The sequence below is a fragment of the Pholcus phalangioides genome, unplaced genomic scaffold (genome assembly GCF_987345545.1).
Source record: "Pholcus phalangioides strain wild (caught in Gottingen) unplaced genomic scaffold, Ppha-v1.0 ptg000011l_1, whole genome shotgun sequence".
Classification (NCBI taxonomy): domain Eukaryota; kingdom Metazoa; phylum Arthropoda; class Arachnida; order Araneae; family Pholcidae; genus Pholcus; species Pholcus phalangioides.
The window spans coordinates 48426820-48715177 of NW_028301604.1; the positions used below are offsets into that span (position 1 = coordinate 48426820).

A 288358-nucleotide genomic window follows, 5' to 3' on the forward strand; every position below is an offset into this window, starting at 1 on the left:
ACTTAGCCAATCACAGAGGAGCGGGAATGAGTTACTCTCGAACCGGTCGTTACTTCGTGTACAATACTTCGGAAACTGTCGTGACTTCGAAAACTGTTCGGAACTTACAGTGCGCAAGCGCGTTCTCGTAATTTTGTAATATTCTGCGCTCTTTTCTCATTTTTTCTGGCTCTCATCTTTATTTTTTTCCATCAATATTTTCTACATAGTTCTCTTTTTTTCATCAATTTCCTGTTGGTTTGGGTTTATGTATTTGAGGTTAATTGATTTTTCTTTTATAATTATTTTTTCTACATTGTGTATAATTCTGTTTTTATTTTTCCTGCATTAAATACATTTTCTGTTATTATTTTTCCTACATTAAAAGTACATTTTCCTGTAATTTTTCCTACATTGTGTATTTTCCTGTAATTACTTTTCCTACATTACATGTATTTTTCTGTTCTTATTTTTCCTGCATATTAAGTACATTTTCTTGTAATTATATTTTCTACAGTAAGTATACTTTCCTGCAAAGAAGGATAAAAAATCTGAAAATCCTCTCCTTGAGAAAATTCTACGTACACCTATGCTTTCCTGTAATTAACTATATGTTTAATTGCTGTCAACCCCTTTTAAATATGAATCAATAGAATTAAAGAAATCTTTGGGATGAAATAAAATAGAATTTACAATGTCTAAGTCTCTTCGCGCATGCCGTTTCCATAATTTATTATATGTGGGGGAAAAAAAGGAACCAAAAAAAAAAAAAAAAGCTATCTAAATTCATTAACATTCGAGCACTTTCAAAATGGTTTACTACAATTTCCGCTTGTATCGCTGAACTTTTGTGACAAGCTTATGACTTTTGAATTTAGAAAACTAATCTTTTCCACAACCCTTAAGGTTTTTCTTGACTTGGTACACACTGTGGATACAACACATCCTCAGACCAATATTTTGGGATTAGCTCATGATTAGTGGTAAGTTATTAAAAGTTGTTTTAGCCCCACTGTTTGGGATGGTCAGCTCAAGTTGGTTTTTCAATTTTAAGGTGCAAATCTAAGCCAAACTCCCATTTAACCCTTTGAGTGGTTTTTGAAATTTTCCTGATCAGCATTATAATTGCCACATTTGAAATTGCAAAACCTTGCCATTACATGTGTGGCTTTCTATGAAGAGAACCCTTTTTGTATTATTTATATATTGAGCATATATTTCTCTTTTTTTTCTCGCTTCTTCTTCTTATCTAACCTAGAACAATAGCTAACTCTGCCCACTGACAGTTGATTGGTTGGAGGGGAATGGAAAACATTTTATTGTAAAAACAGTTTCACTGCATTTTTATAGAAGACAAAATATTTCGGGTGACAGAAATAAAGCAGATCAGGTTTGACAAGATATCTCAGGATTGCCCCTGAAAGGGTAAAAAAAGTCTCTTTGGGCAGAGCAACACGGTCTATGATATTAAAAATTTAATTCATGATCATGTTTATTTTTAATATTGTAGAATCGTGTCTGCAATGTCTTATTGATGGCCTTATCCTCTCGGCTGTTAGAATAATTGTTTATTCTACAGTTTATATCTGTTTATCTACTGTATATATATGTTTATCTATTGTATATATATGTTTATCTTCAATGTTATAGAATGTCTGATCTCATATTGACTTTGATGGTCTGATCCTCTCTGCTATATCAGGAAATTGCTTATTCTATAATGTATAAAAATTCAAAACACCACGTACATCTGCACAGTATTACAGAATACTATGAAAAATAGCATTTTCAATCTATGGAAATACAAGCAGCAATTAAAAAAAAAATTAAATTTCAAAATATATAAAATCGTGTTTATTTCTAATTGCCTTTGGGACTATGACATAGTGTGTGCAACTTTGTTTATTTATGTTAAACATCATTCAATAACATATGACTTAATAAAAAATTTTGTGTTCAAAAATTTTTTTTCTCTAACTGTGTATAATTATTTGTACATTTCTATTATTCTCACAACCGTTCAAATATTACGTAAGCACCAATAGGGAAAAATAGGGTTTTATATTTGCTTTTAATAGCAAGGAAGGGAAGGATTGGAATGAAGATTATCTAAGCATTTGGATGAGAACATATTGGCATGGCTTTATTCAAATCGGGTTTGAAGAAAATTGAATATATCAGTTTATCGAGGATATATAACTTCAGTACCTTGGCTAACAATTTTTTTTTTCTGCCTTGGCTAACAGATGCGATTAATGAACATTTTCTTTGATGCAAATGCAAGAATGACATAAATCAGCTGCATCATGAGATGAATTTAAGCTAATCATTGTCAGAATGTCACTCGAAGATTGATTTACTCACATCCCCATTTTTGTAATCTTTTCTCCAGATGTACCAAAATACAAATGGATGGGGTTAACACACTCGACTGTGTTAACACTGGCTTAAGCAGAATAAAGCTGGTGTTTGTGTGCATAGTTTAAAATAAAAAGATCTGTATCTTACACTCCTATAAATTCTCATTTATAGCTCTCAAAGCTATTCATTTTAGCGTTTGGTCAGTTTTTATCGTCTTTATAACATTCCTTGGTATTTTAAAAAACAAACTTGGTATTTTAAATTTTGAGCCATACCTGGAATAAATCAAACAATATTCCATAGAAACTTATGGGAAATTGTGTTTCAACAAACAAAAGTGATTCTGGAGCGAATTTCTTCATACAGTACTGTATTCTCATTCAGAGCTGCAACTAGATACTTTGTCACCCTGGGCAAGCTGGAATTTTGGCGCCCCTTGCATGTAGAGGAAGCAGTTAAAGAGTGAATTTGGCGCACCTTCTGGTTCAGCACCCAAGGCACCAGACCCGCCTGTCCTCATTTCCAACCAAATCTAATACAGTATCTCATACTACTAAAGACATGATTATCAAAAATTTCCTGTTAATTGAGCATTCATCGCACTGATATAGATTTTTAATAGAATCATTTTTCATCCTTTAAATCAAAGCATTGATATGTGATTTGGAAAATGATGCATCAGTACTTGGACCAGATTTTGACCACATTTGACATTTTAATGAAATGAAACTCACAGGGCACTTAGATATGCTACACGTATTAGTAAACAGCTCAGCAAACCATGCATTGAAGATTATTGTTTAGATGAAAGGGGTTTTGAAACCAACTTGATCGATGCTCTTCTGGGCATTCAAAATGTACATGCACTATTAAGGAATCAAAAAAAATATAGTTTGTTTTACTGGCACACAAGATGCTAGTAAAATATTATAAAGCACAATGGCAATTGATGGTTGTTTTGTTGATTGGTAGAGGTGCTCACCTCAGCAGTGCAATGTCCTGAAATCCTGATCTATTCTACTAGGTTGCTTCAGATCAACAAGAGAAGTAAAGAGGGCCCGGGGCCTTACACAGGACCTACCTTTAAGGGGGGGGGGGGGGTACAGGGTAAAATATTTCCTCTCATCACAAGCTTTCAAAAAACATTTTAAATTTACAGGAATTAATGAAAACTATACAGATATTTTTATACAATATTTCTTTAAAATTATTTGAATTTAAATTTTTAAATTCAATTTTCATTTCTTGGAGGTCACGAGGGGGTATACATTATACAATATATTATTATATCCCCCACCCGCATATCTCTCGAGAATGGGGAGGGCAGCCCCCTTGGTTAATAACGGTACTAATCTAGAAGGTTTTGGTCCAGTTTACTTGATTTTGCTGACAAGTGGGGTTGGGGAGGGGTAAAAACCCATAAAATTTTGCTTAAGTAATACTTGAACGGTCTATAGTTACAGCCCAACCACTTCCTTCTGGAACTATTTTAACTTTTCTCCAGCTCGGAACGTTTCAATCTGTTGTTTACACTTCTCTTACAGTGTTTACGCCGCTAAATTTACGGTTCGAGAGTAACTCATTCTCGCTCCTCTGTGATTGGTCGAGTTCAGTAGGGAATGTCGGATTTTTAGCCGCTAGTATACTGAAAAACACTAAATAGCGTTGGAATGGCACCTGTAGCACGAAAATCCCCGGAGCTATGCAAGGAAAAAGTAAAAAGGACTTTGCCGTGCACCAGAGCATTAATGTTCGTTTCATTCGTCACACCGTTTCTTCGGCTGAGATCCCAGCCTGATTAGTCCTCCACAAGGTCATGTGGAAAATTTGTGAAACAATAAAATGCTTTATTTTATGCTGCTTCTCTGTCCTTATTGGTTGTCCTCACTTTTAGCCTATCTACCGCCGGTGATTTTCATGCCACAGTTGCCGTTTGAACGCTATTTAGGGTTTTTCACAATGGAGATCACATTCCAATACAAAAAACTTGGTGTTGCCATTTGATATTTTCGAAATTTTCTCACTGTAACCGTAACTGTTAGAGTGACACTGTTGTTTTCCATATCATTCTTGAGCGCATACATCAAAATACCTTATGCCAAAATTTCATTCAGTTTCTGTGAATGGTATGATAGTTAGGGGCCCATATGTTGGGATATTTTTTTTATAATCACCCTGTATATATATATATATATACACACACACTCATGTCCATAAATTAAGGATAATTCAGAATCACACGGAAATCGAAATCTAAAGTAAAAATTTCACCTGTAGAGTTATCACACACATCTGCAAGAATGAAATGCAAATTTCAGGAAGCCACCAGATGATGCCGATAGTACGTCACAATGACGAGAGTGTAAGAGGGGGGTATGTAAGGAATGGTGGCAATAAAGTGAAATTGTTCACAAGAGTTCAGGGGGTCTATTACGCTCATGTCGTTATGCCCGCGTTTCAAACGTGTTTGGGGTTTGTGGTGCATTGTGGGATAGATTTACGTCACCATCGCTAAAGGTTGATTTTTCTCACATCGTTACTAGCGATTTTCGTTATCGACATCGCTACGTGAAACGTTAACTAACGAGAACCGGAGACCACTCGTTATGTTCGCGTTACGGAAATAAACATGGCCGCTCGCGCGTATATTTTTCGATGGTGAGAGCAACGGAGACAAATTAGTTAGAATTGGAAATTATTCATTCATTATTAATTTATCAAGTTGTTCATTATAATGAATAATAATTCTCTGAATTACATTACTTAATTTAGTAACATGATTTAGAGACAGCATTATCGTTTAAAATGTTATCTGTACACATACTGATTGGAAAAAATTATTCATAGTGGTAAATCGTTATAAATTATTATACTCGGTACAAAGATAAATCACTCTACACAACGTTATTATTTTTTTTAATCTTGTATGGAAATGTCTTTATTCTAATCTTTAACTCATCTCAATATAAGAATATTATTTAACTGGTAAATCTCTCTATCGCGATGTTTTCAAGACATTTTGAAATTTGCTCAATATTTTTTTTACATCTCGTTCAAAATCGACGTCAATATATATTTAAACGTCTCCAGATTTTCCCCTTCTTAATTCGTTTAATAACATTGATATTTTGTAATATGAATTAAGTGTTGCTACTTTCTGTGCAGTACACAGAAGTGTAATGCAGTAAACACCATTACACACATACTATACTCTGTACACTATAAAAAATCAAAGTAAATTTTATTAATCAACAAATAAATTTTTTCTAATCCTTGAGTGCATTTTCTGATCGGAGTATAAAAAAGATGTCAACAACAGTGTAAATTTGGTGGTACTTCATTTTCATGTGTGAAACAAGAAAACCAATTTTCCAATTAATGATGTAAATAAAAGGTTACTTGTTCTTGACTTAATATCAAGACGGTAGATAAATGTGTTAAAAACATGGTAAGATATGATATTTTTGATAGTCGTTTTGGAAATTCATAACATCATTGAACTTCAATAGAAAATCATTTTTTAAACGTAATAATTTAGAAAATTTCCCCGCGCCAGTATCATGTGTGTGCATAGCCTACCTTTTTCTCAAATATTTGATGAAAATAAAAATAATCCGGATGAATTAAAAAAAATGCAGCTTAGAAAATTAGGGACAACCAACACACACTAACGCGTACAAATAAATAAAATAATAATAACGCACGTGCTGCAGCACTCGTTGATAGTGATGATGATTATCAGCAGCGGAGAAAATTATCCGATTGGTCCATCCCTTTCGGAGCTAACGCAACTCTCGGACCAGGGAGTTTTTCGTAAAATAGATAACGACATACCGCTGGTTGCTGAGAAAAATCAAGTTTTTGACGATGGTCGCCGAGATTTGCGTTATGAGGCTCGTTGAGAATTTGCGTTAAGGGCGTGACGTCACTAACGACCTCGCTGTATAACGACGTGAGCGTAATAGACCCCCTGTAAGGCGCTCAGTGCCATAAGCGAATAGTTATGACACAGAGGACGCATGTGGATGATTTTTTACGTGGTAGAATTATCGGCCGCCTGGAATGTGGGCGTACTCAGATGGAAGTATCCGAGGAACTTGGAATTGCCCAAAGTGTCATCTCTAGGCTTTGGCAACGATTCCAAGATAACGGAAATGTCAGTAGACGTTGCAGTACAGGTCGCCCCCGAGTTACAACGCCGAATGAAGACCGATTTGGCAGTAACTGCCAAAAGAAGCAGACGGAGCACAGCATCCAACCTGTCTCGTCAGCTATCTGCAGCCACGGGTACCACAGTTTCAAGGCAAACCGTATACAGACGTTTGGGAGATATTGGTCTATATGCTCGCAGGCCTGTCAGATGTGTTCCGCTCACGGCAACTCACTGTCTGCAGCGATTAGCCTGGAGTAGAGAACATGCAATGTGGACATCGTCACAGTGGGCTTGTGTGATGTTTTCCGACGTTTAGCTTGCAGTCTGATTCACGTCGGACTTTCATATGGAGAACGCCAGGTACCCGTTACCACCAAGACAACATCATTGAACGACACCGTTACGGTGGTGCAGCATTGCTCGTTTGGGGTAGAATTATACTGGGTTCCAGAACAGATCTGCATGTTCAACCCGGAACCATGAAAGCCCAAATTTATCGGGACATCATTCTGGAACAACATGTACGTTTGTTTAGGGATGCCATGGGCGCAGAATTTGTGTTTATGGAGGACAATATAGAGATATTGATGGCAAGCTAATCGCGGAAGAACTCAGTACTAATAATTTACATATTATTGCTATTCGGAGGTTCATTAAGGGTGGAAACCATTTGAACACGGTTCTGGTAACAAGTCTTGGGACGAGTATCGCAAATGAAGTTATGTACCAGAGATTTAATCTCTGGTACATGCCGAGATTAATGCTATCAAGGAGATTTTGTCCTCAAAGACTTAAGAATTAGTCTTCAGGAATCGATCAAGGATTCCCTAAAAGCAATGATTCCTGAAATTATTAATTAAGTAAATTTTGCGCGTCAATCGACGAGTACATCACCATCATTTAGTGAAAAACCGGATGCGAAAAAACTTGAATTTCAGTGGGCCCTTACCATCCTGCTCACATGAAGATAGTGATGTATCCGTAGACTCTGAAATGGATTCTTCCGTTATTTCGGCTTCAGTAATGGATGCTACTTTTATCTCGCCCGCAGAAAGAGCTAAACGACGTCATAAATTTGAAAAAAAAACGAAGTGGGGCCCAGGTCCCAACCAACTTCCGAGAACCCTGACTTGTTGAAAAAAAAAATATTTTTTCTTCTAATATGGATAAAGAACCGTATTTTTCTTTGTGATCAAATCGTGCACGATTTGGTTTTTTTTCTTCCCCTTCCTTTTCTGGTTTATATATATATTTTTCCCCCCTTCTTTTCCCTTTTCAGTGATAAGTGTTGCATTATGAACTTGATGTATATCTTTGTTTTTCTTTTTTCCTTTCCCTCCGAATGAAAGTACACTGAGGTTCTGGTTTTTATCTATTTTCGAAAAACAAATTTGCATACGAGGTGGTAACTATCGACCACCCAATAATTACACACGTGATTCCTTGTGAAAAACTAATATGGAAAAGTGTTTTCCGTTTTCTTATCTGACCCATAATTAATGAGTTATAACGCTTTAAAAATTGATGACGTCACTTAAAAATCCAGCCAAATTCACCAAACGTACACCAAATGTATAACTTGGCGTTTTAGACAATGCTAAAAATGGATTAACCCTGTTATACAAAAAACGAAAGAGATATAAAAACCAGTTTTTTTTCCCCTCGCCCTTTTCAGGAAAGAGAAAAAACTTTTTTTACACGTCAGAACAGGTTTGTGGTCAATACCATGTATTCAAACGCACACCTGTGACCACGGATCAGCCTTGCAAGAAGCAAGGTTATACAGTCAACGGTATCCAACGCGAAAGCACCCAGACCATAAAGTTATTTTGCAACTGGACAGCCGATTGCGCGAGTCAGGGTGTGTATTACCACAACCAAACGTATATGCTGGGCCAGTATCGTCTATAAGAACACCGGCTTTCGAAGATAACGTTGCCATCGGTTGAATCGGATCCAACGACCAGCAGTCGAACGATTGTACGGGAATTAAATTCAAGTAACGTAACGGCCTTAAACGTTTTGCACCCGTATCATTACACACGGGTGCAAGCACTTTCATCAGAAGATTATCCGAGAAGGAAAGAATTCTGTCAATAGCTGCTTCTGTTTAACAGCATTCCAATGGCAGCACTTTCCTAAATAGGATTCCACGGACTACTACTTCACCAAACACCAACTCTGGCCATATCGCAATTTACTGCCATTAGTGAGATGGGTTGGAAGTGAAGGCGCTGTCTCTCGGTGGTCGCCTCGAGTTCGTTAGGGAAAATATCTTATCTATATCCTCCCTTGGGTTCGAACCCGGGACCCAGACAACAACCTTCACGATGGTAGACGAATATCTTACCACCATGCCACTCGGGCACGGATTCCATGGACTGACGAAGCAGCATTTACTCGTGAAGGTGTCTTTAACAGCCATAACTGGGATTTTTCAAATTCCTATGCAACACGTCCAAATGCTCATCATGTTCGTTGGGAATTAATGTTTGGTGCGGCATTATAAACAACACTCTTCTGGGACCATATCTGCTTCCACAACGTCTGAGTGCTGATAACTACTTCGTTTTCTTCAGAGATTGCCTCCCATACTTCCTTGAAATTTTCTTGAATTTGTTACTTAAGCAAAAACGTTGATACAGGTAATTTTCAACGGATTGATTGAATGCAATATTATCATATAGAAGTTCCGAAAATTTCATGAATTATCGCATTTTGCTTCTCCTCCCTCCCAATAGATACGCGTTTTGCTTATGGTATTACCATCGAAATTCAACTTTCATTCACTCAAAAACTAGAGCCGTTCTAATAAAACCAATGCCAGATTCAGAATCAGTGCTCCAAAAATACCCTAAAATCACTAAAATATCCTTGAGAAAAAAAATCAGAGTTGGATACTGTGAATCAACAGAAAAATTCGAAACCAAAAATTATTTTGAATACGTCAATTCGTAACGTAATAAGTTTGATTGAAAGTTTCTGATTGAATCGTTATTATTTTACTGTTTCCAATAAGTTACACCTTCCTCAAGCTACCATTTTTACATCCCTCGTTGAAGCTTTTTACAAGTAACAGTTTCGATGAAAGTTCAAAAAAACCAAAAAAAAAAAAAAACTGCCATTTTATTGATCTACATTGTAATCTGATTAAAACAACAACGTAAAAGTTGCGCGTGATCTCGCAGTACACGTACGCACTTTGCCTCAGGAAATTAAACTTAATAGTGAAGGTAACAAAAAAGTGTTGATTTGGCTAAAAAAATTTTCAAACAGATCTCATTTCTCTAACATGTTACAAATCTTGCGATAAATTTGCCAACATAGAAGACGAAGCTAACGATACTTAATAGCAAGGTTATATTATCACACTACATGGAAAGAAAAAGTGCCAATCGCTTATAACTCACTTAATATTCGTCCGATCGAAAAACGAAAAACACTTTTCGATATTAGTTTTTCACAAGGAATCATGTGTAATTATTGGGCGGTCGATAGTTACCACCCTGTATATAGTGGATAAAAAAAATTAAAATTCTTCAGTGGAACATTAGAGGCATCAAGTCTAAATCTACTTTAATAAAAAAAAAATTGCCTAAACTATGATATTTTATGCTAGCAGGAAACTTTTCTTAAACCGAAAGATCACTTTTTTCTCAATGGTTTCCATATTTTTAGATCTGATAGATCCTCCCCTGGGGGTGGTCTAATGACAGCGGTCAGATAATCTCTTTCTTCATCTTTAATCTGGAAATTTTCTGATCCTTCTTTTAAAATCATGATTGTTCAAATTTTCATTACTGATTTCTCTATGTTTGTTGTCAACTTTTATCGTCCTCCAGGTAACTTCAACATCAATCCGATGGAAAATATCTTCTCGTATGTCTCAGAAAATTTTGTAGTAATAGGAGACTCTCTAGTAGTCATCCGAATTGGCATAGTTACTTCACCTACAGGTACCGTATTATTTAATTGGTATCTCAATCATAATCTGTGTTTCGTTCCTCCGTATTGGTCTACCTTTTACGGCAAGGATTCTCAATCCTATATCGATTTGTGTTTCTGTAACCCTGGCTTATATAAATATATATAACTCCGTCACCATGTGACTCTTTATTCAACCGTGACCATTTGCCGATTGATATTTCAATGGTTCTTAATAGACAATCTATTTCCCAGGAACACCCCGCTATATTAAATGGTCTGTTATCATGGGAGCTATCTCTTCCATCCCATCTTCAAACGATTTTGAGAACATTTATACGCATGTTATCTCTGTAGTCAACTCAGCTAGTTACCCTGTTTGCCGCAGGAAACAACCCTGGCTTAAATTAGGTAAAGAAGGGCGTATTGCTCTTATCCAAAAAAAAACGTGCCTTCTGAGTATTTCGCCGTGTGCCGCCCTCTCAAGATAATTGGATTAAATATAAAAGCTTAGCTGCTGCCTTTCGTCGCCAACTGCGGATTCTAAGATTAAAGACCCTGGCTCAGGAACTTTACCCTTTCACTCAGCCTTCAGTTCTTTTTTCTCTTCTGCGTAGACACCGGTATATTGTGGCAAAAACATGGGACGACTCTAGGCATGTCTTCATGATTGCAAATAATAGCTATGCTGAGATCCTCTTATACAGATCTAATCCTTAAAATCTCAGCATTTTCCTTCATCTTGTTTGGTTCCCTCCAAAACTTTTTATGGTCCTCCTCGTGAGTTTCAGGATTACATGGATATGACATTCACTTCCGCGGAGATTCGTAGAGCCACATCTTCTGGTTGTTCCATGACCCCTGATCTGGATGGTATTCCATCGAAGGTGTTTAAACTCCTTCCAAATGAGGAAATTGAATTATTGAACGCTTTCAACACACTTTAGTCATCAACGTTGGCGCCGTCGGCCTTTAAAGGAGGACATATCATATTTATTCCTAAATCAGGAAAACCGACAACTGATCCAAAACACTTCCGTCCTCTAACTCTCATTAATACATCTTTCATTAATACGTACTCTCATTAGTAAAATCTTTGAGAAAATCATTCTTTTTAGGATCACTTGGATTTTATTACGTCTTGATCTCTTTCCGAAAAACTTTTATGGTTTTCGTACAAAAACCGGGCAGAAATTTGCATTAAAGATATGGTGTTTTCCATTTCACGTGCCCTCCAAAGGGCTTCACTAGCTGCATTATTCGTCTGAATTTAAGGGCTTCCTACGATTCCGTTAAGCATGATTTGCTCATTTTTAAATTATCCCGCTTGGGTTTCCATAGAAAATTTTTAAGTTGGCTCTACAATTGTCTTTCGAATCGTAAGCACTGGAGGGGTTCCAGATCTGGAGCTTTTACTCCATACCGTGATCTTTTACAAGGATCTACTCTTTCACCCATTCTTTTCACGTTCACATTAGATATTTCCTCATATATTGCTCCTGACATCAATTTCTATGCAGATAATATTTTTCTCCAAATGAGTGCGTTAGATGGGAAATATGCTGAATCCAGGTTGATGAAAGCAATTCCTAACATTCTCAGATGGGCTGAAGATAGTGACCTTTCCATTTCATTATCTAAATCTAGATTCTCTATTTTCTCACGAAAACGACCTCCATACTTCCCTCTTTCAGCATAAATGGTGAATCTATTTCATTTGACCCGTTCCTGAATGTTCTAGGAATTTATCTGGATTGTACCCTCACCTAGAAAAAACTATTCTTTTCTGCGTTCTAAAGGTACTTTCTTTTTAAATATTTGTCGCTCCATTTCTCAAGCCTCAAGAAATATTCCTAGTGAATTCTCAAGCCTGTGTTCATGAGCATTATTGGAGGTACCATTGGCTACGGGGCAGTTGCTTGGTTTAATGCAGCCGAATCCTCACTCACCAAGATCCACACTATCTATAACTCCTCCATGAGATCTATTTTAGGCCTTCCTACTTCAACTCGTATTGAAAAACTCAGAACCATTTCCGCATTACCCTCATTTCGTGATTCTATTCTTTTCCGAATCGGTTCATCTTGCATTTCTGCCACTGCCTCTCCCACACAGGATCATTCCAACCTTGTGGATTAGGGCTTTCGTCGTCTCTCTCCGTCATTGGCACAAGAGAAATGATACAGTTCAACAATATTATTGGCTTTTCAGATATGTCCATGTTGCGTCCCATTTATTTCTTCTGGCCGTGAATACCCTCGAATATTCATTTTATATCTGAAAATTTAGATTTTCAAAGACCTAATTCAATTATCCCTTATCAATCCATGTTTCAAAAGTATCTCGATTCTCTGTCATTGAATGCATCTAAATCCTCCCAAGTTGTTTGTGGGGCTTTCTGGACAGCTACCAATGTTATCAGATCATGGTTCATTCAAAAGGATTCCTCAGTATTCACGGCTGAGTCTCTTGCTATTACGTTTGGTCTCAGAACCTTCCCTCTATCTTCTAATGCTCCAATATTCATCTTTACGGACTCGAAATCGGTCATAGTTGCTCTAGATAATTTCTCTATCCATTCGTCAACGGTAATTCATCTCATCTCTTGTATGCTCAAATTGTTCACACTAGTTCATTGGTAAATAGCATATAATTAATTTGGGTTCCAAGCCATTCGGGTATGTTTATTAATGAGACAATTGACAATCATGTTCGTTCTGTTGCTTCTTCTAATGTTTTTTTATTACCCTCTAGTCTGTATGGGGAAGACATTCGTTCACTTTACTCCCGCCATTTCAAGGAAAATATTCGTATTGCTCTTTTTTTATCCATTCCAGAATTTTGTTCCTTTTATAACTGTTGCCAGAACTTCTCCTCGCTCTTTTCCAGTAGAAGGTTGGAATGCATTTTTTACAAACTCATTTGCAGCAGATCCTCCTTAAATGATCACCTCCATCGTATCAAGAAAATTACCAATCCTCTTTGCCTACAATGCAAAGTACCTGAAACATGTGATCATTTTTTATTCTCTTGTATCAGATTCTCTCAGATTCGTTTTTCCACCTTTAACACTCTTCCCCCTCCAGTTAGTTGTTGGTCTGGATTTTGTTCAGGCAAGCCTGTGATCATTATCAACGTTTCTTGTGAGTTTTTCGTTTGTCACCATGGTTTTCTTTTTCCTCTCCTCCTACTTTTTCTGTTTTCGTCTTTTCACTGATGGTTGTTTGGTTCATTTTTGTTTTTACTCACACTCATCCATAGGCTGACCATATTTCCTCGAGAGGAATACGGGAAATTGGAATTTCAAATGCAGGAAAATATAGGCCAATTATCGACAAGAACAACGCCAAAAGTGCACAAAGTTCCCAAATATTGCTGAAATTACGGAAAAGTCGCAATAGCGGGAAACGAAGCGTTACTGCAAATTGCAGTGGATTAAAATGAATTCCATGAAATAAAACGTTCAACGAGACAAATGTGGGAAATTAATGTCCTTATTTATAGTTGTAATTATCATAATATAATTTATGAGATGAAAAATAATTTCAATCTTTGACTTCAATAAAGAATAAAAATTTAAGTAGGCGTCATGTAAAAAACGGGGAAAAACCAGGACACTTTAGCAAAAAAGTCGAGACGGCCAGAAAAAGAGGGGCCGTTCAAGTATTACGTCATCATCGATGGTGGGGGAGGGGGTTTCTGATTTGCTGACTTTTGATGACAAGGGGGGAGGGTTTGGATAATGCTTACGTCATCAACCACCCTTTATGAAAATATGAATTAGGATTCCGAGGGGCAGAGCTGATGACGAAATTTTGCTGACTTGGGGGGGGGGCCAAAAAGGGCTAAAAATTTGCTTACGTAATACTTGAACGGCCCCAGAAACAAAACCGGGACTGTTCCAAGAAATACGGGACATATGGTCATCCTACTCAACCAGGGACTACATGTCATATCTTTTAAAACTGGCTTAGTAACGTTCCTTAAGCCTGAAGACCTCTTCTTCATCTCATATAACATCTCCATCTGCGTTTTTTCGTCTGGTTTATTTTTTATTTATTTTTTGTTAATCTTTTCTATCTTTCTCAGAAGGAGAAGATGGTTAGGTGTTTGATTTTTTTACTTTTTTTTTCGCTCATGTTTTCACTCTGATTCATAGAAAGTTATTTTATTTTTATTTTATTTTTATTCTTATTTATTTTATAATACAAAGCTACAGGTTTAAATACAATTACAACTTGCAGTAAAAATAAAAATTTGCACAGAATAGAAAAAACGACATGATAAAGTACACAAAAGACAAATAAAAAGTAACAAAAATTACGTAAAATACGAAAATTCTATACAAAGATATATACAACGCAATCACAGCAAAAATATTCTAAAGTCGGTAACAGACGGATGAAAAATATCCAGATGTTGAAGAAGCGCATTATAAAATTCGGAAAATCTGTTTACAGCACAGTAATTACCAATATTAGTATTATATGATTTGATGGCAAATAAACAATTATATCTTGTATTGTGACACTTAATATTGAAACAGATTTCGTTAAGAATGGGTATGCAATCAATTTGGTTAGTCAACAGTTTCTTGAAAAAAATAACGAGCAAGTACTCTCTGCGTTTTTGTGAGCTATTGACATTGAAACTGTTTCGTAGATGAGTGGCAGATAGAATATTGTTATAAGGACCATGTTTTTTGAAATATAAATACCTTAGAAAATTGTTTGGAATAATTTCAAGACTCATAATATGGCAAGCGTGAAATGGGTTCCAGATAATTGAAGCATATTCAAGTTTAGATCTTATAAGCGTATTATAGATGACATAGGGCCGTATTCACCGACATTGTTTAAACTGGTCACAATTTTTGGATGAGAGATCAACATTGATTGGTTAAAAACCTGAATTTAACCAATCCGTATGGATATCTTATCAAAAAATTGTGACTATAGTTTAAACCAGTGGTTCTCAACCTGGGGCCATATGGCCCCCCTGCGGTCCTAGGATATTCTAGGGGGGCCACGGGAGAAAATCAGAAGAAAGGTGATCCACGACAGGTGGTAAAGGGAGTCATAGAGAGCTGTGAAGAGAAAAGCTTTAAAAGTGAAACATGGTTGAAAAAAATTACTACTTTCAGGATTCATCAGATCCGTCTATACAACCAGGAGTATCTTAACCCTTGGGTCTATGTGGGGCATCACCCGGGTCTTCATGTCTATAATGGAGGGGAGGGGACTGCACTATATGTAGGATCTGGTACTATGATTTTCATATGTAAGCTGTTACTTCCAGCTAAGTATGGAGGGCCCCAGAGCAACGGTTGATGTGTTGAGAGGGTCGATTTATCGTGCATGTTCGTTGGATTGTCCCGTATTTTACACAGACCGTTTTTTGCAATATAATTTGATTCCTGGGAGAGATGATAATCCACCATTTGAATCCGTGCCTAGCCGGGATTCCAGAGATTGATCTGATTTATTAAAATTTCATTCATAATAAAAAAAATAGAAAGTATCTCACTCTTGGATGACGGTAAAGGGGGGCCCTGGATAGGACAGGGGAGCCACGAGAGAAAAATGTGATCCATAGGGGGCCATGAGCTGAAAAAGGTTAAGAAACACTGGTTTAAACCATGTCGGTGAATACCGCCCTTATGTATGTCTATGTATTTGGTATACTTTTTCTCAAACAGGGGATAGCCCTCAGGCATAAAGCCCTGTATAATTGAAGAAGAAGAAGAAGATCGTCGTTTTCCACCACCTTGCGTTTATGTGTAACATTTTATTGTTATGTATATTGTGCATATACATGTAACATTCGATAGCTGTTACGAAATTATTTAAGCTGTTTAAAAAGCTCCTTCTTTAAACTAAATCTAGGCTTAGAATCCATCGGGATGACAACTCAGGAGATGGCTTTTTTCCCTAGTGCGATAAAGAGATGTGATCACTGGTATTGAATTTTTACATGGAGAGTTTAATTATGGAGAGCGAAGAATGCGTACGTATATTTTTCATGTACTTTTATAAGTGTAAATGATCTACAGCAGGAGTCAGCAACCTAATTTACCTGGTGCAGTGCCGTCTTAAGGCATGGGCTTACCCGGGCACCTCAAGATAAGAGGGGCCTCACAAAAATGACATCTGGTTAAAATTTTCGAGAATTTGCCTTGTAGGGCCTCAGAAAAATCACTTGGCCCGGGGGCCCATGGTGCTCTTAAGATGGCTCTGACCTGGTGAGCTATTCGATGACTTTTTCGCTTGCCAAAGATAGACCGATGTATGGTGCAAGCCTCTTCTTTCATATGCGGTAAGTCAGTGGTCCCAACCCTGGTGCCCACAGACACTACAGCACTTGAGAATGACTAACGTTACTATGTAAGAATCGTAACAATTATGTTACAGTTGAAGTAGCCATTTTTGACAATGAATCTGGTCATTTGCATATGCTGCCCTTACAAATGTTTAGACATGCACCCGAAGGCATATAAAAACACTGCTGCGAAGTATATTATTCCCAAAATTTACTTTAGTCCTTTTTAGATTAAAACCAATATTCTAAGTAGCATATACCACTCTTTGGGTGGACACTGGGAGTGTTTAAGAAATCGCTCAATATGCAGAAATCCTACTATGCTGCTTTTGGTTGCAATGTATCATTTATTGAAGGTGACAAGATTACCTTTCACAGGCAAGTTAAATTTCTTTTTCCTTTTTGTATTAATATTTATTAATTAGATGTTTTGTTCCGCGAAGTGTCCCACCAGTAGAGGATTGACGAACACATTTTGTTTCTGATGAAGCTTTTTGTGCTTTGTTATGCATTAAAGTACATTATTTAGTTAAAGAAGAATGTTTATTGGCATTGTATATTGATTTGAAATGAATATATTACAATTAACATTTTTTAAAATTGACAATTTTGTATCTTTGAATGAGAAATATGTTTGGCGCGCAAAGTTGACAAGATTTTGACAGTTCGTCAGATGTGTATATTCTGGGTATGGAATGTCATATTGGAAATTAAATTCTCTGCTTTTATGGCAAATTCATAGCTGTGGCTCATCCAGTTTTTTTCTTGTTCTGGCCCACAAGGCTCCAGTTTGGGAGCCCGAAGCAATTCACATTATTTATTTATTTATTTTGTTTTCTCACTTAAAATCACCAAACAGGGTCTCGTGAAAAATCTGGCCTAGGACCCAGAGGTGTACGGGGGTGGGGGGGAAATCATTGAAGGCTCGTGGCCCTCAAGCCAATCAAAAATTAGGAAAAAGGAATTAATATTTTGATTAAGAAAATTGAAAATAAAAACCTTGCTATCTTAACAAATTTCTGTTAATTTAAATGCATTTTGAAGGGTGGTAAGTCTTTCAAAATTTCTTGGGAAGAAAATTTTTGTGTCCTTTCCAAAGGTCAATACTGCATATGTCCCTGTGTATTATAAACCACAAAGAAAAATAAGGTGGGGAAAAATAAATTCATATTACAAAAATAAAATTACTGCACTAACTGTGATTAGGAATTTCATCTGTGAAAGTTAAGTATCATATACTTATTGCTCTTGTATATTAAAATGTGCTTTATTTCCGCTTTTAAATAAAGCCACGAATAGCACAAATCTAAATTTTCTTCACGCTTTACAAGAAATGTGTCACCGAGTATGAAGATAGTGCATCAAGTTATGGATACCATGGTCTTGTTATTCAACTCGTCACGGGGAGGGGTGCTTAAAAAAAGGGGGGACTGCACAATAAGACGTGTAGTCTAGTTAATTTTATGTCTATGTGCCCATGTGAATTTTTCCTCCAATTAAGGATTAGCTTAAGGGGCAAAGATTCTCAGATTCTGAAGAGGCGCAGCAACGAAGGCACTGGAGGATGTGATAAAAAAGACTTGCGATCCACATTTACATCTTTGTATGAACAATGGCAAAAATGTGTAATTGCACACTGTAGTTACTTTGAAGGAAACACCAAATATATATACATAGGTTCTATCTCTAACTGTTCTATTTACAATCACAGACTCTTTTCTAGTACTATGAAAGACATCTTTTCTGGAACTATTCTGTTCTATCATACACACATTTAGATTTGTCTTTACACCATAGCTAGTCAGTAAAGATTTTCAGAATTTCAAAAACAAAACTATTTTCAAGACAGGGTTAGCAGGTTTTTAATGGTTTAAACCAGTGATTCCCAACGTGGACATTAACAGGGGGGCGATGGAAAGTTCCAGGGGATGGCAGAAGCTACGGGTATAACATAGGATCCTATGGGTTGGATTGCCTTGGGGCGGTTGAAGGGGGCGATGAGACAAAAAAGATTAGGAAACTATGGTTTAAACCAGCAGTTCTCAACCGGTGCTCCGTGTGCACTTCCCAGGGGCTCCGCGGCCACTCGAGAATAATAAATTAAATAAATAAATTTGATAAACAAACAAAAAAAGAGGTCTAAAGGGTACCGCCATATAAATGTACTAAAAAGGGCTCCTTGAGTTAAACAGGGCTCCGCCATAGAAATTATACACTGAAAAGGGCTCCACGAGTCAGAAAAGGTTGAGAACCGCTGGTTTAAACTATCATGTCAAAAACCTCAAATTTTGCTCTTCAATATAAAAATTCCCATTGGAAATACGCACATTAATTGCATGTACTGTTTAAAGTGACTTATATAAAGAATAAATACTTAATATGGTTGTAAAATAATTTTCTACTCTGCAGAATTATTTTGGGCAATATATGTTTTTTTTGCTTATAAAATATATGTAATTTAAATAAAGCATAGCACAGAAGCTGAAGGAAAAACTCAAATGATTTGATATTTTCCAATTCAAGGTGATTCTTGACCTTCCAAAATTTCTTTAACTGCTTATATATGGTATAGATATAAGCATCTACTGTATATTCTTTTTACAATAGCTAGGTGTTTAAAAGTTATTTTACACCATTATCTGTAATACTGATTTGTTATTAAATTATCTAGATTTAATTACTGATACTTCAAACAATACCTTTATAACATTAGAACAGTGATTCCCAAACTTATTCAGCCCATCGCCCCCTTTTCAAAAACAAAATTTCTCATCGCCCCCTCCTGGAAGAGATGTTAAAACCCACATTAAAAAGTTGAAAGATGCAGTGACGAATTCTCGATTTTTTTGCATCAGTGTTTTCCTGAAACATTTCTAGAATAAAAAGGGTAAAAAAATTCTAAAATAATTACTATTGAAAAAATTACAGTAAACTTCATTTAAAACAAAAAAATTAAATTTGTGAATTATAAACATGCACGCAAACACAAAACATATGCATATAGTTATATTGATTGTGGTCAAAGTATTATTTGCATCACACAAAAAATATCCATTAATGTTAAAATTATTTAAAAACACAGACACAAAACTACAATTGTTACTTAGTTTTAATAAAAATAATTTTCTTATTAATAGATATTTTCTAAGTGTGATGATTGTCGCTTGGTTTTACAAGCAGCATTCTCAAATCCTCATAATTGAATATCTGTAGATGATTTTGATTTTTGTCGAAAGATTTGTTACTGCATTAAAACGTCTCGCACATGAAAAATGTTCAGCTACATTAGAACCTCTCAATAACGGACACTCAATGCATGGCCTTCTTAAGAGCATCATAGACTTCCCGGCCAAGTGATTTTTCTGAGGCCCTACCTGGAAACTTCTCAAAAAATTCAACTACTTCTTGTTTTCCTGATGCCCCTCTTTTCTTCAGGAGCCCATGCGTTAAAACGGCACTGACTCACGGGACTGAAAATTTTCGCCGCTAATGAGGAGTGTCTATTAATGGATAGTAAAGTAATCATATCCGGAGTCCTGTTGACGTAATTCAAAAAGTGTTTGGTAACTGGAGATGTCTGTTAAAAACGGGGAGTGTCCGTTATGTGGGAGGTTCCATTGTATATTCCCATAAATACCAGGTACAGTATTTGCTTTTGCAGCCAGAAAAATTAATAGCCATCTTCAAATTTGTACGTCAGACCGTCTTTTAATGTTATTTTTGTCAATTTTTCTTGTAAATGTGATAATCGTTATTGTTGGAGATTGAAAAGAAAAGTATCGCGGGAAAAAATTGTTATTTTCATTCAGTACAGATTATTTATTTCATTGCAGATTGTAAGAATCTCTTGGGAATACGTGATGATCAAGTTACATCAAAAAATAAATATTTTAATCTCTCTCCACGCACTTCCTCTCCCTATTGTCAACTGCACCTTACACATTCCTAAACCGATTGAACTAGATTTAACATGTGTTGCGTACTCCTATGAAATCAAGTTTTTTTTTTTTAATTATTTATTTATTTAATTTATCAAAGAAATCTACAAGCATACATATACAAATAGAGACAACTTTTCATCCAAGGTGAACATGACTGTCACGTACTGGATGATGGGTTATTGATTTAAAAAAAAAAAAGTACAATGTGTGAGGGGGGGGGAAATACCTATATATAAACACTTTTACATAAACGCAAATATAGATGGAGAGGGAAATTGATAGTTAAATATCAAATAGATGGGTGAAAGGGGGGAAAACAAAAAATTAAGAGTAACATCATTGTGGCAACGCATGGTGGGTGCATTATAAATATCAAATTTAAAGATAATAAATGATTTGAATAATTGAGCTACTGTCAGAAAGGCAAAATATTTAAAATGTTGATAAAAATAATGGGAGAAAATCGAATACTTTAATTAGTGAGAGGGGCGATTTCTTTAAAAAAACAAAAAACTAAAAGTGCACGGAGATATCATCAATAGACAATAAATATCTTTTGAGGTACTTCTTGTACGCTTAAAAAGAGGAAGCATTCCTAATTTCAATGGGCAGAGAGGTAAGAGAAAGGAATTTTTATGTTTTTGTGAACAATTGGCAAAGAATATGTAGCGTTATGCCTAGCAGAAGATTGAGTGGATATTAATGGTAGGGAGTATTGACGTTTAAAGAGGAGTAACAGGGATTTATAAAAATATAAGTACCTAAGTCGTAGAATTTCTGTATTTTTGAAGAGAGTGATGGAAGGAGTATAATAGTCATTAAAAATTAGCCTTATAATTTTCTTCCGTAGTGATATAATAAGTTTTAAGTTAGTCAAATAGTCACTACCCCAAATAGGTAAACCGTATAATAAGTAAGAATGGAATAGTGAGTAGTAGAGGGTGATTAAAAAAGAGCAATTAACAAAATATTTTCGAAAATAAAATTTATACATTGTAAATCTTAATTTTATTTGTAGATTATGAACATGGGATTTACATTTCATGTCAGAGTCAATTAAAATACCCAGATATTTTATAGTATTCACTTGTTCTAATTTATGACAGTTACAATCCGTGTTAATGTTACATACAGGTTTATGAATTAAAAAGTCAATATTCTCTCTCTCTCTCAAGGCAGGAATGTTATGCAAAGAAAAGTTAATATATTTAGTTTTAGAGATATTAAGTTGAAGATCATTTGCATGAAACTAGTCTCTAATTTTTATCATGTCAGAATTTACTGTAATTTGGAGAGATTCATAGGTAGCAGCAGAATAAAGTATGACTGTATCATCCGCAAACGTGATTATCTTGCCATCAATTTTTAGATTACATAAATCATTTATAAATATATTAAAGAGAAGGGGGCCAAGAACAGATCCCCGAGGGACTCCTTGGTTAACCCCTAAAAATTTACTGGAATGAGAGCCACATCTTACTCTCTGAGATCTGTTCGTCAGATATGACAATAAGAGATTTAGGGGGATGTCTCTAATTCCACATTCATCAAGCTTATATTGAAGGATTTTATTATTAACACTGTTAAAGGCTTTTCTTATGTCTAGGAATACTGCTATGGTTTTTCTAGATTTGTCAAGATTGTGTATTACGTTACTAAAATCTAGTAAAGCAATTTCAGTGTTATGATTAGCAAGAAACCCATGTTGATTAGGAGAAAAAAAAATTAGTATGAGAGAAAAATGAGAGTATTCTTTTTTTTATAACAGTTTCAAAAATTTTGGAAATAGAAGGTAAAATGGAAATAGGCCTATATATAATTACTTAAATCATTACAATTTCCTGATTTTAAAATTGTGAAAACAGTGGCAGTTTTCAAAGAGCTAGATAAACACAGTTTAGTATGGAGTTATTTATCAATATAATTAAATGGTAAGGAAAACATTTAAGAATCAATGATATAATCACTAGAAACCGAATGAGATAACCGATTTATAATGGAAATGATTTCTTCTGGGTAAGATGGGGAGATGAAAAAAGATCTGTTAGAATAGGGGACATATTTTTTGTAGTTATCCGACGGTGAAATGGGTGGTGAAACAATGTTTACAAAATGATTGTTAAATTTATCAGGAAGCACTTGGGGTTCAATGTTATCGGGGAGGGGATTGCTACAATTTTTACCAATTATGTTATCAATAAACTTCCATCGTTTGAATCAGGGTTGTTTGGTTTAAACCATGGTTTTAACCAAGTGGTTTTTTTAAATCTAGTTTGGTTTTTTTCAAAAAATCAGATAAAAGTGGCCTAAATATCATTTTTTTCCCTGAAAAATATCATATTTGTTCATTATTAGCCAAAATGTTTCATTTTTACCTCATTTTATATCCTTGGGGTACATTCTGACGGTATATCTTTAAATGACATAAGATTTTATAAGTGGGGTTTTTTCAAAAAGTCTCATAAAAGTGGCCAGAATATATATATATTTCATATGAAGTATCTTAGTCATTTAAAGTTATATATAAAAGCCAAAACTTCTCATTCTTACAACATTTTCTAACCTTTGGCTACATTCTGATGCTCTATCTTTAGCAAATTCATGAATAAGGATTGCATCACACATCTAAATGTAGTGGTGTATTATCTCACAGGGTTTCTTTTTCCCTTCACAAAGAAGCAGCAACAGTAGTGACACCATCATGCTAGGGGCAGGTGGTCCTATAATCCAATAAAGACACCAGTTGTCCTTAAAGGACAAAGACTAGTGTACTAGTTGTTACATTACCTCACATACATTTTCATTCCCATAAGAAGTAGCACATCTCCTACTGTATATCTCTGTCTTAATATTCAATAGTTGTTTTTTTTATACTTTCACACACACACACTGTTAAGCCCAGTTAATCAAGGTTCTACTGTATAGTAGTAACAGATTTCTAAAAAATAATCAGCTATATACAGGGTGATTATAATTTAAGTTTTGATTCCAAAACTATATCATTTTTTATATCATTTAAGTACTGATCGGAATGACCTGAAAATTTGCATGGATACTCCTGAAGCAATGGACGTTTCTTTCGCAAAAGAAAAAAGTGAAAAATGTGCAAGTAGATGATGCTGTACTTGGCCAGCAGTATAATCTATTTTGTGCAACCACATCATTTCGGCACTTCCATAGCATCAGATGTGGAATCCACATTGTGTGGATAAAACTTCTATCAAGATGCACATTGCAATACCAGCAAAGCAGCTGCTGAAGACCCATTTTGACAGGATGCACCTTAACCCCTGCAACTTCTGGCTGTGGGGGTACCTCAAAATGTTATAAACAGTGGTCAGATTGCAAATTTTGGTGAATTGCAATCTCCTGCACATTCCCTATATGTTAGAAGTTCCACAGGAATATTAACGGGGGGGGGGGGAGGGGCGTTTGGTTTAATGAAGCTGAATTGAAAGCACATCCGAAACGAAAGTTGGCCTGAAGGTACATGTCGGGCAGATATGCAAATTAGAAATGCAGCGTGATTGCATATTGCATAATGCCACTAGAGGGCGTTGAACTTCGTTCTCCTTGGAGTATAAAACAGGTAAGCAGAGCTTGCTGGAGTGTATTTAATCGTTTGCAAAGGAAATGCTGAGGTAGACATGCCGTTACGCCGTCGTCGAAGACCATGTGAGCAGTTGTCAGAGTTCGATAGGGGAAGAATCATCGGGATGATGGAAGCTGGGTGGTCAGCTTGGCGAGTAGCTCGTCAACTAGGCCGTTCTGATTTTACTGTGAGGTGGTGTTGGGACCAGTGGACAGAAGATTCGTCATTTACACGGCGACCAGGTTCAGGACACCCTCGACAGACCAGTCGTCGAGAAGACCGTCACATCATCCGAAACGCACGTGTAGAGCCAACTGCCTCATTGGCCGCTATCCAGACACAGGCAGCAGCTTCACTACGGGCCCCTGTGTCTTCCCGAACCATCGCAAGGTGCCTGGCTGAAGGACATCTGGTATCGAGGCGCCCATTACGTGTGCTGCCAATGACACCCACCTACCAACGCCTCCGTTTGGAGTGGTGTCGAGCACGACGGGATTGGACTGCAACGGAATGGAACCAGGTCGTCTTCAGCGACGAATCGAGATTCAACTTGAGCAGTGATGACAATCGTGTTCGTGTGTGTGGAGGCCCTGTGGTGAACGCTTCAATCCTGCCTTCGGCGACACACCGCTCCCACAGCTGGTGTCATGGTATGGGGTGCCATTGCTTACGATACACGGTCACCGCTAATATTGATCCATGGCACAATGACAGCCCAGCAGTACATCCATAACATCCTTCAGCCACATGTGTTGCCACTCATGGCAGGGCTCCCAGGAGCCATTTTTCAACAAGACAATGCTAGGCCACACACAGCAAGGATGTCACAAGACTGCCTCCGCCACATTACCACCCTTCCCTGGCCTGTTCTATCCCTAGATTTGTTACCAATCGAGCATATCTGGGATCATTTGGGACGGCAAGTTGGACACCCTACGAGGTTGGTCGATCTAGAGGCGCATTTACAGCAACTGTGGAACGAGATGTCTCAGGACATCATACAGAACTTGTATGCCTCAATGCCCGCTCGTATTGCATCGTGCATTCGCGCTAGAGGGGGTCCAACAGAGTACTAAAACTTCTGTTCATCTGTACTTTTTTCTGCAATAAATGATCCTTTTTCTTGGATTTTCTAATCACTTACTTATATCAACATAGTACTTACATGTGTAAAATTTAGTTTCATTTTGACGACTTCTTCTGGGTGCGCAAATTTTTATGGCAATGAGTGTATTTAACATTTTTTGAGTAAGTTGTAGTTATTTCTTCAATTACTTCATTTTTTTTGTGATGTTTCCGTGAATTATGGACTCGTGCAATGCTATAATTAAGTTATAATTTTACCATGACTGGCTATCGTTTCCATTCTGCGAGCAAATTTCCCACATTTTGTATGATGTCATTAATTTTACATTTTTAAGTATTTTTTCCCCTTTATCAAATAAAATTGAATTTTTTCAGGAATATTCATGTCAATTTTCAAGTCATTCTGACAATCGCTCTTTTTTTACAGTGTTTTGAAATCAGAACCTTAGTTATAATCACCCTGTATATCGTAAATCATTGCTAATTAATCTGCATTGTTTATGCTTCATTAAATACATTATATTCACCTAATTTTTATTACTTTTTGCAAAATAGCTTCCTAATTAAGTATACTGAAAGTAAATGGAGAAAAACCTTTATATATTATATGATTAATAATAACATTAAAAGAATTTTCAAACACACAGTAATTGATTGAGTTGAGCAAAAAATAATTAAATGGCAAAAGTTGGGTTTTTTTTTTTAATTTAAAAAATATTTATTGATTAATTAGCATGGGAATAGTGTTAATTACATTAATAAACATTTTATTTTTGTTAATTATTGGAAGTTTGAATGATTTTTCAGAAATTTCGTTGTTTTTAATGTTAATACTATTTAAAACAAAAAAACCGGTTTAAACCAAAAAAACCCGTTTTTTTACCAACCCTGGTTTGAATGGAATATCACATTTTGAAAACTTTTGAAAGAAGCAAAATTGTTTAGAAATTTTGATTTTGTATTTTAGGTAATGTGTGACATTATAATATGCAGTACTAACCTCCTGATCATATGGATATTTTTTAGTTTTAAAATATAGTTTCTGTTTTATTTTAATTAAATGTTTTATCTCTGATGTAATCCAAGTTTTATCATTCCGTCTGGAAAGGTTAATATCACGATATGATGTATGGTTATTTATGATGGTTTCAAGTTTAACAATAAATTCATCAAAAGCACCATCACTTTGGGAATTATTTATGAAAAGTGTATAATTCTGTAGAGATAGCTTGAGTTGGGAATTATTAATAATTTTTTTCCTATAAACATTGAATTTTTGTACCAGACCAGAATTAATATTAGAGTATGATAATTCACATAGAATCAGGTAATGATCTGCCAAATCCGTTTCCCAGACTACAGATTCAGAAAACAAAAGCCGTGAAGAATTTCTTATAAAAATTTGATCAATGCATGACTTAGAGGAAGGTCTGGTGATTTGAGATATCATAGGTAAAAAACCATTTCTTGACAGAAGATCGAGATATTCATAATGATTAGTATTAATTTGATCCAATGTGTTTATGTTAATATCACCAATAATAATTGTATCACGGTTTTTTATATTACCCAATAAAATTTGAAACTCCTGGAGAAAATCTGAAACAGTGAAGGCATGAGATTTATAAATACAAGTTATTAATAAATTAATTGAAGGTTCGAGTAGCTGAACAATTTCAGCATTATTAATTTAGACAAATCCAAGGCAGGTTTTCGAGAAAATGCACACACCACCAGAGTTATTATAGGATCTGCAGCATGAAAATTTTTAAGGGGTACTGTGTGTGAGCCCCCCCCCCCCCCCCCAGCAATTAATTTCTACAAATCACGTCTCTCTGTCCTGCATACACGCTTGAGTCTCGTGCATACGGGACGACAAAGCAACTCTTTATGCCTTCCTCCCTCAATATTTTTTTCATGTAGCCGCTTCTGCTAAGTCATGAAAATCGGTCAATATAAGAGGATTTCGTAACATCAAAATTTTGATGAAAAAAAATACATTATTGCACTTACGGTGTGGATTCGACAAACATTTTCGTCTGCATTACATTCATTTCTTTTTGGACACCATCGAAATTACAAATACAAAGGCCTCAAGAGGCAAATTGCCCAACGAGGTGGCTAAAGCTGATATGCATGTTTGAACCATGAAACGGAGGTCCATCCGTTGTGCAACAAACACTTAGGATATGTGACTTTTTTTGCACGAAAATTCAAGACTGCTCGTCTGTAATTCATATTTTGGTACTTCCACACACGTTATCTTTAGGTTTAAGTAATTCACGAACTTGAACGAATACATTACAAAAAATGTTCTATTACGGCAGTTCCTCAAAGTGACGAGCTGTTGACCATCGATGTTTGCGTCTGTTCCTAAGCAGTTCTTTTATTAAAAGAAACAGCATACAAAAAGACTGTAGCCATAGGTGAATGAACAGTGATGCTAAAATCATGCCCCCCACCGGCATCCTGCCGCAGGATCCCGAGGGTAGGTTCTTTGGCGGGCCACATCTGTATTGAATTTATAATGTGAAAAAAAAATGACGAGAATCGTCTCTGGGGGGCCCTGAAACCAGAACACTGATACCAGCTGCACTTTTTTGGGGGATGATAGCTCCAATAATGAACTGTCATTAGCAAAACCAGTCATTCCCAGATGGTGTTGAAATCTGCGACAGAAGGCTTTATCGATCAATTACAGTTACAATACATCTGGAATGTACCGCGGATATTCAAGGGGGGGAAAACACTTTAGCTCTGCTTCCTTAACATGAAACAAGTACAACTACTTGTGTGCAAATATTCTTAGTTTTTTTTTTTCGTCCATAGGCACGGATATTTACAAAGGCTTTCTTGAGAAAAGGGTCCCAGTTTTCGAAAACTTATTTTTCCTCTCATTCTCCCATCGCCCCCTTATGTCCATTGTAGGCCCCCCCCCCAGATCGTGTCTGTAGCTGGTATCGCCCCCTTGAATAGTCCCATCGCCCACTCAGGGAGACAATAGTTTACATCAATGAGAGACCCCCATGTGGGCCCCTCTGTGGTCTCTGCTTGTCTTGTTCGGTATTCCATTTACTTGCCGGCCCATTCATGAGGGGCCCTCAGTTGGCTCGTACTCTATATTTGAATTATTTCAGTTCAATTTTGTAGTCCGGTGCTTCGGCCAAGGCCAATGAAAATAGTTTTCAGTAGTATTGCTTTCATTAACTCTTTTATTCAGGTGACCCCTGACTGTAAGGTTCAGGAGAAAAGAAGTTGGAATAAGGCCAAGGTGAGATGCCTCCCATCGCCCCCTTATGTCCATTCGTAGCCCCGGATCGTGTCTAGCTGGTATCGCCCCCTTGAATAGTCCCATCACCCCCTTTGGGGAACACTGCATTAGAATATATCTTGCAATCCTACTAATTAGTAGGATTAAAATGTTCTTTGATTCGGAAGTGCTGGCTTGTATATATGATGCTTAAAAAACTCCTGTAACTTAGTCTTAGTGGAAAAGTAAGAATAACTAAGTTTAACTAAAACTCTCTATAAGTTTGTAAGTATTTAGTAGTTTATGTGACTGATATCAGGTTATCAAACAATTGAAAACTGAACGGTCTTGAAGTTAAATATTAGATTTATAGAAATATGAAAGATACAAGAATGGGGTAGAAATTTGTCACGTGAAAATTCGAAAAAAGCAATAGATATGACTACAGAATGAAATTAAACTTGCGTAATAATTGAACACTAATAATCAAGCGCAGCTGCGTCTTTTAACATTTGATAATACATAACTAATTTAGCTGCGTTATCTGTGTCAAGATGATTTCTAAGATAAAATTTGAAAATATTCTTTCATTTGATGCATAACTTGGGGGACACGAAAATAAAAAAAACAATGTGCTAAAGACAGTCTTTTGATAAGCCTTCTGCCAGTGTTTCTCTTTTTGCTGTCCCCCATGTGATAGAATTGTAAATATAGCTTGAAATTATCCGGTGAAATATTAGCTTCTAGCGTCATAAGAGCAACAATTTAAATTTAACAAAAATTTTGGGTCTTTTATTATCGTGTAGACTTAATCAGTGTTTGTGAACTTGTGTTCTGTTAGTCTTGTGTAGGCGCTACATAGTGACCTCCTTTTCTTCAGATATTTTCCTTTATTTATAATTAGCTTTTGAAAATTGAGAATGTAAAATAGAAAGTTCACTTTTGAAAATTTAAAGAAAGAAGTTTGCAAAGTCAAAATAAAACAATTTGCTATTAAATAAACACTACACCATTGATATTTATTCACATCATTATATTGGTATGTAATAAAAAATAATATTTATGTTTAGTTTCACAATAATGCAATGATTATAACTGTGGCTATACGTATTTGGTACCTTCAGTATAATGAATTTTTTAAAGATAAATGTTTGGGGGGGGGGAGGACAGATTTGGCAGGGTTTTGGACAAGCACTGTCCTAAATACAGTACCTGCTTCATAATCATACATAAAAAAATAAGATGTGAAGTAGAAGTAACATTTACAACAAACTAAAAAATTGAAAACAGTGTTTATATTTAAACAGTTATATGAGTGATATTAATTTACTATCAGATTTCCAGCCTAACACCATAAATTTGGTGAAACAATTAACTTACAAAAAAAACCAAATGACACCTTTTTGAAATATTTTTGATTTAGTTAGTATTATTTTTAATATGTTAGTATTATGGGAAAAAAAACCCAAGTTTCAAAATGTTAAGTGGAAACCTTTTGAAGTTTTGGACAGTTTCAGACACTTTTGGACAGTTTTTCCCATGTGTCCTGTCCAAAACCCCATCCCTGGTATAAACTAAGTTTGACTATGATATGGTACATTTACTAGCATTTATAATGCAGTGGTTTTCCAATTGAAGGTGTATCAAAACGCACAAAACAATAGAAATACAATGCCACAACAGGCAAGATGCCCAACGAGGTGGCTGAGAAGAAGATGCCCATAACAAATATGGATGTCATATATTTCAAAAATACACCAACCCAATTAAGAACACAATCACAAAAATTTTAAATAATATATAGGCCTACACATGATAAAATATTATACAATGCCCACACACACACATATAAATAATATATTATGGTTGTCTTATTCTAAGTCTGGATAGCTTCTCGATTTATCCCAACATGTTTATCAAATACCCAACAATGATTTGGATATCAAATTCTGCGAGCTTTACTTTGATTGAAAATACTCTTTAAAACTGTGGTATTAAAAGTAGCAAAGAGTTGTATTAAAATACTCTTAATACAACTTAAGCTAAGAAATTTTTAGCTGAGAATAAATGAGTTTAATTAGTGTATTAACAGATGCTGCAGAAAAATTTTTAGTATGGAGTAAGAGGATTTTTATTCCATAAGAATGAGAATTTATTCAAATTTAAAATATTAAAATACAGATATTTTTCTTTGTAATTATAATTCAAAATAGAACGCACTTCAATCTACATTAAAAGGAAGTGTTTTTGTTGTTAAGAAATATCTATCGGGTTAAAAAAGTATTTGACAACATATTGACAATACGTTTTTGACTGATTTAATACCAAGTTAATTTCTGAGGTTAAAAACCTAATTCTTATCACACATATTTTGAATAAACAGCTCTATTTCGCTTAGCAAATTGAACACAGGCAATGTGGGTTGTTTAGGTAAATAACCCATAAAATTATATTTTATAGTTTTAGAATTTTTATGTAGAAAAATTCAAAATTGTTAATAATTAATATTATTTTAAATGTTGTAATAAATTAATGTTTAAAAATAAAACATTGCAATATGCAAAATAAGTTTTTTATCATGTTATATAGCCTACCCATTGTGTTCGAAACACTATCCAAAAACATTTATTTATGTTTTTGATGGTTTAAACCAGTTTATGATGCTTTTAATGTCAAAACTTGATCCTGTTTCAAGAGACTCAGAAAATCTATTTTACATCTTATCAGTGCTGTTTTAACTTATGGGTTCACTTAGGCACATCAAAAGAAGAGGGGCCTCACAAAAGTCAGATATACACTGAAGAGCCAAAAATACTGGTACACCTGCCTAATATCATGTAGGGTCCCCGCGAGCACGCAGAAGTGCCGCAACACGACGTGGCATGGACTCGACTAATGTCTGAAGTAGTGCTGGAGGTAATTGACACCATGAATCCCGCAGGGCTGTCCATAAATCCGTAGGAGTAAGAGGGGGTGGAGATCTCTTCTGAACAGCACGTTGCAAGGCATCCCAGATATGTTCAATAATGTTCATGTCTAGGGATTTTGATGGCCAGCGGAAGTGTCTAAAGTCAGAAGAGTGTTCCTGGAGCTACTTTGTAGCAATTCTGGACGTGTGGGGTGTCGCTTAATCTCGCTTAAATCTCGATAACCTGCCATTGTAGCAGCAGTAACCGATCTAACAACTACGCCAGATACTTGTTGTGTTATATAGGCGTTGCCGACCGCAGCGCCGTACTCTGATTGGTTCCATATCTCTTTATTTGCATACGCATGCCTGTACCAGTTTTTTTGGCTCTTCAGTTTATGACAACCACATTATTAGGTTATTGACGTTTGAATTTTTAAATTTAAATGTATAATACAAAGGTTTTAACAGCTGGCTGAAGGGAAGATATATTTAGGAAAGAGAGAAAATTCAACTGCCCTTGCGGGGAATTGAATCCCCATCCTCTCACTTGCAGGGTGAGCACCCTTGATCACTGGACTACAAAGGCAATGAAAATCTTGATCTTTCCTTGGAGCTCATGTGCACTGAACAGGACCGTACATGGACTGTCTGACCCAATTTAGGCCAAAGTTCACAATTGCTGACACTGTCACCAGATGGCTACTTAACTAGATTCATCCGTCCATGTAAGGTCCCGTTCAGTGCACACATGCTCCAAGGAAAGATCAAGGTATTTGTTACCTTCGTGGTGTAAGGCACTCACCCGGCAAGTGAGAGAACATGGGTTCGCTTCCCCACAAGGGCAGTTGAATTTTCTCTTTCTCCTGAATGTCTTCGCATCAGCCAGCTGTTAAAAACCTTTGATGGATAGCCGAGAGTGATATCATCCTCTGATGAATGTGTGATGTTTAAATTTAAAACAATTTGATAATTTGAATTTACTATTGGCCATTTTATTCATTATTAAAATGAAGCTAATTTAAATTGCCGTATTCTGTTAGGAAGTAGTAAGATCTATATGTATCATTGGTTTTTTTATCTGCTGTGTGTGCGTTCTCTAAACAAATCTACAATTTTACACCAAACAGTGCCAGACTTGAATGATAGGCTACTGTAAAAGTTTGGCAAAGCTGGGCAAAAGAAATGCTGGAGAGGTTGGGTAAAATGGTTCGTTAACCTCAACAATATCTTTTGGAAAGTTTACTTTGGCTATAAAATGATGCATTTCAGACATGTTTATCCCTATATATAGATTCATTTTTGATAAGTCTTTGTCCAATTTTGGGCTACTGACCCATATACGTCTTGCATTTTGTATGAGTAATATTAGATGGTGCATTTTTGTTTACTTGTTTCACAATTTCCCAATGCGGGTATCTAGCTGGTCATTGGAGAAATTTTATATCTATTTGTGAATTTTATTAACTTTTTATATATCAATATTTCTTTCCCACTTGTGTAATGATTTATTTGTTTTATGTGCCTTTTAATTTCCCAACATGGTATTTATTTGCCCCTTGGAGAAATATGGACTTTTTATGTGTCAAGGTTTTTTTATATAATTTCCTAAATTAATAAATTAATTTTTAAATAAATTGGGGTTTCTATTCATTGTTCAAATTTTGATACATAAAGTAATATGAAAAAAAAACTTACCTGAATATGATCAGAAGTCGTTCTTCTGGACCTATACATTCTCACATGTTGGTATTTTGTTTCCTTATTAGCTGGCGAAATAATTACCACCAGCTCATTATGCAATGCTTGTCCGGTTCTTTATTAATTTAACGCCAGTGATCTTTGAATGGATGGCAATAATGAATAGAACAAGACTTTAGTTAAACTATAAACATTTATTCTATTAATAATTAGTACAACAATTTTTACAAGTTATCTTCTCAGTTAGCCTTTTCTCTCAAACATTACAATGAGACAATAAAATAGAACTCTCTCAAAGCTTGTCCAGGTATTCACGCATTAGTTCACATCGTCCACAAGACACTCCAAGATGTCTCGGTCAATCAGTGGCCTTCTATACACCACGGTAGGAGAAACCCTGATACCAGGTTCGGACGAATTGAAATCTTGAAATATCCATTGAGACTGTAGGTCAGCCATTACGTAGGAAACAACTGGAAATGGATGTCAAGAGAGGTCCAAGGATGTCCTGTCTGGCCACTAATCAATCCGCAGGCGATGGGATCACAACAATGTTTGATTATCATGTTCAAGCGATGAGACGAGTGAGATGCCAAAGGCACACCTTCCCAGATTTAACACATTGTTACAACTGAGAGACGATCTGGCTCACACCTCAACAGGGCATGACGCCTTAGTAAGGCAGACAGGAAATTAGTCGGGAGAAGTAATGGTCATGCACATCTCTCTATCTGGTTTTTATACAAGAGCGTTCCCACAATGCTTCATGACAGAACCAATCACAAGATCGAAGGTCTGGTATTGAGCTTGCATCTAATTTACATAACTTCGTGAGAGAAAAGGAAAATATTGTAAAAAATATAACTGAATCTGGCAACCAAAATAAAGATGGCGGCCAATCGGTGGACACATAATCCTGCCGATCGATCCAGGAAACAAAATAAGTTAAAGCAAATTAAAATCTATTAAAAATTACTAGAATAAGGACCATTTCCGTGGGGGCCTAAATGGTAATGTTACAATTATATGTCTCTTTGGACATTCTATAAAATGCCATAAACTTAGCATCACTTTCTTGCAGTTCCCTTGCTGTCACAAACAGCCTACTATGCAATTTCCTTTCAATGTAGGGATGAACCCAATGCTTTTTTTTTTTTGCTTTTTTTTTGTAGAAATAGAACATGATGATAGCCTCCTTGTCACTAAAACTTTCCATATTTTAACAACAAAAAATAGAATATATGTGAAAAAATACTTTTATGTAGCGCACAAAATAATAAGGAAGAAAATTACAAGGTAGATAACTGGTGGAAGAAGTGGCAGGATAGTAGGAAAGGCACAGGTAAAAAGGCAAAATCGTCCAGTTCGCTGGTGCAAAAATCAGCCCATTGGCGGATGCGAATTGTATAATCGCCCATATCATTGGAAATTCGTCGTTTGAGTCTATTGCTCCATGTGCAGAGGCTCTAGTATAGTTGATTACAAATAATTTAATTGCACAACATACGATACTGACGGACACATAGAAAACACAGATGCTGTCATAACAATGACATTGTGCGAACTGCACTAAATGCCTGATAGTGGTGATAAAATACAATAACATGATAGCGTCATCTGTTCGACATAAACACAATCACATGCATAACATCTCCTCCCTTTCTTAGCATTGCATAAATGTCACCGTAACCAAAGTCGGTCCGGAGCAGGGTTGGTAAAAAAGCCCGGTTTTTTTTGGTTTCAATAGCATTATCATTAAAAACAATAACATTTCTGGAAAATCATTCAAACTTCTAATAATTAAAATAAAATGTTTATTAATGTAATTAACTCAATTCCCATATTAATTAATCTATAAATATCTCTTACATTTCAACAAAAACCAACGTTTGCAATTTAATTATTTTTTTTGCCCAATGAATTTGTGTTTGAAAATTCTTAATGTCATTATCAACCACATAATTTAAAAGTGTTTTCTCCAGTTACTTTCTGTATACTTACTTAGGAAGCTATTTTACAAAAACTGTGATAAAAATTATGTGAATATAATGTATTTAATGAAACATAAATAATGCAGATTAATTAGCAATGATTTACGATATACAGAGTGCTTATGACTAAAGTTCTGATTTAGAACACTAGAAGAAGAGCTAGTCAGAAGTAATTAAAGGGGATAAATAGAAGATTGTCAGAAGAAAAAATGACTTGAAAATTTACATGAATATTCCTGAAGCAATGGAATTTTATATGGCAGAGGAAAAAAAAAAACTTAAAAATGGAAATTTAACAACACTGTACTCATCGAATTCAAATTTGCTTGCAGAATGGGAACGATGGCCATTCAGGACAAAATGATAACTTAATTAGCATTGCACGATTTCATAATTCATGGAAACATCACAAAAATGAAGTAATTAAACAAATAACTACAACTTACTCAAGAAATGTTAAATATATTGTCCACCGTAAAATGGCAATGAGGTGAAAACAAAAAAATTCTTGTTCAACAACAGATCAGACTGTCATGGTCATGATGTGGATATGCTTGCTATCCGATCTCTGTTCATAACATTTTGAAATACTCTTCCCCTCCCCACAGCCAGAAGTTGCAAGGGTTAAGGTCAGGGAACTGATGGCCAGCCAGTTTATGGAAAATTCACCGCCGGAAAATTCACCGACAACAATTCACCGCCATGCAATTCACCGCTAGGAAAATTCACAGACCAACAATTCACCGCCATGCAATTCACCGCTAGGAAAATTCACCGACCAACAATTCACCGCCATGCAATTCACCGACCACAGTTCGATGCGAGTCAGTTAGCGAGGGAATGAGCGATTGAGTTACTGAGTGAGTAAGTGATTCAGTGAGCGAGTGGGTTACTGATTCAATGAGCGAGTGGGTTACTGATTCAATGAGCGAGTAAGTCAGTCTGTGAGTGAGTGAGCGAGCTGCTAAGTGAGTGAGCGATCTAGTGAGTGAGTGATCTATTGAGTGAGTAAGTGCCATATCCTAAAGATATGGCGGAAAGTTTAAATAATGACTTTATGAGAAGAAATTCAGATGATACGGATTCGGGTTGCTGTGTTTTTGAAATATATGACATCCATATTTATTGTGGGTATCTTTTTCTCAGCTACCTCACTGGGCATTTTGCCTGTTGTGGTATTGTATTTGTATAAATTACAAATTGCTGTTGCCCAATACAAGATAGTATATTCAACAAAATTCCATTAACTCGGTTTTACTCAGAAACTTCTAATGAAATGTTAAAAGGGATAATAACAGAATTAAAAGATAATAAAGTAAGTGGATACGCGATGAATTAACTTCCTAAAAATGCTTAAAATCATCTCCTGTTATCACTTTGATGTTATAAAAAACATCGCTGATCATCAGTAACCAATGGATTTTTTTTTATGATGAACTAGCTGTTACCCGCGATTTCACGTGATGAACTTTCAGAAATCTCGCCTTAGTGCCTATCTATATGTACTCTATATTTACTATACACGTATATATATATACTTCCTATGCAATGGAAATTTGTGACGATTTTTTTTATTACGGGAGTATAAAAACTCTTGCATATATCGGGACCAAGTAATGTGCATGTACCCAGAGTTTCCCACATCCTACAGCAGGTCCCATAAGCTGAAATAGATGGCGGGCCCCCAAACCAGCTTTTTCACAGGCCCCTCTGTGTTTAATTTATAGTGTGAAAATATCAAAAAGCGATAAGAAACGTTCCGGCCCCTGTCAGCCCTGCCCTCGTGGGGGTCATGCCGAGAGGTATGTATACGTAAAATATACATATATCACCAGTGCTCCCAACATACAGGGTCGGGGTACCCGGGGGATTGCACATATACCTTCATGGGGAAGTTAAAAGGTTTCATTTCCACGGGTCCTTGCGATAGTGGAAGCCCAAGTTTTTATTCTTTGCCCAGTTTATTCTTTGGCCCAAGGTATATCCAGTCTGGGACCCCATAAAATTTGCGAATTCGGTCAAGGGTAATTGCGTGAGGGGGGGGGGGAGGCTGGATTTTATTCTTTGGTAAAATGAATATTTGCAGTGGCCCTCACAGGGGGATGCCCGATTGGCTTCCGAGTCAGGGATCTCGTTTCATTTTGGGGGCACTGGATGAGTCTCATTCTTTTCTGTCGTTTAACATTGTAGAATTTTCAACAGCGGAAGCCTGAGATAAATCCAGTGTCTGGGTGCTCCACTAAATATCTGCGTATTGGGTCCCCGTTACTGGATGTGGGCCCTGGATTTTATTCGCTTTAAAATTGATAAAAATTAAAAATTTTCGTGGACACTCACAGGGGGTATGTCCGACAAGCCTTCAGGTTGGGGCCCCATGGAAAAGTTGACAGGTTTCATTTCGGGTGTCCCTGGATGAATCTCATTGATTTTTGTTGTTTAACATTGTAAAATTTGCAACACATTGGTAGCCCGAGATAAATCCAGTCAGGGCCCCCACTACAATTCAACGAATTGGAGTTTGGGGACCCCCATGGGGAAGTTTTCTGGGGTTACTTGATGAATCACATTTGTTTTTTGTTGCTTTATTATTATAAAATTTGCTTCTTCTGTAAGCTGGTGCTTTCACGTGTCCCTTTCCATAGCATGCTGATGAAGTGGAACGAAATAAACAAGATATGTTATGAAGAGAAAAGGGGGGCGGGGGTTGACCGCCAAAGGTGGTAGGGGGGCAGAGCCCCCTAGTACTGTATATAAAATAACATGTCCTGACTGATTCATCATCGCCGAGCCAAAACCGCTGAAGCTGTAAATATCAAATTTTGTGAATAGTTTTTTTCACGACGTAAAGACTCACTACTCACTAAGAAATGGTTTTTCCATATTCAACAACCTAAGGGCGTCATAAGAGGGGGGGGGTCAACGTTGAAATCATGCCGAGCCGAAACAGCTGAAGCTATAAATATGACATTAGATCAATATTGTAATATAGACTCACTGAGAAAGGGGGATGAATTTGGAAAAATCCCAAGGGGGGTTTCAAAAGTTATATGGAGCAATCAGCACTGAGCCGAAGTCGCTTAAGCCATAAATATGAAATTTAGTTAGTATTATATTTTATAATGTACATACACACTAAGACAGGATTTCTGAAAGTTCATCACCCATTGGGGCTATGAGGTGAGAGTAATTTTGAGATTGCAAAATCCACGCGAGCGAAGCCACGGATAACTCGTAATAAAATATAATGCTTACTAAATTTTATATTTATGGCTTCAGGGATTTCGGCTCAGTGATGATTACTCCATATAACCTTTGAACCCCCTCCCCCTTTATTAGGGGGGTTGAATTTTGACATTTGACTTACAGTCTTAGACTTAAAACGAACATTCGATTATGTTGATTTAAATATTCTAACAAATAAAAACACTTCTCAGCAGGCGAATGAGGTAATGGACTATATTGGTTTAAAACATATTACTACAATAGGAAACAAGCTGCCATAATAAATGGTAAAATCAGCACATTTGAAATATAATGAAAAGAGTCCCACAAGGATCGGCCCTTGGGTCATAATTATTTCTAGTTTATATTAATGATTTATGTAAAATTAAGTAGAACGGTAAAATAATTTCATTCGCAGATGACACAAGCCTATATGTTGAAGACGGGGGTGGATTTAGAGCTCGCTATTGGTAGGGGTGATTTTACAAATCTTTAAAAATCTAGTCTAAGCATCGGTGACCACATGTCCTGCATTTTGTCTCGTATTTTCCGTGACAGTCCGGTTTTTCTGTTTTTTCTTCTCCATCCAGACTTTTTGAAAAATGTCACGGTTTTACTCGTTTATAGTCGAAGTTTTCTTGAATTTGTTGTTTAATTTTTTGTTGCAATATTACCATATAGAAGTTCCGAAAATTTCATAAAATATCGCATTTCGTTTGAGGGGAAATCTAAGGAGAACACCTACATCCAGCAGTGGATTGAAATTGGTTGTTGATGATGCCACACCTATTAAAGCCAGTATTTTAAATACAGTTAAACTCGGTTATAACGACATCGAAGATTTCGCGGGATTTCGGCGTTATAACCGAGTCTGGCTGTATTGCTTTCACTTTTAGAACATTGTTCTAGAGCTCTTTTAGTTATTTTGTAACATTTACCGGTGATTATGTATGATCCCCACCTCATATTAGTTCACTACGACGCAGTTCGTTTTGTAGAGGCCATATAATTATGTCCTACTACTGATGCTGGAAAACAAATTAATGAAATAAAGTGAATATAAAGATAAGTTTAATTTTCTCAATCTGCAAAACTGGTAAAAGAAAGCCATAGCCTCATATTGTTTAAAATTATATGCGTGAGTTCAAAAATCGTATGAAATTATCTCGTTTTAAACATCCAATTCTTGGACATAAAACCTCTTGGGTGACAAATAACATTTTCGAAAACTGAAACTCACGGAACCACAGCTTCAAAAAAACGATATAAAAAATGGCATTCTTTTTGGGCAATGTTAGAGGACTATTTTAGAAGGATAATTTTCACACAGCTTTCATTACATGCATATTTAATTGATAATTTTCAATCAAAACCTACAACATTTAATTAGTAATATCTGACATAATTTTCATTCAAAACATACAGTATTTATTTAACAATTTTCGACATGATTTTCTTCCTTACATATTTATAATTAAAGGGTTCCAATCTACTAATCTAGAAAAACAGATAACACGCAAATGTAAGAAAAAACGGGAGAAAAATATTCATTTCTCACAAATATTGATATCATAATTAAAATGATACATTATGAGCTATACCTCTCAAATAGTCTTAAATGTCACATCCTTGATGATACTTATCAACTAAATTCTTTAATCTCTGCGCAGAGTCCCGGTATTTCTTTCTCCTAATCAATGTGATGGTTTTGTCCACTTACAATTTGCTCCATCCGAACTTCATTCAATCTCTGTTCTCTTTTTATGGCACCGATGAACTTCCATATATCTGGGTGGTGAGCAGATAATTGCTGTTGGAACGCTCGATGCCATCCTTCTATAGAATTGTTGGTATTAGGGAAATCATTACGCGTTCCTTGAAAGCAGTTCCAAATGTCGATGTCAAAGCGCGGCTGACGAAGACCACCACGACGAAGAGGACGCCCGATCCAAGTGTTTTCAAATCTACACTTCATCATAAATACGTTTTCGGAACAATCGGATTTTTTAATCATTTGTGACATTACTAGGTTAAAAACTAACTAACTAACTAACCAATTCACTCACTTACTGACCATTCACTCACTCCCTCACTCACTTACTGACCATTCACTCACTCCCTCACTTACCAATTCACTCACTCCCTCACTGACCATTCACTCACTCCCTCACTCACTAACCAATTTACTCGCTCGCTCAATCACTGACTCGATCAATCACTTACTCGGTCACTCAGTCACTACTGGGTCACTCACTCACCCGCTCAATCACTTACTCGGTCACTCACTCACCCGCTCAATCACTTACTCGGTCACTCACTCACCCGCTCAATCACTGACTCGGTCACTGGATCAATCACTCAATCACTGACTCACTCGGTCACTCAATCACTGACTCACTCAGTAACTCAATCGCTCACTCCCTCGCATTGAACTGTTGTCGGTGAATTTTCCTAGTGGTGAATTGCATGGCGGTGAATTGTCGGTCGGCGAATTTTCCTAGCGGTGAATTGCATGGCTGTGAATTTTCCTAGCGGTGAATTGTTGGTCGGTGAATTTTCCTAGCGGTGAATTGTTGGTCGGTGAATTTTCCTAGCGGTGAATTTTCCAGCGGTGAATTTTCCGGACACGTGGCCAGCCTGGTGTCGTGCCATCTTGTTATTGTCAAAATGGTTCTTCAGCAACTGCTTTGCTGGTATTGCGATGTGCATCTTGATAAAAGTTGTGCTATCCACACACTGATGCTGTTGAACTGTCGAAATGATGTGGTTGCACAAAATAGATTATACTGCTGGCCAAGTATACCATCTACTTGCATATTTTGCACTTTTTTTCTTTTGCAAAGAAATTTCCATTGCTTCAGGAGTACCCATGGAAATTTTCAAATCATTCTGACCAGTAGCTCTTATTGTATAGTTTTGGAATCAAAACTTTAATTACAATCTCCCTCTTTGTATAGCTGATTATTTTTCATCAAGCTATTATTACTATACAGTAGAACCTTGATTAACTGGGCTTAATGGTGAAAGTAAAAAAAAACACTATTGAATATTAAGACTGGGTGATATATAGTATGAGATGTGCTACTTCTTATGGAAAGAAAATGAAAATGTCTGTGAGGTAATGTAACTACTAGTACACTTGTCTTTGTGTCCCTTAGGGGCAGCTGGTGTCTTTATTGGATTTGATCCGATGCTTGTAGTGACGACATAAAACGTAATGAAAACTTAACGATTTAATATACGAAAGAAACATAACGAGAAGGATGACACGTGTATACAAATCGGTGGTATAATTCCAACAGACATTTTTTCTTTTTTTTACAATCACCAGGAGCGTGAGGAGGGTGCGCCATCTATACAGATAAGAACGCACTACAGCACTCCCCCTCCAGTCGAAGACGAAACATTTAAGAGAAGAAAATTTGAATAATAATCATACAAATAACAAAAAAAATTTCAATATATATATATAAAATTTTTTTTGTTGAAAACACCTCTTTTTATGACCATTTTACCCCACCTGACCCTATATATATATATAAATCGCACAAAGATAAGAACGCACTACAGCACTCCCCCTCCAGTCGAAGACGAAACATTTAAGAGAAGAAAATTTGAATAATAATCATACAAATAACAAAAAAAAATTGCAATATATATATATATATATATATTGCAATTTTTTTTTGTTATTTGTATGATTATTATTTAAATTTTCTTCTCTTAAATGTTTCGTCTTCGACTGGAGGGGGAGTGCTGTAGTGCGTTCTTATCTTTGTGCGATTTATATATATATATATAGGGTCAGGTGGGGTAAAATGGTCATAAAAAGAGGTGTTTTCATCTTTGAAGAGGTATAACCATATGACTTTTTCAAAAATAGGATATCTTTTGGCTGATATTTTACATTACATTCTTAGAGAGTAAGTATATTAGCACATTTTTCAAAAATATTTTTTGAGTGTAACAGTTTTTTTTCTGCAACTTTTTAGACCTCACTTTTATGACCACTTTACCCCATGGGGTGGGGTAAAGTGAGTAGTGCATGGGGTGAAATGGTCATGCCAAATAATAATGAAATTTTAAGAAAATAATCAGTAGGCATTGAAATTTTATTTAACACATTTATCAAACAATCATTTTATACTTTTAAATTTATAACTTTTAATGTACTCTATGGTTATAAAGCTCGGTTTCATTAGGATCTTCAAATACAACTGATCTCTTATTTCATCTATGTCCTTATTTTCTGGAAAGGTATAAAAATTCATTATTTAAGCTTTTTCAAGATATTCAACAAATGATTTTTTTCCCATGAACATATAAGGTTCTGAACTTAATTTAGAAAAGACAAAATTTATTCGATTCAGCTTTTATCATATCAATTTATTATTCTAAAATCACCCATTTTCAAGGCAATATATCTGTAAGTTTGTTTTAATTATTAAAATAGTTTTTGTAAACACACATGCATCTCAATTTTTTTTTATATATATAATATTGTCAAGAATGATAAGAAATGTTCAGTGAGTAAAAAAAAAATTTTTTTGGAATTCCAGGGAACTTTTCCTATGATTGTTCCCAATTGGGAACATTGGCCACTACTGACTATTCTAAGTGCAATGCAGAGGAGTGGCATTCCAAAAAACAATTTATTGCTTTTTCCCTCTCTCTGGTGTGTCTCAGAAGGAGGGAAAAGGATCAAATTTCACATTAGGATGTTTACATGTAGCACACCCCCTTTTTTTTCTGTGACCGACCTTGCCCCCCCCCCCCTCCCTCCCTCTATGTTTTGTCTGATTTTGTTGGTATATTGTTATTTTGGTTCTCAGTTGATATCTGGTGTTGTGACTATCTACACCTCTTTTTACCATCTTGTCTGTTATACTAGTAGCTTGTTTTGCTGGCTTTTTTTCTTAGTGTTCCTTTCATGCTCCTTACATGGCTAAAATATTCAAAACAGCAGAGGAAGCTGTTGACTTTCTAATTAGTTTGAGAGATTCTGATATATCAGATATCTCTGATGAAGAATTCGAAATCTGTCAGCTACCACCTGATGAAAATGAGCGGGTTACAGATGAGGAAGACATCGATGACAACATGCTTGGCCCGGTAATTCCTGCAGATGTTTGTGGATATCTAAGTGTTTCAAGATCACCACATAGTTCATTTGTGGGTGAATCTGCAGATCGTATCAACATGCCTTCTACATCAAAATTGCCTTCCAAAGATCAGATTAATATCAAGTCAAAAAATAGGAAAACATCATGTGCTAATGTCCCAAGTGTGAAAAGACTAAAATTCATGCAACCGAAGTGGAAAAAAAGTACTGCATTCGACCAAAATATAGGAAGGGAACCTACTGAAGCAATTGTCGATAAGTTTCCTGAGCTAGTGCAAGCCGACTCGATTGATATTTTTTTCAAATTTTTATCGCAAGAGTACCTCAGTTACTTGGCTGAGATGACAAATATTTATGCCGCACAACATGGATCGAATTTCAAAACTGAGTGGAAAGAAATCGCACAGTTTTTTTGATTGCTTTTGCTAAGTGGGTATCACGGAATACCAAGTGAAAATGATTATTGGGGTACTTCAGAAGACACAGCAGTACCGATTGTCCCCACTGTTATGCCGAGGAATAAATTTAGAGACATAAAAAAGAACTTCCATTTGATGGATAACTCCTTCTTGCAACCCGGTGATAAGTTGGGCAAAATTCAACCTATCTATGATGAATTAAATGAAAAATTTATTCAGTTTGGGTTGTTCCATGATAAACTAAGCATCGATGAATCAATGGTACCATATTACGGTCATCATTCAAGTAAGATGTTTATACGGGGAAAACCGATTCGCTTTGGATTTAAAATTTGGATGATTTGCTCAAATAATGGTTTTCCATATAAAATGGAAATGTATGTTGGTAAGCAGTCATCGGAGCCTGTGCCTTTAGGTACCAGAGTTGTAAATAACCTTCTATCCATAGTGATGAACCCTCTACAAGTGGAAGTATTTTTTGACAATTTCTTTACATCATATAATTTGCTGAAATAACTTGCAGAGAAAAAGATAAAGGCAACGGGAACAGTTCGCGAAAATCGCACAAGAAACTGTCCACTGATGGCTTCAAAGGAAATGAAGAAAAGTGAAAGGGGATCCTTTGACTACTGTGCTGATGGTTCGGTATTCATGTGTAGATGGAACGACAGTGCAGTGGTTACAGTAGCATCGAATTACAATTCACATCTACCAATTGAATCGGCAAAAAGATACTCTCATGAAAAAAATAAATAAATAAATATACAACAACCACATCTAATTCATGAATATAATTCTGGAATGGGTGGAGTGGACTTGTTGGACAGAATGTTGAGCAGCTATCGTCCTCAACTTCGTAGCAAAAAATGGTGGTGGAATCTGTTCACTAATGCATTGAACATGGCAGTTGTGGCTGGATGGCTGTTGCATAAATCTTCTCATTCAAAAAGTAGTCAGCTTACTCATTTGGAGTTCCGGAGAGAAGTAACTATGACTCTTCTGCGACTGCTTCCAAAGAAAGATGGAACAAGACCAGGACCAAAAGTTCATTACCAACTCGCACTTAGGAAATGTGACAGTCATTACCTCATCAAATCTTCGCAAGGAAGATGTGCATTGTGCAATGCGAATGCTAGACTACAATGCAATGAATGTAAAAAAAGACTACATTTAGATTGCTTTCCAACTTACCATGGGATCCATACATAAACCTAAACCTGTATGTATGTATTCTTTTGTAAATTTTAGACTAGCATTTCAGCTCATCATAAGTTCTTTATTATAATCCAGATATACATGCATTATGAGTATTCGAGAGAAATTTATTTCCATCATTTTTTAAAATTCTATATGTATTCCTTAATTTTTAAAATAAATTTAATAAATGATGACGAATTTTGTATCATCCTGTACAGATGGCTTCACTGCGAAAAATTTGTTTAGTCACATCCGGCCAATGTTCCCAATTGGGAACATTCTAGAAAACACATAGGAAAATTTTTTCTCTGCAATTTCTCGATTGATATCTCTTAACTAAAAAATCAGAAGGAGAAATTAACAAAAAAAAATGATGAAAATCAGTTGGAATCTGAATTCGGCCGGTAAAAGGTTAATGTTATTCTATAGTCATATCTATTGCATCTTTCTAATTTTTATGTGACAAATTTTTATCCAATTCTTTTATCTTGTTTCAATAAATCTAATATTTAACCCCAAGACAGTTCAGTTTCCAAGTGCAAGATAAGGTGATATCAGTCATATAACCCTTTACATATACTGTTTTGAATTTCAAAATTTCATTATATCTGATGTAATTTAATTTATATAGTATAAAGTTCATTATTTTATTATAGAAGTTACCTCTATTAAATTGTAAAGTTTTTCACTTATAGTTCTAAGTAGAAGGCTTTGGACAGTACAGTAAATACCATGGTTTTTACCGTACTGTCCAAAACCTTTCCAACCCTGATCAAAACATTCAAATCGCTTAACGCACAACTTTCATTTACGCAGATTTCAAAGTGCAAATACAGATTTTAATGGTCTTTTTCACCCAACAGGATTGCAGTCACAACTTAAGTTAAATTTATGAAGCCCTATAGGAGAATACCATAGCATTATAGTCAGAGTAAGAAAGAAAAAGACACGTGTTATTTCTAAAATTTGTTCTCAATTAACTAATATCTGCACTCGTTTGCAAAATTAAGAGAATTTGCACTTTGTGTCTATTTTCACAAAAAGTACTGAACCAAAGGTACTAATAATGCCACCGAAGAAGTATGCAAATATTCAGTGCGTGTGGGCGGAGCTGTGACCACATGGAGGGGATGATAAGGGCACGAGGCATTTTCCACGATTCGTGTACTCGTACTCCTTGGTAAAATTCACTGTGTTTCTCGCAAGAGTTTGGTAAATTTTATAAACTATCAGGTAAAATGAGTAGCCACAAACGTATGGATGACTGAATGAGGTGGAGAATAGTAGGTAGATTGGAGGCAGGGCAATCACAATTGCAGGTGGTTACAGAGCCCAATGTTACACCCAGTGTCATCTGCAATTTGTGGAAACAGTTTCAGGCCACTGGATCCATATCGAAAAGACTTGGACAAGGTCATCGAAGAGTCACGACAACCAATAAGGATCGTTATTTGGCACTTTCATTGCGGTGCCACAGGACTGCTACAGCATCACAGCTCTCACTTGAGCTGCATGCTGTCACTGGAAGTCGAGTTTCACGGTTTACTGTTGCCTGGCGGCTTCATCGGAGAGGGCTTTATGCCAGAAGACCTGCTGTTTGCATCCAGTTAACTGCAGCACACCTATGCGACCTGTCTGACTGTGAGAGGGGACCATACACCATATTAGACTCATTTTGGGTTCAATCTCACAACGTGGATTTTGGACATTCCTGCAATGATAAACTTTACTGACAGTCATGCGTGGGAATATTCTTCTTGATGAGAATATTTTCCTGTTATTTATAATATAAATATATATACTATCCTTGAAAATAGTCTCTGGAAGGAGTACTTTTACAAATTACTGGGGAATATTCTTATCGAAAATAAGAATTATTCTCAAGTAATAAATAATAGTCCTTCCAGAGAATATTCTCGAATATTCTTTTGATGAGAATATTCTTCAGTGTCCATCCCCCCTCCTCTGGAACAGCACCTAAAGTCGCTGAAGATTTTTCACGATTGACCAATAAAAATTTTACTTCTAGATTTTTTCACATTTATCAAATAGCCAATTTGAAAAATTAATCTTTTATTTATTTGCCAAATGAAATATTTGGCACAATGGTGATTGGCAGTGCAAGCCCTTGCTATGAGGGAGCTGCATCACACTCATTTCCATGGCAGTGATAGCCTTTTTTAACTAATATATCGATGCTCGCCCTCGGTAAGTTATGGCCAATTCTTGTCAAGCTCACTTCAGAAAAAGAATTCTGTATTTACCAGAAAAATTGTTTTGAATTTTAGTGATAATTTTTTCATTGAGAAAATTATCACTAAAATATTTTTATCATTAATATTATCACTATTATATTTTTATTTAGACAGCAATTTTAGTAACAATTTTTTCATTGAAAACATTTTTTTGATAGAAACTTCTCAAACTAACATATAAATTATTTCAGAAAATAAATTAAAATACCTTGTTTGAAGTCAGTATATGCAAATTTTATGTTGGAAATGAACAAAACAGAAATACTGTAAACGATTGCAAAAATATATTATCAGACTTATGTTTTGGGGGTACTGACTAAAACACAATTTAGACATCAATAAAGAGTAACACAATATTTCCCTTTCCACAAATGAAAATTCTGTTGCACATTCATTCTAAATGGTGAATTATAGTGCTCTTCATTAATTTTCTACATCACCATAAACTGTTCTCTTTGACACACCTGCACAGTAAGCTTCCCATACCCTGCTAACGATGTCATGGTTGATAGGGGATGACTGGAAAACCTTTTTATTTAAACATGGCTGTGCAGTTAAGATATTTGTTTTACATGGATTCAACTGTTTCACTAGATGGTACATTGCTGCTATTTTGGATTTAGTTCTTACTAGTTCTGAGGATCTAGTTGAACATGTTTCGGTGGGGGAAGAGTTTTCTTCCAGTGATCATCGTATCGTCAGATTTCACTGTAACTTTTCCTCGGGTAAGGTTGATAACAAAAGATTGGTTCCTTGTTTTCGGAGAACTAACTTTGATGTTTTGCGAAGAAGGTTAGCGGAAGTTTTCAAAGACCGGTTGGAATCAGTAGGGGTGGTAAGTCAATGGGAAGAATTTAGTACGAAGCTGTCCTCTGTTTTGCACGACGTCATACCCTTTGTTCGAAAAAAGCGTGTTTGTACATCACACCCTCTATGGTTCACGGATAGCGTGCGGAACCTTTATCTTGAAAAGAAAAGAGCATTCAGAGAGTATAAAAGTGGACGAGGTGACCTATCATTGTTTACTGATAAAAGAAGACTGTTGAAGAAAGCGATAAGGGATAGTAAAAAGCAAGTTGAATCTAGGTTGGCAGATAACATTGGCTCTGACCCAAAATCATTTTTTCGATACGTCAATAATGGATGTAAGGGGACAGTTGGCCCCCTCTCGATAGGAGGCTCAAAAGTAGAGAGCAATGTAGGCATGTGTAGTGCTTTCAATGACTTTTTCGCGTCGGTTTTTAATGGAGATAATGATATTCGATATACGGGTGTTGCATGGGGTAATAAAACGCTCAACGATATTCAAGTGGAAGACGTGGAGGTCCTAAATCTTCTAAGAAATGTATGTGCAAGCAAAGCACCAGGACCAGATGATATCTATCCCAGGGTTCTCAGGGAAGGTGCTAATGAATTGTTGGGGCCAGTCGCACAGATATACAGGAGTAGTGTTGCTGAGGGTATCGTCCCGAGAGATTGGAAACTGGCTAACGTTGTTCCGATATTTAAGAAGGGTAGTAGAGAAGTGGTGTCTAATTATCGTCCAGTGAGTTTGACGAGCTCCCTCTCGAAAATTTTGGAAATTATCATCAAAAGGCAGTTTGTGAAGTGGATAGACGAGAATAATGTATTGTCGGATAATCAGCATGGGTTCAGGAAGGGGAAGTCATGTGTAACTAACCTCCTTTGCTTCTATGATTACGTGACTAAGGCTTTGGGTAAGAGCAAAAATGTCGACGTTGTTTACCTTGATTTCCAGAAGGCATTCGATCGGGTCCAACATGGCAAACTCTTGAAGCGTTTACACGAGATTGGAATAGGGGGCAACTTGCTGAATTGGATAGAATCGTGGTTAAGAGATAGGTCGCAACGAGTTATGGTGAACGGGGAATTCTCTGGTTGGACAGACGTCACAAGTGGAGTTCCTCAGGGAAGTGTCCTTGGCCCCATACTTTTTTCACTTTTTATCGATAAACTCGATCAGGGTATCGATGGAATTACTAGCAAATTCGCAGATGATGTGAAGCTAATGGGGGTAATCGGGAATGAAAGCGATAGGGAGTTGCTCCAGACCAACTTAAACAAGATTGCAGCATGGGCAAATGAATGGAGCATGACGTTTAGCGTAGATAAGTGCATGGTCGCTCATTTTGGTTCGAACAACCCACGGTTCTCTTACGAGTTGAATGGTGTCACTATCCCGGATGCAACTAGAGTCACCGATTTGGGAATTCTCATTGACGAGCGACTTAAGTTTTCTGAACATTGTTCAGCGGTTGTCAAAAAATCGAATAGAATGCTTGGTCTCATTTTCAAAAAGGTCTCTTCGCGTTCTCCTAAAGTCATTCTTCCTCTTTTTCGAGGCTTAGTTCGTCCTGGACTGGAGTATGCTGTAAGGTTTTGGAGACCATACCTACAGAGGGACATAGACTTGGTTGAAGGGGTGCAGAGAAGAGCTACGCGTGTCCTTATTGGCACACAGGGCTTGAGTTATGAAGAAAGACTTCATTTTTTGAATATGTTTACATTGGATGAACGCAGGTGTCGAGGAGATATGATCGAAGTGTTCAAAATTTTCAATGGGATGGATAGGATGGACCATGAACTTTTAGTACACCGCCAATCGACTGCTTTTACAAGGGGACACCAGTATCGATTAGTGAGGGACAATGCAAGGTTATGGTGTCGCAGGGAATTTTTCTCCAATAGGGTTGTTAATAAATGGAATAGCTTACCCCCGGAGGTAGTAAATTGTAACACAATTGACACGTTTAAAAAGAAATACGATAAACATGTTGGGGTAAATCGAGAAGCTATCCATTCTTAGAATAAGACAACCATAAGTAATCTTTATGGGCATCGTATAATATTTTATCATGTGTATATATTGTTTGTAATTTGTGTTAATTGCATTTTTAATTGGGTTGCTGTATTTTTGAAACATATGACAACCATATTTTTATGGGCATCTTTTTATCAGCCACCTCGTTGGGCATTTTGCCTGTTGTGGCGTTGTATTTGTATTTGTATTTGTATTTGTATTGCTTCTAATTTTGCTATTGATAATTACTGTCTAATTATTGGGCACAGAATATTTGAACAATCCATTTTTTCTTTGAAAAATCCATTAAGTAAAATACTGAAAATAAATGATGGTTCCCATGGTCCAACCTCTGGCCCCCAAAGCAGAGTAATGTCACAGAACAATCAGTGCTATTACAGAACAGTCGGGAAGAATTTTAAGAAAAATGTAGAAAACACTATTATGGGAACTGCAGAACATTTCCAGTCAGTCGAGGGCTCATTGCAAAACAATGCAAAAGGCCACAATGAGGCATCATATGTAAGAACAAAAGAACAAAATATAGATCTGAAACCAAACTTTTGTTGAAAATTCCTAAAATGGGCCTCTCACTCTCTTATTAGTATTTGTTGGTACTGTATATTATCGCTAGAGATGTAAAATTCTTGATAATAATTATAGAATATTCTCTGGAAGGATTATTATGAATAACTTAATAATATTCTCATCAAGGATAATACTGGAGAGAATCTCATGGAGGAAAATACTGGAGAATATTCTCATGAAGAGCGATACTACACTTTGATCTTAGGCAAAAGGCTGAGAAGCGATTGGAGGACAATACTGGAGAATATTCTCTGTAAGGTGACTTGAGAATATTCTCCAGTTATTTTATGGGTGTAAAATTCTCTGTGTCTGTGTATAATAATCTTTTAAAAGATTCTCAGGAATATTCTTGAAGTTACAATAAATAACCTTATTTTTACTTGGTAATGAATGTCTCCAAAATTAAAAAATATATGTTTATAATATGCTACATGTTTATGAATAATTCAAAAATATAAACAATAGCATAAGTTAATTATATTTACATTTGTGAAATAGGGAAGCTGGTTTTTTTTTTAAATTATATTATTGTGTAAATAAAAGTAACTATATGAAAAATAGCCCCATTCTCAGAGGATACAGAACTGTTCAAAACGAATATTCAGACCTATTATTCACAATACCTTGAAATTGAATAGAGTAAAGAAAAACAGAAATTAAAGGCAATTGATGAGTAAAACCTGGGATATACTTGGCATGTGCATGCATAAAAAAATAGCTAACCTGGTACTTTGAACTACCAAAAGGTTAAGCAAAGATGAGTGTGGATCAGAATTTATTCACCATTTGGCATCTGCAGAAGGTATGCAATAAGAGGGAATTCTTTTAAAACTACCCAATACCCCAGAAAAATAGGACTTTTTGCAAAGACCAATGTTATAGGAACTACACAGAAAACATTGGTGCTGCTATGTGGTGGAAAGGAAGGTGCATTGGAATGAACAGCAGTTGACAGAAGTTGCCTTCTAAAATTGTTGCAAGAGCTTTCAGAACCTCATACATACAGCATGAAGGGGGATGTCATATTAGAGAGGGGATTTCAATTACCCGAGTATCGATTAGGAGAACCTTTCAGCTAGAGCTCAATATGAAAAAAAACTTTTTTAAGTTGGTGCTAGATAATTTTTTGTATCAGCATGTATCAGAAGCCACTAAGGGCACTGCTATTTCGGATTTAGTTCTCACTAGTTCCGGGGTCTTGAACATGTTTCAGTGGGAAACTTTTTTTCCAGTAACCATTGTGTCATTAGTTTTCTGTAATTTTTCTTTGGGTAAAGTTGATAACAAAAGAGTGGTTCTTTGTTTTCGGAGAACTAACTTTGATGTGTTTTGAGAGAAATTTTAGCAGGCGTTTTCAAAGACCGGTTGGAATCAGTTGGATGGTAAGTGAATGGGAAGAATTTAGTACGAAGCTGTCTGTTTTGCACATAGTCATACTCTTTGTCTATAAAAAGTGTGTACATCGCACCCCTATGGTTCACAGATAGCATGCGTAATCTTTATCCTGAAAAGAAAAGAGCATTCAGAGAGTATAAAAGTGGATGAGGTGACATGTTAGTGTTTACTGGTAAAAGAACGGTGTTGAAAAAATGATAAAGCAGGCATCTTCAACCCGTTGCTCGCGAGCACCACAGTACTCCCTGGAACATCCAGAGTGCTTGATGCTTGTGTCCAATTTTGTGCTTGCGAGCACTTGGTCGAAGTTAAAATATAAAAACCTTGTACAAATTGTATTTAAGGATTGAAATCAATCCTGATTTCATGCATTCGTATGTTGAACTTCTTGTAAGGGTGCTCTTCTTTTGATGATGGATACAAGTAGTGCTCGCAACTAGAAAAAGTTTGAAGACCTCTGCGATAAGGGATAGTAAAAAGAACGTTTAATCTAGAGGTTGCAGGGTTTAAGCTAGATAAAAATTCTCCTTTAGCGAAAATAAGGAAAAAAGCTTTAGCAAAATGCTACAATGCTGGTGATTGATGGATGGATGTCTACTCGTGTCATGCCTCCTGTACGCATTTTTACAACGGGTGGCTACTATATACTATTTTTGCATTCTAAAATTTTCTTTCGCATTTTGCAAAGAATGCGTCAGTAGCTTCAATTCTGCTAGGTTGGCAGATAACATTGGCTCTGACCCAAAATCATTTTTCAGGTATTTTAATAATAGATGTAAGGGGACGGTTGGCCCCCTCTCGACAGGAGGGTCTAGGGTAGAGAACAATATAGGCATGTGTAGTGCTTTCAATGACTTTTTCACGTCAGTTTTTAATAGAGAAAACGATATTCAATGTAAAGGTGTTGGATGGGGTAATAAAATCTTCAACAATATTCAAGTGGAAGATGTGGAGGTCCTAATTCTTCTAAAAAAATGTATGCGCAAGCAAAGCACCAGGTCCAGATGATATCTATCCCATGGTCCTCAGGGAATATGCTAATGAATTGTTGGGCCAGTCGTACAGATTTACAGGAGTAGTGTTGCTGAGGGTATCATCCCAAGGGGATTGGAAGCTTGCTAATGTTGTTCCGGTATTTAACAAGGGTAGTAAAGAAGCTCTGTCCAATTATTGTCCAGTGAGTTTGATGAGCTCCCTCTCAAAATTTTTGGAAATTATTATTAAAAGGCAATTGTGTTGAAGTGGATAGGCGAGAATAATGTATTGTCAGATAATCAGCATAGGTTTAGAAAGGCAAAGTCATGTGTAACTAACCATGGGCATACACAGAATTTTCTCAGGGGGTGTTTTTAAATTTTTATTCTTATGGGGGTGTGTGTTTTTTTCCTGAAAAATAATTATAATCTTGGCTTTATAACCCTTGCATACACCAATGTAACTAACCTTTTGCTTCTATGATCACGTGACTAAGGCTTTGGGTAAGGACAAAAATGTATAGTTTTACCTTGATTTCCAGAAGGCATTCAATCGGTTCCAACATGATAAACTCTTGAAGCGTTTTCACATGAGATTGAGGGCAACTTGCTAAATTGGATAGAATCGTGGTTAAGAGATAAATCACAATGAGTTATGGTGAACGGGGAATTTTCTGATTGGACAGGCATCACAAGTGGATTTCCTCAAGAAAGTGTCCTTGGCCCCATACTTTTCACTTTTTATTATTAAACTCGCTCAGGGTATTTATGGGATTGTTAGCAAATTCGCAGATGACGTGAAGCTGAGGCAGGTAGTTGGGAATCGCTCCAGACCAACTTAAACAGGATTGGAGCATGAGCAAATGAATGAAGCATGACGTTTAGTGTTGACAAGTGCATGGTTGCTCATTTTGGTTTGAACAATTCACGTTTCTCTTACGTGTTGAAAGGTGTCACTAGCACAGATGCAACTAGGGTCAACGATTTGGAAACACTCACTGATGAATGGTTTCAGTTTTCTGAACATTGTTCAGCAGTGATCAAAAAAGGGAATAGAATGTCTGATTTCATATTTAAAAAGGTCTCTTTGCATTCTCCTAAAGTGATTCTTTGCTGTGAGGTTTCAGAGACCATATTTACATAGGAATGTAGGCTTGGTTGAAGGGGTGCGGAGAAGAACTACACGTGTCTTTGTGGGCACACGGGACTTGAGTTATGTAGAGAGACTTCATTGTTTGAATATGTTTACATTGGATGGATGCAGGTGTCGAGGGAATATGATCAAAGTGTTCAAAATTTTCAACGGGATGGATAGGATGGACCATGAGTTATTAATATGCTGTCAATCGACTCCTTTGACTAGGGAACATCAGTATCGATTGGTAAGGGACAATTCAAGATTGTGGTGCCGCCAGGGAATTTTTCTCTAATATGGTTGTCAATAAATAAGTAGCTTACCCCGGGGTATTAAATTCTAGGGATGGGACAAATAGTGATTTGGCTGAATATCTGAATATCAATCTTCTTGAAATTCATCATAATTATAAATAAAATTGGTGTTTTTAGTTGAAATTAAAATTAATGGTAATTTCAAATGATTGATAATGAATTTTAATTATGCAATTTATTTAAATATATATTAAAAAACTGGAAATTGAAAGATTTTTATTTCCATGATACTAACAATCAAATTTAGTGATGTATCACATTTTAATATTACTTGCAGAATCAATTTTTCAACACTTGTCACAATTATACATCTAATCAAAAACATGTCAACCATTATTTACTGTGAACTAGTAATGCATCATAAAATTTACAACTTATTTTACCTCTTTATATGTTCTTTACCCCTTTCGCCTCTTTGATTAGATCAATACATTTCTTGTCTAGGTACATCCTTCAGCTAGTGAACTTATGTAATTGCAATAGGATTTTCATTTCATGTTTTATTTATCCAAGAAATTCACTCTGACATAGAGATGTGAGGTGAGAATATTCTCCTGGATGTAAAAATTGGAGAATAATCGAGAATATTCATTTTTCTTTTAAATAATTTAAATTTTTTTACTAATTTTGTTTATATTGTGAAATATAAATGAGTTTTCATTGTCTGAAACATTTACAACAAAACAATTTTTGGTATAATCACCCCCAATCACAACTTTTAGTTTAAGAATATTCTCAGAATATTCTCCAGGTCATGATGAGAGGTTTTAAAAGTTTGGCTATAAAGATTTTAGAAAAACTTCAAGATTAAACCTTAAAAAATTATTTTAAAAATAGGTACATTTTCAGAAATAAGTTCACAACAAAAGAAATTAAATCAAAGTTGATTGATAAAGGAAGCTATTCGTATATAATCACCTTCATTCTAAGAAGATGCAGAACTGTTGTTTTCTTCAATGTGCACATACACTTAAATTCTGTGTATCATTCACATTTCTTTAAAAGTTGTGTAATTCAACCATGTTGGTTTAATTTTCTTGCTTTCAAACTTTAATATTGTGGTCTACAAACTTCAGTGTTCCCATCATCTTGATGGGAATAGAGACGGGGACTGCTATTATATAAATTACTAGAGATTATTTTTATCGAAAATAATTATTCTCAAATTATTAATACATGTTATTCTTGATAATACTCTCTGGAAAGATTTCAGTAACTGAAGAATATTATCATCAAGGAGAGAATATTCTCTGGAAAAACTATTATTAATAACTTCAGAATAATTCTTATTATTTTCTATAAGAATATTCCCCAGTAATTTATGAAAGTAGTTCTTCCAGAGAATATTCTCAAGGATATTATATGTAACTATATATTATAAATAACAGGTGAATGTCCTCATCAAGAACTTATAAGAATATTCTCAAGTTATTTATAATAGTAGTCCTACTGGTAGGACTACTATTATAAATAATCTTTCGGAGAATATTCTCTGGTCAGAGAATATTCTCCGAAAGATTATTCTCTAGAATTTTACATCTCTACCCTGACATAACCCCTTTCACAGAAAGGGATATACATCACACAATAAAATACAAAAGGCTACAACATGCAAAATAACCAACAAGGTGGCTGAGAAAAAGTTGCCCATAAAAAATATGGATGTCATATATTTCTAAAATACAGCAACCCCCAATTAAAAATTTAATCTATAAATTTTCAATTTATGCTAAAAATTCCAATTAATATAATTTTTTTTAATTAGTTTGGCAGAATATCTGCAAATCTGAGCACAACAAATACCTAAGAATTATTTGGCCGTACCAAACATTCGGCAAAAGTGCAGAATATTCGCCCCATCTCTAATAAATCCTAACACAATGGGCAGAATTTAAAAAGAAATACGATAACATGTTGTGGTAAATTGAGAAGCTATCCATACTTAGAATGAAACAACAATAAATATTTTTTATGGTTATTGTATAATATTTTATCATGTATATATAGTTTTGGTTTTTATAATTGCATTTTTGAGTTGCTATATTTTAGAAATATATGACATCCATATTTGCTATGGGCATTTTTTTCTCAACCACTTCATTGGGCATTTTGCCTGTTGTGGCCTTATATTTGTATTTAGGTGTTTTCTCAATAGCAACAAGAGGAAAATTTAAAGTTTGCAGTTCCCACAACATTAAACTATCAAAGCAAGAAAATGAAAACAAAACATTGCTGAATTGAATAACTTGCAAAGATATACGAGTGATAAAAAATTTGAGTTTAAGTTTATTCAAGAAAATGACACACAATTCTCTATTTTCTTTGGAATGAAGGTGATCATAAGAAGGGCTCTCTTTGTCAATCAACTTTGGTTTTATTTTTTTTTCTTTGAACGTCTTTCTGAAAATTTATCTAATTTTATAAGAAAGTTTTTCATTTTTAAAGGTTTCGAAAATCTTCAAAACAAAAACCTCTTTGAAACCTCTCACCATGACTGAGAATATTTTTGAACTAAAACTTGTCGTTATGAGGCGATTATCGTGAAAAAAAAAATTGTTCTGTTTCAGACAATAAAAACTGAATTACATTTCATAATATAAACAGAATTGGTAAAAATTGTTTCATTATTTAAAAGAAAAAAGAATAGTCTCGATTATTCTCTGATTTTTACATCCAGGAGAATCTTCTCGTTCTCTCAGAATATTCTCACATCACATCTCTAGTTATTGCTTATCTTCAAAACAGATGAGATTTCTGTCCCAGGGGTGGCAGACGTATTATGTCAAAAGAAGCGCTTTCCATATGTGTCAATGCTTCTGATTTTTCAGTCTTGTATCTTTCAGTTTGTATCTTTATAAAAAAAGTCCCTGAAAGTCCTCAAATTGATCTTTGTTTGAATAGAAAATCCCTAAAGAAAATACTCTTCAAGTTCGATTTCAGGCTGACCCCGTTTTCTCAGGAAAAACATTGGGAATCAGGATTTCAAATAAGAAAAATCTGTAATTGTCACCAAGTATGATGTTTAAAGCAAGCGAAGTGAGTAATTATTGCTGAAAAAATCAGGACGGAAAAATGCGTCCCAGAAAAATGGGATTTATATATTGTCACACATTAAAATTTCAAAAAAAGTTCCCGGTTTTTCCCTTCTATTTGTTTGACATGTTTTCTTTGATGTGGAATGTATCATCAATGGATAAGCTACAGATTTTTCGAGTCTGTGAATTTGCACTTATGACTTTCTGTAATCAATGAGGAAATATCTGGATTCATCACAAAGCCATGGTTCTGTAAAAAAAAAAAAATGTGTGATAATCTTGTGCAATTATATGACTAGTTTGACATGACTAGATTCACCTCAGTTGAATTTAAATTTTAATTATTTAAAATTGAATTTTGAAATTTTGAATTTAATTTTAAATCAGATTGATCTTGTTGACCCCTTATTTTTCTTAAGGGGACAAGGAACTGTTGAACAATCAAAAAATTAATTTTTTTTTGTTCATTTTAAAAAATTCTACAGATTTTCCTGAACATTTTGATACCTCACTTTTTGTTCTATGAGCAGTAGAAATCGAGATAGATGGGAATATGTATGACACAAAATTCAAATTTCACAAGTTTCAAGGGACTTTGTGCCACGCCCCAAAGCAGAATGTTTTGCATTGTTCTGCAAGGAGAGCCCTCGGCTGACTAGAATTTTTCTGTCGTAAAAATCTCAATAAATCGTTTCCTGCACTCTTTCCTTATAATTCTTCTAGATTGTTCGGCGACATACATCGCAGATTTTGGCATATTCTGCTTTGAGAACACCACGTGCCTGCATGTTTACTTCATTTGTTTTGCATCCACATACTTTGTTATAGGCTTTTTGTACCCTGCCTACATTCAAATTCACTCTTGTGAGTCTTTTTTTTTTTCTTTTTCTTCATTGAGTTGAAGAAAAACGCTTACTGACACTTTTTTTTGTTTACACATGCATTTCATGCATGTGCCTAAGCTAGTCTACATGGTTCGTACGGTCCTTGAAAACCTTGAAAAGTCCTTGAAAAAAAAAAAGTCAATTTTCAAGGCCTTGAAAATAAATAAGAGTCCTTGAAAAATTTGTGTTTTCCGAAATAGTTTTCGCCACTTTTTTTTTTTTACTTCGTAAGTGACATCCTTAAAAAAGTGCAAAGCACAGGGAAAAAGCCTTAGCAGCCAATAACCCTGGATAATTGGATTTAAAGCACATTTTCCCCTATTATTATTAAGCGGGGTTTTCGTAGGAGCAGGTGTTTTGTGCCGCGTGCAAAGTGAATCGCCCAGCGTGACATGCCGTCCACTCACCAATAATAAGAAAACAAGTTCGACTGTTTTCCTAGAGAGCGCAACAAGCCTCACACTGCAGTGTTTTAAGTCGGGCGTGATTGGCCGACTGTTTCTGGAGGAGTCAAATGCGTTGTGCACCACTCGTTTTACCAATCTTCTATACAAATACAAATACAACGCCACAACAGGCAAAATGCCCAACAAGGTGGCTGAGAAAACTCTTCATTTTTGTTTTCTTTTACTTCCCTTCATCAAGCTCGATGCTTCCTTTCAAACCGGAGCATGCAGATGACAGAGTAGCTGATAGCAGGGCCGTGAACTGATGCGCCACTGTAGGAATACACAAACGCGTAGTGTGATTATGTAAAACGTTTCTGTCGACGCGAAATGATCCAGTTCGGTTCATGCGGTGCCAAAAACCTATGTTGGAATGTTTTTTCCCTTTTTATTCTCTGTGCACGTGGAACCGCTCGGCCCGACGCAATATGTAAATCGTTGGTGGCATGCTCTCGCCCTCACAGGAGCTTGGCTTTGTACTGTAGCCTGGTTTTTTTCCACGTCTATGTCGGGATTGTTTTTTTTCTCCCTGAGATTGCCGGTTGTTATTTGTCGACCGTTTCATTTATTTATTTCTTTTATGATCGTAAATGATCTTGTTTTTTTTCCTTGCAACTTTTATGGAATAAAAGCTAGAGTTCAAATTGAACTTCCGATCGTTGTTATTTTTCTTCAGCTCAGTCAGCACGCTCTGGCCCCCAACAACCAACCAATCCCTATTTCTAGAGTAGAAGTCCTTCTGCTCTAGAAGGTATTGCAACAACCCACTTCTAGGAAAACCCGGCTTTATGGTAGCATGTATCCTGTGATCATATGTAGATGTATTTGGAGTCGTTGGAAGTCATTAAACTTTTGTACGAGGTATTTTTTCTGGAGGACTTGAGAAATCAATATCTTAATAAAAAAGTGTCATAATTTTTGTCGAAATAATTTCAGCCTTTCGGTCCGTAAGTGAGCGAAGCTTCCTTTGATTACTGTCAACCATAGGCGGAGATTGACTTGAAAGTTTGGGGGGGGGGACACGATGATGATGTCAATTCATATATGCATATATACATTAGATCAGTCAACTTCACATCCCCCCCCCATATCTCCACCCATGCGGTCTAAGGTTGTATAAGGTTCTTTAAAGAAAGAAAACAAAAAATGAGTAACAAGTGTGTGTACTTTTAATTACTTGTGTGGCTGAAAAATCCCTTCTATCAAGATTGGTTGCTGAGTGTGTCAGACAAAAATGTCGCCAAATGCAAGCTGTACTTCAATGGGTGAATCGGCGCTGAAATCCATTGAGCTTATATTACTGGAGGGAGTATGACGCAGGGCCATAACTAGGATTTTTGTATTGTCTTGCCGCCCCCACCAATTCGGAATTCGATAATTTTATAACGGTGTTCACCTAAAAATTGCCATCCGGGGCAGTTGCCCCCCCCCCCCGCATTCTAGTACTGGCGCTGGTATGACGTCAGTGGTCTACATCATTACTTGGAAGATCACGTGACGTGTTGAATGTCGGCGCATCTCCGTTATTTTCTAATGGCATCCATAGTTGTTTAAAGGAGTTTAAAACAATAAATGAAAGAAATAATTTCAGTATCGATGATATGATTCCAAAATTAATGAAAGAGATAGTTCCAGAATTAATGAAAGAAAAAATTACAGAATTAATGAAAGAAAAAATTACAGAATTAATGAAAGAAAAAATTACAGAATTAATGAAAGAAAAAATTACAGAATTAATGAAAGAAATAATTACAGAATTAATGAAATATAATTCCAAAATTAATGAAATATAATTCTAAAATTAATGAGAGAGAATTCCAAAATTAATAAAGCAATAATTAATGAAATAATTTTAGAATCAATAAAAGAATTCAGCATTAATGAAAGAAAGAATTTCAGCCTTAGCGAAAGAAACAATTCCAGAATTGATGAAAGCAATTATTCCAAAAGTAATGAAAAATTATTCCAGAATTGTTGAAAGAAATAATTCCAGAATTGTTGAAAGAAATAATTTAATCTTTTTCTATCTTTAGAAGAGTTCTTTTTTTTAGTCTTTAAAAGAAAATTAATTGCAATATTTGGAGACTAAACTATGTTTCAATGAGGAAATTGACAGGCATGAACTGTGTTATTCAATGTGTCATATGTTTTGTATGATATATATGTGTATGTGGCCTCCTTTATTCATTACAGATGATGTGAAATAAAGTAGGTAGAAATGTAATCTCTCAAAGTTTTAATCAAAATTAAATATGCGCCTATTCATGTGAAAAATATGCTTTTGTAAAAAAAGTCCTTGAATTTTTAAGTTTTACCTTGAAAAGTGCTTGAATAGTCCTTGAATTTTTTTTCGTTGGAAGAGTACGAACCATGGTCTATTGTGTTACATTACAATTTAGTTTATAATTATTTCACAATTATTTTTTTTCATGAGTGGTTATTTGTTAGTGCAGTTATTGTTCAGTGAAATCACCCTTTAATTAATCATATTAGAAACATATATAAGTTAGATGAACCTAGATTGTGTGATGTGTGGTGGTAAACGAAAAATATAAAAGCTGTGAATGTGTGTGTGTATATTGAACATACTAAAATATTTCAAGTTATGTGCATACAACAGCTCATATCTTCATTGAATATTATCAAATACAAATACAACGCCACAACAGGCAAATTGCCCAACGAGGTGGCTGACTTAAGAACATCATGGATCCCCGAGCCATTTTTTGGAGTCCACCAGACATGCACCCCGCCCACATCCCGCGGAACCCCCAACGAATTGGTACATGCGGGAATGTGCGTGTAATGAAACCTGACATGAAGTTTTGTTGTTTCTCTGTAATGCTTGTTATGTGTAGTGCTGCCATCTGCCACTAATTTTTCTAACTATGAGTGAAGTGTTATGATTGAATGATTTATCGTTGTAGGACTGTTGCTCTCTCTGGCGAGACTTTTTAACGGGGAGATCGGCTCGCATTTGCGCCTTGAAGTTGGGAACCACAGAAAACCAACTTCGGCTGACCACCACTGTGGGGTTCGAACCCGGATCCTCGCATCGCGAGTCCATCACTATAACCACTCGACCACCACAGCGGCAAAAAATGTAATCAAATCAGTGTGATTACAATTTGACAATGAATATAAAACCATTTTCATGGATGAGGGAAATTCCATTGAAATATCACTGAAAACAATAGAGGCAATGCAAAATTCATATTTATATATAGTGTTGTATGTGATTTGCTGTGTGAATTCCCGTGTTGTAATGTTGTGCGTCAGAAATAAGCTTACACCTAGTGAATGAGAAGAACCTGATTTTCAAAAGATTTTTCTTTCCATCAATAATGTGTTATGCACTTTCATGTCTATGTAATGAGGTTTGTGTTGTTGATGGTTGTCGAAAACTTTCTCGTCTACTCAAACTTTTGCATACTTTGGACACATTCGTGCTTATTTTCCAAAACAAATCATAATCATGTTTTTTGTATCGCACCAGAAAGTATTTTCACGCTAATGCCACTACTTATATAAAAATGAAAAAACAACGAACAACATTGACAATTTTTTTTACCACAAAGTCAAAACTTAACAAGCCCTCGACTATTAATTATATATTATATTTTAAGGAACTATCTTCTGTTTGAAAATTGTTTTAATGTTATCACTAACCATATAATAAGTTACATATGTTTTCTCCTGTTACTTTCATTATGCCTAATTAGGGAGCTATTTTCCAAAACTAAGTAAAAACACAAAATGTGTTTAATGAAACATATTCAGTCGTATATTATATATTCAGTCTTTATTAACTTTATCATAATTCATGTAAATTAGTTAGCAATGATTTACGATATACGAGGTGATTATATTAAATTTCTGATTTCAAAACGCTGTAAAATCAGAAAAAGTTCGCATGAATATTCCTAAAGCAATAAAATTACGTTTGGCAAGGAAATAAAAGAACTTAAAAATGTAAAATAAATGGAAGAGGTATCTGGTAGGGGCAAAATGAGAACTTTATTAGCATCACACAATTTCATAATTCTGGGAAAATCACAAAAATGAAGTCATTAAACAAACTACAAGGACTTTTATAAGAAATGTTAAATATGTTGTCCGCCATGTTCTGCTAAGAGATGGAAGTGCAAAAATGCTTGTTCACCAATAGATATCCAGTGTGTCATTTAAATGCTATGGGCGTGCTTTCAATTCAGCCAAGTTCTCAATGTGACCACTGTACAAAACATGCTTGAGGTATTCCCAAAGCTAAAAGCTAGCCAAGTGTAAGCAAGGATTAAGGTCAGATGAACATGGTGGCAAGGGGTTGTCATCCTGCTATTCCAAACCTGTTCTTCAGCAGCTGCTTTGCTGCTGTTGCAACATGCATCTTGATAAAAAAAAAATGTGCTTCCCACCACCTCCTTCTCGGAAAAGTATTCTCTACACCTTAAAAATAGATCTTTCATTAGAACACATTGCTGCTATATTGTGCCCATTGTCATTAGTGTATGCTGAATCAATTTTTGGAGGCACAAGTAATTTCTTCTAGAGAAATTTTTAGTCACCAACCTTCAAAAAACATTTAAATTAGCAGAAATTGATTAAAGGGTATTTTTTAATTGATTACGGGTGTATTTTAACTTTATTTATGAAATTTGGTTTACTTGAGATGGCTATAAGCTCTCTCCTTGTATATTTCTGCCCATTGTTACTGTTGTGCGCCCCCAACATTCCATTGCTCATGGGTAATATTGAGAAACCCTGTGCTAGAGTAATCAAGGCAGCCAGAATGGCAGAATTCACCTTCAAGGTACTTAAACTAGAAGTGCTTTGATCTCAATAAAATTGGACACAGTACGTTGCTGTCTATCAACTATTATAATTTTTTGTGGTGGTGAAAACATACCATATGGATGGTATGTTTCATATGGTATGTTCAACAAAGAATATTGATTGTTTTGTATGCTTCTTTATTTCAATTTCTTTGAAATTAACTATAGATTTTTTTAAAACTTATTTTAGTTTTCAACAAGCTCTAATAAACTTGATGAAGATGAAGAATTAAAAGCCTTGAGGTTAGCATGTCTTCTGACTATAAAAAAGCCTGTTCAGGTAACTATAATGTTTTTGATTTTCCGTTTTGTATCACTTCAATTCATATTTAAAAAACAAATTTGAAAAAAATAAAAATATAATAATGTGAGAGCATCAGTATTCTTCCAATTATTTTGAGTTCACAGATAAAACATTCATTTTACTTTCAATTCTATTGTATTCGCATAGCTGCCAAGTCTTCCGAATTTTAGCTTCACCTCTCGACCTCCCAAAAAGTTCTTAAATCTCCCAAATTTGTACGAAAATCACAAAAAATCCGTAATCATTCCGTACTTCATTTAAAAAGAATCCCAGCTTCTGAAAACAATCCCTAAGGAATTCCTTGTGGGGCAAAAAGTCTTTTGCCTGTTTTTTTCCCCTTCTGAAATGACGTCTCGCGTCGTAAATGTGGGGAATAGTGGGAAATTCTCTCCTTTTTTAAGCACGTTTTACAAACCCTCTGATGGTAACAAGAATAGTTGCTTGTCTTATTGTGCAGGGAAATAGCTTAGCAGCCAATAGTCCTGGATAATAATTGGAGATTATAGTGACGCGCATGTGGTCAAAACTTCCTCTTTTGTTCAAGTTACATACGTAAACATGAATACTGATAAGAAAAAAATATTTCATTAATTTTAAATATACTTATTCTGATGAATTTCCTTTCATCAAACTTTCCAGAAAAAGGTCAACGTTTTCTTTTCGTACAAGTTGTGTTAAGGACATAAACATCGGTCATTGTGGAAAGACTAACATCATCACCCATGTGAAATCAAAAAACATCAAGCAAGTGTCACAAAAAGTCATGTGTTCTTCAAAAATTGACGCTTTTTCTCTTCATCTTCCGATGATTTTGGGGTCATTCATGCAGAATGTTTGTTCACCTCTTTTCTGATTGAACACAAAATATTTTTTTTAGATCACCATTGAAATTTTGGCCTCCAATTTCACTTGTTTTTTGCATAGGGATTTTATTCCCAAGGTTTAACTTCCATGTGTGGAAAATCCCTATTTTATTTGGAAAAATCATTTTTGTATTTATTAGGGAGTGGTTTTAGTATAAAATATATATATATATACGGGTCAGTGCGGAAATCTCCTTAATTTTCATTTTCAAAAGTTGGCAGCTATGTATTCGTGATGAAGTTCTATGAGGAAATATAAAATAATGCCTGGAAAAAGAGTGATGCAGTTATATGAATAAATAATAATTTTTTTTGGTATGAATACATCTTTCAATTTATTTCTCTCTCAGAGTTGGGGTTTTGGACAGGACACGTGGGATAAACTGTCTAAAACTGTCCAAAACCTTCAAGTTTCAAAATGTTACGTGGAAACCTATCGATTTTTTTCCCCATGATACTGACATATTTAAAAAAAAATTCTAGCAGATTATAAAAACTAACTAAATCAAATCAAAAATTTTCAAAACTAGTCATTTGATTTTTTTTTATTTTTAAGTTAATTGTCTCCATGAAATTGATGGTTTTAAGCTGGAAGTAAATTAACATCTCGCATATAACTGTTTAAATAAACACTGTTTTTAATTTCTTATTTTGTTATAAATGTTATTTCTACTTGACATCTTATTTTTCATGTATGATTATAAAGCAGGATTATTTAGGACAGTGCTTGTCAAAAACCCTGCAGAATCTGCCGGAACAATTTTCTTTAGAAAATACATTATATTGAAAATACCAAATACACAGTCAGTTATAATTATTGCATTATTGTGAAACTCAACATAAATATTATTTTTTATTAGATAACATTATAATGATGTAAATAAATATCAATGGTATAATGTTTATTTAATATAAATTATTCTATTTTAACTTTTCAAGTATCTCTTTTTTTCATTTTTAAGTGAACTTTCTATTTTACATTTTCAATTTTGAATTTAAAAATTTAATTTTAGATAAAGGGAAATATCTGAACAAAATAAGGCCACCATGTTGTGCCTACACATGACTAATGGAACACAATTTCACAAACACTGATTATGCCTACATGATGATGAAAAACTTCAAGACCCAAAATTTTTTGTTAAATGTCAATTGTTTCTCTTATGAGGCTAGAAGCTAATATTTCACTGAATAAATTCAAGTGATATATATCACGTGGTGGACAGCAGTCAGGAAAAGGGAACACTGGAAGAAGGCTTATCAAAAGATTGTCTTTAACACATTGGGTTTTTTTTTTATTTTCATGTCTTGCAAGTTATGCATCAATTGAAAGAATATTTTCAAATTTTGTAATCTTAGAAATTATTTTGCCACAGATAGGGCAGCTAAATTAGTTATGTGTTATAGAATGTTAGGGTCATTCCATTTCAAATCACCCGGCAAAATGCCAAAATGACATCCATAGTCTCAGATTTCAATGACTTTTTTTTTTATTTGTTGCATTTACCATCTTATTAACTGTGTGAAATATTATTTGCATATCCCTAAAACTTTTTGAGAAAAAAAATGTTGAAATTTATCAAAAACTGATGCAGATGACTTTTCCGAGGCTCAATTTTTAGGCGGCATTGTTTGAGAAAATAAATCATAACTTTTTCAATTTTCAATATATTCAAGTGAAATTTTCACTAAAGTGTTCACAAAAACATACAGAATATGAATAAAAATAATTCATACACTTACATTTGAAAATTTACATGCAAAAAAATTATGTAAACTTTGTTTTTGTGGAATTTTTCGTTAGAAAAAATACAATTTTTCAAACGTATTTTTAGACCAGAGGCACAGCAGTTACCAAAACAACTTTTATTTTAAATTTCTCCTAAATATATGAAGTAAAATACTGGAGAAAAAAAATAATGGTTTTTTTGACCGTTAATATGTTTATTCTGGCTCGCAACGCAAAATTCATCGAAATAAGACTGGATCGTTCCGATTTCAAATCATTCAACTAGATACTGAAATGCAACCCATCATCCCGGATTCCAATTATTATTTTTTATTAACTGCTTCTACCATGCTTGTTGACCATGCAAAGTTTCATGTACATATCTCAAAAACTTTTTGAGAAAAAAAATGTTTTCTAACCTCACGAATGACGTCTCTTAGGCTAACCCCCATTCAAGCAATATTATTTGTGAAAATATATCATAACTTTGCAGATTTTCAATATATTCAAATGAAATTTCCACTAAAATGCTCACAAAAAATGTAGATTATGACTAGGAAAGAAAATTTAAACCTTTGCATTAAAAAATTTGATTGCAAAAAAATAGGTGAAATTTAATTTGATTCTTTTTATAATAAAAACACAATGGCTCCCCTTTGCTTTTTCATTTACAAAAGCTCTCCTGCACAGCATATTCAGTGACATTGAACTCGTCAGATTTTTTTTTCCTTGTTCCCCTTTCCTAAAGCAAGGGCCAGAGTTAAAATTTACAGTTTTCCCCTTGTTGTGATTGTTAAATTGAGTCTTATTTCTAATTAACTTTATCAAAATAATCATATTTGCTTTCTGTTTAATATCTTCATTAAGTGTGCTTTGAGATTCATTTTCTAGTAATTCTTCAAAAACTTTACAAACATTTGATTTTAAAGTGTTGCAAGCAGGTTCAACTTTTCTTTTGGCATTGTTTGACTGGCACTGTGGAGCTACTCTATGAAATTGGTGACTCTTCTATGTTCTGTAGAGATGAATTTATTTCTTCAAGTGCTTCTTGTTTAATAATTGGCCTTTTTTTCAAGTTACTTCTCTACATTACTATCACTGTTCATCTCTTCACAGTATTCAGTTTCTTCACCTAACTTGTTGTTTATATTCACTGTTCCTACAGGCATGGCATATTTTTTGCCCTGGAATTGATTTTGTACAACCATTTATTTAATTTATACATGAAAAATACAAGTTTACTATCCTTAAACCTTTTGTTATTTTTTTCTTATAACATTTTAAAGGATTAAAGCATGCTTTTGAATGTATTTCATACTTTGAGAAAAAAGCTCTATGACACACAGTAGATAAATGTTCAGAACTTGCTCCACTCCTCAATATTAATGTCTGATGGGTCCAATGATGTAATGGGTAACAGATTTTACACTTTTGCATAACACTTTTTATGACAGTCAGATCCAGTTTTTTTCCCAACACTATAAATTTCAGTGTCTTTTCTGACATTTTACTTTGAATTCTAAAATGATATAAAATATTTAGCTCAAATGGAAATTGTGTTATCATAAGAAAAATTTGCTAACCCTGGAGTAGGCTACTTTATGGAGCACATTTTCTGTCTTCAGCAAGATCATAATTGAGACTTGCATCATTTGATCCGGGGGGGGGGGGGCAGGCAGTTTAGTTCTAACACTTTTGTTATGAAGCAGCAGCAATTACTCTATCACCTGCTGGGATGATGTCTTATAATTAAATAAGACACCAGCTGCCCTCTGAAGGACAAAAACCAGTGTGCCATAGTTTATATCTTCACAGAAGCTATTATTATTTTTTACAATCATCATCACAACAAGAAACATCACATCTTATACATCACCACCAGGCATTACATACATTAGGTTTTCAATTCTACTCTCTTCCATCTGCCTCAGCTACAACAATTAGGTTGTAGCTGATAATTATTTCATTCTTTGTGATTTAATGCCTCATATTCTGGCTTTTTATCAGCAATTTTAAATTATTTCTTGGGAAAAATATATATAGCCTTGTGCTAAATATTATAATTTAGATTTTTTTTCACACAAGTATAAGCATTTCATATTTATCATATACATTAAATATATGTTTATTAAAATATATGCTGTAAAAATCAAAGTAATTAAAAAAAATTTAACACTGTTGTGGTAAAATAACTTTATAATTAAGCATGTTGAAAAACTTCAAAAATACATCTATATATATATGATTAATATTATCTGGGTTTATCAAATACAAAATAATTCTTTATTCAAAAATATATCAGATTGCAAAAGTTCGTCTTTGTTGCATCATAAGAAATATTTATACATCAATTAAAAGTGAAATTAATTATTTGGAATTTGAACACTTTTAAGAATCTGAACATGAAGGTTTAATTTGAAAAATTATTTTATTCACCCAAAATCTTTTTTTTTTCACCAACTCCCATTTGACACATTACATTAACATTTCTAATTATTTCATGAATTCATTTAATCCTAGAATTTTAAAATTTATCAATTGTTTTGAATTATTGCATTAACTACTCATGAAACTTAATTTAGTGAATACTGTAATAAATGTATAAGCGTACATGAAAAATAAAATATAAATTTCTTTTTACTAAGCATGAATCATATTAAGTCAAAATGTACAAATATAATTAATGTAGGCATATAAGTACATTGTGTTTTGTTACTCAAATGTATTAACTGTCAAAATAATGTTTACTTTTCTAGTCTTCTTAATATATTAATAGGATTAAATTTTAAAAAAAAATTGAAAATTCATGCTGTGCATCCAAAAAAAAGTGTTTAAAATAAAAAAAATAATAAAAAAATTAAATTTAAATGACTTTTTTCCTCTAAGGTTTACATTTTGTCTATTCATAATCTGCATTTTTTTGTGAGCATTTTAGTGGAAATTTCATTTGAATATATTGAAAATCTGCAAAGTTATGATATATTTTCACAAATAATATTGCTTGAATGGGGTTAGCCTAAGAGACGTCATTCGTGAGGTTAGAAAACATTTTTTTTCTCAAAAAGTTTGAGATATGTACATGAAACTTTGCATGGTCAACAAGCATGGTAGAAGCAATTAATAAAAAATAATAATTGGAATCCGGGATGATGGGTTGCATTTCAGTATCTAGTTGAATGATTTGAAATCGGAACGATCCAGTCTTATTTCGATGAATTTTGCGTTGCGAGCCAGAATAAACATATTAACGGTCAAAAAACCATTATTTTTTTTCTCCAGTATTTTACTTCATATATTTAGGAGAAATTTAAAATAAAAGTTGTTTTGGTAACTGCTGTGCCTCTGGTCTAAAAATACGCTTGAAAAATTGTATTTTTTCTAACGAAAAATTCCACAAAAACAAAGTTTACATAATTTTTTTGCATGTAAATTTCAAATGTAAGTGTATGAATTATTTTTATTCGTATTCTGTATGTTTTTGTGAACACTTTAGTGAAAATTTCACTTGAATATATTGAAAATTGAAAAAGTTATGATTTATTTTCCCAAACAATGCCGCTTAAAAATTGAGCCTCGGAAAAGCCATCTGCATCAGTTTTTGATAAATTTCAACATTTTGTTTCTCAAAAAGTTTTAGGGATATGCAAATAATATTTCACACAGTTAATAAGGATGGTAAATGCAACAAATAAAAAAAAAATCATTGAAATCTGAGACTATGGGTGTCATGGCTGGGTGATTTGACATGGAATGACCCGTTAAGAAACGCAGCTGAGCTTAATTATTAGTGCTTGATTAGTAGTGTTTGATTATTACAAGTTTAATGTTATTCTGTATTCATATCTATTGCATTTTTTTAATTTTCATGTGACAATTTTTATCGAATTTTTTTATCTTGTATGTTTCAATAAATCTAATATTTAACCTCATAAAAGACAGTTCAATTTTCAAGTGCGATCCCATAGCTTGATAACCTAATATCAATCGTACAACCCTTTAAATATACTGTTTTGAATTTCAAAATTTCATTATATTTAATGTAATTAATAATATAATTTATATAATAAGTCTATTATTTGATTACAGCAGTTACTTTTTTAAATTGTAAAGGTTTTCATTTATAGTTATAAATAGGTTTTGGATTGTTGAGAACAAGAGTGTTGGACAGTATTGTAAATATAGTGGTTTTTACCATACTGTCCAAAACTTTGCCTACCCTGCTCTGACTAAATCGGCTGCATCTCAAAACTTTCATAATGAAATATTTTAAACGTTCATATTTCAGTAAGTATATGAAACGAAGTATTTTTGGTATCTGCAAACACATCTCATTGAGGAAAATCCAATAATACCACACTTTCGTTAATATGTCTGGTTTGAGTGCCAGGGTTGGGATACACTTTTGTAACACAATCATTTTTTGCTACATCTCTGGGACAGGCAGTACAAGACTCAAAAAGAAGCCAATGGTATCTGCAGGTTGGGACAAATGCAATAGTATTCCTTACTCAAAATGGCATTGAAGAGATGTGTAAAAAAAATTGTGCTAAATATTAGAAACAATGCTAAATTAGAAAAGGACCCCATCCCCCACAAATAAAGCCATAGCAGTGCGAGCAATAAATCTGTCCAACGAAGATACAATTTTCCCCCATTTTCTTGAAATCCTCAAAAAGGGGCAAAAGCAAGTGTTATTGGATAGGTTCCTTTTTTCAAAGTCACATAATACGAAAATGATTGCAATGAGCTAGCATATAACAATGATTGATAAGTTGTCCTAAACAATTGTCATCTTCTCTTGTCATAAAATAAAATTTCGAATAAGTTCATCTGTAGTAAACTTGTAAACATTATTGTATTGCATAGGTAGATATAAACTTGTATTCTGCTCATTGGCTTAAGCCCACCCCTTCCCTCCAGTATATATTTGCCATTATCTCCATAATACCTATAGAAATATTGAGTTTGAACCCTCAATTTTTTGAGTCCATTATTTCCAATAATTTTATGCCTATACTGTATGTTAACTTTATTATTTGGCCTTACTGTATTTATTACTCCATAACTGTGTTGTATTAGTAATTTAATGTCATTTTTACGTGAATGAATAATTGTGGATTGAATCTTATCCAAGTTTCCATTAAGTATTCAATATTTTGGTAAGAGAGAATGGTCAACCTATTGTTGGTCATAAATGTTTCCAAGTATGATGTACACAGAGATGCCACTGGCACACTGCATAGCTGCCAAGTCTCCCGAATTTTTCGGGAATCTCCCGAATTTTATCTTCATCGCTCGATCTCCCGAAATGTTCTTAAATCTCCCGAATTTTTACGAAAATCACAAAAATCCCTAATTGTCCCTAAAAGTTCCCTACTTCATTAAAAAAATCCCCGCTTATGAAAACAATCCCTAAGGAATTTCTTGTGGAGTATCATTTTTTCCCTTTTGAAATGACGTCACACGTCGTAAATGGGGAAATTCCCTTTTTAAGGAAGTTTTACAAACCCTCTGATGGTAACAAGAAAGTTGTTTGTCTTATCGTGCAGGGAAATGGCTCAGAGGCCAATAGTCCTGGATAATAATTGAAGATTATGGTGATGCACATGTGGTCAAAATTTCTTTTGTTGAAGTTACGTACGTGCGATATAACAAAGCATGAATAATGATAAGCAAAAACATATTTAATCAATTTTAAAGATACTTATTCCGATGAATTTCCTTTCATCAAACGTTCCAGAAGAGGGCTGACTTTTCCTTTTTGTACAAGTTGTGTTACGGACATAAACATCGGTCATGGAAAAACTGCCATCATCAGTCGTGAAGTGAAAAAAAACATCAAGCAAACGTCACAAAAAGTCAGTGTTCTTCAAAAATTGACGGTGTTTTCCTTCATCTTCCGATGATTTTGGGGTCATTCGCGGAGAATGTTTGTTCACAGCGTTTCTGATTGAACACAATATTTATTTTTACATCATTGAAAAATAATCAAAATTTTGACCTCCAATTTCACTTGTTTTTTGCGTAGGAATTTTATTCCCAAGGGTTTAACTTCCATGTGTGTAAGATCCCTATTTTAATTTGACTTCAGTTTTTGAGTAGAGATTTTATTCCCTACGCTTCAACTTTTATGTTTGGAAAATCCCTATTTTATTTGGAAAATCCCTATTTTATTTGGAAAAATCCCTATTGTATTTATTAGGGAGTGGTTTTAGCATAAAATACGGGTGTGCGCGAAAATCTCCCGAATTTTCATTTTCAAAAGTTGGCAGCTATGACACTGTAGTGCATCAAATACCTGGAATTTCAGAAAAGGATGCATATAAAAAATTATTTCATGCATCCCACAGAGATGCATTCTTTCCTAGTTCCAAGAAGAAAAAATTTATAAAGTGAAACCCCAATTTTTTCCCTTACCGTTTGTCATGATTGCACGACCTTAAAAAGTAAGTAAAATGAAGCATTTTACCGAACTGTATTTTATTCATATATAGGGTTGTTGAAGAATAAGATGACCAGATATCTAGTTGCGTCCCTTAATGAGGGGCCGTTTACCAAATTTTCAAATTTCTGAGAATTTTTCCCCGTGGGTTACATAAGAGAAAGTATGATAAAAAATAAAAATAAAAAAAACTTTCACCATTATCTACCAACATTCAAAGACAGCGTAAATTTGCTTCGTTCCTACAAAATCACGAATGTGCATTTTTTAAAAATCGTAAAGGATTATGTACTTATGTTCATTATTAGCCGATTGGATCCGGGTCGAACCCTCAAAATTTATGTACCGTTAAAGTGCATTTCCCGTTTAATTTTTTGTTTCTCCAACAAATAGTAGGTCATCAATAGATGACAATAAAGAATGACAACTTTATTTTCCACTTAAATCATTTATTAACAGTGTTAAATTTTAAACTTTACCAACTTTAAAATGTTTTTTAGTTGTAATCACATTGCAACAAATTTTCTTTTAGAGCCATTAGCATTAAAAGTATGACAATTGGAACATTCTCACCCATTCGGTCCAGTGGGACACCCTTCAAGACTTCATTATTACAGGAGCCACTTCACAATTTAGTGTGAACAGTCCATTGACGTGTTCAGGGAAGATGTGAGTATGTCTCGAAGTTTGTCAACAAGATTGCATCATAGATAAGAAGTGTCGCCTTGAGCTTTCCCATAGAGTCTTCCTCACAGGCAAAGTGATGGCGACCAGGAGAAGTAGAATGTCTCTGGCAGTGCCGAAGCAAGCTACTGGATCATCAATGCATAACGACGGAAGAAATTTGACTCCATGCACGGCTCTCAGAATGAAGTGGGCTGAAACGCTCCAGGAATGAAATGCGCTCATACATAGCCTACTGCTGGCAGGGTTGTCAAATTTGCTCCCCTTAGTAGATACCCATTTCCCCCAGGGCTGGGTTTTTTTAGCCTAAAACCCCCAGGGTTTTGTGGGAAAAATGGGTTTTTTTTAGGAATATTGTTTGTTAGTAAATGTGTTGCGTTCAGGTAAAATTTTAGTTTGAGCTTAGTTTATATATTCCAAAAAATTGCTGCATAGTGCAGTGTTTAGAATATGTATATTTTGAAATATTTTTTTAATGTTTTTTTAGGAACAAAAATGTGGTGATAAATAATTTCTTGGAATCACAAACACCCCCTTTTTTATAATTCTTCTACCTTTTTTATGTAAGCATTTAGGTATGAGATTCACATACTAAAATGTGTTACAAGAAGTCACAAACAGAAAATGTAACCATGGACCTTAGTTTAACAAATATACCTGATATATGTGATAAGCATACCATCAGAAATTACTTATTTATAATACACAGTAATTTTTCACACACATACAAGCCCTTGTATAAATAAATTGAAGCCTCTGTGTAAAAGTAAACCAATGTATGTAAACTGAATTTTCATTCAAAAAATATATTTACATGTTTGCATTACAATTTTATTAGTTTTATACAGGTACATCAGACTTTCATGACTGAAATATCAAGAGACAAAAATAACATTATCGCGTAACAAAAAGAAAATAACATTGTGGGATTCTTGAGTTGAACATTGGTAACGAACATCTTCAAGTGAAACAGAACAAAAAATAGTTTTTCTTACGAAAATAACACCCAACCAGAAAATAAGCCAGACTCCAAAAATTTGCCTGTTAAAATCATCAGCCAGGTGAAGGCACTCTGTAGGTCTGTTGCTATACATGACAGGTTTTCTTGTATAAAGTGATATTAATATACAATAATGTTATTGACATCTGTGTTTAATGATAATTCAAGTTATTCTGTAGTTAAGTACACAAAAATGGCTAATTTGGACAAGTGGAAAACACCTCCAGAGTAATGAATCCTCAGAATGACTGCTATCTTCTCATCTTAGCCAGATCATTTTTAAATTATTACTGCTCCTTTAAAAATATTTCAGAATTTAATTTAATGAAGTAGGGATATTCTTTAACAGTGAGGAATTCAAGAAAAAGAGAAGCGTTAGACTAGCTCCTGAAAGTTTGGGTTTGATTTTAAAAAAAAAAAACTTAATGGTTCTGGTTACGTAGCTAAAGGTTTTATTTTTTACGTATCAGGGCACTAATGGATACATTTTCTGTGGGGTTTGAAAAATTTGGAGAAAAAAAAATTCAGGTACCATTCTGATTTCTCAGAATTTTCATTATCCAAATTCATTTATTTTACCACAAACAATCTTCTTGCTACAGTTCTGCATACAACTCAAGGTTCAGATACGATTACACAGAAGTTGGTGTGTTTGTATGTGAACAATTATTCCCTTATAGTATGGTCAATTGTATTGATCAAATAAATAGTTTAACATGGTCCAAAAATGTATATTTGAACATAATATAAGATGTACACATAAAGGATGTACATTAGGGTGGGTCGAAATTTTTTTTTATATTTTCAAATCGCTATAGTGTGGAAAAGTAGCCTCCTTTAATAAAATAGAAAAATGACATAAAAAATTTTAAAATCAGTTGACATCTTCTGGTCGTGCATCGTACTTGAAGTTTATGAAAATTGATAAAATTGAACATTTTTCTTAATTTTTTAATATTACTTAAAATTTGACAATCGATGTGCAAAAGTTTGATATGCTTATTTTATGGTTCAATAAAGTAAAATAAATTAAAACATCATTAATATTTAAATGTTTATCTGTCGTGCCATGTGTTCGAAAAACTGGAATTGACCAAATTTTTGCAAGTTTCACTGTGCAGTTCTTCGCATGCTTTGTCGGAACAAAATGATCCAGAATTTATCACGTTGAGGTGGCTGCACATTGAGTTTTACCCGCACCCTATCCAATCAACCATCCAGAGTAGGAGAGTGTGTAATTTACATTACAGTTACCAAAATTGACTAGGATTTAGGGATTTACAGTTTCTTTTATTGTTTCTTTTCCAAGTGTTCACATTTAAAATCTAACTTTTGGGAGAAATTAGGTATGACTAATTTTAATAACAGCGTAGATATGGTGTAGCAATCTCTATAGCCTCATCTCCACATACTTTAGTTGAGGATTCGGTAACAAGCCAGGCACATCTCTCGACTGCCTGAGTGGGACTGAAGCACATGTGAATTGCATGTGGGAAGACCACTACAGTGGATCGTGCGTCTACTCCATTTCAACAAACTCCCTTTCCGTCATATTTTTCAGCATATAGATGGTGCACCCACAGGACCAAAATATTTTTTCTGGGCTCATTGGATAACAGCTTACTGAGTTTGAAAAGCTCACTGTTGGTGGAGTATGAATTATGAGATTATTTGATTCTAGAAGTAGCCAGAAAGATGCTGTGCAAAGACCAGCAGTACTGTATTTATTAGACATATCCAAAGCAATATATAAAGTCGAGACATTGTCCAGAGGATTTGCCAATTCAAGATATTGGTCCTCTGTCACGGTTCAACATCAAAAATAAAAAGTATTTTAGTGAAGCGCTAATCATGTTTTTTTAGCAGTTCAAACATTGCTGTATTTATTTGACGACTTACTTCAAGTTGTTAATCCAATAATTGAACACAATACGTTCTTTGTACACCCTGAAAATTTACTATTGGCTATGATCATTGATGACAGAGCACATTCAAGAGAGATTGGGTATAGAAGAATTTTAAAAGCAAGATAATCCGCCTCTGAATTAACAATTATTGAACACTTCATGCTAAGCTTAATTGTTATCATTTTCTGTTGCATTTTTAATTTTCTCACTTTTCTTTTCTTCTGGTCTATTGATTAACTGGCCGGACTACCGACTGGAGTTTTTTCCGGCACAACCGCTCCTTCTGGGCACTGAGCTTACATGACTAATGTGACAGAGCCTGGTTGTGCTCAGTTTGTTCTGTACAGTTCAGACACTTCATGCTACCTAAGATTAACTTTAAAGCTACCAATTACCTTCAGATTATTTACTGGAATACTGACCTGTTGTATCCCCCCAATGCTACGGGAAATATGTAATGATGATATTATATTCATCAATTCCGGCACTAACATCAGAGCCATCAAAAAGTTTCCCTGTCACACTCGAACAGTCCAGAGATATGTAAAACTTGTTATAGAAGCCTCAACTAAAGTATGTTGACATGAAATAGACATGGATACATCAGATCTACACTATTATCAAGATCAGTTACGCCTGATTTCTTCTAATTGTCAGATTTTGAATGTGTTAATTTTGGTAAATAGTTTTTAGATATGATGTCAATTACACACACTCTCCTACTTTGGATGGTTAATTGGATAGGGTGTAGATGGAATTCGACATGCAGCCACCTCTTCATGGTAAGTTGTGGGTCATTCCCGTTTTTCGAACACATTGTGCGACCAATAAACATTGAAATATTAATGATGTTTTAATTTATTTTACTTTATTGAACCATAAAATAAGCATAACAAACTTTTGCACATCGATTGTCAAATTTTAAGTAATATTAAAAACATTAAGAAAAATTTTCAATTTCGTTAGTTTCCATAAACTTCAAGTACTATGCGCGACCGAAACATATCAACCGATTTAAAAATTTTTTATGTTGTTTTTCTTATTGAAGGAGGCAACTTTTCCGCACTCGAGCAATTTGAAAATGATAACTTCATTTTTTTCAATTCACCCTAATGTACATACATGTTTAAGTTACATATTTTGAAGTTGTGGAAAAAGGAAATTCAATTTTTGCCCAAAATTCCTGCCCAGGCTGTAAGTGAACAATTATTCCCTTATTGTATGGTCAATTTTATTAATCAAATACTTAGTTTAACATGCACTAAAATACCCGTCCAGGCTGGGTTTCTTTACAACCCTGACTGCTGGTATATAAAGGGAAATTTTCACCCGTTATCGCAGGATCAAATCAGAATCAACTTCAAGAATCGGTGGCACTGAAATTAACATAACATCTTTTGACAGAAAAAATCTTATTTGCATATTTTTCCAAATAAAACTCCTATAAAACTATATATATATCACACAATTAATGACATTCTGAATCTGGCAACACTGAAAACAAACATTGAAGGATGATCGGCTGCATGCGATCCTGCAGATCGTTCCCGGAAGGCATAACAAGGGTTAAATATAAAAAATAACTAGTAAAAAATGACTCAACAAGGACCCTTCCAGTTGGGGCCTATAATTATATTACAATTAGAACACCCGTACAAATTGTAAAAAATTTTCCGGGATCCCTTTGGGGGCAGATTCTACCTTGAATATCCACAGTTCTGTCATTTAGCTATTATGCTGTCCTCACCATTTCGTATCACGAAAATTGGTGGATGTGTACCAGAGATGCTGCTTTACTCTAATTTACCTGGGTCCTTTTTGAGTAAAAGTGGGTCCCGCTCCAAAAAAATTAAAATCGTGACCCTCCCCCCCATAATTCACTGGTATCTGTGAATTTTCTTTCAGCATGCCCCAGGTCTTTGATCACCTTCTTATATTTCTTTGTTGAGACTGAGTGATGGGTCATGTTCTGGGTTGAAGAAGGTGGTATCTGTAAATCAAGTATAGTTCATTTCTAAAAACGTGTTCTATTCAAAGGTTCATTTACTTTCATTGTCTACTAGTAGGAAAATCTTGCAAAGAAGCTCATTAGCACTGAGAATTTAACGTATGGAATTCCGCACATGTAATAAATCTAAAACAAATATACAGTTGATCCCGATTATAACGTTTCTCCCATTTAGAACTTTTTCTCGCGTAGTACACTTTATTTTCGTGATCCTAACAATGAGTGGGAAATCTTAATGAGAATTACTTAGTGTTTTCCTATTTACAATGTTTTTATGATGGTTTTTTGAAAAACATTATAAGCAGGATCCACTTTAACAGTTGGAGGCACTCATATATTTACTAATAAATCAATCTATAAATTCCTTTCTGATTGATTTTACATTTCGTTAAAAAAATCTTATCACTTCAATATCTTCTGATCAAATTGAAAGCAAATTTGATTCTCTCCTCTTTCCGACACTTATCTTCTGACTCCCTATTCATACTTCGGTTTTTCTGGTAAAATGATTTTATTTTCCCTCCCTGATGGTCCACCACTCTGATCTGTCGCCATTTAACTGCCACATATTTTCATACCTGAATATGGGAGCTATGTCAGATTTGTGTTGGAGAAACTTAACAGTGTGCTTATGTGTGTGTGGCCAGCATTTGGCTTGTTTTGTGTTCAATAGGGGGTGTCATCTATCTAGCGCCACAACTAGGTACTTTCTCAAACGGGAAAAGCACACATTTTGGTACACCCATGTAATGTAGAAGCAGCAGCTATAAACGGTGAATTTGATGCCCCCCTCTAGTTCAGAGCTCGGGACACTGGACCTGCCTGTCCCTCCCCACTCCCAGTTGCAGCTTTACATCTATCCTCCAAACTGGTAATAAGTGCATTTGAAGTTTAATGTATACATATACAGGGTGGTAACTATCGACCGCCCAATAATTACTCTCTTAATTCCTTGTGAAAAACATATAGAAAAGTGTTTTTCGTTTTTCGATCGGATGAATATTAAGTGAGTTATAAGCTTTTAAAATTTTGTGGCGGGTCATTTTTCTAACGGTCAGTTATATGCCAAACACCGAACCAAAGTTCATTTCTCCAATCCGTTGAAAATTACCTGCATCAACGTTTTTGATTAAATAACAAATTCAAGAAAATTTTGACTAAAAAATAGGAAAAAGCACTACATTTTTTTTTTTTTAAATTTGGGACGGAGAAAAAACAGAAATAACGAGACTATTTCGGAAAATACGAGACAAAATGAAGGAGGTATGGTCACCCTATTCACAGTGACTAGCTCATTTTATTTATTTTTATTTTTTATATCATAAAAAATCTTATTTTTAAATCCCCTTCTCCCAACAGCGAGCTCTTGATCCGCTCAGGCCATAAGCAGCATGAAAATCACATTGGAACTGTACTATATGTGTGAATCATTTATAAATTTAATCATTTGATAATTTTTGTCACACCAAGGTCATTTTCTGCATAAGAGGGCTAATTAGACCGTGCAATTTATTGCTGATTCCGAACAGCAGCCTTTTTTTTTATACTCACCGAGAGGTTGGTGCGCTAACCCCTCGATGTGGGACTCCCTACGGTAGCAATCTTTTTTTGTGGTCATGTCACCGTTTCTGTTGTACCCCTGCGTCAGGAAAGTTTCTGACGAGAGCGAACCGGGTATCGAACTCGCGACACCTCTAAACATCCTTTGGTACTTTTAGGCAAGTATCTTATCGACCTGGGCTACCACGCCCACTAAACTTAATATCAATACATGAAGATCACTGATGTGTGGTAATGATATAAATGTGATAATGTGTTGCATATAATACGAAAGTAAAGAAAAATTTCTACGAAAAAATTAGTGGCTGCACACAACATTGAAATATTGATACTGTACCAAAACCATCAGCAGTTTTGAAATCAGCCACCCTAATATACCCTAAAACCATTAAAAAATTCCCTTGGAAACATGAAATGTGTTTTTTTTTTTATTTTCATGCCTAAACTTTTGATATTTTAATCAACGTTCAATTCCCAAATGTGTAGTTTTATGGTAGTTATTTGAGCCAGTATTATTCGAAAAAACAACTTTGAAGAATTATTCCATCACTCAAAATTTTTAAAGTTCAGTTTGGTAAGAGGAAGTTTCTTTCTCTCAAACCGAACAAAACTTCGATCTATCGCTATGGCCAATTTACTGCCTAGTGAGTTTTGCCGGGAATGTGAGTGTGTGTGCCTGACAGTCTGATTGAGTATCTAGCGTTGTTTCTGACATTTCAATGCTGTCATCTATATTTCAAATTGAATAATAAATTGTGTAATGATAATAACTAACTACAGCCGACCACCGCTGTGGCGACGATGGGGTTTGAACCCGGGATCTTGTGATGCGAGTCCATCACTATGATCACTCAATCACCACAGTGGCTAAAAGGAAGATTGCATCTTACATTAGTAAGTACTCAAAATGTGCTCCGTCCATGAAGAAGCATGGGATGGAGAGGCGAACCCGCTCCAGCATGGGCGGTGTCACTGTTGTCACTGCCGCATGCAAGACAGTTACGAGGTCTTCTTGCGAGTCAAGCGTATGCCTATACACAAGCGCTTTAAAATGGTCCCATAAAAAAATCTAAAAGGTTTTAGGTCAGGGGATCTAGCAGGCCACTGTATTGGGCCACAGCGGCCAATCCACCGATTTGGGTATTCTTGATTTAACAACTCGCGGACATTCAATGCGTAATGGGCCGGTGCCCCATCATGCTGCAGCCAAAGATTTCGCAAGATAGCCAAGGGAAGGTCGTCAAGGAAGTCTGGGAAGCAATCTCTCAAGAAAACAAAGTTATCAGCAGTCAGACGTTGTGGAAGCAGATATGGTCCCAGAAGATTGTTGTTTATAATGCAGCACCAAACATCAATTCCCCAACAAACATGATGAGCATTTGGACGTGTTGCATAGGGATTTGAAAAATCCCAGTTATGGCTGTTAAAGACACCTTCACGAGTAAATGTTGCTCCGTCAGTCCATGGAATCCTATTTAGGAAAGTGCTGTCATTGGAATGCTGTTAAAGCAGCCATTGACAGAATTCTTTCCTTCGCGGATAATCTTCTGATGAAAGTGATTGCACCCATGTGTAATGATACAGATGCAAAAGCTCATCGTGCAAAACGTTTAAGGCCGTTACGTTACTTGAATTTAATTCTCGTGCAATCTTTCGACTACTGGTCATTGGATCAGATTCAACCAATGACAACGTCATCTTCGAAAGCCAGTGTTCTTACAGACGATAATGGCCCAGCATCTATGTTTGGTTGTGGTAATACACACCCTGACTCGCGCAATTGACGGTCCAGTTGCAAAATAACTTTATCGTCTGGGTGCTTTCACTTTGGATACCGTTGACTGTATAACCTTACTGCTTGCGAGGCTGATCGGTGGCATTCACCTAATATAAGGTGCATGTCACAATATTCTTGCATGCTGAATGCCATCAAATTAGAAATTATAGCAATAAATAATTAGACGCAGTACTTTCTGGAGAATAAAACAAAATGAATAACACTTATCCATAACCTCTGTGAAGCTAGCTTTGTGAGATGCAAACAACCTGTTCTGACATGTAAAAAAAAATATTTCTCTTTCCTGAAAAGGGTGAGGGAAAAAAAACTGGTTGTTATCTCTCTTGTTTTCTGTATAGCAGGATTAATCCGTTTTTTGCATTGTCTAAAACGTCAAGTTATACATTTGGTGAATTTGGCCGGATTTTTAAGTGACGTCATCAATTTTTAAAGCGTTATAACTCATTAATTATGGGTCAGATCAAAAAACAGAAAACACTTTTCCGTATTAGTTTTTCACAAGGAATCAAATGTATTATTGGACGGTCGATAGTTACCATCCTGTATGTGTTGTAGGTCTGTGTGATCGCCATGGCAACCAGAAGTTTTTTCAAAGGAATGGCTAACTCAAAATAAATCACATTTTTAGATTATTACCATTGCGCAATCATGGTTTTGGACGGTTATAAGGAGCCCCCCCCCCCCCCCCCCGAAGATCAAAAATTGAAAATATTTTTGTAGAGAATTAAAATATTGCAATAAAATAATTTCTTTTATATTATCTGTTAATTTTAAATTATTTTCGAGTGTTAGTGACCCGAACTTTCTGTGAAGATCCTTGTGTCCTTTCAAAAGCTGATTCTACATACACATCCATGATTTTTGCGATTCAAAATGGTAACTACCACAATAGCAGCTAAATGACAAAACTGTATATATTCAAGATAGAGTTTTCATATTCGGTTTTTTTCCACGATAATTGAGAAAGTATTACAATTCGAACGGGTGTTCCAATCCTTTGATTTAAAATAGAAAATGTGTGCATTCGCAATATTGTAGGAACGTGGCAAACTTACGCTGTATTAAACTGTCTTTGAATGCCAGCAGATAGCCACGAAAGTACCGTAATATCCAGTATGTGACTGGAAGGGAGAAAATCTGCAGGAGAATAAAAACTCAAAAATTTGACAATTATGTGAAACCTCATTCAGTGAAGCAACTAGATATATCTCATCTTATTCTTCAGCAACCTGTGTGTATATCAATACAGTACAGTGTACAAAGTAGTAATCATAATAGAGAGTAAAAAGAAAGGGGGAAAAAAGTTGGGAAGTTTTACTCGCTACTTTTTTCTTATAACTAGGGAAGAACACGTCCCGCAGGATGCATGAACAAAATTGTTTTGAGTTCTTCTCTGAAATTCTGGGTATTTAACGTGTTACAGCTCCTCTGTGTATATTTGGAGAGGCACGAAGATTATTTCCATAAAAATTTTGGGTTGCTAATACTCAAAAAGCACTTTTTTCTGCAAAAATATTTTCAATCTTCTTGGGGAGTCCCCCCCCCCCCATGTGCTCCTCAAATTTCACCTTTGGAACCAGTGATTGGGCAATGGTAATCAGCTAAATGTGATTTCCTAAGGTTTTCCAGTTGGCTATTCTCGTTTTAAAAAAAAAGCTCTGTTGCCACTAGGACTGGACAATATTGAAAATTTTACATTGTGATACATTGCCAATCTTATATCATGATATAATGATTCATCAATATATGCAGAGCTCCCACTCAGAAATTTTTAAAAAGTAGGATGCCCATTCCCTAAACAACAAAATCATAGCCTTAAGAAAAAAAACCAAAATTCACTTATTTTTTTACTTTTTAAAAAAATTTAAAATTAAATTTTTTTTTTCCATATCACCATTTTAGTATCTTTTACTTGAGCCAAAGCAGAATGACAAACAACTTAATAACATGAATAATTTTGGGCCAAAATATTACCGCAGATAATTATTTTCTCTCTTTTCGCAGAATATATCAGTATATTACATTCTTTTTTTTTTCGAGGTGTTGGGTCTGCCAACTCTTTTCCTCGATGCGCAGACAGTTATGAAGATGTAAGTTTTCTTAAGAATGACACTATTTCAAGAGACCATGTCCAAAAGCACGGTGCAAATTTTTTAAAGGGATTTGTTTACATTTTAGTGTTCAATGCCGACACCATCGCTTTTGACAAATGAAGCATTTTCATTTCTAGCTCTTTGTAAACATTGTTTATGCCTGCATGTTCTAAAAATACAGAAGACAATGGAATGCTATTAGGCAGCATCAGAGAATCACCAAACCTAAAATAGGCTATGTATCCAACTTCTTTGTTATGCAAACTGTTGTTTCATCTATACACAAAATGTGCCCCAATGATTTTGAGTGATGAATGTTAGTTACTGTACAATGAATAGTCCAAGACCATGAAATACAAAATTTTTTCTATGCAGATAGAAGCTTTTAATTATTACTGGAAACTAATACATTTTTATTATTTAGCAGCATTTCGATGATTCCCTATTCATTTAAAAAAAGTTACACAAATTTTAAGATTTGGTGAAAATAAAGTAGAATAAAACCCAGAAAGACATTTTATCAAAAAGTAGGAAATGTAGTAGTAGTATAATGATATATCCATGTCATTTTGACCATAAGTAGATACAGGCTTCTCTCTCTGTATCCTCCAATGACTCTTTCTTTTAGCTTTCATCACACATGTCCATACATCCAGCTTTCTATAATGGATTGCATTGGTTGATTATTTTCATTTACAAAGAAGAGAAGGCATACTAATTATATTTATTTGAGGAAAAGACAATAATGAAAAAAACTTAAAAAATTCATATTTTGAGCAAGAGAAACTAGCAGTTCAGCTGTGGAGACCTATGTAACAATATCATGCAAGTGCACTTACTATATCAGTGAACCCGATAAAACAACATAATTCACGTGCACTCACTGTATCAGCGAAACCGATATAACTCTCATTCAGTCATTAAATTTAAAATTGAAAATTAAGAGTCGGCCATGAGGCTAAAAAAAAAGCTATCAGCATCAAAGCTGGTTTTATTCATGGCAAGCATAACTAAGTATGTACAAACAATATAAACATCAGTCAGTCTATATATGAGCGGTTCACAACCATAGTAACCAAGTCCATTTATCTTTATTATGATTTATCATAGTTTTTTGTATTTCCCGCCATACGTCTATTGATTTTTTCGCAGTGTCACATGTTAGGTTGATTCATATAATAATTTTTACTTTTTTTGTGTAATTGTATGTGCCCCTTGTCTGCCATCTTGAGTTGACCACCGCGAAACTGTGATTCCTTGGCGCAAAAAAAAGTCGCTATTGTGGCGTTTACTATGCTCATGGAAAATTAATCGGGAAGAGTGTGGAGTCTTTTTCTCTTAAAAGTTGGGGGGGGGGTTGTGGGCCAGTTTGTTGTTGTGTGTAAAAAAGAAAAAACATGAATTAAAAAAAAACAATTTCAAAATTGGTCAATTTTCTCTCTCCTGAGGCCAGTATCGATTAGGCCCTCGTAATTTTTAAAAGAAAATGAGTAGTAGACTTGAAAGTCTAGAGGTGGCATGATAATTATGTCAATTCATACATATACATTAGATCAGTAGGATCTGCCATTGCATCCTTCCTTCCTGTATCTCCGCCCAAGGGCGTAGCGGGGGGGAGGACTTGGGTGTCTGGTTTCCCCCCCCCCCGAAATGTGAGAAAATGCCCCCTATTTTATGTTAAAAATTAGGCATTTGATGTGGTAAAGTATTTCACTCATTCTCTTTCATTTTACTCTAATGTTATCTACGTTGCATATCTGTACTCCTTCTATGTGAAGTTTATTTGAGGTCGAAAGGGGACTCTTGTATGTATATGGGTAGATAAAAAAAATAATGGGATCGTTGTCATTCTCACATGCAGCTCCTATGAAAATATTCTTGTTGTTCAGCAGGAGATGGCTAATAAGTGTTAAATGTATCTGTTTCGCCGATATTATCAATCTTTGTTACTTGTTGAATGCATGACATAGATACAATAAACGCGTTGCTTGACAAAATCAATGTATTTCTGTAGCAGCAGCGGGCGCGGTAGCCCAGGTCGATAAGATACTCAACCAAAGTATCAAAGGATGTTTAGAGGTGTCATGAGTTTGATATCCGGTTCGTCCTTGTCAGAAAACTTTCCTGACATAGGGGGTACAACAAACGGCGACGTGACCGCCGAAAAAATTACTACCGCAGGCAGCCCCCCCCTCCCCATCGAGGGATTAGCGCACCAACCTCTCAATGAGTATGAAAAACAAGCCTGCTGTTTGGAATCGGCAATAAAATATAAGTTCCGGTCTCTAATTAGCCCTTGTGTGCAGAAAATGACCGTGGTGCGACAAAAATGATCAAATTTCTGTAGCAGTACCGTGAAATTATTGAAGAAGCAGGCTTTGTAGCCTATATGTCAAAATGTCATGTATAATCTAGTTGAGTAGAAAGGAGAAATAAAGTAATCCACTCTTCATTAGTCCTAAAAGAAATAAAAAAAGTTTCACATATAACTATTTCTCTCCTCGCCATAGGCACCGGAACCTAGGGGGCTGAGGACATTTCAGTCCCCTCAATAATTTCTGAAAAAACAATGCAATACACCCTCTCTCCCCTGCGTACGTGCTAGAGTCCTGTATATACAGGACAACCAGCAACCTTCAGTCCCCCAATGTTTTCTTCATATCAGTGCCTCTGCTCATCATTATTTATATGTTGACTCCGAAAAGAAAATGATGCCCTGAGATTAACATCTGGTGGCTCGTCTACTATAAACAGAATGGATAGCGAAAAAGAAGAAACATAGCACGCACACAACATCAACATGTACTTCTGTTGGAGCTGCCAAAGTAAGTTTAAAGATTCCTCATTTCTGAACTGATAAACTGGAGATCTGGTTTTATCAAGTAGAGGCGCAATTTAAGAACAATGGTATCATTTTGGATGATGCAAAATTTAATCATCTGGTGTCACAGTTAGCACCAAAATGTCAAAAACATATAGGATATTGTCAGCAGCGACAGTGTCAATAAATATGCGGAATCAAAATCTAGATTGCTGAATTTATTCGGAGAAAGTGAGACTGTTCGCATTAAACGGCTTATCAAACTAGGTGATATAAAACCTAGCCAGCTTTTGCAGAAACTGAAGTCTATGGCAACCGCTGATGTTTCGGATAATTCAATCAAAAATTTGTGACTTGAGAAATTACCAGATCTGATTCGCAATGTGTTGATAGTGAGTAACAAAGATGTTACTAAGTTGGCTGCGATGGCTGATTGAATATCAGATAGGACTCCAAGATCTGAAGCCTGTGCTGGACAAATCAAAATGTGTCGATCAAAGACCTCATGGAAAAAATTTCATTTCTGGGACAGCAATTATCACAATTAAATGTGCAATTACGTTTTTGCGAACCAAATTGTTCCTGTACTAGGTCTCGCAGCAATTCTCGATCACGTCTCAATTCGAATGGAAAGTACTGTTATTATCATTTATGATTCGGCGAAAGATGTCATTCTGAGAAATGTAAAGCTCTGTGTAGTTTGGTTTAAAATCGCTCAAAACGGGGAAAACTCCCTACTTACAGTAAAATCCATGGCAAGTTCTACGACATGTAACGTATCACCCCCTTTGGGGTGACCCCGGTCAAGTCAGGATTTGAGAGTATATATTTTTATTTGTGTATAATATTTCATTGTATTGAAAAATATATGTGATGAAATATTATTAATAATTACCTTGTCTCGCGGACAGTGGTACCCATGGGCTTCCGTCCCGTAATGTGATAGTTCCAGGATGTCATTCTGTAATAGCCATGTATACAATATGGGAAAAGCCTGATCAACTTCTTCTATCTTGTTTGGACTGTTGCCACCAAAATGTAATAGTGTTCAAAATAAATCAATGCCACGTATCCGTGTGCAAATATACTGAATGATGCCATCAATTCTTACATGCGCCGAGTGCCTGCCATACGTTGCTTGGTCTGAAGACATCCATTCACTGCTACTATAAATACAGTGTTCCCAGCGACCTTGAAAGTTAGGGAATTGGAAAACGTTCAGGGAAAATGAGAAATATTTGTCAAAAGTCATGGAAAATGCTAAATACTTGGGAAAAGTTGGAAAATCTGAAGGGGGAAAAAGAAAGAAATCAAAGAGGATAAATCTACATTCAAGTGGTTTACCTTCACTTTTTTCCATGGAAGATTATTTTTCAGATCCTCAGGGAGAAGGAAAAAAATCCTTATCAGCATTTTCCTCCAGATCACCTATTAAGAGTCTATAAGAGACCTATTAAGAGTCTTATCAGTTGAAGGGTGGGATTTTACATATATATGTGTGTGTGTGTGCGTGTGCATGCTGGAAGGCAATGTTGGACAAGGAACCATCTGCCCTCTGAGTAAATAACCTGTGTGAGATTTCCAAGGAAACTGGTATTGTGTGCACAAGATCATATACACAATTTGATTTTGTAAGAGATGGTGATGGTGGCATAATATTAGCATTCTGTCTGTAATGTGCTTTTCAATGGTATATTACAGCGAAATGATATGCAGTTGCCCCCACCCTCCTCCCGTATTTGCAGTTTTTTTTTTCTTCATTGGATTTTTTCAGCAACGCTCAGAAATCATCATTCACGTGTTTTGTTTACAAAATTTGAGTTGTGCGTGTTTAGGATGGCTCATTTGTCTAGTACTACTAATAATGCTCTAAAAAGACAAAAAAAAAAAAGTGAAAACTTTACAAGAAAAATTGTATATATTGGCTGCGTTTGGCGAAAATAAGTCAATTGCTGCTGTGACTTGCCATTACGGAATCAATGAATCTACGGTGAGATATATTAAGAAAAAGGAATCTCTGAAATTTGATCAACGGTGGCAGTAAAAACTTTGCATCGCCCACAGAATCCATGTATTTCTCATACCGAAAATGCAGGGTTTTTTTTTTTTTGTGGGTACAAGACTGCTACAAAGAAGGTAGTCCAATTGATTGTAATATTATAATGGGAAAAAGCGAAAAGATTTATTTACTCTTCTATAAAGGGGAGGGCTAGTGAAATGTCTATTTCATCAGAATACTATGCAAGTAAAAATTAATTTCATATGTTTAAGAAACGATTTGGATTACATAATGTAAAAATCACTGGTGATCAAGCCGCTGCCAACCAGGAGGCAGCTAGAAAATTTCCATGACTCTGCGGAACATTATTGAAGAGAAGGGATATTCACCTCAGCAGGTGTTTAATGCTAACAAAACTGCACTATTTTGGAAGAAAATGCCACAGAGAACATTTATCCCCCCAAGAAGAAAAGCGATCCCCTGGTTTTAAGACAAGTTAAGGTAGACTTACTATGTTGTTTGTGCAAATGCGTATGGGTATATGGTAAGACCCACCGTCATTTTCAAATCTACGAATCCGTGAGCATTGAAGGGAAAGGATAAGTCAAAGCTCCCGCACAGTATTTTGGATGAACAATAAAAAAGCTTGGGCTACAAAAACACTTTTCCTGGATTGGTTTAAACGATGTTTCATTCCAAAAGTACCTTGAGAGTGAAGACATGCCATTCAAAGTTCTTTTGATACTAAATAAAACTCTTGGACACCCAGATGTCGAGTTCAAAGCTGATAGTGTGGAAGTCTGTTATATGTCTCCTGATACAACATCTATCATTCAGCCCCTTGATCAGGGGTAATGCGAGCATTCAAGGCTCACTATACATGTCACTCAATGAAGATGATTGTGCATGCAATAGAAGAAGATGCAAATGCAGAAAATATCGTGAAGGCATGGAAGAATTAGACTATTGCTAATGCCATTACTGTCATTACTAGAACCATGGCGGCTCTTAAGAGAGAAACAGTCAGCTCAGGTTGAATTGACCTTTTCAGGGTTCGCACATCCTTACAAACTCCTTAAAAACTTCTAACTTTTCATTTCCCTCTGGAAGGACCCTTATAACTCCTTACTTTTTGCAGCATGCCTGAAAAAGTCTTTTTTTTTTTTTCTCTCTGAAGGGATGATCTTTCTTAGAATAGGCATTCCCCATGGTGATGCATGGTGGGCATTGCCTACAAAAATAAGAGGGAGCTTCCCCCGAATATAAAGAGGAAGAAAAGAGAAAAAAAACGCTCTCTCCCTTTGTAATAGGAAATGTGAAAGCAGGGGATGGGATTGGAACATCCAATGGTTGTGCATGCCTGCCAACCGTTACGATTTTGTCGTATTTAGTAACGATTATACGCTTTTGCTTCTAAAAATACGATTTTTTACCGAATCGCTAGTTTTGACATGTTTTCCTGCCTATGTTGCAAACTGGTCAGCGTTGGAAATCGATGGTCCGTAGAACGACATCACTCCGCTGAACCAGTAAGCGAAAATTCCCCTATGCCCAGTGGTGAGAAAGTTTTTTTTAAGTTTTTACTTATGCGGCGAAACGACGTCTCGAACCTCCTATATAACGCAGTATACCGAGTGCAGACCTCGCAGCTTTCTTATTTTTCCTACTTTCGCCGTAATCGTCTTTTTTTTTTTTACCGCAATTCTCTCCTACTATTCCTATTTTATCCCTCCTTCCCATTTGCTTACAGCCAATATCTCGCTACGAAAATTCAGAGAAACCGCAAAATGTCGCTGCTTTCCGCAGTTTTTTTGACGTGTTTTATGTGTTTTATTCACATTACAACTCGCTACTGAAAAAGAAGAAAGGAACAAAATTTCAGTTCCACTGGAGTAAGGGACGACGACAAGCGTATCTTTTCGCCGCCGCACCTTAAAGTGCTAAAAACTGAAGTCCAGTGGGGAAATCGATTGGTTGCCGTAAATAAAAAGGCAAAAAAAAAGAGGAACAGGCTCTATCCACACACGAGATTCCATGAGAGAGACAATGGGTTTATCTCTCCTGGGATCCCGTAACGAGCGTTCATCCCTGAAGCCAGGTTTTCCTAGGAGTAGGCTTTTTGCACCGCGTGAACCTAACTGGATCATTTCGTGTTGGCAGCAATGAGTTACATAATGATGTTACGCATTTGCGTTTTCCAAGCGTGACGCATCGGCTCAGGACGGCTATATAGTATATGATCCTGGCATCATCTACTCTATCGGCTGCATGCTCTGGTTTAAAGAGAAGAGAGACAACACGAAAATGAAGGGAAGATCGCTGAAACGCGCGGCACACGACACTTAACTCCTCCAGAAGCAATCTGCCAATCACGCCCAACGTAAAGCGCTGTCGTGAGCCGTATTGCGCTCTGTAGGAAAACAGTCATACTGCTTTTCATATTGATGAATAGACGGCGTGTCACGCGGCATAGAAAACTTGCTGGTAAAACCCGGCTTTTAAAGGTGACAGCCCGAGCCACGTCTGGTTTTACAGGAGGGATGGGGGGAGGACGAGCCAATCAGCCGCTATAGCTGAACCCACTTTTTTTAACCTTCAGAAAATAACTTTCGGGTATCTTTATGTTAGGGGTCATTCAAGTATTACGTCAGCATGGATAGGGGATTTTCGATTTGCTGACTTGATGATGTGGAGGGGGGGGGGTTGGATGATTCTTACATCATCAACCACCCTTTATAAAAAAATATGAAATATTCTTAATGGCATCTTACTCGGTGCGCGAAAAACGAGTAAAACTTTTCACTAGTTTGTGGGCACCTAAACTAACATTCTCCCTATTGAGTCCCCTACAGAGCCACTCTAGTGATCTTCAAATACTTAGCGGATCCAAATGCTCTGGAGCTGTGCCGCGCGTCATATAAGTGATCTGTGATTATGCCGCAGATCACTTAAGTAATCTGGGAATGTGCCGCGGATTACTTGAGTGATGTAGAACCGCACTGGTGGCAGGACCAATGCTCTAAAACCTTGTCACATTTCGCTCAAGGGATCGCTTAATGTGCCACAGATCGCTTAAATGGTCTGGAATTGTGCCACGAGTCACTTAAGCAATCTGTAAATGTGTCACTTGGTTCATTGTTACAAAAATAGATTTAGGGACAGGCCACATCATAATGCCAGGGCCACATTTGGTCCGCACAGGCCGAATGTTTACCGCTGGTCAAGGGTTACCAAGGGCTTAGAGAGGTAGGGTCGCAATGAATTTCTTGAGCAATTTTGGGTTCTTAGCCTTCAAATAGCATTGAAATTAACAAAAATTGATTATAATAACATATAAAGATATTTTGTTTCGATATTGTAAAAAATATTTTGTGGATTAAAAAAATAAATTTTTGATCATCTGGGGGGGAAGCCCCCAATTCAGATTCCACCAATAAGCGTTAGGAGGAAGGGGGCAGAGCGCTGACAGGGGGAGAGTGAGAGTTTTGCTGACTTTTTCTGACAAGAGGGGTGAGTCAAATTTCTGAAAATTTGCTGACATAATACTTGAACAGTCCCTTATTTATTTTAAAGCATACATGTGCTCAACACATGGCCTAAATGTGGCCTGCCTCAAGCGGCGCCGGTACACTTACAGATGAATTAAGTGGCTTGTGGCAAATTCTTACTTCAATTGCGCAGCCCGCGGCACATTCCCAGATTGTTTGGGTGAGTGATTTCCGGGGGGAGGGGGGAGGGCTTTCTTTCTTTCAAACCAAGCACAACTCGGGTCTATTACCATCTATGGGCAATTTACTATCTAGGGAGTTGTGCTGGAAGTGTGTGTGTGCCTAACAGTCTGAGTGCATATGTAGTGTTTGATTTTTCAGTGCTGCCATCTATATTTCAGAAGTGAAGTTAGTGATGTGTTATGATTGAATTACATTTGTACTCCTTTGTAGGTCTCTTGCTCTCTATGGAGGGACTTTTTAAAGTCGAGATCGGCTCGCATTCGAGCGTTAAAGTTGGGAACCACAGAATACCAGCTTCAGTCTTTTGTAATTTTAGCAGTAAAAGTTTGCTATAAATCAATGTATCGAGCCCATAAAAAAATCTGCATATTGACTTCCCGCTCCTTGGTTGGGGGCTCTTGGATTTTAGTCGTTGGTAAAATGAATATGAATTGTAATTTTTTGTTTTACTCATGGGGTGAGGACTCTAGGCTGGGGACCCTCATGAGGGAAGTTGACCCATTTTGGAAGGGTGCTTGATGAATCTCATTGCTTTTTTTGTTGCTCTAAGATTGTAAAATTCCTCAGTAAGCTGGTGCTTTCAAATGCCACTTTTCATATCACTCTGATGAAGTGGGACAAAATAAACAAGATATGATGTGAAGAGAAAAAGGTGTTGCCGCCAAAGGGTGCAGGAAGGCTTTGCCCCTCCTCCTAGTATAGCTATGTTCATAAACTTTTCCCCAATATTTAATTTTTAATAAAACATTTTTGACTCATTCACAAATACAGATCATGTGAAGCTGTCATGACTTATAGAAGAAAAAACTGGACGAGTTTTCTTAAAATTCCTTTTTGTGGCTTTTTTGGAAAAAAAAACAATGTATAGAAAGGATTTGATTTTGTTATTTTGTAGCTTATGAGCATATTTTCATAAACAGTTTACAGTGATTTAACTCTTATTTGGTTAACATCTGCCCATTCTTTATGGGCATTATATAATATTTTATCACGTGTATATATTGTTTATAATTTTTATTAATTGCATTTTTAATTGGGTTGCTGTATTTTTTAAATATATGACATCCATATTTTTATGGGCATCTTTTTCTCAGCCACCTCGTTGGGCATTTTGCCTGTTGTGGCATTGTATTTATATCTCTCTCTGGCAGAAGTGGCCACAGCTCAAGCAAGATAAAAACAAAATTTATTGCAAACTCAGTACATCACTTCCGATTTCTTTAAATCATTTTAATACTATATACTACCGCAGCTCTCTCTTTTCTTTCTTACTACACTTCTCAATACCTAATCTTGATCATCATGCTCTGTTACTGTTCGAATTTGTGTTCTCTTGTCGCTTGTTACTCTCTCATACAGTCACGGCATATCTCTTCCTTTTCAGCTGAAATTCCTACCCATCATACCCTTTATTCTGAAAGTTGAAATCTTGGAAACATTGAAATAGAAATTAAAGAAAAAAGACATTTAAATGAAAATCAATTCACATGTGAGCTTCTTTTGTTTTTCTGTGGGCTTCTTTTATTGTCTAATGGTGCAATTTTTTTTTTGGAGGGGCCGTGGCCCCACGACACCTTAAAAACTCCTTCCTTTTCATTTTGAATATTTTGTATGAATCCTGAAGAGTTGCTGCAAATATAAATAATTTTGTAAGAAAAATCTTTGTCGGCTGTGGTTTTTATTTTGAATAATTGGAGGGGGAATGAATATCACTTTTAGAATTTTTATAATTTATGTGATGCTGTTATGAGTTATATTTTTGACTAATACTTGAAGGTTTTAGAACACTTTGGTGACAACAGAAAGCATGTATGTGGATTGATTATTTTATGAATTGTTATGATGCTGGGTAACAAATCAAAACTTGTAATTTTTGAACCACTTCTACATCTATATTTTTGAGAAGAGGGAAAGTTTGTTTGCAAATTAAAAATAAATTTGCATATGTGCCCCGCCCTTTTTTTTTTGCTGTAAAACTTGTAAGTTATGAAGTTTGCCATGACTCCTTAAAAACTGCTTGAAACTCCTTAAAAACTCCTTACTTTTCATTTTGAAAATTTTGTATGAACCCTGCTTTGGCCACAATGGACACAATCATTGACAACCATTTTTACAAAGCCAACTGAAGTGATTATAAAAGACATTATCACATTAGTAAAAAAGGTGGGTGGAGAAGGGTTCAATGATATGGATATAGAAGTCGAACAGCTAATTAATAGCAATTCAGAGGCATTGACCGAGGAGGAATTAATGCAGCTGATTGCTCGTGAAACAAGCGATATGAGACAAAGAAGATCAAAATAAAGAAGTAGAAGACAAGTTCACCATGGGTAACATAGCAGGAGAGCTTCACAAGTTCAAATCAGCAATAGATTATTTTCATGATATAGATCCCTCTCTGGTATGTTGTTCATGTGTAGAAAAATTGGTAGAGGAAGTCTTGTCAACATACTCCAACATACTTGATGATATGAAGAAGAAACTGCAAATAAATATCACTATGTTCTTTCAGAAAACATCAACAATCAATTGCTGCACTCTTTTGCATTCCCTTATACTTTTGCATCACCCTGCTCTTCTCATGATGTTCAATAAACGAGATAAAAAAAACGATGGTTTCGGTTATTCTAAGATTTCCTGTATTTTCCCCACCCCCAGAACGTAACCCCCACGAATACGGAGGGGGTGATAATTTACAGTGATATTGGATAGTTTAGAATTATATATGTAATAGTGATATGATAGATATTATAGACAGTGTAAGTGCTTTTGGTCAGTAAAATTTTTGAATTTAGTCAGGGAAATGATCAAGCAGATTTTGCTAGGAACCCTGAAATAGTCCTGCAAGACACCTCATCATTCATTCTTCCTACATTCATAGTACGACTTGTTCTCATATTGTGTGCTGTGTTGAGTGCTGGTGCTCTTCACGGTAACCTACTAAATGGTATTCTAATTTCTAAAAAGTAATACACTCCGGGTAGTCGGCTTCCTGTAATCATGTGGTTCTCAGTGTTACTGTTTCTCTTAATAATGTGATCACGATGATGTGCTTTGGCTCGAATGTCAGAAGTTCGCCAGTGATGTGATTTTCATCTTCCCGTTGCCGCATTGGGCCACCCTTGTTGCTCTTGGAGTTGGATACAAATGGTGATGACCATCATTGTTGTAGTCTGATAAGATCGTCAAGATGATCTTCTGATTCATCAATGTTATGGTGTTATTGTGTGCCATTTCTTCGATGTGTTGATCTGTGTGTTGTTTTCAAGAACTTTACCATCCAGACTGAATTGACCACCGATCATCGATTCTTCAGAGAAGTCATCATGATTCTCTTATTTTGAGTGGATTGTCGTCGACATAAATTTGTGAGATCTTTTCATATTTATACATCGAGATCTCTCATGGCTATTATGTTTAACAGTAAAAATGAATTAACAAATGCAATTTAAATTAATGATGATAATGTTGAATTATGTATGAATAAACGACTTGCCAATGTTTTCTTTGCATTTGCCTAAGACTTATATAATGGATGTAAGAATTACGGGATGTGTGTGTAGCTAAAGGCAGAAACACTGCAAGATTGTCAGAAGTTTCGACTTTTCGTCAGAGACAGAAATTCGAAACTAGACTTCCTTGTCGACAGTGGGGCTGAACATAAGTATAATTTCAGCTACCACCCAAAACAAACAACTGCCTGCAAACTATATGCAGGGCTCCTACTCGTCCTACTTTTTTTACTTTTTGGTAAAATGTCCTACTTTTGTCCTCCTTTCTCGATTTTGTCCTACTTTTTTACGAAATCCTATCTACAAAATTTGTGTAATAGGTTTTAACTGAGCAGGGAATCATCTCATTGATATATTGCCAAATAGTACAAATGTTGCAGATTGCAATTAATGATCCTGCCAAAGCAGAAATTGTATAATTTTCAAGGTTATTTGGGGGAAGGCATATGTGGACCATTTGGTTTATTAATTTTTCATTTGCTTAGTTCAAGGGTTCAACTAGTAGAGTAGTCATTAAAAACTTCTATCTGGATAGAAAAAATAATTTTTTATTTATTTTTCATTGTCTTGGACAGTAACTAGCAGTCATCATTCAAAATTATGGAGCACGTTTTGTGTATAGGTGAAATAACATTTTGCATAACAAAGCAGTTAGATACATAGACCTATTCTACGTTTGGTGATTCTGATGCTACCCAATAGCATTCAATTTTCTTCTGTATTTTTAGGGCACGCAGAGGCATAAACAATGTATACAATACTCAGCAAAGAGCTAGAAATGAAAGTGCTTCATTTTTCAAAAACAATTACAACTGGTATTGAATAGTAAATTGTAAACAAATCCTTTTAAAAAAGGATGGCAACACAATTGACATATTCACATCTTGACTTATTTACATTAGAACTTGTAATTTACACATTTTGCACTTTGCTTTTGAAAGGGGTCTGGAAAGAGCATTATTCATTCTTAAAAAATCTTACATGCCTTCATAATTTGCTGTACATTGTCGAAGAGAGTTGACAGATCGGACTGGAAGACGCCAAAAAAAAAAAAAATGTAATTTATAATGTGAGAACAGAAAAGAATTTTCTGTAGTTGCTAGTGCACTGTTTTCGCCAAAAATTGTTTTTGTAACCAAGCCATTTCTGTTATTTTGCTTTGACTTAAGTCAGTCTTATAGGACACTGAAATAGTGCTATAAAAAAAATTAATGGGGGAAAAGATTTTTAATAAAAAAAATTTTTTTGGATTTTTTTTTTTTTGTTATATGCTATGATTATGGTGTCTAGGGGGGTACCCTCCCCATCCTATTTTTTAGTCCTGCTTTTTCTTACTTTTCTAATTCTTTGAGTGGGAGGCCTGTATATGCTGCAAATAGTTCTAAAATCGAAACCTATGATTACAAAGTAATAACATTGGATTTAGGACTTCATCAAGATTTTCAATGGCCCTTCATCACTGCGAAGATTGATTAAGGAATATTTTGTGCTGATTTTCTCAGCAAATTCAGTTTGTTAATTGATCTCAAGAAAAGAAAATTGATTGATTATGTAACGAAGTTTAGTATCTCAGGTGCTGTTTATTTATTTATACAATATTGCTGGCCCTGGGGCCTATACAAGAGGATGCGATTGAAAATGACAAAGATATTATTTGATATTGGACAAAAAACTTTTGATGGTGGGAGATTCAACAATAGAGCTTGGAAGTATGTTCCATTCACCAATGGTATGGGGAAAGAAGCTGTATTTAAAGCAGTCAGTGGAAGAAAAAATAGGTTTTAATTTAAGGGAATGGTTGAATCTTCTAGAAATGTAGGATGGTTTGGCTAAGACACCAGAAGTATCTATGTTGAATTGATCATGCAAAATTTTATATAATAATGTTAATCGAGAAATGAGTGAAAGAGTAGAGGTTTGTTGCATCCATCTTTAAAGTAAGTGACATTTTGACCAATTTTGTTTCCAACAAATCCTGCACATGATGTTAAACATTACAGTGACTGAAGGTCAACCAGTTTATTTTAAAGCCAGACAACTTGACCCAAAAAGATTTTTAATTGCTAACAAGGAAACGCTGTCAAGCTAAATTTGTAGAACTCGACAAAAATTTTACAGGCGTTGGTAGAAGGCTCAAAATATGTACGGTGAAAAAAAGTAGCTGCGGAATTGCAACAGAAAACCTGTAAAAAATGAATACAAATCAACATTTTTAACGCCAAATGCAACCCTACTTGGCAAGGATTCAGAGAAAAGGGGCAAATTCTTAAATGAACTGTCCGTGTTTCCTTTGAATGAGTTTAAATCTGTTGTAAAGTTATTTTTGGGTATTTTGCATTCAGAAGTGTTTGAAATTGAGTTTGAATATATATTTTTAATCTAATCGTGCATTTCAGTAAAAAAATGAAACATCACACACTGAACTCTGTTCAAAGCAAGTATAGATTTGTAAAAAGTTTGTCTCAAATGTATGGTCTGTGGGAGAATCAAGTCAATAATTTTGGTGATAAGAGGTACAAACTGTACGAAATTCAAAAAAATGTTTTTCAAAAGTTTCAGGATGCGAGGCGTAGGCATGTAAACGTGCATGACTCGTATTTGAAAAGCTCGACTTGGAATAACGCTCTATCCCTAAAAATGTCATTCAAAGCTTCTGGAAAATGGCTCTGTAATTTTAAACAGAAATGTAGAATTGTTAGCAGAACTACTAAAATCATCGCTCAAAAGCAAATTTATGAAGAGGATCATATTGTAAATGCTTCAAAATCATATGTAAATGACATGATTAAAAAAAATTGATTAGTAAAAAACATGATTGATTAAACATCTGGTTATCCTTCAATTGCGAATTCTTAAAAAATATATATATACATCATTTACAAATACAAATACAACGCCACAACAGACAAAATGCCCAATGAGGTGGCTGATAAAAAGATGCCCATAAAAATATGGATGTCATATATTCCAAAAATACAGCAACCCAATTAAAAATGCAATTAACACAAATTATAAACAATATATACACCTGATAAAATATTATACAACGCCCATTCTTTATGGGTCTGTTGTGCCGTTGTATTTGTATTTGTAAATGATGTATATATATATTTTTTAAGAATTCGCAATTGAAGGATAACCAGATGTTTAATACTAATCAATCATGTTTTAATAAAGAAATTCATTCGGGTGAGAACGCTTGATTTTTTGGGTTCAAAACAGATTGAAAGTGCTGCGCACAATCTATCCATGCTATGACTCATTCATATACGGTAATGCCAACAATTAGCAAAGATGGAATGCTGCTATCTCCTTTATTTATTGTGTATTCTGAACCTAAAGGACAATCGGAACCAAAGAAAATGTTTCACGCTGACAATATTTATACTGTTGCTTTAAAATCGGGGAAAATGGGATCAAAAGAACTGTGTAAATATTTATTGGAAGTATGTTGGCGCTTCACAATATGCACCTGCTGATTTCTTTGGGGCTTGCTTCGCAGTCGCTTGTTCGGAATTATGAGACGACATTTTAGAATTAGATTTAATTTCTTCAAATATAAAGCATGCGAGCTATATACATGTGCGACTTGTTACCACGATGCTTTTTGAACGTAACTGTTGCCATCTTACAAAACAGTAATAATGAGAATAAACGATAAAAAGGAAGAAAACAAAAATAAAACGATCCCCGATCGTCCATACTCCCGCCCCAAAAAGGTGACAGTCAATAATCGACTGGCAAACGACATAGATGATTCACGGAACGTTTGTATAAACCATTCACAGTCTTGATTTCCACAACTCTGACCTTTCCGTCGTCACCTGGAAAGACTTGGGTCACTCGAGCCAAGTGCCACTTGAGGGAAGGTGTGTCTTCCTTCAAGATAACGAGATCGCCGACTGCTATGTTTGACGTTTCACGTTTCCATTTCATCCTTGGTTGAAGACTGGTCAAATATTCCCTGGACCATCGATTCCAGAAATCCTTTTGCAATTTTTGTATCTTGGCCCATTTGGCTTGTAGACTTCCTGATGCTTCACCATCACCTTCGGGTACAGCAGTCATTGGAGTACCGATGAGAAAATGTCCAGGAGTCAAAGCTTGCAGCTCGTTTGGATCTTGGCCGAGTTGAGTTAGGGGTCTTGAATTCATGCAAGCTTCAATCTGGACAGTCAGAGTAGTTAACTCCTCATAAGTGAGAGCACTTCCCTTGCACGTTTTCAACAGATGACGCTTTAAACATTTGATGTTGGATTCCCACAGTCCACCAAAGTGAGGTGATAACGGAGGAATGAAGTGCCAATTGATTTTTTCTTCAGAGATAACTTTCTGTACATCTTGAGATTTACAGAAATCGAACTGCACCTTTAAATAATTGGCAGCACCCTTGAAGTTGGTTGCATTGTCCGAATACATATCTGTGGGCTTCCCTCTTCTGGATATGAATCTTCTAAATGCAGCAAGGAAAGCTGCAGTACTTAGCTCTGACACAATTTCAATGTGAATTGCCTTTGTTGTGAAGCATACGAACAACGCTAAGTATGACTTGAGTCGAACCTTCGACCTCTTCAATATCGGCTTCGTTGTAATCGGTCCGGCAAAGTCTACACCAGTTCTTTGGAACGGTCTGCAGGGCAAGACTCTGTGTGCGGGTAAATTACCCAACATTGACGTCTCAGGTCGTGCCTTGAATCTGTAACAGGTTACGCACCTGTTGAGTATTTTTCTTACGGTGCTTCTACCCGACGTAATCCAGAATTGCTGTCGAATCATTGAGAGAACCAGTTCAGCTCCAGCATGAAGGTATTTGAGATGGAAATGTTCCACTACCAGGGATGTCAGATGATGATTTTTAGGCAGGAGCAATGGATGCTTGGCACTTGTACTAAGATCCGAATGTTTCAATCTACCACCCACTCGTATCAAACCCCTTGAATCAATGAATGGACTTAGTGACAAGAATTTGTTTGTGGGTGGAAGGGGATTTCCCTTATCAAGAAAACTGTGTTCGTCCTTGAACTCTGAGTTCTGCACGATCCGAACTAATGCTAGAGTAGCATCATTTAATTCAGCAGCACTTAGTGAACCAACAATTTTGTTCTTGGATTTACAATTGTGGATGAAACGAAGACTCCAAGCAGCAACACGTTGAAGTTTAACAAACGATGAATACTTGCTGATCAAACTCCATTCTTCCATGATTTCGTGAGATTGGGTTGCATTCACTGACTTCTTTAATTCCTATTCATCCTCCATCAACTGGTCTGAAGGGTCGGAATTGGATGGTATCACCAAGCCACTTTCACTTAACCAATCTGGCCCTCTCCACCATAAGAAATTTTCTCTCAGCTGTGACGGTGGTAACCCTCTGGAGGCACAATCAGCTGGGTTCTCCTTGCCGGGAACGTGATGCCATTGATTTGGATCACTTGATACGTGAATCTGTTTCACTCGGTTCGCGACGAATGTCCTCCACCTAGTGGGATCGGATTTTATCCAATGAAGTACAACCTTCGAGTCAGCCCACAGAATTGTGTTGTTGATTTTCAAATTCAAAGCTCCATTCACTCGTTCGGATAGTTTAGCCAGCAACACTGCTCCACACAGTTCCAGACGTGGTATGGTTGTAGATTTCAATGGGGCAACCTTTGTCTTTGCACATATCAAGGCTACATTCACTGCATCATCTGTAAACTCAGTGCGAAGGTAACAAACTGCAGAATATGCCTTACATGATGCATCACAAAATCCATGAATGTCCATACTCCTAACAGTTCTTGTACTCCCCATAAGAAATCTGGGAACAGAAATATCCTTCAGGAGAGAAAACTCCTTACTAATTTTTTTCCATCCTACAAGACATGAGGCATCAAAGGGTTCATCCCAACCCCTATGATCCTTCCACAGACCTTGCATCAGAATTTTTAGGATCACGGTGGTCGGACTCAAAAAACCCAGAGGATCATAAACCTTAGCAATCTGGGATAGGAGCTGTCTTTTTGTTTGGATTTCTGTGGAAGTTTCATCAACCTGAACACTGAAGGTATCCACACATGTATTCCATAGAATTCCCAGAATTTTTGTGAACGGAGTTTTTTCGAATTGAACCAGATTTGTAGAACCTTGAAGTTCCGGGGGAAGGTCATTCATAACCGCCTTGATGTTAGAGTTCCACTTCCTCAACTGGAAGCCTCCCCTTTGCATGAGTTTTATCATTTTGTTCATCAACATCCTTGCTTCACTGATGGTTGCAGCACTGGTCAACAAATCGTCGACGTAGAAATCCTTCGATGCAATCCTTGAAACATCTGGGAATTGTTGCTCTTCATCTTGAATCAGCTGCTGAATTGTTCGAATGGCCAAGAACGGAGCACAGGTTGTACCATAAGTAACTGTAGTCAGTCTATAGTCCTTCAACTCCTCACTTGGATCGTTTCTCCACACTATGCGTTGAAACTCGGAGTGATTCCTCTGAACGAGAATCTGTCGAAACACCTTTTCTATGTCAGCGGTGAGTGCAACAGCATGCGATCTGAATCGTATAAGAACATCAAAGATATCTTCCTGGAGTCTCGGACCAGAATGCAGAATTTGATTTAGTGAGATACCTGATGACGTCTTGCGTGAGGCATCGAACACCACCCTCAGTTTAGTCGTGCTGCTCTGCTCTCTCAGGACACCATGATGCGGCATATAGAAATGCTCAGTGCAATGAGTACTCACGCTTGATTCTGGAATGAGCTCCATATGACCCAGTTCTTGGTACTCGTTCATGAAGTCCACGTATTTCTTTTTGAGTTCGGGTTGGCTTGACAAACGTCTCTCCAGTGTCTTGAATCGTTTGACTGCTATGGATCTAGATTCTCCCAACTCAGCAGTTGTAGATTTGAATGGCAGACTCACTACATACCGTCCCGAATCACTTCTCTTGACATCTGTAGAGTAAATTTCCTGGCACATCATTTCATCGGACAATTTTTCTCTTTCGGCGGGAATCGCTTCCAGTTCCCAGAACCGGTTGAGAATCTCGTCCACACTGGCACTACAACACTGAGTCTGTGTGCAGCTAATTTCGAGTCCTTGCCGTGTCCCCTTAGCCGGCATGCTTCCAGTCAGTATCCATCCCAGTTTTGTCCTCACTGCAAGTGGAGCTCCAGGAATTGAGAGTCGTTCCGGCTCCAGAATATCGAAGAAAACATCTGCACCTAGAATTATATCGATCGGCCTCGACTTGTAGAATTCAGGATCGGCTAGTTGAATGTCACCGAATATTCCCTCAGGAACGGATATCTCGAAGTTGGGGACTTTTGAAGACAGTTTTTCGACAACTAATGCTGTTGTTGTATGGATTTGCCCCTTGCCGCAACTTGCGATGAACTTCAGATTCACTTGTGCTGTCGAAACGTCACATATTTCATCACTTACCCCTAGAATCGAATGCTTAGATTTTTTGAATATCATTCCTACTTTCTTGCAACAGTCCTTGGTTATGAGAGATGTTTGCGAGCCGCTATCCAGGAGTGCTCGACATTTTACATAATCACCCCAGCACCCGTGGACATTTATGAGTGCTGTAGACAACAGTACTTGACTTGATTTTGCTTTGGAAACATTGAAAGTGCTCGACATGGCTGCTTCTTCACTCGTAGGTGTTACGACAGGAGGTTGTACCTTGAATTCATGCAAGAGAGTATGGTGCTTTCCTTTACAACACTGGCAGCGGGTTGTAAACAAACATTTTGCAGCTGAGTGATTATTCCTCAAGCAATTGAAGCATAGCTTATTTGACTTCACGAAAATCCACCTGTCGTTGAATGTCATGGATTTAAATTTGCTACAATCACTGAGCTTATGATCTTGTTTACACACTATACACAACACATTAGCTTGTTTATGAGTAGCACAGGAAAAAGCAAGTCTAGAATTGCCTTTCGACTCTTCCCTTGGTCTGGGACCATCTTGGACAGACTTTAGACACCTGGCCTGTTTTTCAAGGAAAGCTATGAATTCATCATACTCGGAATAATCTTGACCTTGACTTAGTTCCCACTGCTTGATTAGATTATCATCCAATTTTTGTTTTAGAAAGTACACCAACAGTACATTCGAGAGACCACTTACTTCAAGTCCCAAGCACTGTAGATTTCGTATTGCCTCGTTCGCCGTGTCCAGCAGTTCCAAGATGTTTCTTGAATTCGCGATTCTCACTTGTTTCAGCTGGAAGATCTTGGTGCACTGTGCATACGCGAGTTCACGCTTGTTGTCATATCTCGACTTCAAAGAATCCCACGCTTGAGAATAATTCGCACTCGTAATCGCAAATCCTGACACTAATCTCGCCGCTTCACCTTTCAGGGCCGCCTTCAGATACTGGAACTTCTGGACATCTGATAAATTGGGGTTGTTGCCGATGGAACCCTCGAAGATTTCCTTGAAGCTCAGCCAACCTCCGAACTCGGCCTTGAACTTCGGTAACTCGAACGTTGGGAGCTTGAGATTATTGTCCTTCGACTGAGATTTTTCACTGGGCTGGCTGAAACTATCTTCAGCCATCGACACCGAACTTGTCATCTCGCAAATTTTTCGTCTCAGCTCTACGTAGCCGTCATGCTCCACTTCACCAAGTGATTCATTCGATTTCGCGATATCGCGGTAGCACCTCTCTAGATTCTGATTCAAGTTTTTTGGCTCGCGCTTGAATTCCCATAGCAAATACACGTCATTGGATTCTAAAATGGCTGACACCTCTTCCTCCGCCGTTCGAATTTCCTTAGTCCAGAGCTTGAATTCTGAGAGCATATCACTAGATTTTGATTTTGGCATATTGGAGAATGATTTAATTCAAGCAGAAACGCCACGGAAAAGAGTTGAGTTCACTCACCGATAACACTCGCTTATTTTGGTTGACTAAGTTTCCTTTCCTATCACCGAGCTGTCCGGCTTCCAAATCGAAACAAGTACACACGAAGAGCCTCCGGCTTCTCGACGGACCATTTATCATGGCGCTTCACAATATGCACCTGCTGATTTCTTTGGGGCTTGCTTCGCAGTCGCTTGTTCGGAATTATGAGATGACATTTTAGAATTAGATTTAATTTCTTCAAATATAAAGCATGCGAGCTATATACATGTGCGACTTGTTACCACAATGTTTTTTGAACGCAACTGTTGCCATCTTACAAAACAGTAATAATGAGAATAAACGATGAAAAGGAAGAAAACAAAAATAAAACGATCCCAGATCGTCCATATGTTTTAAAAAACACCCGATAAAACCATACTTTTAGTGGATTCTTGGTCACCCTTCAAAAACAATGATTTTATTGATAGTGTTGTGCCACCGTGTAAAATTGTTCATGTGTTTGTGATGCCACCTAAAACCACTCGTCTAATACAACCGCTGGATAGGTACGGTTTTCGGGTGTGGAAAAATTTCGTTCAAAAATTTTCAGATTTAGTTATGATTGAACAAATACGAAGCAATTTGTTTCATCGAGCCAATATTTTTAAAGTACAATCTATTGCACACAACCAGTTTTCTTTACACTACATCAACATGTGGAAATATTCATGGCATGCATGCTCATGCACAGAAACGCATCCTGGGTATTTCGAGAATCCTGTTGATTTCATATTTATTGCAAACAATGCACTTGATTGCTGGAAACAAAACTGTGCATCCAAAATATTCACTCACTGTAGCTGATGATACTCACTGTAGCTGAATACATTTCTGCTTTATGCATTTCTTCAATGAGCCTCATATTTGTAACACTTTCAATTTATAAATAAATTAACACTTTCATTCGACCTGAATCAATTGTAATCAATCATATCTGTTGTAAATTATGCAAGTACTGATGCATCTAATCTGCATATTCTATTTTTCAAGTGATACACTTTCAAAAAGCTATTTTTCAAATATTAATGCCTCTAAATACAGTATAAAGCATGTTTTGATAGTATAAACACCTTAGATATTTTTGTTAATTTTCAAGAATGCAAAGTTGCCAATTGTTGCTAACTGTATGGGTTTGGCATCCCAGACCCAATTTTCAACATTAATTTACTCCTCTCTGAATGTAATTCTGCCGCTACTTTTTTCATTGTACGTATTTTGGGCCATCTTCTAATGCCTGTAAAATTTTCATTGAATTCTATGAGTTTAGCTTGGGAGCATTTCCTTGTAAGCAAGATTTTAAATTCGTGCTCGATAACAATATAATTAGACCAAATTGTCAATGAGCAAGCCCTTTACAGTTCCAAAAATCTGATGAGACATATCGTTCTTGTGGTGATTACATGCGACTGAATTCCCAAACAGTGGACCATATCCCGAGAATTGAAGATTTCTGTCATATTCTAAAAAGCACTAAAATTTTTTCAAAAATTTATTTGCTCAAAGCTTATTTTCAAATACCTATAGCAGAAGAAGATAAATATAAAACAGCAGTTATTACACCTTTTGGGCTCTATGAATTTAATGTAATGAGTTTTGGTTTACAAAATATCCCAGCAACTTTTCAGAGATTCATTCACGAGATTTTAAGAGGACTTGATTTTGTATTCCCATATTTGGATGATGTCTTGATTGCATCAATCAACGAGAAACATCATATCAAGTTCTCGTTCGATTGAACCAATATGATCTGCGTATCAACATCTGAGAATCGATTATTGAAGTTCCAGGAACCAAGTTTTTAGGTTATTTGGTAACATCGAAATGCTCTTGTCTATTGCCATCAAAACTCCAAGCAGTATTAGATTATAAACTACCTGAAACGATCCATGGCCTTAGGACCTTCTTAGGAATGACCTTCAATTCTTTTCTCTGCTCACTCGTACTTTAATAATTTGAATAAATATTGGACTTTGAAAAATGTGAATAGGAATATGTGAAATCTGTCCTTCGGAAGGGCCCGTGGTTAGTGTAGTACAGTGTTTCTCAACCACTGATCCCCAACATCCTCTAAACCCAGCCGTGAGTGGTTTATTGTTTCATTTTTACCCATTTATTTCCCATTACTCTTGTGTATGCCTCAGGATTCCAAAAGTTGAGAGCCACTGGTCTCATGGCCCAACATCCTGCAGTAGGGCCCCCTAAGCTGAGATCTTTGGCAGGCTCAGGCCAAATTTTTCATGGGTCCCGTATAGTGAACATATAGTGTGAAAAAACAAATGAGAATTATCTCATTTAGGGTCCCCAGGCTGGAACCTAATCAGCCCCCTATTGTACTTCACTCCTAATTAGAATATCGGTCAGAATATGTTTGTAACCTTACACGATGGTTTCAGCTCTTATATATAAGAAACATTTCTTCTAATTATTTTTTATTTCACCTGTGCCAATATGTTTTGTCTGCACGCTGTAATGTAATCAGTAAAGAAATTGGCTCATTCGTGCACATTCTATTTAGACTTCTGATGCACATCCCTGTCTTGCAGTGTAAAATTGATTCTGATGGCAAACTGCCAATTTTGACATTTGGTTGGTGTTGATCGTTGAACCGACTAAACAAACTGCTCGATCAATTACACCTTGCTCCATTCAACGTTGTTCGGGTCTTTTGCTCTGTTATGAGCTCACTATTGCTATGCATTGTACACACGCCTTAATATCAATCAATAGTGTGTTCAGTAGTTTTGCATTCGCAGGGCGCGTTTTTAACGACCGTGGGTGCTCCCACAAAGCTTGCTTTGGAAATTTTTGTCGTAGGTGCCGAAGAAACTCTGATACGACAAAAACAATGAGTATTGGGGATCTAGGGTTGCCAGAGTTCCGTATATACGACCTACAAGGGCATATGCAGAAATGGACTGCATTGAATACTCCTAATTTACTGAGGGCTTAGGCGATCTCGCCAAGTTGGTTGAAGCAATGGGTGGGGGTACAGGAGGGAGGACAATAAAGACAATCACCCTCAATTAAAAACAATTATTGGCGTAGGCAGAAGAACAGAAGGTGGACATTAGCCTCCCCCCACCTTGTTAGGGAAACAACCTGTATCCACTTTACTTATGTGGCTTGAGCCCTTAAGGTCCAGTTTTTATAGGGCATTGTATTTAAATCAACATTAAATTTTTAAAAGTTTTTAAATAAAAAAAAAATGGATTTTTTTTTCATAATTTCTATTGCGTTCCCTCTTTCATTAAGACCCTCTATTTTATTAACCTAAATCCCCCAGGTGGTCACTACTCACAGTTTGGGAACCACTGATATAGGAAAACAGTCCAGCATGGCTTATTTTGTGGAATGATGTCCTACTCATCCTACTTTTTGGTAAAATATCCTACTTTTCCTACTTTTTTAATGAAATCTTATTAACAAAATTTGTATAATTGATTTTAGTTGAGGAGGGAATCATGAACATGATTAATAATTGATCATGATTGAATAATACAAATGTTGTAGATTACAATTAATGATTCTGCCAAAAATAGAAATTGTATTGTTTTTAAGTTTATTTCAGGGGCAGGATATATGTGGAGCAGGTGATTTAGTAACTTTTCATTTACTTAGGTTGAGGGTTCTCGAAGTAGTCATTAAAAACTTCTACCTGCGGGAAAAAAAATAGTTTTGATTTACTTCTTCATGGTCATAGACAGTAACTAACATTCATCATTCAAAATTATAGTGCATATTTTGTGTATAAGTGAAACAACAGTTTGCATAACAAAGCAGTTGGGTAAATAGACCTAACTTTTACATTCAATTGTCTTCTGTATTTTTGGGGCATCAAGCCTTTTTTTAACATGTTAACTGGTGGGAATTTTGCCCCACTAGACTTTCTATTTGCCCCACCAATGAAGATAAAAAAAATGACCACTGGATGGGGCAAAGCCCTTTTCTTGTTTTCCTGAAGCAGCTTCAACTTCAAACCCTACTAGTGTGAAGGGAGTCAAAAACTGACACAAAAAGATTTCACCATTTGCAAGATCGATTTTTTTTTTTTTTTTTTTTTTTTATCACTGACCTTTTTTTCCAAGAAAGAAAAGGAAAGTTTAATTGAAAAGATAAGTTTTCTAGGGATGGACTTCCTTTGAATAGGTTTTTTGCTCTCATAAAAAGTCAGACAAAGAACAGGTGGAGGATGGCGGAGACAAAGGATATGACCATTGATTGATTTGATTTTTTTATGCTCATTAAAGGGAAAACTATTTAGTTATATAACCCTGGCAGTAGAAAGGATCTAAAGTTACCGGGTTGTCATCAGATGCCGGGGTTAAAACATTCTAGTTTAGAGCAATATAGATACAATATAGATAAACATCAGTGTAGTAGCACAAAACCATTCAAATTCAGACATTTGGTGGTCTCCAGATTTGAAGAGAGGAGAATGGAGAAGAAGAAAAATACAATGGAGAGAGAGAACATCTCTGCAGTTTTTATTTAGCCCTGATTCTCCCATAATTTTTATTAAACTTTCGGATTATGCTTGAAAGTTATCTGAATATGAAGAAAACAAAGATCATGGTCATGAGATTATGATTTTTTGATAAATTTAATCCAATGATTTTTCCTTTACTTTAATCTCTCTCTCTTTAGGATTCTTACCATTATTTTACAAATGACAAAAAAAGAAGAATTAAAAGCAAATTTGTAAGATTTTTATTATATTTTTTTTGCAACTATCTCCAAAAGTAACTCGCCATATTTAATTTCTTCACAAGTTTCACTCTTTCATAGACCCAGATTTTTTTTGTCAAAATTTTCATTTTACGTTCAAGTGAGAAGGTGGGGGGATGGGGGCCTTTCCTTTTTTTCAGAAATCAAGAAAAGCTGATTCCACGCAGTCAGCTAGCAAGCAAGATACCACAACCAAAGGAAATTCTACTGGAAGTGAAAGAACAAACTCGTATATTGTTCTTGTTTCTCACCAGCGGACCAGTTGCAAATGTTTCAGGAATAATACTGGGAAACGAAGCACTAACACAATGGAAAAAACTCAGAAGGAACATGTAGCATGCACAGAAGAAGGATGGTCTGTACATCTAGTATAGTTGCCTTTCAACAAATGTAAATTATTTTGTATTTGGCTTGCCATGTTTCCATAGTTTCCTAAAATTTACAATAAACAAACAATTTTAGAGCCCACTTTAAAGGGGTCATCAGCTTGCTGAATGATTATATATCCATTTGCAAATGTGCAGAATGAAATGTATTGACAGAAATAAAACTTTTTCAGAGTTTTAGGATTCCAGTTGAAACGAAAATGCCATGTAATTGATGTTGTGCGTCGGATAAATTAATATTTTAACATTAATATGTATAGGAATAAACTGCAACTGAAGCCAAACATGTATAATGAATAAGTAAATGAGTAAAAGTCGTATTAAGGAGTGTTCTTCTATATTGTGGTTTTATAAGTGTTTCTGTGTATACTGAACCCCACTATGTGAGTATACAGTACTTGAAGAGTGATTCCATCACTATTGAATCTCAAATGTTTGTAAAAATTAGAGAGGTGGGAGAAGGGGAGAATGGCATAACTGTCTTTGGGGGATGTGTTGGTGACTTGTGATGAAGCTAGCCAATGGCCACTCTCAAGAGGGGCCATACAGTAATAACAAACCATAAAGAAATACTAATCAAGACCTGGGGTATGATATGTCAACGCCTTTTTATGAGAAGCGTATTACGTAAGATGAAATTTGAGATGATTATAACCGGGAATTTCATGTTGAGAATTTATTATTCACAAATGCAGACGTGTGTGTAAAATTAATTTTTGTTCCGAATTTTTTTTAGAATTGAATATTAGTTTTTTTCATCTCTTGTGTTCTTTTTGGATTGTTTCCTTGTTATCATTGAAAAAGGATAGAAATCAACATCTACATTTTGACATTGGAAAAAAGGTAGAATGTTTGCATGTGTTTCTTTAGTGCCCGCTCAAGCTAGAACAGTGTTGACAACTTAGTTATTTTCCAACTAGATCAGGCTTTTTTTTGGCCATTTCGATGGAAAAAAACCCCATCTAGTTGCTAGTTGTTTGTCCTTTTCAAAAAATTTTTCTGTGTACTAGTAGTCTATTATTATATAAATCACGTGAAAATACAGGAATGTTCTGGGAATTACAAGACATGGTTATCCAAGTAATGATTAAAATTAATTCTGGTTGTTTTTTATTGGCCCAGTTTCTAGTTGTTTTCAATGAAGCGATGAATCTCTTTTTTTGAAAAATGTTATAATTTTTCTGCATGTACTATACAATGTCATCTTGCTTCCTTTTGTACTTGCAATAATATTCTACCTCGCATGTTTTTTATAGTTTTGAATCAATGCCAACACCACGCAACCCTCTCCGATCTGCACACACTCTTGTTTTTGCCTATTTAGTGCAGTTTTTGCGTACCGTCGTGTATCTATTTTTGCAAATGTTATACACTCCTGTTAATGTCCTGCATGTGCTATACAATTTAACCTTGCATCCTTTTCTATATGCAAAAATTTTCTACCTCTCATTATGTTTTTTATATTGTTTTGAATCAATGCCAACACAATGTGCCATCATCCCCATTGTGCATAATTATTTATTACAGCTAGCTCTGTCAACTTCTGTTAGATTTCTTGCTATGCTTTTTTCAAGTTTGTACATTGCTGCCCTCCCTGTTTTGTATATCTTATGCATTAACACAGAGAGAGTTAGTTATAATTAATGAGTTTAATAATTTCATTAGTTAATGCTTTTATTAATTAATAACTTTATTAAAATTTGAAATTTTTGCCTGCTGTCATTTGTACGAACACAATGGAGCTTACTCCGCTTCGCGAGTGCCCTTCTTTTCTAGTGCCCCACCAGTTTAAATTTCTTATAAAATTGCCTGTATGGCATGCAGAGGCATAAATAATATTTGCAATGCTCAGCAAAGTACTAGAAATAAAAGTGCTTCATTTGTCAGAATGAAGGCACTGCAATGCAAATCACTGGCATTGAACACTAAAATTGAAACATCCTTTTTAAAGCATGGACAATGCAATGAAACCATCTGGTTTTGGACCTTTTATTATTTACATATTTTGCACTATGCTTTTGAAAGTGGTATCAAAAGAGCGTCGTATATTCTTAAAAAACATACATATCTTCATAATTTGCTGTGTGTATTGTCGAAGAGAGTTGACAGACTCCCAAACACGAATGTAATATATATATTGTGAGGAGAGCAGAAAAGAATTATCTGTGGTTGGCCAAAAATTGTTTTGTTAACCAAGTCATTTCTGTCATTTTGCTTTGGCTCGATCCAATCTTACAAGATAATGAAATAGTAATATTAAAAAAAAAAGGTAATTTTAAAAATTTTCAAAAAAAAAATTCCTAGGGATTTTTTTTTATTATGCTATGATATGTTGTCTAAGAGGGGTACCCTCCTTCCATCCAACCTTTTTTAATTTTTGGAGTGGGAGCCCTGCAAATGAAAAAAAGTCCCAGAGTTTTGCTTTTCGTATTTAGTAGACACCCTGATGAAGTGTAGCGCACTATTTACCAAGCAAAATGGGCAACATGACCATACATCCCACTTTTCAAGATTTTTTTTTTTTTTTTGGTTTAGAATCATCAGTTTACCATTCTTAATGATGCCAGATAACTTTATCTTCAAAACTTTTGAGATTTTTGACCGTTTACTTATTGGTGTGCCACAGGGTTGTTTGGTTTAAACCAAGTGGTTTTTTTTTCAAGAAATCAAATAAAAGTGGACTAAATATAATTTTTTCCTTGAAAAATATCATATTTGTTCATTATTAGCCAAAGTTTTTCATTCTCACCACATTTTATATTCGTGGGGTACATTCTGATGGTATATCTTTAAATGGTATAAGATGGTTGAATGGTTTTTCCTCAAAAAGTCCAATATATAAGTGGCCTGAATATATATTTTTTTTTCATACGAAGTATCTTAGTTATTTAAATTTATGTATAGAAGCCAAAGTTTCTTATTCTTACCACATTTTCTAACCTTTGGCTGCATTCTTATGCTTTATCTTTAGCAAATTCATGAATAAGGATTGTATTGTACATCGAAATCTAGTGGTGCATTATCTCACAGGGTTTTTTTCCTTCACGAAGAAGCAGCAACAGTAACACATCTCGTACTTTATATCACTGTGATAACATAAATAGGTCTTTTTAATATTTTCACCATTAAGCCCAGTTAATCAATGGTTTTACTTTATAGTAGTAATAGATTTATAAGAAATATAATCAGCTGTATACAGGGTGATTATAAAGTTTTGATTCCAAAACTATACAATAAGAATAAGTACTACTGGTCAAAATAACTTAAAAATTTGCATGAGTACTCCTGAAGCGACGGAAATTTCTTTTGGCAAAAGAAAAGAAAAAAAGTGCGAGTATAGTGCAAAATGTGCAAGGAGATGATGATGTACTTGGCCAGCAGTATAATCTATTTTGTTCAACCATATCATTTTGGCACTTCAACAGCATCAGTGTGTGGATACCACAACTTTTATCAAGATTCACGTTGTAGCACCAGCAAAGCAACTGCTGATGAATCAATTTGACAATAATAGGATCACACGACACCTGGCTAGCCGTCAGTTCACCTGACCTTAACCTCTGCAACTTCTGGCTGTGGGGAGACTCCAAAATGTTGTGAACAGTTGTCGGATTTCAAACTTTGGTAAATTGCAAGCACATCCACATCATGACCATGTCATTCTCTGATCTGTTGTTGAACAAGCATTTTTGTGCTTTTACCTCACAGCTAGAACACAGTGGACAACATATTTAACATTTCTTTAGTAAGTTGTACTTATTTGTTTAATTACTTTTTGTGACATTTCCATGAATTGCTAATTAAGTTATTTTGCCCTAACTGGCTATTATTTCCATTCTTCGAGCAAATTTGTGTTGGATGAGTAGTGTCATTAATTTTACATTTTAAGTATTTTTCCCCCTTTGCCATATAAAATTCTATTGCTTCAGGAATATTCATGTAAATATAAGTCATTCTGATAATGGTTCTTTTTTACAGTGTTTTGAAATCAGAACTTTATCACCCTGTATATTGTAAATCATCTCTAATTAATCAGCATTATTTATGCTTCAATAAATACATTATATTCATCTAAGTTTTATCACAGTTTTTGTAAAGTAGCTTCTTAATTAGGCATACTGAAAGTAACCGGAGAAAACACCTTTGTATATTATATGGCTAATAATATTAAGAATTTTCAAACAAAAGTAATTCATTGATTTGATCGCATCAAAAAAATAATTAAATTGCACAAGTTGGTTTTTTTTAAAATGTAAGAAATTTTTATAGATTAATTAATATGGAAATAATGTGTTAATCACATTAATAAACATTTTATTTTAGTTAATTATTAGAAGTTTCAATGATTTTTCAGAAATTTTATTGTTTTTAATGTTAATACTATTTAAACCAAAAACAACCTTGTTTAAACCAAGAAAACCCTGGTTTTTTGGGGTTTTTTTAATCAACCCTGGTGCGCCATCATCTCACACTTATCTTGTAAAGATGATGTATAACAAGGTGATCATTGTTCAGCTTTTTGATCAAAGAGTTGTATAACAAGGTTATTTTTATTAAGAAATTAATTTAAAAGTGTTTCTGGTGCTCCAGGGACCAGACAAGTGAGAAATCGAATTCTCCCTTGGCCTTCATTTGACAGTTTTGAAAAAAATACCAAATGAGTGCACGAAAATTCCCACTTGCTACATGTGATAGAATACGGGTTGGCTCTTGGTCAATGCGACCCATGCAGTTGCACAGGACGGTACTCAAGAGCAGCACTAAATTCAAGGTGAATGGGTGAAAAAAGTTCATCGACAAAAAAATTGGAGAATTATTTCTGTCCTCTCTTCTGGAGGGCCAAATCTGTGATGAAAGAACGGAAAAAACATTCCCTTGGTAATTGTGAGGGAGGCAATGCCGTCTTAACGCATGGGCCCACCCAAGCACGACTTGAGGCCCTTTCTCCTGAATTTGGCATATAGGCTTCCGATAACGTATGAAATGAGGTCAAACTACTCTTGCCACTCATCCGGAGAACAACAAAAATCTTCAATCGCTGTTTTCAGCTACTTTTTTTTTCTGAAAAAAAGTTCACTTTAATTTATGCATTCCTTACATTAATATTTTTTTTAATTTCATCAATTTTCGCTGACTTGCTGTACTTGACGAAAAATTCATGTATCCTTCAACATAATGGAAAATTTTGCTAAATTTTGCAACAATATTATCAAACTGGGAAAACAGTGTTGATGAATCAGTCTTCACCATGGACACAAGCCGTTGGTAAATTCAGGGTATCTACAATCATGGAAACGTGACAAAATCCTAGAAAAATAACAAAATGAGAAAAAAATCACAAAATAAGAGAAATCACAGATTTTTTAAAATGTATTTTTGGATTTTCCCGCCAAATTCCTGTCCCCAATTTTATCCTAGAAAACCATGCATCTTATCAGACTTTTCTTGATACTAGCGATCGAGCATTTGTGGTGGCGGCTGAAAATGAGTTTTCCAACTTTGGGTACACACATAGTTGCAGTTGGTTTTCGATTCTGAAGGTTATCTTCATTATAGAGTTGTTCAAATTGGGTTAAAAACCTGAATTTCAATTTTTTTTTTTTTTTTAGTTAAAACCTATACCGCAAAGTAAATATTTTTTTTCAATCACTGAATAATGAGTGTTAAAAATCACAAATCCCACCAATTAACATGTGCTAAATCGCCAAACATTGCAGTTATTTCCCCAACTTTTTCTCCCTGAATGAAAGATTTGAATAGCCAAATTGCTAAAACTAACAAAATTTCAGCAGGAATCATGCCCACAAAATTGGGGGAAATATATTAATCATAAATATTCATCCATAGTCATTTTCTCACTTCTGATTTGGAACATAAGTAGCACCTCCTAAGCACTGCCTGATGTACCAAAGAATATTTTTAAGTTTCCAAAACCATCTTCTAGTCAATCCTTTTGACTGGAGTTACAACTTCTACTCCTGAAAGAATGGTAGTGCCGTGATTGCACTAACACGTAGCTATTTCAACTGGGTACTCACATTTAGTTGTTTGAGAACAAACCTCTCAATTATGGGTGAAGAAAATCAGCCTCGGATTAGCTGTAAATAGCAAATTCTGATTTAGTGGCATTTTTGTTGTAGGAATAAAATTACTGTGGTGTTGGATAAATTTAAAAGAAAAATTCTCTTTGTCATACTCTATAAGACTGGTCCAAACTCTATGTGCCTAGAACTGTATGTGTATTTTTTTTGTGAGTATTGTGGCTGCAAATGCCCAAATTTTGTTGCTAGTTCTACTTCATTAACTGCGATATAACTGTTACCATTGATACATATTGACCTCTTTGTCGTTTTGGAACACAATGGTGCAATGGGCACCACTGCTAGAAGCGATACCTAACTGTTATTTGCTGTAAGATTGCAGCAAAGAAGAGGCTCTCAAAATGTTTTTGATTTAAAAATTGAGGGAAAAAATATTTCTTCTCGAGGTAATCTCTATGTATTTTGTGCTTTGGGGGGGGGGCACCCTGTTCTTCTGAGCTAACACAGTTTTTTGAAGCAAAATGTTATCCTGTGTATGCTACTGCATATATGTATATAAAAACTGTATTTTATTTAATGCCAAAATCTTAGTGCTACAAAAACAACATTGTGGCTGCTACAAAAATCAAATTTTCATTTTCCTCCGAGAAAGGGGGTAAGCAGGAGGAGCCAAAAATAAGTCCTGAACAGGTAGGGTAGAGATTATGTCTCAAGCCACCCCAATAGATTGCACCCTTGTTTCTGATATTACGGTCCTATGCCGTGTCTGTTCCCTCAAGTTTTCTCAACATCTCTGTTGTTGAGGTATGACTAAAAAGTGTGATGTTATGTGAATTTTACTGTTGGGAATTTTCAAAAATTTTGAAATCTTAATGCTGCCGCCCCTTACAACCTGCTGTCTGGGTGCATTGCACCCTCGCTTAAGCCACCCCTGATAACTTTGATACCATAATACTTTTTGTACATATTTATTGCATATATCACGCAATATTTTAGGTATGCATCTCATGTGTCATAATTAAAATTATCACTTTGTCCTAAACATTTACTTCAAAACTCTGCATTTTGAAAAATGGTTTAGCAGTGATATAGTCTGGATTGAAACACTTTAAATCATGAAATATTTTTTTACTGATTATGTTTGAACATTTCAAGATTCTAATATCAAGATTAGAACATTTCAAGATAAAAGATTCTAATATCATTGTTGAATGTACAGCCAATTTGGAATACAGGATTAGAGATGATCAAACGGTGAATATAGGAATTATTTTCTGCTCTTGCTTCTTTTAATTGTGTTGTAATGGCCCCAAGAGTTAAAAAAACACTTCTGTCTGAACATATTATACAAACCTAGGTATGTAAATAAAATTTGTCCTAGGTAACAAAAATTTGAGTGTATTTTGTATACTGCAGAAGTTCCAAAAATTTATGAGTTATTGCATTTCGCTTGGGGAGTGCCTCCTATAGATCTGCCCCTGGATATGAGAGTAGGTATGAAGTATATTTCTCTCTTCACCCTCACCTCTTTCTCCTCTCATGTACATGAATATAGTAGATAGAACCTATTTAACCTTAGAGTTAGAAGCTATAGTAGAAGCTTTTACTTCCTGGTCACAGAGGTAAAAAGAACTTTTTCCCCATAGGGTTGCAATGAAGTTTTTGTAGTGATGAGGAGAGAGGAAAGAAAACAGAGACTTGTTTGAATTTATTCCACTGACATTTGGATGCAATATCATGTCCTTGATTATAAAGTGGTTCAGTGCTTAGAAATTCACGCATAATTTTTTTTATGATGGTGACCATAACTGTCCAAATTTTATTGCCAAATACTTTATTAACTGTAATATAATTATACACGCATCATTGACACCAGCGATTTGTTTCTCATTTCCGGGCACGATGGTGCAGTGGACACCTTGTTGGGTATCAATGATATAATGAAAGAGTCCAACAAAGGTCAAGGAAAAGTCACCAAATTTTCTTTTGGATATGTGGTATAGACACTCAGTTTAAGCAAAAATGAGTGTATATTGGAATTTGTTCACCATTCATCAACTATAGAAGGTATGCACTTTTTTAGAAGGAATTATTTCAGAACTGTCCGAATATTGAGAAAAATAAGACTTTTTTGATGGTAATATGTAATGAAGTCTGCAAAAAACTTTAGTGCTGTCACACAGTGAAGGATATACATTAGATTGTGTTTGACAAAAGTTTCCTTCTAAAGTTGCTGCAATTATAAGAAGTTTCAGTACCTTTTGCATACAACAGAAATGAATTGATTGTCAATAGAAAGAAGTGGGAAGTTAAATTTTTAGGTTAAGGTTTGTAAAGCCAACAATTAAAATTTTGAAGCAAGGAATATATATTTATTTATTTGATTGTATGCCCATCTCCTTAGAATGAAGTGATTATAAGAATAACGTTTTATTATTTTTGGTATATCAATTTTGATTTTGTTTTTTGCTCTGAACTTATTTGTGAAAATTTATCTCATTTTAAAAGGATTTCAAATAATATTTGCAAAACCAACTGAATTGTATTTAATTTTCAATTACCCAACTTAAACGTCCAGGAAGAGAGGATATTCTCTAATCAAAACTTGTCCTTATGAGCTGATTATGTTAAAAAAAATATTCAAATTCTTTTAGGTAATGAAAACAATTATATTTCATGATATAAACATTTTTTTTCCTTTCTCATTATTTAAAAGAAAAAAATATTCTTGATTATTCCCAAAATTTTGCATTCATGAGATTTTGGTTGATCCATGAAATGATTTCGTTTATATATTTACACTTTATTTACAACGGATAATATTTACATAATACAAACGGGAATGTTGGTAGAGAAAAATGTGGCCCGTGCACTGCGAGACACAGACATGTGTCGGTGAGTAAGACAACATCAACAACAAACAAGCAGAGTCAGACGCCTTTGACTCCCGATTTTCTGTTGCGTTGCCATGAGCAGAAAATAGAATAATCATTATACAAGCTGCGAAGATACGCTAGCGTCATCGTGCGGGCAGCACTACAAGATTATTCTCATCTTTATAAAACCTTTAATGAACTCGCTAAAGCCTCTTAGAAGACAGACAAAATTCTCTATTTAAATTTGTGATTAGAAAGTAATTATGTCCAAAATGTTTTTTTTTTTTTTTGTTTTAGGCAACAAGAAATTAATTATATTTTATAACAAAAAAAAATAGTTTTTCTTTTAATTGTTTAAAGTAATATTCTCTGGTATTCTCAAAAATTTTACATGCAGAATATTTTCCTCTCACATCTCTAATGTTAACAATATGTGTTTATAGCTTACTGAAATAAAGCCATCTGAAGCAAGTCATATCCAGACACAAACACTACCTACACGAAAAAACTGGGTGAACAAGAGACGAAATATATCATCTCAGGTAAATTGATATATTTGTCTCATTTATTTTTACATTCTTTCAAAGTTCTCAAAACTTAACCCAGTGCACTTGACATCAAGAAATGAGAATTCTCATTTTGAAACAGGTGAGTAATTTCACTGATAAATTCTTAGATAAACAAAATCATATATCATTCCCCCTCGTGCTAGAAGCACGAATGTGCTATGTCCTTTGGGGGAAAAAGGAATGTGGGAAATGAGGTTTGAATGTTTACTCTACCCATTTTACACTGTGGGAGTTATTTTCCTCAGGTTTGTTTGGTTTAAACTATGTAAAAGTGGCCTAAATACAATTTTTTTCCCTTCAAAAATATTATCTGTGTCCTTTATTAACCAAAATTTTTCATCTTTACCAGATTTTCTAACATCGGGTACATTCTGAGGGTGTACATTGGGGTACATGCTTACATATCTTTAGTGCTGTAGTGGTGGGTTGGTAAGATACGGAGTTAGAGATGGGAAGAGTTCAGGGTACATGGGTTCAAACCCACCCACCTCCAGAAAATTACACTTTTGGTTGGCTGAAGTTGGTTTTCTGTGGTTCCCAACTTCAAGGCGCAAATGCGAGCTGATCTCCCCGTTAAAAAGTCTCGCCACAGAGAGCAACAGTCATACAATGATAAATCATTCAATCATAACACTTCACTCATAGTTAGAAAAACTGGTGGCAGATGGCAGCACTACACATAACAAGTATTACAGTGAAACAAAAAAACTTCACGTCAGGTTTCACTACACGTGCACGCACATTCCCGCATGTACCGATTCGTTGGGGGTTCCACAGGGGGGGGGGTTAGCGGGGTGCATGTGTGGTGTAACAGTAGTAGGTAGGGGATCCATGATGGTCAGCCACCTCGTTGGGCAATTTGCCTGTTGTGGCGTTGTATTTGTATTTGTGGTATAAGATGATATAAGTTGTTTTTTTTTTAAACAAAAATTGTGCATAAAAGTAATGTGAATATACAGGGTGTCCTGTAAGTGCTAATGCACCCTTTATCTCAGCGACCATCTGTCTTAGAAGTATGACTCCAATTTAACAAAAGGTTCAAAAATTACCCTGTACCAAATTCGAGAATGGAAATACAGTGTGTCACAAAATGAGAAATCTACATTTTTATACAGTCCCCTTGTCCTCTAACTTTCAATTAGAAAGTTGTTGCCCTATATATCCTGAGGCCAACAAAAAAAAATTCTATGTTTCTAAGTGCAATATTTGCTAAGATATTTGAATTCAAAAATTGATGAAATGTTATGAAAGAACAGCAAAAACTAACAGACAACACTCCTTTCCCGACTTTTTTCCGGTTTTTTAATTCAAATATCACAGCGAATATTGCACTTAGGAACTTGATCTTTTGTTTTTTTTGTTGACCTCAGGAGAGATAGGGCAACAACTTTCTAATTGGAAGTAAGAGGACAGGTGGCTCCTTTTACCCCTCTTAAAACATAAAAATTCAGAAATAACCGTATAAGAATTCAGATTTTTTTATTTTGCTATTCACTTTATTTTCACATTAAAACTGACACAAGGTACTTTTTCAATTACTTTTGAGCATTTTTTAAATTGAAACTATACCTCACAGTGGATGAGATAAAGGCCACATTAGCATTTACACCCTGTATATATTTTCCATGAAGTACCTTAGCTACCTAAAAGTTATATACAGTACCTAAAATTTTTCATTCAACATATTTTCTAGAATTGCGCTACATTCTGATGCTCTGTCTTTAGCAAATGCATGAATGAAGATTGCATCATGTCCTCCAAAGCAGAATGTTTTGCATTGTTCTGCACCGAGCCCATGGCTGACTGCAAATGTTCTACAGTAAAAATTCCTCCAGATTGTTCTGCAAAGTACATTGCAGATTTCGGCATATTCTGCTTTGGGGTATCACACATTATATGTGCTGAGGTGTATTTATTATCTCATACTTTTTTTTTTCACAAAGAAGCAACACCAGTGATTTCATCATTATCACTTGCTAGAGACAGATGGTCTGCCCAATAAAGACACCAGCTGCCCCTAAGGACAAATACCCATGTAGGGTGGTTCATTTTACCTCAGATGTTTTTCATTTTCTTTCCATAAGAAACAGCACATCTCATACTGTATATCAACCAGACTTAATATTCAATAGTTTTTTATACTTTCACCATTAACTGCCCCCCCCCCCCAGTTAATCAAGTTTCTACTGTACTGTAGTAAGTAAAAGATTCATGAAAAATAATAAACAATGTAAAGGTGATTATAATTAAAGTATTGATTCCAAAATGCTGTAAAATGAGAACCACTGATCTGAATTTTAAAATTTTGCATGAATACTCTTGAAGCAATAGAATTTTGTTTGGCAAAGGAAAAAAAACATTGGATTGTATGGATAGATGATGCTGTACTCTGGCAGTGATAGTCTTTTGCACACTCGTATCATTTTGGCACTTCAACAGCATCATTGTGTTGAAAGCACAACTTTTATCAAGATGCAAATTGCAACACCGACAAATCAACTGCTGAAAAATCAATTTTGGGAGTAACAGAATGACACAAAACCTGGCCAGCATGTTCATCTGACATTACCCTTTGCAACTTTGGGCTTTGTGAGTACCTCAAGAATAGTTGGTAGTACCTCTACCCATTATATACAGTAGTTGGATAGCAAACTTGGTTGAATTGAAAGCAAATCGAAAGGATTAAAACGACTCGCTCTGTTCTGTTGTTCAAAAAGCATTTTTACTCTTCTACCTCAAAGCAAAACATGGTGGACAACATATTGAACATCTCTTGTGTTGCGATGCTATGATGGGAATACCTTTTGAGCATAGTGCGGATGATGGAAGCTAACCATATTAGCACAATATGCCAAACTTAAGCACCAGACAGCTGTTTCAAGGCTAATATAGCCCCTTCGTTAGTGGAAACAACTTGTTATAGCATAGGCCACTTGCTGAAATCAAAGCACGTGGTTGAATTAGAAGATCTTGTTTGATCATCATCACTATCACACATCGGCTTCTCATCCAATCATGTACTTTGATATCAGTGAGTGGCTTGTGCCTTAACAAATTATTTCCAGTGACTAAAGGACTAATATTAGCCTTGAAACATTTATCTTACACTTAATTTTTATATTTTGAGCTAATATCGTTGGTTTTCATCTTTTTACATGTGATGCTAATTAAATTGTCATTTTGCCTCGACTGGCTATCGTTTCCTTTCTGCTAACAAATTTCCTACATGTTAGATGAGCACAGCACCATCTATTTTACATTTTAAGTAATTTTTCCCCTTAGCCAAACATAATTCATCAGGATTGGACAAATCATTGAACAATGTAGGCATCACAATTTTTTTAGGCTCCCAAAAAAATTTTACCCAAAGAAAAAGATCCAAATAAATGTTTTTTTTACCTTTTCAGGGCATAGTGACCCTCTTTTACGTTGGTAGATATGTTGCTATAAATTCCAAATATTTTATGCTGCTCTGTCTGCGATTTAGTAACTACACAAAAAAAAAAATTAGGTGCCAATACTAATGTTTTAGTCGCCATCGCTACCTGACGCTTGTCCAGCCTTGAATTACATTATTGATTATTAATTGCTTCAGGAATATTGATGTAATTTTTCAAATCATTCTGGCCAGTTCTTATTAAGCATTGAAATCGCACCACAGAGGGCAACAGGCCTACAATGGTAAAATCTTCAATCATTATACTTCATTCATAGTTAGAAAATTTTATAGCAGATGGCACCACTACACATAACAAGCATTACACAGAAACAACTGTACATTAGGTTCACAACACGGACACACATTCCAACATGTACCAATTCATTAGAAGTTCTGCAGAAGAATATGAATGAAGTGCATGTCTGTTGTGGCTGAAAGCGACAGAAATAGTAATGGCAGCCTGTAACCAAACACGTAATCATGCATCAATTTCACTATGGGTATTTAAATATTTAAAAAAACTATCAGTTTTTTGTTTTTAAAAAAAATCAGTTTTTGTACCAACCCTGGTTTTCCTAAAATGATTTGTAACATGTTTCAATAGGGATACACATTAGCATTTCAGGCAAAAAATAATGTATCCAATTAGCTGATGAAAAAAAGTGAAAATTTGCACATTTGTGCTTCTAGCCTGAGGGGGGGCAGTTGTAAATTATTACATTTGTTAGTGAGTATATTTACATTATACCAGGGCTGGGTTTTTGACACGACAAGCATCAAAAACTGGTTTAAACCATCAAAAACCTAAATGAGTGCCTTTTGATAATGTTTGAACACAATAGGTATACAACATGATAAAAACTTACTTTTTTGCATATGACAATGTTTTTTTTTCTAAACATTAATTTATTACAATAATTAAAACAAAATATTAATTATAATTTGCAATTTTGAATTCTTCAACATAAGAGTCTAGAACATAGATAAATAAACCATAAAATTATATTTTATAAGCTACTCATTACCTGTGTTCAATTTGCTAAGTGGAATAGAGCTGCTTATTCAAAATATGTATGATCAGGTTTTTGACCCCAGAAACTAACTCAGTATTAAAACTGTCAATGATGTCAAATAGTTTTTGTTAACTTGATAGATATGTTAAATAACAAAACACTTACTTTTATTTATATTAAAGGATTTTATATTCAGGATGTTAATTACTGGGGAAAAATATCTATTTTGATATTTAAAATTTTCTGATTAGCCCAAAATTTTATTCCATATAAAAATTCTCACGCAGCATCTGTTAATGCACTAATTAAACTCATTTATTTTCACCTAAAAATTTCTTAGATCAGGGTTTATAAATTCACAAAGCTTTAAAGAGTATTTTCAACCAAAGCAGAGCTGACAAGACTTGATACCCAAAGCATTTGTTTTGCATGTTTGAATACAGCTTCAATTGGAAAGCCATTGCATTATAAATGCTATTAAATGTACCATATCATAGTGCAAAAGTAAGAATAACTAAGTTTGACATATACAAGCTAGCATTGCCAAATTCAATGACATTTTAGTCCTACAATTTAGTATTTTGATCGCTAGATATATTTCAATGTTATGCACAATAAGAGTATCATTTTAAGTATCAGTGGTTATCTAGATAATTTAATAATAACGGAAATCAACATTACGTACATGATGTAATAAACTTTTTTAAACACTTATCTGTTGTAAAAAGAGGACAGCAGACGGTTTATATCAATACAAACATATATAAGCAGTTGAAGAAATTTTGGAAGGTCAAGAATCATCTTGAATCAAAGAATGTCAAATTGTTCCATAGTTTTCCCTTCAATGTTCATGTTATGCTTTATTCAAATTTTATAAGAAAAAATCATATATATTGTCCAAAATAATTCTGTCGAGAGTAGAAAATTATTTTAGAATCATATTAAATATTTATTCTTTGTATAACATAGCCACTTTAAACATTACATGCAATTAACCTGTGCATTTCCAATAGGAATTTTTATATCGAAAAGCAATATTTGAGGTTTTTGAAGGAGGGTTTTGACTTAACAGTTTAAACTGCGGTAAACCGCCATGTGTCAAAAACCTGCCAACCCTGCATTACAGTCAAACAACTTATAATGAACCTGATTTCAGCAAGAATCTGGATTTAATGAGCAAATTCATGTATTTGCTTTGGTACAATGCCAATTGTATAGGCCTAGCAATTCTGGTGCTTTTAGTAAGCAAGTTTTTCCACTGTAGCTTGGTTTTAATGAGAGATTTAAAAGGAAAACCGTGAAAAAATTAATGCAAGAAAAACCAAAAAATGTTTGACTTTCTTTCACCACTTTCATAATAGGGAGATAATTCACTTGATGAGAGGTGTCTGTCAATTGAATGGTTTAACGAAAGGTTTATCACCCCTTTAGGTTTGTTGTCAATGTTGCAGTATGAACAGCAACACTTTGTCTATACGCAAAATTGCTTGAAATACTCTAAATGCAGCTTTGCCTAAAATGGAGGAATTGGCATTGAAAATCTTGTGCTTCTCTAACGTAAGGTATAGCAGAGTTCAAAGCACAATAAATGCAGTGGGCATAATTAATAATTAACTTTTATTAGTTATAAAGTGAAATGAGTCAAAAACGGAAAATAACATTACATAATACTCACGCAATAAGTACTCTTAGTACACACATCGACTGGTGACAAAATGAACTGATTGGCAATATAACATATGCTTTCTCCAAGTTACAGCTATGATTAACGAGATATCATAACTCAACGCTCCTCCCTGATATGAAGCCCAATACCTTTACGGATACAATTAAAAATTACTTTTGACACTTTGTCATGATATCTGCCCTTTGATCTCGCGACATTACATACATCACAGGCAATACATTATTTTTTCATTTTCATGCAATAAATGAAATTGAACGTCAATATGCTTTGATCTGCGCTGAAATTGCAGATTTTGTACCAGCTTTATAGCACTTTAGTTGTCCACATACAGAACTGGAATGTCATTGAATCCAATTAGCTCTTTGACTAACAGCTTCAACCATGGTTGGCAAGTTTTTGCCATAGGTGAAAAAACCACCTGCACATCTATCCTCCAAATTTGTTATGCATGGATTTGAATTTAATGTATACATTGTATTGTAGGTCTGTGTAATTTTCGTGGTGACCAGAGCTTTTTTCAAAGGAATAGCCAACTTAAAATTAGAAAACTATTTTTAGCCGATTACCACTGCGCAATCGTGGTTTCAAACTCGAATTTTCACTAAAGGCAAAATCCCCCTGCCCCAAGAAAATTAAAAATTTAAAATATTTTTGTAAAAAATTAAAATTAATAGAAAATAGTCTTATACAATGTTAATTTAAAATTCTTTTTGAGCATTAGTGACCCACAATTTCTGTGGAAGAAATCCTTCTGCCCATCCAAAAGCCAATTCTGCATACACACTAATGATTTTCACGGTGCGAAACAGTGACTACCACATAGCAGCTAGATGACGAAACTGTGAATATTCAAGGTAGAGTTTTTACGGATTAATGTTTTTTATTCTGAACGATCTCTCAGAAAATGTTTCAAACTTTGTCTTTCAGGCTGTCTTTGAATGTCTGCAAATAGCCATGAAAGTACCGTAATTTTGTGTATGTAACTGGAGGGGGGAAAATCTGCAGGGGAATAAAAACTCCGAAATTTGAAATTTCTGTACACGGCCTCTCATTAAGGGAAGCGTTTAAATATCTTCAACAACCCGCATGTATATCAATACAATACAGTACAGTATACAAAGTAGTAAAACCACTTTTCAAGGTCGAGCAATCGTGATGGACTGTGAAAAGAAGAAAAAAGAAAGGGGAAAAAAAAGTTGGAGTTTTTTCCTTACTTTCTCTTTTTGGAACTAGAAAGGACGTGAACCAAATTTTTATGCTTCCTTTTCTGAAATTCCGTGCATTTGTCATGCTATAGCACGTCAGTGGCATCTCTGCTATAAATATGAAATTTGTTCAGTAGTTTTAATTTGTGATGCAAGGACTCACCAAGAAGGGGTTTTTCAAAATTCAACCCCTAAGGAAGTCATAATGAGGTTCAAAGGTTATATAGGGAAGTCATATCCAGCCGAAACCGCTGAAACTATAAATATGAAATTTTATCAGTTTCATTTCATGATGTAAAGAGTCAGTAAGAAGGGGTTCTGCAAAACTCGATCATAAGGGGGGGGGTTCAAAATTTATATGGGACAATCATCGCTGAGCCCAAACTGCTGAAGCTATAAATATGAAATTTGGTCACTATTATATTTTATAATAAAGAGATTCGCTAAACCAGCATTTACTTATTAATTATGTGTATATAGTATATACACATACATACATTGAGTGCATGTTCTTTGCCCCTCCCCTTGGAAAAAGTTGAAATGATGACTCTGAGACCAGATCCACACAAGCAAAGCCTCGGGTAACAGCTAGTTATGGATAAATGTGGTAAATTTGAAAACAAATTTTATAGTGAACTACCAAATGGTTGTGAAAGCGTAGAAGACAAAAGTGATTATTGAGCTACTGATATTGTTTCAATCTAATATACAATGAAACCTTGCTGCAATGTCCATGGATGTATTGATAAATCTTTCATCAAAACAATATTTTTTCTAATCATGTTTGAAATTGCCTATAGTCTAATGTTTAAACTCCTCTTGGTACCATGATATCTTTTACTATAATAAATCCCTGTATAACAATACTTTTTGAAGAGATTCTGAAACTGATAATACAATATTTTTTTACATATCTTTCAAAATCACTTTCATTTTAATTGGAAGTTGCCCCTTTTTTTTGTTCTTCCAAGAGTGTTTAATAAACATCAGAATTTTTTACCACCTGATCACTGGAAGTGTTAATGAAGTTGTAGGTATTGCTGCTTACTGTGTAAGACACAAAAGTGTAATTTGGTAAACCACTTTACAGAGACAATGCATCTAATTTAATTTTATTAATCAAGTAATCTAATACATTTTTTTTCAGCAAATATTCATTGTTGCATGTCTGGTAGCACATAATGTTAGTCATCAAAGCAGAGTATACAAAAACTATGACGTATGTCGCAGAAACATTTCTGTAAAAATACTGTGTGTAAAGTATAAATATGGATAAACACTCGGAAAAATACCTCTTCTGTGTATGAAAACTATTATGAGAATTTTTACTGCAGTACAAATTCTTTGTCAGCCGAGGGCTTGTTGAGGAACAATACAAAACATTCTGCTTTTGGTATGATAATGTTGCCTTCTGATATAATGATAATCCTTCTACAGCGATATTTTTAGTTGGTCTTCTGAGTATCCTTATATTGTTCCAAATAATGTCTCTCACAAGCACTTGAGATAGCAAAGCATAAAGCAATTTCACGAGCAACACAGATTTATTTTGCAGAACAGCTATTACACATATTAACAAGCAGTGATTTTGACGAAACACGTTAAAAACAAGAGTGACCTACAAATAAGATGATCTCAAAAAAATTGGTTTTTTTAGTTCTCCAGTGGTAGCACTTATATACGGGCTGGAAAAGCTTTGAGAGAATTCTACCCTATTCTTGTGACATCTTTACACTTCTCGTATGACATCACCAAATTATTGCTGTCACCAGACTTGCCAAGTACGTCATCAATTTGGAAGATTTACAGAGAAATGCATTAATCCTTTCAGACCTGCATCAAATTCACCAGAGGAAAAAATTTTTCCATGACAAAAATATATCAATGTGGAGCCTACATTAACAAAATGAAAAAATTATGGAAATTTAATTTTCAAAGAAATTAAAGCTTTGTCCATTGAGATGGACACTGTTTCTCAATGGTTGCAAAACTCCTGAAATCTTGTTTCGATATCAAAGTCTAAAATATTGTATTCATAAATGTAGATTCAAAAATAGTCATGTCTGAATACAGTTTTCTCATGGCCTTGCATGTAAGAGCCCTGTGACAGCGTATGGGCTCACTAAGACATGGCCTACGGGTGGGGCCTCTCAGTTTTTAAGGAGCCTCTGATGAACTTTCATAGCAATTATTATTAATTGTAAGAGAACTGAAAGGGTCTGTTGGATTGCTCAGCCAGGGGTCCATGATGTGGCAGGGGGCCGGTTTACAGAGATCAAAGTTTGCATGATAATTGAATGAGTTCTTTGTTTATGAGATATATGTATATGCATACAACATTTTTGTATTTTCTCACTTATCCATAGGGTATTAAATGGTGATGGTGATATAAATATTGAGTGGGCTCGAGACAATGGGTCCTAAGTTTACGTTTATGAAGGGCTCATGTGCCTTCCAAAGGCGGTTAAAAATACAATTATATATATTTCATAATTTTTTTTGATTGAGTTAATCATTTGATCATTTTTGTCGCACCACTGTCATTTTCTGCACATGAGGGCTAATTAGACTGGGACCTACAATTTATTGCCAATTCCGAATGGCAGGCTTATTTTTTATACTCATCGAGAGGCTGGTGCGCTAACACCTCTATGGGGGGACTCCCTGCGGTAGCAATTTTTTGCTGCTGTCAAGTCGCTGTTTTTTGTTGTACCATTGTATCAGGAAAGTTTTCTGACAAGGACGAACCGGGTATCAAACTCGCAACACCTCTAAACATCCTTTGGTACTTTGGCGAGTATCTTATGGACCGGCTACTGCGCCCCCAATTTAGTCTGTTTACAATACTATTACTCTACGAAAATTCAGTTCTTAAAATTTTTAAAAAGTTTTTTCTTTTTGATTTTTGATTGGTTTAATAAAGTTCCTTAAACTTATAAATTCAGTAAGACAAAATTTCAGTGTTCTAATTCTTTTTCCCAACAAACTAGTGCATCCCACGGAATGTGGATTCTGGGTGCTATGTACAGACTATAATATACTAGCCTGGAGTATATATGTAATCGGGTTTGGCTTTGTGGTTTATTCAAATTAATTATAAATGCAATTGGGTTCAGCTTTCTTAATTAAATACCATTAACTGAATAAACAGGAAAATTGAACCTGATTGCATTTAATATTAATTTGACTAAACTAGAAAGCTGAACCCGTTTACATATGCTCCAGAACGAGTGATGAACTCGGTGAATCACACTCGCATGCGTAATCACTGGCAATTTCAGTAAGTCTGATAAATTTTCTTAAACATTAAAAAAAGTTGTGAATTTACTACATTTATTCGTTGCTATGTATTATCCTCAACTCGTATTGGTAAAATACGTTACATCCTCAATGAATCACCTAAATTTAAAACAGTGTTTGATCACGGTGATGTTGATTATGTTTGCACATGTTGATAAATGTTAAGAAAGCCAGTGTATATTTACAAGTCTGATAAAAGTTTTGGTGTTTCTGTCTTGTTTGCCCTCATTTTATTTTAATTTGATTTTTTATAGTGAAATTCTTATAGTGCATCCATCATGTACAGACAAAACTGATAACGGGTTAAATTAGTGATATTTCTGCATGGTTTTCTTCATAATTGTCAAACACAACAATTTTATTTGAGAATTATGCTTAATCGCAAGTAAAAGTGATAAATGCAGTAAATTTTTTCACAATTATCCGACACGATTGGTGACCTAGCAGAGTTTATTGCTGTTATATTTTGCTTTTAAACTATGTGAATATTAGTAATGTACTAGTATACTCATAAAAGAATTGAGAGCAGAAAACAGCATTTCTTCAAGTAGGCTATTTCTCCTATCTGTATTGAATTTTATTTTCATTTCTTATATATATATATGTATATCAGAGATGCCATTGATGTGCTATAACGCGTCAAATACAAGGAATTTCGGAAAAGGACGCATAAAATTTTTGTTCTAGTTATAAGAAGAAGAAAAAAAGTAGAAAAACCTCCCCAACTTTTTACCATGTATCATGACCGCACGATATTGAAAAAGTGGTTTTACTACTTTGTGCACTGTACTGTATTGATATACATGCGGGTTGTTGAAGAATAAGATAAGGGATATCTCTAGTTGCTTTCCTGAATGAGGGGCCGTGTAATTGTCAAATTTTGCAGTTTTTATTCCTATGTGGATTTCCTCCCTTCCGGTTACATACTGGAAGTTATGGTACTTTTGCAGCTATCTGTCAGCATTCAAAGACAGCGTCTATACAGTAAATTTGTTCTTTTCCTACAATATTGCGAATGCACATTTTTTTAAAATCCTAAAAAGGATTGGAACGTCCGTTCAAATTATAAAACTTTCCTTAGATCGTGGAAAAAAAACAATCTGTAAAAATTCTACCTTGAATATCCACAGTTTTGCCATCTAACTGCTATGTGGTATTCAGTGTTTCGCATCGCAAAAATCACAGGTGTGTATGCAGAATTGGCTCTTGGAGGGGCACAAGGATCTAATTCTTCACAAAAAGTTTGGGTTACTAACACTCAAACAATTTTAAATTAACTGATAGTATAAAAGAAATTATTTTATTCCAATATTTTGATTCTCTACAAAAATATTTTTAATTTTTGATCTTCGGGAGAGGGAAGAAGCTCCTCATAACCCCCCCCCCCCCCAAAACCCACGATTGTGCAATGGTAATATGCTAAAAATGTGATTTGTTTTGAGTTGGCTATTCCTTTGAAAAACTTCTGGTTGCCATGGCGATCACACAGACCTACAACACACATGTATACATTAAACTTCAAATGCACTTATTACCAGTTTGGAGGATGAATGTAGGGCTGCAATTGGGAGTGGGGAGGGACAGGCTGGTCCAGTGTCCCGAGCTCTGAACTAGAGGGGGGCATCAAATTCACCCTTTATAACTGCTGCTTCTATATTACATGGGTGTGCCAAAATGTGTGCTTTTCCCGTTTGAGAAAGTACCTAGTTGCGGTGCTTGATAGATGACACCACCTACTGAATAAAAAACACTCCAAATGCTGGGCACACATGAGCACACTGTTAAGTTTCTCCAACACAAATCTGACATAGCTCCCATATTCAGGTGTGAAAATATGTGGCAGTTAAATGGCAACACAGGAGTGGGAAAATAAAATCATTTTTCCAGGAAAACCAAAGTATGAGTAGGGAATCAGAAGATAAGTGTCGGAGAGAGAGAATCTAATTTGCTTTATATTTGATTAGAAAACATTGCAAGTGATAAGATTTTTTTTAACGAAATGTAAAATCAATCGGAAGGGAATATAGATTGATATTTATTAGAAAATATATAAATGTGTGCCTCCAACTGTTAATTAAAGTGGATCCTGCTTATAACGTTTTTCAAAAAACCGTCATAAAACACATTAATAGGAAAACATTTTAAACGGGAAATCTTAATGAGAATTACTTATTGTTAGGACCACAGTTCTAAATGGGAGGAATGTTATAAGCAGCATCAACTGTATATTTGTTTTAGATTTATTATATGTGCGGAATTTCCTACGTTAAATTCTAAGTGATAATGTCAGCCCGCCGTTCTTTCCTCATCGAGCTGACTTTTACTTAATTAAGTATTTAACCAATTATTAATTCTCAAGATTCGATCGTATAGTTGCAAGACATTAAAAAACATGATTACCGTAACCCAGGTAACAAGCATGGAGGCAAGTTTAAAGTATAAAAATTATTTAATATAGAAGTTTAACACAGCAGACATCAATATAGACTATAATGTATCTCCTTAACAATTATTGTTTTATGCTATCAGCACCATTGCAAGTAACCTGTACTGTATCTGAGATGTTACACACTATATACGAATTCAACAATTACATAACTGGACATTACGGGTTAAGGGAACGATAGAGTGGTGTACTCACCCCAGTCCTCATTTGTGATCTCCTTGCCATCTTAGTGGCTGCTGTTTTTCCACATGGCACCGCGGCACTACCTACACCCGGCACTATATCCTTTTCATATCCAGCACTACGGCCATTTCATATTCCGCACCTCAAACTTCTGGGAACCTCAACTCTGTCCTCCAACTTTCATCTCCTCCTCTATATTGTATCTTCTCATTTTACATCCTCTTCGGCTCCTCCTTAGAACTTAGAACCTGGATTCGCTCAGTCTTGTAATTTTTCTTTCCGTGCTACATTTTAATTTGAGGCCTCAAGCAAAGGCAATTCGATTGGACTTTCACGTGACCATTCCAGAGATCTGTGCTATTCATCCCTAATAAATTTCGCCCCTTTCTAAATAATCAGAATGCCTACGTGCACCGATCACCTTCATATCAATACCTGAGGCAACCCCCCCCCCCCCATGTTACATGCAGAGCACAGGTGCTCTAATGGGCGATGGCGCTTTGTTTTGCTTTGTTTTTATATTTCCTCTCTTACATACATTTCTAAGCTTTTCCTACTAGTAGACAATGAAAGTAAATGTGAACCTCTCTGGATAGCACATGTTTTTAGAAATGCATTACAACATGACCCACCGCTCAGTCTCAACGAAGAAATATAAACAGGTGATCAAAGACCTGGGACATGCTGTAAGAAAATTCATAGAGATACCAGTGAATTATTTATTTCAAAATAATTTTTTTTTTTTCACTTTCATTCAAAAAGAACCCAGATTTTTTGAATAACCTGGGACCCAGGTAAATTAGAGTACAGCGACATCTCTGTATATATACACTGAATATATTTTCATGACAATGGTTTTTTTTAACTGCATGAGAAGAAAATTAATTAAAATTAAAGAATTTGATTTAAAATGTTAAACTAATTGTTCTAACTTGATTTTTTATTGAAATTTGAACACTGAACGACAATTATAGTGCAGAATTTTAAATTGTTTTAATTGTGTGCATATAGTAAGGCACCTATTAGCCATCTGGCTCCCTTCCTCTCTGATCGAACACAGCTTTCCATATAATAATATGGACTCTGAAGTTAACAGCAAAAGCCACGGTAAAAGCTCGTTTTTCTCGGTATTGCAGCTTAAAAGCAGGGTAAAGTTAAAGAATACTATCATTATGCATTATAACATATTTTCCAGCCTATAATAAAGATGATTTATTGTCACATGAGATTATGAAAGAGAATTTGCAGCGCATAGAATAGGTGAGTATCGAAAACAACTGTACTGTTTTGTTTGCCTCACATACCCAAGCAGCGAGACAAAGAAGAGAAAGAGACGACTCAACGAGGTAAGGGAATCGAACAAAAAATCTTTTTACCGTGAGGTAAGGCATTTCGCTCATTGGTGATTGGCCCGTTTTCTCCCTTTTCTGCAGAGACATCATCGTCACATTTTTCCGTTTCAGAACTTCTCTGGTCATTTTTGCTTTTTGCCCCCGCCTTTAGTATGTGCGGGCACCTCTACTAACACCTGATGCATTTTCCTGTGGCTGGCTGCCATCTTATCTCACCGCTTCACTATGTATTCGGCGTTACTAATACTCATAGATATTTCCCGTTTGAAGTGTTTTTTCCCCACTTACGTTTTTCATGTTATTTTTACCGAAATATTTTTTCCTATCTAAAAGAAATGAAAAGTCAAAAAAACGAAGACAAGTAATAAATGAAAAGCTCCAAAGACAAGTTATTTTTTACCAGTTTGTGGCATCATTGATGAGATTATGCAATGATTGAATGTTGCATTCCCCTGGATTCACTTAATTATTTGTTTATGTATTCCAATATTGCACCACAGATGGCAAGAATGAATTAAGAACATGTTTTTCCTTTTAAAACATTTATTTGATTATTCCGAGATAAGAGAAGTTCAGTACATTTGCGCCACGTTTCCAGCATACTGCTGCTATTTAAAAGGGACCATTCCCAGCATCCCTTGTTTCACCATCGAATCAGGATGCACGACCTTCAGCTCTGGAAAACTAACACATAATGACAGGCAAGTGCTATTTGCATAACTATTCAAAATAAAAATACAACTATGACATGAAATCTGGCAATACTGATACTGAAATGTAAACAATGCAGGCTGATCAGCGGAAATCTACAGTGGACCGGTTCTCTGAGGTGAATTAAAAGTCAGACAATAAAGATTTCAAAATGACTAGATCTAGGACTATTCCATGGGGAGAGGGAGCAAGGTAATGTTACAACATGTTCCTATATCATTTAAACGTGCACTATTGCGAAACCGGCAAATACCGTAGCTGAAAGAAAACGATTCGTACAACGTGGGAAAAAAGTTATTGACTGGGCATTACCGAAATGTCAATCTTTATCATTTCACTGTTGCTGTGTCATATATCACTGTTCAAAGGGGGGATAGGCAGCATGTTTTACGAGAGAAGCCTGCTGATTTTGAAATTATTTTGCATTTTCATTCTACCGTTTTAGGAGTAGTTCAATGGAATAATAAGGGGCCCTTTTGAGAACGATTTGAAGGCAAATTCAAACCTGGTGGGCGGTTAAGGTACAATACATGCAATGCGTGTAATTTTTTGTGATTTCTTTTAATACCGCAAATACAATTCTCGACCATGACATTGCAAACAACTGTAAGATGTGAATTTGTTGATTTTACATTGATTTTTTTTTTTTAATAAGTCATGGACTTACATAACTGCTGAAATTTCCTGCTGATCTTTCCACTCATACTTTTTTGAAAATTATTTGTTATAGAATCAATTTCCAATGAAGATATAATTAAAATTTCAAGCATAAGAACGCGACAACAAAATGCTAGAAGGAAGAAGTATTGCTACCTTCAAGACCCAGTGTCCATCTCAGTGGACATCACATTATCTTCATTCAAATTCTTAAATACAAGTGCCAATTAAAAAAAATCTTCTATGGCAGGGGTTCTCAAACTGTGTGGCGCGACATCCTGGTGCGCCTCCAACCTTTGTTAGGGGTGCTGCCGGTTTTTTGAAAATATGTTTTGTTAAACAGTTCTGGGGAGCCATCAGAGCTGGCGGATAAGCATTGAATAGGAAAAGGGGGTGCCGCGGGTGTAAAAAGTTTGAGAATTCTTGTTCTATGGTATAAGGTGTGGAGAAGCTGTAAAAAAATTGTAGAAAAATTGAAGCTGTAAGAAAATTCCACTGTTAAAGAATTTTTTGAGGAAGAAATAAAAACAAAAGTTTATTGTATATGCCGAGAAGCACAGATATGACTGATGAATTGGGACAACGGTGCTGCCATGGTGTTACCAACATAGAAATATAAATTTGATTCTGTAAAGGGATTGTTGTCAATACCAAAAGTCATTAATGAACCTTATCACACTGGAAACAAATTTGTTGTGGGCATTTGAAGGTTATGTCCATTGAGATGGATACTAGATCTGAAAGGGTTAATGATTATTTACAGGCAAAAAATTACATAATGCATGATAAATAATTACATAATTTTCATAACATTGCCTCCCTCCTTTAGAATTGTGCATCCCAGCAATTCAGTCCAAGTCTGCGGGTCACATTTGATCATTCACTAAGGTAGCAGTTCTGAACCTTTATTGACTCGCTGAGCCCCTTAGGCCAATTTTTTAATTCATCAAAGTTACTGATTTATTTTTGCTATTTAAAAATATTTATAATTATTTTTTTAAATTTTACTGGTTTTTTTTTATTTCCCTGAGTGGCCGCGGAGCCCTTGTAGAGTGCACAAGGAGCACCAATTGAGAACCGCTGCACTAAGGTAAGGAGCTGGCCTGTTGAAATGGACCTCCTTGCACTTTGAAGACGGCATCCTTTGAATCCGAACTAAGCATCTTTCAGTTTCTTCACAACTTTTGTAGGGTCTTTCCCATGATGTCTGGAGTTTTGGGCAAAGTCCTTTCTGGTGCTTTAAGTTCCAAAGCCAGACGAGGTTACCTTCCTTAAAGTCGTGAGACGTGACCTTCACAATGTAGTGGTTTTTCATTTTTTCGGGACGAATGTTGATCCTGTCTCTGACGATTCAATTCACATCCTGGAGTCCCTTGAGATATTCTTGCAGTGGAAGAGGGTTATCTGGTGGTTGCCCAAGCAGCATGTCACCTATCAGCCAAATATCTCGTCCGATAAACATCTGCGGATAACAGCGAGAATCCAGTGTTCTCATGGATGGCAGGAAAAGCGGTAACTTCGAGTCCCAATCTTGGTTCTGCGACAGGAAGAGCAAGAGATCATTCCAGATGGTTCTGTTGAATCTCTCGACCATCCCTTCAGATTCTGGTTGAAGCAGCATAGTTTGCGTCTTTTCCATTCCTAGAAGCTTGAACATGCTGCCAAAAATTTTTGAAGTGAAGTTTCTTCTCTGGACGGAATGGATCAGCATAGCGACTTCAAACTGAGACAACTAATTTTGCACCAAAACTTCATCCAATGTCACTACTTCTGGATAAGGAATAGGATATGTTTCCAGCCACTTGGTAAAATAGTCCATCATCACAAGTATGTACTTGTGACCATTGTCGGTTCTGGGTAACAGTTAGATGATGTCCGGGGTGAATATCTCGAACGGCGCAGGTGTAACGGATAAGGATGGCATCCTTCTCCATTACTTTAAACACTTCCCATATAATAAAACTAGACTCCAGGGACCGCTCAGCTACCCGAAACCATCCGGAAGTACCACTGGCATATCGTCACAAGCCAGAAGTCTGCTTTGTCTTAAGGCCATAGGGTGGGGTCTTGCGGTTCTTTGTCGAGGATGGGACCAAGGTTGGCAGCTGATGTCTCATCTAAATTTATTTCTCATGTAGCATACATTTTACTTATTTTTTTGTCTGAAGAGTTTTCCCTGAGGAGGTATCTCATGGTCTCATTGAATTGTTATTTTATAATAACTGTTACTCACTTGCTTTCAGCAGATGGATGCAGACTTCTGCCGGAGTTGTTTATATTTCTTTATTCAATATGTATTATCTTGAATAACGGGTGAGATGTGATCAGGGAGCCTGGCCAGCTCACAGATTACACTTTTGTGTTGACATCCCAAAATTTTGTTTTATTTCCCGAACAGCTGTTTCTGTATGTAAATTATGTAATTGTAATGTCAGAGTTTTTATCGGGAGACGAAGTATTTCTGGTGGACAATTGGTCCTAGGAAAAGACAGCTTTAAAAGCATATAAATGCTCTTCTCTTGTTCTCGCTAACCACAACTACTTGAACAGTTTCAATTACTACTTACTCTACCACTTAGGTAGTTTTTTCATTCTCGGCTTAGGTCATTAAGCTAACTTCTAAAAAATGTTGTGAACTAAATAATCTATGCTATTGTTCTCGGCTGGTCCAGTTGAAAAGTTTTTAAATAAGTTTCAATTTTTCTAAAGAAAAATCTAAGTTTTTCAGTTCAGCTCTGACAGTCGACTGTCGCTCCTGATGGGTTTTTTTGAATGGCAAAACCCAGAGAGATTTCAGGGTATCCTGCCTATCGACTGCTGATGGTGACGCCCAGTCCTTCTCCACCTTCCGACATCTGTGTGTGTAACAATACTCATAGACCCCGGCGGAAAACTCCTGCTCTAGTCATTTTTATATACAAGTTGTCTTACCTTCGAGTCCACAGTTGATTAAATTACTCTGATATTTTCTTATGTTCATAGTCCAAAAAAATGTGTGATCCTGATCACATCGCCATTTTGATTTATTGTTGTTGCCAATTTTGTTTTGCGAAAGTTTCTATAAAAATATATTGTCGTTTCTTTATGCAAACTGGATGTTATATTTTCCTATTGGTCGTACTCAGATGTATATTTTTTTGAGATGATGGATCGTACCGCACTTCCTTTTTAGGTATAAATATCCCGAGTCACGATCGTCTAGCTCGCTCTCCCTTTCAATTCCGCTTTCAGCTCAGTATACATCACTTAAGGTGAAGGTGGTCGCCTTTTTATGAATCTTCTACGGTATGAAATAATAACTCGTCTCACTGGTGTTCGGCACGCCACGACTGGTTCCGGATCTCATCATGCCTCCTCTCTAGTCATCCGTTGAATGTGCCCGAGTGGCGCATTGGTAAAGAAGCTCGTCTTCCACTATGAGGGTTACCATCGAGGTCCATGGGTTTGAATCCTGGCATAGAACATCAGAAGCAAGTTCTTTACCTACTGAGCCTAGGGCGACCACTGATGGATGGAGCCTTCATTTCCCACCCAACTCCACTGGTTGGAAATTGCCATATGGCGATATATGACTAGAGTTGGTGTGCGGTAAAGTAGTAGTCATCCGTTGTCACCACCATCGTCCTGGATCCTGTCATCGTTTGTTCGTTGTTTGGCTTGGTGTCGATCGTCACCTCGGCTCTAACCGTTGAGCCTGCAGTTCTCGCCGCCACGTGGAGCCTTGTTTTGGGCCGTGATCTTTGCTAGCTCCCGTCAAGGTCAATGACGTCACGGCTCGTGTAATTCAAGAAAGATCATGAAACTCCTGTTGGCGGACTATATTGATGAGTCAACAGACTTGTGCATGGGGATCAGTATGAATTTGAGAAATAATTTTTGTGATAATTTTGTTAATCGTAACCTACGTAATTGTTAAAAGTGTTAATAACTTTACTTATGTTAAAATCTGGAAATTCTCTTGAAATTATTTGTGTGTGTCTTACTGTGTATCGATTGCATCACATTAGAATCCTGGGTCGTTATGCAGGGATGCCGCGTGTGATTTTATCTCCAAATAATCTATGACCATTATGATCTTCTAGTAAACACCAACTGCCAATGATCTGAACTCTGGGAATCTGTTCCTTGGTTCATTCCTTCATCTTGATTGGACTTGTGCCATGTTTACAACCTGAACTCAGAGCTTCTGGGTTCTCAAAAAGAGATTGGATTCTCAGCTGATAATGGACTATCACGGGTGAAATAACATCAGTTTGACTGATAAATTGTCTTAAGTTGAAAATAACTAAAAGTGTAAATTGTAATGTCTTAAAATGCTTAACGAAATAAAATAATTGAAGTGAATAAAAACTTGTTTGTATATCCTTTTCTGCATTAACTAAGGATATTTCAAACCGAGCATGTAATCCCAAGGAAGATTACACAGGCGTCGCAGCTCTTGTTCCACTTTTACACATCTGTCCTGGGCTTGACTCAATGGAATTGTTCACAGACCGTGGAGAGTCTTGGTTATGCCGAAATGTCCACCAGTCTGGCTTCCGTGCAACTCTCTCAAAACTTCTTCCACTCTGCGTCTTGGTAGGATGAATTGCCACTTGTATGTCGTTCTGTCCCCAACTCCCATTTGCAGTACAGCATGCCATATCTCATCACCAGGAAATCCCATATCGCACAGTGTCTTTGGGTCATTGAACTGGGAGAGGTGATGGCTTGCCACGTTGGTTTATTCTCTCCCCCCCCCCCCCCGGTGGGGTGGATTCCTTCAAGTTCATTATTGGTCATATGTCAGGATCTTATACTTGAGCCTTCCAGGTGGTTTGTTGCTCTAAGAATCATCGTTTGAGATGTTATCTGTGTCACTGTAGGGTTCACTGACCTATACTTCTCTTCTGCCTCGAAGCAATGCCGACAGTTTTGTGGACACATTCTTCACATCAGGGTCCATGCCCTGTTTTCATATGAGACTGGATCTTCCTCTTCATGCCATCTGGGATGAACTATTTTACCACTTCCGGAATGGCCATCACTTTCTGTGGAGGAAATTTGTCATGACCACATCTGAGTTGAGTGATGTGTTCCCTAAGTGTATGCAACTGGTCATTCCTCATGCCCAAGGAAAATCCGTTTCCTCAAGAAGTCCAGTCCAATTTCTTTGTCTTTTATGTCAGCCACCAAGAAGGTGTGTCTATAGGTGATCATGGCCACCCTCACTGAGACTTTTTCATTTCACAATTTTCCATGCACAGTCACTCCTGTGACTGTCTGCAGCGTCAGAGATGGTGGCACATAGAGAACACGTTGCTTGAATTTTTGAGCCAGGTCTGTCCTAATGATGCTCACTTTAGCTCCAGTGTCGATGACCATCCTACATGGGAATCCATCAATTTCTCCTCACATGGAGTCCAAGGTTTCCACCATGCAGCTGTGAGATGTGGTACACTCGGCATGGTGTGTCTCCCGTACCGGCAGCCGCAACGGAGCATGCTCTTAGGTTATTGGACAGTGAAAAGTTTTTAACAGCTGGCTGATGCAAAGATATATTTTTGGGAAGAGAGAAAATTCTCTTTTATCTTTGTATGGGTAGCAGAGAGTGACATCATCCTTGGATAAGTCGCCATCTCGTGGCAGTGTCAGCAATTGTGAGCTTTGGCCTGAATTGTGTCCAAGGAAAGATTGCGATATTCGTTGCCTCTGTAGTCGAGTGGCCTAGGCCAGTGGTTCCCAACCTTTTTTTGTCCATGGCCCCCTTTCAACCATTTCTCATTCCTGTGGCCCCCCTTGCGAACATGAATAATTTTCTACTCCCCCTTTCTTTCCCCCCCCCCCCACATTTTCCCATTAGAAGATAGTTATTCAAAAATTGCCTGAAGTATAAATATTTTTGAATTTAATTTGATTAATTTTTAATTTATGAAAATAACGGAAAAGCAAAATAAACATTATAGAATACAGTAAAAATAGAATAAATCCCTTGGGGTCACAAAGTGTCTGTATCATCGTAATGTTACTTTTTGTTAAGTTTATTGTTTGGTGTTTTTCTCAGTTTGATTTGCATGTTTTATGTGCTGTGTCAGTCCAATTTAAAAAAATATATATTTTCAATCAATGTGCCGTTTTCAAGCGCAGAGTTTACAATGTCATCAAGTTACTGTACTGGATGAAATTTTTATTATTTCCAAATTAGTGTTGTTTTTGTTTTTTTTTTGTGTAAAAGATTATGGTTTCATTGAGAAATGTCAGTTGTAGCTTCCAAAATATGCATTCTTATAATGATAAAAATCGCAAAAAGTGGTAGCAAGCAGTTTTGTTAATTTTATTCTCTTCATGCGGATAAAAGTAGTAATGAGGGAGTAGCCACACAAATGAATCACAATTGAAAAGTTCAACCTTCCACATCGTTTTCAACAATAATACATGTATCAAGGATATAGGTTCATGTTGTAGCCCTACTATGAATTTAAAAAAATGAACTAAAATACGTGCGAAAACTTTTTTAATATTTGTTTGAACCATTCATTCCAGAGAAATCATATACGCAGTGACAAAACTGTTCATGTGAACATAATAATGATTCATTATCAGGATTTCAAGCCCATCGGAAAATATAAATAATCAGATTTTCAAATAAGAAAATTATCAGTTTGTTGACTTCAATTATGATATGGTGAAAATCTGATATTTCGTTGGATGACAAGCTACCTTCAAGTGGCTTTTTGGTTCATAATGTGGCCGCTCTCTCGCAGGCGGATGAAGCAACGTGTGAGTTGGCTTAAACCAGGGCAATATTTCACATAACAGTCCGTACTATATTTAATATACAGGGCGCATAGATAACGGGGCATATGACATTTTACTGGCGAACCGTTGGTTCTAGAGGCATATTTCCAATTGGAAAAAGTACTCGAATAATGTGTAGTACTCAGATATTTGATTCATGTTGCCAGGGGTTACATAGTTATTAAAATAAAAATGTTAACTTTTTATGCGGATACCCTGTGCCCCAAAACCCAATTGGAAAGTTATTTCCTGTTCTCAGACAAAAAAATTCAACATGTCTAAGTTCAAATTTTCACTGTGATATTCCAAGAAAGTTGGAAAAAAATTGCATTAAATGAGGGGAAACCATTTTACCCGCATCGAATGCTGTTTTTTCCCAAATTTCCTCAATTTTTCGAATTTGCATATCTCGGTGAATATTACACTCAGAAACGTGAAATTATTTTAGTTGGCATCGGGAAAGACAGAGCAACAACTTCTTAATTGGGTTCTTTGGCACACGAGGATGGTATAAAAGGTTGTTTTTTTTTTATTTTATAGCTATACAACCCCTTACAACATAAATGACATATCTGAGTTGGACACGTGATTTGGGTACTTTTTCTAGTTGGGTATGTCTCTAAGACTAATGGCTCACCAGTAAAGTGCCATACGCCCTGTTACCCATGCAGCCTTCAAATACACGTAAAAAAATAGTTTGAGACGAAATACAGTCAACTCTCATTTTAACAAATACCATTATAACAGGAAAAATATCGTTTTAACGAAAACTTTTCTAATCCCTCAGATAGATTCACATAGGAACAATAAAAAAATCTGGAATTCCTTTGTAACGAAATTTCGTTATTACAAAGTGATTTCTCGGGTCTCTTGGATTCTGGTCTAATGGGGTTTGACCAAAGCGTGTTAATAAAGGGTCTTTAATACGCTTTAGGTTTGACTGTATTTCCCCCCAAAAAAATCTGACATTTTTGCAGTAAAGTAATGGAACTTCGGCAATTTGATCTAAAAATAGTCCGTTTTATAATGATTATGTCCTTTTTACTTTTATAAATTTAGGAAGGAAACAAAAGAAAGAAAGGGTGCGGAGAAAAAGAAAAATGGCCAAGGCGGGCTCGGTGGTGCGAAAATGCCCCGAAATTCCACTTGTGCGCAAGAGAATCAAATTTCATTTTGATTCAAACTCCAAATCTTTGCAATTTAGACATCATTTCCAACTATCAAATCCAAACAGTTTTAGCAGATTGTGAAAACGCGTCGCTGAATTGGTTGTGGATGCGTATTATCAACACTAAAAACCATAAATTTTAGGTTGACAGATACAAAGAGACACATTGAGCGGGTTATGGATATTTCAAAGTGAAGACTTACGTGAGAATTTATTGCACTTTTTTTAGAAATCAGCAGATGCAGTGAATCTCTAATAAACGGATTTAAATTGCTTTAAATATAGTCATACGCCTTTATAAAAAAATTTTTCCAATGTTCACAACATTGTTCTTGCAGGATAGGAAAATTGCGTTTAAATTATAGTCCTCCAACCACGAGATTAATTTACGCTGCGTCATGTCACGTCAAGTTGGATGATTTTATTCTTTTTTTTTTTTTTGGTAAAACGATTGCACATTGAGAAAAGTTCATCAGTGACTGAGCTTTCACGATTGGCATGTCCTTCTAGGCTAAAATCGTTTGACGTGACATGACGTGCTGTAGCCAAATCTCATCTCGTGGTAGGAGGACTATATTTAGGATGCTGCAGGCCAGTAGTAGGGCAGTTAAAACGAAGCATTACAGTATCGATTAAAAAAACTTCAAAGATGTGGTGTCAATCTTAGAGGAAGTCCCAATACAGGGGCGGATCGAGCCTGCCGCCCGGGTGCGAAGCCTCATGTGCCGCCCCTACTGGCGACCCTGCCAGGAGACTGATAGGGCTTCTGTGAAGAGCACCTGGAGATAAACCTAAGCCGCATATCATTGTTTACCGTGCAAAATGTACGTGACCATACGTCCCGCTTTTGAAGTAGAAAATTTTTTGTCTTTTGTTTCAGAATTATTTAGCCATTTTTTTTCAAACCGAGCACAACTCAGGTCTATCGCCGTAGGCAATTTACTACCTAGTGGGTTGTGCCGAAATAGTAAGTGTGTGTACCTAACAGTCTGAGTGCGTATCTAGTGTTGTGTATGATTCTTCAAGGCTGCCATCTATATCTCAGAAGTGAAATGAGTGATGTGTAGTGACTGAATATTTGTACTGTTTGTGGGCCTGCTGCTCTCTGTGACGAGACTTTTTAATGGGGAGATCGGCTCGCATTTGCGCCTCGAAGTTGGTAACCACCGAAAACCAACTTCAGCCAACCACCACTGTGGCGACGGTGGGGCTCGAACCCGGGTCCCCGCTATGCGAGTCCGTCACTATGACTACTCGACCACCACATCGGCTTATTATTTTACCATTCTTAATAAATGCCAGATAACTTAATCTTTGAAAGAACACTTATTTTTGCGAGCCATCATCACTTATCCTGTAAAGATGATATTTAACAGGGTAATTTTTATGAAGAAAATTTTTTCAAAGGTGTTTCTGGTATTCCAGGAGCCGGACAAGTGAAAAACCAAATTTTTCCTTTGCCTTCATTTGATTATTGTGGATAAAATTCTGAGTGAGGGTATGGGCCCCTAGGTTGGGATCTTTTGCAGGCCTTCTCTTCGTCAGATTTCTCACGGCATTTTCTATAGTTAATGTATAGCCTTAAAAAGCCAAAAAATTATGAGAATTATCCCGGGCTCTTGTAGGGCCATGGGCGAGGGAACCAAAATGCACACATGCCCTTGTAATAGAGTACAGGGGTGGCGCTTGTCCATGCAACCCATTGTGGCCACACGGGGCACCGCTTAAGAGGATGCTAAATCTGGGGTGAATGGGTAAAAAAAAAACCAAACTGTCGGCTCTGGAGGGGTGCAAAATCCGAAATGAAGGACCGAAAAAAATGTTTTGTTAGGAATTGTTTGGATAAATTGTGAGGGAGGGACATGACCTTCTAAGGGTAGGGCTGACAGGGCTCTAGTTGAGGGCCTGGACTAAATCCTTATAATTTTTCTTTTTTCACTCTATAAATTAACTGTAGAAGGGTCCCCGTGGAAAATCGGGCATGGGTCCCACGAAAGATTCCCTGACGCAGGAGGTAGGGGCTATGGAGGGAGCAATAGGTAGGAGGGGCAAAAAATAAGTCCCACACGGGTACAGATTTTGTCTCGAGCCGTCCAGATAGCTTATCATTCTTGTTTCTGGTATTACGATCAGAGGCCTTGTCTATTTTCTCAACGTTTCCGTTGTCAAGGTATAGTATGACTCAAAAGCGTGATGTCGTGAATTTTTACTGTGTTAAATTTTGTTGTCTTAAGTAAAGTCTATGCTGCCGCCCCTTACAAGCTGCCGCCCGGATGCGCTGCACCCCTTGCACCCTCGCTTAAGCCGCCCCTGTTCCAATACATAATCACAGCAATGTAGTTTTAGAAAATTAAATTTTGCGGGTATTTTTCCTCATGTATGATTTTGTCTCTTGGAGTTCGTTATAACTGAATTCGACTTTATTTCTGTTCAGCAGAGACAATGGATTGGCACCCCCTTTCAAAATTCATAAAAAATACCCCAGAGCAATTCTCTTCTCTTATTCTCTCTACGATTCTCTATTCGATTTTTATAAATATATTCCCCATCAGACCACTCAGTGCTGGCTGAAGATAGCTTTGTGCTAAACTAGATGGTTATCCGTCTGTAATTGCATAAAAACGATGGGGTTTTTTTTACAAGCTTTTATTATTCACCCATCTACTTCTTGTATTACATTTACTACGACCACTCAAAAGAATGTCAATGAATGGTCAACAAATCTTTGTCTGTTTTCTTTATGGCAGCCCTCTTTGAATGAAAAGTCTAAACACACATAACTTTCTGTCTTTACAGTTATTCCATTTTGCTTAAACCTCTTCTACAGTTTGTGTCAGGGCCTACTATCACCCCTAAGTCGTAAATCACCGAGATTACATGAACCACATTTTTTATTTCCTTCTTCCTCATGTTAATGTTACTTGGATGGGGAAAAGTTACGAAAAAGATATCCTACGCATTTTGTTTGAAATTAAATTTTTTTAGTCAGAGTAACTAAAAAAAATTTAATGTCACAAATTTCTTCGTGGCCCCCGTATCAGTAGCCGTGGGTCCCCTTTTGCAAGATTTTCATGCGTGGCCCCCTGGAATATCCTAGGGCCCCCCGGTTGAGAACCACTGGTCTAGGGCGTTCACCTGGAAAGTGAGAGAACGTGGGTTCAATTCCCCACAGGTGTATTTGAATTTTCCCTCTTTCCAAAAATATATCTTTGCATCAACCAGCTGTTAAAAACCTTTGTATGGATAGTGGAGAGTGACATCATCCTCGGATACAGGAATGTCCTGGAAAATTCAAGCCATGTAGTCACCCTATACATATGACTACAAGTGTTTTCTGATATTTTTATCAAAAGCACATTTCAATAGTGTTTTAAACATAAAATTATGTGTGTCTCCTTTGATAAAACTACAATGTGTGTGGGTTTTTTTTTTTCTTAAGAGCTTTAGAACTCAATATTGTCTACAAGCTGAAATTAAAACTAAAATTGTTTTAAAAATTATTTATCTTTAATAAATTAGCATTTCAAACTGAACACTAAATATGGAATATGAATAAAAAACCCCAATTGATATAATTTTTAAAAAATATATTTTTATCAAACACGATATGAATATACTTGAATTTTTAATTTTTGCCTTTAAAAAGTGTTAGAATAGTCCTTGAATTTCTCATTTTTAAATATTATGAGCCATGTTGTCAATAATCAAATTTTTTGCCCACATGCTCATATAAGAGGGAATATCTGGTTCTTTGTTTTTGGCCATTTCAATGTTTTTCCCACTTTGATATAGTTTTTGTAGGTTTTTTGTGCGTTAGTGTTAGCAAACAGTCCAGAACTTTTTTTTAGATATTCTCAGTAATTTATGTTATTTTGCTTTGGGCCTAATTGTTTTAGTGTCAGTAAATGAGATAGCTAATGCTAAGTATAAATTTTATTTTTATCTTAATACTTTTTAGGGTTGTGTTGTATTCTTCATATATATATTTCTTTTTTGTGATTAACTGTTCGGCGTTTTAGTTTACTTCTTTTTTTGTATAATCTTTTACAGGCTATTTTAATTTCCTGTTAACTTTAATCACTCTTTTATGTTTTAAATGTAGTTATGTTGTTTCTTATCTAGGTTTAGCATTATATGCCTCAACCTTGATTACTGTTATGTAGGGGTTGCGACGGAAGGTTTCCTTGGTCTAGGGAGTATAGTAGCCGATAGCTTCAAGTGTGAGGGTTGGTTTTGATTTGCATTTTTGCAACTTTCTGAGATATACCAGGAAATAATTTTGTTATGAATCAGGACAGCGGGCCTGGTGCTTTGACGAGAAGAGGTATTAAGGTATTGAGGCTCGGAGAGTACCATCAGATTAGTATTTGTAGTACCCATTTGATGATACCAATGATTTTGATTTGCGTAGCATACTTTCTAATGAGCATTAAGTGTTATTTGCATCCTCTTTTCTGTTTTCCTGAATAGAAGAGGTAATACCTCCCTACCTGGGCTGCAACTAGATGCTTAGTCAGCCGCAGAAAGCACATGTTTTGGTGCCCTTGTGTAATAGACAAAAAGCAATTGTATAGAGTTAATTTATAACTCTCTCTAGTCCAATGCCCAGGGCACCAGACCTCCCCCCAGTTGCAGCCCTGCTCCCTCCCCACTTCAGTAGGCATCATTTGTGAATGGTGAATCATTCATTCTGAAATGAATTTTGTGGTTTTCTTCTTTCAGAGCTGTTTTTCGGGCTGTCTTTCTCATATTGTCCTGGGGAAACTGTATCTCGGTTAAAATAGAATCTGTCCTGCTTGGAGGCAACTTGGGTTCTGGTATTCTATTAAGAAGGGTAGTAGAGAAGTTGTGTCCAATTATCATCCAGTGAGTGTGACGAGCTCCCTCTCGAAAATTTTGGAAATTATCAAAAGGCAGTTTGTGAAGTGGATAGACGAGAATAACGTATTGTCGGATAATCAGCATGGGTTCAGGAAGAGGAGGTCATGTGTGACTAATTTCCTTTGCTTCCATGGTCACTTGACAAAGACTTTGGGTAAGGGCAAAAATGTAGATGTTGTTTACCTTGATTTCCAGAAGGCATTCGATCGGGTTCAACTTGGTAAACTCTTGAAGCGTTTAGACGAGATTGGAATTGGGGGCAACTTGCTGAATTGGATAGTATCGTGGTTAAAAGATAGGTCACAATGAGTTATGGTGAACGGGGAAGATCTCTTCGCGTTCTCCGAACGTCATTCTTCCGCTTTTTCGAGGCTTAGTTCGTCCGGGACTGGAGTATGCTGTAAGGTTTTGAAGACCATACCCACAGAGGGACATAGACTTGGTTGAAGGGGTGCAGAGAAGAGCTATGCGTGTCCTTATTGCAACACGGGGCTTGATATATGAAGAGAGACTTCATTTTTTGAGTGTTTACATTGGAGGAACGCAGGTGTGAGGAGATATGATCGAAGTGTTCAAAATTTTCAATGGAATGTATAGGATGGACCATGAACTTTTAGTAGACTGCCAATCAACTGCTTTTACAAGGGGACACTAGTATTGATTCATAAGGGACTATGCGAGGTTATGGTGTTGCAGGGGGGGGGGTGGAATTTTTCTCTAATAGGATTGTTAATAAATGGAATAGGTTACCCCCGGAGGTAGTAAATTGTAATACAATTGACACGTTTAAAAAGAAATATGATAAACATGGGATAAATCGAGAAGTTATCCATACTTAGAATAAGACAACCATAAGCATTCTTATGGGCATTGTATAATATCTAATCATGTATGTATATATATAATATTATTTCTAATTGCATTAATTGGGTTGCTGTATTTTTGAAATATGACATCCATATTTATTATGGGCATCTTTTTCTCAGCCACCTCATTGGGCATTTTGGCTGTTGTGGCGTTGTATTTGTATTCTGGGAATTTAGACGCTGATTAGTCAAAGCATGTAAACAGGGGGGGGGGGGACTGCACACACACAAACACTCATGTCAATGAAGATATATGCTTCAGAGGGAGAAATAATTTTTCAGAAAAAAAAGTGGAGACCTTAAAAGGATGACAAAAGGGTTAATTTTTATGGCTTTCATTGATCGGGGATAATTATTTAACCTATATTTAATACCTAAACGTAATCATTCATGGCCTTATAATTAATAAATTATTCTAAATTTCCTATTTCATTTGGGCTCGTCTGATAAATATCCAACACAATTACCATTACTACGTCGATGTTTATGTTTGCAGTGATGATAATGTTAATCAATTTCTACTATTCTACATAAACAAATTTTTGTCAAATCTGTTTTAACACTTCAGCTATAGAAAAATATTTCTATTCCTGGTTTTTACTAATTAAATTTTAATGGAATGTGTAATTAAATCGGTGATCAACATGTCTACTTTTTTCCCCTTTTCACTCTTCATTGTTGTTTTATGTTTTTAATGTTACTTGCTTTCATTTTTATAATATTTTTGAAAATTAATTTTTTCTTTTGTTAATTGTTTTATAGAAGTCAAATGCTCGATCAAATCTAATTGTCATCACCCCGGGTAGTGACGTGGTCAGCTCTAAATATCAAGACAACATTTTTCAAAATGATTGCCAGGAAACACCAAAAACTATTGAAAGAACCCCAAGTGGTAAGCAAGGTATGAATCATTCTTTCGAATTTTGTATCTGGAGCAAGCCAGATTTTGAATGATGGTGGGATAGAAATTTCAATGTACCATAATATCTTAAACTGTCACTAGTTTCATTTCATTTATTCATTAGATTTCTATGCACGTATATATAAAAAGCAGAAAACAAAATCCATCTACGGTTTGGACTCATTTATACTGTTAGACACAAAAAAATTTATAGGAATACATAATCGTTGTCAGTTATTCAGGCAAACAAATATTTGTATATACAGCAGAACCCCTCCTAACAAACATTCCCTCTTTAGTGGACACCTCCCATTAACAGATACCTTTTAAAATTGTGTTTCCTCAATGTATTTTATTATCCATCAGCGCAGTGGTTCCCAAACTGTGAGTCACTGCGCCTCATGTAAATGAGCTAGGGGTTCTGGGAATATTTTCCAAAATTTGAGTCTCTTAAAATATGTTTACATTGGAAGAACATAGATGTTGGGGAAACAAGATCAAAGTGTTCAAAATTTTCTTTCGGTTGGATAGAATTGACCATGAATTATTAATATGCTGTCAATCGACTGCTTTGACAAAGGGACACCAATATCGATTAGACAGGGACTAGGTTATGGTGTCACTGAGAATTTTTCTCTAATGGAGTTGTTAATAAATTGGATAGCTTACCCTCGGAGTAGTAAATTCTAACACAATTGATACATTTAAAAAGAAATATGATAAACATGTTCAGGTAAATCGAGAAGTTATTTGTATTGTATTATATTTTATGATATGTATATTGTTTTCAGTTTTTATAATTGTATTTTTAATTGGTTTGCTGTAGTATAGAAACATGACATCCATGTTTGTTTTGGGCATCTTTTCTCATCCACCTCTGGACATTTTACCTTTTGTGGCCTTGAAGTTGAAATTTAATTAACACATCAAGACAAATACAGAACACAAATACAGAAACACATATTACATTCCAATACCTTCTGTTCTTTGAATTTCAATTCCTTGTATTTGTATTTCTTTATTTGTATATGTTGAATCTAAAATACACCTTAGCTCTCAGCTGAGATACTTATTATCCATGTACACACTCACTAGTCAAAAGTGAAGCAGACAACTATAATAAATTAGAAACTACAGGGTGTCTGGAAAAGGAAACTCCCCCATTAAAGTTTAAAATCAGTAAATAAAAAAAGTTATTTATTCATGCTCGCAGACAACCCTGCAAAATTTTAATTATTAGGTTTGACAAAGTCATGTAGTTGCAGATTTTGATGATAGGAAGCCTTACAATCATTCAACTTTCAATGGTTGTCAGACACAGGTTGATGTATCCACTGCCAGTTCTGTTCACAATCCCAACAGACGAAATCTCGACAGGTGTTGTGGGGAAGTTAGGCCTTTCCCTTAGGTGGTTGTGGGCTCGTGATCACATAACAAAATACTTTCAGTCAAATTCATTAAAAACACTAAGGCCCTCCGCACGCGGAGCGATTACTGGGCAAGCGAGTCAAGCGGTGAGTCACGAGCGATCGCTGCGCATTTCCAATGATACGGGCGATTATACGATTCATACGATTGGCATCCGCTAATGGCCTGATTTTTTGCGCAAGCGAACTAGACGATTTTTCATCTTTGCAACCGTGCTCTTCCTACTTTCCCGCCACTTCTTCCACCTGTTCTCTGCCTTGTAATTTTCTTCGCAACAAAAATTATCACGAACCGCATAATAAATAAGCAGAACCTAATTTATTTATTAAATAAGTTTTTAAGACAAAGTTTACGATAACATTACATACCCAGCTGAGAGTACGTGGGATATAACTTTCTTTTGCACCCCCCCCCCCCCCCACAGGCTAAAATTTTTCATGGACCCCCATTAAAAGCAAATTCTACTGTATTAAGCCAAAAAATAAACAAAAATTCATCCCGTACCGACTGAATGCCATGAAAATATGTCCAGTTTTCATCACGTTCATGTATGTAAACAATGAAAAAATAGCTACACTGCAATAAATTAGTATTGTTTATTATATGAAAAAAAATGCTACATACCTGATAAATTTACTTCCTTCCCTATTTCACTCAGCATCCTTCCTGGAGTAACTGGGTCTCGTGTAGTCGTACAATTCCAGAGATATCTCAACGAAACTGACATTTTTTTCTGACGATTTGGACGATTGGATTAGGATCGCACTTCTTTTCAGATCGCTCGAAACACCAATCACTCGCTCGGCAATTGCGATGCGTAAAAATAGCTAAGCAATTGCACCGTTGGCGGTCTCCAACTCATTTAGTTGAGAAGTGAGGGAGAGGGAAAAAAGAATCGTAGCTTGCTCGCCACGGAATCGCTCCGTGTGCGGATGGCCTAAGACACATTCAAGAAAAGTCGAGAAAACGAAAGCTAGTTTGAGAACAATATATTCTAGCATATATCATGTAGCTAATACCTTTGGTTACATAGTGCTAATTATTGTGATTAAATTTACTTTAAGAGAGCTCCTTATAGTTAAATTACATATCCAACCGGCCAGATGAACTGGTAGTTTTTCAGTAATTAAAGTTCCATTCTGCATGAATGAGGCTCGTTCTTCAGGGAATTATTCTTATATCAGGGAGATTTGTCGCTCTACCAGAAATGTATCTATAGCCGTGACCATAGTCTGGAGGAACTGTGAGGAGTCACTGAAACTCATGGTGGAGACCTGGCATCAAGCCAAATCCAAACCTCATATCCATCGTCCAGGATCATGGTGCATCAGATGTCGCATCGTTTCCTCAGGTTCTTTGATCCTCCGCTCTCATCGGCAACATTTGCCAACAGGATTCTTTCTCCCAGAACTTACAGCATATCAAGTGTAGGCTTAGTTATTTCATATTATTTTTTACTTGGTGATTACGTTTAAGGCATTACGTTAAGACACCGTGAGTTGAGGTGAAGCAGACCTCGCTCAATCACAGCTGGAACCAGAAGACGGAAGAGAAAGTTGCTCTGAAGAAGCTGCTCCAAAAACAGGTTTTTCCCTCGCTGAGTAAGTTTGGCTTGTGTTGGCATGTCCTACAACACTTCCCCTCGAAGAACCACTCTCAGGGGTAGAGGGGCCCCTGCGAAACAGTTGGCTGATGGACGGGCAATGCAAATGGAAATTACTGGCTATGGAAACTGCTTCACTAGCCTCGTTCACATGGGAAATAGAAGAGCAGGTTTAAACCCGCTTCAAGAATTTTTTCGAATGACTGCTCTTCATTTCCTTCTTTACGAAGGAAAAAAGTCGTCAAGCGGGTGCTAGCACTCTCAATCCTACCGCAATATTTGCACATGTGAACGGGGCTACTGGGTCCCAACCCCCTATGTGGTCCCAAGAAGAACCACTCTCAAACCCTATAGTAATGGCCAAGTGCACATTCACCATCACCAAACCCAGAGCGTCTCAGAACACCAAACAAAAAAAAATTCTCCAGCCCAAGAATTTGCCATACTGGTAATATCTCAGCTGTTAAAAAAAAATCCCCCCCCCCAAAAAATTATATATATACCCCAAAATATTCAATATCCCACCCCTTTCTTAACATAAACCAACCGTCTATGTCTAGGAACTGTGACCCAGTGCCTAATTTGCAACAAACCCCCTAGAATCTGTCTCAGGAGGTAATCATGAGTGTTAACTCTTGTATATGAATTATGATTATTTACATTATTCCTTATCTCTTCAGATTTCCCAGGGACAGTAATTAATCTATCTACATGAACTTTCATTTTCCTACTGGGGTTATCCACTTTTTGAATTTTAAAGTTTACAGGGCCAAACCGCCTAACTAAGGTAAAGGGACCTTCATTGGTTTTGAGTAGCTTGCGGCTAAGTCCCGGTTTACCTTGTGGCATATGGCAATATACATTTCCAATTTGTAGTATCTTGTCCTTGGTTACCTTACTTCGGTGTTTCTCCTGTCTCTCAGCTGCTCTCTCTAAATTTTGTTTTACTACTTTGTATGCTTGATGCAGTCTGTGAGATATATCTTGTACACACTCGGTGTGGTCTGCATAACTATGAATTAGGGGTTGTGACAATAACTTTGCAGGTAGACTTATGTCTCTCCCATATAATAGATAGGCAGGCTGCTCCCCTGTGGCTGAATGTACTGCTGTACGATGTGCCAACAGAGCAAAAGTAACGTTCCTGCACTATTCACTTTGGGTATCATTGACCAAATGGCTCAACGCTTGTACTAGAGTTCCGTTAAGTCTTTCCACTACCCCATCAGTCTGAGGCTGGTAGGGAGATGTCTGAACCTTTTTAATTCCCAAATACTTATAAATTTCATGCATGGCCTTTGACAAGAAATTAGAACCTTGATCTATCATTAAAGTTTCAGGTATCACATGGGTACAAATGAACTGTTCTAGTATGGCAACTATTGTCAACTTGATATCAGGCACTGGATAGGCCTCTAGATATCTGGTAAAGTAATCTGACAAAACCAATATTTGTTGCCCTCTGAGGACGCCGCAATGGCCCTACTGCATCCAGTTCTACAAATTGGAAGGGCCGCTGAGCAATGGGGACCCTTTGTAGAGGTGCCACAGGGTTGCACACATTACCACGCTTGGCTATGCATGAATGACATTGTTTGATGTGCAATTCAATTTCTTGGAACATTTTTGGCCATAAATATAGCAAGCGAATGTGGCTCAATGTTTTGGACAGCCTAGGGTGCGCCGCTACGGCGGATGATTGATTCAGTTTGATAATTTCAGTTGTCAAACTCTTGGGGACAACCAATTTATCGAATCTCACAGGTCTGGTCTTAGGATTCTTGTGTGTGCAGTTAAGGGCGCCATCAATTAAAAAGAAAATTAAATTAGACAACCCTGTCCCTGACTGTAACTCGTTAATGATTTGAGAACAAAAGGGGTCCTTCTCTTATCAATTCTTTACTCTCGTAAGCAAAGATGCTTCAACTGCCAACCCTGACAATTCCACTGAATTAACTGCTCTAGAAAGGTAGTCTGCAGTTAGATTAACTCGTCCAGGTGTATGTATGATCTTATAATAACTGTATTAATTTAGTGCCAACATCCATCTTGCAATGCGCGAAGTGGAGTCTTTCAATTGCAAGACCTTAGACGAAGATGCTTGGTCACAATAGATGGTAAACGGTTTCCCTAATAATTAGTATTTGAACTGAGTGGTGCCCCAAAGCCTCTTTCTTAAACACTATATCTAATTTCTGCCTCCTTCAACTTCCTTTTTGCATACGCTATGGAGTGCAGGTAACCCTGATCATCCCTGACACAAAACTGCACCCAGAGCCTCCTTGGAAGCATCCGTACAAAGGATAAACTCCTCAAAATTGGGAAGTTGGAGGACTGGCTCCTTCAGAAGTTCTTGGTGAAGCAGGTCAAATGCTGCTTGTGCCTGATGGGTCCATGAAAAGAGGACACTGGGTTTGGTGAGTTCAGTCAATGGTAAAGCCTTTTGAGCATATCCATCGACAAAAACGGCAATGAAACCCAGTTACCCCGAGAAATTTTCTCACTTCCTTTCCTTTTTGAGAGACTTTGAAAGCCTTGACTACTTCTAGGTTCGATGACTCAGGGGAAACCATCCCTTTGCCAACATGGAACCATAAATATTTGATTTCATTTTGGGCAAAATTACACTTGCTCTGCTTAAGTTTCAGTTTGTGTACAGAAAGTCTATTGAATAATATCTTGAGCCTATCCAGGTGTTCGGGGAAAGTCTTGGATGCAATGATGATGTCGTCAAAATAGGTGGCAATTCGGAAAGGGGACAAGTTGGCCAAAACAGTTTGCATGAGGCGCTGGAACGTGCATGTGCTATTGTGTAGCTCAAAGGGCATGGGCTTCCACTTGTAGTGGCCTGCATTAGTGCTGAAGCCACACTTTTGTCGGTCATCAGGGTGCACAGAAACCTGGAAGTAGCCACTCGTGAGGTCAAGGGAGAAAATATATAAAATATTCAGCTCCTGATAAATTGTCTACTAACTCTTGTATGTTGGGAAGGGGGAAATTATCCTCGACTGTTTTTTCATTAAGTCTCCTGAAGTCAGTGACCAAATGGTAGAAGCCATTTCTCTCTTTAACTAGCAATACATGGGCTGAGTAGGAACTGTCACTAGGTTGGATAATGTCAGCAGCCAACAACTCGTTAATTTGCCTCTCCAACTCCTCCCTTAAATGAAAGGGTACCCTATATGGCTTTTGGGACTATGGGGACATCGTTCCGAACATAAATCCTGTGGGGGAGGGTGTCACAGCCTTCGCAAAAAGATGGGAATACTCTGATAACAACTGGGTTAGTTCTTGTCGTTGATGTGGGGGGAAGATGGTCCAACGAGAATTCACCTCCCCACGCATCCCAGTCTCTGCTGATCTCAGGTTCCTCATCCAGTGAGACGGTGTTCACTGCAGTAGACTGTATCTCAGTGGGCATTGAGGATACCTTGGCCAACTTAATACCTTTGTATAATGTGATGGGAACATCACCTGAAGTTGTCTATTTTCATAGAAATTTCTCCCACCGGTAAGACACTAGTAACTGATGTGGACAATAATGTCAAAGACTTCCCTTTTGGGAGAGCTTCTACTAGGGCTGACTCTCCAATTTCACACTCTTGAGTCTCAACCTGACTACACTTTCTGAATGGGGATGTAGTAGGGTCGTCTTGGGGACTATGGCCACATCTGAAACTTCCTCCTTTGGGACATCTTGTGGGCTAGGGTGAGAGTGGGAACTGGGGGCTTCAAATTAAAAAGGGGGTGGGAAAATTCAGGTCCCTCAATGGTCTTACTCACTGTGGATATGTTGATACCGTTCTCAACCAGAAAGGGAAAACCAATTAAATCTGATTAACTTGTCGAGAACGGTACCAAACCAGAATTAGAATTTTAAGGTGATGCCTGGCCCTTAACGTAGGCCATCTGTCACCATACGGGCTGTGGGCCCTTGCATCCCCCCGATGAAGAGAAAGATAAGTGAGTAATGTATGTGTAAAGAGTGAATGCATGTATGAATTGGAAAAGGTTTTTTTTTGTCACAATCGGGAAAAAGGTCAGTTTAAATGGTCTTGGTGATAAATTAATTTTAAATTTAACGATGGGAAAATGCTTCCACTGCTTCACGTGATTAGTATTATTATTAGCAACTTTGCTGTGAAGAAAGCCTTGTCAGGCAAGGTCTTGATGTTGGCCAGCTCGTCTCGTATTGGCTGAGATGCGTGATTCCTCATTGGCTGGAATCTGAAAAATACATATTTCATACACTAAGAAAAAAGGGTTAGTGGCAAGGCATGGAAAAATAGAGATAGGATTAGTACGATTATTTTGCAAAGTCAAGAAAAAATGGAGAGGTTTTCACAAAATATTAAGAGTGAAAAGACGATTATTATTTTAAATTTTCAAGAAAAAAAATTTTCTAAGTTTTTGTGAAGAAGGATTTTCTTTTTTTTAACAGATAAATGGATGGTGAAAGGAAAAGAAGCATGGTTGAGAGGTTTTCCAATTAAGTAGTGAATTTCAAAGAAATTCGGAACACGATGGGGAAGCCTAGTCTTTTTTGAGAATATTTCCTGCCTTGGCTAGGAACTTCTCAAAGACGGCTTGCCTCTCTTTATGAGTTTTTAACTTCAAAATGTCCTCAAAGCAAAGTTTCTCGTATTCAAATACATAATACGTTGAGTTCAAGCAGTCAGCTAAGTCCGAGTTGGAAGTTGCGCCGGAAAGTTCAGCGTGGCTGATAGCTGATGGTGCCGTCGAAGGTTCGGCATCGTTCAGCTGCTTCTCTGACTGGGCTGCTTTTGGCTAGGGGCTTCTGGAAATTTGCGAAGTTTTTTCTCAAGTCGGTAGAGTGATTTTGCAAGAGGAAGTCCGTAGAGTTAGGTCTTGTCTTTTCATTGTACCTTGGGTTCTCGTTGGACTTTCTCGTTTTCACTGTTGCTGTTCTGCTTGATTTTTCAAAGTCTGCCTGTTGTTCCGGGGCGATTGAAATTTTCTTACGTGGTGTTGATTTTTGGACATTGCCGCGAGATGCATTTGAGCTTTGCCATACACTTCTGGGTATGAAATCTGTGTTGTCTGATTATTTTCCAGAGTTCTGAAGTGGCCAGCGGTCAACTTTGTTTGTTTTTTCCAGGTGATTATTTCCGGTTTGAGATTCTGGAGTTTGGCTATGCAGAGAGTAATTTTCCAGAGTGGGAGTTTTTTTCGTCGAGCCGATTTCTTTTTTGATGTCATTTGAGAAATGCTAACGATGTTATATCAGAGTTTCTTAAGTTCGGGTAAAATGTCGGGAGTGGGTGTTTTCCCGCAAAATCTTTTTAGCACGACTTAGAAATTTTCGAGATGATGATTTGAGAGATGTACGATTTCGATTTTTTGGTTGTGAAGAAATTTTACAACTTTGTCGTAATATGTCTTGCTGCTTAACGATGTTTTGTAGAAATCATTTTCAAGCTTGACGTTGAATTTTTCATCACAAAATTTGCGAAGCGGGTCCACGATCTGGAACCAATGGTCATCGCACAAGACACATATGGCTAGGCTTGTTGTAGCTGTCGTCGTTGACGGTGGGCTGTCACTCATCAGCGGGAGGCGTGGTGACTTTTGATGGGACGCGTTTTGATTGGTCCTTTTTTTGCTGTTTCTTTCAAAGGGAAGCTGCCTGCTGCATGGGATTCTGGGATAGCTTATGAAGTTGAATTTTCAAAAACGACTGTTGGGATGATTTCTTGAGATTTTCCGGAGTTGCTATTTCTAGGAGAATTCTGGGAGAACAGCAGAGTTTCTGGCTCATGGTTGATGAGTGGGCTTTGTCTATTGTTTCAAAGTGAGCAATACTGCTGGAGTAGAGTGGCTCTCGCTGGCGGTGGTGTATGTCAGCTTTTTAATCCCAAGTTTTTCCATATTTTTCCTGGTTCCTTGTTTTTTCATGTTGGCAAATCCTGGGTACTCATTGTAGAAACATGGGCTTAGGAAGTTGATCAGGTACTTGATACCTCCTTCCATGAGACACTGTAGACGTTTTATCTCTCTGGGCTCTTCTGTTTCTGCAATTTTCCCGAAGTCGAGGAAGGCATTTTGAAAGTGAGACCTTTGTTACGTGCTTTTGATGACATGTTGTTAGCTTGTACAAGGCTGCTATAGTCATCTCTGATTCCATCAAAGAATTCTTGCATCGACTGGACAGCTATGGTTTTCTTAGAGAGAAAATCCTCTGTGAGTTTGGATCAGCCGGCGTTGTTTGGCTGTGATACTACATCATGGTAGAAGCACACTGGGATATTTTCTATTTTGTTTGAAAGGGCCATGCCTTGTAAAAAAAACTGCTAGATAAGGAGAGAAATTAAGTTACATGGGCCCAACTGAGTACGGGCTGTGAGCTAGGAAGTGAGCTAGCTTAGCGGAGCAAAATTTTTGCCTGACCATCACCATGGGTGGCTGTGATCTTTTTTTTCAAAATCCCCTTTTCGTTTTCCCTTTTTCATGAGTGGTACAGAGGACACAAAAAAATTTACGAACAAAGATATCGCGCTGAACAGTACCATAAGATTAATTTGTTCTTCGATAATCAACTCATCCTAAGTGATGCCTCTTACCCTTAGTTTGCAAGGTTGGGTCTCCACTTGATCATCCCTGATGAAGTCCTTATGAATCAAATATACAGCTGCCCCTGTATTTATTAAACACTTCAGATTCTTGTTGGTCTGGGACACTGTTACCTTAATTATAAGCAGATAACCTCTCTATTTCGGATATGTGTACTTGTGGCACCAATACAGAGGGACCCTCATTGATGTCAGTAGGGTGTCTTACTACTGTATTGGGCTGGTCTCATTTCCCTGATGGTGTCCAGAAGTTCTTGCTTGACCCGGTCTATGCAAACTATTATTGTGTGGACCTGCTGTTGTCCCTCGTGCCCTACACGTACTGGCCTTGTGTCCCACACGACCACAACTCCAACAAGTGACTGGCGCAGGATGCTGAGTTTGCCTGTTCATTGAGAGCTGCAGATTGTTCAATTGTTGTTGCAAGTTGACAACCTGTTCTGTCAGCTCTCTGATGGGATCTTGACCCGGGTGAGCAGCCGCTCTGAATTGTATGGGTGAGCGGTACTGGGGAAATGCTCCTCCTCTATCTTGGCCTGCCTTAAAGCGTCTTCAAAAGTTTTGTTGTTAATGACCAAAACCAGCCTTTTAATGTTGGCCTGTAACCCCTCAACAAAAGCGTTCAGTAATGGGTTTTTTCTCACCTGCTACCGTCCCAGCAATGCTTCCTTCTATACATTTGAACGAAAGGACTTCTAGCCATGTGACAAACTCCCTGACTGTCCCTCCCTGTCATTAGTACGAGTTCAGGAATCTCCTCGTTAACTCAAAAACTGGTTCATTGACCTCATAATGAGCTAGTAGTTCCTGCTTGTATTCTTCGAAAGTGGATAACCGCTTGTGTTTTAGGTTATTCCTATAAAACTCTGCTGCCTCCCACTCCAACTTCAATGTCAAGGCAAACAGTTTGTCCTATTCAGACCATTGGGCATACTCTGCCACCTTGTCTACCTCTCCCAAAGTCTTTTACATTCCTTTTCCTATCAAAAGATTTTAATACACCGAACATTGTTGTGATATTTGGGGAAGGCTGTGTCTGGCGATTGCCCCGTGCCCATCTCGAGGCCATGTTATGCCAATGCTTATTCAAAAAAAATTTTGAGGAGCTTGGATGCGTGTTTTGTTACATAGAGTGTGTTGTTTATGCAATTTAAAAAGTGTAGTGAGCATTTCATGTAAATACAATCAATATGTAGTGCAACAATTTTTGGAAATATCACAAATATTGGGTCCAAGCTCTTCAACGAACTAAATTCAACTCTTTCACTCAATGATTAATTTTTTTTCTATTATCAATTAATCACCTATTATTATTATTTATTAATTGCTCATTATTGTTTTATATGATAACTTTACCCTTAATTTGATTTTTTTAATCACTCAAAATTTCATTACTGTGGTGCCACATTACTTTACAATGCCAAAACACTTTATTATTATTTCTTACTGTTAAGGGCAGGTTCTGGCCATTTTTGTTGTGGGGAGGTTAGGCCTCTCCCTTAGGCGGTTGTGAGCTCGTGATCACATAACAAAATAAACTCCATCAAATTCATTAAAAACACTAAGACTCATTCAAGAAGAGTCAAGAGAACGAAAGCTAGTTTGAGAACAATATATTCTGGCATATATCATGTAGCTAATACCTTTGGTTACATAGTGCTAATTAATGTGATCAATTTACTTTAAGAGAGCTCCTTATAGTTAAATTACATACCCGACCGGCCGGATGAACTGGTAGTTTTTCAGTAATTAAAGTTCCAACCTACATGAATGAGGCTCGTTCTTCAGTGAATTATATCAGGGAGATCCATCGCTCTACCAGAAGTGTATCTATAGCCGTGACCATAGTCCGGAGGAACTGTGAGAGGTTGCTGAAACTCATGGCAGTGGTGCCAGGTCTAGTAGAGATGAAGCCAAATCCAAACCTCATATCCATCGTCCAAGATCATGGTGCATCAGATGTCACAGCGTTTCCTCAGGTTCATTGATCCGCTCACATCCGCAACATTTGTCGACAGGATTCTTTGTCCCGGAACTTATGGCACATATCAACCAGAGGCTTTGTTATTTCATATTATTTTTTACTTTTACTTGGTGATAACATTTATGGCAGTACGTTAAGACACTGGGAGTCGAGGTGAAGCAGACCTCGCTCAATCGCAGCTGGAACCAGAAGACGGAAGAGAAAGTTGCTCTGAACAAAAGCTGTTCCAAAAACAGGTTTTTCCCTCGCTCAGTGAGTTTGGCTTGTGTTGGCACGGCCATTTGGCGCTACACTCTACAACACAGGTCGAAATCCTGAGAAGTCGGAATCCCAACAAAGTCAAATTGAAAAATTTAATTTCACTGTATAAGCTGTCCTTTTTACTTTCTGTTAGGATTTTCATTTCTTGCATCAAGGGGTGTTGGCATGGACGGAGATACGGGGGGGGGGGGGGGCATTGCGCCCCCCCCCCCCAGCATCAAAAGTGGAGTGGGCAGATCTAATGTATATGTGTATATATGAATTGACATCATCGTGCCCCCCCCCCAGACTTTTAAGTCTATCTCCGCCTATTAGTGTTGGGGCCCTGATCCTGATAATAAAGTGTGATCAAATAAATTGTGAAGTTTAAATTTTCACCGTATAAGTCCCACTTCGCCATTTCTGTTGCGATTCTTATTTCTCATGGCAAGGGGCATTGATCAAATGATAAATTGCGATCAAATAAATTTTGAAATTTTAATTTTCACCATATAAGCCGCACTTTGCTCTCTGTCAGGATTTGCGTTTCTCGCAGGGGGGGGGCGTTGGGGCGCAGACGAGGTAATAAATTATGATAGAAGAATAATTTCAACACCTAAGTCACACACGCTTTGTTTTTTTCGACCAGATCTCTTTCACTATAGAACAAATATTGCGTGTTTGATTAGAATAATAAATCGAGTAAAAAAAAATTGTACCACAAGGATCTGTTCTAGGACCGTTGTGGTTTTTAGTTTATATCAATGATTTTTGTAAATTCAAGCTAAATGGAGAATTGATATCTTTTGCTGATGATATAGTGCTATACATTGAGAACGCTGAAATGGAATGTCTTATAAAAAAAAGTAGAAGAGGACTAAAATCCATTTATGGCTAGTCAAACATAAAATGAAATTAAACATACAAAAAACTCTGAATACATGTTTTTAAAAACCAGTACATAAACTCTAACACACAACTGCATTAAGATCCCTATCAACTGTCAAATAATTACCTAATGTAACTCGAAAAATGGACTGTGAATATTATTTTGGCATGATAATGCAAGATGATTTGAAATGCACTTGGGATTGTGGGAAAATGTAAAAATATGACGTGTTGCAGCTGTTATATATAAACTTCGATATATTGTCAATAAGAAATTCCTCAAAGATATATTCTTTGCATAGATATAGTGAATTACGGAATTTGCTTGGGGATGACAAGATGATAGCAACATAAATCAACTCCAACTGAACAACATATACGATGAATGCAATAGTTAGGAAGAAATTTATGAAATAAATCCTTATTACCACTGTTTATACAGTAATTATTAAAAAATATAAAATGTTAAGGTACACTGAGGTAAGGGGAAATACGGGGCAAATGGAACCCAATATATGAGTCGTAAAATTCAGTTAACTTCCGGGAACAGTCTCTTGCAGAATTTTTCTTTTTGTATTTATACTGTTTTCAGTGAAAATGTAATTGGTACTATAGCTACTCATACAAGGTTAGAAGGAGCTTTCATATTTAGAAGTTAGGTTTGTGGTCATGTTGCTACCTGTTTTGCCCAGGACTGCAACTAGATGCATAATCAGCCGGAAATGCCAAAAACACGCATTTTGCATTTTCTTGTATTGTTAAAGGGTAAAATTTGTGTGTGTGTGTGTGTGTCCCCCCCCCCCTTCTGATGTGACACCTGCTTCTTCCTTAGTTGAGGCACAACTTGTGCCATTTCTATTCTGTGAAACATTTCTATTTCTGAAAGTTGGAACGGATCTAATATTGATATTTCTATATAAAGTTCTCCCTTTCTTCTCATTAAATCTTTTATTTTAATACAGGGTTGGTAAAAAACCGGTTTTTAAAAAAAAAATGTTTTTTTTTGGTTTAAACCAGGTTTTCTGGTTTAAACTGGTTTTTTTGTTTTAAATAGTATTAACATTAAAAACAATAAAATTGCTGAAAAATCATTGAAACTTCTAATAATTAATTAAAATAAAATGTTTATTAATGGTAATTAACACTATTCCCATATTAATTAATAAATATTTCTTAATTTTAACAAAAACCAACTTTTGCAATTTAATTATTTTTATGCTTAACTCAATGGATTACTGTGTGTTTGAAAATTCTTTTAATGTTATTAAGGGTGATCAGCAAATAAGCCCTTATTTCAAAATTAAATATCTCTACAACAAAGATCAATAGAATTATGCGGTAAGCGGTACGTTTATTAGTAAAACTGTAAGAATGTTGTACAGAAATTTCGAAAATTTATTTTTTTTTTTAATTTTTTAGAATTAAAAAAAAAAAAAACTGGAGATTTTGGGGTTCCGAAAATCCTCATTTTTGTGAAGAGAAACCACTGCATTCACCTAAAGTTACTGTATGGGCTGCAGTATGCGCCATGTGTGCTGACAAATTGTTCCAAAATTGTAACGTAACGTTCAGTAGTAATCGTTTCTCGCACGAAGAAGGGGCCGATAATGCCTCTGGCGCATACTGCAGCCCATGCAGTATGGGTTTGGTTTTTCTTAGACATCAACTCTATAATCAAAAATATTTTTGTGTATATTTTTTAAGGCATGATTTAATATTAATAGTTATCAATTCTTGTATAGGTCCTTCACGATTCAGCAGGTATGAATCAAATAGCAGCAGTGAGGACAGCGATATAGAAGACCACAAGACTGGAATTTTTGGTGGTACAAATCAAGAGATTTCAGTGCCAAAACATTATGATTTGCACAGTGGGTATTGTTCTGATGGTCACAGCGAATGCTCTGAAACATGTGAAACCAGAAGTAAATACAAAGAAGAGAGTGGTCATTCTTCTTTTTCTTTTCCTATTCCACTATTATGTACAGATGATGCTTCTAGTACCAAAAAACTTGGGTCTAATATTGCTGACAAACTGTGTTGTGAGACTTCAAATTCAGAAAAATTGTTAAGTAAGTATGGAGATAAGAATATTATAACTGTGAATGAGAACAATTTTCTATCTGATGCCAATCATGGAGGTGAACCTTGCATGATATATGATTCTGTCAGTAGCTCCAAGTATATTGGAATGATAGGAGCCAGAACTGATATATCTACGAAGAAAATGCTTGCTAATACATTAGAAACATCAACTCATCCTATTGGCTTTAGTGAAAATGATATAAAAAGTGATGTATCTGGTTCTGATATCAGTTTAGCCAAATCAGAAAAATGCTTGGTCTTATCTAAATCAGTCAACTGTGAAGTTCAAAAATACAAGACGAAGGGGTTGCCTGATAGAGAGACACATCCTTCTACAGATATTTATCATTATAAGAAAAGGTATCGAACATCTACTGGGCTACCTACAAATAGTGTCTCGGGACCTTCTCGATTCAGTAGATATGAATCGGGTTCAAGTACTGATGAAAGTGATTTTGAAGGGCATGATGAAGCAAACCAAAATGTCCAAGAGCGCTTAGCTTGCGTGACAAAAAATAATGAACTAAAGAATGAATCATCATCACTCTCTAAAATGTATAACCATGAGGGAGAAAACAGTTTATCAGCTAGTCACGCAACTTTACTAAAGAGTGATTCAAAAGAAACTGATAAATTACAGTCTTTAATCATTGCTGATGAACCTCATGATGATGAAAGCATTGTTGTGAACCATACACAAAAAAATACTCTACCATCAACTGAAACTATGGATTTCTCGTTCAATGAGAGTAGGTATAAAGAAATTGAGTCATTCGATATTCAGTCTTCATCGTCATATTGTAAATCTGATAATTCTTATGATAAATATGTTTTTGAACCTCATTCATTAAGAAAGCATGAATCAAATAATAGTTGTTCTGTGAACTTCCAAAAACCAATAATTATTTCTGAGAGTTTGCGTGAGAACTTAAGTAGAGTATCAAATGATCCAAATGGAGTACCATTACCTTGCAGTTCATCTGCCAGATCATGTGAGAATATTACTGAAAAACATAATGTGTATAATTTATCAGTTTCATGCGATAATTTAGTACAAAAAAAAGGTGTGAGAAACCCTTTGCAAGATGGTGATGGCATTGGACCATTACAAAAGCTTATAACTCGAGGGAAAAAAAATGTGCTAAATTCTTCTGACACCAAAAGCAGCAAATCCGATGAAAGTATGGATAATTTTCTGCAAAATTTAGATACTTGCAGCACTGCTATAAATAGATCCAAGCGTGAGAAGAACAGTGAAGCTTTTCCTTTTGTTTTTGAAAAGAATGTGAAACTCTTAAGCTTGAAGTCTGTTGATTCAAAAGTAGAGGTGCCTTCTGCACTGATTTCTTGCATGCCTGATGATGAACACATTGCATCTTTTACATTAGAAAAAAGTGAACGTCTGCTATCCAAAAATGATCTCAGATATGCACTGAAGAAGAAAAATGGACAAAATGCATGTAATGATTCAAGATCTGCTCTTAATTGTGTTAATTTACAATCTTCCGAGTCAACTTTGGTTGTTGATCATGCCAAAAGAAATGAATCTGAAGTTTCAAACTTTTTCCAAACATACACCAATGACCATCTTACTTTTAAAAAAAGCAGCAGGTATCAAAACAGCTCTCGCGAAAGCTCAAACTTTTCATTCGAGAAAAAGAAGTCAATCCGTAAAAGATCATCAAGATCTTATAACAGTGAAATTCAAAGCAGGTCTTGCATTTCAAGCACATCCATGTCAGGGGTAAATTCTGATTCAAATGACCAAAAAAAGAAACGAATTGCAAGTGTCATTAAGCCTGTTGAAAGTTCTGATGAATTAAAACTGAGTGATATACAAAGTGCTAGAAAGCAACGTCTGAATAAAAAGAAATTGAATGAGAAATGTGAAAAAAACACAAAGGCGTATGTAGAGGACTTAGATTACAGGCCACATACCCATGGAAGATGTGGTAAGTTGTACAAAAATTTCAATGTGGATGACTTTCATAACTAACAAATAACTTACCTCAATTCGAAATTGATACCATGTCTTATGTCTGTTGTTACATCTTATTATCTCAAGCAAGGAATCACAATATTAAAGTAAAATAGTGCAGTGCTTCCATTTTAATTTAAGTCTCTGGCCACTGAAAAGTTCAATTGCTATTGCAGTGAATTAAGAAGGTGTCTACCATCATGTTAAACAAGCTACAAAATTCCAGAAAAAAGTCACAAAATAAGAGAGGTCACAGATTTTTTAGGATTTGGGACTTGTGGCTTTTCCCGTCAAGTTCCTGCATTTAATTTTATCCAAAAATAATTAATCATATGTCTATTTCAAAGCAGTGGCCCATTAAATAGTCTTCCACCCCAATTCTTCTCCAAACTTTTTTCTTGCTGAGTAGAGGTTTTCCACAGTTTCAAGCATGCTTTTTCTCAAGAGTGAAGCACATGGACAACTCTAGCTCTTGGTTGCTTAAGTTAGTTATGAGAGGTGGCTCCGTTACTGTTGTAGACTGCCAGTTAATAAGATCTATGTAGTAAAATTATGATAGTTTAAAATAGCATCACTTATTATTCAATTAATCATCAGGATTTTTATTGCGATATTCACGTTAGATAAATGTTTAAATAAAATGTTACTCAAAGGCACTGAAAATAAACAAAGGTTTAGATGTTGTGTTTTTAATTGAAATTATCCTGATAAATGTAGGCTATAATCAGAGACAGCATTTATAGTTTTCCCACCTGTGGTATATTCAAACCTTTCCTCCCTTCTCCCTTTCTAATTCATGTTCTTGATCACCAATTACTCAATTTTGATTACGCCTTTTCATTTGAACTTGTCATCTTGAGATAAAGCTCGCATACCCCCTCCGCACCCAGGAAATATATCTCTGAATATAATCCTATATTGTCAATGTTAATTCACGTGTGTTGTAAGAAGAAATTTTTACTAATCATTTGACTGAGCCATATGAGTGTCATATACATGAAGTTGCATAGAATTACAATGGGCCTATTAAAAGTCTGATTTTTTTTACTGATGCTGTGGGTGCTCAGGGTACTTTATGGAATGAGTATGAGCACCCAGAGAAATAATTCAAAAATCAAAATTTTCTACTTAAAGACCAGCACAAGAACCCACAAGTTCTAAACACTTCCAGCACTCTTGACCCGTCAAAGGCACCGACATGAAGGAAACATTGGGGGGGGGGATTGAAAATCGCCATTCATTTCGTTTATAAGGGATTCAAACCCGTACTCAGGAGGCGGAATAGTGCATTGTATATTTATGAGTTAATGGAATGGAGGGGTTCAAATTGCAAAATTTATTGATCCCAATTTATTATCTTGGTGTGCTCCCCAACGGCCTTCACTGCAAGAAATGGAAATGCAGACAAAAATTTGGCTTATATGGTGAAAATTAAATTTTGAAAATTTATTGAATCATAATTTATTATCTTGGTGTACATTCCAATGTCCCTCGATGACTTCAATAAATACTTTCCTTCATTTGTTAGAAATGAAAATAAAGATGGGGAGGGGAAACATTTCCAATAAATGAAAAAAAAGTTAGTTCCATTTTTTACGTTTAAACCAACTACCCTATTTATAAGATCACAATAGACATATGAATTTTAAAGCAATTCAAATTTGTCGCAACGAATTGACATCACAATGAAATGACTGCGCTACAACTTTGTACCGGGACGAAATGACTGTGTGACAAATTTGCATCGCTACTAGTTTGTAGCACAACGAATTGATGCTGCAAGAAATTGAATGCAATGAATTGTCACGCGACAAGTTGACCTAGATCCAAAAATTTACTTATTTTGCTTAATAACAACCATTTCAAGAAAGTCTCAAAGGAAAAGTCTGCCCCAGGGCCCTGAATAAGCACACTACGGCCCTGGGGGTGAACTATCTCTGCTGTCCTTAGCCGAAAAAAAATAGTTGAGCGCCGATTAGTCCTTAGCTGGCCAGTAGTTGGACTTTTTGATAGTATCTCTAAGCCTTCAAGTTTTCTTCCTGTCTGGTTGGGTGTATCGAAGATGAGAAATAAAACTAAAACAAATTCAATAAACAGCTGTCACTCAATCATTGTAAAGAAGGCCTACTATACATTATCAGTGTGCGGAGGGGGTTGCTACAATTTGGTTACAAGACTCATTCATTCATAAAAAAAATATAGCTTGTAAATTAAAAAGAATTCATTCAATTGAAAAAGTAAGGATCTTCAATTACCTAAGGAAGCAGGTTGGCCACCCCTTTATAAACAGTGAAATGCATGCACAATATGGGTATATAAGTGATACAAAATGTATCTGTCTATTTAGAATTCAACAAATCATAAGTAGTCAGTCCTCGGTATAACGTCACTCGGGGATCAAATGAAAGTGACCATAAGCGGGGATAACTTGAGAACAAGTAGTCCCAATTCACTAATTATGCTGGCAGTCACTAAAAAAAATGGACGATATAGGCATCCTCCATTTTACAGCAGTGTCTCAGGCTGGGTTCTTTGGTAGGCCATAGCTCACGGGCCACTCTATAGTGTATTTGTTGTGCGAAAAAACAAAAAAAATGATAGAGGAATCATCCCGGTCCCCCGTGTGGTGGGGGCATGTTTATAGTGTAATGTATTCTTGATGACATTAATAGTGTTGACGTTACAACGAGGTCTTTATTGTACTTTGTCAAGCCTCTCTCTCTGTCATCCTTATATATGATTTTAAATTTAAAATTAATTTTACTAAATTATATATTGATAGGTTTTCTTTCCATGTTTAGCATGACCTTTTTCTTCTATGAACACAGGGTTGTGGGGTGCCTTTTTTGGGGCCCCAGGGCAATGCCTCGGTTGCTCTAGCCTAGTTACGGGCCTGTATGAACATATAATAGTTATTCCAGACAACCATCTTTCTAGGGTACGTAGAACAAGGCAAAGCACTTGGACAAATGCTATCGTGTGGAGTGATCAAAGAAAAGCCATTTGATCGCAACAGGCAGGATTAACCATTTGAGGAACGGGAGCTTAGGGCATCAGAAAAGGGCCATCACAAAAAAATATCAAATTTTTTTTCTTGGCTGAGGATTGTTTACTGTCTCTGTAGATCAACAGAAAAAGAAAATGCCATCAGTAAATCCTCTTGAACACTCTGTACTATGGCTGTGGCAAATACCTATTATGAGTTAAAAGAAAAGAGAAAACTGTTCAACAGCATCGCCTAACCCCCTGAAATGGTGGGTATATATTCTAGAAACCTTGGGTGGTGGGAACTGCTCAAAGGATCTTTGTATCGCTTCCTGTGCCCCTCTGGAGAGGTAATTTAGTGGTGTCCTTTCAGCGGCGCTTTGACCATTGAAGTAGCTTGACGTCTCTACAACTGCCCCGGAGCAGGAGAAAACTGTTTAACAGAATCACTGAACCTCCTTCGCTTGTTAAATGATATATGGTGGAAACTGGTCGATGGGTCTATGTCGCTTCCTGTACGATCTCCTTCCTCATAGTGTGTACAGTTCACCGCTCTGGAGATAGCGTCCTTTCAGCGGCACTTTGACTATTGAAGTAGCATGATGTCTCTACAACTGCCTTGGAGTGAGGCGGAGTATACACAAAAAAAACACACACACACATATATATATATATAGGCGAATTCAGATAAAAAGGTTGGTCAAAGCATGCCAATTTGTGTGAAGAACACACACACACACACGAATGGGCAGCCAGATGTATTGAAAATGTTTCCCTGAGGAGGGTGGGGGGGGGGGTTATAAGAAACATTAGAATTAAGTATCATTGTAAATAATCGTCAAAAATTTATTTTATTGTAGTAATATGCTTGGGAAACAACATAACTATGCCCAAAATGAGAAACGACCAACAGCTAGATGTGTTTCGGAACTATATAAATTTCCTTCTTCAGTAGCTTTTTCTTTGTTTCTTTTCTAAATATATATTTTTTCAATTTTTCTGAAAGGAAAATTTGCTTTATTTAAAATTTTCAAGCACAGTTACAAAACATTTAGGGGCTAAGCAAGCTTGTGTGAGCCCACAAAACAATAACCGATACATATCTGTTGGCATAAATAATAACAAAAGAAAAAAGGAAAGAAATGCACATATATATAAAACCAAAAAATAAGTGGCAACAGGAATGGAGTTAATGGACATTGACAAAAATTGGCATTTAGCAGCATATGCAAGATAAGAGAAGATTACACTACAATATCAAATAGATAATTTAAATATTGAGTTAACAACCATGATTTTAAATTGATAAAAAAAAGATGTACGTGAGGATTGTTCACTTATTGACTGAGGAAGTAAATTAAATATTTTGGGAGCTAAATAAAGGAAAAGTTTTTGGAAACAAGTTTTGCTGGGCTTTGTTACCTGTATAGTATGATGTCTAAATTGCATTCCAGATTTATGTAATTTCAGATTGAGATAGCCACTTCTTTTATAAAACATTTTTAAACTTTTATAAACGTATAAATGTTGTAGAGGGAATAGCTTTAATTAATCAAAAAGTGGAAATGTACGCATGAGTGAGTCTATTTTTACTCAGAATGATACGGATGAAGGACTTTTTTGTGACGAAAAGTGTGGAAAGATTGCTGAAGAGTATATCCCCCAACATGTAATGCCATAACTCAATCTAGATTCTACTAACGCAAAGTAAAGCAGTTTTAAAATGGATTGGGAACATTTATTCCTGATTAAAAAAAATCTAAATGTTTGCGATTTAATTTTACACTCAATTAATTAATATGTGTTTTCCAGGATAGTTTGGAATCTAAAAAAATCCCTAAATGCTTAAAGGTGTCTACTCTATTTACAACTGTGCACATACAATCCAAGATACAACCATCTGTCATACTATAATATTTTAGGACACCAAAATCGTTGAAAGTACCAGAACCAAATAACATATATTTAGTTTTATCTATATTTAATTTTAATTTATTATTTTTAAACCAGATATTTATTGAGTTAAGATCATTTTGCATGTTATTCCTCAAGTTAATTGAAGAGCTTTCAGAGTAGCAAAGAATAAACATCATTTTGACTTCGTCTTGAACAGCGAATAACTCCCAGTATAAGGAGTATTTATCTTTTAATTTTTCTTTGCTACTGAAGAAGGAACTTCATACCAAGGGCATAGCGAGGGGGGAACTTGGTGGTCTGGTCCCTCTAGTATATTGTCTCACTCGAAAGGTTTTTTATTTCTATTTCCTGTAGTATTTCAAAAGAATTCATAGTTATTGTAAGTAACATCAGAATTCAGTATCATCTATATACAGGGTGTTCTGTAAGTGCAGACCTTTAGGGTTCAGTCAAGTACTATGTCAGCATTGATGGGGGGGGGGGGGGGATTTGGATGATGCTTACATCGTCAACCACCCTTAATGAAGATATGAAATATTCTTAATGGCATCTGATTCTGTGTGCCAAAAACTGGAAACCCTTTTGATAGTTATTAAGCACCTGAACTAGCATTCTACCTATTGATAAGTCCCCTACAGAGCCACTTTAATGATCTCTAAATGTTTTACGGATCCTTCAAGTGCTCTCAAAATGTTTACGGGCCACTTAAATGCACTGGAACTGTGCCACACATCACTCAAGTGATCCGTAATAATGCCACTGATCACTTCAGTAATCTGGGAATGTTCCGCTGGTAACTTGAGTGGTGTAGAATCGCACTGGGGACCACTTAAGTTCTCTAAAACTGTGCCACATGTCACTCGAGGGATCTCTAAATGTGCCACGGTTCGTTTAAGTGTTCTGTAACTATCGCGGGTTACATAGATGATCTTTGAATGTGAAAGTGGTCTTTGAGGCCTACTTCAGTGATCTGAAAATGTGCCATGGGCCACTTAAATGCTCTGGAATTGTGCCATTAAGTGATTTGTAAATGTGCCGCTTAGTTCATTTTTAATCTTTAGTTCAAAAATTAATTTTTACCAGGTTTGGTAAAAAAAACCGGTTTTTTGGTTTAAACCGTGTTTTTTTTTAAAATAATAACATTAAAAACAATAAAATTTCTGAAAAATCATTCAAACTTCTAATAAAATTAAAATAAATATTTATTAATGTAATTAACACTATTCCCATATTAATTAATCACAATAAATATTTCTTACATTTTAACAAAAATCAATTTTTGCAATTTAATTATTTTTGCTTAACTCAATGGATTACTTTACAGGTTTGAAAATTTCTTAAATTATTAATCATATATATAATATAAAGATGTTTTCTCCAGTTACTTTCAGTATGCTTAATTAGGAAGCTATTTTGCAAAAACTATAATAAAAATTAGGTGAATATTAATGAAGCATAAATAATGCAGATTGATTAGTGATGATTTACAATATACAGGGTGATTATAACTAAGGTTCTGATTTGAAAACACTGTAAAAAAAGAATGATTGTCAGAATGACTTGAAAATTGACATCAATATTCCTGAAGAAATGAAATTTTATTTGTAAGGGGAATGTAAAGGGGAAAAAATACTTAAAAATGTAAAATTAATGACATCATCCAACACGTGGGAAATTTGCTCACAGAATGGAAACAATAGCCAGTCATGGAAAAAAGATAACTTAATTATAGCATTACAGAATTTCATAATTCATGGAAACATCATAAAAGAAAAAAAAATGAAGTAATTGAACAAATAACTACAACTTACTCAAGAAATGTTAAATATGTTGTCCGCCATGTTCTGGCAATGAGGTGAAAGCACAAAAATTCTTGTTCAACAACAGATCAAAATATGCCATGGTCATGATGTGGATGCACTTGCAATTCACCTTTATTAAACCAAACGTGCCCCCATGTTAATATTCCTGAGGAGGAACTTCTAACATATAGGGGATGCGCTGGAGATTGCAATTCACTAAAGTTTGCAATCTGACCACTGTTCATAACATTTTGAGCGCCCGCCCCCCCCCCCCCCACAGCCAGAAGTTGCAAGGGTTAAGGTGCATCCTGTCAAAATGGGTCTTCAGCAGCTGCTTTGCTGGTATTGCAATGTACATTTTGATAGAAGTTCTATCCACACACTGATGCTGTGGAAGTGCCGAAATGATGTGATTGCACAAAATAGATTATATTTCTGGCCAAGTACAGCATCATCTACTTGCACATTTTGCACTACTCTCACCTTTTCTTTCTTTTGCCAAAGAAATTTCCATTGCTTCAGGAGTATCCATGCAAATTTTCAAGTCACTCTGACCAGTACTTATTGTATAGTTTTGGAATCAAAATTAATTATAATCATCCTGTATATAGCTGATTGTTTTTCATAAATCTGTTACTACTATACAGTAGAACCTTGATTAACTAGGCTTGACGATGAAAGTATAAAAAAAAGTTGAATATTAAGACTGGGTGATATACAGTATGAGATGTGGTACTTCTTATGGGAAAGAAAATTTTTAAAATGTCTGTGAGGTAATGTAGTACACTAATATTGGATTATAGGACCAACTGCCCATAGCATGATGGTGTCACTACTGTTGCTGTGTGTGAAGGGGGGGGCGCAGTAGCCCGGTCGATAAGATGCTCACCTAAAGTACCAAAGGATGTTTAGAGGTGTCGCGAGTTCGATACCTGGTTCGTCTTTGTCAGAAAACTTTCCTGACATGGATACAACAAAACGGTGACTTGACCGCAGCAAAACATTGCTACTGCAAGGAGTCCCCATCGAGGGGTTAGCGGATCAACCTGTCGATGAGTGTAAAAAACAAGCCTGCCGTTCGGAATCTGCAATAAATTGTAGGTCCCGGTCTAATTAGCTCTCGTGAGCAGAAAATGACCGTGGTGCGACAAAAATTATCAATGATCTTTGTGAAGGGAAAAAGAAACCCTGTGAGATGATGCACCACTACATTTAGATGTGTGATACAATCCTTATTCATGAATTTGCTTAAGATATAGAACATCAAAATGTAGCCAAAGGTAAGAAAATGTGGTAAGAATGAGAAAAATTTTTGCTTCTGTATATAACTTTAAAGACTAAGATACTTTATATGAAAAAAATATATTCAGGCCACTTTTATGAGACTTTTTGAAAAAAACCACTTATACCATCTTATGCCATTTAAAGATATACCATCAGAATGTACCCCGAGAATATAAAATGTGGTAAAAATGAAAAATTTTGGCTAATAATAAACCAATATAATATTTTTTATGGAAAAAATGATATTTAGATCAGTTTTATTTGATTTTTTGAAAAAAAAACCAAGGTTTAAACCAACGTGGTTTAAACCAAACAACCCTGGTTTTTACAAAATTAGGTTTTGGGGGCAAGTCACATCAGATAACCTTCATGGCTACATTTGGTCCGTGGGTCCAGGGTTTACCATATATGGCTTAAAGGGTGGATCGCAATGAATTTTTAGAGAAAGTTTGAGTTCTTATCCTTCAAATAGCATTGACATTAACAGAAATCAATTATAATAACATATAAACATATTTTCTTTTGGGATTTTAATTTTTTTCAAATAATCTTTGCATTAAAAAAAATTTCCTCTGGGGGGGGAGCACGAGGCCTCTATTCCCCCTCCTTCATATGTTTCTGATCCCACCAATATGCGTTAGGAGGTGGGGGCAGTGATGAAATTTTGCTGACAAGGGGGAAGGGGGTTACAGTTTTGCTTGATTTTGCTTACGGGGGGGAGAAGAGGGTAAAAAATTGCTAAAAATTTGCTTACGTAATACTTGAACAGACCCTTATCTCATCAACCGTCTGTCGTAGAGGAACGATTCTAATTTGAAAAATGCTCGAAAGGCATTCAAAAAATTACTTTGTACGAGTTTTGAAAGTTAAAATAAAGTGTTGCAAAATAAAAAAATCTAAATTTTTATATGATTCCCTGTCCTCTAACTTCCAATTAGAAAGTTGTTGTCCTTTCTCTCCTGATGCCCAAAAAAAATCCATGTTTTCTAAGTGCAGTATGCACAGAGATATTTGAAAAACGGAGGAAACTTTGGAAAGAACAGCATTAAATATGGAAAAACCATTTTACCGGCATTTTATGTTCTTTCTGAAAAAACTGATTTTTTTCAAAAGAGCTAAGCTCAATGCTTTATTGACTTTTTGCTTGGATATAGAAAATGAATAACAAAACACACGATTTTTTTTAAGCTTTTAAATAACGCATTTTTTATTTTAAATCTTTATCAAAACATGTTCAAAACTGATCGTAAGAGTGTTTGAGATTTAAGAAACAGTAATGTTGTCAATCTTAGCGGTGTGTTTTGAGTAATTTTTTTGTAATAAAAAAATTTTCTTGATTTTAATTATGAAATATGATTTTTTCCCAAATTTCTAGCAGTTACAGAAACTTGGTTGCCTAGTAATATCAGCAACACAGAATTTCTCTGCCTTTTGTAAAGATAGAAATACACGCAGAGAAGGCGTTGCCCTTGTTTTCAACAGTTCTATACCCCTAATTGAAATCCCTCTTGAATCAAATATTGAAATTGTCTGTGCCGAATCGCATCATCACAACTGCACTCCCATTGCAATTTTCTCCCTTTACATACCCCCTGCCTCGGACCCTCACTACTTCATTGAACTTGAAACAATGCTAGACTGATTTCATAATTCACATCTTCTAATTATAGCCGGCGATTGGAATCTACCCGGTATAGATTGGCATAAAATGCAGTCCCTCTCGGGAAACCATGGTATTAACAATAGAGTTCTCGACATTTTCCTCAAATTTAACCTCATCTAAACCATCTTGGAACCCACAAGAGTATCCAATTACTCAATCTCCACATTAGACCTAATTGCAGTTTCCAACAAAATTCCGATTTCCCATTTTTCAGTTTTTTATGGCTGTTCCGACCACAAAATCCCTTTTCTAGTTTTCTTTCTTCATCATACCATCCCTCCTTTTAATCGCGCCACAAAACTCAACTTTAACAAGGCCAACTACCCTCTCATGCAAAATATCCTTCGTACCCACTGTCCAGACTTCATCTCCTCTTCTAAAAATATTCAACGTCTCTGGAGTAAATTCAAAGCTGTTATCGATGATAAATGCAAAGTCACTGTTCCTACCAAGTGCTCCTCATCTAAAAGTTTCTTTAACCCTTGGATCAACCATGACATTATCCATCTGAAAAGAAGAATTCGACGTGACATCTCTAAACTCAAATGTAACAACTCTACACTCAGAAACAAAATCTTGATCTCCGCTCGTGACCTCAAAGACCTTATTTCTCGCCACAAATCCAACTACCTATCCCACTCATTGCCTACCACCTATTTCAAAACAAATCCCTCAAAATTTTGGAATTTCCTCCGCCCCAAATCAGCAGGTGCCTCCTCGCTCAAAACTTCCAGCTCGGACCTAACCTCTCCTCTTGATCTTGCCTCCGAATTTAACCGGGCCTTCTCTTCTGTTTTTTCCTCTGATCCTACCCACCCCCACCCCCCAAATACATCTTTTTTGATTCACTTCATAACTCCTACTACTCCACCAAACATCAACTCTGGCCATATCGCTATATTGCAACTTACTGCCATTAGTGAGATGGGTTGGAAGTGAAGGCGCTGTCTATCAGTGGTCGCCTCGAGTTCGTTAGGGAAAATATCTTATCTATATCCTTCCTTGGGTTTGGACCCAGACAACAACCTTCACGATGGTAGACGAGCATCTTACCACCATGCCACTCGGGCACTTCATAACTCATGTCCCATCTCCTTTTCTAAAGGCGGTCTCCTGAATCTTCTAAAAAAACTAAAACCCCATTCTACTGGCCCCGATGGGATCCCCCAATCATATCCTAAAATTCTGCGGCGATGAAATTTGCAACTATCTCCTCATTACTTCAACGTCTCACTGAATACTTCTAATCTACCCAATGACTGGAAAATTAGTAAGATAATTCCCATCCATTCCAAATGGTGCTCAAGCTGGGGGAATTACCCCTCCTTTCTCAAAAACTGTTTTTATGAAAATTACCCTTAAAAGAATCCCTCACGACTTCCCCTATTCTATAAACGACTCTTTGATCTCTGAGGTTTACCATTATAAATACCTGGGCATTATAATCTCTTCCAATCTCCGCTGGAACCTTCACGTTGATTATATCTTTAATAAATGTCTCCAAAAACTCTTTCTTTCGCCGTAACCTAAAATACTCCACCTGTCATGTTCGTCACTTGTGCTACCAAACATATATTCTCCCTGCCCTCTCCTATGCCTGTGAAGCCTGGGATCCCCACACCCAAACCAACATAGACAAATTAGAATCTATCCAAAATAAGTCCACTCATTTCATTTTTAACTGTTGGTCTTCATCTGTCTCCATAATGGAACTCAAGCGCCAACTCAATACCCAACCGCTCTCCTCTCTTCGACTTATCTCTCGTTTAACTTTTCTTTTTGAAATCCTCCATGGGTTTTTTAATATTGACACCTCCAATATTCTAATCAAACCTTCACATTTCTCTGTTAGACTCAATCATTCCCAAAAATTACAGCCCATCTTTGCCTCTTCAGATTGTCACAAATTTAGCTTTTTCCCAAGAACTATTATCGACTGGAACAACCTACCATCAAATATTGTAGATTGCACTACGATTTCCGAATTCTCTCATACCATCAATCGTCACTTTCGCCATATATAAATTCTGCATCCTCTTGTATAGGCCTCGGCCAATCAATATTGAATAAATAAATAAATAAAACTTTAATGACCAAAAGTTCAAATGTTATGTTAAATTCAAGTCATGATTACAGAGAAATAATGGAAATAGCAGTCGCATATGACTCTGATAGCAAACAATATTTATACCTTGGATCATGGACAATCTTCTAGGCACAGCTAGCTCACCATACCTTTCCATCTCAAAATGAAATATAATGACATCACCAAATTCATTTGCATATTTCTACACAAGAAAATATTGCCGATCAGAAACACTGATCTACCAATCGGCCGCAATCCTCGAACAATCATTGCAATCGATTGCCAAAAATTGGACGAAGTAATTTTTTAAATATATTTCATCGTCATTTTAACAACTATTTGAAAAATACATATATATTAAGAGACCTTCCAACATTTACGTTAGTAACATGGATTATGTTACATCGGGGTGGCTCCCTGAACGTAACTGCGCTCAGCCCTCAGTGCACCATGAAAGATCTGGTGTGAACCAGTCAACCATTGCTTGCTCCACCCCCAATCACCAGGGTGTTACGCCCGTTTCCCAGGATGACAGCCTGCAGGTGGAGCTGCCCGGGCACCAGACCTTCATTACATATACTCAGGAGTTTCAGAGATCTGTTTGGATCCCGGTTCCCAGGAATCCATACGAAGAACTTTTTAGTTGGAGGTTTATCACCAGGATCTGGAGCTAGATACTTGGTGTGACCCTCAACATTGAAATTAAGTATCATTAAATCACTGTCCCAATAAAGGTTTTTGGGATGCCTGTTTGTCCGGGTTTTTCCTTGCATAATCGAAGATCAGAAATAGAATTATTCTCAATATTTTTTTGGACAGAACTATTTAATTCTTAATTTTCAAACTATATACATACTTTTTTAATGGAGAACAGTCTTGTGTAGGTAGTACTAGGACTGGGTGATATTGGTTTATAATTAATCCCCAATTTAAGGCCCACTGAATATGCCATGGAGTGGAGTGAACCAATTTTCATTGGTTGTATTGTTCGCAACGCCAGGTGGGTGATTACTGACTATATATATAGACTGACTGATGTTTATATTGTTTGTACATACTTACTTTATGCTTCAGTGAATAAAACTGGCTTTGATGCAGATAACTTTTTTTAACCTCAGTGCCTAACTTGTAATTTTTGATTTTAAATTTAATGACTGAATAAGAGTTATCTGTTTTGCCGATTGCACGCCCACGATGTTGTTATATCGGTTTCGCTGATATAGTGAATGTACATTATAGAAAGCAGCATGTATGAACATGCGTAATTCAAGACTAAAAAAAAAGTTCAATTTAATACAGAGTGAGCATCATAGGAGGATACAGAGGACAGGGCCATCTTAAGAGCATCATGGACCCCCAAGCCAAGTGATTTTTTTGATGCCCTGCCAAACAAATTCTTAAAAATTTCCACCACATGTCTGTTTTGTGAGGCCCTCTCTTCTCTTGATGCCCCCGGGCCGAGCCTGGGTAGGCCCATGCCTTAAGACGGCGCTGACAGAGGGGGGCACCTCCCCCTTTTGCCCCCTTCTCCGTTTGAGAATCCTCTATCTACTTATGATCAAAATGACATGGATATATCATTATACTACTATTTCCTACTTTATGGTAAAATGTCCTTTCTTTTATCCTACTTTATGGTAAAATGTCCTTTCTTTTATCCTACTTTATGGTAAAATGTCCTTTCTTTTATCCTACTTTATGGTAAAATGTCCTTTCTTTTATCCTACTTTATGGTAAAATGTCCTTTCTTTTATCCTACTTTATGGTAAAATGTCCTTTCTTTTATCCTACTTTATGGTAAAATGTCCTTTCTTTTATCCTACTTTATGGTAAAATGTCCTTTCTTTTATCCTACTTTATGGTAAAATGTCCTTTCTTTTATCCTACTTTTTTTCACCAAATTGTAACAAAATGTGTAACTTTTTTAAATGAATAAGGAATCATCAAAAATGTTGCAAAATAATACAAGATTGCAATTAATGGTTCTACTGAAGCAAAAGTTGTATAGTTTTTTAAGGTTATTTGGGGGTGTATATGGCCCTATGTGGTTTACTAATTGTTATTTTTTACTTTGAGGGTTTGAAAACTCATTTTGTATTAATGTTTTGAGTAGTAATTAAAAACTTCTAGGGAGGGCAAGAGCTTGCAAAATTTGCACTGTGCTTTTAGAAGTAGTCTCGAAGGAGTGTCATTCTTAAGAAAACTTGCATCTTCATGATTGGCCGTGCATCGACAGACAGGACAACTCAAAAAAAAACTTTTAATGTACCGATATATTGTGAGAAGAGAGAGAAAAGAATTTTGAATCTGCGGTTGCTAGTGCAATGCTTTGACGCAAAATTATTTTTGTTATCAAGTCATTTCTGTCATTTTGCTTTGGCTCAAGTCAATCTTATAAGATACAAAAATGTTGCTGTGAAAAAAATAATTTAATTTAAAATTTTTTATAAAGTAAAAAGATAAGTAATTTTTTTTATTTTTTCTTAAGGCTATGATTTTGTTGTCTTTGGGGGGTATCCCCCGTCCTACTTTTTATAATTTTCGTTAGTGGGAGCTCTGCATATATCGATATATCTATAAGTGCATGGATGGAAGGAGGAGTGACGACATCAGATATAAAAATATCTTTAATTTTAAATATATATGGCAGGACTGCAAAGTAAATTAATATAAACTGAAGAGCCAAAAAAACTGGTATAGGCATGTGTATGCAAATAAAGAGATATGGAACCAATCAGAGTACGGCGCTGCGGTCGGGCAACGCCTATATAACACAACAAGTGTCTGGCATAGTTGTTAGATCGGTTACTGCTACTACAATGGCAGGTTATCTAGATTTAAGTGAGTTTGAACATGGTGTTATAGTCGGCGCACGAGAGATGGGACATAGCATCTCCGAGGTAGCGATGAAATTCGGGTTTCCACGTACGACCATTTCACGAGTGTACCGTGAATATCGGGAATTCGGTAAAAAATTAAATCTACGACATCGATGCGGCCTGAAAAAGATCATGCAAGAACAGGACCAACAACGACTGACGAGTATCATTAAACGTGACAGACGTGCAACCCTTCCGCATATTGCTGCAGATTTCAATGCTGGGCCATCAACAAGTGTCAGCATGTGAACCATTCAACGAAACATCATCGATATGGGCTTTCGGAGCTGAAGGCCTACTCGTGTGACCTTGATAGCTGCACGACACAAAGCTTTACGCCTCGTCTGGGCCCGACAACACCGACATTGGACTGTTGAGGATTGGAAACACGTTGCCTGGTCTGACGAGTCTCAGTTCCAATTGCTTCGAGCTGATGGACGTGTACGGGTATGGAGACAACCTCATGAATCCATTGACACTACATGTCAACAGGGGACTGTTCAAGCTGGTGGAGGCTCTGTGATGGTATGGGGTGTGTGCAGTTGGCGTGATATGGGACCCTGATACGTCTAGATACGACTCTGACAGGTGACAGGTACGTAAGCATCCTGTCTGATCACCTGCACCCATTCATGTCCATTGTGCATTCCGACGGACTTGGACAATTTCAGCAGGACAATGCGACACCCCACACGTCCAGAATTGCTACAAAGTGGCTCCAAGAACACTCTTCTGACTTTAGATACTTCCGCTGGCCACCTAAATCCCCAGACATGAACATTATTGAGCATATCTGGGATGCCTTGCAACGTGCTGTTAAGAAGAGATCTCCACCCCCCCCCTCTTACTCCTACGGATTTATGAACAGCCCTGCAGGATTCATGGTGTCAATTACCTCCAGCACTACTTCAGACATTAGTCGAGTCCATGCCACGGTGTGTTGCAGCACTTCTGCGTGCTCGCGGGTGCGCTACACGATATTAGGCAGGTGGACCAGTTTTTTTGGCTCTTCAGTGTAAAAACTTTCTTCTCTCAACAAGAAGCGTGGCTATTCATCAGTGCATCCCAAAACCCAACTAACTGTGTATCCTTGACAACCTTTACTCCGTGGATGGCTTTGAACGATTCCCCCACATATCATTATATCGTGATCAGGACTCCCACTCATCCTACTTTTCCTACTTTTTGGTAAAATGTTGTACTTTCTCGGTTTTGTCCTACTTTCTAGTTGTCCTACTTTTCTTATTTTTTACCAAATTCTATCAAAATTAATAAATTGATTTTAATTGAGGAGGGAATCATCGATATAATGCCAAATAATACATATGTAGTAGATTGCAATTAATGATTCTGTCAAAGCAGAAATTGTATTCTTTTTAAAGGAGCGGAGTGTATGTGGACCATTCAGTGGTTTATTAATTTTTCATTTTCCTAGTTTGAGGGTTCAACAAGTAGAGTAGTGGTTAAAAACTTCTGTCTGGTTGAAAAGAAATAATTTTGTACTTATTTTACTTTATAGTCTTGGGCAGTAACATTCATTATTCAAAATCATGGTGCACATTTTGTGTATAGGTGATGCAACAGTTTGCATCATAAAACAGTTGGGTACATAGGCCTATTCTAGGTTTTGTGATTCTGATGATACCCAATAACATTCGGTTTTCTTCTTTATTTTTAGGGCATGCAAAGGCATAAATCATATTTACAATGCTCAGCAAAGAGCTAGAAATTAAAGTGCTTAACGTGTTAAAGTGTTTAAATAATTAAAATTTGAACCCTTTTTTTTAAAAAAGGGATGGACAATGCAGTAAAACTATCAGGTCCACCTTGACTTATTTATATTCGATAATTAATTTACACATTTTGCACTGTGCTCTTGGAAGTGGACTCGAAAGAGCATCATTCTTAAGCAACTTGCATGCCCCTTCATAATTTGCTGTGCATTGTCAAAGAAGGTTGACAGACTCTTCATTTTGGAAGACGCCAAAAAAAGAATTAATTTATATTTTGAGCAGAGACAGAAAAGTATTATCTGTGGTTGCTGGTACCCTATTTTGGCCAAAAATAGTTTTTGCAACAAATTCATTTCTGTCATTTTGCTTTGGCTCGAGTCAATCTTACAGGATACTGAAATAGTGTGCTATGGAAAAAAATTTGGGATTTTTTTTTAAATTATGCTATGATTATGTTGTCTAGGGGGGGGTACCCTCCCTCGTCCTACTTTTTCTAATTTTTTGAATGGGAGCCCTTCATGATGTAAGATTGGTGATGTATCACGATCTAAAATTTTCAATATCGCCCAGTCCTAGGTAGTACCTGTGCTGTCTAAAGGTGTATACAGTGTTACAGAAATTAATTAACAATAACTCTTAAGTGCTCCATGGACTTCAAATTCACATACAGCTAACTCTTGATAGCATTATAAGTTTCCGTGTACTATATAAATATAATTCTACATGAATTGTGTGAAATAAATATTTTTATGTGTTACCTATTTTCCATCAAACTTCTAGCTATGTTAGATATTTTGACCAGAATTTATTTCGTAGTTATATTTGCTTCATTCGCAGTTATACTTTCAAATAATATTTCATTCGATCATTGCATCAATTGTCCCAGTGATGAGAATTCCTCTTGTGCCACGGAAAGGTCAGATTTTCAAAGTTGTTAAAAAAATGGTTTTGATGTCAAAGTATGAATGAAAAGCAACAGCAGTGAAAAAGATCTCTAGAATGAAATTTTAAAATTGAATGATAAGATGATGAATAAATGATAACTAGTGATGTAAAAGTGGAATTTATCATTGTATCGAATATTGTTGTAGCAAGCTGTCACTATAATTAAATAAGTGGAATCATAGATATTGGACATAGAACTCAGAGTACTTGATTCCTCCCTTCCCCCATAACTTATGAGTACATAATGTAACGTACCCTCCTCCCCTTCATGGCATACGCTCTTCAATCCCGTATATGCAGGATGTCTGACAATTACAAAACCCAATCCTGATGTTTGGCGCCGCTGTGTAGAAGTAGCATGATAATATTTTCATATCACGTTGTACGTTGGTAATTTTACGCTGTAAAATGCCTACCAAATGAGGTTTTGAAAATGACCTTGTTATGTCCTGTATTTTATTAATGGATTCCATGTTATTTCCTGGTTTTTAATAAAGAATTCTGGGGTTTTCCGTTTCACAGGTATTTCATCTGGCCACCCTACCCAAGCAGGCATCTTTGGATGAGAGGCGAACACCTTTGTAAGCAGATAAATTTGAGGCTTTAGCTTTTATCAAAGAAAGGGAAGAAAATTACTATTCACACAGGGTTTCTGATGATAAATGAAGCAACATATTAACTATTTCTCAACTACTCAATGAATGCAGTCATCATAAGTAAACAACTGGTACAATTCAACACAGGACCAAATGAAGTAACAATTATTTCCAGCCTGCATGGATGCATCGACATATCGCCTCGTTTGGTCCTGAAAATCTAAACTGAACTTGTTTACTTTAATTGATGACATCCAAAAGAAATATTTTATGAAGTTCTGCGTTTAAAATTTTTTGTTGATTTTTGTGTAACCGTCATTCAAAAATGTCTTTAAAAAGAAAGATTTATCCAAAAATAAGCCTTAGCATGATTTTTCAGGATGCTCCTTCCCTACCCCGAAAAAGGCATCAATGCATTTTTTGAAGTAAAAAGTATAAAATATGCCGTCTTAACTCATTAGTTCCTGGACATAAATGTAATAATGCAATCATGACAATTTTTTTGTATCTGAATTATTTCATCATAGTAAAACATGAATATGTGATTTTGAAAATGATAACAAATTGTTGTGTTCACACAATTTCGGGAACACCACACCAAAAACATACTTACCTTTACATTTTTATTATGGGAAAAGTGGAATAACACACTAGGTATTGACATATTTTGATTCAAAAGGAACAAAACATACGGTTATATCATCAAAAGAAATATTTTGAAATGTTACACTTTTCATGAAATTTAGAAGAAAAAAAATCTATGAAGTGCAACATAAAACATTTTTCACAGAAATATATAGTCTGAGACTTGCAGAGACAACATATTCTTCTATCATGACTACCACCTTCCAATTTCTTCCATTGAATCTCACAGCATCAGATAAACTTGTTCCACCCTTTCTCACTTTGGGAGGTAGCTGTAGTTGTTTCTGTGAGTTCTATCCACAAATGACTTCATAAATGTTCCAGCTACTTTTGACTTGAAATCAATCTGACAATGCTTTGGAACTGTTTACTGTTATGTGGAATTTCCATGCACAATTGCGCTGTCAATTCCTGTGATGAAAAGTGGCCACCACCACTTTCCCCCTTAAATTTTTGCATGGTAATTGGCAACTGCATTGTCATACAAGTTCATATCTCCTATTCCTTTGTTTTATTTCTCAACAATGTTTGATTAAGGTACCATGTCATTCTTTTTGTCTCCCAGGAGTTATGGACTGTAATAGTGTGACACCATGGTTAGTATAGAGTTGTCATGCCATCGAACAACAGAAATAGATTGTTTTTTCCCCAAGCACAATCGAAAGTGCCTTCGGTTTCTCTTGCCAGCTCTTGTGTAAATAAGTGTTTTTGCAATAAGGTAAAAAAAATAGCTAACACTTATCTATATTTTCTATCCACATCTGGAGGTATTGTTACCACATCAATGTCTTCTCTGCTTTTTTAGTTCTGCTTCATCAAATTCCTTCAAAAGAGCTAAGATATCCTCCGTTGTAACATAATGCTTACAATTAGACATTATCTAACAAATATATCCTCTCTCAAAAATAAAGTAAGAAAAACCTACTCCTTGGCTGTTTCAATGAGAACAGACCACTACAGCAGAATACAACAGAGCGAACCAGTCATATCATGCAGCATGCAGTTTTCTGCGGCTCCCAACTTCGAAGCATGAATGCAAGCCGATCGCCCTGTTAAAAAGTCTCACCGCAGAGAGCAACAGGCCTACAACAGTATAATTATTCATTCATTACATTTCACTCACTATCAGTTGAGAAAAAACTCGTAGTTTAAAAAAATTGATTGCAGATGGCAGCATTACATATAGCAAGCACGACACAGAAACAAACTTCACAGAAGATTCACTATACGTACACTCCATTCCAACTTGTACCAATTCGTTAGAAGTTTAGTAGAGGAATATGGACAAGGTGCATGTCTGGTTAGTAGTAGTAGTAGTCATATCATTTAGAAACATGTCACTGCTTGTCATAACATGCAATGCACTGACTTGTAGGAAGTGTTCTCAAAGTTGCACTCGCTGAACATTATATACAGAAAGGTAAAAAGTACAAAAATAGCAAACAAAATAATGGTTTTGAGTTTGGGCATGACAAAGACATGGTCAGTGAGAAACCACTCTTTAGTAAAATGATGTTTATGTAGGGAAAAAAAAAATTTTTATGAACTTTTTTTCATTTAAGTTTCAACCATTGTTTTGAATAATCCAACAATTGAACAAAACATTGTGCTAATTTTTTTTTTTTTTGTAATTTATATCACTCTCAAGATTCTAAATATTAAAAAATAAATTGGCAACACGCAGTTTTAATAAAATTTAAGGTGCCAAAAAATTAGAAGAAAACATTTTGCCTCTATGTATCTTTCCCATAAACATGGCAAAAAATAAATAATTAAAAAAAGGAGGACCTAAAACCAAAACTTCTGCACCCATAGAGGGACTCTGACAATAGTATCGGCACTCTCGTGGAAGAGAAACACTTCTTGTAATCTATGAGTGAATATCTGAACGCACTGAAGCCTATTTTTGGGAGAAAATAAAACTGATTGAATATTCATTTTTATGTAACCCTATAACTGCATGTAAAACTGAATGAAAAATTGTATCATTATGGGAAATTCAACCAAATGACGAGAAAAAAAAATATATATACAGTATACAATTGTGTAACGGGAAAAACACGACAGTGATATTGGCGGGGAAAATTTCTAGGATATCGCGCCAGAATGTCATTGCTATGGATTTTTGATAATGGTAACCAATATTTTTTATAATTTAAAAGTTTTAAACAAGTAAACATTTTTACTGAAAAAAGATGTTTTTTTCAATATTTTTTTAAAAATCATAGAAAAAATTGAAATATTCTGTATAAATGTTCATCTTAAACTTCCGATATATGAGAACTATATTTTGCGGCGAAGGAATACTCTCTATACCTTTCTCTTCACTGCGAAGTTAACCTGAAACACTATAGTTCCTGAACTTTTTTTGTGGTTCGTTTTATCCAAATATTTTCCACTGTGCCTCAAATCGTAATACATAAGCCCACCTTACGATTGCAGGCAGCTAGATTGATCAATACAAGGATGATTTCACTCTCCGCTACCATATGAAGGTTTTTTTTAACAACTGGCTGTTGCGAAGATATATTTTGGAAAGAGAGAAAATTCAACTGCCCCTGCGGGGAATCGAACCCATGTCCTTTCACTTTCCCGGTGAACGCAAGACACGAGCAATGATTCGAACAATGGTCAAATTATTTTATTTACAAATTTTAATAAACTTACCATATCTCCACGCATTGGCCAATATGCCATAAAACTTGAGGGACACCAACTTTTTGACTATTGGGGTCTGGTCTGCTTGTGGCATGCTGAAAAAATCAAGGTTAAAAAAGGATCACGGCATGCATTTAGCCGATTCAATGAAATTTTTGAATAACGATGTCGCCCTTCTTTCATAAATCACTCCTCATTTTCAAAAATCAGTTTTCTTTAAATATTAATTTGTCTTTTTTTTTTCTTCCAAAATTAATTCAATCTATGCACTACCTTGTGTTCATGAAACTTTGAAAAGAAAACATTTTACTTACATAATTCTTAAATTTTGTAGTTCTCTGCCCTCTGATATGAATTCAACATTATCATGTAGAATAGAATATTTATTTCTTGGTTTAATCCCATTGGAAAAGCAATGTGGCAAAATTTCAAAACCATTTACAACGCACATTAATAAATTTCACATATTAGATCAATTACATATACAGTAGATACAAATCGCATACATATGCTCTGACTCTACCAAGTACATGGGCCAGTTTACACATTATGCAAATCAAGTCCCTCACAATTCAAATCAATTTCTATATCTTACAACATCTGACAGAAAAAAAAAAAATTTCATAATTAGTTTCATAGTACTTACAAAATTCTGTCATTGTTTGTGATTGGACATTTAAATCAAAATATTTTACTCTATAGTAGTTATAAGATTGACATTGAAGGAATATGTGGTCTTAAGTTTCCAGAGCATTTTCATTACAAAACGTACATGGCATTGATGGAAAAATAGTCATAATATTACCACGATGTAGATTCTATCCAATCCTAGCTGTAACTGAGCATAAATTCTCATAAATTTTAAATTTTTATGGCATAAGTATTTATCAACTCTGAAATCTTGTTTAAGGGTTTTATACTGAGGAAAGCTAGTTCGATTCAAAATGTATGAATAATCATATTGTATACGTTGGTCGTAAGAGATCTGGAGCATTTGTTGGATGTATTTGTCAAATATATCTGGGTCCTGGATGTCCTTTATAAAATTCATTCCGTATTCATAAAAAATATTCTACATTGATATTGTCCAATTACATTTGTTATCGTTGGATATTCTTGCCCGTTTAAACGAATCTACTAGACATATGTTCAGTATAGGGAGAAACGATGTCACTCTCCGCTGTTCATACAAAGTATGAAAACCTGGATAACCAAGCGGAGATCGAGATGTAGTTCAGAAAGAAAATTCACATTCCTCTGTGGGGAATTGAACCATCAATCTCTCACTATCGGGGCGAGAAACAGAATTTCTGCATGAAGAGTAACTCTGAAGCGGCTTTAATGTGGATAAACCACCACATCTTACCTACAGCTTTTTTTTTTCTGAGAGGTTTGATTAGTTATAATTACATTAAAAATTTATGTACAAAAACATATATTTTTAAAATATTTAGAGATGGGATAGAGATGCCAGTACAAAAATTGGCATTTTTTCTGCAAAACCATGTTAAACAACCTCCCACTGAGAGAGATTTTATATTGATAAATGAAATTTTCTTACATGGGTTATATACTGCTGCAGACTATATGGTGCTTTTTTTCTCAAACTAGCAAAGTTTGCATCTGCAGATTATAAGCAGGAAAATTGGATAGGTTTTGTTTTAATTCTTTTTCAAGATTCACATCAAGGACAGAGAAAAACAAAGAGATGGCTTTCCTTTTCAAAATGACTTCTTTAAGATTAAAATTCTTACAACTTATAGAAAACTAATACAACAAAAATTAAAATTGAAGGTTTCACTAGGATCACTAGATTTTCATTCGATTGAACTTATATTGAGGTTTTTGGTTCCCTTGAAAGTTGGTTGGCATATCTTATCAAGCAATTTTGGCATTGATCTGTGATTACGACTTTCCTTCATTGGCTGACCAGTCACCAAAATATCCCCTCGAAAGTGCTGTCACCCTCCCCTTCCATTTACAAATTTTAAGTGTCAACAGACTCACTGGATGATACTATTATATGTATATACACTACTGTTTTTTAGATTTGAACAGCAATCAATGGCCCAACCTCACTTGAAAAGTTATAAAAAGTAGGGAAATAATTGTTTTACATTCCTATTTTCTGATTCGACAGACATAGCTTTGTCCAGCTTCCTATAGTATTGGTTCGAAATCAGTGATTATCAACCTCCTCCACTTTTAAAGGAGAAAAAACTTTTATCATAGACTTTTCCACTTGTACAGAGAGAGAGCAAACTGTTCTGAAAAAGGAGTTTGAGCTATGGTCATGTAAAGCTCAGCTAATCGTAACTTCCAACTGTTCTATTTCTCCTTTTAATGGCAACAAAAGACCATCCAATCTGCTCCTGAAAAATCTTGCATTTCTCTCGTTCAGATGTTATCTTTCCATTTCCTACATGGTAATAAAAATCACTAGTTCCTGAATTTTTTTTGGTTCGTGTTATCCAAATATTTTCCACTGTTCCTCAAATTGTAATACATAAGCCCACCTTACAGTTGCAGGCAGCTAGATTGATCAATACAAGGATGACGTCACTTTCTGCTACCATACGAAATTTTTTTTAACAACTGGCTGTTACGAAGATATATTTTGGAAAGAGAAAATTCAACTGTCCCTGCGGGGAATCGAACCCACGTCCTTTCACTTTCCGGGTGAACGCCCTAGACCACTAGATTTCAGAGGCACAGAATCTCTCAATCTTTCCTTGGAGCTCGTGTACACTGGAAGGATGACTCAGGCCAAGCTCACAACTGCTGATGCTGCCACCAGATGGCAACTTATACATGTTACCATCTATCGTTATTTTCTCTCTTTCCAAAATATATCTTCTTAACAGCCAGTTGTTAAAAAACCTTCGTAGATTGATCAAGTTCACACAATGATTCTTATTCCCAAATGATATATATAATGTAGTTTAAAAATTACGTTTTAATAAACTGCACACCATTTAATTAATAAATCTATTTGGTGTGAGACATATCATCTCTTTTCCACCTAGTGCTTACCAAGGTGCAAAACAATGCTGTGAAGCATATTTTAGGGACAACGATCTTAATGGAATAAAGCAATATATTTTTTGCGCTTCAAACTTTTTTCTTAGTTTCAATTAAAAAAAGCATTGTGGGGGGGGGGTGTCATGATTCTGGAATCTTTTTCACAAAGCAGTTTAAAAAAATAAAATCAAATTGAAAAAGGCAAAAGATGTCTTTTTAGAGTCCTGTTGTGACCATACCTTACCAAGGCTTTTTAGGTAGAGATAGTGTCTAGGAGCCTCATAGGAGGCTTTATCGTTACTCACCGGGTATCTGAAACAAGATCCATGAAACTTCGAAAAGATGCTTAGTTGTGTATGTATGGTTTGTTACAATTTTTAAATCCACACACATTCATTGCACTCAGGATCGGCTCGAGACAAAATTTCTACCCTAGAAGGACCTATTTTTGTGCTGCTGACCTCCCCCAATAAAAAATAAATTTTGTTTCAATTCGTTTTGATGTGTTAAAAGGAACAGCGATATTTTATGTCACATGTTGAAATTTTTTTTTCCCTTTTTACCTGGCTTTTACTCCCCCTAGAGTGGGCAGAAATCATCTCATTTTTTCCCTCTTTCACTTCAGATTTGATGCTCTTCTGCAGCACACCCAGTGCGATCGAGCAGCCCCTGGTTTCACTGCTAGGAAAGTCTGGTGAGTCAGAAGATAGACCAGTGATCGGGGGCGTCCAGGTGCATGGGTTTTCTCGTGTGAGAGAGGGCACATTTTTGTTTTTCCTCGTGTGACAGGTAGGAATGAAGCCCAAGTGTGCAGGATATTTGAAATGGTCAGAAAATCATAGGTTTTAATTCATTCATTTTTTCAAAATATCTATTTTTTTTTTTTTTTTGAAATACTACATTGTTGGCAATTCGATTCTGTGTTTTTAATGCAAGTAATAAAAGTAAAAAAAAATAAAATCAGGCTCAAAATCTTTCCCGTATAAAAAACACCTTCAATTTCTATAATGCTCCCCACAACACTGGAAAACACTCTTGCTCTTGTTAGCAGAAAAATTGGGTGAACGAGGGAGATTCCTCCATTCTTTTTTTTACAGCTCAACAGAAGAGAAACAAAGTTGTCTTTCTCCAAAATCTCCTGCATTGGTAAAAGAAAAGAACTCGGGTGTGTGTGTGCATTTTTATCTGACCAAAATCGCTATGTACTTTATGTATATAGGTGCACTGCCCATCGATTCTTTTCTTTTCGGAAAAATAACCCTAATATTATATACGCTGAAACCTTCAATTTTTTTTCTTATCTGTCATTTTTCATGTATTACAGTTATTTCATAGAGTTATTTTTTAAATATGCACCTTAAAGATTTTTTTCTAGTAATCTATGTTTAACATGTTTCGGGCACTCCTTATCATTTGGCACCCTGTGCAATTGCACTGGTCATACCGCCCTAAGACTCTCTCTAAATCTCACCAAATAGATAATATAATTCAATTGTGTGACACAGTTTATTAAAACTTGTATTTCCCCCCCCCCCCCCATAAAAGGCATATTGCCTTGAAATTAATCAAGTTGCACTGTATTTGTTAGGTAAGGCTTATGTTGTGAATTGAGGCACTATCTCAAAAATTTTCGGGCTTTTCATACACAAAGGGCACTGCAAACGAAAAAATGTTTGAGAAATAGTGCTATTTATATGACCGTGCTTTAAGAAATGTGAAGAAACACACACACACAATAGATAAACTGTAAAGATAATATCTGAAAGAAATGCAGGATTTTTTTTTCCCCGAGGAGCAGATTGGGTGGTCTTTTATTGCCATTAGAAGGAGATGTAAAACAGTTGAAAATTACAATCAGCTCAGCTTTGTATATTTGAATGACCATAGATCAAAGTCCCTTTTCAATACCAATCACATTGAGGGCTGTGAAAAAGTCAGCAATAAAAGTTATTTTTCCTTCAAAGGTGAGAGGATGTAGGTAACCATTGATTTAGAGCAGTGTTTCCCAAAGTGGGCAATATCGCCCCCTGGTGGGCGATGGAATAGTCCAGGGAGGGCAATGGAAGGTACGGTTATATTATTGGATTCTATGGGCTTGTTTGAGTTGGGGGCAATGAGAGACAAAAATGTCTGAAGAAGGGGGCGATGGAACAAAAAAAGTTTGGAAAACGATGGTTTAGAACAATACTATAGGAAGCTAGATACAGCTATGAGTATCTTCTTAGAGGTGAAATGAGGTATCTTGAAGCTGATAAAATATCTAAAATATTGTGGTAAATTTGATAAATCGGTTACTATTACATCATCACATATCATCTTGGTAATTTTGATCAATTTAACTGCATTTAGTACTTTTACCAGCGACTATGCATAATTTTCGAACGGAGTTGGTAAATTCAATAAATATAAAAGTCATCATGCAGTAATATCACTTTAATTTAACACTAGAACCACGGAGTGGGTCAATTTGACCCAAATCAAACTTCGTTTTCATTTATCTCAAAAACTTACTGGCAGATGTTAAACAAATTTCGTGACTTTTCATGATATCATATGAATATTAATTCACGAAAATTTTATTCCCTTCACATTTCGTGTTCCAGAGCTATAAGCACTTATACCTAGAACCACGGTTTGGGTCATTTTGACCCAACGTATTATTCTATAGGAAAAAAGGGGTGTATAATTTTTTTGGAAGTGGTTACCCTTTCTAAAGAGTATTTGTAAATGAAGATAATGAAGAATAAAGGTCTTTCAAGGTCAAGGCCAATTCATTGTCAGAGCAGATAAACTTTCTTCAGTGGAGGAATGGCAAGTAGAGCTAAATATTTTTTTTCCTTTGTAAACTTGAATACCTGGAATTCTGACGAGGCTCAATAAAGATTTTGGGGGAGTAAAAGTTTAACTCTAGAAAAAACGTGCAGTTGAAATTTCTGTAGACAAACGATGTCACAAAAAAATAATAAAATTCTGGCCTGCACCAAATACGTTTTGAATGGATTTCCAAATCTTGGGAAGTATCAGCATCCAACGAATCTCTCTCTTTCAGAGCACATAGTGATGCAACTGATCAAGCCATTTGAGAACAGGGGCAGAAATTCCTCAACCGACACCTTTTTTTTCCCTACACTGAAGCTGGCTCAAATACTAAAAGCCAAAAAATATGAGCTTAGTAGAGACAGTGAGATGAAATCGAAGAGCAATATTATCTGATGCAATAAAGATAGTGAAACTACAGTTGTGTAGAACAATGATGCCACAATTACAATTTATCAAGGAAAGAACGATACAAGTTTTTCATTACTCAGCACGCTTCATGTGGCAGTCGATATTGGCATTAGTAGCCCCAAAAAGCTTCCACACACACAGAAACTATTTCACACTACAATTCAGCAGAGTGTAACAATCGTAGTTGTGGCGGTCAAATGTCCACTAAATATTCTGTGAAGGTGGCATCACAGACGTTTTGTACAACGTCCTGGACCTCACTATAAAAATATTCCTGTATTTTGTATAGAGCAGTACAGAAGGCCAGAATTAAATTTTGGAGAAAGCAGTTCCTCTAAAATCTTGTTGAAGAACTGTGTTCATCATACGTGTTTCCCTTGCACAAAAGGAAACGTTCGTGCGCTCTTGATCATGTAACTGTTCGTGAGCTATCAAAATAATAATAGTGATAAATAAAAATAAACGATCTGATGTGTCAGGTAACATAGAAATGTGGAAACAAGACTGTTAATTTTTGCATGGGCTGTGCAACTTCAACATGCGATGAATGTGCAAGAATAATAATAAAAAAAAATTTGCTTCACTGCTCATCACAAATTCCACTTATCAGTAAGAAATCAATACTTATTTGACAGAATCATATTATAGACTTTCTCATATTCAATTTGACATGCTTATTTTACATCTTTGTTCTATTATAAGATTACTGAAAAATGTTTTTGGACTGAATATAGTAAATAATGTATACTAAATCTCATTATAACTGAATTACATTTTAGCTAATTTTGAAGGCCATTATATATTCATAAACAAATATAATTTTCAATTATGAATACGCAATCAAACAACATTGAATAAGAGTAAGGAAAAACCCAGGAACCAAAAATAAACTCCTGTTTTTTGCTATGAAATACCGTTTTTTCACAGTTTGGGTCAATTTGACCCAGTCCGTTGTTCTAGGTATACCAAAAGTGCAGCGGTTCTAGTGTTAAGCACTTATCTCATTAAGTGCAGTATTGTTCGTACTTGATTTGTGCACCACACATATTTTCCATACAAATTAGGTTAAATTAAAATAAGTGTAAATAAGACGGAAAAAAAATTAATCATTTGTGCTTCGAAAAATTTATCAAACTTACTAGAAATGGTTTGTAATTATACATAACCTATGATTATGCATAATCACTAGTTTTATCACATTTGCCGTAACATGCATATTTGTTTGAAACCTGGTTGAACAGGAATAACGTTTAGGACCTGCCACTGGCCTCAATCCAGGCTTCTGATTCATCAAAATTGTGCCAATTTTTTTTTAATAAGCAAATTTCATAATTACGTGTAACTTAAAAGTAAAAAAAAACTTTAACTAACTAAACGTCACTGTGATTAAGTTTTTGTTGTGGTGTGATACTCTGGGGAGCCACCAACCAAATCCTTTTCCTTGTTACATCGCATTTCATTATAACACCCATTTGAATGTTTTGCCTCCTTTATTTGTCGTTGTTATAGTACAGCTACATTGGTTAAGTAAAGAATAATAATTTCAGTAATTTATGTATAAAAATACAAAAGAATAAGTACATATTTTAATAACACTATCATGCCATTGATTTAGTGGATGACTCTACTTAGCAGAACATGTTGTCGCTGTGGCCCCAATAGCTGATCACAATGCATCATGTAGAGAAAAATTTATCAAATCTTGAAATGTTTTGTCAGTTTTGTCCTCTATGACTTAATAATGGGTTTTTTTTTTGACAGGGGCTACATCTGACCTTTTGTTTTGAAATCTGGTAACACGTTTGAGTTGTGTGAGCTTTAAAAAAAAACATTGTTAATGAAAAATTTAATAACATTAAAAGTATAATTTATGCATGAATGAATGATATTGCTTTCATTCAAAGCATCATCATTACACATCCCATGGGACACATGAACAAAATTTTTGTGTTGTTTTCCGAAATTACAGGTTTTGAATGCATTATAGCTCGTCAGTGGCATCTTTGTATCTGGCAACCAAATTATAAAAAAATTAAATTGATTTTTAATCAAGCATGAACAAAAGAAATATCATTCACTTAAAATGCTTGTATCTCATTGAATATCTAAGTGTTGCATTTTAAACATCTTTGCAGTGTGTCCCATGTATTGTATCAATTTTTCTGTGGGTTTTGTAAAAATTGGTTGAAATCTCTGCATGTTATAAACAAAAAACGTGATGAAAACTGGAATTTTTATAAGGAACATATCTTCATTAATATATGTACTTTTTTTTCATGAAAATGCATACTGCAATGTCCCTTGTGGGAGTTGCTTTCCCGGTTCGAAATATCCAGTAATTTGTAGAAGCGAACGACAAGTGGAAAATTAACACAACTCAACTTCTGCATGAAAATGTTATTTAATAAGTTTGGACATTACACAAATCAAATATTAGATTTTTCAAACACATAAAACCCTCGATTCAATATTGACAGAAGTGTATAATCTCACTGGTTTGTGGTCGGTCAATAATCAGTCAATTTATACATCTATTATCTGCCGGTCGGACACTCGATGTAAGAAGTCTCTTCGGCGTAGCCCAGCCGGATCAGCACCAAGGGACCTCTGAAGTGAGGGCTGGATCAGCTCCAGGGGGCATCTTGGTTGAAGGCCGGATCAGCTTCAGGGGGCCTTTTGGTTGAGGGCCAGATCAACAAGATTTATTGCACATAACCTTGACGAGGCTAGCTCCTTTGTTATTTTTTGTCCGACATCACTTTGTGAAGGTTTTTCAACTATGAAAATAAAACAACTTCCGATTCCGGACCTGCCGGGAAACAGATTTAGACAATTGAACTATCACATAATGAACAAACTATTGGATAATTTTCCCAGCCTAAGGTCAAATGAAGTGGCAGTAAAACGGACAAGCGCCCAACTAGAGGGTTTTAGTTGAATGAGTAACACAAAGGAAGAGAGTTGGTTAGCCAAAGAGGGAGGAATTTATACATATACATTTTATAAAAATTTAGGATTACATGTCCTTGCAAGGCCTTTCTGCCTCAACAAAAACATCACTTTTCGACAGTCAGATTGGTATTTTGGCTTTCTAAGTATCGTGAAATTTCGACACTGCTTCAGAATTTAGCCCCTTCGGGAGAGTAATAATATACGTCAATTTGAGGTTCTTTTTTTTCTCTTAACGAGAACCCTTTGTCACCCTCTCTGAATATGAACTATAAATTTAGAATAACCGACAAAAGATTTAATAAAATTTGTTTTTACCAATTTAGGAGTGGTCTCTTCCTTGGGATTTTGCCTATTAAAAGACGTACCATTGCTAACACAATTATCATTGCTCAATGGTGCTTGTGAAATATGACCCCAACTCGTACTACTAGAAGTGTGCTGTTCAAGACCTCTGGTGAATGCGGGGCAGTTTCAGGAACGACCTGACCATCACTAACAAATTTTTTCAAGTTGCATGCATTGACTTTGTGAACATTATCATTGGACAAATCTACTTTTAAATACACAATAGGTGAAATTTTTTTCAGGAACCTACATGGGCCGTCCCACAGCGGTTTCAATTTTGCCATAACATTGCCCTGTGAACTAGAACGAAAATTTGTTCTTTTCAATACAAAATCACCCTGATTAAATGCATGTTGCAATCTTTTTTTATCATAATACCTTTTTTGTCTCCTTTGTTGTTTTTTGGCATTTTTTACTTGTTTAAGTAAGTTTTTGGGCAAATTCACTCTTTCCCATACCGGTATGTCCACAGCCCAGTCAAATGGTAAAACAAGTTCCCTACCAAGAAACAATTTGGCTGGTGACTGACCTGTGGTTTCCGAGGGAACCGACCTAATGGCAAGACAAAAAGGTTAAGTGTTTGCCCCAGTCTGTGCCTATCATAGCAGATCATTTGTTTAATTGTTTTATTAAACCTTTCGGTAAGGTTTGACTGAGGGTGATAGGGGTTTGTTTACCTTTGCTTGACATGAAGAACTTTACAAGTTTCCCTTATGAGGTTAGATATAAAACAAGGACCATTATCTGAAACTAATTTTTTTGGAAAGCCATATCTCATGCAGTACTCGTGGACAAATTTTTTGGCAACAGCACTTGTCTCGATGCGCTTTAGTGGAAACAATTCTACCCACTTTGTGAAATAATCGACGACTACCATTAGATTCACATTCCCTCTGGACGAAATGGGAAAGGGACCCATTCCAACTATTTTCCCTGGATAGTTGCCAGTGGTTGTCACCATGACTCCCCATTGTTTCGTATTGTCAAATTTGCATGTTTGGCATTTTTTACAGGATAAAACAAAATTTTTTATATCTTTACTCATACCGGGCTAGAACGTGTGCTGTCAGCACCGCTGAAAAGTTTTGTTGATCCCATGTGACCTGAAATGTAATGCATATGCATTTCAGTCAAAAAACTTTCTCTAAATGGTGGAGGAATAACTAACAATTTTTCATTTGTCAATCGAAAAAACAATTTTTGATTTTCGAAAAAATAATACTTTTCAATTTTTTTATAATTTTTTTGTTTTCCCACAGATCTGTTGTTAAAATACTGAATAATATCTTGGTAATTTTTTTTCTGTTGAGCAATTAACTCGGGTAAATCCAAAAATTAAAACAAATATAACTTCATATCAATATTTTAATTTTAATTAATTTTTTAATTTTTCAAATGGTTGCTGATGTATTTTCTCCCATATGAATTTTTGCCCTTTTTTGTTAATCCATAGAGGGGTTAGTGACATCTTCAAAATGGGGAACAAATTGTTGGTACCACCCGCAGAGTCCCAGAAACCGTTGCACCTGTTTTACCGTTTTGGGTCTAGGAAAATTCAAGATAGCATTGGTTTGGCTCTGTTTTATGTGCCATCCTTCTTTGGTCAAGCAAAGATCTAGATGCTCTAAAATTTTTTTTATAGAGGTTTTGTATATAGAAATTTTTTTTTTTTAATTTTTTCATTTATCTGGCTTAAGGGTTAAGCCTGCTTTTTCCAAACAAGAAAATACTGTTTTCAAGTTTTGCAAATGTTCATCAAAATTCGAACTATAAATGACAATGTCATCCAAATAAAAATTGGCACACTTACCGACTAGGTGACCCAGGATTGTAGTCATCATGCGTTGGAACGTGGCCGGGGTATTGTTGAGTCCAAAGGGCATTACCTTAAATCAGTACATTCCTGAATCGGTTATAAATGCTGTTTTGTCCCGATCTTCCAGCCACACTGGAACTTGCCAATACCTGGAAGCCAGATAGAACGCAGAGACGAATGCTGCATCACCCACTCATTGTAAAATTTGATCGATGAAAGGCAAATGACACTGATCAGCTGCCATGGTTTTATGCACCTTTTTATAGTCCACGACGAATCTCCAATCGCCCGTTCTCTTTTTGATTAAAAAGCATGGAGAAGCCCAGTTTGTGGAGGCAGGCTCAATGACATCATCATAGAGCATCTGTTGTACTTCTCTTCCACTAGTTCTTTTCCATCGCGGGAGAGAAAAAGGCGATCGAAAAACCTGTTTCCCATTATTCATGGTGTTATGCTCGGGAACGTGGGTTCTACTGGGAGTGGTTCTGAACAAATTCGGAAATTGATTTAACAATTCTAACAAACTTTTTTTGTGATCGAAATTAAATTCCGATTTACTAACTAAATTTTGTATTTTTTCCCAATCAACACCTTTATATGATAACATATTATAATATATATATTATATTTTGATAATATACATTTGATAAATAACATATTATATTTTGCCACTGTGGTGGTCGAGTGGTTATAGTGACGGACTCGCGATGCGAGGATCCGGGTTCGAACCCCACAGTGGTGGTCGGCTGAAGTTGGTTTTCTGTGGTTCCCAACTTCAAGGCGCAAATGCGAGCCGATCTCCCCGTTAAAAAGTCTCGCCACAGAGAGCAACAGTCCTACAACGATAAATCATTCAATCATAACACTTCACTCATAGTTAGAAAAGCTGATGGCAGCACTACACATAACAAGCATTACAGAGGAACAACAAAAAACTTCACGTCAGGTTTCACTACACGTACACGCACATTCCCGCATGTACCGATTCGTTGGGGGTTCCGCGGGGGGTGGGTGGGGGGTGTAGCAGCAGTAGGTAGGGCCTCCAAAAAATGGCTCGGGGATCTATGATGTTCTTAAGTCAGCCACCTCGTTGGGCAATTTGCCTGTTGTGGCGTTGTATTTGTATAACAAACGTGCTTTAAGTTCAAGGTTCTTAAAGTCAACAATAATTTCAGTTTTACTTAAAATATCACTGCCAATCAAGATCCCAAATGGGACCCTGGTGAGCACTATCAGATCCGTGTGCACGACACTGTTTCATATCTCCACTTGGACTCGAAGAACCTCCACAGACTGACAGTACTCACCGGATGCCAGTTGAAATCTATCACAGTGATAGGGTCTAACTTGATTACTAGGCGCACCAACCTGTCGAGACAGATCAAAACTGATCGCAGAGCGATTGGCACCCGTATCAATTTTTGCCATCAAAATTTCGCAACCGAATTAAGAAAATTAAATTTTTTATTAGGGGTCTTTTTACCCACTACCCCTTCTCATGTACCCCAGGTCTACTTTCCCTGATTTCCATTTGAATTACAATTTTGTATAATATGGTCAACTTAACCACAACCATAACAGGTAACTTGTCGAGAAAAATTATTGGCTCTAAAAGGCCGTTTTGAAGGTTGTACAATATTTTGTGTAGGTTTCACACAATTTCTTCTAATTCAAGTTGAATTTTTTCTACATAATTTTCATGAGATTCATAATTTTTACGAGGTTCAATTTGAACATTTTCACGCGTTTCCATAACCTGATCTAACATTACAAATAATTTTTGTAAAGAATTAGGCTTCCTAACCTCTTAAAAGGTCCTCACATTATAGGGTAATTGTGACGTTATAAGTGCAATTTTATCTAACTCCGGAACAGTTAAGTCAAACGATTGAAAAAGATCTAACTTATACAGTACGAAATCAAGGTACGAACCTGTCGAAAACTTTTCAAAAAGAGCTAACTCAACCTTCGTATGATATTTTGAAAAGGTCTGTAATAGAAGTAATAGTAGTCTTTTGAAACTTTCCCATGATTTATGGGGACCCCATTCATACCTGCCTATCGTTTGCCACCAGGCCTGAGTGCAACCTTCGAATGTGCTTACAACTAACTCAATCTTATTAGGAACTCCGTAAAGATTAAAATACGATTCACATTTCAATAAAAAACTTCTAGCATTTTTCCCACTACCAGAGAATACACGATTACCAACACTGCGTTGCGTCAGTGGAATCAAAGCATTCGCAGGATTTAAAGGTAATGCCGGGGGGGGGGGAAGTATCACGTGTCTTGTTATAAGGATTTGATATCCTTGGATAGATAAAGTTCATTTGTGAAAATAATTATGCATTGAGGGCCAGATCAGCTCCAGGGGGGCCTCTCGTTTGAGGGCCGGATCAGCAAGATTTATTGCACATGCCCTTGATGAGGCCAGCTCCTTTGTTATTTTTCATCCGACATCACTTGAGCCCCGTTCACATGTGCAAATATTGGGGTAACATTGAGAGTTCTAGCACCCGCTTGACGACTTTTTTCCTTCCTAAAGAAAGAAATGGGGAGCAGTCATTGGTGAAAATTCTTGAAGCGGGTTTTAAACATGCTTCTTCTATTTCCCATGTGAACGGGGCTTTAGTGAATGTTTTTCAACTATAGACAATGTGACAACATTTTAGACAATGTTTTTGTTTTCGCTGAAAACAATTGAGTACAATTCTGTTTCTCACACAACGAGACACTGCAATACCTTCCCTGGGAGGTCCCTTAATGAAAACAAATTATTTTAAGACAAACTTTTAATCTTCGTCCCAAATATATGGGAATTGGAACCAGATCCCTCCATGAAAATAGCGACATCGCCATCATGAGGGAAATTAATTTATATGGGACATCAGAGAGCAGCCTGATCTCTGGCCCGTTCTGGTTCGACAGCCGTAAGACGCCGACTGCCAAACTAAGCGAACATTTTTGCCCTCACAGGTGTGCCAGTGGGTCCTCAGGTGGTTTCCAGTAGCTGAGAGGTCCGTGGGTCTAAAATAAGGAGGAATTTCCCACATAACGACAAGATGACCATTAACGTAGAGGGATCTGATCCCGATACATTACAATACAACGTATTGCACAAAGCAAGAAAAATATTTTGTTAAAAGTACAAATAATTTGCAGTCTTTTATGATTTTTTTCCTTTTTGTCAATCTCCTAAAAACACCCGTGCCGAATCTAAATAAGAAAGTGTGAGTTAGACAATATATGGTATTACAATATAGATATGACGATTTTGCGTCATTTAATGAATGAAAATGTTGATTTTATCGGATTAGCTAAATCAGGGTTTTAATGTGAATTGATGAAGTGGGGGGGGGGTGGAAAATCCTGAATGTGTTCGAAAAAAAAAAAAAAAGACCCCAATAAAAAATTATTTAAAGATTTTTTTAGAAGTGTCTGCAAATATTTGTGTTGATCACACCTGCAATTTAGAAAATCTGATAAAATTTAAATTTTTATTTGAGGGAAATGGTTATATCAGGATAGCAATTAACATAAATATTCACACTGGAATTTGTGAAAATCTGTTAAGTATAAGTTTGTTATATCTGAGTGTGATTGTATATACACAAAAGTTTGTTAAAATTCTTTAACCACTTTATGATCAAAGAACGTAATATTGCATTCAAACACCAGTGGAATGAATTCAAACAAGTTTACTCTGTTTTCTTTCCTCTCTATTGATCATCTCGACACTTTGTTGCAACTTTGCATTTTTTTTTCCCTTTTGGTTTGTTGTATACCCTGATAGTGATTTTTTTCCTCACATATGAGTATTTTTTTATAAGAGTGTAAGAGAACATTCCTTGTAGCCTAATGGATAAGACGATGGACTCGAGAGAATATATTCTGAGGCGGATAATGATATTTTTTTTAAATATATGACATCCATATTTATTATGGGCATCTTTTTATCTGCCGCCTCATAGGGCATTTTGCCTGTTGTGGCGTTGTATTTGTAAGTAGGGTGAGGGTGATAAGAAATATAACTTTGTACTATTTGATTCTTATCACCTTATCTTTTATACTGTCTTGTGTTGTTTTTTTTCCCCTTCCCTTTTCTAGTGTGTGGTTAGGTTAGAACACAAGGTTATATATACTATATTTATTGCCGATTCGTCAAATAGAGAGCATCTGAATTTCTTGCCAATTCACATTTGTAAGCGAATCAAGAAATTCTCTAAATAGGAGTTGATTTAATCAGGGTTTTATTGTATAATTTGTCAACTGTGAGTTCATTATATTGGGATTTGATTGCAGAATTGGTTAAATAGAGGAATTCTTTTGATACTGATGAAAGTTTGTTATATTGGTGTTTGATTGTAAAATCTGCAAAATGGGATTTACAATGGGTTCAATAGTAAACGTACAAGTGCTTGAAAAAAAAGTTTAAATAGAAATTTGTTACATCAGGGTCTGACTTTATAATCCATGAAATGGGAGTTCATTATATAACAGGGTCTGTGTATATATACACAAAAACTTACAAAATTTGTTAATTCTAGGCATTCATTGAATCTGAGTTCACTATACAGGGTGATAACTATCTACCACTCAATAATTACACATGTGATACCTTGTGAAAAATTAATATGGAAAAGTGTTTTCAGTTTTTTGATCTGACCCATAATTAATGAGTTATAACGCTTTAAAAATTTATGTAATTTCAAAATCCTGCCAAATTCACTTGGCATTTTTGTAAATGCTAAAAATCTATTAACCCCACACACAAAAATCCAGAAAACGAAAGAGATATAAAACAAGTTTTTTTTTCCTCACACTTTTCAGGAAAAAACCCTTTTTTACAATTAATCAGTATATGTTCTTTGCATCCCACAACGCCAGCTTTACAGAGATTATAGATAAGCGTTAGTCATTTGGTTTTGTTCCCCAGAAAGTACAGCGTCTATTTAATTTTTTTTTTTTGGTTATAATTTCTAATTTGAGGGCATTCAGCCATTTACTGAACAACCCTTAAAAATTTTTGAGAGGGATGAAGTTATATATTCTTTAAAATTATTTTCTCGAATAATACACTTGTTCTAATAACTACAATAAAACTAAACGTTTGTGAGTAGGTTAAAAATAACCAAATTTTATGCCAGAAAAAAAAACATTTTTATGTTTCCAAGGAAATTTTAATGATTTTAGGGTATATTGGGGCTGCTGATTTGAAAACTGGTGTTGGTTTTACTGAATCTGCTCTAGTTTTTGAGATAATGCATAATATCAATATGGCCTGCAGCCACTAATTTTTGCATGGAAATTTTTTTTTTAACTTTTTATTTACTTTCCTATTTTATTCAACACATCATTACCAGACAGCAGTGATCTTTATGTATTGATATTAAGTTTATTAATGATTTACATTTCGCACAGTTTCAATGTGATTTGTATGCCGCTTGTGGCATGAGTGGATCCAGAGCTCGTTGTTGGGAGGGGTGATTTTACAAAATAATAAATAAAATGAGTTATACACTGTGAATAGGGTGACCATACATCTTTCATTTTGTCCTGTATTTTCCAGAAAATCCTGATGCTTTCTGTTTTTTCTCCGTCCTGAATTTTTTAAGAAAATGTACTGGTTTTTCCTATTTTTTAGTTGAAGTTTTCTTGAATTTTTTACTTAATCAAAAACATATATACAGGTGATTTTTTAACAAATTGATTGAATGCAATATTATTATATAAAAGTTCCAAAAATTTCATGAATTATCGCCTTTTGTTCACTTCATCCCAAAGACTAGAGCTGATCTGATAAAACCAATGTCAGATTTGGAATCAGTGCCCTAAAATCACTGAAATTTTTTTTCAGAACAAAATCAATATTTAGTAGTGTAATCAATAGAAAAAATCTGAAACCAAAAATAATTTCGAATAGGTCAATTCATAACATAAGTCTGATTAAAAGTTTCCGATTTAATCATTGTTATTATTTTACTGTTTCCCCAGTCACATTCGTCAATCTATAATTTTTACATCCTTCATTGAAGCCTTTTACGCATAACAGTTTCAATGAAAGTTCAAAAAAATCCAAAGAAATATTGTCGTTTTATTGATCAACATGTAATCTGATTAAAATGACAACGCAAAATAACGATCACGCACAGTGAACACGTATGTACTGTTTGCACCTTCCCTGATAAAATTTGAGTTGATATTGAAGGGAAACAAGTTGTGGCACATTTCAGCAAAAGTGTTGATTTATCTAAAACAAATGCAAATAGATCTCATTTGGCTAACACTTTACAAATCTGGTTATAAATTTGCCAACATAGGGAACAAAGCTAATACGTAAGTTATATGTAATAAGTAGATTATAATATGACACTACATGGAGAGAATAAACTCCAATCATGAAGGAAGAAGGCCAAACTATGGCTTCTAATAGAATTGAATATTTCAGTTAATTTTCAAGAAGTGAAAACCCGCTTATGGCGGAGAAATGTACTTTCGTTTGGAGTTTGGCACATAACTGACCATTAGAAAAATGGCACGTCACAAAATTTCAAAACCTTATAACTCACTTAATATTCATGGGATCCAAAAACAGAAAACACTTTCTATATTAGTTTTTCATAAGGAATCACGTGCAAAATTATTGGGCGGTCGATAGTTACCCCCCTGTATATTGAGGCCACTTAAAACAGTCATCTAAATAATAAATCCCATATTATCAATGTGATAAATTTGCTGTAGATTATAAAAATTGATTAAACTTACCGAAATGGTTAGTGATTATGCATAATCACATTAAGATACATATTTTAAATTCTTAGGCTAAAATATGTTTATTTTAGTTAAATTATAAAAAAAAAAAATGTTCTTAATAGTTGGTTGTTATAGCCTCCTTTGAAAATTTTTATTTTTATTAGTCTTTTTTTGATTTTGTTATATAAAATTAGTTCTTTATTTTCAGATTCTTCATCTTTGGAGAAAAAAAGAGTGCCTGTTCATATGCGTCTTGGGCCTCCTTTGGCATCATTGAAATCATTATCAAATGCATGGACATTAGATGCAAGTGGAGAAATTCATGAAACAGAAAGTTCTCAATCCAGAATCCAAATTTCTGGGGATTCTACTTTTGAAAAAGACTCTTTCTCAAGTAAAAGGATTAAGAAGCATTATCATAAGTATAAATACCCCTATAAAAATTCAAAGTGCCGGAAACATAAATGAGTGATAAACCCGGTGGATAAGATTTCTTGCTGATGTGATACGTCAAAATGTGATAATTTGCATGTGAATTTCTGAAAGAGATACAGAACAAGGTAGAATGAACCAGGCAATCCTATCAACTGATTGTTTTTTTTAAAAAAACCGCAAATTTATAAAACTGCAGTGGTGTCTTACAATTCGATGCTTGAATTCCTTTGGAATATGCATGCATAAAATTGCTGGGTGGAGTTGTATTGGAATACCATCAAATGTCATCACGCGTCAGTTCAGTTACAGTTGGTATCAAATTATGAGGCATCACACTGTATTGTCTAATTTCTAATGGATGTGTTCTTCGGAAAATCCAATCTACAAATTTATGTTGTTACTTTTGAGCAATAGAAATTCCAGATTTCAAATTAAAAAAAAGATCCACATTTTAGGTTTCACATACACGATGCATATAAATTGTGTATGACCAAAAGAGTGCTCAACAGTTTGTTTTACTCTGCAAACTGAAAATTTAAATTGACAGACATGTGCCATCAGCTTTGATTCTAAACTTTCATTATAAACATGCATCTAAATTGAAAACTTCTCTTTTTTTGGATAATTTTTCATCAAGAAATTGTTTGATACAATTGCTATCAAACGAATCACCTTTAACCTGCTTGTATGTTGACAACTCTGTACTGTAAAGAAAATGTGTTGTAAAAGTTTGCTCATCTATATCAGAGTTTGTGACTTATGGATTATGTACATTAAATACTGTTTTTGTATAGGAATACAAATTTCAATGACTTATGTTAGAGGCGTTTTAAACAGTCATAAATTGTGTACATAAGGGATGTTTTTTTTCTTATTTTTATTCATTTTTTACCATTTTTAGCTTCCATTTTGTTAAAGTTGCTCCATTAAACTCTTTCACAGGCTGTGGGCAGCATACGTCTTACTTGATGAAGTATTTTTCACACACACACACAAGTTTTTTTTTAGTAAGAAACATCCATGTTTTGGGAAGTTCTGCATGGGAAATAGAAGGTTATTATTAAAGCACAAGTCTTCAATAATGATATTAGCTCAAAAACTGTAATTTATAGTAAGTGAATAATACTTACATATACTACACACCATCCTAATCTATCACTAAAGCCCTGTTTACACGTGCAATATTGTAGTGGTATAGGAAGTTCTGCCACCACACTTTTTCCTTCATAGGGGAAAATGGGAGCAGGCATTGCTCCCCCCTGTATCTTCCAGACCTTTGAGTGTTGTAGCCTTCTTTCCCATAATCTTTTGCGCGCGAAACTCCGACTACTTCAGTAAAGTTGGGTTAAAATGCTGGTCCATGTAAAGGGGTTTTAGCAAAAAATCCTTGAACACGGTTTTGAACAGGTTTTTTCCATCTCTCATGTAAATGGGCCTCAATTTGTTTTTCATTTTTACTATTAGGTTCTCCCATGCTTTTCCTCATGTGTGAGAAATTAATGTCTATGATGAATTTATATGAGAGCTGGCAATGCGTAGTCACCTTAAATTTCAAAAAACAAAACTTTTTTTACAATCGTTTATAAATTTTACTGTAGCTAATTTTTTTGTAGCGCAATTTCTCAAAACTGTGATTGAAATTTCATCAAAAGATAGCCTGTGAAAGGATTAATGCATTTGCACATTGTATGTTGACACTATTCATATTTGTGTTTAGATATATTTTAACTCTGTTCTTATTTACATTACATTTCATAAATTTTTTCTGAAGAGACAAATGTATGATAATGATGTCACATGAATATTTATTAAATTCAGGACTTATTTTTCTGAACACATGAAATTCTTGATTGCATAACTCAGTCAGTGCCATTTGATGAGTTCTGGTATAGATTAAACTGGTGTGTGTGTGTGTTGTAAAACTTTAGAATGTTTGGTTTTTTCTGTCAATTTCTCCACAATTGGGCAACAGTTTTTACCAAGCTAATGAAGGAAAAAATAGTCTTTAAGGGGTGTACTTCAATTAGCTGTAAATAATTGCATACCATATCAAGAAAAGAATCTTTCCCATAGATAGTATAAAGATCAAGATTTGTTGTGTCCCTCTTAATAGCAATGACTATATTGCAGCATCTGGTAATATTTGATATTAGGCATAAAGTTGTGACAACATAGCTCATTCCCCTATAAATTATATTATAATTCTCTTTTGAATATACATTTTCCAGCAGCATTGTGGGCTTACCACAAGATGTCTCTCACATGTTCTGTGATATTTGAATAACTTGAGTGGATGAGTTAATTTTCAGTGATATTTTACTTTGTACATGATGGCAGATCTTGAAACAGAAAGATTTTTTTCCACTGTTTCAGAACCTGTGAACATCTTTTGCTGTGATGCTATTCTCTGCACTTGAAAAAATGAGCAGCTATTCAAAGATATGCCAAACCTTTAGCCTAAATTTTTTTTTTAATTGAATGATGGTGATAAAAATCTGATCAATACAATAATAATCTACCAATAAACCAACTGACAGTTACCAGACCTTGTTCAAAAATATGGACCATCATTCAGTAAAATTTCTCCTTGAAGAAGAACATGAGTGCCTTTTCATAAAGTATGTTTTAGGGCAGTGTGGGTGGTGTGGCACAGTTTGCCAAGTTGTAAGGGTGCCAAAACAAATTGGGAAAAAACTTTTTTTCATCTGTTCATTTGATTAGTGCACAGATATGCAAAAAAGCAAGAGCAATATCAAGAAATCCGACCAATCCATACTGATATACAAAGTAATGTAGGAATAAATAATTTTTAATACAAGTAGACTTTTGCTAATCTTGCACATATCATACCAGAAATTGCTGGATTACTAGAAGTTAATTGAAAAAGCCCATTTAAATGATATAAACTTCTGCTCACAGACACACACAGTGACATGTTTTCCTGTTCTATGTTCGAAGTAAGCCCGCTTAAAAAATGCTGGATTATAGAGAGTATACTGTAATTGAATCAAGCAAAAAAAAGTAATAAATCTGCATATTAAATAGCATGTCCTGACTGATTCATCATCCGCTGAGCCAAAACTGCTGAGGATATAAATATGAAATTTGGTCAGTAGTTTTGTAATGTCAGACTTACTGAGAAAGGATTTCTTAAAATTCAACTCCCAAAGGGAGGTTTCAATTTTCAGATTACCAAGTCCATGCAAGTGAAGCCACAAGTAACAACTAGTCTATACACATATAATTACATGTCCTGACTAATTGAATGACCGATTCATCATTGCCGAGCCAAAACCACTGGAGCTATATTTATTAAATTTTGTTAGTAGTTTTATTTCATGACTTAATTCAAGAAGGGATTTTTTTTAAATTTGGCCCTTAAGGGGATTCAAATGTTATATAGACAAATCATGCCGAGCCATAATTGTTGGAGCTATATTTATGAAATTTGGTCAGTAGTTTTATTCTATAACGTAAAGACTCGCTAAAGCCCCATTTACCTGTGAAATAGAAAAGGCAGGTTTAAAACTCGCTTCAAAAATTTTCACCAATTACTGCTCTCCATTTCTTTCCTTACGAGGGAAAAAAGTCGTCAAGTGGGTATTAGAACTCCCAATGCTACCACAATATTACACATGTAAACAGGGCTTAGTGGGTTTTCCAAAATTTTACCCCCTAAGGGGGTCCAAATGTTATATAGACAAATTATGCTGAGCTGAAACCGCTCTGGTGCTATATTTATGAAATTTGGTCAGTAGTTTTATTTCATGACGTAAAAACTCACTAAGGAAGAGATTTTCAAAATTCAACCGTTAAGGGAGGTCAAAAAATTATATAGAGAAATCATGCCGAGCCGGAACTGCTCTCTAGAGCTATATTTATGAAATTTGGTTAATAGTTTCATTTAATTACGTAAAGACATTAAGAACTTTTTTTTTTTAAATTCAGCCCTCTTAAAATGGACATGGGGGGGGGGTTATTATATAGGTCAATCATCGCTGAGCCGAAATTATTGAAGCTATAAATTTGAAATTCGTTCAGTCTTATGTTTTGTATTATAGAAACTCTGCTAGACAGGATTTCTGGAAATGCAATCCCCAAGGGGGTCATGAGGGATTCAAAATGCTATTGGAAGGAATCGTCACAAAACAATTTTTAAATTACGGAATCCATACGAGCGAAGCCGCAGGTAACAGCTAGTAATGTGTATAGACAGGTTGAAACATTGACTTTTATAAGTAAATCTAGTGTTTACAAGGAAGACAGTGTGCAATCATGAATAGAAATTTTTTGTGAACATTTTATTAGATATTGGCAACAAGAAGAAGGACAAGCATCAACTATTGTTTTTTACCTTCAAAAATGTATATAAATATTAAGCATCAAGATACAAGAATAAAAAATGAATAAAATTTTTAGAAATGCTTTGCAATGTAAGTGATGGGGATGAGGTTTTTTCTCAAGGCCTTTTTTTTCGAAAATGGAAGAGGTGCAGGATTTAGGCAGATGTTATAAAATTTTTGGATAAAATATAGATGAAATAGTTTTTTTCTTTATCTTATCCTAATATTATGTATCAGAAATATAGAGTATTACTGTGTATCTGCTGGATGTCCTCAATTTACATTATTTTGCAAAAAAAAAACAAACAAAGCACCATAAAGGAACTGATGGCTGTTATTGAAATTAAGTGTGTGAAGCCCATACACAGGTTATGAAAATATTAAAAATTGAAGACTAGGATCAACAGTATCTTTCTCACAAGAAATGGTGTCACTATCCCGGATGCAGCTAGCGTCACCGAATTGGTGATTTTCATTGACGAGTGGCTTAGGTTTTCTGAACATTGTTCAGCGGTGGTCAAAAAAGCGAATAGAATGCTTGTGGTTTCATTTACGAAAAGGTCTCTTCGCGTACTCCTAAAGTCATCCTTCCACTTTTCTGAGGCTTAGTTTGTCCTGGACTGGAGTATGCTGTAAGGTTTTAGAGACCATACCTACAGAGGGATATAGACTTGGTTGAAGGGGTGCAGAGAAGAGCTATGCGTGTCCTTATTGGCGCACGGGGCTTGAGTTATGAAGAGAGTCTTTATTTTTTGAATGTTTACATTGGATAAATACAGGTGTCGGGGAGATATGATCAAAGTGATCAAAATTTTCAACGGGATGGATAGGATGGACCATGAATTATTAGTACACCGTCAATTGACTACTTTTACAAGGGGACAATTCTAGGTTATGGTGTCGCAGAGAATTTTTCTATAATAGGGTTGTTAATAAAGTTAATAGCTTACCCCCGGAGGTAGTAAATTGTAACACAATTGACACGTTGAAAAAGAAGTACGATGAACATGTTGAGGTAAATTGAGAAGCTATCCATACTTAAAATAAGACAACCATAAGTATTCTTTATGGGCATTGTATAATATATTTCATCGTGTATATACTTATGTTATTTGTAATTGCATTTTTAATTGGGTTGCTGTATTTTTGAAATATATGACATCCATATTTGTTATGGGCATCTTTTTCTCAGCCACCTTATTGGGCATTTTGCCTGTTGTGGCCTTGTATATGTATAAATGTTGTATCAGTAATTGGTGAAACCTCTACTGGCAGCAATGCATGCTTGTATCAGGGGTGGGAACTCTGCGCCAATTGCGCCGCACTGCGCCAAAACTAATATCTTGCGCCATCCTGCTCCAATAGCGTATTTTCGCATTTTTCTGCGCCAAATAGTGAATTTTGCTTCAGTATGCCCGGAATTTCGGAAAGGACGGCAAAAATTTTTTGTTCCTGCTAGCCACGAAACGTTTCTTTTCCAGAGAGAAGAGCGTGTTTTATTCCACTATACTTAAACTATCGGCCCCTGATCGGGCTTTCCATCGCGAAACCCCGATATTGTCCGTGATCGTGGAACTGAAGATGGTTTGCAATGCCTTTCAACTTTAAAGTGCAAATTCGAGTGTTTCCGTTTAAAAAAAAAGTTGTCACTGGAAGCAGCAGAAATTACTGTAGTCGATTGTCATTGTGTTAAATCCCAGTGTTTCGTGAAAAAAATTTTCATTCCGGGAGTAAAAAGCGCATGTTCGCCGAATTACGAATGTTAGTTTAGAAACTTTGCCGAATAACGAGTGTTAAATCGCCAATGTTGCCGAATAACGAGCGGTAATTCGTCAATCTCGCCAAATATCGAGCATCAGATCGCCAATCTCGCCAGATAATGAGTGCTGAATCGCCAAACATCGAGTTGATTCTTCCGAAATACTCTCCCATTTTGCAACAATTTCTTTCCAAGTATAAAAAAATTAAAAACTTATAAAATTTTTTTAGCTCATTTGAAGTGCTGCTGTTCAAGGCAGCAAATAGTGCCCTCAGTAAGCAAAAATCATCTTAAATAGACTGGTGCAAAAAATTTTATGACAGCCGCTCTTTCAAACAAGGTGTTTGCCTAAAACACCAAAAACAAAAATCCAGCTGAGGAAAAGATGTTTGATAACAAAAGACAGTGCAGTTTTATTTTGAAAAGGGGTGAGGGTTAACGAAAATATTCTTGTTAATTTCACTGCTCCAATTTATAAATATCTGCTCCGAATCCCATATTTTGCTGCTCCAAATCCTGAATTTGCTGCTCCAAAACTGCTCCAAATCCTGAATTTTGCTGCTCCGAAATGGACTTAGTCACTTCCCACCCTTGTTGTATATGTTACCGGCAAAGTATGAAATCCAGGCATTCTATACAATGCCTAGGCATTGTATAGAATGCCTGGTCGTTTCAGGCAAAGTATGAAATACCGGTTTTATTCTATACTTTGCCTAGGCATTCTATAGAATGACTAGTCATTCTATAGAATGCCTAAACACAACCCAGGCAAAGTAAGAAATATCTTCTTCCAACAAATCTCTTAAGGGGCGGTATAAAATATTACATAAAATTAAAATTTCCCAGAACTTTCTTTTTTTCCCGGAAACGTTTCCCTTTCGCTCTCGTGAAAAAGGATCTGTTGAGGGGTGGTATAAAATATTACAATTCCTTCAAATTAAAATTTTGCAGAATTTTCGTCATTTTTTCCCAGAAACGTTTCCCTTTCGCTCTCGTGAAAAAGGATCTGTTGAGGGGCGATATAAAATATTACAATTTCTTCCAATTAAAATTTCGCAGAATTTTCGTCATTTTTTCCCTGAAACGTTTCCCTTTCGCTCTCATGAAAAAGGATTTGTTGAAAGACGGTATAAAATATTACAATTCCTTCGAATTAAAATTTCGCAGAATTTTCGTCATTTTCTCCCGGAAAAGTTTCCCTTTCGCTCTCGTGAAAAATGATCTGTTGAGGGGCGATATAAAATATTACAATTCCTTCGAATTAAAATTTCGCAGAATTTTCTTTTTTTCCCGGAAACGTTTCCCTTTCGCTCTCGTGAAAAAGGATCTGTTGAGGGGCGATATAAAATATTACAATTTCTTCCAATTAAAATTTCGCAGAATTTTCGTCATTTTTTCCCTGAAACGTTTCCCTTTCGCTCTCATGAAAAAGGATTTGTTGAAAGACGGTATAAAATATTACAATTCCTTCGAATTAAAATTTCGCAGAATTTTCGTCATTTTCTCCCGGAAAAGTTTCCCTTTCGCTCTCGTGAAAAATGATCTGTTGAGGGGCGATATAAAATATTACAATTCCTTCGAATTAAAATTTCGCAGAATTTTCTTTTTTTCCCGGAAACGTTTCCCTTTCGCTCTCGTGAAAAAGGATCTGTTGAGGGGCGATATAAAATATTACAATTTCTTCGAATTAAAATTTCGCAGAATTTTCGTCATTTTCTCCCGGAAAAGTTTCCCTTTCGCTCTCGTGAAAAAGGATCTGTGGAGGGGCGATATAAAATATTACAATTTCTTCGAATTAAAATTTCGCAGAATTTTCGTCATTTTTCCCCGAAAACGTTTCCCTTTCGCTCTCGCGAAAAAGGATCTGTGGAGGGGCGATATAAAATATTACAATTCCTTCGAATTAAAATTTCGCAGAATTTTCGTCATTTTCTCCCGGAAAAGTTTCCCTTTCGCTCTCGTGAAAAATGATCTGTTGAGGGGCGATATAAAATATTACAATTCCTTCGAATTAAAATTTCGCAGAATTTTCTTTTTTTCCCGGAAACGTTTCCCTTTCGCTCTCGTGAAAAAGGATCTGTTGAGGGGCGATATAAAATATTACAATTTCTTCGAATTAAAATTTCGCAGAATTTTCGTCATTTTCTCCCGGAAAAGTTTCCCTTTCGCTCTCGTGAAAAAGGATCTGTGGAGGGGCGATATAAAATATTACAATTTCTTCGAATTAAAATTTCGCAGAATTTTCTTTTTTTTCCCGGAAACCTTTCCCTTTCGCTCTCGTGAAAAAGGATCTGTTGAGGGGCGGTATAAAATATTACAATTTCTTCGAATTAAAATTTCGCAGAATTTTCGTCATTTTTCCCCGAAAACGTTTCCCTTTCGCTCTCGCGAAAAAGGATCTGTTGAGGTTCGTAATTTTTTCCGAAAACATGCATTAGTAAGCGACGACTTCCATCCTTATTGGTGTATAATCGCACCATTTGATCCACGATGTCGACTCCATATTTAATTTCGTTATTGTAGGCAACTGTTTCTGGGGTCTTTTTCCCGTTTTCGTTGATAGTTACATCAGTATGGATTGAACTCAGAACTAGACATTTTTAATTTTTTTTTCTCTGATAAGATGTCAGCGTGATATCAGTTCCAGTTTTGAATACTATCGACGAGTATAGATCCTGTGTTCCTGTTTTTGCAGTTGGAGGTACCTCACGACGGTCTTTTTGAAGGGTCCCAACCAAGCCTGTCCTTTTCAAAACTGCACATAATCTCAGTGATGTAAAATAATCATCTGTTGTTTTGTTTCAACGTTCTCCTAGATAAGGTTTGGCTAATCGAATTACATGTTCATAGACAAGTTGATTTGCTGGTCTGGTGTTATCTGTCCCAGTGTAATCGAAACTGATTTTCTGTCCATTCAGAATATATTTGGAATCAACGCAGGCAAGAAGCCAGAATTTTATCCCAAATTTGTCTGGCTTACTTGGGATATACTGTGTAAATGGACATCTTGCTTTTGAGGGTAGAAGTTGTTCGTCCACAGTTAGATTGGGCCCTGTTTTGTAGCAAGTCGCACTGTATTCTATGAATGAAATCCATAGTGAACATGCAAGAGAAAATTGGCCAGATCGAATTGCATGAATTTCAAAATTCCTTTGAAACGATATATTGTCATTGTTTGGGGAAAAAATAGAGGACCCCAAATCTCGACGACCACAATGAATTCAGTAGGAAGTTTTTTGCACCTCTTGCATACATAATGGATATCGTTGCATCCAGTTCAAGCAAAGAAACTGACCAAGAAGTTTTATTTAGACGACGATGGGCTTCAGCTTCTGTATATGTCGAATCATTTTGTCGCAGAAAATAAGGCGTCACGAACCCAGAACACTTTCATTTATGTTTTTTGAGCGCAAGTTTTTTTCTCTCAATATATTTTGCGATCCTCGACATCCTAAAGTTGAGGAAGGTTCTATGATTTTCCATATGCTCCCATCTGCTACAGTTTCTTAGATCGTTTCTGTGGCTTCAACGAGTTATAATGAGTCACACCACGGTCATTTTCTGCACACGAGAGCTAATTAGACCGGGACCTACAATTTATTGCCGATTCCGAACGGCAAGCTTGTTTCTAAGCTCATCGAGAGGTTGGTGCACTAACTCCTCAATGAGGGACTTCATGCGGTCAAGTCGCCGTGTCTGTTGTACCCCTGTGCCAGGAAAGTTTTCTGACAAAGACGAACCGGGTATCAAACTCGCGACACCTCTAAACATCCTTTGGTACTTTAGGCGAGTATCTTATCGACCTGGGCTACCGCTCCCGAGAAATAATTTTATATTGATTTAAATCTTCGTCATCAGAACCGCTACTTTCTTCACTACAGTTCGACATAGGGTAGGTCTATGCTCTTCTGCACTTTCATCATAACTGCTTCCAGAGTTTCTCTCATCTAATCTTTGCATCTCCTGGAGTATTTCTTCAATAAATATACGTTTTCTTGTCATTCTAAACCAATGTTTCCCAAAGTGGGCAATATCGCCTCCTGGTGGGCGATAGAAAGGGCCAAGGAGGCGATAGAAGCCACGGGTATAACATAGGATCCTATGGGTTCGCTTGAGTTGGGGGGTGATGAGGGAAAAATTTATCTGAAGAAGGGGGCGATGGAACAAAAAGTTTTTGAAACTATGTTCTAAACTGTTTGAAAAGATCACATGCACTCAAATTTTCTACGTCCCAGAATAAACAATTTAACGGATAATATGGCAAGAATGCTTGACAAAAACCAAAAATGACACACCTGCTGACGACACTTGCAGATAAGAATGAGAGGAAAAGAAAGGTCACACACAAGGTCAAATGCAAAAAAGACTTTCAGAAGGATTATAACCTACTTAGAAATCAATTGTGACGACGATAGTAGTATTTACCGCATAATGTGCTAGAATATAATTAAGGGTCACTATGACCCCCTTCGGTCTTTCTAGGTATATCCGCTCGTAGCTTCGTTGTTAAAAAGGTAACGAAAGGAAGCTTTGGTATACAATAAGAACATGCTAATTCAGGAAAAGTCCAGAAATTCCAGGTGGTTCGGTTTATTCTTAGCAGAGATATGTAAGCTTAAACAGCGTACAGGGTCAAAAAGACCCCCGTTCCGTCTTTCTACTGTTAATATTTCATCATTGATAAATGGAACTTGCAAATGCGGACTATGCGATATCATTTTGTCTTGAAGTAACCGAAATTTTTATCTACGGATTTATGAACAAAAAATATAATGTATAAAGCGCCCGTTAACTCATCTATTCGAGGGAAAGTGACCGTGGTATGTCGGTCACGGAAAACAAATTGGTATACGTAGGTTTACCATATTTTATCGTTGGAAATACGGGAGATAGAGATTCTAAGTAAAGAATTGCTTATTGTTAGGCCGATCATATTTGCTCGAGAAAAATACGTGAAATTGGGATTCGAAATACGGGAAATTGCGGGACAATGTCAATTATCGCTAAATGATGCCAAAAGTAAGCGAAGTCATTAACTCGTGCTAAAATCACTGAAAATTCGCCAACCGCGAGAAATAAAGCGCCACTTCAAATTGCAATGAATTAAAAAAAACATGACAAATGTGTGAGATGAATATTCTTGTTTTTAGTCTCTTAATGAGGCTTTTTGAATCACGTGATATTTCCCTTTTTCTGGAGAGACATACATGGTAACCAATATGGCGACTTCCTGCGCAACTCATGAAAGACATAAATCAAAATTAAAGAAACAGAAATGAATTGGTTTTTTTTTTCTTTTTGATGGGTGCTAGATATTTCGAAAATTTTCTTGAAGCTCAAGTTATCGATTTGCTTGCTTTTGCTTCAAAAAATGGTTGATTAAAGCTGCGGAATTTCTTCAGGGTAATTTATGGGCCCATAATTAACTTCAAAACATCCTAAACTATATAGATTGATGATATTGGATATTATAAAACAATACAGAAGTATTAATTCTCATTTTTGTGCTTGAGAAGATATAAATCAATGTTATTGCATGAATATCTAACTCAAAAGTAGGTCCGGCTAATTATTTTATATTTAATTTTCTGTGCTTCATATTTCTAAGTGAACTCAATTTTTCGAAAATCGAGAATTCAGTTCAACTTTTAAAATTATTGATGAGGCGGAAACCCCTACTAAATTTCCACATTTCTACGGTAAATTCGGCAATTTTAACATTGATTTCCATGGGAAAAGCATGCTGTGCTTATCCCTCCAAGTGATACTGATGATCATAGGCGTACGCAGAATTTTCTCGAGGGGGAATTGAGATTTTTTTACCTTCTGAGGGGGTTTTACCTTTTTTCCTGTAAAATAACACTATAATCTTGGCTCGGGGGGGGGGGGGGGGATTCCCTTTGAGAATGCTGATGATGATTATGATGTCTATTCCAAAAGCCTCATTATCGTGATGTAATTTCTAAGCTGGAAAGATAATTTTAATCGTTGATTTGAAGAATAAAAAGTCAAGTTGACTTCGTTGAAAATATTTGAAAACTCAGGACATTTCTGCAAAAAAGTCGGGACAGCAAGAAAACAGAAAAGAACTGGGACTGTCCCGAGAAATACGGGATGTATGGTCACCCTGCTTATTGCTATTCTATCTCTCAAAAAATTGTCAAATGTTGAAAAATTGATAATTATGGTTAAAATTGATGGGAAAGAAATGCTGATGGGTATGTACGAAGAAGGACTACAATAAATTGCTGTAAATAAAAATGTATTTTTACGAAATAAATGTTATGTTATTGGTATTTATTTAAAAATGTCTTGTTTTTGTTATGTAAAAAAGAAACACGTCACAAATATATATACGACATGAACGTTTATGTTTACAATCATAATTAATCGTACCGTGATTTGTAAGAAATTAAAATTATCTTCCTCCACGTTTTCAGTCAAGATTGAGCGAGTTTCAGCGAGTCAAGTGAGTTTAGTCGAAAATACGGGACATTTTGAAAAACAAATTTGGGACAGTGAACATAAAAGATAAATAGCAAAATATATGCCTACTTAGCAAAGTTTTGTGGTGACCTTATGCATATGACACATATGTCACGCATTTCCCGGGACATTCCCGTGTTTTCACTTTATTTTGGCTGTCCCGACTTTTTTTGCAAGAATGCCGTGGTTTGTCGCGAATGTTCTACATTGTAGAATCTACAAAGCCTACTTTTAGATGCTTATAGTTTTATACTTTATTAAAATCAACTATTGAAATTATTTTTCGACGCATAAATTATATCACTATAATTACAACTATGAATAAGAATACAGACCCTATAAACAGATCCCTTCTCCAGAGAGCCAGACGTTAAGGTTTCCCTGAAAAATGGAAGAAAACCGTGTGAAAATTTAATTTGACGACACCGCCCCTCAAGGGATCCCTTCTCAAGACAGCGAAAGGGAAACGTTTCCGGAAAAAAATGACGAAAATTCTGCAAAATATTAATTCGAAGAAATTGTAATGTTTTATACCGCCCCTCAACAGATCCTTTTTCACGAGAGCGAAAGGGAAACGTTTCGGGGAAAAAATGACGAAAATTCTGCGAAATTTTAATTGGAAGAAATTGTAATATTTTATATCGCCCCTCAACAGATCCTTTTTCACGAGAGCGAAAGGGAAACGTTTCAGGGAAAAAATGACGAAAATTCTGCGAAATTTTAATTCGAAGGAATTGTAATATTTTATACCGTCTTTCAACAAATCCTTTTTCACGAGAGCGAAAGGGAAACGTTTCCGGGAAAAAATGACGACAATTCTGCGAAATTTTAATTCGAAGGAATTGTAATATTTTATACCGTCTTTCAACAAATCCTTTTTCATGAGAGCGAAAGGGAAACGTTTCAGGGAAAAAATGACGAAAATTCTGCGAAATTTTAATTGGAAGAAATTGTAATATTTTATATCGCCCCTCAACAGATCATTTTTCACGAGAGCGAAAGGGAAACGTTTCCGGGAAAAAATGACGAAAATTCTGCGAAATTTTAATTCGAAGAAATTGTAATATTTTATACCGCGCCCTTCAACAGATCCTTTTTCACGAGAGCGAAAGGGAAACGTTTCCGGGAAAAAAAGAAAATTCTGCGAAATTTTAATTCGAAGGAATTGTAATATTTTATATCGCCCCTCCACAGATCCTTTTTCACGAGAGCGAAAGGGAAACTTTTCCGGGAAAAAATGACGAAAATTCTGCGAAATTTTAATTGGAAGAAATTGTAATATTTTATACCGCCCCTCAACAGATCCTTTTTCACGAGAGCGAAAGGGAAACTTTTCCGGGAAAAAGTGACGAAAATTCTGCGAAATTTTAATTCGAAGGAATTGTAATATTTTATACCGTCTTTCAACAAATCCTTTTTCATGAGAGCGAAAGGGAAACGTTTCCGGGAAAAAATGACGAAAATTCTGCGAAATTTTAATTGGAAGAAATTGTAATATTTTATATCGCCCCTCAACAGATCCTTTTTCACGAGAGCGAAAGGGAAACGTTTCTGGGAAAAAATGACGAAAATTCTGCGAAATTTTAATTCGAAGAAATTGTAATATTTTATACCGCCCCTCAACAGATCCTTTTTCACGAGAGCGAAAGGGAAACGTTTTCGGGAAAAAATGACGAAAATTCTGCGAAATTTTAATTCGAAAAAATTGTAATATTTTATATCGCCCCTCAACCGATCCTTTTTCACGAGAGAGAAAGGGAAACGTTTCCGGGAAAAAATGACGACAATTCTGCGAAATTTTAATTCGAAGGAATTGTAATATTTTATACCGTCTTTCAACAAATCCTTTTTCATGAGAGCGAAAGGGAAACGTTTCAGGGAAAAAATGACGAAAATTCTGCGAAATTTTAATTGGAAGAAATTGTAATATTTTATATCGCCCCTCAACAGATCATTTTTCACGAGAGCGAAAGGGAAACGTTTCCGGGAAAAAATGACGAAAATTCTGCGAAATTTTAATTCGAAGAAATTGTAATATTTTATACCGCGCCCTTCAACAGATCCTTTTTCACGAGAGCGAAAGGGAAACGTTTCCGGGAAAAAAAGAAAATTCTGCGAAATTTTAATTCGAAGGAATTGTAATATTTTATATCGCCCCTCCACAGATCCTTTTTCACGAGAGCGAAAGGGAAACTTTTCCGGGAAAAAATGACGAAAATTCTGCGAAATTTTAATTGGAAGAAATTGTAATATTTTATACCGCCCCTCAACAGATCCTTTTTCACGAGAGCGAAAGGGAAACTTTTCCGGGAAAAAGTGACGAAAATTCTGCGAAATTTTAATTCGAAGGAATTGTAATATTTTATACCGTCTTTCAACAAATCCTTTTTCATGAGAGCGAAAGGGAAACGTTTCCGGGAAAAAATGACGAAAATTCTGCGAAATTTTAATTGGAAGAAATTGTAATATTTTATATCGCCCCTCAACAGATCCTTTTTCACGAGAGCGAAAGGGAAACTTTTCCGGGAAAAAATGACGAAAATTCTGCGAAATTTTAATTGGAAGAAATTGTAATATTTTATATCGCCCCTCAACAGATCCTTTTTCACGAGAGCGAAAGGGAAACGTTTCAGGGAAAAAATGACGAAAATTGTGCGAAATTTTAATTGGAAGAAATTGTAATATTTTATATCGCCCCTCAACAGATCCTTTTTCACGAGAGCGAAAGGGAAACGTTTCCGGGAAAAAATGACGAAAATTCTGCGAAATTTTAATTCGAAGGAATTGTAATATTTTATACCGTCTTTCAACAAATCCTTTTTCATGAGAGCGAAAGGGAAACGTTTCAGGGAAAAAATGACGAAAATTCTGCGAAATTTTAATTGGAAGAAATTGTAATATTTTATATCGCCCCTCAACAGATCCTTTTTCACGAGAGCGAAAGGGAAACGTTTCTGGGAAAAAATGACGAAAATTCTGCAAAATTTTAATTTGAAGGAATTGTAATATTTTATACCACCCCTCAACAGATCCTTTTTCACGAGAGTGAAAGGGAAACGTTTCCGGGAAAAAAAGAAAATTCTGTGAAATTTTAATTTTATGTAATATTTTATACCGCCCCTTAAGAGATTTGTTGGAAGAAGATATTTCATACTTTGCCTGGGTTGTGTTTAGGCATTCTATAGAATGACTAGTCATTCTATAGAATGCCTAGGCAAAGTATAGAATAAAACCGGTATTTCATACTTTGCCTGAAACGACCAGGCATTCTATACAATGCCTAGGCATTCTATAGAATGCCTGGATTTCATACTTTGCCGGTAACATATACATCTATGTAACAAGTGAATGAATGATTAAGATTCCTTTAGTCTGTCTCGAAAGTTAAGATACAGCACTTTTTTAAAAATAAGGAAAATATGAGTAAATTTAGTATTATCAGTGGATAATACCCCTGAAGCATCTCTACATTTCATAGGGGAAAAAAGTTTCTATGAAAAAGAATTTAATATTGAAAATACAAAAAACTGCTATCTTAAAAGTTTAGAGAGAATTCAAATTAACAAAAATTACAGGCTTTGAATAACTAATAGGCTTTTTACTTATTTTCTAATAGCCTCAAACACACAATCCTCCATAGATCTTATTCAATTCTGTAGGATTCCAATATCAATACTGTTTCATGCTTCCTCAATAGAGCTCTTCAGGCCATCAATTATTGAAATCTGTTTCCATTTGCATACACATTTCTCTTGTATGTCCCATACATTCTCAATAAGGTTTGAGTCATGACTCGTCGCTGGCCAATCGGAAATATACATTTTCATGATTATAGAGCTTTTTTATTATTGAGAAGCTATCCATTGAATAGACATGCTATAATATTGAAATGTGCAGTTTGATCCTCCTATATTCTCTGAAATTGGTAGCATTGTTCTTGAGGGTGTCCTTTTAAGAATCAAAACTTTGACGACCATTCCACAAGTTAAGGAAGCCTGACCACACACATTAAAAGCAACTGCAGCCCATATCATTACAGAGGCTCTACCTTGCTCTCTGCTGAAAAAGTTCCTGGTTCTTTTCTTAGGTTGTGCCAGTAGGATCATCTATCTTTACCACGTAAGCTCAATTTTTTCTGCAGCACTAAATGACACTGAGCTATATATTTCTGTAACACATGATTTTGTGCCTATTTCAGTCTCTCTTCACCTTTTTGTGCTTCCTTGTGAGAGGCTATTTTCTGACTATTCTTTTATGAATCATATCAAGCTTCTCTGATCTGCCTATATGAACTGTATTTATTGAAATTTTCACTCTGACAGCTTTTGTAGTTTCATGTTTGAAGCCAATCTTCAAACATCTTTGTCTTCCGTGAACTTGTACCATGTAGCCTACCACACAATGAGCTTTTAGTTTTTGGGGACACATAATGAATTCATACATGATAAATACTGCATTTTGACCTGCTTAAAGCAATTGCAATGCCTTTTACAGACTTTGTTTACTTCCAAATGAAGTAGTCAAATGATTTCATTGTACAAAGTATGTGACTACTATGTATGGGTGGGAATACAGGAGTATGTCCCCCCCCCCCCAGCATCAAAGGTGGAGTCGACTGATCTAATGTAAACTGAAGAGCCAAAAAAACTGGTAAAGGCATGTGTATGCAAATAAAGAGATATGGAACCAATCAGAGTACGGCGCTGCGGTCGGCAACGCGTATAAGTGTCTGGCATAGTTGTTAGATCGGTTACTGCTGTAATATGATACAATGGCAGGTTATCGAGATTTAAGTGAGTTTGAACGTCGTGTTATAGTCAGCGCACGAGAGATGGGACATAGCATCTCCGAGGTAGCGATGAAATTTGGATTTTCACGTACGACCATTTCACGAGTGTACCGTGAATATCGGGAATCCTGTAAAAAATTAAATCTACGACATTGCTGCGGCCGGAAAAAGATCATGCAAGAACTGGAACAACGACGACTGATGAGAATCATTAAACGTAACAGATGTGCAACCCTTCCGCAAATTGCTGCAGATTTCAATGCTGGGCCATCAACAAGTGTCAGCGTGCGAACCATTCAATGAAACATCATCGATATGGGCTTTCGGAGCCGAAGGCCCACTCATGTATCCTTGATGACTGCACGACACGAAGCTTTACGCCTCGCCTGGGCCCGACAACACGGACATTGGACTGTTGAGGACTGGAAACACGTTGCCTGGTCTGACAAGTCTCGGTTCCAATTGCTTCGAGCTGATGGACGTGTATGGGTATGGAGACATCCTCATGAATCCATGGACCCTACATGTCAACAGGGGACTGTTCAAGCTAGTGGAGGTTCTGTGATGGTACGGGGGCGAGTGCAGTTGGCGTGATATGGGACCCCTGATACGTCTAGATACGACTCTGACAGGTACGTAAGCATCCTGTCTGATCACCTGCACCCATTCATGTCCATTGTGCATTCCTATGGACTTGGACAATTTGAGCAGGACAGTGCGACACCCCACACGTTCAGAATTACTACAAAGTGGCTCCAGGAACTCTCTTCTGACTTTAGACACTTCCGCTGGCCACCTAAATCCCCAGACATGAGCATTATTGAACATATCTGGGATGCCTTGCAACGTGCTGTTCAGAAGAGATCTCCACCCCCTCTTACTCCTACGGATTTATGGACAGCCCTGCAGGATTCATGGTGTCAATTACCTCCAGCACTACTTCAGACATTAGTCGAGTCCATGCCACGTGGTGTTGCAGCACTTCTGCGGGCTCGCGGGAGCCCTACACGATATTAGGCAGTTTTACCAGTTTTTTTGGCTCTTCAGTGTATATGTGTATAGACAACATCGTGCCCCTCCCCCCAGATTTCTAAGTCTATCTCCACCTATTGCTACTATAGCAATTTTTCTTTAAAGAAAATCAGTCTGATAGTTTTTCTCCTTTATAATATCATGCCCTTGATGCACCATACGGATGCAATCTGTACGTGTTTTTTTTTAATTTTTGAGATCTTATTTTCATCCGGTCTATTGTCATGTTTAGCTTCTCTTTCGTCAATAACCCAACATCTCCCAGCACAGCATTCGCAATAATTGCAGCTGATCTGCAATTATTGTGTTCAACAGTTCCTCTTGCTTGTGATAGAACTTGCAACACACCAGTTCTACCACAAGCAAGAGTAACATTTGACTATTTAGTTCTCATCTGAGAGGATGATGGTAGGACTCCAAAAGCAAATTAAGTACTTGCTTCGGCACTGATTGATGGACCAGCTTCAGTACTGGTAGATGGAAATGCTAACTTAACGGTAAACTGTGCTTTTTCTCATATAGATCACTTTCCTCAGAATCGTTGGATATAGATGAATTTTCAATGGTTGATTAAGTCAGTTTATGCCGTTTCTTCTTGAGATGGATTTCAAATGGGATACCATTTTCATTTTCCTTTGTTCATTGTTTTTAATTTTTTTTTGTTAGGACATCTACTTGATCAATGGCCATCTTGCATGTACTTCTTTGATCTTGCAAGAAATCTTGCTCTAAATTTGGGACCTTTCTCAACTTGTCACACTTAAAGTCTTCAAAATCATATTTTCATGCTGCAATGTCAAACAATTTCCGTGTTTCGCACTGAAAAGATTTCAAGTTCAACTTGAAAGTTTGAGAATCTTTTCTTGCTTTCATATTTTTCTGAAGATTCTTGTATTTACAGTAAATGTCTTTGAAACTTTTACATATCTGTTGGTGAGAAACCGTAGGAATTGAAGCAGTTTTCCAAATATTTTCAGTCTTTGGCACGATAATTTCAAGAATATCTGCAATAGCTGGATCTTTTCTTGATTGTTGGCCTTCATATTGCGTTGAGTCAGCAAATAACTAAGCTTAACATCACCATAGGTGGGCGAGACCAGAGAATCCCACTCTTTAGGATTTCCTAAAATGTCACAATAATGAAAGTTTCTGGTCATCATTTTGACTGCTATACACCCTCTCAGTTAAGGGGTAAGATTGCAAATGAATACTGAAAACAAGGGGAAAACATTGAGGTCACTGAATGAATCATGTGTTCAGAGGAATAGGAAAGCCTCCTCTGCGGTATCATGTTACAGAATTCCACATGTGCATAAAACTTCAGGGGCGTTGAGGAACCTCAACAAGTTTGAATTTTGGGGGGAAAAAAAGGAATGCATTTCTTTACAAAGGCATATTTTAAATTCTATTACTATGGCAATTTCGAAAAAAACATTTTTTGTTCCACCCTAATATTCATGTCAATTTTCAAATCATTCTGACAATCGTTCTCGATATTGTAAATCATTGCTAATTAATCTGCATTATTTGTGCTTCATTAAATACATTATATTCATCTAATTTTTATTATTTTTTGCAAAATAGCTTCCTAATTAAGTATATTGAAAGTAACTGGAGAAAAACCTTTATACATTATATGATTAATAGCATTTTAAAAGAATTTTTAAACACACCATTGAGTTAAGCAAAAAATAATTAAATTGCAAAAGTTGGTTTTTGTTAAAATTTAAGAAATATTTATTGATTAATTAATATGGGAATAGTGTTAATTACATTAATAAACATTTTATTTTAATTAATTATTTTAGAAGTTTGAATGATTTTTCAGAAATGTTATTGTTTTTAATGTTAATACTATTTTAAAACAAAAAAACTGGTTTAAACCAAAAAAACTTGTTTTTTTCACCAACCCTGTGTTGCAATAAATGTAATGTATCGGTTATTATGCATAATTTGCCAATCGTCTCCATGAGTTTGATAAATTTATCACTTGTCAGCCATTATGCATGACGCTGTGGTGGTTGAGTGGTCATAGTGATGCACTCACATTGTGAGGACCCGAATTCGAACCCCACAGTCGTTACAGTCGTAGAAGAAGTTGAAGTTGGCTTTCTGTGGTTCCCAACTTTAAGGTGCGAATGCGAGTTGATCTCGTTAAAAGGTCTCGCCACAGAGAGCAACAGGCCTGAAATGACACAATTATTGAATCATTACACTTCACTCATAGTTTGAAAACTTGATGGCATATAGCAGCACTATAGCAAGTATTACACAGAAACAAACTTCACATTAGGTCCACAAACACACACTCAGTTTCCGGTATATATAAAAACTGATGTCACTTCAAAATCCTGCCAAATTCATCAAACGTACACAAAACCTATAACTTGGCATTTTTGAAACTAATGGTATAACCCTGAGGATAAATCGAGAAAAACAAACCAGTTTTCTTTTTCCTTTTGTATATGCACTTTTTAAATTTGTATCGTTAAATATAAAAATATGCAATTTTGATCGAAGCAAAAAACAGTGTGTTAATTTGATTTGTCTCATTTAAAGAAATAAAGTTACACTAACAATTTTCAGACAAGATATTTTTTCCAGTTCCAAGTTAAAAGTTTCCAAAGATTTACATATTGCATCCATGCAATGTTGTCTTAACCCATGGGTTCACCCGAGCACTCAATAGAAGAGGGCTTCACAAAAATGAGGTATAGTTGAAATATTCGAGGAGTATGCATGTAAATTTGCCTGGTAGAGCCTCAGAAAAATCACTTGGGGCGGGGCCCATGGTGCTCTTAAGACGGTCCTGCATTCATGACGGGGGTGGGGCTGACAGGTGTCTAGCCCTGGAAACTTGAGCCAATTATTTTTTTTCATGCTATAAATTCACAAAAGAAGGGCCTGTTCTAAGTCTGCCTTAGGGGGCTCACCAAAGATCCCAGCCTAGGGGTCCTGCTATAGATGTGGGGACCATAGTTGTTCAACCACTTTTGATTGTAATTCTGAAACGTAATTTAACACAATACACTTGTTGAATGAAATTGATCACTGTTACAAATTGTCACAATAAAGGCTAACAAATAAACTTTTTAAATTTTGAAGACATCTTATTTATGTTAAGAGTGTGTGTATGAAACAATACTGAAAACCATAATTAGAACGACGAACAGCAAAGAGATGGCTTTTGAAAAACTAAGGAAAGTTGGGGAAAAAACAGCATTAAATTTAATGTTTTTTCCCCCCCCCAAATTTCTCATTTTCGAATTCAAATATCTCAATGAATATTGCACTTAGAAACATGGTTTTTTTTCCCCCCGCAAGAGAGACTAAAAATTTTCTAATTGATTACAAATGTGTTTAGTTTTGGCGTTCCATACTTGATTGTGTATAAATGACTGAATATATGTTGCAATAAAATATGTAAACATATTTAGTATAATTCTGGGAGTAATATTCTGTGATAAAAGTGATAAATCTGTTATGCATAATCAATTAATTACTCCAAATTACTGGGCATTACCCCACTATCCAAATTCTGGTAAAATTGAAAATTATTGGCAGTAGAATGGAAGCCTGAGTAGAAAAAAGAATAGGAAATCTAATTTTGGCAATGTTTGACAAAACTGTTGCATTAGTTTCATGCTGAAAAGTGCCGAAATTGCATTGATCAATGACACCTTGATTAAGCAAAAAACAGCAAATCGTCAAAGATTTAGAAAACTAAAAAATTTTTTGTTTCAAAAGGATGGTTATGCAGTAGGCAGCTAAGGAACAATTTGATGGTCAAGATATTGCACCAGGTTTGTTGTGAATCGTTACAATTCTTAGTGAGTACAGTATGGAGGACATTTTCAATTGTGATGAAACAGCTTGGTTATGCAAAACTATGCCTAATAGGACTATTGCTGGAATAAAAAATAAAAGATTAATGGATTCAAGAAGAATAAAATTGTTTAACATGTGTTAACAAAACAGGTCGGGAAAAGCTTCAGCCTCTTAATTTGCAAAATCAAAATGCCTTGTGTTTGAGTAATGTAAAATATTATCCTGTGTTGCATACACCTATTTTAAAAGATCTTGAACGGAAAGAAATACTTTCAAAAATTTACTTACTAAACTAGTCTTAGACATGAAAATATTGTGGGATGTCTGACAACCATAGCCCCATCCTGATGTTTCACTTATTTTAGCACCTCTGTGTAGAAGTAGAGTGGTAATATTTTTTTGTATTACATTGTATGTTTGCAATTGTACACTGTAATGCCCATCAAATTAGAAACTTGCGAGTTGAATGGTATTACTATCCCAGGTGCAACTTAATTCAGCTTTTCACTATGACTAATACTTCACTAAACACCAACTCTGGCCATATCGCTATATTGCTATTTACTGCCATTAATGAGATGGGTTGGAAATTAAGGCACTGTCTATCGGTGGTCGCCTGAAGTTCGTTAGGGAAAATATCTTATTTATATCCTCCCTCGGATTCGAACCCAGGACCGTGGCAGCAACCATCATGGTGGTAGACGAGCATCTTACCACCACGCCACTCGGGTGCTATTTTCACTATGACAGAGTCCTGACGCAGGGTCATATAATTAAGGTAAAAGATAATAATAAGTCTTTGTTGGATGTAAACCGCTAAATGCTATGGGCAACCACAACTGCCGTCACTTTTTGTGGCTGGTTTTGTGGACATTTCAAAGGAAGATGCTTAGTGGAGGAGAAAACCTTCTGTTCCGTCATTATTCTATGGCCTTTGTATTGAAAGCCATAAATTATTGCTTGCCCGAGGAGGATTACTGGACCCAGTCATAATGAGAAGGGGCCCTTAATGTTACCGATTTGGGGACTCTGTAGCCCAGGTCGATAAGATACTCGCCTAAAGTACCAAAGGATGTTTGGAGGTGTTGCGAGTTTGATACCAGATTTGCTCTTGTCAGAAAAACTCCTGACACTGGTACAACAGAACATGACCACAAAAAAAGATTGCTCTACCACAGGGACTCCCACATCAAGGGGTTAGCGCGCCAACCTTTTGGTGAGTATAAAACAGGCTGCCTGTTTTATACTCACCACCATTCTTTGCCTGTCGGAATCTGCAATAAATTGTAATTAGCCCTTGTGTGCAGAAAATGACTGTGGTGATACAAAAATGATCGAATGAGTTACTGATTTGGGAATTCTTATGGACCAGCTGCTTAGGTTTTCTGAAAATCTTTTATTGGTGGTCAAAAAAGCGAATAGAATACTTGGTTTCATTCATAAAAAGGTCTCTTCATGGTCTTCTAAAGTCATTTTTCCACTTTTCCAAGGCTTAGTGTGTCCTGCACTGGAGTATGCTGTTAGGTTTTGGAGACCATACTTACAGAGGGACATAGATTTAGTTGAGAGAGTGCAGAGAAGAGCTACACGTACTCTTGTTGGCACACAAGGCTTGAGCTATGTAGAAAGAAGATTTTTTGAATATTTTTAGGTTGGGGAATATGATTGAAATGTTTAAAATTTTCATTGGGATGGTTAGGATGGACCACGAGTTATTAATTTACTGCCAATCAAGTGCTCCGACAAGGGGACACCAGGATCATTTATTAAGAGATGGTATTTTTTCTGCCCGAAATATACTGAGAAATTGAATTTTCTGGATGTTATGCCGAAACTAATATTTGGAAAGAAAAGTGATTTGTCTCCTCTGGGAATTGAACCTGGGTCCCCATGCATACCGGGCAAGTGCACTAACCAATACACCAGAGACACAGGAATTGAAAGATGTATTGGTTAGCGCATTTGCCTGGTATGCAAGGGGACCCAGGTTTGATTCGCAGAGGAGACAAATTACTTTTCTTTCCAAATATTAATTTCGGCTTAACATTCAGAAAATTCAATTTCCCAGGATCATTTAGTTAGGGACAATTCCAGATTGTGGTGTCACAGGGAGTTTTTCACTAATAGGATTGTTAATAAGTGGAATAGCTTACCTCCAGGGGTAGTGAACTCTAACACAATTGATATGTTTAAAAACAAGTATGATAAACATACTTAGTTAAGACAACCATAATCTTTTTTTATGGGCAGTGTGTATTATATACAGTAAAACTTCCTCTAATGGCCACCTCCGAACAACGGTAATCTCTGAATAGTGGCCACATTTTGTTGGAACCAAATGCGTCCCATAATCTTAATATCACAAGTAACCTCCAAACAATGGACACTTTGGACATGGAGTTGAAAAAAATACACATATCGCTATGAGGAAAATAATTTTCAAGGGAGTTTTTTTCCTTCCCTCGAACTCTATGGGGAAAAGCGATGCACGTAATGTGTACTTTCTTTTCCGGGGTACAAATGCTAGATGGGTATATTGAAAGCTGTGGAGAAAGAAAAGCTGCCACCAAGTTGCATCATCTAAAGATCATCTAAATCATCTGAAAATGTTTTGCAGTCCACTTAATTGAATTGGGAATGTGCCACTGGTCAGGTAAGTGATCTGGAACAGCGCCAAGGTCACGTAAATGATCTTGAACAGCACCCAGGTCACTTAAATGATCTTGAACAGCACCCAGGTCACTTAAATGATTTGTAAATGTGCTGTGGGTGATTGAAGTGATCTGAGAATGTGCCGTTTAGTTGATTCTTACAGAATTAGGTTTGAGATTGCAGACTACATTAGATGACCCCAACTCATTTGGCTCGCGCATCATGAGTTTAATATGTATGGTCTAGTTTATCTTGGGGTGGGAACAAAGAACTGTTTGGGCTAGAACAGACTTGGTCCATGCCAGTTTCCCTTATTTCTGTTGCGTTCTACCTTCACTGCAAGCTTAAATTTTAGGATGCCAATATAGCACTGTAGCTGGATTAATCAATTATTATATTTTCAATGTAATAATATATTAGAATATAAGCAATTATATAATTATTGTAATCAATTACAGAATGGATATTATTTTACATGTTATATAGATCGCAAATTTTAATTTTTTTTCAGAAATATAAAATGGCCACTCCCCCTGGTGATCACGTAAATCAATCAACCCAATAACGGCCACCTCCGAATAGTGGTCACGTTAGTGGCCGATGTTGGAAGGTTTTACTGTATTATTAGTTATTATAAATCTTCCTGGTTGGTGATATATGCTTTTAATGAAGTTCATTTTCCCTATTATAGTGTAACCTCGTTAAAATGACGCTCGATACTACAATATTTTTTCAAGTATTGTTTGAAAATGTTACACTGCCTCTTGATATAGTGATAATCCCTCTACAGCGATATTTTTTCTTATTCCGCAGAGTATCGTTATATCGAGATTTAACTATATATACTGTACATTTCTCGCTCATTTATAGGCAAAAGAAAGCATTTATTGGCTCCACAATGAATATATATCAACACTGTAACGGGGTATTAGGGATTATGCAACAACATTTTTTTTTTTTTCAAGTGTCCAGTGACTAGATTGTCTGAAATTTAATTTTCTTTCTTATTATGGATTTAAGTTTCAACGTTTTTCTACAGGATTTTTATATTTGATATGAAGTTTTTTCCGAACAACATTCAGTCTACGTAGAGTTTCACGGCATTATATAATACTTGATAATTGCACTTTCTTCCAAGTTTTACGTTGCTCTTTCGCAGACGTTGCACGTGACTTATCATTTTGTGGTATCACTAAAGGATCTCAGCACACTTTATCGGAGCAGTTTGATGCAGTTTTCCAATGCATTCTTTTCAGTTTAATCTAACAGCTTTTTTCTATGGGTGTTTTTTCATCACAGTTTTCAAAATAACTACAGCATAGGAAATCTATGAGAGCCACACACACATTATGATGATGCGCAAAAATATGTATGAATAGTGCACCTTGAATTTCCTAGAAAGTCGAAAATAACAGTAGTCAATGATTTTAATTACATAAGTATCAATATTATATCTTATGAATAAATTTTAATTGTACAATGAATTGGAAAATATCTTCATTTTTATTCATGAAATCTATTTATACAACATGAAATGATTTATACTTCACACATATAAAAAACTTATTATAAAATATATCGATTCTATATTTTAAAATGTATGTATGGAAGGAAACAAAATATGATGTAAATTATTAATGACATGTATGAAATACGATACATTATAAATGCAAACGTTTCAGTAGCCTATTTGAGCTTCATTTCACTGGGGTGGCATGTTCCGCAACTCGATGCATTTCACAGATTTATTTTTTCTTTTGATGAAATTTACTTTCTGGGATGATTTACTGACCAAATAAAAACAAAAACTATCAAAAAAATGGGATATTTGTCAAAATTTTAATTGCATTAACGATGATAACTACTTTTCATGGTTTATCTCAATGTATTGTCGCATTCAGTTATTCTTATATAATTGAAATTTTACACTTAGCATAAATTACATATGTTGTTATAGGATTCTATACACGCATTTGAAAAAAAAAACCCCTCGTACATATACAGATGTACCGGCTTATAACAAAGTTGGAAAAAACAGTGAATGTATTCGTTATACACGAATTTCATTGTATCCGTACCTGCTTCAAAAAGGATGCGATTAAGCAAATAACACATTTTGCACGTACGATATGTATTTTTTAGTAATCTGAGCACTTAAAATAAATAGATTAAAATGTATTTTAATGAAGATTAAAAATTTAATTAAAATCTCACATAATTGGATACATCAACAAAAATATGTGGCAATTGTTTTTTTTTCTTGATATGATTGTGGATGTCAAACATTTTGCATTTAAATCATTTTTGCCATATAAGCATGCAAAATATTATGTCTTTTCTTTTAGTAAGTATGTAAATACCGTAAAAAAAAGAGGGGTCCAATTTTTTTTCTTCTGAAGGGGAGGGGGTTGAAGTTTTTTCCTGAAAATAACACTATAATGTCCCTTGGCCTAATCCAAAATATCAAACTTTGAGAATATATTTTTTCTATATTTTCTGTGGTATTTATCAACGTAATATTGGTGAGCTGTGCAATTAAAATGAATTTGGTTCAAATTTGCATGAGGGAAATAGTTCTGATGTATTTTTTGCTACTCCTGAACACAAACTTTTCTTACTCCTGTAAGCAAAAAATTTCCATTCTGAAATTTCAATATTTTTTACAAACCAACGTCTGTCTGTATGATTTTTTGTTCTTTCGAACTTCACAAAAAAGGAAAAAAAATCTTGCATAGTAAACAAAATTAAGATGTTGGAAAAAACAGTAAACTTTGAAACAAATGAAACATGTAGCACAATGTTTCAAAAGGCCACATCATATGTTTTAAAATAGAGCGAATGGTGGAGTAAAGCGTTTCTATGGTAGAGTACATTTTGCATGATCTCTTATTGCTTTCAAAAGAGAAAAAAAAACCATTCTGAGCCTAATTTAGTGGCGTTAAATTTATGTTTTAAACAAATAAAAGTTCCCTATCACAGACAAAAACCACCTGTTACAAATTACTGAAAAGAAAAATTAACGAACTTTTGACTTTGTAGCCGCACCAATTTCCCCAAAATTTGCATACATATGTAAGCTGAGAAGCTTTTTTTTTCATGATTTCATAATAACCTTACCTAGAAATTTTGATGTTAACTGCCTAAGCCTGAATTCGGGAAGTTCCCGAACTGGCCGGCCAACAATAACCAAATTTTGGGATTTTGCTGGCCACTATACATTGATCCCTATGTATGGGATATCGGTATCCCTAGATATCTCTTAATCTCTAAGATATCAATATTCCGATTCTTTTGATCGTTAGCGTAGGAGGCGATGGACTTGGAAGTCTGGGGGCACGATGATGATGATGTCAATTCATATATACATTAGATCAGTCGACTCCACCTTTGGCACTGGGGGGGGGCACCCCCTGTATCTCCTCCCATGATTGCTGTCACTAACTATAATTATAAATGGTCACAATTTTCACAAAACAATACGGCAACATGGCACTGCCCCAAAATTATAGGAATCGATACATAGGGGCCGGCCAAAGCATGAAATTCAGACATTGGTCAGACAAACTTCCCAATTTTGGGCTTTGCCACTAATTTATAAATATATATATATATGCAGACCAAAAAAGAAATATCGTATATAGGGGTTATCATTATATTGAGCAGTTATGTCTGCAGCAGTTTAACATTAGAATATTGACATTTCCACACAAAACTTTAAAAAATATCATTGTAGAAGGATTTATCGATTATGGTTGTAGTAAGATTTCACTGTATATAAAAGATTTGTAATATGAAATTAAAACACTTAAAAAAAATACAGCCATTCTGTGAAATTAACAAATAGTATGAAATATGCAAGCCACAAGCTAAATTTATGTAACTTGAAATAAATTCTAAAAAAGTAAATTCTGAAAAAAAATTCAATTTTATCTTCTAGCCAATAAACTTTTTGTTGGATTTTAGTGAATTGCATACTCTTATTTACGTGTTTATATACAGTGGAATCTCGCTACAATGATACTCGATACAACGATAAATCCCTCTACAAAGATACTCGATACAACGATAAATCCCTCTACAATGATACTCGGTACAACGATAAATCCCTTTACAATGATACTCAATACAACGATAAATCCTTCTACAATGATATTCGATACAACGATAAATCCCTCTACAATGATATTTTTTCATCTTATTTAGCAATGGCTATAGCCTAATATTAAACTGCTGCCTCATGATATATAGCGATAATCCCTCTACAACAATATTTTTTGATGGTCTCCAGAATCTTGTTGTATCGAGATTTCGCTGCATTTAAAATTTAAAAAAAAAACAATATTTTTCAAAGACTTTTTACATGTTGCGAATATAAGTGGGGAAAAAACACAGTTCCCCCTTAGAAAGATAAATAGTTTCTCTCTCTCTCTCTGTACTACCCCTCTCTAATACCATTCTAACAAAATTACATTTTTACTTTCAAGGTACCAGTAAAAAAAAGTCGCACCTTCTATACAGACAGTATTTATTGTGTTGGTCTAAAACTAATTCATTGTTGACTGACAATAACTGTTCAACCAAGAGCTTTATTCATTTGAACGAGCTTTTACAACATGGCGATTAGGAGGTGTTGGACGTGTCAGTTAAGGTACAATAGGTCAAGGGAGAAGGAACAAGGATAGCTCAAGGGATCTTCCATGACCCATATGTTCGTCACCACCGCTCAAGGATTGAAAACAGCTGGACCCATATATTTGTCACCACCACTCAAGGATTGGAAACAATTTGATCCATATATTCGTCATTCCCACTTGACTAGTTAAAAGAAACTTCCTGCTATAAAACAATCTTAATCACATTGATAGTGTTCTTTTAATTTGAAGTATTTTTGAAAAAGTACAAAAAAGGTGTGCATTTTGATTAGACGTGTGAAAAAATGTTTTGCATTTTTCAGGAGATATAAGTCTTTTTAATTTTGAAACTTAATATTTTAAAAAAAATCGATCCCATTAAAATTTTGAAAATAAAATGTTATTTATACATGTTCATAACTTACCATTTAAAATTAGAAACAATTTTTTTTTAATGAAAATTTTATAAATGAGTGCACACACACACACACACAATAAGAGTAAGACTTTTCATAATGTGTATAGTATATGCATACTACTAATTAGCCGACCAAAATTTTGAAATGTTGTTTTCGAAGTTCCCCTCATATATCAATAAGTTTGAACATTTACAAAAACTTTATGATAATGTTTAGAGCAGCAACCAATTTCCCTTTGAATTAGATTGGTAATATCAGTAGTACAGGGAATAAAAAATATTTCTAAAACATAGTTGTTTAGTTTTTTTGTGCATTGCCTGTGTATCCTTTTATTTTAAATACAAATTCTAATAAGTTATATTATATAAATAAAAAGTCGCTGAAGTCAAATATATTGCCTTATTTTTCAAAAATATTAGCTTGGGAGCAAAAACTTCTAGAAATACTTGTTGACAGAGAATTTGAAACCTTTTTCTCATCTTTTTCATATTTAATTCATTAATTTAATACTCAGTGTTTTGGTATACCATAACTAGGTAATAATTGTAATAAAAAAAAATAAAAATTCATCATGAACTTTTCCTTCCAATTGTATCAAAATACATATTGGTTGCGAGTTTTAAATGCTTGAGTAAACGAAGCGTGTACTCGCTAGGACCCGGGTTGTGACTTCACGAAGATATGTTTCAGGCCTATAGTATCCCCGCCCCCATGCGTATAAAAGGATATCCGAGAGAAACTGACGTCTAGCGCTCGCGATTACTAGGTGTTGATTCTGAGAGCGCATTAGAGATAAATAGATGTTCGAGAATTGATATATTTAATTACGAACGGGGGGGGGGGGTCTTGGGGCAGTGCGACCGGTGCAATTGCACCGGGCGCCGAAACTCAAATATACATTACTAGAAAAATATCTTTAAGATACGTATTTATAAAAAAAAATAACTATAAAATATACATGAAAAATGACCGAGATGAGAATTTTTTTTCCCAAAAAAACAAAAGTTTGAGTGTCTGTAATATTACGGTTATTTTTCGAAAAGAAAATAATCGAAGGGCAGTGCACCTATATACTTACAGTACATAGCAATTTTGGTCAGATAAAAATACTCTCTCTCGAGCTCTTTTCGTTTACCCCTGCAGGAGATTTCTCTGTTGTGCCGTAAAAAATAAAAAAAAATGGAGGAATCGCGTCCTCTCGATCACCCAATTTTTCTACTAACGAGAGAAAAAGTGTTTTACTGTGTTGTGGGGAGTATTGCAGGAATTGAAGGTGTCTTCTGATGTGGGAAAGATTTAGAGCTAGAGGTCTTCCATGCCTCTTTTTTCCCGACTTGTATTAAAAACGCAGAATCGAATCGCCAATACAGTACAGTATTTCGAAAAAAAAATATTTAAGGAAAAAATGAATTAAAACCTATATGACCATCTATTTGCTGACCATTTTAAATAGGAATCCTGCACTTGGGCCTCGTTCCTACCTGTCACACGAGGAGACCCATGCACTTTAGCGCTCCCGACCACTGGCCAGTCTCGCGACTCGTCAGACTTTCCTATTTCCACCAGGGGCAGCTCGGTGGCACTGGGTGTGCTCTAGAAGGGCAAAGAAAAATTATTTCTGCCCGCTGTAGGAGGGACACCAAGTCTAAAGTAGACAGGGCGAAAAAAGTTAAGGGGAATTATTTCTGCCTCCTCTAGTAGGAGCGCCAAATCCAGGGTGAAAGAAATTACAGAAAATTATTTCTGCTCGCTTTAGGAGAGTTGTTATATCGGAAGTGGAAACGCAAAAAAAAAAAAAAAAATTGAAAAAAACTTATTTGTTTTCTCTAGGAGCGGGAGGGGCGTTAAGTTCGAGGTAAAAGGGCAAAAAAATGGAAAAATGATTTCTGCCCGCTCTAGGAGGAGTGCCAAATTCAAGGTAAAAGGCCAAAAGAAATTCGACATGTTATGACATAAAATATCGCTGTTCCTTAGAACTAGGCTGACCATATTTCTTTGAGGGAAAAACGGGACATTGCCAAAACTAAACAAAGTTGCCAAATATTGTTGAAATCACGGAAAAATCACAATGGCGGGAAATGATGCATTACTGCAAATTGCAGTGGATTAAAATGTGTTCCACGAAAAAAAAATTTCACCAAGGCAAATGTGGGAGATTAATATTCTCATATATAGTTGTAATTATCATGAAATAATTTATGAGTTGAAAAATAATGTCAATCTTTGACTTCAATAAAGAATAAAAATTCAAGTAGGCTTCGCGTAAAATACTGGAAAAACCTGGACACTTTTGCCAAAAAGTCGGGACTGTCCCGGGAAATACGGGACGTATCAAGACGATGCGATATAAACAAAAGTTTTTTTTTTTAATTGGGGAGGTCAGGGGAGCCCAAAAATAGGTCCCACTCGGATAGAGATTTTGTCTCGAGCCGCCCCTGAGCGCAACATATTGAAAATTTTAACAAACCGTACGTATACACAACCGAACATCTTTTCGGAGTTTCATTGATGTTGTTCCAGATACCCGGTGAGTAACGGTAAAGCCTCCTACACTAGTGGCTAAAAATCCGACATTCCCTAGTGAACTTGACCAATCACAGAGGAGCGGGAATGAGTTACTCTCGAACCGTAAATTTAGCGGCGTAAACACTAAGAGAAGTGTAAACAACAGATTGAAACCTTCCGAGCTGGAGAAAAGTTAAAATAGTTCCATAATAATCGTAACTATAGACCGTTCAAGTATTACTTAAGCAAAATTTTATGGGTTTTTACCCCTCCCCAACCCCACTTGTCAGCAAAATCAAGTAAACTGGACCAAAACCTTCTAGATTAGTACCGTTATTGACCAGGTGGGGGGGGCTTCGGCTGCCCTCCCTATTCTCGAGAGATACGCGGATGGGGGATATAATAATATATTGTATAATGTATACCCCCCTCGTGACCTCCAAGAGATAAAAATTGAATTTAAAAATTTAAATTCAAATAATTTTAATGAAATATCGTATAAAAATATCTGTACTGTTTTCATTAATTTCTTTGTAAATTTAAAATGTTTTTTGAAAGCTTGTGATGAGAGGAAATATTTTACCCTGTACCCCCCCCTTTAAAGGTAGGTCCTGTGTAAGCCCCCCCCCCCCCCCGGGCTCTCTTTACTTCTCTTGTTGATCTGAAGCAACCTAGTAGAGTAGATCGGCATTTATTAACGGCTGAGGTGAGCACCTCTACGAATCAACAAAACAACCATCAATTGCCATTGTGTGTTATAATATTTTACTAACATCTTTTGCCAGCAAAACTAAAAAAATAACTTTTTGATTCCTTAATAGTGCATGTACATTTTGAATGCCCAGAAGAGCATCGATCAAGTTGGTTTCAAAACCCCTTTCATCTAAACAATAATCTTCAATGCATGGTTTGCTGAGCTGTTTACTAGTATGTGTAGCATATCTAAGTGCCCCGTTAGTTTCATTTCATTAAAATGTCAAATGTGGTCAAAATCTGGTCCAAGTACTGATGCATCATTTTCCAAATCACATATCAATGCTTTGATTAAAAGGATGAAAAATGATTCTATTAAAAATCTATATCAGTGCGATGAATGCTCAATTAACGGGAAATTTTTGATAATTATGTCTTTAGTAGTATGAGGTACTGTATTAGATTTGGTTGGAAATGAGGACAGGGCTGCAACTGGGGGGAAGACAGGCGAATCTGGTGCCCTGGGTGCTGAACCAGAAGGGGCGCCAAATTCATTCTTTAACTGCATCCTCTACATGCAAGGGACGCGCCAAAATTCCGGCTTGCCTGCGTGACAAAGTATCTAGTTGAGGCTCTGAATGAGGATACAGTACTGCATGAAGAAATTTGCTCCAGAATCACTTTTGTTTGTTGAAACACGGTTTCCCATAAGTTTCTATGGAATATTGTTTGATTTATTCCAGGTATGGCTCAAAATTTAAAATACCAAGTTTGTTTTTTAAAATACCAAGGAATGTTATAAAGACGATAAAAACTGACCAAACGCTAAAATGAATAGCTTTGAGAGCTATAAATGGGAATTTATAGGAGTATAAGATACAGATCTTTTTATTTTAAACTATGCACACAAACACCAGCTTTATTCTGCTTAAGCCAGTGTTAACACAGTCGAGTGTATAGGTGTCCCCCATCCATTTGTGTTTTGGTGCATCTGGGGAAAAGATTACAAAAAAGGGGATGTGAGTAAATCAATGGTCAAGTGACATTCTGACAATGATTAGCTTAAATTCATCTCATAATGCAGCTGATTTATGTCATTGCTTGCATTTATATCAAAGAAAATGTTCATTAATCGCATCCGTTAGCCAAGGCAGAAAAACTATGAAAAAAAAATTGTTAGCCAAGGTACTGTATCCTCGATAAACTGATATATTCAATTTTCTTCAAACCCGATTTGAATAAAGCCATGCCAATATGTTCTTATCCAAATGCTTGGATAGTCTTCATTCCAATCCCTCCCTTCCTTGCTATTAAAAGCAAATACAAAACCCTATTTTTCCTTATTGGTGCTTACGAAATATTTGAACGGTTGTGAGAACAATAGGGATGTACAGATAATTATACACAGTGAGAGGGAAAACATTTTTGAACACAAAATCTTTATTAAGTCATATGTTATCGAATGACATTCAACATAAGTAAACAAAATTGCACACACTATGTCATAGTCCATAAGGCAATTAGGAAATAAACATGATTTTATATATTTTTGAAATTGAAATTCTTTTTTTAATTGCTGCTTGTATTTCCATAGGTTGAAAACGCTATTTTTCATAGTATTCTGTAATACTGTGCAGATGTACGTGGTGTTTTGAATTTTTATACATTATAGAATAAGCAATTTCCTGATATAGCAGAGAGGATCAGACCATCAAAATCAAGAGATCACAGACATTCTATAACATTGAAGATAAACATATATATACAGTAGATGAACAGATATAAACTGTAGAATAAACAATTATTCTAACAGCCGAGAGGATAAGGGCATCAATAAGACATTGCAGACACGATTCTACAATATTAAAAATAAACATGATCATGAATTAAATTTTTAATATTATAGACCCTGTTGCTCTGCCCAAAGAGACCTTTTTTACCCTTTCAGTGGCAATCCTGAGATATCTCGTCAAACCTGATCTGCTTTATTTCTGTCACCCCGAAATATTTTGTCTTCTATAAAAATGCAGTGAAACTGTTTTTTACAATAAAATGTTTTCCATTCCCCTCCAACCAATCAACTGTTAGTGGGCAGAGTTAGCTATTGTTCTAGGTTAGATAAGAAGAAGCGAGAAAAAAAATAAATATATGCTCAATATATAAATAATACAAAAAGGGTTCTCTTCATAGAAAGCCACACACATAATGGCAAGGTTTTGCAATTTCAAATGTGGCAATTATAATGCTGATCAGGAAAATTTCAAAAACCACTTAAAGGGTTAAATGGGAGTTTGGCTTAGATTTGCACCTTAAAATTGAAAAACCAACTTGAGCTGACAATCTCAAACAGTGGGGCTAAAGCAACTTTTAATAACTTACCACTAACCATGAGCTAATCCCAAAATATTGGTCTGAGGATGTGTTGTATCCACAGTGTGTGCCAAGTCAAGAAAAACCTTAAGGGTTGTGGAAATGATTAGTTTTCTAAATTCAAAAGTCATAAGCTTGTCACAAAAGTTCAGCGATACAAGCAGAAATTGTAGTAAACCACTTTGAAAGTGCTCGCAAAATGTTAATGAATTAGACAGCTTTATCATTTTTTTTGGTTCCTTTTTTTTCCCCACATTGAATAAATCATGAAAACGGCATGTGCGAAGAGACTTAGACATTGTAAATTCTATTTTATTTCATCCCAAAGATTTCTTTAATTCTATTGATTCATATTTAAAAGGGGTTGACAGAAATTAAACATATAGTTAATTACAGGAAAGCATAGGTGTACGTAGAATTTTCTCAAGGAGAGGATTTTCAGATTTTTTATCCTTCTTTGCAGGAAAGTATACTTACTGTAGAAAATATAATTACAAGAAAATGTACTTAATATGCAGGAAATATAAGAACAGAAAGGTACATGTAACGTAGGAAAATACACAATGTAGGAAAAGTAATTACAGGAAAATACACAATGTAGGAAAAGTAATTACAGGAAAATACACAATGTAGGAAAAGTAATTACAGGAAAATACACAATGTAGGAAAAGTAATTACAGGAAAATACACAATGTAGGAAAAGTAATTACAGGAAAATACACAATGTAGGAAAAATAATTATAAAAGAAAAATCAATTAACCTCAAATACATATATACAAATGTATTGTATTGTATTGTATCAAATACAATATACATCCAAACCAACAGGAAATTGATGAAAAAAAAGAGAACTATGTAGAAAATATTGAGGGAAAAAAATAAAGATGAGAACCAGAAAAAAATGAGAAAAGAGCGCAAAATAAAAATTACGAGAACGCGCTTGCGCATTGTAAGTTCCGAACAGTTTCCGAAGTATTGTACACAAAGTAACGACCGGTTCGAGAGTAACTCACTCCAGCTCCTCTGTGATTGGCCAAGTTCACCAGGGAATGTCGGATTTTTAGCCGCTAGTCCTCCTACTGTCTATGAGGCCTTGGTAAGTTGTGGCCACAACGGGACTCTAAAAATACATCATTTCCTTTCAAGAAACTAATGAGGAACGTATGTTGGAAATTGAATTTGATTTTTTTTCCCCAACCGACTTTCAAGAAGGGCCGAAAACCTCAATATAAATTCGATCGAAATGAAAATCTGGTGATCCTAGTGAAATTGTCGATTTTAATTTTTGTTGTATAGTTTTCTATACGGTTTTTAAGAATTTTAATCATATTAAAGAAAGTCATTTTCTCGACGTTAATCTTGAATAAGAATCGAACAAAACCTTTTGAATTTTGCTGCTTATAATAAGCAAACTTCGCTAGTTTGAGGGAAAAAAAGCACCGCAGCGGTACATAACCCACATGAAAAAAATATAATTTATCAATATGAAATCGCTCTCAAGGAGTAGGGAACATGGTTTTGTAGAGAAAATGTCAATTTTTGTACTGTCATCTACCCAATCTGAAAAGAAATCTACCAATGTTTTTCAAAATAAATTTTTAACGTAATTATAACTAACTAGCTATAATACCCGGCGTTGCCCGGGTTTTCTTCAATGAGGCTTTTTGGATCATGTTTAATGTTCTATTTCTCGAAATTTTTGTCGGGGTTATAAATAGTCTGGCGCTCACAAGATGGCAGGCTCAAGGACGCTCGATGAACAGTCAGTCGCGATTTAACTTTGTGAGAAAGTTGTTAGCTCTCTGATTAGCTTGTAATTACGTGTAAATTGCTGCTCTGAAAATAAATCTGTGTTTGTCCGTCGAACTGCTTCTTGTTTTGCAATCTCGAAGTTTTGTGGAAAATTATCCGGAACAATATATTTTTCCCCTTTTTTAAGGGTCGCTCAGTATTTTGATCCTCCCCCCCGAACTTCAAGTTATCCATCTGCCAGTTTCAGCTTCCAAAAATGCTTAATTAAAGCTGTGGAATTTTTTCGATGTACTTTTTACGGGCCCATAATTAATTTTAAAATATCTTACCCCACATGAATTTATGCAGTTTGAATATCAAAAGACAATACGGACATTAATTTTCATGCTTGAGAAGATATAAATAAAAAGTTGAAATCAATGTTATTGCATGAATACATCCAACTCAAAAGTAGGTCCGGCTAATTACTTCATATTTAATCTCCTGGGCGTCGTATATCTCTAACCGAACTCAATATTTCAAAAATCGAGAATTCTATACAATTTTTAAAATTATTGATGTGACAGAAAACCCACCAAATTTCCGCATTTCTACATTAAAATCGGCAATTTTGACACTGATTTCTATGAGGATCACCCTTTTCCTGATCCTCAAAGCGATGCTGATGATGATTATGATGTCTATTCAAAAAGCCTCATTACTGGGAGGATTGAAAAAGTGGCAAACCATTATAAAGGCATAAACTATTATGCATATGGTAACAGGATTAGAGAAGTGACAAACCATTGTAAAGGCATATACACGTCTGAAACGCATTGCTAGGGATCCACGGTAACCAAAGTAAACGTTCAGAAAGTGATTGTTGAGGCCCAAAAACCATTGTTGCCCTACCGTTTTTTGCCCATTTGGGCATTTGCCCTGCTCTGATGAAATTTTAAAGTAGCCTATCGTCCCATTTGGTATATACGCAAAATTTGGTGGCGATCGATCTAAAATTGTAGATTTGTATAGAGAACATACACACAGACAGAAAATCAATTTTATATATATAGATGAAACCTCTCTCGGAAAAGAAATAAAGCCGTAGATAAGACGCAGTGATTTATCCGCACTAAAGCCACTTTGAAGTTGACTTCTCGTGCAACTTCCATCCACAATAAGAAATTCATTTCCGACGTTTTGTTTTTATTTCAACATAATTTTTTTGAAACGTATAATCTACGGAATAAAAGTACTACCTCACATATCCAGAACAAAGAGGGGGAGGGCAGCGGCAAATCCATTCGAATAAGAGAAATTCCGGATATGTATCTTCGTATATTTGAAATGAGGTTTTTTTTTGAAGCTGTGTGTGTGATGAAATATAGAATTAAATGTATGTTACGGTAGATGCGTTGAATCGGTAAAGTGTGTCGGTAATGCATAATCACCAATCGTCTCGGTAAGTTTGATAAATTTCGCAACATTTATTACTTTTACCGGCGATTATGCATAACCCTTTTAGACCCTGTACACACAAACTTGCGAGGTTGCTTCTTTTCACTTTATATATTCTTTTTTTAACCTCAGGGATGTTCAGCCCAAACTTAAAGGATTGTGCCTTATCGTTGAAATTAAAGCTGAAGTCCCTGAGATTAAAAAAAATCTACCGAGAGAAAAAACAACCCCTTCCCAGTGTCGTCTTCACGCATGGGCCCACCCGGGAGCCTCAAGAGTAGAGGGGCTTCACGAAAATGAGATCCAGTTAAAATTTTATTTTTCATTCCATTCTCTAGAATATACTAGGTAGGGCTTCAGAAAAACCACTTGGTCCTCAGGGCCCATGATGCTCTTAAGACGGCCCTTCCTCAGGGCCGTAGCGTGCTTTCCCGGGGGCAGTCTTTTCTTGGAGTCTCCTTGAAATGGTTATGCTCAGAAAAAGGAGGAATTACAAGCGCCCCCCCATTCGGCTCGTTGCAACGCCCGGTGCTTTAGCTGGTGTTTGCCTGCCCTTTCTTTTTCTTAGTACTGGGTCTGAAAGGGATAATTTCAAATGAAGTTCATTAGTTTTATAAATATGAAAGAAATCATACAGAAATATCAATTTAACCACTTTTATTATCAGCTTTGCCCGTACGTGATGCGTGCACTAGATGAATTTTACCATAAAATTCAATTAAAATAAGTATGAAGAAGATAGATCCGATGAGTATCCTGCATAAATGTGTGATGTTTGCTTTTTTAATGTTTTTAATTCTCTTAATTAAATCAAACATGTTGGGTTTTTATGCTTGTTTACAAGTTAATAAATAGCAGTAATCCCATATATTCTAGAAGTTTTTCCGGCACCTGCTACAGGTGCCATTCCAACGCTATTTAGTGTTTTTCAGTATGGAGATCGCATTCCAATACAAAAAACTTGGTGTTGCCATTTGATATTTTCGAAATTTTCTCACTGTAACCGTAACTGTTAGAGTGACACTGTTGTTTTCCATATCATTCTTGAGCGCATACCTCAAAATACCTTATGCCAAAATTTCATTCAGTTTCTGTGAATGGTATGATAGTTAGGGGCCCATATGTCGGGATAGTTTTTTTATAATCACCCCGTATATTAGAAAGCACGTGCTTTTCAGAATGAAACTCTTTTTGACGTCACCCGATTCATCACGTGACCCACTCGAACGGGAAGCATGTTTAGCAAATGCACCGCGATTACACGATTTTTTTCGTAATTTTTTCCACACAGCCAATCACGTTGCTTCCGCCTCTACGGTAATTTGCGTAACTACGATATCTTCATTTTCGTATCTGATCGCGGAACAGTGGCGCAAACAAGGTAGACATTTCCACTGATGTTCCGCGAGGCATTTCAAATGTGCAATCGCGCTATTTTCAATGTTATAAAAACGATTTTATTTTTTCAACCAACAAATTTATGCATTGTTGTTTATTTTGCCTTTTTGTTTCGGTCATCATTATGGGATCATTATATCTGGGATATTTCGAAAGTGAGCGCTCGTTTTCAGCTTTACATGAGGAATTTTGATTTCTGAATCAATTCTGAGGTGCTCGAGCATATACTGGCAGGGCCATAGCTAGGATTTTTGCACCGGGGTAAACATGATTCAGTCACCGTCCCCGTGCCTCAAAGTACTGGAAGTGCTCGAGCGTCCTCCGCCACTGTATTTATGATTTTGCTGCCTGTAGGCTGTAAAAATTTCGCCACCCTTCTTCCGTTCCACTCTAATATTTGTATTACTGATACAATATACGTATTACTGAAATATATGCCGCCCATCCGAACCTTCCGCTATGTAGATGTAGTATTGAGAAAAAAAATATTAAAAATAAAAACTTTTTTTACGAGCCGCGATAAGTCATCTCACTGGCCTGTAGTACACTGCTCAAAACAATTAGGGGAGCAAGCAAAAAAGTGAATGAAGAAAACCATGCGAGACAGCCACGTATTGGCGTACAATGGATAGTACACGCGCATCAATGCGCAATACAGAAAAAAGACGTAAAAAAATTTGGAGTTAAGCTTTAATTCTTTGAAAATATGGAAAAAACATGAAAAGATGATTTAGGGCAACAATTTGGTTACATGTAAACGATAAAAAAAAGTACTGTTTAGACATGATGCAAGAGTTTTAATAGGGCGTGTGGTCTCCTCGAACAGCTAAGACTGCTGCACACCTGTTTGCCATGGATGCGATGAGGTTATCGATCAGACTTTGGGAAATATTGTTCCACTCCTCAAGAAGTGCAATCTGCAAGTCTCGGACAGTAACAGGCAGCCTTGGTCGCGCAGCAATGCGTCGTCAATTGGATTCAGGTCAGGAGAGCACGCTGGCCATTCCATACGCTGTATTGTTTCAGCTTCAAGCATGTTCTCCACCAGACGAGCTCTATGTGGTCGGGCATTATCATCCTGGAAAACAAAGGAATCTCCAATGGCTCCAGCATAAGGGATGACATGAGGTCACAGTATCTCGTCTGCATACCTTCGGGCTGTCAAAGTGCCATTCCGAATGATATGCAGGTCCGTACGTCCGCCTATGCTGATTCCACCCCATACCATCCAACCAGCTCGTCTGTATTGTGACCTTTCACGAACGAATGCGAGGTTATTTCGAGTGCCCCTGTCCCTCCATACCAGAACACGTCGGGTGTCACACTCCAGACTGAATCGGGACTCGTCTGTAAACAGCACTTGGCTCCAATCATGTTGCTCCCAATCTCGATGTTCAGCAGCCCATCTTCTTCGGGCCGCACGGTGGCGTGGGGTCAACGGAATGCAGACCATTGGCTTACGTGCATAGAGCCCTCCCTCATGAAGCCGATTACGTACTGTTTGGCTGGACACCCTTCGTCCTGTTGCCAAGAGCAACCGTCTTTGCAGCTGCGTAGCATTCTCTGTTCTGTTTCGACGGGCTGTTAACCGTATATACCGGTCATCAGTTGCTGTAGTGGCGCGTGGCTGACCTTGTCCTGGTCGACGTCTAACATTTCCTGTTTCTTGGAATCGATTCCACAGCCTTGCAACAACACTTCTGGCGACTCCAACAGCGTCCGCGACACTACGTTGTGTTTGCCCGGATTCCAGTCTGCCTATAACACGCCATGCCATGGATTCCGGTAAATCACGTTGTTGAGACATCCTCAAGTCACCTTGTCTCAAAAAAAAAATACTGCGCAATCGAATTTCACAGTTACGGCAGTAAAACAGACGTTTCTGCATCATCCCGATTTCTGCCCTTATCTCCTTTTTCTGGTTTTTGACGTCATGAACTTTGATTTGCATATGAAGTTTTCTTCTTCCGTTTCCTGCTAGAATTATTCGATGTTGGAAAAAGCTATGGAATATTCTGTCGACGTGATGTCAGGAGTTGAAAAAAATTGAAGATTCAAAAATATATATCAGGTGGGGAGGATTTATGAATTAAAAACTGGAAGGGGGGTTTCGAATATTTCTCTCGTCCAGAACGAATTTGCTGCCATCTGTTGTAAAAATACATGATTAAATATTTAACATAAAGATGTCATCTCTATAGATTAAATTAAAAAATAATAATGATTTCGAAAATTTGGAAAAAAGGAAAAAAGAACGTAACCCCCCACCCTCGTGAAAATGGCAATACGCCTATGGCAATCACAAGTTTCTATGGGAAAACTATATCGCCTAACCAATTCGTTCTTTTAACTGGCTCATAGGGGGAGCTCTATTGTATTGCGTAAAATTATATACAAATCACATAATCATATCTCGACATGTGATAATATTTATCACACTCACACACAATTATATTTTATTATTTAGTTTAAATATACCGTGAAACCTCGATATAACAATATTCTACGGACCAAAAAAAAAATATTGTGGTAGAGGGATTAAAGAGGTAACATTATCCTCACGTGTGATCAAATTTATGCTATTGTCATTTTTTCTATATCGGCATTGTTAATATTATCGGAAAATACGCTTTTATGTATTTATTCGTTAAGAAAAATTGTAATTCATTAGTTTATTTATAAAATTCACTTAGATATGTATTGTCCCTGTACAGAAGCTTACCGCATAGTGCTTTTGTGTGTCGTACACATAGTGCAGCAATACAAATAACGTTAGCTTTCGGTGATCATTTAGTGCAAAATATTGATGTCATCAGACGTCTTCAAAAGAACGAGAACAAGTAGCGAAGTTAAAATTAAATTCAAAACGATTTTGAACAAAATATAAAAAATATTGTTGTAGCGATTTCAAAGTTCTCCTAAAAATATCGGTTATAGAGGCGTTTATCATAGTAGATGATGTCGTTGTACTGAGAGTTTAACATTAAGCCAGGCAATTCCAAACAAGATTTGAAAAAAATATCATTGTAGATGTATTTATTATCGATTATCGTTGTAGCGATGTTTTGCTGCATATACAAATCCCGTATCGTATGCAGGATTTTCTCATGGGGGGGGGGCATTCAACATTTTTTTCTTCCCGAAAGGAGTTTCTTTTTTTTTTTTTACTGAAAAAATACATCATAATCTTTTCTCAAAGGAGGTGCACAAAATTTTTCGGGGGGGGGGGGGGGGGTAGGGGGCCCGGAACTAGCATGTGGGGGCCATGATCTCATCTATTCCTTTGAAAATTTTAAAACTCCAATTATATTCCCAAAACCTGCGTTCTTCCAATGTAAACATTTAAAAATTGAAGTCTCGAGATAGCTAAAGCCCTGTGTGCCATCAAGAACATGTGTAATTCTACTCTGCACCCCTCATTCAGCCAAGACTATGTCTCTCTGTAAGTATGGTTTCCAAAACCTGACGGCATACTCCAGACAAGGTGAACTAAGCCTCCGGAAAAGTGGAGACTTCAGGAGAACTTGAAAAGACCTTTTTGAGAACAAAATTGAGTATACTGCGTGCTTTTTCTGACGACTGTTGAATGATGTTCAGAACACCCCCCCCCCCCAAAGCAGAATATGCCGAAGTCTGCGACGACGTACGTCGCAGAACAATCGGGAAGAATTTTAAGAAAAATGTAGAAAACACTATTATGGGAACTGCAGAACATTTCCAGTCAGTCGAGGGCTCATTGCAGAACAATGCAAAACATTCTGCTTTGGGGAGAAGACCTAAGCCGCTCGTCAATGAGAATTCTCAAATAGGTGATCTGAGTTGTTGCATCCAGAATATTACTGTCCTGTTCCAACATGGAAAAAAAAGAACTTTTTATTGAAGTCCAAAGAAAACAAGATGAACTGCAAAAAAAATTTGGCGAACTTGGCCAATCACAGAGGAGCGGGAGTGAGTTACTCTCGAACCGGTCGTTACTTCGTGTACAATACTTCGGAAGCTGTCGTGACTTCGGAAACTGTTCGGAACTTACAATGCGCAAGCGCGTTCTCGTAATTTTGTAGTATTCTGCGCTCTTTTCTCATTTTTTTTCTGGCTCTCATCTTTATTTTTTTCCATCAATATTTTCTACATAGTTCTCTTTTTTTCATCAATTTCCCGTTGGTTTGGGTTCATGTATTAGAGGTTAATTGATTTTTCTTTTATAATTATTTTTCCTACATTGTGTATAATTCTGTTTTTATTTTTCTTGCATTAAATACATTTTCCTGTTATTATTTTTCCTACATTAAATGTGTTTTTATTTTTCCTACATTAAAAGCACATTTTCCTGTAATTTTTCCTACATTAAAAGCACATTTTCCTGTAATTTTTCCTACATTAAAAGCACATTTTCCTGTAATTTTTCCTACATTAAAAGCACATTTTCCTGTAATTTTTCCTACATTAAAAGCACATTTTCCTGTAATTTTTCCTACATTAAAAGCACATTTTCCTGTAATTTTTCCTACATTGTGTATTTTCCTGTAATTACTTTTCCTACATTACATGTACTTTTCTGTTCTTATTTTTCCTACATTACATGTACTTTTCTGTTCTTATTTTTCCTACATTACATGTACTTTTCTGTTCTTGTTTTTCCTACATTACATGTACTTTTCTGTTCTTATTTTTCCTACATTACATGTACTTTTCTGTTCTTATTTTTCCTACATTACATGTACTTTTCTGTTCTTATTTTTCCTGCATATTAAGTACATTTTCTTGTAATTATATTTTCTACAGTAAGTATACTTTCCTGCAAAGAAGGATAAAAAACCTGAAAATCCTCTCCTTGAGAAAATTCTACGTACGCTTATGCTTTCCTGTAATTAACTATATGTTTAATTTCTGTCAACCCCTTTTAAATATGAATCAATAGAATTAAAGAAATCTTTGGGATGAAATAAAATAGAATTTACAATGTCTAAGTCTCTTCGCGCATGCCGTTTCCATAATTTGTTCAATGTGGGGGAAAAAAAGGAACCAAAAAAAAAATAAAGCTGTCTAAATTCATTAACATTCGAGCACTTTCAAAATGGTTTACTACAATTTCCGCTTGTATCGCTGAACTTTTGTGACAAGCTTATGACTTTTGAATTTAGAAAACTAATCTTTTCCACAACCCTTAAGGTTTTTCTTGACTTGGTACACACTGTGGATACAACACATCCTCAGACCAATATTTTGGGATTAGCTCATGATTAGTGGTAAGTTATTAAAAGTTGTTTTAGCCCCACTGTTTGGGATGGTCAGCTCAAGTTGGTTTTTCAATTTTTGTATAATTATTTGTACATTTCTATTATTCTCACAACCGTTCAAATATTACGTAAGCACCAATAGGGAAAAATAGGGTTTTATATTTGCTTTTAATAGCAAGGAAGGGAGGGATTGGAATGAAGATTATCTAAACATTTGGATGAGAACATATTGGCAAGGCTTTATTCAAATCGCGTTTGAAGAAAAAATCGAATATATCATCAGTTTATTGAGGACATATAACTACAGTACCTTGGCTAACAATTTTTTTTTCTCATAGTTTTTCTGCCTTGGCTAACGGATGCGATTAATGAACATTTTCTTTGATACAAATGCACGCAATGACATAAATCAGCTGCATCATGAGATGAATTTAAGCTAATCATTTTCAGAATGTCACTCGAGCATTGATTTACTCACATCCCCTTTTTTGTAATCTTTTCTCCAGATGTACCAAAATACAAATGGATGGGGGACACCTACACACTGTGTTAACACTGGCTTAAGCAGAATAAAGCTGGTGTTAGTGTGCATAGTTCAAAATAAAAAGATCTGCATCTTATACTCCTATAAATTCTCATTTATAGCTCTCAAAGCTATTCATTTAGCGTTTGGTCAGTTTTTATCGTCTTTATAACATTCCTTGGTATTTTAAATTTTGAGCCATACCTGGAATAAATCAAACAATATTCCATAGAAACTTATGGGAAATTGTGTTTCAACAAACAAAAGTGATTCTGGAGCGAATTTTTTCATACAGTACTGTATCCCCATTCAGAGCTGCAACTAGATACTTTGTCACCCAGGGCAAGCTGGAATTTTGGTGCCCGTTGCATGTAGAGGAAGCAGTTAAAGAGTGAATTTGGCGCCCCTTCTGGTTCAGCACCCAGGGCACCAGACCACGACCACCTAGATAACCGGCCTCTGCACACGTGATCAGGAATGCTGTGACGTCAGCAAGAGTAGTGCTATCGTTCCTCCATAACCCTACTCAGCGAAGCACGATTGAACGTGTTTGTTTGTTCTTCATCTCTGCTTCGCACGTGTTTTTATAATTTTAACTCTCAGTTTTTTCGAATTTGTATTTTTATATATTTCTCATGCCGTTCACGATAGTCGTGCTGAATTATAAATTAAATTGAAGGAATGATCCAAAAGTCACCGTGCTCAGATGCCGAGAAATAGCATGCCATCGAAAGGTTTTCGAAATTACCAGCAATAGTAAGGTAAGAACGTTCTTGTATTATTTATTGAAATTTTCTTGAATTTTTCTGGTTATAAGAGCATTAGTCCACTAATTTTATGATAATGTTGAAGGCTATTCCATGTCGAAATTTAATCATGAAGTGCAAAATCGCTGATTTTTTTTGATATAATATATCAATATGGTATATATTTTTTTTCCGCATCAACAAACTTCGATACAAATGAAAGTTTAACTTTTTTTTTTCTGTTGCTGTTTTGTTAATCTAACTCCAATAATATAGACAAAAAATTAAGTAATATGCTCTAAACACAAATACTGTACCTCATCTGTTCAATTTTGAACAATGATCAGTTTTTAAACTGATCAGTGTATTAAGGAGTTCTAGGTCTACCGCAGGCTAGAACTCCTTAATACAGTATATGAAGGCGTCTTACCGCAGGCTGCAGACGCACGTGATTTTTAGCCGCTAGTATAGCAAGAATGTCCATGTTACCAAAGTGACGTGTTGCCAAATTAATAGCAAAAGCAAAGAAAAGGCATTCTTTATCTGTAGGGTGACCATATGTCCCGTATTTTCCGGGACATTCCCAGTATTTTTGGCCGTTCCGACTTTTTGGCAAAAGTGTCCCGGTTTTTCCCGTATTTTACACGAAGTCTACTTGAATTTTTATTCCTTATTGAACTCAAAGATTGAAATTATTTTAAGATAATTACAACTATATATGGGAAATGCTTCATTTCCCGCTATTGGCATTTTTCCGTAATTTCAACAATATTTGGCAACTTTGTTCGGATTTGGCGTCATTTTTGGCGATGTCCCGTATTTGGAATCCCAATTTTCCGTATTTCTCTCGAGGAAATATGGTCACCCTATTACAACTATATATGGGAATATTAATCTCCCATATTCACCTTGGTAAACTTTTTTTTTTCGTGGAATACATTTTAATTCACTGCAATTCGCAGTAATGCATCATTTCCCGCCATTGTGATTTTTCCGTAATTTCCACAATATTTGGCAACTGTGTTTGGTTTTGGCGATAATTGGCGGTGTCCCGTATTTCTCTCGAGAAAATATGGTCAGCCTAGTCATAGGCAAATAAATGGCATGAGTTTCAGCATTGACAAGTGCATGGTTACTCATTTTAGTACAAACAACCCACGTTTCACTAACGAGTTGAATGGTAATATTCTGGATGCAACAACTCAGATCACCTATTTGAGAATTCTCATTGACGAGCGGCTTAGGTCTTCTCCCCAAAGCAGAATGTTTTGCATTGTTCTGCAATGAGCCCTCGACTGACTGGAAATGTTCTGCAGTTCCCATAATAGTGTTTTCTACATTTTTCTTAAAATTCTTCCCGATTGTTCTGCGACGTACGTCGTCGCAGACTTCGGCATATTCTGCTTTGGGGGGGGGGTGTTCTGAACATCATTCAACAGTCGTCAGAAAAAGCACGCAGTATACTCAATTTTGTTCTCAAAAAGGTCTTTTCAAGTTCTCCTGAAGTCTCCACTTTTCCGGAGGCTTAGTTCACCTTGTCTGGAGTATGCCGTCAGGTTTTGGAAACCATACTTACAGAGAGACATAGTCTTGGCTGAATGAGGGGTGCAGAGTAGAATTACACATGTTCTTGATGGCACACAGGGCTTTAGCTATCTCGAGACTTCAATTTTTAAATGTTTACATTGGAAGAACGCAGGTTTTGGGAATATAATTGGAGTTTTAAAATTTTCAAAGGAATAGATGAGATCATGGCCCCCACATGCTAGTGCCGCCACATGCTAGTGAAAGGGCGCCTCAGGTGGAAAAAGTTTGAGACGCCCTGCTCTAACGTGAAGTTATTCCATGCAATGATTTTTTTGATAAAACGAAGCGATTCCGTTATGCCAGGCGACTCGCTACAGGCGTGCAAAAAGAATAAATAAATTTAGTGAATTAAAGTAATAATACTGAAAACTATTTTCATTGGACTTGGTTGAAGCACCGGCCTGAAAAATTGAACTGAAATAATTTAAATATTTATGTTCACTTCATCTATTCAACTGAGCAACTTTACAATTCTGTTACAGTCGTTTATACGACGTTCAAGAGGCCGAGTCAAAACGTTTTATGTATAAATCGAAGTGAATATAACAGTCTTTCTAAAAAATTATCCCCCCCCCCCATACATATAAAATGTTATAAAATTTTGTGTGTTTAATTGCATTCCAATTCTGTTCTAAAAAAATATTTCATACTTGAGAGGAAATTAAATCACATTTCAAATCATTTAAAGAAATAAAATTTGGCACAACATTACCTTTAGGACACGACATTGAGTACAAAATCAGAACAAAATCTTCTCGACTTGCAAAAATTTCCCATCTTGGACTTTTTTTTTGGCAGTAGATGATTTTCAATCAGGAGCTTGCTCTTTGGTTGTTTTACTTTATAATCGTTTCAAAAAGTTGAAACAAACATATTCAACTGGTTTAGCGGTCAGCAATCACCCTAAAATTTATGTCTTTTGCGGTGACAATATGCTAGAACTGTTGCAGCAACACTTTTTCACTGCATACAAAGATTTTGTGCGCATTTGATGGATATAAATTACGTTTTTCTTTTTTCAAAAGTTTCCGAGTTTTAGTCGAAGTGAAAACGTCGAATAATTGAGGTTTTACGTTAAATAAATGAATGAAATATTTTAACATTAAAATGTATTTGTTGTATTGTTGTTCAAAATGTATTGTTACCAATTGCTACCCAAGTTAAACGTCGTATAAACATGAAAGTTGTATAACTGAGTGACATATGAACGAGGTTACTCTGTAATTTGTAGATATGCCCTATTAAAAATAATCGTTTTTAAACTTTATGAAACACAATTCAACAAACATCGCAACTGGCCTCGATGCAAGGCCAAACTCTTCTGACATAGATTTATTACAGTTAACTCTTAATGCTCAAAATAAAAATTTAACAAAAATTCAAATTTTCAGCTTTGCTTACCATTTCTTTGGGCTAGAACCGTGGGATTCATCCACGTGGGGAAAAAATTAATCCTTTATGTACGCAAACTCGTTCAAGTATTTTACTAAAAGATTTCGAACAACTATATTTTTGCAGACGCGAACCGTAAATATTTTTCTGTGTCACAATATGTCTGTGAATAGAAGTTTTGAGGGGAGATGTGTCCTCAAGACAGTACAGCGAATAAAAAAAAAACGATGCGGAATGTAGCCTTTTTTTTTCAGAAGCAAGGAAAAAACCCCTTGATTTGTTCGGACTGGGAGAGGGTTACTAGAGGGGCCGTGAGCGAAATCACGTGATTCAGTACACACGTCATTACAGTCATTTCGTACAATACTTTTTGCGGGAAAACGCTTTAAACGAGAAATCTCAATGAGTATCAGTAATAAGAGTTGGCACCAGAGAGTCGCAGGACCCAAGGAGGAAAAAGTAATGCGGGATCCGCTGTATACAAAAGCTTGCAGCAAAGCTGTCTCAGTATCGTAACCAGCCCATTAGAGTGGGGCTGGCTGAGCTTCAGGCCTGGGGCCTGTACCATTATTGTCATTTTTCCACACTATTAGTTCACTATAGAGGGGGTCCACTGAAGAGCGCAGCCTACGGGCCCCTGTTCCAGGATGTTGGGGGGGAGGAGGTCATGTGCTTTATCGGCACCCAGAGGCAATTTCACTGTGGAATACGACGTCTGTTTACTCCCAATTTTCATTTTATCGAGACATTATGGCCGAGATCATGGCCCCCACAAGGGGTGGGCTGACAAGGCTCCGGCCCTGAGGCCCGGGAGGATTTTAATCATTTTTTTGTTTTTTCACGCTATAAATTCATCATGAAGGAGGCCCCGTGAAAGTCTGGTCGGGGGCCCCTGCTTCAGGATGTGGGGGCCATGGCCGAGATGAACTGAAACAGCAGGGGTCGCGCGGTAGCCCTGTAGGTCCCTACACACGCTCGACGACTAGATAAGGATTATTCTAGTGGCTATAGCCCTGAGGACACATAAAATGCTGGTGTCCTTGACGTCTCAGTAGCCATGACCATCACAATGTCTTTTCTTCCTTCCTAGGAGAACGACTGCCACGAGAGCCGGGGGCGCCTTGTACAATGTTCTTTTCTTCGTTTCCGGGGTTTTTTTTTTTCGTTTACTTATACATGTGTATAGTTAAAAAAAATTTCAATGAGATCTAAGGTACGTAGTTCAAGATATCCGTCCATACTAGTACAAATTGATATGATTGATATTAAAGAGTCCTGTCTATTTTCCTATGGGACATATCTGAAAGAAAAATCAAAAAGATCTTTCCACGGGCCCCCCTGACTCCCGGGCCCCAGGGCTGGAGCCCTGTCAGGCCCCCCCCCCCCATGTGGAGGCCATGGATGAGATAGACTATGAATTATTGATATGTCATGAATCGAGCACTTCTACATGGGGACATCAGTGTGGATCACTAAGGAACTTCTAGGTTCACAATATAGATACTTTTAAAAAGAAATACAATAACACCCCATATTGGGTAAAATAGAGAAACTATCCCTACTCAAAAATAAGGCAACCATAATTTTTTATGGGCAGTGAATCATATTTTATCATACTTATTCGTTTTTTTGTGATAATTGCTCTTTTTTGAACACAGAGACCTATGCAAAATCAATTGCATATATAGATCAGATGAGACGAGGTTCAAAATTAAAAGCCGATCACATATAAAAAATGAATGGCAATACCGATTGGTTCGCGCATGCTTTCACACATTACTTGGTCTGTTGGGAATGTAACCGCAATATTGCTGTCATTCAATTGTCGTCTGCCTTTGCTAGACAGTGTGTTAAAATGAGTGCTGCAATAATGAATCCCGCCAGATGTGAAAATCAGTGATTAGATTTCTAAACAAAAGAGGACATAATGCTGCTCAAATTCACCATCAATTGTGTGAATTTGAGCAGCATTATGTTCCCATATCATCACTGGTGATGAAACGTGGATTTCATACGCCAATGCCAAGACGAAACAACAATCCATGCATATGGTGTCCTTCCGGTTCACCTAAACCGAAAAAATTCAAACAAATCCAGTCTCGAAGGAAAATCATGACAACAGTATTCTGGGACCAAAAGGGTGTACTTTTGATTGATTTTATGGAACAACGATCACATCATAAGTGTGAAACAATTTCTAAACTGTGCTGTGCCATTCAAAACAGACGATGGGAGAATGCTAAGCTCAGGAATTGTTTCCCTTCACAATAATGCATAGCTGCACACACTACAGAAACAATTCAAATGGGAGATTTTCGATCACCCCCGTTGACTACCATCTCTTCTGACATCTCAAAGACTGGCTTGCGTCTACACATTTTGAGAAGTGAGGAATCGAAAATGCAGTGCAAAATTGGTTCATATCTCAGACGGCAGAATTTTATGCAGGTTTGAAGAAATGTGTTTGGAACGACATGGTGATTATGTAGAAAAATAAAGTAATCATGTAAATTTTTGAAACCATTAATAAATTTGTCATTTTTACAATTGTTTTCGTTTCATTACTGTATGTGTGTGTGATTGCCCCTTAATTTTGAACCACACCTCGTATTACATAGGCAATGAGGCGTATGGTATTTCACTGGTAAACTGTGGATCCTAGAGGCATACTTCTAATTAGAAAAAGTATTAAAATTAAATACATGTAAAATGGTTTACCTGCATATCTGAGATCATCTAATTGGACTTATGCCTATAGGATCAATGGTTCCCCAATAAAATGCCACATGCCCAGTTACCTGTGCCCCCTGTATGTATGTTTATATATATATGATGCATATGCAATGTATGTGATATGATGTATACACATATATGATATGGTGTCTGTATGATGTGTTTATGTATACATGGTGTATATGTATAAAGTACACCATGTATGATGTATGCATATAAGTATAGTGTGTATGTGTGGTATGGAAATCCTCTCAAAAGCGCAATGTTTGGTTTTTATTTATTTTTGTGGGAGTTTGGTGTTTTCCCTGAAATATGCTGCATCTTTATTGGCATTTATTTCTCTTTTCTTCTTAAATACCTCATTAGATGTTTACTTGTTGTGGCCCTTGCATTTGCATTTAAAACAAAAAAATCAATGTTTTCCAATGTATTTAGAATTTTATGTATGCATTACAATGCACAATTGCGGAAATGTGTAATTTTTTTTTACTCCAAATCAAAGCTATAATTTGTGAGGTTACCATGTTTATTATATTATAACTTCTGTTCAGAGAGCACTGTTTGAATGCTACTGAATGAAAGTGAATTTTTTGATATTTTACGTATTTTATTATTTTGTAATTTTTTTCCTACTTGCTCTCAGTAGTATAAACAAAATTAAAATGTGCATTATGTTTTTTCTTAACGTTGAAATTCCTGGTTTTATTTCTAGGAATTAAATTTCTCATTAAGGAAAAAGTGTTGAATTTCATTCAGCAGTTTTTTAATTTGAAATTATTTCTTCCATTAAAAATATGGTCAAGATGGAATTACATGGTATGCTCATTACTTCAAATTATAAATTGGAGCCAAATCGTGTAAATGGTTTCAATAAAAGAATTACCTAAATCCACTGATTTTGAACAAAGTAAAAAGAAATGTACAGCGATTTAAATAAAAAATAATGATTGTTGGAATAACCCTCAATATTCTTATCATGGTTTGGCTTATTGGTTTCTTGACTCATTCATTTGAAAATGTATACACATAAATTGTGAGCAATGTCAGCGTGATGAAGAAAAATGGTAAAAACTCCTTTTGTGGATACCAGAGGAACAAAATAATTTGCTTTAAAAATATGGATGTCAGCATCCATAAAATCTTTATCAACCCGATTAATAAACCTCATATTTCATTGATTCAATTTTTGTGTGTTAATTTTATCCTAATTTTCCATATTTTCTGCCATATTTCTACTGATTTTCGCACATTGCTGTATATATTAGGTGTTGATTTGTATAATAAATTGTGTGTGTGTGTATATATATATATATATATTTTTTTTTTTGTAATTATATGTGCCCTTTGTCAACCATCTTGAATTCACCACCACGAAACGCTGATTCTTTCGAGCAAAAAAGTCACCAAGTTGGAGTCTTTCTGTTGAAAATTATGGGGAGGGGCACCAAAATTGATACTGGCGCTGGGTAATGGAGTAACTAGTTTTTGTTTACGGGCATGTATGTGTAAAAACAAATAACACATATTAACAAATTAAAAAAAACCAAACAATTTCAATACTGGTTTATTTTCTGTCTCCTGTAATTTTTAACAGGAAAAGAGTAGACTCACCACCCCTCCCAGTCCAGCAATAGGCGGAGATAGACTTGAAAGTCTGCGGGGCATGGCACGATGATGATGTCAATTCATATATATATACACATCATATACATAGATCAGTAAGCTTTGCCCCTCCCTCAACGTAAAATAATTTAGATAATTCATTTAAAATTATGTTAAAAATTTAATTTTGTAGTTTTTAATCATTCTATTAAATTTCTTATAAATATTCTAAGAATAACCCAGCAAAAGAAGTAATCTCAAAGTATGTTGAATGAAACCCAGGTAATGATCAAGAGTGAACTGAAAAAGAAACACTTATGCTAAATTAGAAATTAGCAGCAGAAAAACAATGCTATTAAATATGAAGTGGGTAGATTTTGGTAAAAGCGCAAGATCAAACATTCAAAAATTCTTGAAATTAAAGAGAACAAAAGCACAACTTGGATTTGCATCAGCGGTAAAAAACAAGAAAAATAATTACTTTTCTAATGTGTGTTTCATGTCTCTCCTCCGGACATTTTTTTTTAAATTAGCGATTGCCAAATCTCCACACACACACACACACAAGCTTAATCTAAAAACACTCACTTTGTAATTGTAATTATTTTTGAAATCTGAAATGTCATATGTTAGCCACTCATTTGTTGATTATTATAATGTAAAAATGTAAATATCAAGAAGTGTCTCTAAATTTTTTGATGTAAACATTAAAAAAATTTTAATTTTTTCCTCGGTGTGAGGGGGGGGGGGGGGAAGTAACAACCGCTTCTTAATTTGGTTTTTGAATTTTCTCTTTCCTAAATATACCTTTGCATCAGGCAGCTGTTAAAAACCTTCGTATGAATAGCGAGAGTGACATCATCCTCGGATAAGTCGCCATTTGGTGGCAGTGTCAGCAATTATGATATGAGCATTGGCCCGAGTTAGGTCCAACCGTCCATGTACGGTCCTGTTCAGTGCATACGAGCTCCAAAGAAAGATTGGGATATTCGCTGCCTTTATAGTCTAGTGGTCTAGGGCGTTCACCCAGAAAGTCAAAGGACGTGGGTTTGATTCCCCTGCAAGGGCGGTTGAATTTTCTCTTTCCTAAATATATTTTTGCATCAGCCAGCTATTAAAAACCTTCTTATGGATAGCGGAGAGTAACATCATCCTCGGATACTACATATATGTATATAAAAACATTAAAATTTTGGCAGCAAATAAAATTCAAAGTGCTACAAAACTGATAAATGCTGCTACAAAAACCAAAATTTTTCCTACTACAAAAATCAAATTTTCATTTTCCACCCCTGCAGTCGTGTACTTTTTTGTCTACCAATGGAAGGTTTCAGCAATTTATAACATAATTTTGACAAAAATTTTTCTTTGCCTAAAATTGATTGCCATAAAGTATTGAGCTGTTCCAAATTTTATGTTCAAAATTAGGCATTTGTGTAGTGAAGCATTTTATTCATTCTCTTTAAAATCAAAGCAAAAGAAAATATTTTTTAGAATTTTTAATCTCTGAATTAAAAATTTTGCTCGTCACTCCAGTGTTATCTAAGTTGCATATCTGTAGCTACCTCGACTTGTAGTTTATTTCAGGTTGAAATAACTTTTCTATTTATATTTGTATATGGGTCAATAAAAAAAATGGGATTGTTGTCACTCATGCAGCTCTTATGAAAATATTTTTGATGTTCAACAGAGGAGGTGGCTAATAAGTGTTGAATATATCTGTTGCGCTGATATTATCAATCTTCATTACTTTTTGAATGCTTAACCTAGATACAATAAACTTTGCTTGGCAAAATCAATGTATTTCTATCACTTTGACTTAAACATTTACTTCAAAACTCTGCATTTTCAAAATATGGTTTAGCAGTGATAGTCTGGATTTGAATCATGTCTCACTTTGAATAATGAAATATATTTTTGCGGATTATGTTTGAACAGTTCATTAAGATTATAATGCCACTGTTGAATGTACAGCCAATTTGGGATACAGAATTGGAGATGATCAAACAGTGAATATTTGCTGTTCTTGCTTCTTTTAATTGTGCTGTAATGGCTCAAAGAGTTAAAAAAAACACATCTGTCTGAACATATTATACAAACCTAGGTATGTAAATAAAATTTGAGTATATTTTGTATACTGTTCATTCATAGCATAACATAAATGAAAAATCCACTAGAATGTGGGTGGAATGAATTCTCTCCATCAAACTTTGTGTTATTTCATTGTTTCTTTTGTTCTTCTTTGAATGTGAAAACTTTTTCCTTTTTTGAAATTTTTTCTGCTTAAATTGATTTTGAGATGGGTTGTAAAAAGTAACATGGGGGGGGGGGGAAAGCATTGCAACTGTTACTTATAAGTGACGTAATGTAATTAATTATGTCTCAATTGTACTTACTCTCTCTCACATAGTTGTTGATAAATTTGCTAAGTTATTCAAAACTTTTCTGGTTAGCAGAATGGGATTGAGTTTGATTTAATTATTTCACACTATTATGAAAGAAAAAGAAAATTTGGAAGAGTTCCATTGAAATGCAAATTTCAGTAAAAACGGTTCATTCAATTTGCTGACAATCAAAATTCATTGCCCATTTGGTCAAAATTTAACAATATTTGGTCATTTTTTCAAATATTTTGGTCACTATTTTCACTAGTTTTGAGGCTGTGATCTGTGCTGAGCCCTGCTTATTACCCTATTGCTGGAAACACACTATTGCTTGGTTGACACTACATTAACGCCAAGTTTGTCTAAGACAAAGAACACTTCAAATTTTTGGGTTTTTTATTGTCTTTTCTATGGAATTAGATTGGTGTGTGTCAAAGATGTGTGCTGCAGCTTCTATGGCCAACCTTTGTCAAGGAGGTTTTTAACTGCTCGTTGAGAGACTTCCTGCAGTAGCAACATCTTCCGTAACCATCTTGTCATTGTTTCTGTTCTACCTGTATGTCAGGAAAGGTTTTGACAAAGACTAATTGGGTATTGCAGAGTTGCTAATTGCTACGGATTGTCTATAGTTTCTATGGACAGCTGCAATAAACTATGGAGCTATAGGAGATACTCTCAATACTATGGAAATCTTTTTAAAAAAAAATTGGGTCAGAGTTTCTTGTGCTGTTTTACTTAATTTTATTATTATTTTTAAATTTCACTGAGCTTTACCATAACAGTGAATTCATACATGCATGTGTGAGAGAGTTCGACAGATAACAAACTCGGAGCAGATCTGTTTTGCCTGTGCACAGAAGGCAATCTGTAAAGCCTTGTCTAAACCCACCACTCTACTCAATGCCCAAATGCGCAAAAACCTGTTTCCTGTCAAAATCGCCCCTCCCTGAGGGCGCAAAATGAGTGGTTCAGCACAGTGGGTCTGGACTCACCTTCATTTGCATAGTGCATGGTTAAGCTTGCAGAACTTGAGTCGGAAAGAATGTTTCGTCGTAGGTACAGTAAGAACTCTGGTACGAAGAAAACAAGGATTAAGGGGAACTCTAGGATTGCTAGACGTTCGTCTGTACATACAACCCACAAGAGCATATACAGGTTGGGATTGCATTGAATATTCATGAGTTATTAAGGGACTGGGCAACCTCAGAAAGTTGCTTCGGGAGGCTCATGTGACCCGAGCCCTCTAGGTTCCAGTGTCAATGAGGTGCTGTATTTATTTAATGAACTTCAAATTAAAATTTTTAATTAAATTTTTGAGTGTTTTTTTAATTGTATTATGATTATGTTGTCCTGGGGGATACCCCATGGCAAAACTGAACACACACACACACACACATTCATCACTACTGACAAGCTTTAAATCAATGTTGGCATGTCCGGCTCTGAACATCCACCAGTAGAGTACGCAAGTATCTTACCACCTGTGAATTGTTTCTTAAAATAAAATCATTTGTAATCCATACAAGATAACATGAGTTGTCTATTTCTGAGATTGATTCAAGAACACACTTAACCTTAAATGGATGTGGTTTTTTTTCGACCTGATAAATTTTTTTCACAGTTATTGACACATATATAGAAAGCCCGAAAAATCATTTTAAAAAATCTATTTTAAAATTGTACTGGGCCTCAAAGGGGACATACAGAACCTCAAAAATTGCAGATAAAAAAAATGTATTCAAGTAATATTACTTTCCAAATATATAACTACCTTCTTTGTGATTCAAACCACAGCAAGAAAATAAATTCAGGTTTCAAATCAAGGTAAAAGAAAGGGAAACCAAACATTTTACAAATTAACAAAATCACACATGCTCTGCAACAAACAACTATATTGTTTATTAATATTTTTGTTAATTGGACATCTACCAGCGAATTCAAAATATTAAATGTTAAGAATATGACATCTTATATGCAAAAGCAATTCTGAATTTTTATTTTCAAACTGGCTGCAATAGCAAACGTTTGACCATTTTTTGACCATTTTTGTCGCACCACGGTCATTTTCTGCACACGAGGGCTAATTAGACCGGGACCTACAAATTATTGCCGATTCCGAACGGCAGGCTTGTTTTTATACTCATCGAGAGGTTGGCGCGTTAACCCCTCGATGGGGGACTCCCTGCGGTAGCAATATTTTGTTGCGGTCAAGTCGCCGTTTTTTGTTGTACCCCTGTGTCAGGAAAGTTTTCTGACAAGGATGAACCGGGTATCGAACTCGCGACACCTCTAAACATCCTTTGGTACTTTAGGCGAGCATCTTATCGACCGGGCTACCGCGCCCTAGCAAACGTTTAAAGGAGCACATATACAAAGCTATGCATTTAAGGGTTAAAATCATAAACCAGATAAATATTCAGGGTTGGGAAGTGACAAAGTCCATTTTTGGAGCAGCAAAATTCAGGATTAGCGGTTTTGGAGAAGCAAATTCAGGATTCGGAGCAGATATTTAGAAATTAGAGCAGCGAAATTAACTCAAGAATATTTTTGTTGACCCCCACCCCTTTTCAAAATAAAACAACTGCACTGTCTTTTGTTATTAAACATCTTTTTATCAGCTTGTTTTTTGTTTTTGATGTTTCAGGCTTTTGACACATTGTTTGAAAGAGCGGCTGCCATAAAATTTTTCACACCAGCCTATTTCAGATGATTTTTGCTTACTGAGGGCAGTCTATTTGCAGTCTGGAACAACAGCACTTGAAATGGGCTAAAAATTTTCTATAAGTTTTAAATTTTTTTATACTGGAAAGAAATTGTTGCAAAATGGGAGAGAATTTTGGAAGAATCCACACGATGTATAGTAATTCAGCGCTTATTATTTGGCGAGATTGGCGATTTGACACTCGTTATTTGGCGGTATTGGCGATTTAACGCTCGTTATTCGGCAAAGTTTCTAAATTAGCATTCTTCATAAGTCGACAGACTTGCTCTTTTACTGCCGGAATGAAAATTTTTTTCCATGCAACATCTGGATTTGACGCAATGACGATCGACTACAATAATTTCTGCTGCTTATAGCGGCGATTTTTTTTTTTGAAAACAAAAACTGACTCGTATTTGTGCTTTAAAGCTGAAAGACCATTGTAAACCATCTTCAGTTGCACGATCATGAATATTATCAGGGTTTCACGATGGAAAGCTAGATGAAGGGCCGTCGTGCTTTCCAAAATTCCAGGCATACTGAAGCAAAATTTGCTATTTGGTACAGAAAAATACACTATTGGAGCCAGATGGCACACATAGGCAGAGATACGGTGGGGGGGGGGCGTGCATCAAAGGTGAAGTCGACTGATCTAATGAATATATGAGAGAGAGAATTGACATCATCATGATCTTGCCCCCCCCCCCCCCCACACTTCCAAGTCAATCTCCACCTATGATGGCGCAAGATGTTAATTTTGGTGCAGTGTGGTGCAATTGGCACAAAGTTCCCACCCCTGAATATTGATTTGTCTTCCAATAATCATGTGACAGATATGTCATAACTAGCCTATAGATACCTCGCATATTATAAAAAATTCCAGAAAGAATTTTGACAAAACAAAGTTTAATTTGAAATATTTTTCAATGCCATTGATGTAATAAATTTGATATAAAGATTTTTGAGACATCAACACTTAATCAAAAAAAAGGTGTAAATATATTTTATTTATGTCATTTAAGATAAGTAATTAAAATAAAATACTGAGGCTTACAGAATGAAAATGCACTTACAATAAATTTAAATACGAAAAGCATTTTAAACTTCAAAAATACACTAGATATTCAGCTGATAACTGGTCAAATATCCAATTAACATTGTCAATCCAAATATTTAGCAAAAGGGGACAAACAATCATCCCATCTCTGTCTCCTCCTAGAATGCAACTAGAGGACAGGCAAGTATTATTCCTTGGTGCCAGACAGGGAATAGGAACTTTCTTTCAACTGTTTGTTCTACGTAATGGAGAGGCATTAAATGTGTGTGTGTTTTTTGTGCATAGAGCCCAATTAAATGTTTTCCTTAGTCGACAGAGTATATTTTCATTTGTAGTCATGACCTCAATTGTAGTCAATTAAACCCTGCATGGACAATCAGTATGAAATTTTAGTGGGAGATATTCATGAAAAAATGCAGTGGAACCTTTCTTATCTGACCCTCCTTAAACCAAACGCTTCCCTCAATTGGTTTAACCCTTAAAGAAACATTGAGAAGATATCTTGCATCCTTAAAAGCCTCTTATTTTAGCACTGATAAGACCAGATGTTTCATGAAGTTGATTTCTCAATGAAACACTTTTTCTATGCCCTTTAGTTTGCACCTGCTGAAAATAAGAAAAAAGCCTACCTCATTAAAAAAGATATGGCATTTAAAGAAGGTTTGGTGATTTCTTCTGTGCCACTTAAAGGGTTAAGAAAATCTTGTTTCTTACTTTTGATGCACAAACTTTCAACTTGCCCAGGACTACTTTTGTGGTAAGTATAAAGGCTAAATTTTTGCTTCAAGTGTCAAATATGATTGGAAAAACCCTGATAAAATTGATATGAACAACTTTTAATGTGTGCAAAAGATTTTTATTTTGCATATTCATACCTACCACATTCAACTTCATGTACTGTATAGCATTTTATCATTTAAAAATATTTTTTAGATTGTTTTGTGGACCAAATAAATTCTTGAGCCCGTCAATTTGACCTGTAGACTGGAACAACATTGTTTTGTCATCTTATTGTAAGTCATCAAACTTATTAATAATATGTTATAACACTTCTTTGTCAAATTCTCAGTTAAATTAGAAATTGATACTGTATTTTAAACTGGGATGGGAGAAATTGCCGCTGGAGGCAAATTTTAAAAAAGAACAAAAATACTGTTATAAAATCATCAAATTTTGCAGTAGTTGGAGCAACAAAGCCATGTTTGCCTTCCACACAAAAATCCCAGTTACAGCCTAATACAAAATATTGTTTCCCGCATTGAATCTTTGTTCAAGGAAAATTCAGGTGAGCCAAAAATAGGTTTATTTTGAAGATAAGTTTTGTAGGGCGGGAATTTTTCTTGGAATACAGATGCAATGCAAATATAATTTGAATACAAATGATCTAACTTAGTGTTTCCCAAAGGGGCGATAGGACTATTCAAGAGGGTGATACCAGCTAGACATGATCGGGGGGGCTATGAATGGGCATAAGGGGGCAATGGGAGGACGAGAGGAAAAAATAAGTTTTCCAAAACTCTGACCCTTTTCCCAAGAAAGCCTTCATAAATATTCGTGCCTATGGGCAAAAAAAAACAAACTAAGAATATTGACGCGCAGTATTTGTACTTATTTCATCTGTTAAGGAAACAGAGCTAAATTGTTTTTTCCCTTTGAATATGTGCTGTGCATTCCAGATGTATTGTAACTGTAATTGATCGATAAAACCTACTGTAGCAGCTTTCACCACCACCTGGGAATGAAAGGTCCAGCATCCCCAGGGACTGGTTTTGCTAATGACTGGTCATTATTGGAGCCATCATCCCCCACAAAAGTGCGGCTGGTATCAGTGTTCTGGTTTCAGGGCCCTGAGAAGATTCTTATAATATTTTTTCACATTATAAATTCAACACAGCTGTGGCCCGCAAAAGTGCCAAGCCTTAGGACACTGCGGCAGGATGCGGGTGGGGGCCATGATTTTAGTATCACTGTCCATTCACCTATGGCTATGGTCTTTTTTATGCTGTTTTTTATAAAAGAATAAGAACAGATGCAAACATCAATGGTCAACAGCTCGTCACGACACCCCTAGGAACTGTTACACTCACTTTGAGGAACTGCCGTGATGGAAACATTTTGTAATGTGTTTTGTTCAATTTGTGAATTACTTAAACCCAAAGATAACACATGTGTGTGTGAAGTGCTAAAATATGAATTACAGACGAGCAGTATTGAATTTTCATGCAAAAAAGTCACATATCTAAAGTGTTTGCTACACAACAGATGGATCTCCATTTCATGGTTCAAACATGCATATCAGTTTCAGCCACCTGGTTGGGCAATTTGCCTCTTGGGGCCTTTGTGTTTGTATATGTAATTTCAATAGTGTCCGAAAAGAAATGAATGTAATGTGGAAGATGATGTTTGCTGAATCCACACACATAGTAAGTACAATAATTTTTTTTTTTCATAAAAATTTTGATGTTTCTACATCCTCTTACATTGACAAATTCTCATGACTTAAGTAAAGCACTTAGACAGTACTATCTATCAGAGGCGCTGACATGAAAAACATATTGGAGGGGGGAGGCATAAAGTTACTTGATGCCCCGTATACACGGGACTCAAGCGTGTACGCAGGGGAGAGAGAAGGTGCATTGCATTTTTTTAGAAATTAATTCGGGGGGGATCAGTGCCTCCTTAAAAAATTTATTGGGGGAGGGGCTCAAAGGGCCTCAGTTTCTAGATTTCGGTGCCTATGCTATCTATTCATGATTATCAAGAACGCTATCCGTAACTGCACTGATTATTACAATAAGGATAAAAGGGAAATTTTGGTACTATCTCCAAAACAGGCATCGTTTCTCCTTCGAATATTGCGAAGAATATACGGATGGAGGGGGGGGGGAGAAAGATACATGCTCCTTCATCATCGGATGATAGAAATTTCTTTTCGCTATGGTGTCGGTTTAGTAGAAATTTTATTAAAATTTATTTTTTTTACTTTTCCTTTTTTAACGGTGACTTATGTAGTGTTTTCCTTGAAAGAAAACTATGAATTTTTGCACGACATTTCAAGTGATTTTACTCAATTCAAAATTGACTCATTCTTAAGTATCGTAGTATATTAATAGCATAGCTGCCAACTTTTGAAAATGAAAATTAGGGAGATTTTCGTGCAGACCTGTATATTTTATACTGAAACCCCTCCCTAATAAATATAAAAGGGATTTCTCCAAATAAAATAGGGATTTTTCACACATAAAAGTTAAAGCATAGGGAATAAAATTCCTACTCAAAAATTGAAGTAAAATAAAATAGGGATTTTACACACATGGAAATTAAACCCTTGGGAATAAAATCCCTATGCAAAAAACAAGTGAACTTGGAAGCCAAAACTTCAATGGTGATCTAAAAGAATATATATTTCAATCAAACGATATGAACATTCTGCGCGAATGACCACAAAATCATCGGAAGATGAAGGAAAAAAAGCATCAATTTTTGAAGAACACTGACTTTTTCTGACATTTGCCTGATGCTTTTTTGGTTTCACATGGGTGATGATGTCAATCTTTCCATCATGACCGATGTTTATGTCCGTAACACAACTTGTACAAAAAGAAAAAGTTGGCCCTTTTCTGGAACGTTTGATGTAAAACTTCCTTAAAAAGGAAGTTCCCACTCTTCCCCCATTTACGACGTGTGACGTCATTTCGAAAGGGGAAAAAGAAACAGAATCAAAAGACTTTTGTCCCACAAGAAATTCCTTAGGAATTGTTTTGAGAAGCGGGGATTCTTTTTAAATGAAGTTGGGAATTTTTAGGGACAATTAGGGATTTTTTGTGATTTTTGTAAAAATTCGGGAGATTTAAGAACTTTTCGGGAGGGCGAGAGACGAAGCTAAAATTCGGGAGACTTGGCAGCTATGTAATAGTATGATAGGATTACCTTTTTAGCAATGCAGAATGCAAAAAACCAACAATGTTCGCTAAAAATAAGCGAAAATGAACACCAATGAATTTCCGGGTATTTTTAGTGAACATCATTAGTTTTTTTGCATTCTATATCAATAGTATCATTCAATGATATAATTGTATTATCAATCATAGCTCTCTCAAAGGATTTTTTTATTGCATTTTTACATTTAATTAGCGTGGTTTCATCTGAATTTTTTTCTTTTAATGTTTGAGCTGAAAGTGTTGAACTTCATTGCAATGTAACAAAAATTCATATATGTTCATAAAAAAATGGTAAATATTCAATGAGATTCATTCAAAATTGTACGTAAAAGAAAACAATCAATTACAATGCCCCCCCCCCCCCCACAATGCTTGCTAGTTTTAACCAAGAAAGAAGTGAGAGACCTGCATTTGAAATAATGTAAAATTATATTTTCTTAGAATATGGACCTATATAATATGACAGTAACACTGGCGATTTGAAAAATAAATGACAGATAGCCGGAGCCCAACTTAGACATGAAGAGGTCCTGGGCAAGGCAGGAATTAGGGCTTCTGTGACTTTGGTCCAAATATTTTGGTTATCCAGTGAATAATGCCGGGATAATGTTTTGCATAGGAAGTTATCTAAATAAAATATCAGATGTCTTCTTTTTTTTATTCATTCATTATCTTGCTTGGCGAAAAACTCCATTTCTCCTACGGAACCGTTCACACCCAAAATAACATGACAGAAAATAAGGTAATATAACAAAAAATACTTGTGTTCAAGTTCGTTTCAGAATTTACTTGATTAAACAAACCAAAAACACCAATGAATGTCTCATGAGCTCCCAAGATCGATTGCAGGAAAACATTTATGCTAAAAAATCAAAAATTTGTTACATCCTTAAACTTTTTAATGTGGCTTTTTAATATCACTACCAGAGGGGCAATGAGAAATTTTACTTTTGAAAAGGGGGCGATGGGTTGAATGGGTTTGAGTAAGAATCTCGCGCGATAGAAGTGAAACTTCTGGTTTGACACATATAACTAGAGTCACCTCAATTGAATTTAATTTTACTTATTTAAAATCAAATTTAAACATTTTAAATTTAATCAAATGCCATAATAATCCCATAGTAAATCTCATGTGTGGCTGATTTGCTCACTAAACATTTCTGGCAATAATCGTGGTTGGCCCTAAATCAGAGAGGGGAGGAAGCATTTTTTTTTTTATCAGGACTGAAGTCTAGTACAGGAGTGAAGAGTATAAAAGAAGAAAAAATTAAAAATGAAAGAGAAAAAAAAGCAAACGCATATCGCACACACAAAAACATAACCAATGGAAAAATAGTATAACAAATTAGCATAAACTGACATTAAATTTTGTAGAAACTTCGCAATACAAAAGTGGTGGCAACAAAAGCAAACAAACAAAATGGTGACATGATCAAGGTTGCATATTTCACAGTCTATGTATAGTGAAAATATAACTACTTACAACTGTGTGTTAAAAGGTGAAACTATATTTGTTTCAACTTGTTTATAAAAAAAATGACCAGAATAGGACTCTTTCCGCCGGGACTCTTCCACCAACATCAGGAAAAGTAGCAGATGACTAGCAGCACATCCAGATGATCATGAGAAAATGTGACATTCCGGAACCAGTCCGTGATGTGCTGATATCATTTATATTTATTATATTAATATATTTATAAGTTATTTTGTTTATATCGCATTATTTTAACGGCATACTGCCGGGCGACTCACCATGAGCCAGTCAGAAGAGCATACTTCCTCTAGTAGTTGAGTGACAAACAAATGTGTTGTGATCACCAGGTCTCTGGACATTTACACCTGAAAAAAAAGAAGTGCATGGTTAAACTCTAGGGACCGATCATCTCAGAAAATGTATATCGAAAACATGACCAATGGAAAAATAGTATAACAAATTTGCATAAACTGACATTGAATTTTGTAGAAACTTTACAATACCAAAGTGGTGGCAACAAAAACAAACAAACAAAATGGCGACATGATCAAAGTTGCATACTTCACAGTCTATGTATAGTGAAAATATAACTACTTATAACTGTGTGTAAAAAGATGAAACTATATTTGTTTCAACTTGTAGGTTGTAGTGGTGGTGGGGAAGACATCAGACATTCAGTCATGCAAGAAAATTAAGTTGGGGGGTAATAGAGACTATGGATCGGGACACAGAGCAATGGATGTCAGAAAGCTACTCTCTCTATGCTATTAATATATCTAATAAAAACACAAATTGGCAACCGGTTCTAGTGCAGTCAACAGGGGTCATTCAAGCATTACTTTAGCCTCGATAGGGTGGGGGGGGGGGGGTTTCAGATTTGCTGACTTTTGATGATGGGGGGTTGAATGATGCTTATGTCATCAACCACCCTTTATAAAAATAATTTTTAATTACATCTTTACTGGGTGTACCATGAACGAGAAAAACATTTCCCTAGATTGTGGGCATCTGAACTAATTAATATTCCCTATTGATAAGTCTTCTATAGAGCCACTTTAGTGATCTGTAAATGTTCCTTGGGTCTTGTAAGTTATCTGGAAATGTGTTTGGGCTACTTAAGTGCTCTAGAATTGTGTTGCGGGCTACTTAAGTGCTCTAGAATTGTGTTGCGGGCCATGTAAGTGCTTTGGAACTTTACATTGCGTCACTCAAATGATCTGTAAATATGCCCTGAGTAACTTGAGTGATGTAGAACTACACTTGGGGCCACTTGAGTGCTCTAATGCCTGTCACTCAAGGGGGTCTCTAAATGTGCTACAGACCACTTAAGTATTCTGGAACTGGGAGTGAGTGATTTGAAAAGTGATCTAAAAATATGCTACTGGTGGCTTAAATACTCTGGAATTGAGCCCTGTTCACTTAATCGTTTAAAGGCCAAATGGAACATAGTTTTTATTTGCAAAAATATCAGATAAAAATCCATTCAAACCTTTTTATACATAGTATATAGAGAAGATTTCAAAGTATTTTTTGAAATAAATTCGGAAACTTCAAGTTGATGTAAACTTTTTTGACATTTTTTTCCTATTTTCATTAAAATGTGAAAATATTTCAATTTTGAAGTAAATTAAAAATTATTTTGTATGTTTCTTACCACTTAATATATCAATTAAAGTAAATCAATTTGTTTCTTTGTGATTTCACACGTGAACAAGCTATGTGCGTTCAGAAATGCATGTTCCATTGGCCTTTCAAGAAAGTGGGATTCTAGGAATATCTAATGTGCGGTGCACTGCTTTGATTTTCCTGTTGGAACCAGAGGGTGTAATGGGGGAATTCTCTCTGGATAATATGACACAGAAGAATGTACTTTCTGGGGTGGATTGTTTATATTGAGTATTTTTTTCTTATGCATTCTTAGAAATGTATGTTTTTGTGACCACAGACTAATATTATAAGTTTATTTGATTATATCAAATCAAGATCGGCTGTTGTAGATAGTCTTGTTATATTCAGCTGTGTGTAACCACGTCAAAAGATGTCTCAGATTAGAAGAAGCTATATCATATATTCAGAAACTCTTTTGAATACCAATTAACTGCTAATGAGAACATCACAGTTGAAGAGGATATTGTTGAAAATGATCCAGTGAAAACAATTCCAACTAATGTATGTGGAATGGTTGATATATTTTGTAACAATGAGCATAAGAGAGGTGTTAGAAATTCCCGAAGTGTGTTCTTCAAAAGATGTAGGCAGAAAACAGGAGCAAAATGTAAGTGCAACACTCATGTGAAAATTTCAAGAAAAGGCAAGAAGGATTTGAGCAATCCAAAAAAAAAACTATTGCATGGTATAAAAAAATTCTTTCAAGAACCACAGCTGTGTATTCCATTGGAAAAGATTTGCTATATCAACGTTGTAGACCAGTGATTCCCAACGTGGTTATTAATGCCTCCTTTGGGTAATGGAATGCTCCGGGGGGCGGTAGAAGCTACTGGTATTTCCTAGGATCCTATGGGTTAGATTGTGTTGGGGGCAGATGAGACAAAAAAGATTGGGAAGCCATGTTGTAGACCATATGTGACCATTATAGCATGTTGGATAATTCATACAGAATAGCGAGAAGCGGATCGTTTTTCGCATTTGGAATTCAGAACAGAAGTGACAATGAGCCTTCTATGAATGAAGGAGGGGTTAACTTTTCATCCAGGTCCATGTTGTCAACTGAAAAAAGATACCAGGTGATCTGATGGCCACTATATCGTGTCTGTGAAGACAATCAAAAATTAAAATGATTTTTTTGAATAAATTAAAATATTGAAAGAAAATACCTTTTTATATATGCGCTATATTTTTCAATTTCTGTTAATTTAAAATGTTTTTTGAAGGTAATGAATTCAAAATATCTCTGGGACAGATGCCCTGAGGCCCCCCCCCCTTATAATATTCACATAAAACTGTGAAAGTCTATTATAAACCGATAAAGTAGTGGAAAATGGGTTTAATCATCAATCAATAATGGTTTTGATCATCAATTCTTTAAAACCATGCTAATGCGTATTCTGAAATTGAATAGCTCTGTGGTATGTATTTTATAGTTTTTAATCAATAATTTTGGATTGGATTGTTGATGATTTAGTTGAATTCGTGTTTCATGTTCTCCGATAATTTAAATTGACAACCATCACCACACAGTAACATTGCGGGTCATTTGAGTATAGTGTTTCAGAATATTGGGGAAGTTTACATTGAAAACAGAAAGTGATGCAAATACATAACGCAAGGATTCTCGAACTGTGTGCCGCGGCATCCTGCAAAGGTTTTCGGAAGAGACTGTTAAACTGCTCTGGGGAGTCGCGGATAAGCATTGATTAGGAAAAGAGGTGCCGCGGGGGAAAAAAGTTTGAGAGCCCCTGACATAATATAAGTGTATAAGAGGCCCCACACATCCTCCAACGCTGCCTGCGCTAGGATCTTTGACGGGCGTCCAGGCCAAGTGATTTTTCTGAGGCCCTATTACGAAAATTATCGAAAGTTTCAACCACATCTAATTTTTGTGAGGCTTCTCTTCTCTTGGACCCTGAGCCGTGCCTGGGTGGGACCATTCTTTTTGACGGCACTCCCGCACTTTGGGGTCGTTCAAGTATTACGTCAGCAAATTTTTAACCATTTTTGACCCCCCCCCTTCTTGTCAGCAAAAGTCAGCAAAACTCAGACCCCCCATCAGCAAAATTTCATCAGCATCGCCCCTACCTCCTAACGCATATTGTTGGGATCAGAAAGGTACGCAGGAGGGAGGACAATAGGGGGCTCGTGCACCCCCCCTCCACAGATGAAAATTTTTTTTTTTTAATGTAAAAAACATTAAAAAAAATTAAGATTTCGAAAGAAAATACCTTTAAATACGTTATTATAATCGATTTCTGTTAATTTCAATGCTATTTGAAGAGAAGAACTCAAAATTTCTGTTTCAGAAATTGATTGCGACCCACCCTTTAAGCCATATATGGTAAACCCTGGACCCCATGTGGGCCTGAAGGTTATCAGATGTGACTTGCCCCCTCAAATCCAATTTTGTGAAAATGAACTAAGCGGCACATTTACAGATCGCTTAAATAACCTGTGGCACAATTCCAGAGCATTTAAGTGGTCCATGGCACATTTTCGGAACACTGAAGTAAGACGTGGCACATTCAAAGATCACTTAAGTAACCCGCAACACAGTTCCAGAACACTTAAACAATCCATGGCACATTTAGAGATCCCTTAAGCAAGGGCGTAGCCGGGGGGGGGGGGGACTTGGGGGTCTGGTCCCCCCCCCCCGAAATGTGAGAAAATGACCGAAAAAAGGGAAAAAGATGGCCAAATCCATTGTTCTGTCACTTTGGTCCCCCCCCGAACGAAATTTCTGGCTACGCCCCTGCCCTTAAGTGATATGTGGCACAATTTTAGAGCACTTAAGCGGCCCCCAGTGCAGTTCTACATCACTCAAGTTACCTGCGGAACATTCCCAGATTACTTAAGTGATCCGTGGCATAATTAGGGATCACTTGAGTGATGCATTGCACAGTTCCAGAGCACTTGAGCAGCCCGGATACATTTCCTGAGCACTTGAAGGATCCGTGAAACATTTAGAGATCACTGAAGAGGTTCTGTAAGGAATTTATCATTAGGGATAATGTTAGTTCAGGCGCCCACAATCTATCCAAAAGTTTTCATTTTTGACGGACCGAGTAAGATGCCATTAAAAATATTTCATATTTTCATAAAGGGTGATTGGTGACGTAAGCATCATCCAAAACCCCCTCCCCTAATGTCATCAAAAGTCAGTAAATCGGGAGCCCCCCCCCCCCCATCGATGCTGAAGTAATACTTGACCGCTTACCTAAGGGGCTCGGTGCATCTCAGTAGTTTCGGACACGAAAAATATTTGCCCCATTTCATATATTTTGGGGTAGGAATCGCAAGAGCGTAGTGGGGGGGGGGACACTTGGGGGGTCTGGTCCTCTCCCGAAATGTGAGAAAATGACCGAAAAAAGATAAAAAGATGGTCAAATCTATTGTTCTATCACTTTGGTTTCCCCCCCCTGAACAAAATTTCTGGCTACGCCCCTGAGGAATTGCATCCATTATTTCAAAATATACAAGAATGCTGTGAAATATCCATACAGAAAATGTTAAATACACAATTCAATAAATTAACACAAAAACTGGAGAAAATTCAGCACTGAAGGTAATTTTAAACTAATGAAAGAAAATGAAATCCCGAAACTGATACAAATTTTGGACTCGATGAATCAAAAATAATTGAAAGAAATAATTCCTGCACCACACCCACAATAAAAATTCAGAATTTATGGGGGGGGGGGGAATTTCAGAATTGTTGAAAGAAAAATAATTCCAGAATTGATGAAACTTCAGAATTAATGCAAGAAGTAATTTCAGAGAGAGAGAGAGAGAATTCACGAAAGCCTCCGATAGTTTACCACGACCGCTCCTGTCACACATTCCTAAGAGTGGCTCTCTCACTTTCACAGCGGAAATCACTTTTCCTCATTTCTCTTAGACAGCCTCAACCGTTTGTCAGTGAATATATGTTGTTTAAATTTTGTTGACTGGGCTATGCCCTTACATCCCTGGCTAGGATTTTTGGCGGCCTGAAGCAGAGGCAGATTTAAGGCGGGCGCACCAGGTGCACACCCTGGGCCATGTAAAACCCAAACGCTACAGTTTTTTCTAATTTAAAAGTTCCGGTATTTATTTTTGCGTCTGGGGTCTCAACTGACTTTAATCCGCATCTGCCCCTCAAGCAAAACTTTTCACTGGCTCTTCTGTAGTGAATTTACAGCTTGAAAAAAACCCAAAAAATTTATGGTAATTGTCCCAGGCCCCAGAGCTGTTCCCATGTCTGCCCTACCCTTATGGGGTCAAATGCCAAACTTGACCATACAGAAATCGAGCGTCGACATCTGCACAATAATTTTACAGAATTTAAGACTTGAACTTGAAAGCTATTGGCAACATTCCCAGTTTAAATGACAGCGAATGGTTTTTCTACAGTTAATTACACAAAAGAAAGGAAAAAAAATCATTTAGATAAAAGCAAACTTATGTGGGGTAGAAGTCTAGTTCATCAATGTGTCACTATGAAATCCTTTGAACTTTTAAAAAAAGCAAAATTTTTTTTTTTTTGCTTACATAGGAGTGTTTCATTATTCCAATATAGCAAATTTGAGATTACTACTCTATCTGACATAAATAGTTCAATCTTATATGAACGGCAAGGAATGGTTCGATTCTCTACGGAAGCAGACGGGTTTCGTGCCCCGCGGGCTAGACCCGAGGGGGCGCAAATTTCATTCTGAAACCTTACCTTCAACATTACAAGGAGGCGTCAAAATGTGTGCTTGCCCCAGGTGACCAAGCATCTAGTTGTGGCCCTGAGTTCAGCATAGGAATCCGTATTGCTGTACAGCAGAAACGAGGTAGGTATACTGTATATCTATTCAAGAAAAAAGCCAGGGAATTTTAGCTGCACGCTAATTGTATGCTATCAGCGGCTCTCTTTTTGCTGAGTAAAAAAAGACTGACAGCTTCAATATTGTTAATTGAACGCATGTGTTGAATGGGTCTGCAAAACGATTTTTTCTTCTCCCTATAGAAATATTTGGTTCCAAGGAAAAAAAGAAGCTTATTCCCCTTTGAAGTTATGCAGCTTGGCGAGCAGCACCAATGTTTTTCTAGTCTCCAAGGAACGTGGGATACCAAGTTTTCTCATGGCATTATTTCTTCAGGTCATTTTCTGTGGTGCCGACAATGGAAAACCGTGAACACGCAAACAACAGGGTCATCTGGTTGTCAACAGAGAGCCCTAAAGCAGTAGGATATTTTCGAAGAAAGGGATGGAAAGTATGGAAAAACATTCCCCTGCTGTATTGTTTGCGTCTCATGAAGACAGATACTCAAAAATATGAAAATGAGAAATAAATACAATTAAAAATACTAGTTTCGGGGGGGGGGGGGAACCGGAGACATGTTTCCCTTTCTTTGGGCCTTGCAACAAAACGAAGGATTTCCAGTGTGATAAGGGGAAGAGGGATCCTCCAAATTCTTATAATTTACAAATGCGGCTGCAAGCCTTTGTTCTGGGAGGGTTTTTCATCTTTCCCCTTGTAAATGATTTTTATACTGAAAAATTAAAATAATATGTACCATAATAGTAAAATAAACCAATTAGTTATTCGTGGAAATGCTTGAAAAATGAAAGGGTAATGAATATATTCTCGCGGCCCGGTACGATTGATGTCACGGCCCGGTGGTTGTGAAACACTGTTTTAGATGATAAGTTCATGGTGATAATTAAAATGTTGTGTATATTTCCTTTTATTTGAAGTCATTTATGTTTTTTTCCCACAAATTATCCCTCACACTGCTAGAAGTCATGCAAAATGGAAAAAACAAACGTCAAACTATTTCTCCTCCGTCTTTGAATCTCAATATACAGCATCTCATTTTACTAGGATGTTTTTTTTAATTACACGTTTCTGTGTCTGTATTTGTTTATTTAAACTTATGTGTTGAGCTTTGAATTTTAATTTTGATAATAGCACTGGAATAGACAATTCTGCAGTCTGATTTCTTTTTTTTTGCGGTATAAACTTCAGATAACAAAGCTATGCCATTATTGTATTTATTTTATTTTATTTTTTTCTCAGCGACTTTTTTGTACTTTTTAACTACATTGATGAGACTATTGATTCATGCCTTTTAACCCTGTACGGCATAATAGCAATAAGCTTCCTTATGATTTTCAGCAGTAAATGAGTATATAAAGTTATGAAAAAGTAATAGGTATAGAGCAGTTTTTCAAAGTGCCACTGTTTCTAGGGGCATCGGCAACCTTTATGTGGGGTGTCGTAGCGAGCTTCGAGGATTGAGATAGATTTGTGCACCTATTTATGCTTTGAAGAAGTTCTTTTATACGGGGAAATATCTATTAATCTATCCTGAAGAGCCACTGACGAATCATGAATTAGGCAAGGAAGCAGTGGTTGACAAAAGTTTGTGAACCATTGGTATAGGGAAAAATTCCACTGAGAGAGGGATTAACTTTACAAAGTATTTGGGCTTGCCAATGATAAAATAAGGAGGCGAGATATCTTGTTAATGCCACTCAAAGGATTGAGATCCATCTGAAATCAGCGATGAAACATACTGTCTCAAGTCTATTGCTGTGACTACCATTGTGATATTCAAAATCTATGATGCTCATTTTATTCTCATGCTTAATGGACGTATAGGGTGTATGGGAAAGTCCCTTATATCTGAAATGATTTGCAAACAAAAAGAGCTACAGCAATGCAACTCCTTACAAGGAAAGGGTCCAACACGAATGTCTTCAAAAATTTTAATTTTTTAAAAAAAGCGCTTTCAGTGCAATATTTGAGCTATCTTCAAATGGTGATTGGTATGATTGGTATTGCTTTAGCAACACGAGCAGATATGTTCCGGCATCCCTGCTGTGACATGAGGAATAATCGTCAGAATATAGGTGTGATACCAGTTTGTGCCAATGTTCCATTTATGAAACATCGTGCAAAACGAAGAAAAAATTTTTTTTTCTTCAAACTTCAAAGTTGATTTACGTATAGACATGTAAAAGGACCTCGAATTCCAAATTTCGAAAAAATAAGTGACTGTTCATATTTCGACCTTTAAACAGTTAAAGGATCTGAAAATGTAACGATTAGTTCATTTTTACAAAATTAGGTTAGAGGTGTCTGACCACATCAGATAATCCAGAGGGGGCGCCATGTGTTGAGTTTAGCGGCTTAAACAACAGTTGTAGGTTCAACAAATTTCTTAAAGAGAAAGTTTGAGTTCTTAGCTTTTAAATAGCATTGAAATTAACAGAAATGTATTAGAATAACATTTTAATGCATTTTCTTCCGATATTTTTGTTCAAAATATTTTTTGAACAAAATATTTTGAACATCAAACAAATAAACTTTTGTCTGGCAAGGGGCATAGGGAGGCCTCATGTGCCTTCCCCCTGTGTATATCTCTGATTCCAATGTGCGATAAGAGGTGGGGGGGGGGCAGAGCTGACGAAATTTTGCTCACAAGGGGGGGGGGGTAAAAAATGGCTATAAATCTGCTGATGTAATACTTGAATGGCCCCATAGAGTACGATTTGCAATCTAGAGGTTACAGGTTCGAATCTGGCTCGTCACATCTTACGAGCCAGAAATGACCAGCTTTGCAAGACCTGAGGAACATTTAGAGATCACTAAAGTGGCTCTATAGAGCAGTGGTTCTCAACCTTTTTAATATCGCGATCCGACAAATTATTTTTTCAGGACTCGAAGGCCCGGTCTTGAGTATAGTCATAAAAAATTTAAAATATTTCAGAAACAATAAATATGTAATTAAACGAACTTTTACTATAGTAATAGTAAATAACTATTAATAAGTAATTCTGCATTATTTATATGATTAACTCGAATAATTAATGAAAAAAAATCAAATTTCTAATTACACATACATCGATTAACAGGTGTAGATTTATTTACGTGTTTAGTGGAGTTTTTATGGAGTAAGAAAGATGAAATAATTGAGTTAAACATATTTTATTCCATAGCTTAAAAAAATACATACATTCTCTTTCTTTCTCACTAATCATCGAAAATTTATATTATATAATGTGAAATTCTGGTCACTGTACCATAATTAAATTGAGCATTTGCTCTTAGCTACGACATAAAATCAATGAGAAAAATCTGTGTACATAGTAACTCCTCCAAAAAAGTGAGCCATAGCAGAAAGATGTCAGGGTAAACACTAGTTACAACATCACCCACCTTAGATATTTCAGAAACAGGAAAATTAATATTTTAATTGAAATATCTAAATGAAGTTTCACGAATCTCTGAATTTAACGTTATACTACCAGCACAAATTAATATTTCAATTTTAAAACTAAATACTTCAGTTTAGCAAAAATTAGAACTTCAAAAACAGTGACTTACCATGGATTATGACACTAATGAGACTTTTGTTGTTGTTTTCTGTCCGTTATCTCGTTAATCCTGGGCTGAATCGAAGTAACAGCCAAACAGAAACAGTCAAAAAATTGTAAATGGTTTCTCTGTTTTGTTTTGAGCATAGTAGAAAAGCATAGTAGTCATAGTAGAAAAAGCTGTTTCACAAAGATACGTGGTAGAAAAAAAAAGAATAAGTCTCGCCGCCACCTCATGCAAATTTGGAAATTCGTTTTTACTTTTATCCAGAATTTTGCAAGGCTAGTAGAATTATAAGTACTTTCCAATTCTTTGTCGGATGACAATTCAATTAGTTCAAGGGTTTCTTGATAAGAAAGGGCTGCTGTTTTGTGTTCAAGGATTCACAATCCACATGTATTTTTCCCTTGGGTCCTCGTGTTCCGGATAATATTTTTCAAACGACAGTAGCAACATCTTTAAATGCGATTCAATAACATCTGGAATAAGGGTGCTTGAATGCAAGCCATCTTCTTCCATAACATAATCTGAGTATGACTGAAACATTTCGTAATTATTTTCACCAATCATTTTCAGCCAGAGTTTGAGTTTCTTTTTAAATGATTCAACTTTTTCCAAGAATGAAACATCGTTGTTTCTGATCCTTGAAGTTTTAAATTCAACTCATTTATGGAAGAAAATATGTCGCTGAGGTATGCCAACCTGGCTACCCACTTCTTATCTTGAAAGAAGTGGTACATATCACTTTTTTTACCAATAAGGAACAATTCAACTTCTTTTCGAAATTCATATATCCTCTTCAGAACTTTACCTAGGGACAGCCAAAAAACTTCCGAATGAAAAAGTAGATTTTTGTGATCGGTGCCCATCTCATCACACAATACTCTCAACAATCTAGTATTCAAAGCACTGTTTTTTATGAAATTAACTATTTTAATAGATTGCAACAGGACTTCGTTAAGTTCAGGAATCATTTTTTTAGAAGCCAGGTTTTGCCTGTGAATGAAACAATGCGTTGATGTTGATATTAAGTTCTTTTCACTCACCATATCCTTGATCCTATCGACTAAACCCGAATGTCTACCCATTAGATTTGCAGCACCGTCAGTGCAACCTCCTACGCAATTTCGAAAATCCAGTCCTTTATCTTTCATAAAATTATCCAAAACTTATGAAAATTTCATTGCCGGTTGTGTTTGCAGCTAATTACGAAACACTCAAAATGTCTTCCATCATGTCATTCTTAATGTGATCAATAAACCGAATGTACGTGAGCAAAATGCTGTGGTTTTGCACATCAGTGGATTCATCCAGCTGTATTGCAAACAATTTTGACATCTTAATTTTTTCTACGAGTTGCATTTCGGTGTCTAGTGCCACGTCGGATATGCGCCTTTCTATGGTATCATTTGACAATGGAATGTCTTTCATTCTATTTGCCGCAGACTGGCCTAACACTTCTTGGCAAGCAGTAATTAAAGAAGGTTTGACGAGTTCTTCACCAATAGTATACGGTTTTTTTGCATTTGGCTATTTGTAACGATATCAAATATGATGTCGTTAGTAGTGAATCGCCAGTCTCGTTGAAGTTCAAGAAATAATTTTTCTTTTCTGCTTGAAGAGCCCCTTTTTTGCGCATGAAGAAGTCAATAGGTTTGTTCGCAAAATCAGGATGATTCATGGATATCGGATAAGACGAGATGGTTTCATGGCTTGGTTTGCAAAAACAGTAGCACAAATAACACATTGAGGTCTTGGCAATTGGTCGGTGTCAGGGCAAAGAATGAAACCAAATTTCAAATAATCGTCACTGTATTTACGGACGAACGCTGACTTTTTTTTTCCTGAGTAACACTAGCTATTTTTTCTTTGTTATGCACGTCTTGATGGTCATCCTGCTGGCTTGACTCGGGAAAATCGGTTTGCTTTTAGTTTAATTTTCGATACGGGATTTTTTAACTCCAAAACTGAACAAAGTCCCTTGTCTTTTACTCATGATGAAGTTCAAATTTGCACACTTATTCACAAACAAAATGAGTAGTCCAAAAAAAAATTATAAAATAAAAAATTGAAATAACAGATTGCACGTAGCACCAATTTTTTTTCTCCCGAAGAAAACATTACCACACAATTCTGAGAACCAGACACAGACTGCTTCGATGTCCGATTAAGCTTTATGCCCGGAATACAGTATTTTCTGTGTACCTCGCTGATTGGTGGCTGACATTTGGCATACAGATGACAAAGGAGAAGATTTCCCCATTCAAAGTTGTAATTAGATTTGTAAGGGCATTTTTCACGAATGGTCAACAACAGCGGCATCTTTATAGGCCCTATCTTATGGGTTAAGAATGTGTTGATTGTCCAAAATTTTCTCATCATTCTTCAACACCTTCACATTGAGAAGGATGCCGCTTGGTCACTGACGAGCATATGGTGACTAGCACATGTATTTTCAGTCTCCGGAGCATAGGTGTTTATCGGTGTTTAGAAAAGTAAAGTAGTATTTTACTTAAGAATATTCCCATTATAGTAACGACGGACCATATGTATCACAAAAAAAAACACACATACCCATATAGCTACGGGAGTTTTTTCAGCAAACATGAGAGAGCACTTTAATTTTCCTAAAAAGTGCCTAATTATCCGGCAATCATAACGGCTACTCGAAAGTCGCACTACAAAAAAAAGAAGGAAAAAGTTCTTTGAGGGAAGACCAGACTATTATGCACCCCATTCACATAGTCTTGTGAACGAGGATCGCCTTGAGAAAGATATTCCCATTGGAGTTGAACAAAACCCTCTCATGGCTATTCCTGCTTGTCACAGTGGAAATAGTTCACTTGTTTACATTCGGATGTAAGGAATTTTGTGGACAGAGATTTGAATTATGTATTGCTTATGAAAAAAAAAAAGTTTCTGAAGTAATTCGTTATTGTGTTCAGGAAAACTATATAGCAAATAAACAATTAAAATGATCCAAAGGTGAATCTCTCGCGGCCCAGCGGTTGAGAAACACTGCTATAGAGGACTTATCAATAGAGGGATCAGATGCCAAATCTAGGGAAATGTTTTTCTCATTCATGGTACACCCAGTAAAGATGTAATTAAAAATTATTTTTATAAAGGGTAGTTGATGACATATAAGCATCATTCAACCCCCCATCATTAAAAGTCAGTAAATCTGAAACCTCCTCCCACCCTATCGAGGCTGAAGTAATGCTTGAATGACCCCTATTTACTGCACCAGAACCGCTTGCCAATTTGTGTTTTTATTAGATATATTAATAGCATAGAGAGAGAGTAGCTTTCAGACATCCATTGCTTCGTGAACTACGGAGCAATCCACTACAACCCACCTACTCTCTGCACTTCATCACACTTATTCTATGGAACGAGTTTTGAGGGGGGGAGGGAAGAAAGCATTTCACTTTATCATGATGAATTTTCTCTCCCTCACCAACTTTCACTGTTACTCTCTCTGTAACATACCCATAGACTCCCGTCAGAAAGAGTCCTATTATGGTCATTTTTTTTTATATACAAGTTGAAACAAATATAGTTTCACCTTTTTACACACAGTTATACGTAGTTATATTTTCACTATACATAGACTGTGAAGTATGCAACTTTGATCATGTCGCCATTTTGTTTGTTTGTTTTTGTTGCCACCACTTTGGTATTGTAAAGTTTCTACAAAATTCAATATCAGTTTATGCAAATTTGTTATACTATTTTTCCATTGGTCATGTTTTCGATATACATTTTCTGAGATGATCGGTCCCTAGAGTTTAACCATGCACTTCTTTTTTTTCAGGTGTAAATGTCCAGAGACCTGGTGATCACAACACATTTGTTTGTCACTCAACTACTAGAGGAAGTATGCTCTTCTGACTGGCTCATGGTGAGTCGCCCGGCAGTATGCCGTTAAAATAATGCGATATAAACAAAATAACTTATAAATATATTAATATAATAAATATAAATGATATCAGCACATCACGGACTGGTTCCGGAATGTCACATTTTCTCATGATCATCTGGATGTGCTGCTAGTCATCTGCTACTTTTCCTGATGTTGGTGGAAGAGTCCCGGCGGAAAGAGTCCTATTCTGGTCTTTTTTTTTTATAAACAAGTTGAAACAAATATAGTTTCACCTTTTAACACACAGTTGTAAGTAGTTATATTTTCACTATACATAGACTGTGAAGTATGCAACCTTTATCATGTCACCATTTTGTTTGTTTGCTTTTGTTGCCACCACTTTTGTATTGCGAAGTTTCTACAAAATTTAATGTCAGTTTATACTAATTTGTTATACTACGTATTTTTCCATTGGTTATGTTTTTGTGTGTGTGATATGCGTTTGCTTTTTTTTCTCTTTCATCTTTAATTTTTTCTTCTTTTATACTCTTCACTCCTGTACTAGACTTCAGTCCTGATAAAAAAAAAAATGCTTCCTCCCCTCTCTGATTTAGGGCCAACCACGATTATTGCCAGAAATGTTTAGTGAGCAAATCAGCCACACATGGGATTTACTATGGGATTATTATGGCATTTGATTAAATTTAAAATGTCTAAATTTGATTTTAAATAAGTAAAATTAAATTCAATTGAGGTGACTCTAGTTATATATGTGTGTATACACATGGTGTATTACATCGCTATAGAAGTTTCACTTCAAAAAATCATATATTCAAAAATAAACTACTGGTATCTTTGAATGCATGCCTGTTTTGGTGCCCCCCCCCCCACCGGAATTTTCAGCCGCAGGCCATTGCTGCTGCTGAGAGCAATGATAAGGTTCATGCAAGGAATTCAGTTCCACTAACGTAATTATTACGTCAAATCAGTTTAAATACATATTCATTCAGTACATACCCCCCCCCCCCCCATTCAATAATTTTCATTATCCATATACAGGGTGTCTTGTAAGTTATAGCACAGCCTTTATCTCATCAACCATCCATCATAGAGCTATGATTCCAATTTAACAAATGCTCAACAGGCATTCAAACATTACCCTGTACCAGTTTTGAGAGTGAAAATACAATTTGTAACGAAATAAAAAAAACCTAAATTTCTATATGGTTCCCTGTGCTCTATCTTCCAGTTAGAAAGTTGTTGCTCTGTCTCTCCTGATGCCAACAAAAAAATTCCATGTTTTCAAGTTCAATATTCACTGATATATTTGGAAAATGGAGGAAATTTGGGAAAGAACAGCATTAAATGCGGGAAAACCATTTTACCCATCAAGAAGATGGGGGAATACTGAAATTTGTAGCAAACAATATTAAAATTTAAAAGACCGACATGAAAGCACTATGGTTGAATTGCACAACTTGCAAAGAAATACGAGTGATACAGAATTTAAGTGTATGTACATTGAAGTAAACAACAGCTCTGTATCATTTTCGAATGAAGGCGATTGTATAAGAATAGCTTCCTTTATCAATCAACTTTGGTTTAATTTTTTGTTTTGAACTAATTTCTGAAAATTTATTTAATTTTGAAATAATTTTTTACTTTGGGGTTTTAATCTTAAGGTTTCTAAAATCTTCATAACCAAACTTTTAAAACTGCTCATCATGACCATTACAAATTTTATAACTAAAAGTTGTAATTGTGGGATGATTATACCAAAAATTGTTTTGTTTTAAATGTTGCAGGCAATTAGAAAAAACTGATTCATATTTCATAATATAAAAAAATTAGTAAAAAAAATTAATTATTTAAAAGAAAAATGAATATTCTTGATTATTATCTAATTTTTATATCCAAGAGAGATATCTATACAGAGATATGTAGTTGAGAAAGGCAGCAATACTAAAATTTTGCTTCTCAGCTACTATTTTCAAATTTATCTTGTAATAGCAGCCAAAACTCTGGTAGACTGGTTTTGAAAAGTGATTTTTAATTTGTTGTGAGATGTCAAATTTATC

The 288358-nt window shown here is 35.9% G+C and overlaps 1 protein-coding gene and 1 long non-coding RNA gene across 10 annotated transcripts; one reads left to right on the plus strand and one right to left on the minus strand.

Moving 5' to 3' along the window:
- Nucleotides 1–16133: 16133 nt before the first annotated feature.
- LOC149080510 (uncharacterized) lies at nt 16134–211256 on the plus strand. 9 transcript variants are annotated; one of them, XM_089239598.1, is made up of 7 exons: nt 16151–16423; nt 64034–64123; nt 119671–119769; nt 150244–150382; nt 164858–167152; nt 184995–185053; nt 206695–206811. In XM_089239598.1, the coding sequence occupies exons 1-6, from the start codon at nt 16391–16393 to the stop codon at nt 185036–185038; spliced, it is 2700 nt and encodes an 899-aa protein (XP_089095724.1). In that variant the 5' UTR covers nt 16151–16390; the 3' UTR covers nt 185039–185053; nt 206695–206811. The 9 variants fall into 9 exon arrangements, with proteins under 9 accessions (XP_089095727.1, XP_089095722.1, XP_089095730.1 ...); XM_089239603.1 differs by having other exon boundaries at nt 164858–165949; XM_089239597.1 differs by lacking the exon at nt 184995–185053 and adding an exon at nt 108483–108577 and having other exon boundaries at nt 16160–16423; nt 206695–211255.
- Nucleotides 211257–232673: 21417 nt separating this feature from the next.
- On the minus strand, nt 232674–237396 carry LOC149080511 (uncharacterized). The gene is made up of 2 exons (XR_016193595.1): nt 237259–237396; nt 232674–233204 (listed from the first exon to the last, which is right to left on the minus strand). It is a non-coding gene; the product is annotated as an uncharacterized LOC149080511 (long non-coding RNA).
- Nucleotides 237397–288358: the final 50962 nt, after the last annotated feature.

Bases quoted from the DNA above. Each gene is read 5' to 3' on its own strand.
- LOC149080510 (XM_089239596.1), top strand. From the start codon at position 16,391: ATGGAGAGTTTAATTATGGAGAGCGAAGAATGC. The intron at 16,424-64,033 runs GTACGTATATTT...AACTTATTTTAG, and splicing joins TTATGGAGAGCGAAGAATGC to TTTTCAACAAGCTCTAATAA. The intron at 64,124-119,670 runs GTAACTATAATG...ATGTGTTTATAG, and splicing joins CTATAAAAAAGCCTGTTCAG to CTTACTGAAATAAAGCCATC.